Source organism: Lygodium microphyllum, chromosome 19 (assembly GCF_053477565.2).
Source record: "Lygodium microphyllum isolate KBCC chromosome 19, Lygodium_microphyllum_v1.1.10, whole genome shotgun sequence".
In the NCBI taxonomy this organism is placed as follows: Eukaryota; Viridiplantae; Streptophyta; class Polypodiopsida; order Schizaeales; family Lygodiaceae; genus Lygodium; species Lygodium microphyllum.
The window spans coordinates 77,789,217-78,077,574 of record NC_141153.1 but is presented as its reverse complement, the minus strand read 5'-3'; the positions used below and the strand labels follow the sequence as shown (position 1 = coordinate 78,077,574).

The window sequence follows — 288,358 nt, the reverse complement described above, 5'->3', positions numbered from 1 at the left end:
AAGTTGATACCAGGTGCACCACAACTAAACACATAACCTTTTTCATAGACTGCATAATAATAATGGAAATCTACAATTTGTATGCTAATGCCTTTTGTGTCTACAACCTAGCAAATACATGAAACCTTACAAATTCAAAATCTGTAACTTGTGCATATGTAAATGGTGGACACAACCAAAACTATAGTATACCAAAAAACTATTATTGGGACCACTTACATGTCCAAAACAAAGGCGAAATGACCTTAGATGCCAAAAATCACATTGAGAAAACCCTAAAGGGCATATCTACCGTATATATATTGTTCTTCTTGCTCACCAAGTTTTACTAAAATCACAGACTGTAGCCTTGCCAACCTCAAGAGTCCCTTGCGGCTATAATCTAAGGCAAATCAAGCAAGGTGGAAGAGATTCTTAATCATTGCTTACTTCTTGCTTCCACACTCCAATGCCTTCACCTTAGCCTTCAATCGAGCTCTATGTAGTGATGGGACAACTATAATACCATGAAAATAGACAAGCATATGCATTGACTATCTCATTTGCTTTCGACTCACTTAAGGTAACATTTGCAAGGGGACTCACAACATGAAGAGTATCAAAATAAACATCATTTTTGTGGTGACATAAAACATCAATAGAATCTGCATAGACATCATCGGTATGACAACTCAAAGTATCACTAGTCACTACATAAGCATCCTCTATAGGGCGAATCACAACCTCAAACTTCTTAGCACGAGCATTCACTATAGAAGTTCACAAAACCTCAATAGGCTCATAAAAAACATCCACAGCGGGTCTACTCTCAATCTCGATAGTAAGAAGTGAAGCCTGGACAAAAGCCTATGCTTCCTCGATAAGTTCATCGTTCTCTGGCTACATCTGCATCCTTAGTTGCTCCTCTTCCCACATCCTTTATTCTTCCTCTTTCTGTTTCACCCTTTGTTGATAAATCATGCATTGTTGATAATTATATGCTGCAACAAGCCTAGTGCACAAATCTCCAAATTTCTTCCAAAATTAATTTAAAGTGACATAAATGACATACCCAAGCTGAGCTCAATCATTCGTATATAGGAATCCACCACTTGCGGCATACTTTCCAAAGAAAGCATATTTGCATCCATAGAACCTTCCTATATCACCAAGTTGAGCTCAATCATTCGTATATAGGAATCCACCACTTGTGACATACTTTCCAAACAAAGCATATTTGCATCCATAGAACCTTCCTATATTACCAATTGCTTATATGCTATAAGGAGGCTCTAACATACAACCACAAGTTGCTTCCCAATTGCATAATGTATATACAGAAGCTTAAGTAGCTATATAGTATAATCCAAGACCTGTTGTATATATTGCTAAGAAAGCATATTTGCATGTGTATCCATACTTACTTGCTGTATATATTGCTAAGAAAGCATATTTTCATGTGTATCCATACTTGCCATCTATACTTGACTCTTCACCCCAACCTTCATGTCAGGTTCACCAAAGATGTTGGAGTGATGCACGCTTGATAGATGAAAGATACAGGGTCTCGTGAAGCAGGTATGGCCAGTAGGAAGCTAAAATATATGAAAAAGAAGAGACAAAGCTAGAGAAGACGCCAAGCATGTCCCTTACACCAAAATGCCTGCTCATGATAGGTTCGCAAACTCTCTGCTAGCAGAAGCTCAACCGAATGCACATACATCATTGCCTGTAAGATGACATCTCCCACATAAACATTCAAATCTTCTTCATCAGAGATCTGCAAATGGCCTGTAAGATACATGAAAGATAGTAACTGGACCTCATGGGAAATCAGCTCATCCACAAAGCGATCAAAAATAGCTCTCAAGAGATCCGCAGGCCAGAGACTTGACCATCCATCCTCAGGAGGTTCCAAATCCACATTGCTTAAGGATATATATAAAGCAAATCTCTGCTGGTTATACTTCACCCAAAAGGAATGAGGAGGTGACACCAATTCAATATAACGGACAAAATCATTATGCATGCAATCCATACGATGCTGAAGGCGTTCAACTTTAGCTGAGAACCCATCACATAATTTAGCTTTTTGTTGCAACTAATCAAGCTCCTCTTTGGAAGACAAATCAAAAGATACAAGAGTGGGAGGAGAAACAGAAAGAACAACCATTCTTTGGTTAAGTTCTTCAATAAGTTTCTTTTGGGACTCTACAGTTTCATGAGAGTGCTGCAACTGTTCCTCACTAGTAGCAAGTTTACTAGCCAAAGTGACCATTTCCTCAAGGGTAGAATTTTTCTCAATCATCAGAGATGCATTCTCCTCCTCCAATTTAGCAATCTTAGATTCCAGCTCTTGAATAGTTACCTTCTATGAATCCATTAAGACTGTGGCAGTAGTCATTTGGTTATGGATATCACTGAGAGTAGCCCTTTCGAAAGACAGATCCTCCAGTGCCTTACTTAATTAACTGGTTAAGGAATCCACCTTGTCTTGCATGGAAGTCTAAACACTTGTGTATAGTGTCTAAAGACAAGAAGTGAGGGAGGTTTCCAGAGTAGACTGGACATTTGAAACCATCTGTGGAAGCATGGGTCCAGATAATATGGTTTGTAAAGATGAAGGAATATGCAAATCTAACTATCCTTCCTTTTGGGCACAAGAGAGGAATGAAGGAAGGGCATTGCCAGAAATAGTAGGAGTGGATGTTTATACTAGGGAATCTAGTACAGGAGGATTGGAAAGACCCTTCATGTGAATGCATTTCTTGCGAGAAAACACAACAAGGGACTCTTCATCTTCCGAATTAGGTTGCATAGGCCGAGGAGAAGGAACTGAAGATGTAGGTTGCACTGGTAAAGGAGCAGGATCAGGCACTAGAACACCACCAAGAGGAGGTGCAAAAGTGAGGATTCTCTGTAATAAGGCACCATAGGAGACATTATTGTTTTGAACCTTCCATACTTGCTGGAAATGTTGATCCATCTTGATAGGAAGAGTGCCCAATTGAACTTAGCACCCTCTAGGAACTTCACAGAAGTTGTGAACAGTTCTTTGGACAGATACTTGGATACAGACTTGCTCCGGTCCTGTAGGAACTGACATAGCTACTTCCATATGGGAGAAGAGATATGGGCAACAGATACCCCTAAACTATTAATGAGCTAGTTAAGGAGCAAGGGGGTAGAAGTTTCCTTCTTCATTAGCGTAACAATCTCTTCAGCAGTGAGTAATTGGTTACTACTGGGCACAAATGAAGCAGAAATGGGCAAGCACAGTGCTTCACTAATATTAGCTACAGATAAACAGAAGGTGCGATTATAAACCAGATCAGACTGGTTTTTGTAAGAAGCCAAGAAAGAGTAACAAAGTTTCTCATCCACAGACGGCAATGTGAGGGCAACAAATGGGCGGAGGCCTGCACGTCGGATGCAATCCGCCTCTAAAAGGAGGGAATAATCATGGACTATGAGGGGAACATGCTGTACCACAATCGGAGGAGTAGAAGTAGGTGCCATTCAGACTATAGCAAAAAACCCACACACACAAAACCAGGAAGACAAAGAGAAAACCTGCAAAACCCACAAACAAAACCTACATTGAGACCATTGATAGGAAATAGACTAAGGACCAGACTGACTGGACCAAACTACCCTAAACAAACCACATCCTATGTAATGGAGGTGAAATACTTAGGTCAAGTTGACCTAAGTATAAAAGGTGTAAGGGACACTGCATAGGCACCATTTTGATGAATACACATTTGTCCTTTCACCTTCTTCACCTTCTTCCTTGTCCTTCCATGGCTGCCAGCCATTTCTCTCTCTACTTTTAGTCTTTCTCTCTCCTCGTCACCCTCTTTCTCTCTCTTTCTCTCTCCTCTCTGCAGTCTCTCCCTTCTCTCCTCTCTCTAGGTCCCCTTCATTACAATTGGTATCAGAGCTCCGGTCTTTGATCCTCTTTCTCTCTCTTCTTCTTGCCTCTCTCTCTCCTCTCCCTCTTCTTCTACAGTCCTTTTCTCTCTCTTTCCCCTTAGTTAGGACAGTTAGGTCTCCTTAAGTCCGATCTTTGTTTTTGAGGACAAAAACTTCATTTTGAGTGGGGATGGATTGTAATAGAGGGGAAATACTTAGGTCAAGTTGACCTAAGTATAAAAGGTGTAAGGGACACTGCATAGGCACCATTTTGATGAATACACATTTGTCCTTTCACCTTCTTCACCTTCTTCCTTGTCCTTCCATGGTTGCCAGCCATTTCTCTCTCCTCTTCTTGCCTTTCTCTCTCTATTTTTAGTCTTTCTCTCTCCTCATCACCCTCTTTCTCTCTCTCTCTCTCTCTCTCTCTCTCTTTCTCTCTCCTCTCTGCAGTCTCTCCCTTCTCTCCTTCTCTCTCTAGGTCCCCTTCATTACATCCTACGGAAAATTCGAAATGACCTATACACATATGTGACCGAAAGCTTCATGCTATGCAACAAACATGCACCCGAGACCCCGCATCAAGCATGCAAAATAAAACAAAAATGGCACACATATCGTAGCCTAGACATAGACTCAAAAAATCATGATTGAACCAAATATTCTGACTAAAAATAGAATAAACACCATATAAACCAAGGTCAGATTAATAATCCCAAATCCCATGTAACATTCAGCGTCCTACAGTGTGGTGAAGTGGGTGGGTGAAACTAACGACTCATTTTTTAGTAGATAATCCATTAAACACAATTCATTGTTAAGTTAATCCGTTAATGCATGGTGAGTCGGAAATGTAGCCCAGACTTGACAAGACTTGACTTAACTTGGTCTCTACTGATGCAGTTCATTGTTACAATTACATGATGTGTGGCACTTGAGTGCATGTATGCGTGACTCTTCGGAGGATTTATTTTAATTACAATTTAATATGTCTGTAACGCGTGTGCGTGTGCACTTGTGAATGGAGTTTAATTTACAAATTACATGAGTTAGGTTGCAAAGATGCAAGTGCAACGGCAGGGTTCCTTTTATAATTAACGTTTGGTTTGTTTTAATTATAATTTTATGATGTGCATTCTGTTAATTGGGTGTGTGCAACGGTCAATGGAGTTTATTTACAATGAATGGTGTGTTATGGTGCAAGTAAGAGAGGGAAAAAAAAGAAAGGAACCTAGCAATGTGTGGGTGGACACTTGCAAGGTCTGAAACCATGTCCTCCAAAATGGAATGCACAATCCACACAAATCCACAAAAACGGACTAAAGGTCGACTGACAATAGTCGTCATGTGGATAAAAAAAACGAAAACTAACTAACACCTTGACTAAACAAAAACAATGATACACATGACCAAAATAAAGGAGAAGATGTGGATTGGAATTTTAGTGGGATATGTTGATTTGTATGGTTTTCTTGTTTTTATTTTGTGTGTTTTTTTAAATTTATTTTATGTATTTTTTTGGGTTAAACAGCAAATGAAAAGGAGGGTTTGTTTTTGTTTGTTTCGTTGGTTTGGTTTGTGTTGTTTTTGCATATTTTGTTTTTTTTTTTTCAAAGAATAACCAAGAAACCAATTTGTCCCACTATGAGGGCTGAAAACCATTCCTGTTTCAATGTGATGGAAAACCATTCTGTTTCAAGGAGTGGAGGGCTTGGGAGGGAGTATAGGAAGGGGGGCTTATCAGGGGTGGGGATAGAGGTGGTGGAGGAGGTAGCAGAGGAGGAGGGAGGCGGTGGAGGAATTGAATTAATATTAATCGAATAATCAAATTAATGCTAACTAACAAATCAAGGACCAATTCAATTAACTAACAATAATTATTTATACATATGAATGGCATAACTACCATTAATTATACTTATTATTTATAACATTAATAATATTAATTCTATAGCACTAGACATCACACACTAGCATTAACATTAAATTAATAAACTTATTACTAATAACGATGAACTAATGAAAGTAATGAAGCTCTAATTACTTTACTAATTACTAATATAATGACTAATAAACTAACTTTAATTAATTCAATTACCAACATCATAAATACTTACTAATTATTAAATAATTAATTAGTACTAGTAGTGATATATGTTAGTTTATGTACTCATTAACGAACTAACTCTAATTAATTTAACTAACAACATTGCAATTACTTATTAATTACTAATGAATTAATTTAGTATTATTAGTGACATATGATAATTTATATACTCAATCTCACTCTCTTACACACACACACACACACACACACTCTCTCTCTCTCTATGTTGACAAAATTGGAGTTGAAGGTTCCTATTCCATAACTCTTGTCAACCCTTGCCCTTGTCTCTCCCCCTTCCCCCCCCCCCCCCCCCCCCCCCCCCCCCACACACACACACACACACACTCTTGATGACTTGAGGTTCTCCCTGGGTAGAGAGTTACCATTTCGGATGTGATTTTGTTGTGTTAGCATGCTCGCATGTGGCACAATGCCATAACCACCATGCCGTGGTCCCCACATTGTTAGCCCACTCCCCCACTCCCCCACTGCCCCCCCGTCCCCCTGCAACCCCACCTTGTAAGGCCACTCATGCTCTAGGGTGCCATAACCCCCATAGACCCCATTGGTTGCCAAATAGATAGACCTGGATAGATTCGGGCCACACGGTTCAACCCCACAGACACATAATAATATGTTCACGCGTACACATAACTGGACATAGTGCTTGGTGTTGTACGTGGATGTAATGCTTGGTGTTACATCGCGACGATACACAACTCGTATGATCACCTACCTACTCACGACTCCGATCACACGTAAATGCTTTAGGGTTCGTGATTGAGTTCGAAAGGCTAAAAAATTACCAATGCTTTTGCGTTAGCGTTGCTTTTCATAGCGATACGTATGAATGCGTGATTGAGCTCGGAAGGTTCAATAAGGTCGACGAATTTGGCAAACGTAAGGTCGGACCGTCAAAAAAGCCGAGCTTCTGAGTTATCGAAAGCTGCCCCTTCTCTGTGCGTGCGTGCGTGCGTGCGTGTGTGTCTGTCCGTCGAATCTGCCATGGAGGAGGAGAGTCTTGCAGAGCATATCGGCAGAGTCCATCCCGAATGTATCAACGCATCAAACCCTTACCACGAGTGCGTCGAGTACTGCTTCCGGCGCATCATTCAAGCCCGCGCCGCGGCCTCTCCTGCAGCAGCACAAAGTCAGCAACCTGGTATGTTAGCATCCATCCAAAAATGAGACTTCATACTTAGGGTGTACTTGTCTGTTAGACTTTAATCACAGTTACATCCTTCCTTGACACAGGCAAAATCAGGCTTCATACTTAGGGTTTACTAGTTGTTCAAAGTTTGATCGTTGTTTGTTCTCCTCAGTGGAAGACGCTGGTGAATTCCAAAAGGGCAACCCTCCGACTTCTCCATCGACCATTGATCAGCGGCCCGAGTGTCATGACCAAGACAAGGTTGATGGAGACCAGGATGGGGACGGCGAACAACAAGAGGATGCCACGGCTGATCCTGAAGCCTATGCTAACCTTACCCCTATGCAGAAGAAGCTTTTTGATCTCCGTCTCAAGATGGTATGGTACTCTGCCTGGTCACAAAATTAACATTTCTATCTCTGTAAGTGTGAACGATTTGTTATCTCTGTTAGTCAGGGTTGCTTACTGGTTGAACCTATGTGTTCAGAATGCAGCACGCAAAGCGAATCAAACTGCAATTGTTGCTGAGAAGAAAAGGGCAGAAGCCCCACAGGAATCACGCGGAGTCTCGAAACAGAAGTGGTTTGAAGATAAGCAAAAGCGCATGGGAAAACATCTTGAGATGAATGGATTGGACATGTCAAAAGCTTACATGCTTGATACTCAAGAGTCAGCAGAACAAAAGTACAAAAAATGGGAAAAGAAACCAGCCCCTTTTGGTTGGGATGGTGAGTTCAATCTCCTAAACTCTTCTGGTTCAAGTATGGGTAACAGAGGATTAAAAGTTTTACCTGTGCATGCCAAGTTCATATTCCATGCATACTTTAATGCATGTGATGTACTTATTTTGGCAAGTTTAGAGCCTGTAGGTGAACCATAAGAAATACAAAAAAAGGGACCTTGGGGTGCTGAATTCTAGAAACATTGTAGAAGAAGATCAGAATGGCTAAGTATTAGATGAAACTTGCGAGAATGTGCGGCAAAATGAACCTTAAGAGAGCTAGGCTGTGTGTAGAAACTTGCAGGTATCATCAGATGCTTGTCACAAGTCGCTGGTGCTTCTCTTCAGAATGACATGGTGTAAAACATAAACTTTTGAATTATGGAACCTGATCGTTTTAAAATTCTTTATGCAATGACAGAATTGATGGTGGCTGTATGTGCTTAGGTCAGTCATTTTATATGTTCTGATTGGTGTAGAAAGGTCAAAACCCAGGTGATGCTTGTGATGGAAACAGAGTGACTTATCACTTTCTCTCAAATCTGGTTATTCATGACCCCTTCTATTACTTGGTTGTTATTTGGGAACTGTTGCCCTTCTTTCTATTCAACAGTCATGTTTGTGGAGAAAGAGATAGTGACTTGTACCTGTTTGTTTGTCCTTCTCACAATGCGTTTGCGTATTCAGTTTTTCCTTGGGTTTTAGGTTGCAATAATAAGATTGATTGGTTTCCTTGAAGATTTCTATAATTTTCTGATACAAGCAACTATTCTGTCTGTGCTAAACACAGTGTTCAACCAGCGGTCCTTATATAATGCCTACAAAAAGAGGACTAAGCATATTCCATATACAATGGATGATTATGTCAAAGCAAAAGAGTCAGATCCTGATTTCTATAGAGATGGAAGTAGCCTCCAGTATGGCAAGGTATGTATGTTTGGACTTTAGCAAACTGATTTAGTTTTAGGAGCCAGCTATGGTACCTTCCTTAACCACATTGTGTGTCATACAGGCTCCTGACGTACCTGAGGAGAATATAGACAGGATGGTTGCTGAGCTGCAAGACAGAGAACAGAATAGGAAGAGCTTTAGCAGGCGCCGCCGCTTCCATGATGAGAAGGATATTGATTCCATCAATGATCGGAATGAGCACTTCAATCGTAAAATTGAGAGAGCTTTTGGAAAATACACTGTTGAAATCAAGAACAATCTGGAACGTGGTACTGCGTTGCCCGATTAAGAGCATGTAAAGGGTAATCCTAGTATGTACCGCATCACTATTCAAGGGTAGACAGGACGGCTATACTTTCTAAAGCTTGTGCTATTGTGGTTGTACCAGCTTGGATTGGCTCTTCATGTAAGTTGTTTACCCTTTTGTATCAAATTTGACTCTCTTGCCTCTGACCCTTGCCTTGGACACAGCTGTTTTATCAAGCATTGTGTGTCCATGTGGAAGTAAGAAGGGAAGTGATGAGCTCTTCAGTCAATACATCTATATCTCGGGCTTACAAACCAAGAGAAGAAAAATCAAGGACTGTGTGTGTCCATGGATAAGTAAGCAAGAGATTGATGAGTCTTGACAATTGTACAGGCAATATAGCTATTTTGGGCTTAAGTGTCACATTCGCTACAAACCAAGAGAAGAAGAAATTGCCTTGTAATACAACCTGCATTGGTCCTGGTTTTTGTGTTTGAAAATCACCTGTTAATTTGATGGCCGTAGCTTGCACATGCTTCAACAATCAATCTGCTGATCTATGTGCATTTGAGGGTCTTCATGTAAAAGGAATAGCAGCATTTAGTTCAGCGAGAAATTTCCTCTTTTACTTTGAGCTGTTACCATCAAAGAAGGCAACTGTACATTTAATAAGTTCTGATTTGGATGAGCTTGTGAACATATGCAACTTATCCACTGGCATTGCCTTGTGACCTTTGGGATTGTCTAATGTGGGTTTCAGCTCCCCTACTGTGTTTGTCAATCTTCAAGGTTTTTGGGTTGGGAAATTCTTTCCCCCCTGATTGTATGATTTAGGCCATTGTAGACGGTGTATCTAAAAGTTGGACAACTTTTTTTTTTCATTGTAAGTTTTGTTTTTTTTTACAAGTCAGTCTTTTGAAAAGTGAACCTTACATGTGACCCTATGTCATTCGACCTAATCTTTGTTGGTCATCATACGCATTTTTATAATCATTCTTGTAATCCAAGTACAATACAAACTCACTGAGCCCCTGTTTTTTAATTCTTGTATTTCTAAAATGAGTTTAGGCCCAGCATAATTATGGGCTTAGCGAGACTTACATTTGGAGTTGTGGCAAGATCCTTCACGTTCCATTGTTACGACTCTCAAGCTTCATCACCTTGGTCATTCATTTTTGACCTTTCACTTTCATTCATCCTACAATCCTTCCACTTTCATGTATCCTTACCTGATGTTCCCGAACATTAAATTAGTCTGTTAAGAATACATGACTACTTATCTAATGACTATTTTGAATTACTAATGGCTGGTCTGATACGTGACTAATCTAATGACTACTTTGAATTACTAATGGCTGATCTGTGAAATTCTCGCATTGCCATCACGCGTCACCTTACCACAGCCCTTGAAATTTCGCTGCCTTGGCCTAGTGTTTATAAGCTGGTTCAAACCAAGCCTGAGTAACTGGGCAAAAAGAGATTACATGTTTTGCTTTTTCATCTGAGGGCTTTTTGCATAATAAGTTGGTTAACCACCACAAAGAATGACCTGACAATATAGACCAACTTGGAGACTAGTTGAAAACTGAGAGCTAGAGTGAGATTTTTCCAGATATGTTAGTTGAAACCCACAATGATGTTCTTCTTGTCTTCATTCTGAAGGAGTTTGAGACAAGGTTGAGGGTATTTTTAGGAGACTGTACTTTGTTCTATATCAGTATATTGCATTTACATTCCAGGAGGGGCTCTGGATCCAATTGTGCATCCATCAGAAAGACAATGCCAGCTTCAAGTTTGCATCTGTTACTTAGAAAGACTACTAACCAAAAAGTGAACTTCTAACTTCGGAGAAAGAGGGGCATGCAATATGTTTGAAGCTTTGGTTCCATCATTCTTCAGTTTGATCCATACCCCTTGTAGTTATGTGATAGACAAACAGAGCAGTACTTCAAGATGTTTAACTATCAGAGGCCCACTCCTAAGCCTCACAATGTTAGGTATGTCCAACAACTTACTAGAAGATATTGCAACATTTTGATATGTCCAACAACTTGCATACAACAAAGAAAATTGGCAACAAGTGAAACAATCACTGGTGAGACATTTTGCTGATCAAAATATCACACATCCAACATGAAATAGCTTTTTAAGTTTGAGCAGTTACCAAGTGAATCAGTTGCTCAGTTTGCCAAAAAATTCAATTAAATATTCACATGGGTAGATCCTACTATAGCAAAATGCATTTAACTCTTTCTTATGCCCTTTGTCTTCAACTAGATATAGCTAGAAGAGCTCAAGATCAAGGTCCACGAACATCACATGAAGCAATACAAATTGCACAAAGGATAGAGGGTGCAATAGGTGTAGAGATTTGTGAATCAAGATTGAAAAAGAAAGTCATGTTGGATGGACCTACACCCATGGAGATTGATGCACAATGTACACAATTCCATGATAAAAGATCTTTGCTAGTACAAGATGTGCAAGGTTGTCCTAAATGGTTGTATTGCAACAAATATGAACATGTCTAGAAGTATTGCAACAAACTCAAAACCAAGAAGCCTTAGATACATAATGTCCAGTTATCAAGTGGAGATGCAATACCATTAGTAGTTGTGCATGAAAATATTTGAGCGACTATTGAGGCACAACCATTCACACATACAAGCTTCTCGTGCTCATTCTCCAAACCATTTAGATGCATTAGTCACTATAAATGTACAAAGTAAGACAATTACAAGTCTATTAGATTTAGGAGCATCATTCACCTTAATTAGGTGATCTCTAGTTAAAACCTTGGACTTAGAAACACAGTATACAAGACCTATATCAGTACTATATAGGGATACAAAAACCTTGTATGATTCAAACCAAGAAGCAATAGTTAAGTTGCCAATAGGGGGACAAATCATTTATCATCCCGCTTATGTACTACGACATCAACTTCTTTTGATAACATTGGAATGTGATTGGTTGAGACTACATCAGGTATCATTAAATTTCAAAGATGAAGTCCTAGAACTACCTAACACAAGCCCAATTCCATTCATCACCATACCACTAAATGCTCATTTTCAATAAATGTAGGTGGACAAAGTACTAATACATCAAAGACAAAGGGGCATCTAGACATTGTGGCAAAGTATATGTAGTTGCTACTTGATACAGATAAGCAAAAAATAATTAATGCACAAGTATATCACGAAATTTTGAGCTACCCAATTCCACAAATAAAGATGCCAATGGGGTGGAGGTCACCAAGAGAGACAAAAATAATCAATGATGCAATGAAGGACATGCTAAAAAAAGGAGTAATAGAAACCTCAAAAAGTCCATGGGCTACCAAACCACATTTAGTGAAAAAAGATTATGGACAATATTAGTTGTATTGAGGATCGACCACTCAATAAGGTGACAATCAAGGATGTCTGCCCATTACAAAGGTTGGATGTTTTTTGGACAAATTAGTACACTCAAATTATTTTACATCAATTGACTTCGCATCTCGGAATTGGCAAATATCACCGAGAGTCCACAAGACACTTCCAAGACAACATTTCAAACACTGATGGGGCTATTCCAATTTAAAGCCATGTTGTTTGGTCTAACAAACCCTCTAGGTACATTCCAAAGAAAGGGCAATAACTCATTTCAGGATTTAATTGAAAAGAAAGTCTTACTAATATACTGGGATAATATATTAATCCATATTGCCACATGGACAACTTATTTAGAACTATTACAAGAAGTGTTACATAGGTTGCAAGAACAGAACCTCAAGATTCAACACAAAAAGTATATGTGGGGGGCTACTAAACCAAAAAATTTGGGCTATGTTATATCCTCGTAAGAGAAGTAAGGGTGGATGCATAAAGAATTCTTGCCATAAAGAACTATGCTAAACCAAAAATAGTGAAACGATATTGCTCCAATCACAAATCCATTGAGACGACTTCTCAAAAAAGGTGAAAAATATAGGTGGATAGTGGTGGAAAAATCATTCGAAACATTAAAGGACCTCATAAGTCAATCCTCATTGTTACAATGCCCTTATTTCAATAAACCTTTTCTATTGGAAATTGTTGCTTTAGATGTGGGACCTAGAGTTGGTTTTATCATAAGGGGTTGAAGGAAAAGGATGGTAGCCTATATGTCACATAAGTTGTAGCTTAACCAAAGCAGAAATGAAATTGCAATTGTCTTGATCTTTTGCCAAGCCGCATCCATATATCCATGGTTTAAAGGTGGAGGTGGAAATAAAACATCATCCCTTAATAACATTAATCAACAAACAACACCACCTAGGATGACCATTAAGATGGGTATTAGCTCTTCAAAAACACAATTTCAAAATTAGACATTGCAAAGGAAGTACCAATGTGATAGCTAATGCATTGAGAAGGAGTTTGCTAGAGGTACACAATAATCAATATCATCTAGTCATGCACACAGAACTACCTTCCACAGAGGGACATATAGCCATGGCACAAAGTACAAACTCAATAAGATTCAAATTCTTGCAAATCTCAAATATCCAAATTTACATCCAAATAAAAAGAAATTCGTTTTATATTTTATACAATAGAATTCACATCCCTTAATCTACATACCAGCAAATTTGCATTGGATATATATTGATTACCATCATAGTCATTCCTAATGCACTCCTCAATCACAACATATCTATAAGCATGCCCCCAATGGCAATAATTTTAAACTTCAACAAAGAAGCTAGGAGGCTGGTTGCAATCTATGCAAGTGTAGCTGCCCTTTCAACTCATAGCATGGGACATGATTAGTCTGTTTTTAGAGAGCACAAGGCAACAAGTGCATGGTGGTACTATAACTGAATATCTGAGAAGGTGGATAGAGGCCAAAGCTATCTCGGAGGCAACAATGGACCATGTGGCAAAGTTTTTGTTGGAAGATGTCATGAGCATGCATTGATGTCAAATAGTTTAAATATGAAGTAATGTAGTTGATAAGTAAGGCCATGGAAATTAAGCAAGTGTTTACATCTCCCTATCACCCTAAGATAAATAAACTCATAGAAAGACTGAATAGAACAATAGAGAATCATTAGAAAAGAAAAAGAACTCACAAATGGGCATTTTAACCCCCCCCTCTCTCCTTAAAACAAGAAAAAGTGAAGAGAAGAATAATAAAATAATCTCCATCTCTCCCCACTTTTGCAATCTCATTTTGCCTTATTTATATGATCCACAAAGGATTTGCTCAGATTTATTCTATCTTCTCATTTAAGAACCCCTTTTCAACCAAATTTTGTATTAAAAAAGGAGTTGGTTATGGGAGTCTCCTACTTTGTTTTTAATGCAAAATGATTAGTAGATGCATCATAATTCATTTTTTAATTGGAAACGAGAAAAAAGAAAAATTGAGAGTTCTTTTTAAGATATTTTGGGGATTTTTTATATTCTGGCTTTTGGTCAAAAACCATATATATTAGTCAATTTTTCCTTTTTGGAGACATTTTTGGAGGTAAAATTGAATTTTCTAAAATTCAAAAACTCTTGGTTATCCTTTCTCTTTGAGCTATTTTGCTCCATTTCACTGCTCTCTCATAGCTCTAATAATGTGATCTCTTCTACATATCTACACGCCCTTTCTTGACACAATGAATATCCTAGCCTCTCTTGCTCACAATTAATCATCAATAAACCAATATATGCAACTCTACAATGTTTATCCATCCTCACACACACACAAAGCTAGCTGTTTTCTTTTGACATCCCCATGTGTCTATATATGCATCCCTATTTCCATTAACATCTTTGTGCATCCCCTCTAGCCTATCTCCATAGACACCTAACAAGTTTCATTAACCTTTGTATGTGTCAATCTGTGCCTCTCCAGTTTACATTGGTAGGCTCAGTATATCTATCTATTCCTCTCCAATCTCACTCCATATATGCCAAAGCCTTCATTCTCATAAGCATCTTTGTGTGTTATGTGCAATCAATTTTATATATATATATATAAAAAATATAAAATTGGGGCACAATCCATAAGCAAAATGAATACAAGGAAAAAAGAGTTGCATATTGAGATAGAGCTAGAATATGCCCCATTGTTCAAAAAGACAAAGCGTACTAGTGACCCTCAAGTTCTACAAAGTTATAGGCAAATGAAGCATATGGACTTGTGGGTTGATGAGGGTATCTACCCAATTGATCCCCTAACCAATAAACATTCGGTTTTCTTAGGAATCACAAACTTGTTGAGATATGAATGTGAGGGTGAAAATGGGTTGCTTGATTATACTAGGCACCTCAATGATCAAGTGTTCAACAACAGGTCAACCTATTTTGGCTGACTTCAGCTATTTATAGCTGGTTTGTGTCCATTTTATGCTCTTTCTTAGTTGTGAGTTTGATCCTAAGATAGGCAAGTTGTATGGCTTTCTCATCTTTAAGGTCAAGCACTATGATTTTTACAACACATACTACAATTGCCGACAACGACAATGGTGGCTTATGTGATAGGTTGATTGTTACAGTACTTTTTTATATGGATGTCATTAGAAAAATTGACGTCTTCTCCATTGAGAGTCTAAAACTTTGCATTGCTAGTTTTACTAACTTGGCACATATGAAAAGGGCCAAGACCTCTAAATTTAATATTCTATATGTGGCCTTTGATGGAGTAGAATAACACTAAGTCACCCTTCTTAAAGTGTTGCTATTTGACATGCTTGTCAAACCAAGCTTTCCATCCTGCCTTTTCAAAAATTAGCATGTGTTGCTTATAGCTTCCATTTCGCAAAATATTCAAGTTTCATCAAGTGATTAGTATAAGGTTCTCTATCATCCCGTCATTTTTTCATAGCTACTCTCAATCTAACAACAAAAAATTCAATTGGCATTATGGCATTGATCTAATATATTAATTTAAACAAGGTTTGGCTAGTTGTTGTCCTTGTAGGCTATTCGACATGTCCATAAGGTTGCTATGAGCCTATTGTCTTAGTTAGATTGAGAGGCTAAAACTATCTTGGTTAGCACATTGATTAGGATTTTACTTGTGGCTTCTACTTGGCCATTTGCTTGAGAATAGTAGGAGATGACTTTCAATGTGAATGACCATGAACATAGATGACAAATGTGTGATCACTTCATTGATAACATGTGTATCTTGGTCACTCACAATCTCAAGGAGATAGTTAAATCTAGAGATTACCTGCTCCTACAAGAACTTCACTATTTTCCTAGCATCATTCTTACAAGGGGCACTTGCCTCAACCCATTTTGTCAAGTAGTCAATTGTAACAATAATATATTTAGCCTATGAGTGCTAGACTACATGACTTATAGGTCCAACAAAATCAATCCCCATTTCTCAAAATGTATTTTTCATCTTATTGGCATGAATTCCATCTTATCTTTTCACATAGGTACTTTTGTACATTGACATTCATCATAATGTTTTACAAATTTTGTAGAATTGTAGAAGAGGGTGGGCCACTATAACTAAGAACTATAGGAATTTTTGTGTAGTTGAATCTATGTTAAAGTGTCCTTCCAGAACGCCCGCGTATGCATTTGCTAAGACAAGAAGTGTACATCAAGAAGAGCATCCACAATGGTATTCTCTACAAGTTCTCTATTAGGCACCGGAGACAAGTTATTAGCCATGTAGCATTGTTTTCCTTTTGTCACAACTACTAATAAGTCAAATTCAAGAAAAAGTAATAACCATTGAGCTATGCATTCAAATGCACAAGGTTTGCACTAAGTAAAGTAGAGCGTAATGATCAATAAAGAACATGAATGGCATTGATAGTAAATACTAGCCAAACTTCTTCATAGTAAATGGCCACTTTTGTGACTCTTGGACCCTAAAATAGGAGCCTTTGATAACTTCCACACCCCATAAAACTTGATGCATTGTGCCTCATGTTTCTACCAACATAACTACTCTATCTAACCCAAAGGATAGATCCACAAAGGTCACCTTTTTGCCATGTGATCACATAGACCTGATTTGACATACAAGTCAGGACCCATCCAATGTCCATGCTTACACATGGCTTCTCAATGGGGGCCTTACAACTTAGAGCACCATGGATCATTGGTGGCACCTTACGAGGGTGGGGCATTGAGCACTTCTAACACTATGTTCCATGATAGTAGAAAGTTTGATTTGCATGATTATCATAAGGCTAGACTTGAGCAATTGTATTGGCCTTGTCATTCAATTTATGCAGACGCCTAGAAAACCTCATTTGGATGTAGTTAGGTGCATATTGAGGTATGTAAAGTTCACTTTGCATTATGGACTTCTTTATGAGGTAGGTAAGAATATACATGTGTTTGGATACATAGATGTGGGTTAGGCTGGTAGCATGTTTGATAGAAGATCAATCATCAAATTCATGTTTTCCCTTGGTAGTGCAATAGTTACATAAAGCAGCAAAAAGTAACCTATCATTGCTTTATCCAGTACAAAGGCTAAGTATAGAGGTGTTGCTATAGTAGCATGTGAGGTGGTATGGTTGCAAAAGTTATTGGGTGATTTGCATGTGCAAGGAGATAGTCCAATTGTCATTCACTGTGACAACACGAGCATCATACAATTAGCTTAGGAACTCGGTGTTCTATGCTGGGACAAAATACATTGAGGTGCATTACTACTTTTGAGAGAAAAGGCACTTACAAGTGAAATTGACTTGGTACATGTCAGCACATAGGATCGGATAACTAACATTTTCACAAAGGAAAATTTGGGTGCAGAGAAGTTTCAAAAATTTTAAAGCTTACTTAGAGTTACAAAAGTAGAGTTGATCTTGAGGGGGAGTGCTGAAATGGCAAGCTCAACGCCTGTAGACATTGATGATGGACTACTTGTCTAGAGGGATCCGCACATCTACACTTATCATGTTAGTGGTCATTATGGCTATGATATGGCCACTCTCTTTTCACTTATTATATTTGACTTGTTGCACCCATCTACAGTTGGCACAATTATAGCACCATTCAATTAGTATAGTCAGTTATGCATTGTTTGACTTAATAGACCACTTTCCTTTATGTTGTGTCTTATCTATACTTTGTGTACATTATATTGTGTATGAAAAAAGAAAAAGAAACCGGCAAGAAAATGTTTTGGCCTCCATATCTCTTCTTGTGTTCTTGAGTGAGCTTCCTCTTGTGTGTATAGTGTGTTTTTGGTGTAACAACTCAAGCAAGTCTCCCCACCACCCGATTTGTGACATAGACAAGTTGTGGTTAGGTTTTGATCAAAATATATCAAGATAGTTGATTCCATGAACTACCATAAACAAGTTTCATAATTTAGCTTTCTTTTGGTTGTATAAATCTTTTCAAGATAATAGCCATTCTTATGGTAGGAGGATAATTGCAAATGCTAGAAGATTGGTAAAGATTATTTATCCAAATGATTATAAACTTATAAAGGTAATGTAAAAGATGCATAACTTTAAGATAGAGTTTCACTCAAAAGATAGTCCATTGCAAAATAACTGTGAACTAACACTCTTTTCTTTCAAATCTGTGATTGTTTTGCAAGGATTGCTATAATAATGAGCATGTTTGGTATGTATGAGCAAAGCTTTTTAAGCACATAATCATCAATTGCATATAAAAAGTCTAAGGAGACAAGGAATCCATAGAGTGTATGGAAGTAGAGAAGGACAAAGAGATATCTACAATAACTATAGGAAGTAAAGGTATACCATCAACACCTAAGGAAACCAAAGTATTAAAGTTATATAATGTCTTGTAAGACCTCGTGTATGTAAATCCTGAAGAAAAAAAAATTTGTTGCAATATCCAAACTTGTATTTATATTGACAATAAGGATATATTTTCTTCAATATCCTTGCACTATATATTTTTCTCTCTCTACTTTAATATTTGAACAAAAATTAGCATAGATATTTGATGTTCAAAAAGTGGAATCAAATATACACCTAGTATACAATTTGATGTAGAAACTTGGCCATTTGTTGTTAAGCTGGAATATAAATGAAGATGGCAATTCAAAATTTTTATTCTTTAAATCCATTCTCAATGATGTAGTGTACATGATGATCTAATCTTTAAGATCATGATAATGTTCGTATTGAATCGAACATCAAGAACCACTATAGGATCTTTGCTAAAATCCTCAAGATTCTTGTCCAAAGTAACTAGATTGCCACCAATATAATGCCATCTACTATAATAAAAGCTAAAGATGAAATTTTAAGTAGCAAGCATGTATTTACAAGCAACAAAGTCTTAATCTATCTGATAAATTATATTTCCTTCTATACTAATGTCCCAATCCTCATCGATAAATTATAAGATATGATTATATGCTAGTCTCTTGACTAATAGTATGGCATTTGATCATTTTATCTTAGCATTGGAAAAGAAATCAACAAATATACATTGTTTGGCATAAACAAAGTAATCTTACTTAGTTCTAGTTGAGAGATTAGGTTTTAATACTCTCCATATCTCAAAATATATGTTACATATGTAGCTCTCACTGCTAGCTAAACTTGACAAAGACCACTCAAATCTTGTAAAATTATGCAAAGGAAGAAGGGATATTGCTTCCCATTGGCTATGTTACTTAGGGGCAATATAAGAATAGCCATTAAAAAATATTACAATTCTCTATGGGTTGTGTTTTTCTTATACCTTTGTACATTTCTTCTCCAATAAAACCACGTATAACATCAGTAACATCAATAATAGACTCAATTGGCTACCATTCCTCAATATTAGAAGGATAGACATTTATTTAAAAAATCATAATAAAACTTAATACCAAGTATAATAAAAGAAAAGCATTGAGAATGAAACACTTACAATTTGGTCTACACAACGGAACATTCAAAGTTCCAAGTTCCAAATGCAACTCTCTATGAATAAATACATATTGTACCAAAACCTCTTTTATGCTATTCTTATTTACTCCAAGTCTAAAATATTTAATCCTACCCTTCCAAGCAAAGAGAAAGAGTTGTCATATCTCTATCTTTTTCTATGTTTTACTTGTTGCATAATAATCCAACTAGCTTTGCTCATAATAGTAGGAATCCATCTTCCATCTATTTGGACTGAATTCAACATAGATATGGATGTAATTTCAGAGCTTGGGCACCTTGTTGATTGAATTTCTATATCCATGGCAAAGAGAGAGGAAAGAGAAAAATAAGCTACTATAAAGAAAGGAAAGAGACAAGAAGAACAAAACAAAGGAGGAAAAAAAGATGAATACTAAGCTTTTGATAATTTGAATTTATTTTCAATTATCATTATCATATAATCCTAGATATGTCATTAATGTAAATTGGCCGAGACTCTATATCACTAATATAAATGATGTCATAATCATAATTATGAGATGTTGAAAATAGATATTTATAATGAAAACTCATAATAATATTGTATTTATATATTTTCATAAAAATGATTCTTTTAATGTTCAAAAATAAAACTTTTTTTTCAAGGCTTTGCTCCCATTGGTTTAGAGCATTCTCTCTCTCTACTCCCTAAAATGCATTTTTGAGATCTCAAAACTTCCCTAATGTGACCGAAAACAATAAGATGGCATCATTGTTGTTAAAGGAGGAGACTTACCATAGCCTATTATCAATTCCTATATTTAGGTCAAATAAAAGTGCATGTAGGCTATCTTTTTTTGTTTCTTTTCTTTGGTTCAACAATGTGAGGAGGAGTCACAAGCAATTGCATGTAGTTATAAAAGTTAGATCATGGCAATCTAAAAAATTGACACAAACAACTTGAAGAAGCGCACCAAATCTTTTTCTTGGAACTTAAGGCTATCTTCTTCTTTATGGGTGTCGATGTTAAAGATAAGGAGAAGTCATACCACCCCTGTTTTTCACAATCGTAATTGACCTGGTGCATTTGTGGGTAGGGCATATAGGTAGGGCTTCTCTTTCAAAGGAAAACACATTGCAAAAAGAAATCCATGCCTCCATGCTAATATCCACAAGGTTTCTTCTCCATTTGTTTTAGACTCATGGCCTCATACTATCCTAGGTACCTTGAACACCTTGTCATGCCATCATTTGGTTGGCTCTTGCTATCATAATCTAGGGACTTGGGCCTTATGCTCTAGCCACCTTTTTCTAATTGTGTGCCCACTCTAGTGATGTCTTGCATAGCCCCCCTAAGAGGGAGTATCTTCTTTAGTCCCTTTGGAAAATAAAATTTAAATTGCATAGGTGAATCTTGGGATTCCCATTATTCCATCGCAAAGATCTCACTGTCCCAATTAATAAGGTTGGGATCCTGACTTTGTGGGAAAGGTGAACCTAGCACTTGTCGAGGTGATGGAACTAACTTCCTCCTAATTGTTTCCACCCTTTCCTTGCTTCTTTGCCTAGCTTTTGTCATTACTTTCAAGGAGATGGGTTCTTCCATGCAGTTAGTAGGCTCTTATGGTGTTGACTTTGTAGCCTCAATTCAATCCCATTCTTCTACCTCAACCAATGGAGGGTACAACAACAATCCTTTTTTGGTGGTTGGAAGCTATTCGTTAGTAGCTTGGATGCCAATCATTCTTAGATATTCTGTGGAGAGTCCCATCTCCCTTAACCATTAGACATAGTCCTCCTTTGTCATGTTGTACTCTAGTCGAGACATACTTGTGGGCCATGCTTTATTTGAGTGCTCTACTAGTGAGCTACAACTTTCTTCTCATATTCTTAGTTATGTCCCCTTCACTTTGTTTTATTACTTCCAACAATGTGCTAGCAAAGCTTTGCTACTAAAATTTCACCATCTCTTCCAATAGCCCTTTCTTTTGCCGAGTTTCACTCACACTTTGATCATGCAAAGTTCCATGGCCAAATCAAATATAGGGCTTGCATTCTTCTCTTCCCATTGGTCTAGCTTATTCTCTTCATCTATTCTACCATGTTATTAGAACTTCCAATGTTCAGCCTTGCTCCTTCTAAGCTTGATATATCTCTCTGTTTCTTGCATTTCATTAGCTAGCTAGTTTTGAAGTGCCTTATAATTGTGTGACATCCTTGTTACCTCATTGGCCAACTCCACAACATTCTTATTTTCTTATTCTACACCATCATTGGCTTTCCTTGCTTCCTCTAGCTCTCTCCTTAACTACTATTGTAGTTGTGTCTATGTGCTCAGTTCCCCTTCTAATCAGTCTTGTCCTTAATGGCATTTGCATATTTACTTTCTAGTTGCACTCTATTTTCTCTCTCCACTTCACATTGTTTTTGCAACTCTTCATACCTTTTTACTATCCCTTCCCTAGCTTTAAGTGCTGACAATTCTTTCTTCAAAGTGAAGGTCTCCCTAATTGCCTTGGATCGATATGTTGCATGGGTCTATTTTTCCTTTTCGAGGGTGGCAAAGGTGGTTTTTCTTTCCTCATCCAATTGGTCTCTTTACTCTTCTATTTCTTTCAATTGGTCTTCAAATTCTTGTGCATAACTTTGTAAAAGTAGAGACATAAAGATTGAGGATCCTTCAATTCTAGGCACCTTAGGCACCCTCTGTTTAGGTTTTGCACCCATGATTATTTACTAGCCTTTTAGCACATGTGGTTATCTAATCTTACTTGGGAGAGAACTAAAATTTGTGCTTTCAATTTATATACCACATCTTCTAATCTACTCTTAGAGTTATCGTCAGTTGTGTCCCCTAGGATGGAGAGCATGATGGTCATGATTTGGCTGGTGGAGCTTCTAATGGCCCCTTGCCCTTACATGTTTTGCTAGTGGAAAGTGTGAAGTTCTTGCTATACTTGATTGTTCTTGCTTCCATTAAGGTCCCCAAATTAGGACCCATGAGTGCTAATTTTCGACCTTTGTTAGCTACTATATTGATCTCACGATTGTTAGAGCTAATCTTCAGCTTCTTGAGCTCCTTCTCTTTCTCCTATTTCCTTTGCTTCCATTTCTCCTCCTCCTATCAAGATTCCTCCTTAGCCCTTCCCATGTCCTTCTCTTCCAATGCAACCATTTTTATTGCTAGCTTAATGATGATATTTCTTCTTCCTCCCTCATTAGAGGTTGCTAACCTTGGCTGACCAATATTGTTTCTATGCAATTACCTTAGAAGGAGATTATGAGGCATCCTACAATAGCTTTTTCCCATGATATTTGAGTAGTAATTAGCTCTTGAGTAAATGCTTGATGAATATGAATAGGATCCTCCTAGGAGTAGCGTAGAGACTATATTGCAGTGGCCACATTTTCGTTTAGAAGACCTAGGTCTAATCTTTTGTACCAATAAGAAAACAAGGTGAAGGTGTTCTCAAGACATCTAATGCATGGATGACATCTTCACCCATATCAATTGTCATACATTAATAGCTAATTCCAAAATTTATGGACTCTTGTAAGAGAGTTTCAGGAGGCTAAGAGGCAGATGTAGTTGTGTAGTGCTGATTTGGTTGATGCGATTATATGATTGGAATGGGGCTTCCAAGTGGGCTTCAACTTGTGTGTTTTTTTGTGGTGGTGGTGGACAAAACATTATCCTTTGGAAATTGTGCCTTATTGCTATTTCTTGTTTGAGAGAGTAACGTGTATGGGGAGGTGGGGGTGGCAAAGGAACTTGAAGGTGCATGTGGTATCTCATGTTTCTTTTCACAATTCATAACCTTATTGACAGGTTTTTCTTGAGAAGATCTAAACTTGGATATGTGATTTGCATTTTTGAAAATTGCTATTGCAAAATGTTTATAGCATTTGCTACTATGACATTAGGCATTGTATCTAGTATTCTCTTCTCATATACCAACTTGGGTTTGGTGGTAGAGCAATGGGATGTCTCACTTAATGCTTTGATCTTTTCCACATTTTGGCAATAGTTTGGCATTGCAATTGATATGACTCTACAACCTTTGAGTGAGAACATAATTTGGACTATTCAATGAGCTTTTCTAGTCAACAATCAACTGATGGAGAGAGAAATGATCTACTCCACTACTAAGAGGGAGTGAAGAGTATGCAAGAGGGCTTCAATAGCAAAGGGGAGAAATGCCGTCCACTGCATCAAGTAGCAGTGTTGGCGCATTAGGTAGTATCAACAATTCAAATATTGAGGATTCATCCACCAACCTTCAGCGAAGGCAAGTTAGATGGTACAAACTATACTTTGTGAAAGTTTAAAATCACAACTATCCTTGATTCTTATGAGCTCCTGGAGACGGTGCCAGGGACGACCCAGAACCATAACCCACCCCTGGCCCATAAAATTAGAGTGTTATGATTCCTCAAAATACAGATATTCTACGACCTTGGAAATGAAGAAATGTAGATACAATGTGTGTCTTAGTTACAAGTTGTTCTGACAGTGTTTTGATCTTGATTCAGTATATAACCAAAGTATCAAAGACTTGGAATGTATTGAGAAGTCAGTAAGAAATGCAGAACTAAACAAGGATTTGGAACTTGAAGAATCAACTAGCAGTAGGGAAGTTTGTTGAAGAAGAGTTAGTTGAAGCATTCATCACTTGGATCAAGAATCTATGCGACCAGATGGCTAGTGTTGGGATACAAAATACTAGCAAGGAGCTAGCTCGGAGGTGTCCTTAGATTTGTCCACTAAATTGATGGATTGGTAATTTCCTTAAACACTTTAGGTGAGACCCCAAGCTTTGATGTTTGAGAAATTTTGTGCACTACCAACGGAGGAGGAGTTTAGGCTTAAAGCTCGAGAGAAGGTAGTAGCCGTGGAGATGCTGCACTTTCCACCAATGCAAAAGACAAAGGTGGTTCCTCTACCAATGGTGACAAGAAGAAGAAGGGTGGTAACAAAAATTTTCAAGGAGAGTGCTTCTACTGCAAGAAGAAAGGACATGCAATTGTAGATTGTTGTGTCAAAAAGGTAGATGAAAAGAATGGTATCATGAAGACTAAAGGGAAGGAGATAGCTAATACGATTGAAGCAAAGTTGGAGTTATTCATGTCGACCATTGAGGAAATGTGTTCCTTGGTGCAAGAAATATCCAGCACTCTCATGTGTATTGGATAATGGCATCTCCTGTCACATGACCAACAAGAAAGGTCTATATAGTTCTATGAAGCAATTGTAAGAATCCATCACTGTGATAGTTGGGAATGATGCAAAATGCCCTTCTAAGGACACATATATTATTTCCATTGTTACTGTAAATGGTGAACTCAAGAATCTTTCAAAATGTGTTGTATGTTTTAGAGATTAAGATAAATTTGCTATCAGTTGCTCCTATAACTAATCTTGGGCATGAGGTGAGGTTTATTAAGACAGGTGTAGAAGCATAAATTATTGACAGTGTCGGCAAAGTTGTTGGCAAAGGAGAAAGAAGGAACAACATGTATGAGCTAAGTGCTCTTACAGCCACTGCTGGTGTGGGCACAAGTAAACTTTGGCATGAAAGATTTGGTCACGTTGGTTTTGCAATGTTAAAGGAGATGCATAAGCAAGGTATGGTTTCTCACCTACCTTCAGTAATAACTAAAATGAAGGAACCACCACTGCTAGTGTGGGCACAAGTAAACTTTGGCATGAAAGATTTGGTCACATTGGTTTTGCAGTGTTAAAGGAGATGCATAAGCAAGGTATGGTTTCTCACCTACCTTTAGTAATAATTGAAATGAAGGAACCATCAACCATTTCTCTTATGGGCATAAGTAAACTTTGGTATGAAAGATTTGGTCATGTTGGTTTTGCAATGTTAAAGGAGATGCATAAGTAAGGTATGGTTTCTCACCTACCTTCATAATAACTGAAATGAAGGAACCATGTGAAGCTTTTATGATAAGGAACATAGAAATGCATTTCTCACAAGGAAACAAGAACAGAGCAAAGGCTCTTCTAGAGTTAGTGCATGTTTACTTGTGCATAAAATCCGTATAAAAGTCTTAAGAGGATGTTCTTATTTTATGTTGATTGTCGACAACTATAGTAGGAAGATGTGGGTGTACTTCCTTCGTAATATAGCTCAAGATTTTGGTAAGTTTAAAGAATGGCTAAAACGTATTGAGAATGAAAGAGAGCAAAGTGTGAAGAAGTTTAGAACAGATAGTGGTGGTGAGTTCAACTCAAAGGAGTTTGAAGACTTTTGCAAGAGCAAAGGGATTAAGCATCAAACTGATGATGCCTCATACACCTCAACAGAATGGCATAGTTGAACATCGAAATTGCACCATTGTGGAAATGGCAAGGTGCATGCTTAAGGGCAAGGGATTGCCTAAGAGGGTTATCTTGGTAAGAAGCCATCTATCTCACATTTTAGAACTTTTGGATATGAATGTTATGCACATGTTGCAAAGGATAAAATAAACAAGTTAAATCCAAAAAGTACAAAATGTATCTTCTTGGATTATATGATGAGCAAAAGGCTTACAAATTGTATGATTAAGAGGCAAAGAAGATCATAGTGAGCTGTGATGTGGTGTTTAAGGAGCAGCCGCATACAGTGGAGTAGGAGAATTTAAGATCTTCCACTTTATCAAAAAGTAGTCCACTATGAACCTATCCCAAGAGCTGGCCCTACTCTCAAGGAGAAGGAAGCATCATCTTCGGATGATGAGAAAAAAGTTCACCAACCTGCAATCATGCCATCAAAAAAGCCATTGTCATGATGGTTGAAGTAGCTCCATGATTGCAGTAATCCCATGCCTAACACAGTTGAGGAAAAGGTAGATGGACCAAGGAGGCATATAAGAATAGAGGAGGAAAGAAAGGCTTTTGGTCACATAGCCAATATGGCATTGATGGTTGAGATTATGAGAGAAGTAAAGGAGCCAAGCAGAGTTGGAAGAAGCACTTGTTGATCCAACATGGAGAGCAACTATGCAAGTTGAGTATGAAAACATGATGAAAAATGACACTTGGGAGGTAGTGGATTGGCCAGGAAAAAGGAAGATTATTGGCACCATGTGGGTTTGGAAGGTAAGATACAAGGATGATGGTAGCCTAGAAAAGTACAAAGCCATATTAGTTGCATAAGCATTTTCACTGGTTGAATGATTTTATTTTCAAGAATCATTCTCCAACTACTAGAATGACCACTATTCACATAGTACTTGTAGTGGTTGCTCATAAGAAGTGGTTAGTTTACCAAATGGATGTTAAATCAATGTTCTTGAATGATGACCTCAAGAAGGAGGTGTATGTGGCTCAGTCCACCAAGGTTCGAGATCCCCCATTCTGAGAACAATGTTTGTAAGCTAAATAAGACATTGTATGGGTTGAAACAAGCCCTTAGAGCATGGTATCAAAACAGATAGATAAATTCTTTCTAGGTTTAAATTTCAAAAGATCTGTCTCAGATGCTAGCTTGTATGTTTACAGGGATGTTGAAAAGTCTATAGTGATTGTCCTATATACGGATAACCCTCTTGTTATATGTGAATAAGGGTTTTATCATCAAAGAAAACCCAATCTTTGTTATATCATATTGTCTAGCTAATAAGGGTTTTAGCCTAAAAGAAAACCCAATGTAAAAATGAACAAGCTTTTCAATTATTTCGCAAAGTGCATATAAGGGTTTTAGCCTCAAAGAAAACCCTATGTAAAGATGAACAAGCTTGTCAATTATTTTGCAAAGTGCATTAACTGTGTAGATATGAGCATTGGCTAAATGAATATCTAAAATTAGCTTAAAAGTGAGTCTTTAATATGCCTAGATGGAGCTCTATTCCAATTTCTTGAGCTCAACTGTGTAGGTGGAAACATGCAATATAGACAGGGACATCTAGAGTTGGTTTCATTTGACACATTGCATTCATCAATGTAATGGATACTCTCTCTAATTTTTAACACTTCAAAATCTCATTTTCGTGAAGTTTAGTCACAAACCTGGCTACTCCTTGTGCATCTTCTAAAGACAAATCATAGAATCTAATGATCAAATGTTGCAAGGTAGGCATGCCAAGAAAAATATTGCCAAATTCATTGAAAAGAATGTCTTTTTTCTTACTCTTGAGCTTGACCTTAACATGGAAAGGCTCACCTAAAACTTCCATCACTATACCATTAACTCTTTGTCTCATAGTCTTCGTTATGGATGGGCTTGGAAGTAAATAATTGTGTAGCTGACCTTGTTTCATATTTGATTGCATTACTATAAATTTTATGTATCTATATCTTGACTAATACTGATATGGTCTAAAGTCTTCTACACTATCTCAAAATACAAAGAATGATGCTTAATGAAATAATCCAAGCATTATCTCTTTACTTTTTTGAATTTTCTCTTCTCAAGAATATCCTTTAAGAGTGTTGAGGACAAAAGGTGATAATAAAACTAGGATGCCTTTGAAGCATCTCCCTCAACAAGAGACCTAAACAAGATCAATATCACAACTTAAATACTATTATAAGCAAAGTTATATCCAACATGTCTTAAGCAAAAAGGTGTACCTTGCTACTTGAATTCTTTTGGGATTGTTAATATTCTTGATAATTCTTTGTCAATTTTGAATGCCTGAAGTAGTATGCTCTGATACATTTTTATCATGAATGAATCTTTTGCTAACAATCCTGTGGCTTTTACAAAAACTCATTTTTGTGTTTTGTTAATAATAAGTGGTTCTCTAATCTAAGAATATCCTTCTCTTTGCAACAACACATGCTTCAATGACTCTGAATCATGTTTGGTTTTGTTCTTCATCTCAACATCACTACTAGCAGTAAGCTTAGCCCTGAAAATCTACATGATGAGTAGGGTCTACATGGAAAAGTGATTCAAGCCACTCCTTCTAACAACATAAGTGAGGGAAATTTGAAAAACAAAAGAGGAAGAAAAAGAAGAAAAAATGCTTATGTGAGAGGTAGCTATAACTGCATTGTTTGAAGTGCTTGAACTAATAAGCATTTAGTTAGATCCGATACTGAGCTTAGAAGAGCTTCGATACTTCTTTTTGCAATTCAAGTGTATTGTGCATAGATAGCCATGTTCACTTGTACTCCCCCTCTCACAACTCTCTAGGGTTCCTCAACTAGCTCTCAAGGTAAGTGGCGATTCTTTAAGGATTCTTAGGCTTGAGTGCACCACATTTGAGTGACACTATAGCTTGAGGACCTATAAGTTTGTGTAGATTTGAGATTAAGAGACTGGGATGCCTTCTATTGGAATTCAAGTGCTTGAGTGCTTTACTTGAGTGGTTGTACTCGAGCATAACCCTGCAGAAATTATCCATAGAGTAAAAATTTATCTCCTTCTACACAAATTCAACTCAATCCCCCCTACTACTTGGCAAATCTCAAGTTTAAGTGCCTCACACAATAAAAGAATTATCAAGATATTCTATTTACCACTTTGTTCTTCGATGAGATCAAATGCAATGGAATCAACATTCCAATTATTCCTCATTCAATACACAAGCATTATCCAACATTTACCTCCTTCCTATCCTAACCATGCTTGTTTTGGAGGTGAGCCTTACAAGCTCCCTATTCTTAAGCATGGTGGAGAAGTGAGCACCTTGGTTAGTGATTCTGCTTGGTCTTGACAAACATAAGTAAAAATGTCGAGGCTCATGTGCCAACTTTCCTTGTTTGACTAGCTCTCACCTAGTCACTATTTTCTCCTCTCCAAACCATTGTGTTCAATCCCAAAAGCATGTAGGTAGACCAATGATTCTGAGATTGTAATAGACACACCTCATGCTCCCTCTCGTTATCATTCATTCGATTTGGAGTTGAAGATGGATTCACAATGATTTGATGGTCTCTTTGCTCCAAGTTGCCATTGGAAGAAGAGGAGGAGGAAGAGGAGGAAGGTGGAGATGGTGGATTCAAGGAGTGCTTCACCTCTAGTCCCTCACACTTTGAGTCACACACACACACACACACACACACACACACACACACACACACACACACACACACACACACACACACACACACACACACACACACACACACACACACACACACACACACACACACACACACACACACACACACACACACACACACACACACACACACACACACACACACACACACACACACACACACACACACACACACACACACACACACACACACACACACACACACACACACACACACACACACACACACATAGTAGCAACCAAGCATGTATGTAGGGAACATGAGCAAGAGAAGCTTGAGACAATTTGGTACACACAAGAATGATCTTATATTCCTTTTTTATGACTTTTACACATGGCCTTCTTTTGGGACACCTCTCTCTATTGGGTGCTCATTTTTCCTTTAGGCCTTTGAGTTGGCCCTTTTTCATTAAGCACTTGAAAATGGGGACTTGTCTTGATCCGATATACATTTTCTTGCCTAAAATTCTATGGGAAGCTCTTACAGTTTGTACCACCACAAGAGTGAGCCTAGCTCTTATGAATATACTTATATCAAGGTATTGATTGTGTTGCAACCCAAATAATCACTAATATTGGAGAAATATGGAATATAAACAAATGTTCATTCCTTGCTCTTCTCCTTCCACTGTTGTTGAGGGTTAACACCATATTTAGGATATTGAAATGCAAATCCACATTTGGGTGACCAAGATAACAAATGGTTAGACATTCAAAGTTTAGTCTGAAGGGTATGCACAACTTTGAGGTCATTTAATCATTTTTATGTTTTGGCAAAGGGGTATAGGATGAGTATTTGTTTGAACATTTTCCTTAAAAACTTATTGAGATGGACACAAAGATATGAGACTCTTTCCTATACTTGCAATGCCTTATGATAAAGGGGTCAATCTTTTTTACTAAAATGGGAAAAATAGAAAAAGTTTGAGAATAGAAAGGTGTGGGGACAAAAAATGCCCACATGATTAGGTTTCTCTTTCCAAGTAGATTTGTAATCCTAGTAAGTCTAGGCACCAAGGCAAGGTTTATAGCTAGAGAATGGACCCATTGAGGATTTACCTTGATTTTGGTTCTTGAGTACTTGTTGAGACACAAAGATCTTAAACTCTTTCCCATGCTTGTAATGCCCTATGATAAAGGGCCAAAATGTGTGATATAGTCCAATTGTTGTACTACCAATGGCACTTGCGTGCTACCAAACTATTGCAAAATATGTTCAATAACTTGAGGTAAACATCAACGCAAAGAGCCACGAGGTGTTTTGACATTAGTTTTGTCATTGTGCAGACATTGTTTGAGCATAGTGATAGCAATAATTGTTGTTGGCCATTGTATGTGGCCAATGGATGCTCATTTATATGATATAATTGCAAAGGAAGAAATAAAGGAAAGTAAATGTCCATTTGATAGAATCATGGTATTGTCCTCAAATGATAACATAACGAGGGACCTATTCTTGTGAGGGTTTTAGACCCAAAATAGTTCTTTGAGAGGTTTCCAGTTTTGTGTTTGCAAATGTGGCCACATGGGGGGGACTTTTAAAACCCTTCTCAAAAAATAAAAAAAGAAGAAAAGCACATGTTCTTGGAAAAAAAATAGGTCAATCTTCCCTTAATTGGAAAGAAGGCCCTTTTGCTTTTGCCCTTTTTCCCTAAAACGACAATCGTTTCATATTTGAAAATGGCGCTAAGCGGGTTTCTCCAGAAAACTTGGAGCTGTTCTTGTGGGCGGTTTTTCGAAGAGTGTTCATACAAAAGCAAAAAACCCTCCAAGGCCACTTGGGGGGTGCGAGGGGGGGTTCCAAAATTTTTGGGAAAACTACTAGATTTCTAGACAATACCCCTTACCCCTATTTCTCAAGAGGAAACCTTACTCTATTTTTGGGCTAATGTGATGTAGGCAATCAATTTTCCCCAAATTGAAAGAAAGCGACTCCAGTTTTTTTTCAAGTCCTCCATGGTTAGGTAACCTTTTTTAAATAAAATTTTTGGAGTGGGGTGTGAACAAAAACTGAAAGTGGAAACCGCATGTAGACGTGAAAACTGTTTTCAAGAGGAGACCCTAATGAGAATAGCTCCCTTGCTTTCTGAGAAACTAGAGACAATGCCTAGACCAGATTCTAGTTTTTTGAGTTGGAAACATGTTTTTAGTTTTCTCAAAACCCCTTAATAAAATCCCTAGGGGGAAAACACCGTCATAGGAATAGTTCCAAAAAACTAGAGATGTGACCTAGACCGGTTTCTAGTTTTCTCAAATACCCTTGCAAAAATCCCTAGGGGAAACACCCTCAGGGAATAGCTCCGAGGTTGCATGAGTGTGCTAGAGCATTGGGAGAGAGAGAGAGAGATAATTGTCAATTTGTGAAAAAGAATAAGAAGAGAGAAGAGAGAAATAGAAATGGGTGCACCTCACCAGTACTTTTCCTTTGGAAAAATTGATGGAATGGACCAATTAAGGAAAAAAGAAACTAGTGGCTCCTCAGATATTTATTTTTGGAGCAGAAAATATACAAGAGCAACTTGAAACTCGATAGGATGATTTTTGCAGTCTGTGGAGTTCACCCAGCCACCTTCGTCAGGCCTCAAAGGTACACATGTGTGTCTCTCTGTGTGTGTGTGTGTGTGTTTGTTTGTCTGCCTCACTCACTCACTCACTGTCACAGAGAGAGAGAGAGAGAGAGAGAGAGAGAGAGAGAGAGAGAGAGAGCTCTTCATCTACCGTACTCTGTAGCTCCTGTTTACAATTTAGTCTTCGGAAGTGATAAGCCCGCAAGGGAAGTTCTCCATTAGCTCGTCAATGCCGCATGGTCTAAGGGAGGACCTTGATTAGCCCTTCAATCTCACTGACAGTTGTTTTGGATATACCTCTCTATCATTTTAATATGTTTCATCAGTGGTCCTGATTGGCAATGATTCCTCAGTACTAAGATCCTCCAGTCCTGCTCACCATAGCTCTATTTGTAGCCTTGCTTGTTCCTTTCCTGTGGTTTGCTTTTATGGTGTCATGACAATGCACGGTATGCAGGGTTTCCGATAGCCAGGGTCTAGTGCCCTCACATAAGACCTATATTGGCAGATGCTATTGGAGACAAGTTGTTAAAGGAATGGACGATAGGTCCGCTTGAATCAAGCCTTCTCAGTCACAAAGAGTTGGATGGGACTCGAGTCTAGCCTTCTCGATCACACAGAGTCTGATTGGAATCTGAAGGTTGTCTGTTTTCTCCGATCAATGAAGGTTTTGACATTGATACTGGGGAAAGCATGGTGGATTAGGCTTGCACAAGTGGAAGTTTAGCATGTGCCAATTGTGCATAAGTCAAGCAACTGCAATGGCAATTTAGTGTAATAGCTATGTTAATGTAGATTGCCCAACATTGATGCCAGGGAAGGTCTGGCGATTAGGGCACAAATGGAAGTTTAGCAAGTGCCAATGGTGCATAAAACGAGCAATTGGAATGGCAATTGAGTGTAATAGCTATGCTGACATGTCCATGGAATCTGGAACTTTATTTGGTGGCCAACTTAAACACTTCAATATGATGTCTGGAGTTGGAGGGCAAAAGGCTTAGTCCCTTGAGAAGTCAGACAGGCTGGCTTGTAAGAAATGGTAATCTCAGATCTACATGTTGACAGATCATTGGTTGTGGTTTGATAAGTTCAACCATTTCTTAGATTCACTTATTGCATTTACTGTCCTACCTAGAGGTGGAGAGGCAGGCATGAGCACTGGAAGGAGAAGAAACATACCGTATGTTGTGAATTGCAATTATGGCATGGCAAGGGAGAGCAGCCATGACTGGATATGGATCATGCAGCTGGCATTGGATTGAATATGTATGTGGTAAATTTGAGGGTAGCTTGAGTGCTCCATATAAGTGAGCATTTCTGTAATTCACAGTCTAACTAGCACCATTGGTCTCCTGAGAATTTGTGGGCCCAATAAGTTAATTTAAATCAACATCTTCAAGAAAGCAGTGCCATTGATGGGCATCTCATAATCCACTGTGTAACTAGTACCATTTATCTCCCTGGGGGTTTTATGGAGATAGTGTGATGCAGGTGGAACATTGTGCTCATGTGTTTGTCAAAAGGTCAACAGGGCCATAATGTACCCTTGGCTTACGTTAAGAGGTGAAATAGAATAAGCCTAGGCCTCTGCAGTTTTGAGATTTGTCTTGCATGGGTGTTCAAGTGTGCCTGATTTGACGGTAATGCATGTGAGTACAATAGGACTGACTTGTTGGACTTGTTAGATAAAATATAAATGTCTGCTGGAAGATCCAGAGTCAGAGCCTCGGATGAAAAAGGGAAGAATAGACAAAATGTGAGAAATATCAACAGACGATCCAGAGTCAGAGCCTCGGATGAAAAAGGGAAGAATAGACAAAATGTGAGAAATATCAACAGACAGTGCTGATTCTGCCTTTAAGAGTTTGTAAGGAAGGGTTACTGATATAGCTCTTGTATCATCCTTCTATACTCAGTCCAATGATGTAATGCAACAGACCAAAGAGCATTGAAAAAACTGGTTTTCAGGTTCATCACTGGCAATGCATGTCGCTAGTTTTAGACTTTACTTGGTTGTCTGTTAATCATAAGCAATCCCATTTCAACATGATGTTTGTGCTGCTTTTTTCAAAGTCTTGGTTTTTCAATTTGGAAACCATGAATATAACGCCTTCTGTGCTGCTTTTTCCAAGGTCTTGGTTTTTCAATTTGGAAACCATGAATGAGATGCCTTCTGTGCTCAATGTGGAAGTGACTGCAGTGAATACTGGCGAATTGCCAAGCGCTGTGGCCCATGTGAACCTGCAATGGTGCTTCAGGGTTTTTGTTAGTCCAGGTTACTGTAAAGCTTCAATTAGGGACGTCATGAAGGACCTGTCTCTTGTTCTCAATTCTGAGAGTTCAACAATGCACCAACAGCACCTTGTTGGTGCCACAATTAGGAATATCTATTGTCCATCTTTCCCTCAATATCAACTTGGAAAAATATCTGGTGACGCTGGCATATCATGCTGTTGCTATTCCAGTATTTCCCATGTTATCATCAAGTTTGGGATGTTTGGTTCAGGCTTTTGTAGTGATGAGTTTAAGTAACATTGGAGGTTATCCTGCCTAACATGAAGGTTCAGTATTCACATTAAGAGCAGCCTTATTCCTAGCTGAATATGGACAGCTATTTTTGCAGGGTCACCAGTGTCAGGTCTCTACATGTGCTTAAGAATTGAAAAAGTAAAAATTTCACTAGTGTTGCCCGTATGCTGTCAACTTTGAAACTAGCTGATGTAGAAGTTTGTCATATGCCCCTATTGTGGAACGGTTCTATCTGGATAAGAGTGTACTGCAGAGTCTGTCAAGTCAATAAAAAATTTCTCTTTGTGTATGTTTTGACTTTGTAGTAGAATAGCTTTTGATTGATTGATGTGATGGCAGACCTTTCTAAAGCAATTAATATGGCATTTACTGCACCTGTCAGTCATACACAGGTACTTGCTTCTGCACCTGTATCTTTTCTTGTGGGCATACTGTTCATTATTACTTGACTTCGTTTTCCCATTTTCCCCTCTGCTATCTCATGCAGGTGCATGGTCATAGGTGCTTTATTCCATACAGTAAAGAAGTCCAGTCACATACAAGTGTCAAAAACTTTCAGGAACAAAGAATTCAGTTCTCTTCTTTGGCATGTAATGGATCATATGTAGATAAAAGGACTCGAAAAAGGTTTGCAAAGGTTTTATGCTCTGCAGCTTTAAGTGAAGATGTTCAAGATAGTAGCACAGAGTCTGGGGAAAGGAGTTCTGGCTCCTCTGCAGAGACTCCAATAGTGGAGGAACCCTCTTCGAGCCCTTTTGTTGGTGCAAAAATCTCCTCTCGCATTGCTGGTAGAACTGCAGAGGCCAACAAGAGTAAGACCCCAATGACAGGTTCTCCACCATCCACATCAGCTCCTAAATCTTCCACCTCTTCAACTCCCAAAGTTACAAGCCCATTTGGCATTTCAACAGCTGGGAAGCAACCTGTTTCTGCAGCAGGAAAACTGAAGAGTGCCAGGCCCAGTGTTTTTCTGGACTCAAAAGCTGGTTCCAGACTTGGTGGGAGCCAACTCGGGGGCCCTAACAAGCTGCTGAATGCTCTGAATGAATTAGATGCTGGTGGGAAAAGTACCAAGTTTGGTCAGCCAGTTGTGCCAACAAACCTCTTTGATGAGCCTAAGCAAATGCCAAAGGAAGAGAAGAAGTTTGAGTTCTCTTTGAACCCTGGTCATGCTTTTCTAGTATGGAAGGTGGGAGGAATACACTACAATGAGTACTAGAATTCCCTCCATTCTCTTCAACTTTACTTACTGCTGTCACAAGTTTCTCCTTTTATTGTAGATCACATCCTGGTTTCTCTTGTTAACAGCCTTTTAATTCTTAGATATATTTATTAAGTTTGTTATATTGATCAACAAAGCAGGAAGCTCATATGTGGTTATCAATGCTGAGCCATGACACCTAGCAGAACCCTAGGAGCATTGGGAGTTATTAACCTCCAGGAAGAGATGGGGTTGGTGATTGTGCTAGCCTTGGGTAATACAACATGAAGACACATGATCTAAATGGAAGCAGGGTTTAGCACAGTTAATAGCCAAGTGTTTTAGGCTTGGGAAGCCCAGCCATTGAAAACTTGCATTTTGATCTAACCATGGTGGGTGGATTCAGAGTGAGACGAGTGAATTCAATTATGCGTGTTTGTCAATTAGCTTTGTGGTGAGTAAAAGGTGTGGAGGGCTATTCATAGATGAGGCAATAAGTACTGAGTGGAGTTGAAATTGTGTGATTGTTAATGCTAAATATAATCCAAGACGTGATCAAGGAAATGCCTTGCAAAATAACCCATAAGCATGAGCTGAATTGAGCCCTTAAATTCTAGGTAGGAGATTGAGTAATAATGTGCTTTGTAAAAGCTCTTAGAAGCATCCACAATTATGTAAGGTGATGCCCTACAAAAGAACCCATAAGTAAGAGTTGCATTGAGCCCTTAAATTCTAGGTAGGACATTGAGTAATAATGTGCTTGCTAATCTTTAGAAGCATCCACATGGAAATTGGAGAGGATGCATGAGCTGAACTTCCACCATAAGAAAGTAATGTAGATTAATAGGTAATGTAATCCCAACTCGTGAGGTCAATCTACTATCGAAAGTCATAGAGCTTATCCTAATTGGTTATATCCCATAGAAACATCATGGTGATAATCTTGAGCAAAGTAATTAAGTTGAGCCTAGATATAGATTGAATAGTGTATATAGAGGTCCTAGACCATGAATAGGTAGAATGTAGCACAATAGTGCATTATTGTACATGGAAGTGAAAGTGAGTGACCACACTTAAGAAATTATCTATAGGTCCTTCAAGATCTATTGCCAACAATAGCAATGAGAGCAGTTCACCAAATTAAAGAAAGGAGATCAAGTTATATTGCTAGATTCCAAGTATGAGCTATTGTTACGAGTAAAGAGAGAGACTCTTTAATGTTAAGAAAGTAAACTTAGCAAGATAGGAATAACAATCCAAATCTATTTTCATAGCAATCAAAAAGGGACTTTGTTTAACATTGAAACTCACCCAATCTCGATGGCTAAAGCTAGTGAAGCAAAGATTGCCCCCCATGAATCCAATGTAGATTGAAGCCATTAGGGATGAGTTCTTGAAAGTAAGGCTCATTTACAAAATTGAGCACACCAATTGGATATCATCCATAGTAGTGGTACTCAAGAACAATGTTTAAACATAGGAGTGCTAGCCACTACTCATATGACACATGCTACTTGGGGAGGGGATGGGTTGTTTTTTGACTTCACACAATAGAATTTTTTCCATGCTCTCACCACTACCTAGGTGTCAATCAAGATTATTTGCATACTGTCTTGCACTTTTCCCTAAGCATTATGTGACCCTTCAATAAGCAAACCAAATATCCATAGATGGGATACCATTAGTAGCCACACTCCCCTTGCTCTCCCACTTCCATTGTCAATGTGTGTTGTGCCAAAACAAACTGGCTTGTGTTGACACCAATCTCCACTTTGTGCACAAGGATAGGTGCTTCTTTTGTTTATCCTTGCAAGTTTTCTTGTGTTGGTGAAAGATTTGTTCTCGAAAGAAGTGGAACAAACAAGATCTCCTTGTGCTTTTCATGATGTTGTGTGGATCCCCATTGAACATAGTGCACACAACTAACTAGCTTGCCCCAACCTCATTAGCCATAAAGCCATCAAAGTCCGCATGTGGATATCCACATTCTACTATCATAGAATTTAGGCTATTCCAAAGCAAAACTTAGCTAGCCATATCTTCCTCCATCATCTCATAGGTTGCTATAGTCATCTTGCATCTGTAATAAAATTCCACAATGTATTAGGTCTTGTTGTATGATTAATGTACATGTGATTGGACTAGACATATATACCTATGAATGTAGAATGCCAAGCTATTGTAAACTTGATGGGTATGGTCAAATTAAACCGGTGTGTTAGATAGGTCACTTTGACTAGTATTTCTCATTCATTTGACAAGGTTAATGTCAAACCCCATTCCTTGGTTGACATCTTAAAAACTAAGCATGTATCTCTAGGTCTTCCTTAGCTTACTACTTGGCTACCATGGAAGAAATGTACATGGATTTTTCCTTCAAAAGTAGCAATGCATTATACAACCATTAGAAGAATTTGGAGCTCATTTTGGGGCGTTTTAGGTTGGAGAAAAATGGAGATCCTTCGATAAGGGAGAGCCAACATTACTTACAAAAGTTTTTCTTTTATATAAATTAGATAGTGTGTGTGTGGTGGGGAGGGAGGTGTTGTTGTAAGTAGTAGGAGAGGGTCCATGATGGTAATTTGGGGTGGAGAGGGGTTGTAGTTGTGATGGAGGGGGGGCATGAGAGGTGATGGGTTGTGAGAGGGGGGATTGTCTCTATAGGACAGCAACCATTATTGCCCACCTCCCACCTTTATGCCTCCCCCCTTCAACCATAACACTACGTTTTTATTTTTATACTATAATTTTCAATGAATTAATAATTAGTAACTAACCTAGCATGCTAACAAACTAACTTATAACACTAACTTTCTTACAGGCTCCCTAACTTAGTAACCAATTTATCAATTAATTGTCTTTCTTTTTGCTTGTGTATGGCTTGGAGTATTTGCATATGCCCTTATGGTGTGAGGGAGTGTTTTGGTGCTACGTGAGGCAAGAAGGTTGAGTTTCCACCCACTCAAGTATGCTACATTCTCTTCCCCCTTAGAGAAAGTGAGGTGTTTGCATGCTACATGACGTGGGAAGGTCAAGTTCCCATCTAGTCAAGTATATTACATTCTCTTTTCCTTAGAGAAATGGAGATGTCCTCATCTTGAGAAAACTAGGGTATTGATTTTTGAAGCACAAAGTATTCCATCTATTTGTATTACAATTGCTCATTAGCTTTTTACAAGATATAGAGAAACTCTTCTAGGCTTGTGGATCTATCATATCTTGAAGGATTGGTTCACTGTTTAGTTCAAACTAGGTGGCAAAGTTCTGGTGTTGTGTGCTTTATTTCCATGGCTTCTCTTGCTTGCTTGCCCTCCACATTTTGGGAAAAAGCTTGGGGCATTTTTATCCCAAGTACCCCAGCTTGTTACATTGGGAGCGCTAGTGATTAGGGCATCTACTTCTGATGTGCCCAAGTTCAACACATTCAAAGCATTGCGGATACCTAGGTTGTTTGCCAAGATAATTGAAATAGTCTTTATATACCTCTTCCATAGCATAGACACCATTTTCTAGACTGAGTTGTACCCCACTCAATCATGCTAAGGACTTTGCTTAGATGGAGCATCTTCCAAGTCAGTGGGCCTCATTCCTTCAAGTTGGTCATTGATGGGTAGATTTAGTCCCTAACAAAAACATGCAACTTGCTAGGTCATGGACATGTGGGGTGCATACTATTGTAGTGTGACAAAGTAGGAATACTAATCCTCCAAAGCTAGATCTTGTTGCTTCAAGCTAAAGAACTTGTTCATTTTGAGGGTTTGGTATGAAGGAGATAGGTATCTACCCTACACAATAGCTTTGATCTATTTCTAGGTATGGGAAGACTGTGTGACTACTTTGTCATGACACCATTGGTTCCACTAGAGAAGGGCTTCTTGTGCAAGCCAAAGACAAGTGATCATTGACTGATTTGCACTAGTGCCCATTGTGGGAAAATAATCTTCCATGGCCTTAATCTAGACCTCTACATCAATCTCAACCTTGCATCTTTTGCAATTAAGTTTAGGTGGTTTCTTAGTAGAAATTTATTTTCTTGAAAATCACTACTGTTGGTCAAAGGTCCTATTTGACAATCAATGTCATAACTTTAATTTCTCATTAGGTCCCTAACTCATTCAAATACAAAAATCAGATATTATTTAATTATATTTTTTCTTTAATACCATGTGTGATGCATGTGCCCCTAGTTGATCTATAGAAGAGGACGTTTCACAATTGCTCAAATGCCTTTGTTGAGTAGTGCCATTTGGACCCCTTAGGATTTACACACTTTAGTTGGTCAAGTGACTTCTAAGTTTACCTCGTAATAGAATGTTTGGCCTCGACCCACTAGGATCAACTTGAGGGGCTTATGACTTAATAGTCTTTATTAACAATTAGGTGTCGAGCCAGGAAAGGTCACTTTGCAACTGAACCTAACTAAGAGTAGACATACTTGGTTCAAAGAGAGTGAGAGACAAAGGGGATCTAAGCTCAACCTCTCTACCTATAAGACATAATCTCAACTTCGGCCCCCTAAAATAGTGCTTAGTCGAGATCTAAAACCTTGACCCTAGGTAATCAACATTTGGCCTTGTTCCTATGAATCTTCGTCAACTGTATTAGGGCTACCCATCCTTTCTAGAATCTCATCATGACAAGTGTCCACAACTTTTTCCATACATGCACTTGGAATGATTGGTTATTTATTATTTATTTAAGCCCTACCACAATTTTTATATGGAAATGTAGCTTTATTAATTATCCATTTTCAAGGGTTCGTTGAATGCCTTTAAACATGACATAAAAGGAGTTGAAAATAATATTTTCCATTTTCCTCCTTCCCTAAACCCTCTCCTCTCATTTGGAGCCTTAATGGTGCCCACCACCATGCACTCTTCTTGTAACGAGGATTTCTTCCCTATCAAATGATCGGTCATGTGAGCTATTTGGACAAAGCCCCATTGATTCTCATATCATCATACGATGAAACCTTCCTTGCATGTTTGACCTATCGTCTAGATAGCAGTCTACACTTTAGACAAAAATAATAAAATGGGTGGTAAGCTATCATGGCACGACTTGGGAAGTGCATGCCTTGCAATTCCACAATATCCCCATTGTTGGGGGTAAAGGCACATGTGCCTAGCCGCCCGTGTATTAATTACATTGACAGTATTCGTACCGTTTATTAGTTACAAGCATTCTTTTACATTACAAGTGGTGGGTGCCCATCATTGTCACTTTATACTTTATTCTTTTCGTGACATTTGAACAAAGGGAAGGCCGGTCACACATTGTGACTATTGGAATTCCCACATCTTCTCTCTCTCTCTCTCTCTCTCTCTCTCTCTCTCTCTCTCTCTCTCTCTCTCTCTCTCTCACTCACTCTTGCTTCTTCCATCATAGCTCTTGCTTTTGCTCTGTGCTTCCACTTCAGGGCTCACCTCCCTTCAACTGATGTTAGAGCCTTCTTCCCCGTGAGCTCGAGCTTGGTCAGCTTCCATTCAAGCTACCTACAACAAGGCTTCATTCTTGGCAACCATTGCTTCACCATTCAAGGTTCATATTAGTCATCTCTCACTTGAGCACTCTTGAGGGTGTGCTGGAGCTTGGTTAGAGCACTCTTAAGCTTGATGTTGAGCCACATTTCAACTTATTCATAGTAGACAGTTCGAAAAATAGGGTAGCCATACCTTCAGCTTCTCATTGAAGCTTGTCTTGCTTCCCACCTTGCTTGAGCTTGCTTGAAGGCTTCTTGGGAGCCTCTTAGTGCCTCCCTACCCTCTCCAACTAGCATTATCATGCAAAATGTGGAGCATCCCTTCATCTCAGGTTTGCGTTGACCATGCCAGTCTGGTCAAGTCCTGAAAACAATTGTTTTTCATCCTTGACAACTTTCTTCATCATTGGCAGTTGGTCTAGCATTTGGGTGGTCCTATATACCTTGGGAATACCCCTTGGCATTGGCCTTTGCTACTTGAGCACTCCATTGGAGTATTATCCTTCAGCTATTACCCATACTTATATAGTTTATAGGCTGTAATAATAGGGCAACCCCCTTTCTTTGATGTCTCATGATCAATGGCATGCTTGTTTGATGCTCAAATGGCTATGTATGATGCTACCATGTTTGGGAATGATATGCCTATGCTTTGAGCTCATTTTGGAGCTAATTTGAGCACTGTTATTGCTCAGTTTGATAGCGATTTGGTTGTTGTAATAAGTAGGGCTGAAGCTCGTTTGGTCAGTGGAATACATGCCTATTTCTTCTCGGGGTGCTTACCGACTATTTGGGTGATATACTGATGCTTATGCTTGATGTCACATGCTACGTCATGGTTCTGGAATGCCTTTGAGAAGCGATTGTTGGTCATCTTGATTGACATTGTCTATCATTTGCCTACAACAAGCATTCTTTGAGATAATTTGTGCCTATTATTGTTGGATGATACTTGGGAAATCCTCTTAGACATTTATGTTTGCTATGGATGCTACATGTCTTGGCTATGCTTGATGTACATTGGGCTTCATTAGTGACTTGCATTTGGGTTACTCTTAAGTTTTGGACACTTGACTTTGGTTGTCAGTCACCTGCTTGAATGCCACAATGGATGCTTTATCGACTACTTTTACTTGGATGCTTTGGATATATGCCATTGGATCTTGGATGTCGGATGCTATGTACTTGATGTATCTAAGCTTTGCTTGCTCATTCCGCATTTGATGTTTCTTCCAGTGGGAGTATCTTCATTAACACTATATGTTACATAGAGCTTTTGGTTATGCAGTTGAGTTTGACTTTTGATATAGTGGGATATTCACACGTACATGCTCTCTTTATATGCTTCTCAGATGTACCGGTTGAAGTAACTCATGGACCTTTGCATGAAGGAGGGCACTTCCATATCAGCCCACTTAAATGAGTTTCATTCTATTCTCAACTATTTGTCTTTGCACGAGATTGAATTTAAGGGAAATCTCCCCCCTTTGTTTCTCTTAGTTACATTACCTTAATCATGGGATACATTTTGTATTGCTATGCGTGTAAACTTGTCTACTAATGGGCTAGAGTTACAGGGTGTAGAGGGCACACTCTTGAATGAAGAGGTTAATAGAAAGAATGTTGATGCTTCCTGCATCTCTCATGCTTCGACAATTAGAGCCAATAATGGTAGGAGCGGTAGTGGCTGCCATGGTGGGAGAGACTCTCAGTAGTCTCATTCTCAATTGTCACATGGACAATCTTGTAGTAAGTCCCATGGCCATAAGTCCTCCTTGACTTGTCATTACCATGGGAAAGCAAGGCATATTTGGCCACATTGCCATAAAATGCACAAGGACAAGTGCAAGGCAAAGGGCAAAGGTAAAGTGCATGACAAAAATGATGATCATATCATTGTCCCTAGCAAGTCAAGCATCAAGATTGAAGAGATTAATGTCATGTAGACAGATTTTGATGATGATTTCATACTTGCAGATTCTTCTCTTTATACTTCACAGCTGATGTTGGTTGATAGATTTAGGGGCTTTCTTCCATGTGACCCCTCATAGAGAGTGGTTCTAGTTCTATTGCACTAGATCTATCCGTTTGGGTAATGACCTGGTACTAGAGATAGTTAGTTCAGGTTGCATGTTTAATCTTCATGATGTACATCATATACTAGCTCTCACAAAGAGCCTTATCTCTCCTAGCACTTTGGATGATGCAGGTTATGTAGTTTCTTTTGGTGATTCCTCATGGAAGATTATCCATGGGAATCTTGTCATTGCACATGGTGCTAAGTTTAATACTCTCTCCTTGCTTGTATCTAAGTTAGTTGACCATGTTTTGGTAGTGGATGCAGTTCCACATGTTTCTCTTTGGCATCATTGCCTTGGGCATATGCCCTTGAAAGGAATGAAAATACTTACCTATTTGTAGTATCTTCCATCCCTTATAACTGTAAGTGCTTTGAGTCTTGTGATCATTGTTTATATGGTAGACATGTGAAAAGATGCAGGATCTAGAGCATGGCTATGGTAGATGAAAGATGAAGATTAAGTTCATGATGACATAGACTGATGAAGACTTGACTAACTGTTACACAAGTGAATTAGGTCCCAAGATGAAAGCTTAGACTCATAAACACAATCTTGAGTATGAAACTGACAATGACCAAGACACTAATTGAGATGGAAAAGCATCATGATATTGTGTTATAAGATCCGAGATACATGCTCGAATTTTTTATATACTTAAAATATATATGGCGAATATTATGTTGGCGTCAAGAGAGAACAGATGAGAGAAAAGAAATATGTAGAGAGAGAGAGAGAGAGAGAGAGAGAGAGAGAGAGAGAGAGAGAGAGAGAGAGAGAGAGAGAGAGAGAGAGAGAGAGAGAGAGAGAGAGAGAGAGAGAGAGAGAGAGAGAGAGAGAGAACACACTAGGGACTGGAAGATGGGCCAGTCCCCCCCTTGTGGAGTTATATTATTGACAAAGAGTAAGCTTCTCCGTTATACATAAACCAGTTCTTACTTGTAGATCTAAGGAACAAGATCACGGTTCCTTGCACGGTATACAACCGGTTAACACTTGCAAAACTTGGAAGTTGGCACCTTTTACCATTGGCACGTGCCAATCTGCAGCATGAGCAATGCATACTATGTTCCGACCCTTGAATTGAAAAACAAGGGTCTTCTTAACGAAATCGGGAAGAGGTCTAATCTAATAATGCCAAGGCATACCTAAGATAACATCACAATTACCAATGGGTGCAAGTAGAAAAGATTCTTGGTCACGGTAATCCCCAATTCTAAGATTCAACTTGCCTTGGATAGGAGTAGAATTGGTTTTAAGTCCTTCAAATGCAGAAACTGATCCAATTGGTGTTCCCGATTGATCCGGTGGAATTTGTAGCCTTTCAATAGTATTTGCTGACACAAAATTATATGTGGACCCTGGATCAAAGAGTATCAAAACTCGTTGATTAGTGAGTGTCCCCCAACTGTTTAAAAGTTGTCTCTTCTTTTCATTTGAATGAGGTGTTAGCTTGCACATCTGTAATAGAATTTGAGGATGGCAGAGGAGGATCTTTTATCACATTTGCTTCCTTTCTTTTGTGAGGACAATCATGCTTCATATGCCCTAACTCACCACAAAGAAAGCACCTTCCTTCCTCTTTGTACTTTTGTATCCCAGAGGATGAGAGATACTTGCGCTTCTTCTTGTTACCGTCTAGCTTTGAATATTGGTAATTGGTAGAGGTAGGTCTTTTTCGATTAGTCCTGTCTCTTGGTTGATCATAGAGCTGCTCTTGTCTAGCTCTATAAGAACTCATCTCCAACTTTCGAGATGTACGAGGTGTATACAAACTTTCAGCTATGATGGCAGACTCCATCATGCAAGATAAGGTTTCATGTGGATACACCTTCATGGTTCTGTGTAAATGAGGGAGTAGGCTAGCTTCAAACTTCCTTTTCTTATCTTCATCATTGATCTCCATGAAAGGAGTAACCTTGAGAAAAGTAGACCAAAACTTGTCCACATAACTGGTGACATTTTTATGCTCTTTTTGGCCTAGCCAATCTCACTCCTTCTTGACATTGTTCTAAAAATCAGGAGGCAAGAACTGAGCATAAAACTTCTTCTTGAACTTTTTCCAAGTCATAGGTTTCTTCCCTCTAAAATGAGAGTCAACCACCAATTGCTAGCGGTGTCTTTCAAGTGCATGCCTACATGCTTGAGCTTGGACTTTTCTAAGAAATTACCATCAAGAAAAGCAACTTCAAACTACCTAACAAAGGCTAATGCCTTAGCAGGATCTCTCTTACCAAAGTAAGAGTCAAACTTTATGTCTTTATCCCAAGACTTAAAAGTCTTAGTCTTCTTAAGCTTGCTCCTCTTATGGTCCCTCTTTGTCCGTTTGCGGATTGCACGAGACTTAGAACCAAGAGAGTAGACACTAGAAGATGATAAGGAGGAGGAGGAACTTGAGTAATCAAGGGAGTAGCTGGTTGTTGAGGGAGATGACTCCCTCCTTATCCACCTCACTCGAGGTGAGGTCTTTTTACTCTTCTTGACTCGGAAGTCCTTCTTCCTTCTAGGAAGCTTCTCAGCAATTGGATGTTTTGCACCTTCACCATCCATTGGTGCAATGGTGTTTTCTCTAGTATCATCATCTTTGAAGGATTCGGTCCTTCATAAGTAGCTTCTTTCCTTGCCCTTAAGCTGTCAATAAATTGATGTACTTTGGGAATCTCCAACAAGCTACGGTACTTTGTCAATTGAGCCTATAATTGCTCACTTGTAGACACTCTATGTAAATGAGGGAGTAGGCTAGCTTCAAACTTCCTTTTCTTCTCTTCATCACTGAAGTCTATGAAAGGAGTAACCTTGAGAAGAGTAGACCAAAACTTATCCACATAACTAGTGACCTTCTCATGCTCTTTTTGGCCTAGCCAATCCCACTCCTTCTGGAAATCGTTCTCAAAATCAGGAGGCAAGAACTGAGCATAAAACTTCTTCTTGAACTTTTCCCAAGTCATAGGTTTCCTTCCCTCCAAAATGAGAGTCAACCACCAATTGCTAGTGGCGTCTTTCAAGTGCATGCCTACATGCTTGAGCTTGGACTTTTCTGAGAAATTACCATCAGGAAAAGCAACTTCAAACTACCGGACAAAGGCTAATGCCTTAGCAGGATCTCTCTTACCACAGTAAGAGTCAAACTTTATGTCTTTATCCCAAGACTTAAAAGTCTTAGTCTTCTTAAGCTTGCTTCTCTTATGGTCCCTCTTTGTCCGTTTGCGGATTGCACGAGACTTAGAACCAAGAGAGTAGAAACTAGAAGACGATGAGGAGGAGGAGGAACTTGAGTAATCAAGGGAGTAGCTGGTTGTTAAGGGAGATGACTCCCTTCTAATCCATCTCGTCTTTCTTAGTGAGAGAATTACCTCTCTTGTCTTTCTTAACAAAATACCTTAAAACCTTGACTTGTAAGGGAGAGAATGACCCCAAATGAATGCAATGCTCATTACACATAAGTAAATGTTCCAAGGCGTCCGTAGATGCACACATAAATACATATACACAATGCTAATGCACTTCTTCTTCTTAGAACTCAATCCATCTTCATTTATGTGTAACTCCTTGGTTCTTGTGTACACTCTTACACTTGGAAGACACTTCTTTCTCCCTTCATAACTTGTACTGCATGTACCAGATATCCCCGTCAAAGTGCTCTAATCATCCCATTAAGTGATGTACTAGGAATACTGGTCTCTAAATGGTCTCATGGCCATGCTAGATCATCATCAATGCTTAAAGAAAAGTGAGTCATGAATTTATTAACATAAATTTATTAAATAGAGAATGTGTAATAAGCAATCAATTTAGTGACATATTGCATTCATCATATGTGTGTAAAAGTGGTAGTCAAGTACATTGCTTTATAGTTGTTGGATGGGTAGTAGTTTTCCTTTTTGTGCATATGGGATTCAGTTTGCCTACATGTCCTAAGCCCAGAATTGCCTCATACAAAGAGGCTATAGTAGGTGTGATTGCAAATATCTCAATACCCCTCCTCAATCACAACTAGAAAGTACAAAGCGTGTAGAGGCTTTAGTGAGAGCAACACCTACAAAGTGTGGGCACACCATAAGCACGAAAAAATAATAAAGGTTGTCGCAGAAAAGGTGAAGTGTGGGTACCACAAACATGGTGGACACATCCAGAGGCTGTAGACAGGGGCCTCTTAAAGTGTACAGAGGCTGTAGTGAGGCTGTAGTACAAGGCTACATGAGGAGTTTACAAGCTTATGTCAGGAGCATTTTGGGCTAGGCAATACAAGGTTAAAAAAGTCACTAAAAAATTGGGTCAAGGACCGTGAGGTCCTTGCGATTTTCAGCATTTCTTTTTACATAGATCTTCAATTCATTGCCAATCTTCTTGTCGGTGTAGTCCAGCTTGCTCTTTTTGATCTTGTACTTGTTCTTTACTTTGCTTGTAGCTTCAGTGTCTTCATGGTTGATCTTCTTCTTCTTCTTCTTCTCCACCGCTTTGCTTGCATTATTCTTTTGGTCCTTTTCTTCATGGTCCTCTTTTTCTTGGTCTTCTTTGCTTGCATTAGTCTTCATGTCCCCCTCAAGCAAAGGCATCATGATGTCCAAGACAGCTAGGATGTCTTCAAAATCTTCAAATAAATGTATCGATTGCTTTTCAAAACAAGTAAATCCAACCATCCCTGCAAGTGGAATAAACAAGTCTTCCATGTAGTTGAAATGAGCAACAAGATTAATGCTACTCTTCATGAGAAGAATCCACTTAAAAATCTTAATGATTGTCATCAGCATCAAATGAGTGAAATGAGACCAGTAGTGAGTTGATTCTTGAATGTGCTAACAAGCACAAGTGATGGCAGTGTTAAATCCCACTATGTAGTATCAAAAGATACTAGCTTGATTCTTGATATTGTTGTTGCTTGATGTTTGATTTCTCTTGTTGATTTGGGGTGATGCTTTTATGGGAATTGAGTAGGAACTCAGATCAGAGTGGCAGTAGCTTTGTTGAGTGAAGAGGAGTGAGAGAAATGAAGTGGGAGAAGAGCTTGAGCTTGATGTTGAATGCTTGGTCTTCCAATTTTCACAAATCTTCCAAAAATCTCCAAAGATCTCCAATAACTTCCCCTCCTTGATGTGTGGATTTGCTAGAAACTTCAGTACCAGGGGGTGGTTATGCTTTGGCTTGGTTAGTAGGAGAGAGAAACTGAAGGAAAGATGAAGCTTTGATATTGTGGCTATGGAGTCTCTGCAACTAGGGTTTTGACCCAACTGATAAACCAGCTCATGCAGACGATCAACGCAACAATTCAAGGCAATACTTAGTGGGAAGAGAGCTTATATTAGGAGCTTCAAATGCCCTATATGTGTAGGGTAAGGCATAGCACATGCGTGCTCCATGAACTGTACGACCAGATTGCTTTTCTGAAATGGCAGCAAGATAGAGACGTAATACACATAAAAAGTTTGGTATAATACACATGGGTGAGCCATTGTCTCTCGTTCATTCGGATGTATGTGGTCCCATGCCATGTAAGTCATTAGGTAGTGTGAAGTATTTCATTATCTTCATTGATGACTATACACATAAGGTTTGAGCATATCCTATTAAGTAAAAATCGGAAGTCAGATACATTTCAAAATGTTGGCTTGCTTTGGTTGAGAACTAGTCTGGGTATAGGCTAAAATGCCTAAGGTTAGATAATGGGGGTAATTATGTCTCTAAAGCCTTTGAGCAGTTTTGTGATGAGAGGGGTATTAAGCATCAGTTGATCACCCCATGCACCCCACCCCAGATTGGTATGGCTGAGTGCATGAATAAGACAATTCGGGAGCGAGTTCATAGTATGCTTAGTTAGACAAGCTTACTACAATATTTTTGGGCTGAGGCAATTACTACTGTTGTACACTTGATAAATTGGTCCCCACATATTGCTCTTAACTATCAAGTTGTAGAGAGGTATGGTATGGAAAACCTCCCTCATATGCTCATTTGCATGTCTTTGTTTGTGAGGCTTTTTGCCATGTTCCCAAGGACAAGTACAATAAGCTAGATCCTAAGTCTAGAAAATGCATCCTTCTTGGTTATGGAGATATAGATAAGATGGGATATTGCCTATGGAATCTGGATGCTCAAAAGATTATATGCAACCATGATATTGTTTTCCGTAAGGAGAAAATGCATAAGCAGCCTAAGCATGTTGTCGAGGTATGTAGGGTGATATTTCAAGAGGAGCCTCTTGCTATTGTATAGCTAGCTAGAAAACCTATAGCAGCCCTAGCTGATGCTTCAGTGGATATCTAGGTCCCCCAACTTGTTTTGAGGCGGTTTACTAGAGATATATGATAGCCTGCATAGTTTGAGCTCTTGATGGATTATGTTATGGTGACAGATGTTGGTGAGCCTCTTACTTATGATGAGGCCATGTGTAGAGGTGATAGTCACTCTTGGGAGAGGGCCATGCAGTCAGAGTATGACTCACTACAAAAAAAGTATATGTGGGATTTAGTTCTTTTGGCTAGTGGAAAGCATGCTTTGCCATGCAAGTGGATGTACAAGTTGAAAAGTACCCCTGGACACCCCAAGCCAACACATAAGGCTAGATTGGTTGCTAAGGATTTCAAGCAAGAGCATGGTGTAGACTTTGATGAAGTCTTTTCTCTTGTTGTGAAGATGACTGCCCTATGTTTGGTATTGGCTTTGGTTGCTCTGGATCTTTATCAGATGGATACCAAGACGGTTTTTCTTCATGGGGACTTGAATGATGAGATTTACATGGAGCAGTCTAAGGGCTTTGCAGAACCTGCAGGGACCACCTAGTGTGTAGATTGAGGAAGAGCCTTTATGGCCTTACGGAAGCACATAGGGAATAGTACCACAAGTTTGATGCTTTTATGCATTCACAAGGATATTCCCACAGTAATATGGATCCGTGTTTATGCAAGAAGAATGCTCGTGATGACAACCTTATGATTTTGATCCTCTATGTGGATGATATAATGATTGCTGGGAGTGCTCATAATGAGCTGGATACCTTGCAATGTTAGCTTAAGAAGATCTTTGAGATGAAGGACATGGGACATGCCTCACATATTCTTGGGATGCGCATTACATGTGATTGCCCTAATAGGCTCCTTTACTTGTCATAGAAGGAATACATTTACAGTTTCATCTATAGGACGTTAAGTCTATTGGATGTCCTTTACCTTCTTATGTGAAGGTTAGTCACGATGATTGTCTACAGTTCGATGAGTAGAAAGTTGAGATGGCCAAGATCCCTTATGCATTTATAGTGGGCATTTTGATGTATGCCATGATAGCCACTTGCTCTAACATAGCATTTGTAGTGGGGATTGTGGCATGCTATATGGCTACACCTGGCTGATGGCATTGGGATGTCATCAAAGGTATCATGAGGTACCTGAAGGGAACAACAACTATGTGCATATGTTATGGTGTGGCTAGGATACAAGAGTTTCTGATACACTAACTTTGATTATGCAAGACATGTAGATAGTAGGAAGTCCACCTTTTCGGCTATGTCTTCACCTTTGCTAGAGATGTTGTTTCTTGGATGTTCAAGGTGCAAAAATGCACGGCCCTATCTACTACTACTACTACTACAGAGGTAGAGTATATTGTAGCCACTGAGGCTTGCAAGGAGACTCTCTAGTTAGGTTATATGTTGGGGCAGACCTTGGCATTATTGATGAGGTCCCTACCTTGCATTCAGATTCTGTGAGTGCTATTCAGTTGGCCAAGAATTTGGACTTCCATGCAAAGATGAAGCACGTTGAGGTGCATTACCAATTTATTCAAGAGGCTATTGATGAGATAAGTCCATTGAGCTTGTCAAGTAACCAAAATCCTGCAGATCTACTCACTAAAAGTCTCTCAACAGAGCATTTTTCCTTTCTTAGGAAGTTGATGGGCGTGGGATGAGATGACATATTTCCTCATCCTGTTGTACTTATGTACATTTGTACTTTGTCACTTTTTTCTTGTTCTCTCATCACTAGGGACACATTTTCCTTTAAGTGGGAGGTTGTTGGGGGTAAAGGTGCATGTGCCTAATCGTCTGTGTATTAGTTACACTGATAGTACTCATACCATATATTAGTTACTTGCACACCTGCACATTGCATGTGGTTGGTGTCCATCATAGTCACTTTATTCTTTATTCTTTTAGTACATTCAAATAAAGAGAAGGCCGATCACACATTGTGACTGTTTGAGTTCCCACATCTTGTGTTTGTCTCTCTCTTGCTCTTGCTTCTTCCACCATAGCTCTTACTTCCGCTTTGTGCTTCCACTCCAGAGCTCACCTCCCTTCACCCGTAATATCACAACATCCATGATACCTCTCTTCGGTCATAGCCACAACCAATCATATCCAGGGTGTAAATATTTCCACCAAACACAACAATTCCACTTCAACAACAACCAACTTTGAATTACAACATCTCAACATGATACCAATGCATGATCCCTATCTTGAAAATAGCACATCCATCCAAACAAAATGTATGATTGTAAATAATCTTTTGTCTTATTGTTATTTCAATTTTACATTCATCCACCAAAACATAATACCATTCCATATAGGATTATATCATTTTCAAGATTGTTATTTAAATAAAATCACTCGTGTTGGAAGCAAAAATATTGTTGTTGTGACTTTCTAGTTATAACTAAAAGAATTCAGTGGTGTATTGCAACTATCATGATGTTTGGTACAAACTATGTACTCATTATGCTTTTAGCTAAGGATAAGCTTAATGACACCACTTGTCCTCTAAGGACCTGCATGATGTGGCATATACTACACTTGCTAAATTTATTCAATTTGGCACCTTAGTTACCAATGTTCTAAAAGACTTATTAGAACCTTATTGGGTTATTGTATCCTTAGTTTGGCTTTTAGTGCAATTGTAGGAAGAAGAATCAAGAAAACATCATCTTGTTCTACATATAGTTGATCAAGCATGTACTACTACGAATCATCAAAATGTGAGAAAGATTCCTCTTTTGCTCAAATGCTAAGGTTGATTCACAATATTTTGGTAAAAAGCAATGCAAGGATAATAAGAAGAAACTCTTTGGTTGGTATTGCATACATGGTCACATGACAAGGACTTGCATGCCAAGGCAAAGTGAAAGAAAAAGAGAGGTGTAATATTTGTCGAAATATAAGGTCTTGGTTTTGAGAGGATGGATTTTGCACACAATATTCAAAGATATGTTTATGTACTTATCAAACTAATGCAAGTGTGAATACAATGGGAAATTTAGGCCTTAGTATATCAATTAACTTGACAAGTCTCTTTCTCTTCGTAGGAATGCAATCCATGTGCCCAACTTCTTTCAATTGTGCATATCAATACACAAAAGGAGGCAAGTGTGATAGTTAGGAAGAAAGAAGTCAAATTATTCAAAAGTATGTTTATGACTCCACAAACTAGTACAAGTGCAAATAAAGTGAAAAACTTTTATATTAGCATTTGAGTTTCCTTGGGCAATATTCTTGTTTCTTCAAATCCAATTGAAATGCAAGCTTCTTCCAATAGAGCATATACATCCATGAAAAGAAAAAGAGTATTGAAGAAGAACGAAAAAAGACAAAAAAAGCCTATAGCAATGAAATAACTTCTTCAATGCTTTCCATTGAAATACAAAGAAAATTTATGCTATTGATACTAAAAATAACACATTGTCAATTTTCTTGCCTCTTGTAAATAAAAATGGTACCTTGAGCTTCTTCAGATGCCATGATCATAACAGAAAAGAAGATAAATGTTGAGAAGGATTCTTCCAATGGTAATGCATGGATGGAACATAGAGAAATAGAAACTTTGAGAAATAAAGGGGAGAAAGAGAGAAAAAATAAACAAAAGACAAAATAATATATTAAAGGTTGAAAAGATAAAATTTAGAAAAGTAAGTAGAGAAACAAAAGATGACTAGAATTTAAGTCGGCATCTAGAGGTCATAATCAAAATTTTTGGAAGACGGATGCTATTTTTGAGATCTTAAACAAAATGTTCAAGATCGGGCTAATTAAACATTAAAATAAAGAGAGAGAAAAGAGACACTTGCTACCCTTATTAAATACAAGTTCAATCCTAAATTTAGAGGAAACCAGGCAATTAATTAGGTGTCCTTTCTCTTATAGTTCAATCTAGTTGAGATGTGATCAAGACATTAATCCACATCCTTGCAAGGCCCTTTTAGCTCAATTTTTTCCCAAATGTACTCAAGGTATTGAGTACCACTCAAATAGCAAAAGATGTACCTCACTAGCTTCCAATGCTTGGTGCCTAGGTATTGAGTACCACTCAAATAGCAAAAGATGTACTTCACTAGCTTCCAGTGCTTGGTGCCTAGGCTATGTATAAATCTCCTCATCTATGAGACTATAAACTGAATATCAAGCCTCATAATATATACAAAAATCATGCTTCAATATCATGCTTATAGAGAAAGGCATCAAGGTAGGCTCTAACATCATGAAGGCTCAACTTCAAACTTGTCTCCATAGGAGTAGTGACATTCTTGTAATCCTCAAGATCAAAATCTTTGCAATAATATCTTAGCATACTTTGTCTAGTGCAAACCAATACTTTGGTCATGATTATTGAACAGAATGCCCAATTAGTTATACAATAGGTCCAAATGTAACATGCGAGAAGATAGAGTCAATTCAGCCTTGAAATCATCATGTGTCCTATTAGGACTAGTGAGCAACATATCATTGATATAAACCACAGTGACTAGAGGCACATAACCCTCATATCTTATATATAAGGTGATCTCATTGATATAAACCACAGTGACTAGAGGCACGTAACCCTCATATCTAGCATATAAGGTGATCTCAATTGGACTATTTTAAAACCATGTGCAGTCAAGTATATAAGTATTTTCTCAGAGCAAGCTTGAGGTGCTTGCTTCAAAATGTGCAACGCTTTCTTCAATATGGATACTTTCTTTTTCCCACACCTCATGAACAAAACCATACAACTAAAATATATACATTTCTTCATTCACATCACCATTTAGAATCACAATTTAATGTTCAATTGATATCCATTCCAACCATTATAGGTTGGTTATGCACGAATGCTATGTATTATTTTCATGTGGCAAGTGGGAGCAAAGGTCCCATCAAAGTCAAAGCCCTTCAACTAAATATAATCCCTTGCTACAAGTCTACCATTTGGCTTTGTTTCAACTCAAACTTAGATACTTGTGTTAGAGATTGTCATTCCTTGGACAACCAGTTCTAGTTGTGAGCAATTTTTTATAGTCGCACTAGGCAGGCCACATGGTAGATAGCCATATAGATGACATCAATAGGTAGCAAGCAACGTAGGTTCCACATGGCACAGTAGGATATGTCAGACAATTTTCTACAATCGGTCAGCTGTTGTAGTCGGATAGTTGTTGGGAAGTCGACTACATTTAATGCAACTGACGTGCATTATTTATTACATTTATTGTTGGCTATTTATTTGGCCTAGTCTCCACACATTATGTCAGTTCAAATCTAAGGTTCCTAGATTGCTGATCATGGAGATTGCCTTTGAGGTTCATAGAGTGTGAGATCTTTGAGGTGGAGACATACGTAGATATACACTTTGTGCTCATGTATATATCTACATCCTTATATAGTATTCTTCACTGTAGATTTTTTGTGTTCGACTATCTCTGTGTGTGTGTGTGTGTGTTTTCACTCTTTGTCTTGGTCATATGCTTCCGCATTGCTTCACTCTAACATGATATTAGAGTATTGAAGGACTAACCAAGCGTCGATCTCCCCAAAGAGGAAATTTTAGCATGACACAAGGTTGCATTTTCAGTGTTCAAGGGCAAGTAGGAGGGTTGTGCATTAAACAAGGTTGAGGCAAGTGTAGGCATGGAAGAAAGGAGTAGGTTTGCTAAAGCTGCTATTGATATTTTCCATTTGAGAAGAAAGAAGGCTGCGTTTTGGGCCTTTAAGTGCGGATTTTAACATTTTCATCGCCTCCGATGGGTGAAGAAGGAGTGGGACAAGTAGTAAAGAGCCCTAGTAGGCTGCTTTTGCAAAATCAGAGGGGCCTGTTTTTTGTGTTTTGTACAAGCATTGTAGGTGAAGATGTCTTCTAGAGGTCGAAATAGAGTTTTAGGCGATCATGGACCAGAAGGTGCTCATATTACCGACTCTTCCATCAAATCAAAAGCTCAATGGCGAGAATTACCGCATTTGGTGGGTTATGATGCTTGCCATTTTGGAATCCTATGATTTAGCGAAGCTTGTTATAGAGGCTATTCATCATCCTTCTTCGTGAGATGAGTTGAGACTCTCTTCAAGTGATAACTTGGAGTTACTAAAGGCTCAGACATATTGGGACAAACTCAATGCTTGCACCCACTTGTTTTTATTTCTCTCATGTACTATAGCTATGATCTCTCATATATATAGAATTCGACGGTGGCCCACGAGATATGACTGGAGCTTGATCAAATGTATAATTGGATGATAATCATAAAACACATTCCTTTGGAAGTCCAGATGAGGACCATAGGTGTCAACAAGTCATCTTCTATGTGAGAGCATATTAACAAGTTGAGGTAGCTTCATATGCAAGAACAAAATATAGGGAAGGCGATCACTTTTGAAGACATGGCGATAACTCTTCTTTCACAATTACTGCCCTATTTCAGTGGTTTTATTCCCCCTTGATTGCTTTAGGGAGGTTTGAGATTCTTCGGTGGGAGGAGTTGGTTCCTTTGGTCTTGGACCAAGAGTAGTATTTGAAAGGGACCAATGCTTCTAAAGCTGAGGCCTTGGTTGGTCAGTCCTCTTAGAAGAAGGGGAAGGACCAAAAGAAGAAGAAGGAGGACAAATCAAAGAAGGACAAGGAAAATAAGTCCACTTGTCACATTTGTGGCAAGATAGGTCACTGGAAGAAGGATTGCCTCAACAAGGAGAAGAAGGAAAAGGAAAACAAGGAGAAATCTTTAAGGAATTCCAGAGTGGCGGCTGCTTCCTCATTAGTTGCTTTTCTCCACTTGGAGGTGGTTGAGGCACTGATGCTGAAGGCCTCTTATTGATGCTGCATTGACGGCCCCATATGCTCGGAAGTGGATTGTTGATAGTGGTGCCTCATGGCACATGACTCCTTTAGTAGAAGGTTGAGACACTGATGCTGAAGGCCTCTTATTGATGCTGCATTGACGGCCCCATATGCTCGGAAGTGGATTGTTGATAGCGGTGCCTCATGGCACATGACTCCTTTAGCAGCAAGTATTACTCATTTTTTGCCTTTGCATGGCCAAATTCTCATTGTGATAGCCCTTCTATCCCTATTTAGGGATGGGGTAACATTCATCTTGTTCTAGATGGGCAAGGTGGTGCCCATACATTCGAGGTGCTTTATGCACCGGCCTTGGGATACTGGCTACCTTTGGTATGCAAGATTTGTGCCCTTCATCTCTTGGTTGAGTTTGATGTGGATTCTTTTCGAATTCTTGATCGTGGATCGATATAGGTTCTTGCTTTAGTTTATGAGGAGAATGTAGTTTATAAGTTGCAGTCTTCCTTTGCCTTGACTTCTCTTCTTCTTACCTCTCAAACTCAATCCACGCTTTGGCATGCTCAGTTTGGAAATCTCAACGTTGATCACCTATGGAATGCATCTAAGGGATAGCTTGTTCAAGGTTTTCTAGATATTGTGATGAGCCAGTAGCCTTGTGTATCCTACATCTGTGGGAAGTAAACTCGTGATGCTCTTTCCAACAAGGCTTTGAGATGGTCTTCAACACCCTTGGAGTTGTTTCTGCTGATCTTTGTGGATCAATGAGGATGGAGTCCCTTAGAGGGAGCTTGTATTTCATGCTACTTGTGAGTGCTTATAATAGGATGAGACATGCTTATTTCTTAAAGGTGAAGTCGGAGGCTTTCTCCAACTTTACTGATTGGTTTTTCTTTGAGGAGAACCGATCGACCGGGCTGAAAATTGAAGATCTTATAATCGGATAAGGGTGGAGAATTTGTTTCTAATGAGCCTGCTCGTTTTTGTGCAGATTGTGGTATCCACCAAGAGTTTGCCAACACAGACACCCCTTAGGAGAATTGCATATTGGAGTGGAAGAATTGCAATGTGATCAATATGGCATGTGCCATGATGGAGCATTGACAAATACCTCAATGTCTATGGGTTGGAGTTGTGGCTATTGCAATCCATATTCTTAATTGATCCCCTACTTCTGCTGTTTTGTTGGTATGACCCTTATGAGGTATATTTTGGGTCTAGGCCAGATGTTTCTTATTTTTAGGTTTTTGGTGTGACACCTATGTTCACATATTGTAAACACAGCATGATAAATTTGAAGCAACTTCCAAATGATAGGCATTTGTGGGCTATAGAGCGTAGTCTCACAATTATCGATTGTATGATCCCGTTAAGCAAGATGTCTACACAAGTTGTGATGTTTGGTTCGTGGAAGTTCTAGCCTCAGTGGGGGTAAGGAACACCTCATTCTTGGAGATCCAGCTACTAGAGGTGCCAGTGAACGATTGTCCCTCTAGAGATTGTTCCTCTTCTTTGGATGATGAGCTTAATTCTCAGCCCCACTGGACTCATTGATTGTACCCTAGCCATTGGTGGACCTTCCAAAGACTTTAGCATAGATAAAGACCGACAAGAGCATCCTCCTTGTTGGGCTTGTGAGACTCTTCGTGATGCAAGGATTGAGGGGGTCCCTGAGGAGTGGCAGCCACCATCGCAGGATGGCCCGCAGCATTCTTGGAGGAACCAAGCACACCACACTGATCTTGTATATACTAATTACTGTTTGATGACTTGTGCTATGCAATATTGGGAGCCCACCTCCGTGAAGGAGGCTTTACAACATGATAATTGGTGGAGAGTGATGGAGTAGGAGATGGAGTCGATTGAGAGGAATGACACTTGGTACCTTATGCCAAAGCCTTCTCATAGGAAGATCATTGGAGTCAAATGGGTCTTCAAGACTAAGTATCATAGTAATGGCACATTGGACAAGCAGAAGGCCCACCTTGTTGCTAAAGGTTTTGCACATCACCTAGGCATTGATTTCCATGATACTTTTGCTCCTATAGCTCGGATGGCTACTATTCATGTAGTTCTTGCTTTGGATAGCCATAGGAGATGGCCAATCTATCAACTGGATGTGAAGTCTACCTTCTTGAATGACGAGTTGAAGGAGGATATCTATGTTGAGCAGCCTCTAGGTTTTGGTTCTTTTGATAGTAAGGAATACAAGTTGAGGAAGGCTTTTTATGGCCTTAAGCATGCTCCTTGTTCTTGGAATGAGAAGATTGACTTGTTTCTCCAAGAGAAATTGGGGTATTAGTGTTCCAAGGCCAACCCTTAACTTTATGTTCACACCTTGGGTGGAGGTTGTGTGCTGTTTGTTCTTTATGTGGATGACTTGATTGTGATAGGTGACCATGCCAAGATGGTTGAGTAGATGAAGGCACCACTTCATGAGAACTTTGAGATAATGGATATGGGACTTCTTCATTTCTTTCTAGGTCATGAGATCTATTAGACTCTGAGGGGGATCTTTATTTCCCAGCAGTGGTATGTGTAGGAGCTCTTGACTACATGTGAGATGGAGGGATGCAAGTCTCTTACAACTCCTATGGATCTGAATAGGAATGCTACAGCACATTCTAATTCTCCATTGGCAAATGCTACTCATTATAGGCAGTTGGTTGGCTCCTTGATCTAGCTTCTCAATACTCATGCTGACTTATGTTATGCTATAGGTGTGCTAGTTGCGTTAATGAGTGAACCCAAGATGGTGCATTGACAGGCTGCTCAGAGGATTTTGGAGTTTCTTGGGGGATCCTTGATTTTGGGATCTATTATCCAATAACATGTACAAGTGATGTGGACTTGGTACTTATAGGATTGAGTGATTCAAATTGGGCTGGCGATGTGAATCACAGAGGTCCACGATAGGTTATTGCTTTACCTTGGGTGCTGGTGCTATTTCCTGGAGCAGTAAGAAGCAACCCCCCCATCATAGTTGCCTTATCTTCAAGCAAGGCAAGGTATTGGGTGGCGTCTTCTACCACATGTGAGAAAATGTGGCTTTGCAGGCTCTTCGAGGAGCTTGGTTGTTCGTAGACAACTGTCCGTAAATAGGTCATCCGTAGACACGTCCTACCATTCTTTAGTGCAACAATGAGAGTTGCATTGCCTTGGCCAGGAACCCTGTGTTTCATGCTTAGACAAAGCACATCGAGATCCAATACCATTTCATTCGGGAGAAGATTTTGGGTGAGACTATTGCCTAGTCTACTGCAAGATAAAGGACAATCTTGCATGCTTGTTTATAAAGGTGCTTCCTCATTCTTTACTTTACAAGTAATCCAGATTCCTTAGGCTTTTTCCATGTCTAGGAGATTCGAGAGAGGGTGTTAGAGATTGGCATTCCTTGGACAAGTAGTTCTAGTTGTGAGTAGTTTTCTGTAGTCGCACTAGGTAGGCGACATGGAAAATAGTCTATATAGGTAACATTAGTAGTAGCCGATAGGTAGCACATGTACCACATGGCACAATAGGATATGTTTGATAGTTTTTGCAGTTGGATAGCTACAACGTAGACAATTTTCTACAGTTAGATAGCTACAATCAATGGCAAACAATTGCTAGGAAGTAATTGAATTTTGCATTTAATGCAATTGACCTGCATTATTTATTGCATTTCTTGTTGGCTATTTATTTTTCCCAACCTCCACACTCTATTAGTTCAGATCTCATGTTTCTAGGCTACTGATCGTGGAGATTTCCCTCAAGGTTCACTAAGTGTGAGATCTTCGAGGTGGAGACATATGCTGACATACACTTTGCGCTTTGTACATATCTGCATCCTTATACAACAAACTTCACTGTAGATTTTATGTGTTCCACTGTCTCCTCTCTCTCTCTCTCTTCTCTCTACCTATTCACTCTTTGTCTTGGTCAAACACTTTTGCACTACTTTACTCTGACAACTTGTGGCCTTTTTGTTGAGGGTAAGTCACAAAAGAATCAACAAGAATCGAGTGCCATTTTGACAATAGCCTCATACTCAGATTGCATATAGCTAGATACTCAGATTGCATACAACAACAATCCAACTTTTTGAATTTTGTGCCTCTTCAAACAAAGTAGGTTAATCCTCATAACACATACTAGAAGTAGCTAGTGCATTAAAAAATTGATGTATAAGAGGCACTGTGAGATCCAAAATGTCCAAAATGAGTATGATTAGACAAAGGGTTGTCCAATTTATTATCACATAACATTTGCGCCAACCATTTTGGCATAGACTTGGACTACTCAAGCTTTGCTCTCTCATTAATAATTGTAACATTCACATTTGTACGAAATAGGTTGATTTGTAAATTCATTTTGAAACTTTCATAGGCATAAAAATTGGCTCATTTAATGCTACATTTGAGTACCCACTATTGAAAAGAGCCAACAAGGTGCAATATATAGCTTGCGAGTATTTATATATGTTTCTTTAGTACATATAAAGGTTGCATACCTACCATAAATATAATATAATGATTAATCAAAATATGCTTAGTTTGTGGATGATATAACATTAACCTTTGCTTTCATAACCATAACAACCAAAGATGCACTTCACAACAATGTCATCTCATTTTTTACATTGTTGCACTAGTAAAAATGCATAAGCCAAGCAATCAAAAGCATACAAGTAAGAAATAAACAAAATTTTACCATGCCAAGCCCCATATTGAAGGCAAACTACAATGCTTTGATAGGACACTTGCTTACTATAGAAGTTGTGCACATCAACCTCAAGCCCCAGAAACCATATATGGCAAACTTCAACTTTTGGTCATACTTCATGCCATCTTCATGAGAGACCTATTCTTTCTTTTAGCTATACCATTTTGTTGTAGTTTGTATGGTACTATATATTGGTGTTTTATTCCATGTTTAGTGATAAATACATTAAACTCTTTAGACCAATACTCTCCCCTTAATAAGAGAGAAGATCGTCAATTTTAGGTCCTTCAATTTTTAGCTTTACGTACAAATTCTTTGAAGTACAAAAACACTTTGAACTTACCTTCTAGAATATACAGCCCTACATCCTTGAAGTCATCCTCATTAATAAAATTTGAGAAATATAAGTAATTACCTAAAGACGATGTAATCTATGTAACATACTTATCATATGGGCTTTTCTAACATTACTAACTTATCCCTCATCTTATCGTAAGATGCAAAAAAACAATAACATAAAATAGAAAAATTAGGAAGTTTTAGAGTTAATAGCTTAAAAGTAATCCTTTTCTTATGTACTAAACTTGATTATCCCCATTTGGCCATCCATCGTGATTACGGGTTATGACCGCAACCTCGGTTTGTTGTGGAATAACCGATCCTTCGAGTATTGTCTATCATTTTTTTCAGTTTGCAACTTTAGTTGGATTGCCAATTTTGTGATACCTTGCGTGATGATATAAGTATTGCATTTGGTTCACTATATCATTGGTTGTATGTCAATAATTATGGTAAATATATGGAAGGTATAGCATGTGTAGTTGCAAATTCATGGGTCATTTTGGATGCAAAACTTTGGCATGCATATTTTGATCATTTGAATTTTGCTAGTTTGCTATGCCATCATAATTTTGACGTGGTGTGCTCATTAGCTCCTATTGACATATTGGTAAAACATATTTGTGAGGGCCATTTTCAAAGCTAGTAAATTTCCTGTTGACCATGTATGATTGACCGCGGACGGAGTGTGATCACATACAATCCAATCCCGAGGGATTGGAAGATCCTATCCTAGGCTGGACAATGTCTTTTTGTGGAAATAAAATTTTGTACTACTTTGCAGAATGATGGTTTTGCTTGTATTTATGAAATAAAGTATTTGATTTCCGAATTGTTTATTATGTGGTAAAGATTGAGTTTAACGAACCCAGTTTAACTAATAAAAGGAAGTTGTTTTTAATATGTCCAAACATCGTGGTAGTATGCGTTGCTAATTAGAAAACTAAAGCAAACCCAATCGAGAAAAGTGGGAGGTTTCAATCCTAACGATCAAACGTCTCCTATCTAGGTGGACTTGATAAGTCTGATAACTTTCTAACACTAGATAGAGCTAATTAAATTGTGACCCTCCCAATATTGGTAGGATTAGCTACTAGGTGTAACATCATTTTAGGGGGCCGGAGTTAAGATTTTACCTTATGGGTAGGGGGATTGAGCCCGTCTCTCACTCTCCTTGAACCAAGTATGGTGTTAACCTCACTTCTGTCTTTGATTGATTACAAAGTGGTATTTCTTAGGTGGGTGTTAGATTGCTGTTAGAGGCATGACTTGTCCATGCTTCCCCTATAAAGTAGAACTGAGATTTCCATGTTGAACTAAGTCCTAGGTTTCCCATGAGGAGACTGGATGGTAATGTGCATGGATATGAATTTTGGTTGACTACTAAGAGGACTCCTCCGGGTCTGTTGGAGGAGGCACCTCACACGTGGTATCAGAGCCTAGGCTCAAAAGAACTTTTAGTGTAAGGTTAAGTAGTCAACATATAAAAGGAATTAATAAAATAACCACACTTGTTTGAAGAAAAATTGTTGTTGATTATCTTACACTAACACTAGCATACACATTGTGCCCACAGAAACTTAGCAACAAGGAAGCTACAAATTTGTGGGATATTTTTCCCATCATGTATCAAGTAGCCTTAAGGTCGAATAATTTCTCATACCACAAGGCCATATTTGAGTTAATGGAAATGATATTTATTCCTCCAATTGTATTGCAACCTTATCCTAACTCATGGTACATGAGAGATTTCTGGCCAAGGAATAGGTCACATATGGGGATATATTGTGGACATAACATCCTTCTTCATTACGAGCTATGGAGGATTCAATGGGTTGAACAACTAAGGATAGTCAAGATATACCTTTTGTTCATTGCCTTTGTTGAATGATTACTAGACATTGGGAATGAGTCTATACTTAAAATCTTGTGGGTATATCGAAAAGTGCTACACATAGTACCGTATGAAAGAGTTGTTGTAGTGCCAAGAAGGCCTTATTTTGGCACGGGATGTTTTGGTTATCCCCAAGAGCCACCATATTATATTGTTTGCCATGTATATGAGAATCCACCAAGATATGATAGTAGACCTTGATATTTTTCACGAGGAAAGGATCCATGAGATGGTGTATTGGTGGAACATAGTATGATCAATATATCTTTGTAAATACTTTTCATAAATACAAAGTCTTGTTATTATTTTTGAAGTGCGTGAGTTGAGTTTGTTTGACAGGTTAATGATGAAGTACACTTTATGCGATTGATTTTTGAGATCATGTATTCCATTGCTTGCCAGTCAAACATGTTGGAATTAAGAGAGAGCGTAATGGCTATCTTAGAGAAGACTTGTCTATGGAGTTATTTAAGTTTATGAAGGGCCTACAACTAGAGCCCAACCTAGGGCACCCTTACTTTTACTTAAACTCAACTCTGTACGAAGATGTGAAAGTCCATCTCAAGTTGTTGAAATGGCTTGAAGAACTAAAACTAGTTCGATGTTTCTTATTTGAAGGGTAGAGGGTTAATGATATTGTGACAATTAATGGGGAGCCAATAACCCTACATCGTTAGGTGTATGAATAAGTAATCCAAATTATACCTCCTGACCGTATAGTAGTCCACGAGAAACATGCCCAGAATGGCTACTCTGTGTGATAGGATACCCTCCTTTACTCTTAGTTAATAGAGCCTTAGAGACAAATAAGAAACCCCCTTACTTTGTAAATGTACCATTACATGAAATCCATGACTGATCTCCATTGTATTTCTTCTTTTGATAAATAAGGATTACCTTATTTTCTAAAGTTGACTAAGAGAGAGTAGGTAGTTTAACTCTTGGAAAATCAAATCTAACATTCAGCTTGTGTGGTAATCAGAATCACCAACTAGTGCAAATTGATGAAACATAAAAGGAAATCCAAGAGAAGAAGTTTCTTCTCAAGAAGACACCACCACCTAGGTTTAGCGGGGCTTAGAAGCAATCATGAAACTTTAGAAGCTTAAGATTAAAGCATTAGACTAGTTTCCCCCAAATCTTGACACCATGGAAGCTCTTGAGGTTGCTTTGCTAAATCCTTATAATTTCTTTAAGAAATCTTTACTAGAATGAATCCCAAGGCTAAAATGGTAAAGCATCTTCAAGAAATTTTAGAGAAGTTGAAGCTTGGAGTGAAGTTTTCATGACTGCCCATGGACTACATTGTTAGGTTTCATGAGAGCAAGAAATATGCCACACAGACTACAAAGAATACTCAGAAGAGGAGGTTTTTGTTGCCTAATGAAGCCTTGGTGTGCAAAATTGATGCAAAAGAAGAAGAATATCAACAAATGATCAACCAAGCTCCCTAAATTTGCATTGTTTTTTTTTGGGCTATTCCTAGAGTAATATAGACAATTGAAACCTCTCTGATAGGTTGTGCCCCTACTTGGAATGAAGAAAGTAAGCTTATGCAAGTGTTGAATAGCCTTTAGAGATAAAGGTTTGAGAGGTAGAGTGAATTATTTACTGAAAACTCTTTGAAACCTATAGGAAAGCTTCAAGAAAGGGGAAAGAGAACGCTCTCTTTGAAAAGTAACCACAGTTTATTCTTCTTCTAAGTCTGGTTAATACCTATTTTACCAAGCTACCTTCAAAATAGCTTGTAATAGATGCACGACTTGGCATTTTAGCCACGGGTTGGCCAATCTCTCCAAGATCTTTATTAGAGCTCCAAGATTAGTCTCTGCTTCAAGTAGAACACCTGTAAGTACCTGCCATGTGGCTCCTGTACTACTCTAAAGATTTAATGGTGGAAAATTGGAGAAAATATGTTTGAAATGAGAAAATCAAATAAATCAAAAGCCTGCTTTGATACCACTTGTTAAGGAGAGAATCAAGATGTGAGAGAAAGAAGAGCAGAGGAGAGAGAAATACTAGAATGTTAGGAAAGAAGAGAGAGAATCCATAGAAACTATGAACAAGAAGGTGAGGTCTATTGTTCCAAAGATGTGTAAAATTTACACGTCTCACCCCTTTTATACCTATGTCAGTGTGACAAGGTATTATTAATAATTCCATAGTAAAATATATGTGCATGGACTTTGCATCTAAGCACCAGAAAGTAGTCAACCTTGGGTTTCTTTCCATGCCAAGCCTCAAAAGGTGTGAGTCTTTAGTGCCTTTGTTGGTGCACGATTCAAGACATGATAAGCACACTACTTAAGATCATCCAACCAAAATTTTTGTGGCATCCCTTTACTCTTAACCATACATCTAGTCATCTCCATTGATAGTCGAATTCTTTCTTTTAGCAGCGCCATTCTGCTAAGGGGTCATTCTCACAGTGGCATGATGTGTGATGCTTGTTTCAAGCGGTAATGTCTCAAAAGCATGAGATATATAATCCTCCCCTCTATTCGTGTGAAGTGTCTACACTTTTAAACTAGTTTTTGCCTCAAGCAAGTGCATGAATACATCAAATTTTGCTTTCATTCCATAAAAGTAACAAAATAGAGATGATCCCCAAGTGCTCATGTCCTCATGGGACCACATATATTAGAGTGTATTAGTTGCAACTTTCAGACAACATGCACATTACCATCATTTTTGAAAGTAAACCTATGCATTTTACCCAAGATGCATCCTTTACATGCATGAGGTGTGGTTTCCACAAGAGGTACGACATCCACAATTTGACAAAGAGTCGTTAAATATGACCGAATCAAGCATGCCTTACCTCCTATGGGCATCCACCATTTGACAATGTAGAAGAGTCCAATGTAGAAGTAATTTTATAAAATGGTGGATGCCCATTACTTATTCATACACCTAACGATGTAGGGTTATTGGCTCCCCATTAATTGTCACAATATCATTAACCCTCTACCCTTCAAATAAGAAACATCGAACTAGTTTTAGTTCTTCAAGCCATTTCAACAACTTGAGATGGACTTTCACATCTTCGTACAGAGTTGAGTTTAAGTAAAAGTAAGGGTGCCCTAGGTTGACTCTAATTATAAAATTTTTTGCAAATTTTAGTAGCTTAATCCAATACATCTAGAACTATATTTATATTGGATCCTTTGAGAGAATGATAGACTCTAGCAAGTAATTCTAATTGGTAATGAATGTCTTATTTGATGTAGGTGTAGTAGAAGATCTCACGTTCAAAACTTTTTATATGAAAAATATTTTGGTAGAGTAACAAGTATTAAGTTTGACCTGAATTGTAATGCATATATGTGTCTAATCACTTATATGGATGGGGACTAAATTGGATCCAATTTTGTATAGCCACGAGTAATAAAGATTGGCAGAAAGAGATCAATGAATAAAACTAGTACCTAAATGACTAGACAAATAGGGCTAATGGTTTCCTTCCAACAAAAATTGATACATTGACATCCTATGGAAGATATTTCACTCCCAATGCACAAGGGGAAGTGTTGAGGTATATTTGGGTGAACTCCAACAACTATAACTTTAGTTTTCAATGCTTGATGTGTGCATGCTATAACAACCTCAATAGCTCTTTGAGAAAGGTGGTTGGGATTCAAAGCTTTCAAGTTGGTCCTATTCAAGAACAAAAATCTGGTCCTATTCATGTTGGTCCTATTCACACAAAGATAATGGTATCCTCTCAAAAAAACATGGTTCTATCATTACCTTTGTAGGAGTAGTCAATCATGTTCCTCTCAAGGGCAAGTCAGAGTTAGTTGGGTCAGCTTAGGTTCACCCAAGGGAGAGACTCGTATGTCCTAAAGGTGTTCCCTCATTTTACTATCAAGGCTCTATATTTTGTGTGGTTGAAGTGGTTTATAAGCAAACATCAAGTTCTATGGTCTCCATACAAGCCTTTATGGTTGTGCCAAGGTTAACCTTGCAAAGTTCTGCTAGCGTTTCCGTTCTAAGTTATTTCTAAAGCTCTCAAGGTATTTTTACCTCTAGTACAAAGTGGGTATTTGAACAAGAATAATGGCCTATTGCCAAAAACACAATTAGCATAGACTTTGGTGTTAAGTAAGGGTTAAGGATGTTCATTATGGTTCCAAGGTAAGGTATATTGTTTTAAGATTATAGAGTGCTATTCCATTGGGATATAGATTGCGATAAAACACTAGACATGGACATGACATGTTTGGTAGGATGGGAGACATTTTACACCTAGACCGTATGGCTTGTTAAAAGGCAATTGTTCCAGTGTGCCATAAGGTTTGGGCCATATTCCACTTTTGTTTGTTTGCCTAATTCTAGAATTGTTTTTGTCATTCTATTGGAAACACAGGTCAGAGAAGAAGAAAGAGAATACCAAATATATTGTTGATATAGAATCCTTAGAAGATCAAGATGTTGGAGATTAGATAGCAATTGACGCAAATAGAGCCAAAGAAGAAGAAAGAAACCTGGGATCTTATTGAGGACATTTGTATTGGAGAAGAACTTATCAATGTAATGGAAGTTGTTTTCCTTCCTTTACAAATCTAGACAAAGTTCTTATTTAGCAATGATAGGAAAATGTTCAATGCAACATTCAACCAAAAATAAGTCATATTGTCCATTATGCTATACTTCTAAGACAACTTTGAAGCTTCAAGGAGATAGTGGAGATAGAAAACCTGGTTATACAGTCCAAGAATTATATTCACTACCTATTTCATGGAGTGAAAACAGTAAATTAAAGGAACCTTGTGAAGAAAGGGCTCTAATAGCTTCTTGAAGTTTGCAAAACAACATTGCAATGTCCATTGCATAAACCTAACTATGAGCTTTATGAATTGTATTTTGGGTTTGTATGCTTGATTTCTATGCTTCTTGGCCTACCAAGAAGAGCCAACATACCCAAAATCCACCAATTGGAAGCCACTTTTAATGGAATTCAAGGTGTTGAGGAGGTTGACATGGATATAGAGGAGGCCATGCTCATTGAAGATGAGGAGTCTGTTTCAAGGAAACTTGACATAGAAAACTTTAAAGAGGAAAATATGATGGAAGAGGAGAAAAAATACATCCTAGAGGGTCTTCAATCCTTTAATCTTGCAGATCATCCCTCCTAAATTATTACTTGGGAATGTATTTATTTTGTTAAAATAAATTCTCTAAAGAAAAAGAAAATTGTGTCTAAATCCAACAAATAATTCTCCCTCTTGAAAAGCAATGCCATTGATTTTTTTGGATGCCATTGGAGCTCTTGGCCTTTGCCTATAGAAAGCTAAAGAGTACTTGGACAAGGTTTCTACTCAATAGGAGTTTATAGATATGCAAAAAAGGCTTGAGATTTAGTAGATGGGAAAGGTGGACAAAAGTGCTATTATAGAGGTAACAGAGGTGGATTCCATCAATCTTCCATAGAAAGAAAGGGTGGCAAAGCTTAGAACCCTAAATTTGTGAGCTCTACTATGATATTTTTGTTTTAGCAATCTTTTTATATCTAGATAATCCATGCCAATTACTTGCTTGAGTGTTCACTTGTTTTACATGTATTGATTTATGACAAATAATGGTTATCTATGTAGTTCTTATGGTACAGAGGCTACATTTGGGTTGGTTTTTGTACTTGCTAATTGCTTTCACAAGGTCAATCCACAAAATTTGAAGGTACAAAGGCTACGTTTGGGTTGATTTCTATACTTGCTAGCTACTTGCCCAAGGCTAATCCATAAATTTTGAAGATTTATCATACAAAGTACTCATATGAGCCAACCTTACAACTATGTGTTCTTAGACCTTTGTCTAGATAAGTTAAGCTTTTCCCATATACCTTAAAATAGGGATATACTTATCAAAAAGTATATTGTAGTTAGGATTTTCGGCTCAGCTCCAAGATTAAAAGGTTCAAGAATAGGATTTTCTTGTGCTATAGTGCTATGCCTTGGTTGGTAATCCTAAGAAAAAAGCTACAAGAGACAAATATCTCATGCATAACAAAAGGAATGCACTCTTTCTTGAAGGAAAAAATAAAGATGGGTAAGTAAAAGGCAACAAAAGCAAAAGGATATTTGATTGAGTTCTCAACAAAGTAATGAAAATAAAATCACATGTATTGTACAAAATCATCATACTCAAATAGAGAAGGTTTTTTGATTGGTTTCTCTATAAAGTAATATGATTAAAATCACATGGAATATAAAAACTCACATATACTAATGAGAAACTTCACATCAAATAACAATTGGATCTATTTTTTTCAAATTTCTTGTGGATTGTCTAGTGATCTTACATGAAGACATCGTTAGTTTGAACATCTAGATTATTTGGTGATCTTATATGTTGAAGTTGTTAGTTTGAACATCTAATAATGAGATTTTGCTTTTGTTACCCTACTACCATGCCTTGTGGTTCAGAAGTAAAATGTTCTTACTTAATAGTGGGACTTCTCCATGCTATGTGTATTTCATATTGACAATGGTTCATAATTGTCAACAAAGTATGTTTAATGCCTTAGTAAAATGTAATGCATAAGAAAAATAATTTTGTGGCTATGTGCAAATGTAAACTCATGAACTCAAGTGGAAAGATAATATACTTACTAATAAAATGTGATGTCTTTGTTTTTCCAACTTTTTCCAAGATTTCTATTAGACTTTTTCTCGCATTATTCTTGAAGTCTTAAGAATGGCTCACATTGTTCCTACTTTGCCTCGAGTAATATGAAGTATGTTCAATGTTTTAGTATAATGTTATGCATAGAAAAATGAAAGTTGTGGCTATGTGCAAATGTAAACTTATGAACTCAAGTAAAAAGATAATATACTTACTAATAAAATGTGATGTGATGTCTTTGTTTTTTCAACATTTTCTTGATATCTTTGTTGGACTTTTGTTTTTGCCTTCTTGAAGTCTTAATAATAGCTCACAGTGTTCCTACTTTGCCTTCTTGAAGTCTTAATAATAGCTCATAGTGTTCCTACTTGAAGTCTTAATAATAGCTCACAGTATTCCTACTTTGCCTCAAGAGTAATATGAAGTTATCAAATTCCATCTAAATCTTCTCGTAATTGTTTGATATTAGATCACTACCCACATTGGTTGTACAATTACACAATTCTTTTCAACATCCCCAAATTGCATTAAGGTTTAATACTATATCAAATTTGGAGAAAACTTTTGGCCATTGTCTCCATGTAGCACTTGATACATTACCTTATTTTTCTTATTATTAAACTTTTGGAGAGAGAGAGAGAGAGAGAGAGAGAGAGAGAGAGAGAGAGAGAGAGAGAGAGAGAGAGAGAGAGAGAGAGAGAGAGAGAGAGAGAGAGAGAGAGAGAGAGAGAGAGAGAGAGAGTGTGTGTGTGTGTGTGTTTGTGTGAATTAAACTTGCAACAATCAAGTATATATTTATTAATGACTTCTTAAACTATTGAAAGTACAAACACAAATAAAAGTTGTGCTCTTAGCATTTCGACTACCTTGATGATTTTCTTGCATCTTACAATCCAATCAACACACCAATCTTCTTCCTATGGTGTATACAAATATATAAAAAGAGACAAATGTTGAGAAAGATAACAAAGAGAAATGCATGTAGGAATAAAAAAGACTTATAAAACCCTTGCAAATGCAAATACAAAGTATAGCATTGCTCTTGGTATTCCAAGAGATATCTTCATAAATTTCTTACTTCTTCTAGTAGAAATGATACTCTAGGCTTCTTCCAATAGCACAAATAACTATGAGAAAGAGAAATGGTGAACATATAGAATGTATTGAAGTAAAGGTATTAAAAAAGTCAAGTGCAAATATGAAATGTGGTTAAAATTTCAAAAATAGTTGCTTTAGAGGTTATAATAATTTTTAGATCTTCAACATTGTTAAACAAAAATTTCAAGAGAATGGGAAGTTTATTTGGAGGTCCTAGTTAATTTTAGCAGGAATGGGACCATTAAACATGAAAGGAAAGAAAAGAGAGAGATATCATTAATTTATAATGGTGGGAGCCTACAATTAAAGAAAAATGAGAAATTAATAAGGTTTCCTTTTTCTCCTACCTTTATCTACTTATGATGCAATCAAGAAACGAATCAAATTCTCTCATAGCTAGTTTGGCCTAAAAAATGTCCCTAATGGCATGTATTTTCAAGTGAGACAATCCTTCATAACCTACTTATCATAGAACTATCATGATTGGCCACACATTGCCAAATTAAATGCTTCCATTGTTTACAATGTGTTGGGCCAATGGGAGAGCCAATATGTCTCAAAGCACACGGAGATATGGGGCTTAGAAAAGGCTTCTCAAGATTGGATCATATCCATACACTCAAAGTATTAAGGAGGGAAAGAGTCCAAGGGAAACACATTTACTATTACTTCAAGGATTTTTTATAATTTTGACAACTAGCTTGATATACAAGTTATATTACATGGAAAAATCTAAGGAGCTCACGTGGGAGATTCTAGCATATCTAAGAGGGTGATTTGCAAAGTGCAAACATTGGAGGGTCTACCAACACTTATTCATTCCATACCATTGGGATGGACCAACAATGCCTTCTTTCTTTGCCCCTATTTGGACTAAATATTAACGAGATCTCTCATATCTCCCAAGGAGGGGATAGAGGAGCTTAATAAGCAAGTATTTATATATCCCTCTAGTATGTAGATTACATTGTGTTGATAACTTACTCTCCAAAGAGACATTTGAATCCACTATGTTTGTATGTACAATACATAGGTATTTGAGTGAACCTTGGTAAAGCCAAGCCTTTGGTGTCCAATACCACATTATCCTCCCAAAAATCAACACCGATGTTTACTTATAGATAGTGGGAGATAAAAGCATTTCGAGTCATATATATCTACAAGTCTTATTATGGAACCTACTCTCTATGAGATGCATCAAATACTAGATTGACATGGGGGTACACAACCTTAAGTGGTCTGGAGAGGTGCTCACAACTGCAATTTCAAGAGGCCTACACTAAGTCATGGCTATTTGATACATTCTTTATATCCACATCATCATATGGAAAACAAGTATGGATGACTAGCCTTGCTCGGTCCACTACATATATGTTGGATGAAGATTAGTGATAAAGAGATCCTTGGTATCATTATTTCAAAGATGGCTAGATGTAAGGATTTGGTTACACATGAGATCATCAAAGCTAAGGGCTGCACGGATTTTAGTAGCTGCTCTTATTAGATGAGCTTTCATACACAAATTGTGGGAACTATCTAAACAGATGTACGAGTAGCTCTAGTTCTCAAAATAACTTGCGAGTGAGGAAAATGCTTCATGTCGATAGCATGGAAAAAATACCACCCTTTCAATCTCTCACATTAAGCCACGCAGACATTAGCAGGATCATCGAACAACAATTTCCCTATTCTATTGGATACCAGGCGAGCTGAGAGGACATGCCTCACACTAATACATGAGTTGCGAAAAATGGGTTCCTATCAGGGGTACGTTCTCGACACTGCAAATGATTATTTGATGGTTCACTCAAGATATTCTCATGGCGTCCGAAGTATTATTGACTAACTGCACACTTCACACCAACCTGAGATTGATAGTAGATATAGATTCATACTTTTGAGGAGTGCATACTTTTGACAAGCATTCCAGATACTCTTGTGCAAGCCAGAACCATTCCTGTGAACATGGGTTGCCTGTCAGAACTGCAGCTGGAACTGCACGTATGCTTCAGGAACCGCAGAGTCCAGATTTATCTGCCCTCTTCTCAGCACTGCATACACCCTGCTCTGTGCTCCGATTGCAGTCTCTGACCTTTCCAGATGTTGGATCCTCTCATACAAACAGGGTTATCTGAGGTTTTTGTCTGTCACTTCCACACTATCCAAACTTTGGATCTTCCTTCACTATCATGGTCACCAGAGTTAATGTTGCTCCAGTGCAAGCCAGCAGACGCATTGATTCTACTTTGCTGTAGAGAGACCATTTGTCCTTGTGAACAGTAGAAATTCTCTTCTTGCAAGTCCTTTTTCTCCCTTGGCTTGTACATCTTGGATCTGCTTTGTGGTAATTATGCCTGCCAGTTTGCAAGAACTGCAATATTAGTCCAGAAAGGATGTATTTGAAGGATTTATCTTACGACAATAATGAACAGTGTCCTTATGCCTTATGTCTCCGCATACAAGATAAAAAGAGAGAAACTCAGCAACAAATGTAGAAGTGCTTGCCTTACAGCACCGAAGAAAAACCTGGTTTGGCTTCATACTTCGAACACTAAAACAACAATCTGTTTACATATATATCAAGGGCCCTCATCGCCTTCTTTATAAGTGACTTTTGTTGAATTCGGTACCTGCAAATCAGAATCCACAATGTTTGCCAGTTGACCGAATATTTTCAAATATAATGTTAGAAAATGTGTGTATGTCGAGTCACAAGCGAAGATATCTTGCTTCCCAAATTCAGATATGGAAACCATTCTACTGCACCTTTGTTTGACCCCTGTGATCCCATTGCTTTTATAAAAGCTGAGGATATAGAATCATTCTTTTCTGATGAAAGGAGGGAGAAAAGGGAACTGCTTGGTGCTAAGTCACCTGGCTTAACACTATCCTCTAATGTTCCTCAACCCTACCTCTCTCGCTTCATGCTTCCCTTGATTCAATTTTAAATAATTCCCCATAGCTCAATGGAAAAGATGGAGTGAGAATGATGAACCATTGAGAAGGCAGTTTCCTTCTGTCAGCAGAAAATATACTGCCATAATAGCCTACCAAAGTACCTCTTTTGGTCAATGAGTTACTAAGCTCTAGACTACCTAGCTTGGAAGTACTACTGTCTCCATTGCTTTTTCACTTTTGTGCACCTTTAATGGGCTTTGTAACCTATTTGGCTTTCGGACTATTGCATGAATCCAGATACAAGTGATACCACTGTACAAACCGAGAAGTGAGGATCCAAAGTCCTTCCTAAAGACAAAAGAGACTCAAAAACTAGTTACACTGCCATCAGAGCCCACCAGTGAGCATCCTCCCCTCCACATTTCTTGGATGAGGTTCCTATCCTGAAGACTGGCTGGCTTGGAAGCACCATGCTCCCAATTTCCTTTTAATTGTTTGAATGCCTTTAAGGGAGTTAAGAGACATTGGGCATTCTAATCAATCCAAGGACCAGATACAAAAAGGCCACCCCAGTAGAAATTGTGAAGTGAGAATGAGATTGTTTTGTTGAAGCTGTAGATAATCATTGAATCTCTTGAGTGAGACCAACCCTATACAAGTAACAGTTGTCTCAAGCTTTTTGAGCATATCTGCTTGATGAGCTCATAAAAAGATGTGAGAAATGAGACACACCCAAGAAAGTGCTACTTAAGTTAAAGTGAAGGTTTTAGGGGCATCATAGATTGATCAAGATCTCTAGCTTTCCCATTAGGAGTAATGCTGTACATTAACCAAGACAATGAAGATGTTTGCTTAATATATCAATAGATAATGTAAAGCAGCACAACTACATCCATTAGGAGTAATATTGTACATTGACCATGACAATGAAGGCGATTGCTGAATATATCATCAGATAATGCAAAGCAGCACAGCTACTTCACTGTCTGGAAACACTACAAAAAACGTGTTGAAATGAACAGACTAACAAAGGAAAAAGGAACAGTGCAACTTACTCTATAGCTGCTCTCCATCGCTTACTCTTTCTCTTAGGATTTGAATCTGAAATAGAGAAAATAGGCATGTAAGTCAAATAAGACACACAAACCAGGCATGAACATGCTAATTTTTTGGGATAAAATTAAAGACAGGTAGAAAACAACTCTTTTTTTTTTTGGTGAAGAAGTTTGAATTAATGAATTAAAATATTTAGAAAGCGCCTTCTAGGCAACCAAGCACACTCAAAGACAACATATGGAATGGCTTAGTGGATTTCTGCACAGCATTCAACACTATGCCCTGTGCCAAGCTCATGCAGTGACTATAGGGCATTGGCACTGCAGAGGATCTACAGTGGGGGGTTATGCCTTGGATGAGTTAGTGATGGGAAGGATTTATGCTCCAGGAAGGCTTTCCAATCAATACCATGGGGGTGAAGCAAGGGTACCCCCCTTCACCTACTCTACTTCGTGTTTATGTCGATGAGCTCTCAGATTATGTGGATAGATTAGGGGGACCAGGTGCGAAGTTTGCTGGCATATTGATATCCATCTTGCACACAAATGATGCGGTATTAATTGGGACTCTCTTGAGGGCTTATAGACACATGGATGCATTGCATGCATTTTGCATGGGTAGAGGATTGACAGGAAACCTTAGCAAGACCAACCTGACGGTGTTCAATACCACACAAGCTTGGATGACCCAAGTGAGGCATTAGTTTACACTTGGAGGGGATATGGTTGAGTATGCTAAATCCTAGGTATATATTTGCGTCACATTTACGGGACCTACATTTTCAGTGAGAGAGATGCAACAGTTTTGCTAGGTTTGATAGAGGGCATGCAGCACCATAGTTGTCAGGTACGAAAGGTACAGTACGATAAAATACGGTACTAAATGGTACCTTAAGATTTTATAAGGTACGGTACGATATTAGTACGACAAAAAAAATAACTTGATTATTTTAGACAAAAGATAATAGAATAGATATTTCAAGTCTAAATAGCAATGCTATTAGAGTATATAAGATGAGTACTTGAGGGTAACATGCCAAAACCTAATGCGGAATGCGTAACACGCGCTATTGCTACCTACAACTTATAACTACATAGATGGGGGTGGATACATCATATATGCATGATCATACAAATAAGAGAAGTGCGGGCTTGAGAGAAATTGTTTGAATCTCAAATAACCTAATCTCATGGGAGAATCATATTAATATAAGGAGCATTTAGCTCGTCCCAAAGTGCAGTTCGAATGGGAAAGATGCATCCATTAAGTTGGTACCTTACGGTACTAATACATAAGGTACGGTACCTAAAGTATGGTATAGTATCAAACCTTTCGTACGTGGTACTAGTGCAACGAGAGAGAGAGAGAGAGAGAGAGAGAGAGAGAGAGAGAGAGAGAGAGAGGAGAGGCTTGAGAGAAAAAGAGGGTGTGAGAAACTTGAGAGAGAGAGAGAGAGAGAGAGAGAGAGAGAGAAAGAGAGAGAGATCCAGCATGCGGGTAAACGTACCAAGCATACCCCGGAAGAGATAGGTGTTACTCAGGATCGTTCCTATGCGCAGGTTGCTTCGGATTCTGTGGACTTTCAGGAGGTGGACTAGGAGCATCTGTTGGAATTTGCTCTGCTTGGTGAATATGTTCAACATAATCAGGAAGCCTTCTCTGACTCTGCTCCAGACGATGTTCTGGAAGCTACCGTCGACCCAAAAACTGTCCTACGCTCCTTTTCGGTCTTTTATGATCGCGCGGTGATACTCTTCTTCACTGGTCGCATCCCGCTGCTTTCCCGTATTCGCCAATGGCTGCAGAGTCTGCTACAAGGGGAATGTGTTGAAGAGATTTTTGTTGGATCCCGAGGTTTTTTTGAGGTCCTCTTGAAAACAGAGACGCACCGTGCTGCTCTCCTGTCTAAACTGCCTTTGTTTTTTGATCGTCGGTTGGTTCATGTGGTTCCATGGCGCCCGATAGCAGATTTCCAGCGCCTCCTGCAACGTGAATGCCCTGTGTGGGTAGAAGTGGAAAATTGTCCGGCTGTTTATTGGCCGCTATTGAAGGATGCTATGGCCGCTGTGGGCACGGTTCTGGTCCCTCCCAGTCTCAGGGCTGTGAATCGCAACCGCTTGTGCATGTTATGGGATACTGCAAGGAAACGGCCTGCTTGGTTACGCCTCAATTGCTCTGGCATGCATCCGTTACACTTTCGTTTGAAATGGGGCAATTTTGCAGGCCATTGCTTTTCCTGTGGACAGTTGGGGCACTTTATGGCTGAATGCCCAGAGCAACAACACGTTTCAGATGCGGGTCATGTTGCTCCGCCCATGGAAGATATGGTGTGTGATGCTCCGTCGCTGGATACTATCCACCCGCCCCAAGTTCTGGCCAAAGGTAAACAACAGGTTTCGGGTCTGGATTCCCGTGCCACTGATTGGGTTGAAGTACGTGCCATAAAAGGCAACAGGATTGGTGCTGGCATGGAGAGTACTGTGCCTACTACCTCACAAGATTCCATGCGAACATATATGCGCAGGAAGGAAATGATGTCTTCCGAGCGCTCTGCTCCTGCTATGGTTTCCTCAGCTCCCCGTCATCAGCCCGCCAGGAAAATGTATTCGGATCGTCTAAAGGGTCCACCTGCACAGCTGGCTTTTGATACCAGAGGCAACGTCATTACTCCGTGGGACCGTCGTTACCCACGTTCCAACCCCAAGCAAGCAGATATGCCGTCTACTTCCAAATCTGGTCCTCAGAACTCTTTTGCGGTGTTGGCGGATTTTTTGGATGAGGGAGTCCTGGACATTCTCACCGACAAAGTCAAATCGAGGCAAGCTGTGCCTCGTACCTGATTGTGTTTTGTATACACATGAAAATAGCCACGTGGAATGTGCGAGGAATTTGTTCTCGCCACAAGCAACATGCCATGTGGACTGCATTGTATGAGAATCGTGGAATGTCCTGTGCGCTGTTGAGCACAAGAGTCACGGTGACGCCGGTAAAGTTGTGGATTGCCATGGCTTTCGTTTGTTCTATGCAGGAACACAGGCCATGCATTATTCGGGTGTGATCATGATTGTACATGCCAAATATCAGCCTGTTCTTATTAAAAATGATGTTCATGGCCGCTTTTTGGTGGTTGAAATCTTATTCGAAGGGGAAATCCTATGGTTACTTGGCCTTTATGCTCCGAATGATTCGTTATCTCGCCGGGAGCTTTGGCAAACTTTGCAGACTTCCTTGTCACTTGGCAGACGGGGCTTCTTCATGGGGGATTTCAATATGTGTGTTGATTCTTCCCAGTCTACATCGGAGCACTCGGTCATGGATGCACCGGAAAGTCGTATGTGGCAAGAGTTGGCTCTTGCTGTTCTTAAGCAAGATCTTTGGTCCTGACTACACCCGTCTTCTCCAGGCTTTACTTTCCATTCGGCCCAGTATACCACAACATGGTCGCGGTTGGACCGTATATATATCATGCAGAATGATGATTTTCTGCCTGAGATGCTCGAAATAAAAGTGTTGCAGCAATATGTCTTGTCGGACCATTTCCCTCTGCAGTTCGAGTTGCTTGCACAACCCATTGCCCCTTCAAGCAATTTCTGGAGAGACTCCCTTTGCGTTTCAACTCGTCCTACTTAAAGCATACAATTTTTCAGGGCTATATGCAGCAATTGCTTGACAGATTCTTCTCGGACTTTTCCTCTCAGTGCACTGCGTCATTTGAAAGATTGCTCTCTAATGTGCAGCAGGTTGCTCGGCAATATGGGATCTATCATGCCTCTCTTTGTCAGCGCCGTCGACAGGCAGCGGAGGACCTGCTGGTTTTGGTTCGCTCCCTGCTGGTGGACACTCCGGATGATGCATTTCTGCTTGCACTGGCCATGCGGATGGCCGATCTTATTAAAGAATTCCAGTTAAAATCGTATCAGCAGGCCAAATTGCAACATCTGACAGAGACTTTGCAAGATAGTGCATGTCAGACCCATAAGTTCTTTCGAGCTCTCCATGCCTCTCCTGCTCGAGAGAATATGACCAGACTCGAGGATGCACAAGGCCGCCTTATCCTGGATCCACAGACTATTGTGTATATGTGCAGGAATTATTTCCGTGACCTTCTCGGTTCGGCTTCTCCACCTTCAGCCCAAATTACTCAAGCCCGTTCGGTTTTTTATGACCTGGTCCGCAATCAGCTTCCGCAGGACATGCAAGCTACTCTGGAGTCAGATATTGGTGAAGCAGAGGTTATGGATGTCTTGTTACACTTGCCCAAAGATAAAAGTCCGGGTTGGGATGGTCTCACCAATGAGTTCTTTGAAGCTTTCGCTACTCAACTGGCCAAACCATTGCAGGCTTTGTTTCAGCAGGTGTGGGAAACGGGGATCATGCCTCCCTCATGGAAACGGACTTATTAAACTGCTTCCGAAAGTTCCTTCGCCATCTAAGTTGACACAGTGGCGCCCAATTTCTTTGATGGGTTCAATGTACAAAATCTTCTCCAAAGTAATGGCGAATCAGCTCCATAAGCATCTCCCTGCCCTTGTGCACCCTCTCCAGTATGGTTTCATTAAGGGCCGAAATATTCTACACAATGTTTTGAATGCCCAATTGGCCATTGATTATGCCCGGCATTCTAATCAGGAGGTAGTACTGATTCAACTGGACCTGGAAAAGGCTTTTGACTATCTGGACTGGTCTTTCGTTGCTGACCTTATGTCTGCTATGGGCTTTGGTGCTCGGATGTCTCGTCTGATCTACACCATTAGTGCTACGGCGTCTTCGCGAGTCATGCTGAACGGAGGTGTTACTGAGCCATTTGTCCTTGCCCGTTCTGTCAGACAGGGGTGCCTTTTGAGCCCTTTATTCTTTGCCCTTGCGACACATCCAGTTCTTTCCATGTTATCACATATGGCCGCCTCTTCCCAGTTGGCCGGACTGTCGCTTCCTACAAGACAACACTTCATTAGCCAATCCCTGGCGGATGATACTTTTATGATTTTGCGTGCGGACAAGGATAACCTTCGAAAAGCATTGGATGTTTGGGGTCTCTTTGGTCAGGCGTCAGGCCTTCGTATCAATGCGCTCAAATCAGCCATTCTAAGCTGCACGGAGTCGGATTTGCAGTCCTTGGACTGGCAGGGTCTGGTTGTTCCTCGAGGTTCCATTGTCAGGCATCTTGGATACCCTTTGGGTGTTGATGTTCCCCCAAAGCAGCTTTTGCAGTGGATTTCTCAGAAAATGGTGGCCAAGTTTATGTATTGGAAGTTTCAGGCCTGGCCCTTTCATGTTCGCCTCAAAGTAGCCCAGATAATTATGTTGCCAATGCTCACATATTTCTTGCCATTGTTGCCCTGGACTCCTACGACTCTGAATGCTCTCACTCAGTCTATTCGCTTCATGCTATGGAAGAAGGACTCATTGCATGCAGGTATTTCCTGGATCTCGTGGTCGCATGCGTGCACCCCCAAACGCATGGGTGGCGGAGCTATTTTAGATACCCAAACTCACATGCAGGCACTTCGTTGGTCCCTTTTCCGCGCCATGTGCTCGGATGATCATCATCAGTGGGTCGCTATCGCCCGTTATTTCCTCGAGGGCCATGGGCTTCGGCATGGCAATACCCAACTCCGGAGTTCTTGGTGGCACGTTCTTAATGCTGATTCGAGGTTTTCCAGTTCTTCTTCATCGCTGCTTACTCATTTGGTGTGTTCCTGGAAAGACGTCCTTCAAAAGGCTCAGTGGCACCCAACGGAGGATCGCTTGGCTACTAACTCTTTTCAATTGGAATTACTCGCAGTCTCGCGTTTACTTTCGTGGGAAGGTAAACATAAGCTTAGACCACAATTCAACCGGATGGCACGTTTGGGCTTGTCTTCAGTTGCGGATGCCACCCTTGCCAGTCGCAATGTGCTTATATCGTTCCGTACTGCTAGGAGGCTTTTCAGGATCCCTCGTGGATATAGGCCTTTATGGGAACAGCTTTTGACGGTGCTTCAGAGTGGACAACCCTTTCCTGCTCTTGCTTCGGATCATCCCTGGCAGAATTGGGACCTACAAGGCCGACTGCATTTGAGCAAAGCTTCTGCTAACCAAGTGTATCATCTTCTGATTAAAGATAATCAATGGCTAGTTACTAAAGCGAATGCTTTATGGGGATTGCGTAAATCCCGGTCATGGTGGAGGGCAACTGTGATGGAGGGCTGGGTCAACAAGACACCCTTTAAATACAAAGTCTTTCTTTGGAGAGTGATGATTGGGGATCTTCCGCTTGCTTCGGCTCTTTCCAAGCGACGAATCTCCAATGGCACCTGTTTCTTTTGCACCACTACTATGGAATCCGCCCGCCACCGATTTATTTCCTGCCCCGTCGCTAAGAAAGTCTGGTTATTTTTGTCGGCCGTTTGGCGAGGGGTGGTTGGTATCACACTGCGCCCCTTTGATTGGGTTTTGGGCCAGCCCAAATACCCTACTCCCGCACAGCCACACATGAAGCTCATGTATCACTTTCTCCGATACTGGGGCTGTTGGCATAACTGGACCATTCGGAATGCTTTTCTGTTTGACTCCGCCCATAATGTTCAGCGGCATATTGTGAGGCTTAAGGGCCTCTTGTATTGGCAGTTAGCTCTTCTCCATCGTTCTGATTTGCTCTCTACGGAGGACTTCCGTCCTTGGCATATGGCAATTTCCTCCGCATCCTTGCCATGACATTGTAACTTGTAGTACTTAGCACCTCTTCACATGATGGCTTGGATTGTCGTCATGTATCTTGTAATCAAGTAATCTTGTATTTTTTTCGTAATTAATACAATTACCTTTTACGAAAAAAAGAGAGAGAGAGAGAGAGAGGCTTGGGGGAGAAATAAGAAAGAAAGAAGAAAAAAAAGAAGAAAGAAGAAAGAGAGAAAGAAAAAAAGAAAGTTGTAGACTTAAAGTAGAGTGGCAAAAAAGTGCCCATTTTTTCGTACTAAATCGTACGGATACGTACCGTACCGTACGGATCGTACCGTACGGATCAGTCCGTACTACGTGTACTACGTACGGAGACAACCCTGTGCAACACTTGGAGCACTCAAGGGAAAATGCGGATATGCTCAATTCTAGAAACCTTGGACAAAGCTGCAGATGTTTGATATATTAGCTAACCTAGCCTCGTTACATGTATACCAAATATGGGGCCTAGGACTTTGCAAAAAGAATTGGAAGAGTATTGAGAGGCCACTACTGATATTGGCTTGGGCATCATTTCAATCAATGACTTGGTTAAAGAGCATATGGGAGCTTTTGAGTTATAGATATCCATGATTAGCAGAGAGTGGAGAGAAACATTGTTGGTATGTAAAGATGCAGTCATGGTTTAGGACATGGATTATAAATAGATGCGCTTCCACCATTTTAGTACAACTTGGATGGTCCATACTTAGATCTTACTTGAGTGTGGAATCAAGTTATCAAGTCAGATATTGTGAAGATTGTACAGATTGTACAACCCTTTGGCACGAAAATGGCATAGAATCAACATCATTTCTTACACAATTTTGAAAGAGGGATTCATTGTTAGGCCAGCCTACATGGATCTCCATCTCTACTATGGGATACATAGAGCTATTGGACAAATGCACATCATCACACTAGCTTAGGTTCGAAATCGACTATGTACAAAGACGTATGAGGATGCACCCATTTGCTAGTTATGCCACCAAGAGGTCCATGGAGTCTGAGGAGCACTTTATCTATAGACTTATTGTATATTATGAGATTAGAGGGAGATTTCATTGTTGTTTCCAAGAGGGGTTTGGACCGCTTTGTAGGGTGATGGAGTACGAGGATCACAGATGCCTAGGACTATTCTTATTAGAGCTTCAAACACACGAAGAGAAACTTTTGAGAGGTAAGACAAAGACAAAGGCAAAGCCATTGAGGATTCTTATAGATTTCTTGAGCACTCGCTCTAGAGCTAGCATACTAGACACTACCACTATAGTAGCACTGCCATACCATCCATGAGTCAAGAGGGGTCGTAGTAGACTAAGCAACCACACTTCATACAAGATAACACCCACCGCTCTATCATTGTGCCCGACTTCCCTACATTCAAAAAATTTGAGCCATCATCACTCACCATCAAAGATGAGAACCTCTTCGCAAGAGGCTCGTGATCTTGGACCACCCCATGATAGACATTTTTGCCATGAGCGAAGTATAGTGTTTCTACATAGTCCTATTCATCAAGGTGGGATACCACAAGTTCGTGGAAGGTTCATTGAGAGACCATTTTGTACATGATGATAGCCCACACTTGTAGTCCTTATGATTATAAGCATAAGCATATTCAGCTGTTTTTCATTTTTCATTTTTATTGTTGTTCTTGGGTTGAGATGACATGGTTAGATGTACTCATTTTGTCTCACAAGCCACTCTAGTTTTTGGAGATGCAAATACACCTCATAAAGGGTAATTGTATTAATTACTACAAATCTAAAATACAAGAGTCAGCATGGAACTACATCGTCGACAAAGAAACTGAAGAAACCGTAGAATGCCAAGAACCAAATCATCCTTGAGAAGGATGCTTGAATACTGCATGGTGCTAAATTGCTAGTGAAGAAGACCTCTCACTTGGTTAGAGTGTGTGTTTCATGTGAGAGCTTCCTTTTGGAGCAAGTTTGGAGGCAAGGTTAATAGAGAATTTCCTTGCATCAATGGATCATAATACTCAAGATCAGGTGCACGAAGACTCGAGAGAGCTAATCAATCCATTGCATAGGGCCCTTCAAAGGTGAGACAAGTGGCTACACAATAGGACACAACCTTGCTTGGATCCACGACCAAACCCCCAATTAAGAAAGGGACAGAGAGATGATATGATAGAGAACTAGGAGCGTGGTTACAGATAGGATGGGCAAATACCTAGTTTTTACTGAGGAGTTGGAGAAGGCACTTATGGCACTACCCTTAGGCAAGTGTCCTAGTAGGACATGGGCTAGAGAAGTCCTCCTTTATGAGCTACTAGGATCTTATCAATGCAAGCCTCACCTGTTGGGTTTGACTCACGCCTACGCTCACAGAGGAGTATTAGTGATCCTCAATAGGACACAAGGGCACTTTTTACTCTCCTTATGAGAGGTTTTTCCCCCCTACCTTTATTTTATGTGCTTATATTACACAATTCAAGCACGGAATCGTAGACTTGTTGTGGCATGCGCTACTCAAGTTGACTCATGAGTCATTTTCATCTCTAGCATCCTCATCCTTGTCCTTCACCTCATTGTGTGGCATACTAGAGGTACCGACACTTGATGCACCCATTGTCATAGGAGCTAAATTCTCATCATCTTCCTCTCTCATTTCTTGGAAAGCAAGCAACCTTTCATCATCCTTTTCCTTGTTTAGCGTTTCCAAGGTCTCATCCTCATCCTCCTCACTCTCACCCTTATCCTCATCCTTGTCCTCATCCTCATCCTTCCCCTTATCTTGTGGCATACTAGAGGTACCAACACTTGATGCACCCATTGTCACAGGAGCTAAATTCTCATCATCTTCATCTCTCATTTCTTGCAAAGCAAGCAACCTTTCATCATCCTTTTCCTTGTTTAGCATTTCCAAGGTCGCTTCTATCTTCTCAAATCCTCTTTCTTTCAAGTAGCTTATGAGAATGAGTCATTTTCATCTCTAGCATCCTCATCCTCATCCTCCTCACTCTCACCCTCATCCTTGTCCTCATCCCCATCCTTCACCTCATCTTGTGGCATACTAGAGGTACCCACACTTGATGCACCCATTGTCACACGGGCTAAATTCACATCATCTTCCTCTCTCATTTCTTGCAAAGCAAGCAACCTTTCATCATCCTTTTCTTTGTTTAGCGTTTCCAAGGTCACTTCTATCTTCTCAAATCCTCTTTCTTTAAAGTAGCTTATGAGAAGCAAATTGGTGTGTATAGAAACAAGCTTCACTATATTTTTTGGCTTAATCTTGTTTCTTTTCTTCATATGAATGAGAGAAAAAGTGCTTCAATTTCTCTCACATGGTGGAGCACAAGTGCCTTGCGACAATATCCTAAGTGCAAAGTGTTGTAAATTTGGTGTCTCTACTCCAAAAGTTTCCCACCACTTCACACCTTCGTGCATCCTCTTTTCATCCTTTGCAACAAGACGCGCAAATGCACTTGACTTACACTTATACTTATCTAGTCCATCATATAACTCCCCTTGAGCACTTCATAGTTTGAAACACGTTCAACTGTTGGGTTTCACTCACGCCTACGCTTGCAAAGGAGTGTTGGCGATTAGTAGGACACTGGGACACTTTTTACTCTCCGTATGAGAGGTTTTTTCCCCCAAATTTATTCTCTTTATTTTATGTGCCTATGTTACACATTTACGGACACTTATAGTGTTGCATCTAAGGTTTAAGGGTTGTACCTTGTACTTTCATCTTACACTTTCTGTCTATTGTATTGGGTGTTGTGCTTCACTCTCCACACTGTCTATTGCACTCTAAGCTTAGCTTCGATCCTCTGCACCTTCTCACATTTGGTATCAAAGCAGTCAACTCTCTTCTGTGCTAGTCCAATGTTGTCCAATCAACCAGAGCAGCTGCCTCAGCCCAGTGTTGCGCTAGCCTAAGCAGCTGCCCACCTGCCTGTTTGTGCTCTTGATGCGCTGCTTGCACCTTGTACTGGCGCCCCACTGCAGTCTGCCTTCAATCTGCCCCTAGCGCTCGCTGCTCCGCCTGCCTATGCCGCCCCTAGTCTGTATGTAGTTCGCCAGCGCTGCGCTTGTTGCACACAACTGCAGCTCCACCTGCACTTGTGGCCAGCCACCAGAACTGCAACGCCTCCAGCTTGACCAGTGCCACCTCCAGCTCGACCAGCAACATTGTGATTGCTTTCGATTCCAATCAGCTCTCGCTACCACCAGGTACAATTTGTCAAAGTAAATATATATATTTTTCCTAATTAATCTTTGGAACAAAGGTTTCTGCCTGGGTAGGCACAGCAATCTGAATACATGTCTGGGACACGATTGATGCAAAAATTTCTTAGCAAATCAGTCAAGAATTTTGGGGCTTTTGGTTTTTATGAAGACATTGGTACATGCAAAGCAATTTCAGTCTAAGATAGACTGTTTTTAAGCATTTTGTGGCAAGAAATTTTGGGCTTTTTGCTTCTAAAGTGTTGTTGAGCATTAAATGCACCTTGGATTGCATGTGCATAACAGACAATTTTGGCAGAGTGAACTTCAATTTACTAATTGCAGCAACCTATTTGCTGTAATTTCTGGAAATTTTGAGATTTCCAGGTTGGTCGAGCTTGGACATTGCTCTTTTGCTCTTTTTGGCATTGATTATCATGGTAAATCAAGGAGGTGATGTATTTACCTATGTATCTAAGGAGGACAGGTTGGATGGTAACAACTACTTACTTTGGTCCTTCATGATGAAGAATGTGCTGATTACGAAGAATCTTTGGACTATGTAAGCGGAGAAGAAGTTAGGCCCAAAGTTGTGGCTCTTGCTACTCCTCGTCTAGGAGGACGTGGACAATGGGCAACTCAACCTATTCAGCCTGCTCCACTTCAACCACTACCCCAACCATCAACAACTCAAAAGGCATGGGATACACGGGATGCATAGGCTTTGTCGCTGATTACATTGGTAGTTTAGAGGTCTATCATGCCTTACATTTGGTCTGCAGCTTCTTCACGAGAAGCCTGGTTGACTTTGGAGCAGATGTTTTTTGTTGGTAAGAATGAGACCCACATCTCTTTCTTAAAGAAATACACGCTTTTATGGCAAGACAAAAGGGCAAGGGCAGCCAAGCAAAGAATGCTGCACGAAACTCTGGGACTTCACATGGTAATAAGAAACAAGGGGGCATGCAAGCCAAGAAAGGAAAATGCCATTATTGCAAGAAGCCAGGCCACTATATCATTGAGTATAGAAAGCGCATAGCCAAGGAGAAGGAGGAGTCAAGAATGTCTATTTTTGCTGCTCCTTCCACTACTATTGAGTCAGTGTCCTTTGTTGTAGACAGAGACTATTGTTTTTATACATGCAGTTATGACTCTTCTTGGGTTGATAGCGTATTTAACTCTACTGAGGATGCAGGCACTTGGTTTTTTGATAGTGGTGCTTCTAGGCACATTACATCTCGCAGAGATTTATTTGCTTTTGTTGGTGCAGCTCCAATTGACAAGTCTGTATAGTGTGCCAACAATGTATCATACCCTGTTAGAGGTATTGGGGAGATTGTGCTCACAGCCATTGATGGCTCTATTCTCCGCCTACATGATACTTTGTTTGTGCCACGTATAAAGAAGAATTTGCTATCTATTTCTTCTTTGGCGCGGTGTGGTTTAGAGGTCACCTTTGATGATGACAGATGTATGGTGCGAGATAAGGAACACATGACTTTGGTCTTGACTGGCACTCTATGTCATGAGTTATATGAGACCGAGGAGGGGAATATATGTCCTTTATGCTGAATTCTTTTTTAAAGTAGAAGGGCATTACTCATTAGTTCACTACTGCTTATACTCCACAACAGAATGGGGTTGCAGAGAGAAAGAATCGGTCACTCATGGAGATGGCCAAATGTATACTGAAAGCAAAGAGCTTGCCACACAGTTTTTGGATGGAAGTCGTTATGTGTGCTCGCTATGTTTTGAACAACCCTACTAAAGCCTTAAAGAATGTCATGCCTTTTGAGGCTTGGAACAACTAAAAACCTTTTATTGGGCACTTTCTTACTTTTGGGTGTCTTGCATATGCACACATTCCCAAGGTACTTAGAAAAAAGTTAAATAACAAGGCTATCAAATGCATTTTTATGGGATACAGTAGTGAGAGTAAAGGATATAGACTATATGATCCTGTCTCTAAAAATGTATTTGTCAGTAGGGATGTACTTTCCAATGAAAAAACAGAATTATCCCTTGCTCGTTTTGACACATTCCAGGTTGCCAGTGATGTATTTGAAGGGCTGCTGCCCATTTCATTTGGTGATTCAACTGGAGTTTCAACAAGTGAACTTAATGTTCAGCCAATTGCTCCATTGGGAAATGTAGAGAATCAACAAATGTCTGACTTGAATATTCAGCAAAGTGCTGAATCTGAAATTCAGCAAGAGCTTGTGCACAGTCAAGAGGCAAGACAAATGCCTAGATGATATTTACATTCTATGAAAGATAGTCATTTGGATGCTCCCATGGCTGGTCATACTAGAAGGCAAGCTCGTATGCATGATACTACACATACCATGGAGTTTGTTATGGTAGTAAATATAGTTGATGATAAGGAGCCTGAATGTTTTCAGAACGCACAACATAGTGTGCATTGGATGGCAGCAATGTAAACTGAGTTTGATTCCATCATTAAGAATCAAACACGGATTTAGTGTCTTTGCCTATTGGGAAGAAAGCCATTGGAACAAAATGGGTCTACAAGCTGAAAAGAAATGCAGATGGATCCATTGATAAATATAAAGCCAAGCTTGTAGCCAAGAGTTATGCACAGAAGAAAGGCATTGACTATGAGGAGACATTTGCTCCTACCTCCCACATGACTACCATCAGGTCTATGGTTGCTTTGGCTACCCATTATGGATAGACTGTGCATCACTTCGATATTAAGACTACATTTTACATAGGGATCTTCATGAAGAAGTATTTGTACAGCAGCCCATTGGTTTTGTAGTTGAGGGATCCCAACACTTGGTTTGCAAGCTATAAAAGGCTTAGTACGCAAAGATTGATGCCTTTTTACATAGCCAAGGGTTTATAAACAGCTCATTAGAGTCTACCCTTTATCTATGTAAAGAGGGGGAACCCATGCTAATCATTTGTCTATATGTTGATGATCTTTAGCTTATAGGGACACATGCTAATCAGATTTCAGCATTTAAACAAAATTGGTAGAAAATTTTTTAGATGTTAGACTTCGGGTCTTTGCATTATTACTTGGGCATTCAGTTCAAACATGATGCTAGAGGTATCAGTTTATCACAGTCAAGATACATTGGTAAACTCCTTGAGAGGTTTGGCTTACAGGGTTGCAAGCCAGTCTATACACTAATGGAACTTGGATTGAAGTTGTCATTGCATGATGACAGTGATTTATTTGATATACACACATATACTCCAGTAGTTGGATGCCTTATCTACCTATGCAACACTAGGCTGGACATACAGTTTGTAGTTTCAGGCCTAAGTAGATATATGCATCAACCACGCATGTCACATTGGCAAGTTATCAAGTGTGTTTTCCATGACTTGCAAGGTACTAGATCTCTTGGATTGCTTTATGCCAAGGGGGGACCATTGCAGTTACATGCTTACAATAATTCTGATTAGGCTGGTGATTATGATGCACATCACTCTACTAGTGGCAATTGTTTCTTTCTAGGCTCATCTTGCATATCTTGGCTTAGCAAGAAACAGTCCACTATTGCCACATCGTTATGTGAAGGTGAATACAAGGTAGCTTCCATTACCATAGTTGAATGTGTATGGCTTAGATGCTTGCTACATGATCTGGATGTATCTATCATGGAGCCTACTCCTTTGTTCACTGACACTCAGAGTACCATTGCAGCGGCACGGAACCCAATGTTTCATGCACACATGAAACACATTGAGATACATTATCACTTTGTCAAAGAGAGGCTACATAAAAGAGATATCAGCCTTGTCTATTGTTCTACCACTAGTAATGTGGCAGACATCTTCACCAAAGCTCTTCCTCATAAAAAATTTGAAGCATTTCGCAATGGTTTAAATTTGATCTCCTTTGGTGGAGGATGCCCCTTGTATTTTGATCACTCTTCACTCCAAGGGGGTTTGTTGGGTTTCACTCATGCTTACGCTCACAGAGGAGTCTGACTGATCAATCGGACATTGAGGCACTTTTTACTCTCCATATGTGAGGTTTTCCTCCCCAGATTTATTCTCTTTATTAAACCTCACGACTTTCAATCTTTTCTATCATGCCATTACTGAGCTCATACACCAATCCCATGGTGGCACCCTCTCTATCAGAAAGACGGAAAATCCTTAAAATTGGAGCAAAGCTTCACAATCATCTTTGCATTGGTCCAAAATGAAGAACCCAAGACAATAGATGAAATCTACAAAGTCTTGGCACTTCACCTCACTTTCTTTCTGCAATACTCATCACTAGCAATCATGTGGTGCAATCCATTGAAGACTCTCTAATCCAATATCTTTGCCAAAATGATAAACATATATGCAGAGATGGGGTGAGTACTCAGCAGTGAGCACACTGCAGTCTGGACACATTGCTCTCTCATGAAGCTGAATTTCTTTACACATTGATCACTGAATTCTGAACACTGCTGGTTGCAAATGTGCAAGGTGAGAGCTAACTGTGCAGGCTGCACACGCAGAAAAAATGCAGAGAACTGAGGTGAAAACTACCGCAAACATGGCACTAGGATGAAATCGTCAAATCAGGGCAGTGTGGCCTTTTTATTAAAAATGTGGAAAAAGCGTCAAGTATGAAATGGCATATCATATGTTTTCATACCAGACATTTTTAGACATTTGGTATGATGATTCATACGCGTCTGAATCCAACATTGTAGAAAGAGCCCTTAGAATAATATTCCACAGCACAACAGAAAGCATGGACGTGATCTAGGGGAGAGTAGCTAGGGTCACAAATAGAGGCAAGATCCTGACTCCGGACTATTCGCCAACACACTGGACATGGGGACATTGTCACAGATGGGAGCTGATTGCAAATATTATAGCTCAGTATATCTAGTCCACAAGGACTAGTCAAAGGTTGATCAAAAGCTAGCATGGCTCAAAGGCACAGTGCATGTGATTAGGGGTCGAAACTGAAGTATAGCTCTCAAGCTCAACCCAAAGGTTGTGGTGAAAGTAGCTACAACCCTCCTAAAACATAACTCCTAGAATGTCAAGAAAAGGAAGCACAACTCATGGTGGATTAAGATCTCGGTAGAGGACCCCACACAATTAGTTAATATTTATATGATGGAAAGGTCTTAGTGCATACATTGCATGGCTAGTATCTAATTCCAATCGCATTATTAAACTAAAATTTTCAAAATAATATTTTAATTTAAATATGATTTTTATTTTAAAAATATATCTTAAAAAATATTAACGAGATTAAACCGGATGCTTGGCAAGTCATTGTTTTGCCCAACATTGAAGGTGAGTCCTAGGGCAGTCTTCAACTCAAGGCCTCAATTGGATGTAAAAGAGCTCCAGTGTGAAAAGCCCCCAATTTGATCCATGAAATTTTGATTGAAAATTAAAAACCCCCAAATTGTATATAAAAAGCCCCTGTAAGAAAATTGATTTTAATTGAAGTTTTATGAAAAGCCTTTATCTTTGTAGACTTGTGGTTAGCATGCAGCACGCTGATGCACTGTGATGGCAGACTAGGCAAGTAGGACAAGGTGACAACAGGAGGTGCAGGAGATTGTTGTGAGCAGACCAGCAGGAGAAGATAAGAAGCTCAGGTGGGAGAAGAGTTTCTTTTTCTTCTCTTTCTTCTTCTTTCTCTCCTACTGCAGTACCATACGCAGCTGGCATCCAGGACTGATTGGTGGTGCAGTAGTTCAATGTTTTCTCCTCCTCCTCCTTCCTTTGGTGCAGGCAATGAAAGGGACAGAAGGTTAAGGTGACAACCAAAGCTGCTCTGATACCATTGTTGGGTATGGAGGTTCACAAGTCAAGCTATGGCAGGTGGAACTCCATGGGGGGAGAGAGAGAGAGAGAGAGAGAGAGAGAGAGAGAGAGAGAGAGAGAGAGAGAGCACTCTTGTAGGCACATAACAGAAGTAATAAACTGGCAATGATGAGTGAGATAATGTACAACTGATAAGGCCTCAATATATAGGCTAAGGTGTGTACCTAAACATTTGATGCTCAAACACTTAAACACACACTCTTACACACAATAATGTGTATTCACACATGAGGATGAATAATGATTAACAATGCTATAGACCTTCACATTGTATCCACATCAGAGACACTCTCAAGTATTTGGATAAACATCATCCACTCTCTCTGCAAGACATGGGAGAGGATCCACAGCAACTCTGAGAGAGTGAGGAAGAGGAGAGAGGCGTTCTTGCAGACCTGGGACTGTGGCACCTTCTTTCATATGGCCCCCAAGATGGTCTGGACACTATAGCTCACCAAATTGGTTGTTCACACAAACATTATATTGTGATGTACTTGGACATTCTTTACAGAGTTCTCTGTACTTTGTATTTTCACCTCAGGGGACTTCTGTCAGGTGTTATTCATAGAAATTTCTTTTTACAGAACAAAGGGACTTGCTCCACTTAACCTAACTAGAGATGCCTTGGTCTTTTCTTTTTGGATCTATAGAGACATCTAGAGAGACTTCTAGACACACAGAGACAGTAATTCAAGGCACAATTTATGGGCTTCTTCAGGGTCACTGGCAGACCACACCTCCCTCCACCCACTACAGAGAGGGGGCACATAGTACAAGAACATCGGGTCCTAGGACAGCTAGGAGACCTCGATCGTATAGACATACATCACCATGGCTCCTATTAGGGCGCAAATTCCTCTTTGGCCCTGATGATGCCAAAAGAAGCATAAAAATAAGGCACAAAAATGTCCGTGCATATATCACAATTTCATCTTTTGTAAAAAAGAAACAAGTACATTGTTATAAAATCACCAAAAAGAGAGAGAGATATGAGGGGGCCACATCCACATCCACATACACCATAATAAATAAATGATATACACAAAAGTGTTACGTGCATGCATTGGTGAAGGGTAGGAATACTCAAAATTAAAGGCCAAAGGTCTTATGATATCAAATGTATCAAAGTTTCAAAGAAATAATAAAATACGAAAGGGTGTGCTTTTTGGGGAAGAGGTGGGGTGGAGTGCACGAGTGGTTATGTGCCTCTTTCCCTTCCCTCTCTTGTCCAATTGCATATTCTCCTTTTTGGTGGTGCAAAAGTTTGTTCTCTCTCCTCTCTCCTCTGTCTTTTGTGCAGAAATTCCTCTTTTCCCTTTTGTTCTTGTATAATAGTTGAAGCTACCGATGAAGATGATGAAGATAACGAATCGGTTCATTATTAAGTGGAAGATTTATGGTTTCTTTTCAGTTTTGAGATTAATGGCTCAGCCATGTGCATAGATTTTGCATGCTTCTACCGTGGGAGGGTTGCTATCATTTTGGTGCGCAGCCGGGGAAAAAGCTGATCTCAATGCTGGTGGAGAATTTCAAGGACAAAGATTTACAATTAGTAAAGTTTCTCAGGGCAATAATTTGCATTAATGGTGGACCAATGATGGTACTATAGTATTTGAAGAGAAGTAGAATGCAAATTTGAAAATCTTAGGAGATAAAAGTATGTATCAGGGAAGGTTTGAGGAAATTTGATGCAAAAAAAAAAAGAGACAGATAAATAGAAGAAGAATAGGAAGGAGGAGGCAAAGGAGAAGTATAGAAGGACAAATAGACACACGTATCTTTTGAAAATATCTTCCTTTCTTGCTTCTCCATAGTTGTCCTATAGTTCAGAATTACTAGCATAATAAGGAGAAGAAGATGATGAAGAGATGCAGAGCATACGGATTATAATGGAGTAGTCAAGATTCCACATCTATATTGGAACTTAGTAGGACAATACAAAATTTAAGAGAGAGAAGATTAGGTCTCTCCTTGTGAAGCACAACCTTGGAGCAATATGGAAGAGAGTATAGAAAGAGTGCTTTTATTGTAGCCATCGTGCTCCATCTTCTTCACCACTTTCTCTCATATCTCCTCCACTCCTCTTCAATCCCTATCCCTCAGCTCTTTTAAGCCCAACTTGTATGAAAGGAAAACACACCAAAATTGAAGAATATCCAAGAACCTATTCGGCATGTGGCAAGCCAACAACCAACATCCTCCTCACACAGGAAAATCCAACCTAACATAGATATCAGGGGGGAGATGGCAAAAAGAAGAATAACAAGAAGCCCACACTGCAGAGCTCGTCAAGCGGCGCAGATCGTGGTCTCCAAAGCAAGAAGGTAAAGGAGCAGTATGAGGGGGAGGAGGAGGAAAGGAAGTAAAAATGGCAACTCACAGGCCTTCCCTCACCATCAAGCACGATGTCATTTTTATCTTCGGTCTCGCTGGCCTCTCGCCCTATCTTTACATGTTCTTTAGATAGACTAACAAGGAAACACATACACCAGCAACACAGAGAGAGAAGAAGAAGACGATGAAGAAAAGAAGAGAAAGAAAGAGGGGCAGGCACAGAGGCACAAGAGCACTGGTCCTGACAGAAGGAGAAGAAGGAGAAAGAGGAGATGACGCAGATGACACAAATCTTTTGAGCATCAGAGGAAGACTCGTGCTTCTTATTGTGAAGAAGAAGAAGAAGCGTCCCAGAATCGAAAAGTAGGCAGATAGACGCACACTTCATCTGACATCATACGTTGATGGACAAAGAGAGAAATAGAGGGGATGAAGTTAATCCTATGAGATAGAGAGAACCTACAACAAATGATGGCCAACAACTTGACGGCCTTCTGGATTGCATAGGAGACAAGGAGGACATGGAGAGTAGCATCCACATGCTGCTAGGGGACCTGCCAACGGAGGACACATGGTTGTCCATCGCCTACTCGCCCTACTCTCTTCCGCCACACCACCTGCCACCCAGACCCTCCCCCACCAGTAATTGTGAAGATGATAAAAGAGGTGCCCTTGTTGCCAAAGCTCGGTCACGACGTCCTCCTCTTGATCTGCGAGACCTCCACCTACTGCTGAACCGTGAGAGGTCATTGGACCTCTGGCTCTTGCTGGTGCCGCTGGCAGGGGAAAAAGACAACAAAGAAAAAGAAGAAGAAGAAGGCTCAGAGGTTGGAGGAGAGCTACAAGATCTACATTTGTAAAGTGCTGAACCACGTGCATCCAGACATCAGCATCTCCTCCAAGGCTATGGGCATCACAACCTCCTTCATCAACGACATGTTCAAGAAGCTCATCCACATGAGGCTTCCCATCTTGCCCGTGACAAGAAGCCCACCATCACGTCGCGGGAGATACAGACGGCTGTCCACTTCATCTTGCTCGGGGAGCTTGCCAAGCACGTTGTTTCCGAGGACACCAAGGCCGTCACCTAAAATCACACATCATCACACGCCCTTCTTTCTTTCCTTCTTCCAAGGCTGAGAAGAAGTCTGCCAAGGAAGGTAGCAGTGCCGAAAAGAAGAAGAAGAGGAAGGACCAGGCCTGCGGGGGGAAGAAGAAGAAGCAGAGCACAAGGTCGAAGAGAAGAGAAGAAAAAGATGGAAGGGAAGGAAGAATGGAAGAAGAAGATGTGTGGTTATCTGCGGAGGGCTTCTCTTCTCCACCAAACACCCAACCCCTCGATGCCTTCCAGCCTTGCCGGTTATCCCACCACAATCGACTCGGCACCCCAGCTTCTATGCCATCCCACCCCTGTGCACCAACACATCTCATCATATCTTTTTCTTACCTTATCCCTAGCCCTAACGCAATATCTTATTTTCTCCTAACCCTCAACCATTTTTATAAAAAGAGAAAACCATTAACTTAAACATAAGCATTTAATTCAATAAACTACTCTTTAAAAAAATGAGGGATAAATTGAAAACATAACATTTAAGGAACTAGTGTATACTATTTAAGGGTTGTTTCCATGCTCTCCCTTTCTGCCTATACAACTTTATGAGAGGCCCCTACTACTATAGACCCTCATAAGCCTTGCCTTCTTTTCATTATCTCTCTCATTAACCTCAAGCTTGTACACCTTTTATTTATCCACTTCAACCTCTTTTTACCTTCCCCATCTTTGTATTTACAAGGGCCACCTTCAACTACATTTTGTGAAATCACAATCAAATATAAAAGTTAGAATCTTAAAATATATCCTTTTAAAAAAAAAAAAAAACCCATTTTCACAATAGCATGTTTTCATGCTTTCCTCTTTCCCCTTGTCAAGTATTAACGAATTTTCCTTGGGGCTACATGATGGAGTTTTCTTTCTTTTCTCTATTGGAATGGAGGAGTTGTGCTTGTGATCCCTTGTCAACGACAAAACCCTATCCTTTGAAGACTAGTAAAGTTTTTCAGTGTGGGAGTATTTGAGGCAGGAGTTCCCTTACTCTGGTGGTCATGATTTGGAGTCCCATACCCTACCATGGCTAGGCCTTATGATCGAAGTTGTTTTACTAGCAATTTTGAAAATGTTTTGTGTTAGACAGTGGTTCTTCTTTGACAAGGTTCGCGAGGACGCTTCACATTTCAGTGTGGGAGGAATATGATGACGCCAAAAGAAGCATAAAAATAAGGCACAAAAATGTCCATGCATATATCACAATTTCATCTTTTGTCAAAAAGATAACAAGTACATTGTTACAAAATCACCAAAAAGAGAGAGATATAAGAGGGCCACATCCACATCCACATACACCATAATAAATAAATGATATACACAAAAGTGTTACGTGCATGTATTGGTGAAGGGTAGGAATACTCAAAATTAAAGGCCAAAGGTCTTATGATATCAAATGTATCAAAGTTTCAAAGAAATAATAAAATACGAAGGGGTGTGCTTTTTGGGGAAGAGGTGGGGTGGAGTGTACGAGTGGTTATGTGCCTCTTTCCCTTCCCTCTCTTGTCCAATTGCATATTCTCCTTTTTGGTGGTGCAAAAGTTTGTTCTCTCTCCTCTCTCCTCTGTCTTTTGTGCAGAAATTCCTCTTTTCCCTTTTATTCTTGTATAATGGTTGAAGCCATAGAAACAGGGAACGGCCGTTCCGGCCTATAGGAACGGCCGTTCCGGCCTATAGGAACGGCCTAACGCATTCCAAACCCTCCAAGGAGGTGAAACGGCCAGGGAACGTTCCCTGCCGTTCCCCCTGCCATTCCCCTTGCCGTTCCCTGTTTGGAACGGCCGTTCGAGGCCTGTTGACTGAAAATTGACGTTTTTTCTTGTTTTCTTTTTTGCTTGGGTCACAGTTCTTCTACCACATATTCACCCATCTCCATTGCCTAATGTGCACACACTAATCTCTCTTTTTTTTTTTTTCGTAAAAGGTAATTGTATTAATTACGAAAAAAAGTACAAGATAACTTGATTACAAGATACATGACGCCAATCCAGGCCATCATGTGAAGAGGGGCTAAGTGCTACAAGTTACAAAGTTATGACAAGGGGGCAGATGAAATTGCCATAAGCCAGGGACGGAAGTCCTCCCTAGAGAGCAAATCAGAATGCCGGAGAAGATCCAACTGCCAATACAAAAGGCCCTTAAGCCTCGCAATATGTCGCTGAACATTATAGGCGGAGTCAAAAAGAAAAGCATTCCTAATGGTCCAGTTATGCCAACAGCCCCAATATCGAAGAAAATGATACATGAGTTTCATATGTGGCTGTGCAGGAGTGGGGTATTTGGGCTGCCCGAAAACCCAATCAAATGGGCGCAGGGTGAATCCAACCGCTCCTTGCCAAATAGGCGACAAAAAGAACCAGATTCTTTTTGCGACAGGGCAAGAAATAAATCTGTGACGGGCTGATTCCACCGCAGTGGTGCAAAAGAAACAGTTGCCATTGGAGATTCGTCGCTTGGAAAGAGCCGACGCAAGCGGGAGACCACCAATCATCACTCTCCAAAGAAATACTTTACATTTGAAGGGGGTCTTGTTCAACCAGCCCTCCATCACAGTTGCCCTCCACCAGGACCAGGATTTTCGTAAGCCCCATAAAGCATTGGCTTTGGTAACTAACCATTGTTGATCTTTGATCAGAATATGATAAACTTGATTAGCAGAAGCTTTGCTTAAAGGCAGCCGGCCTTGTAAGTTCCAATCCTGCCAAGGATGATCTGAAGCAAGGGCAGGAAAGGGTTGTCTGTTCTGGAGCATCCGCAAAAGCTGTTCCCATAAAGGCCTATATCCCCGCGGAATCCTGTAAAGCCTCCTGGCTGTACGAAAAGATATAAGCACATTGCGACTAGCAAGGGTGGCATCCGCGACCGAAGACAAGCCCAAACGAGCCATCCGGTTGAATTGTGGTCGAAGCTCATTTTTGCCTTCCCATACAAGTAAACGCGAGACTGCCAATAATTCCAATTGAAAAGAATTCGTAGTCAAGTGATCCTCCGCTGGATGCCACTGAGCCTTTAGAAGGACCCGTTTCCAGGAACATACCAAATGATTGAGCAGCGACGAGGAAGAACTGGAGAACCTTGAATCAGCATTAAGAACATGCCACCAAGAAGTCCGGATTTGGGTATTGCCATGCAGAAGCCCATGGCTCTCAAGGAAATAACGGGCTATATCGACCCATGGATGATGATCCAAGCACATGGCGCGAAAGAGAGACCAACGGAGTGCCTGCATGTGAGTCTGGACATCTAAAATAGCTCCGCCACCCATGCGTTTAGGGGTGCAGGCATGCGACCAAGAAATCCAGGAAATACCTGCATGCAATGAGTCCTTCTTCCATAGCATGAAGTGAATAGACTGAGTAAGAACATTGAGAGTCGTAGCAGTCCAAGGCAACAATGGCAAAAAATATGTCAGCATTGGCAACATAATTGTCTGGGCCACTTTGAGACGAATATGGAAGGGCCAGGCTTGAGATTTCCAATACATAAACTTGGCCACCATTTTCTGAGAAATCCACTGCAGAAGCTGCTTTGGTGGAACGTCGACACCCAAAGGGTACCCAAGGTGCCTGACAATGGAGCCACGAGGAATAACCAGACCCTGCTAGTCCAAGGACTGCAAATCCGACTCCGTGCAGCTGAGAATGACTGATTTGAGCGCATTGATGCGAAGGCCAGAGGCTTGGCCAAAAATGCCCCAAACATCCAATGTGCGCTTGAGGTTGTCCTTGTCCGCCCGCAAAATCATAAAAGTATCATCCGCCAGGGATTGGCTAATGAAGTGCTGGCCTGAAGGAAGCGACAGACCGGCCAACTGAGAAGAGGCTACCATATGGGATAACATGGAAAGAACTGGATGTGTCGCGAGGGCAAAGAATAGCGGGCTCAAAGGGCATCCTTGCCTGACTGAGCGGGCAAGTACAAATGGCTCAGTAACACCACCGTTCAGCATGACTCGCGAAGACGCCGCAGCGCTAATGGTGTAGATTAGACGAGACATCCTGGGACCAAAGCCCATAGCCGACATAAGTTCAGTAACGAAAGACCAATCCAGATAGTCAAAAGCCTTTTCCAGGTCCAATTGAATGAGTACTACCTCCTGGTTAGAATGCCTTGCATAATCAATAGCTAGTTGAGCATTCAATACATTGTGCAGAATATTTCGGCCCTTAATGAAACCATACTGTAGAGGATGCACAATGGCCGGGAGATGCTTATGAAGCCGATTCGCCATTATTTTGGAAAAGATTTTGTACATTGAACCCATCAAGGAAATGGGGCGCCACTGTGTCAATGTAGATGGCGAAGGAACTTTTGGAAGCAGTTTAATAAGGCCTTCTTTCCATGAGGCCGGCATGATCCCGGTTTGCCATACCTGCTGAAACAAGGCCTACAATGGTTTCGCCAGTTGGGTAGCAAAAGCTTCAAAGAACTCATTGGTGAGACCATCCCAACCCGGGCTTTTATCCTTGGGCAAATGTAACAAGACGTCCATAACCTCTGCCTCACAAATATCGGACTCCATAATAGCTTGCATGTCCTGCGGTAGCTGATTACGGACCAGGTCATAAAAATCCGAACGGGCCTGAGTGATTTGATCTGAAGGTGGAGAAGTGGTGCCGAGAAGATCACGGAAATAAGTCCTGCACATCTGCACAATAGTCTGCGGATCCATGATAAGGTGACCTTCTGCATCCTCGAGTCTGGTCATATTCTCCCTGGCAGGAGAGGCGTGAAGAGCTCGAAAGAATTTATGGGTTTGACATGCATTATCTTGCAACGTCTCTGTCAGATGTTGCAGTTTGGCCTGCTGATATGATTTCAATTGGAATTCTTTAAGAAGATCCGCCACTCGCATGGCCAGTGCGAGCAGAAATGCATCATCCGGAGTGTCCACCAGCAAAGAACGAACCAAAGCCAGCATGTCCTCGGCTGCCTTGCGACGCTGCCGACAAAGAGAGGCATGGTGGATCCCATACTGCCGAGCAACCCGCTGCACATTAGAGAGCAATCGTTCGAATGACGCAGTGCCCTGAGAAGAGAAGTCGAAGAGAAATCTGTCAATCAATTGCTGCATATAGCCCTGAAAGATGGCATGCTTCAGGTAAGACGAATTGAAACGCAAAGGGAGTCTCTCAAGAAATTGCTTGAACGGGGCAATGGGTTGTGCAAGCAGCTCAAGCTGCAGAGGGAAATGGTCCGACAGGGCATATTGCTGCAATACTTTTATTTCGAGCAGCTCAGGAAGAAAATCATCATTCTGCATGATATATATACGATCCAATCTCGACCATGTTGTTGCATACTGGGCAGAATGGAAAGTAAACCCTGTAGCGGACGGGTGTAGCCAGGACCAGAGATCTTGCTTGAGGACGTCAAGAGCCAACGCCTGCCACATACGACTTTCCGGCGTATCCATCACCGAATGCTCTGATGTGGACTGGGAGGAATCCACACACATATTGAAATCCCCCATGAAGAAGCCCCGTCTACCAAGTGACAAGGAGGCTTGAAAAGTTTGCCAAACCGCCCGACGAGATAAGGAATCATTCGGAGCATAGAGGCCAAGTAGCCATAAGATTTCCCCTTCGAATATAATTTCAATCACCAAAAAACGGCCATGAACATCATTTTTAATCAGAACAGGCTGATATTTGTCATGGACAATCATGAGCACACCCGAATAATGCATGGCCTGTGACCCAGCATAAAACAATCTAAAGCCATGGCAATCTACCACTTTTCCGGCTTCATCGTGACTCTTGTGCTCAACAGCGCACAGGACATCCCACTGATTTTCATGCAACACAGTCCACATAGCATGTTGCTTGTGTCGAGAACAAATTCCACGCACATTCCACGTGGCGATTTTCATGTATACTGAAAACAAAATCAGGTACGAGGCACTGCTTGCCTCGATTTGACTTTGTCAGCGAGAATGTCCAGGACTCCCTCGTCCAAGAGATCTGCCAACACTGCAAAAGAGTTCTGCGGACCAGATTTGGAAGTAGACGGCATATCTGCTGGGTTTGGATGGAACGGGGATAACGACGGTCCCACGGGGTAATGACATTACCTCTGGTATCAAATGCCAGCTTAGCAGAAGGACCCTTTGAACGATCCGAGGACATTTTCCTGGCGGGCTGATGACGGGGGGCAGAGGAAACCATAGCAGGAGCCGAGCGCTCAGAAGACTGCATTTCCTTCCTTCGCATGTATGTACGCATGGAATCTTGTGATGTAATAGGCACATTGTTCTCCATGGCCGCAACAACCCTGTTGCCTTTTTTTGCACGGACTTCCACCCAATTAGTGGCGCTAGAATCCAGACCCGCAACCTGTTGTTTACCTTTGGCCAAAGCTTGAGGCTGATGGGTAGCATCCAGCGATGGGGCATCGCACACCATCTCTTCCATGGGCGGCACAGCATGGCCATCATGGGAAGTGTGTTGCTGTTCCGGGCACTCGGCCATAAAGTGCCCCAACTGTCCACAGGAGAAGCAGTGCCCTGCAAAATTGCCCCATTTCAAACGAAAGTGTAATGGGTGCATGCCAGGGCAATTGAGGCGTAACCAGGCAGGCCTTTTTCTTGCAGTGTCCCATAGCATACACAAGCGGTTGCGATTCACAGCCCGGAGACTGGGAGGGACCAGAACAGTGCCCACAACGGCCATGGCATCCTTCAATAGCGGCCAATAAACAGCCGGACAGTTTTCCACCTCGACCCAGACCGGGCATTCACGTTGCAGCAGACGCTGAAAATCTGCCATTGGACGCCATGGAACCACATGAACCAACCGGCGTTCAAAAAACAAAGGCAGTTTAGACAGGAGAGCAGCACGGTGCGTCTCTGATTTCAACAGGACCTCAAAAAAACCCCGGGAGCCAACAAAAATCTCTTCAACACAGTCCCCTTGTAGCAGATGTTGCAACCACTGGCGAATACGGGAAAGCAACGGGATTCGACCAGTGAAGAAAAGTATCACTGCGCGATCATAAAATACCGAAAAAGAGCGTAGGACAGTTTTTGGATCCACGGTGGCGTCCAGCACATCGTCAGGTGCAGAGTCAAAAAATGCTTCCTGATTATGTTGAACATAATCGCCAAGCAAAGTGTTTGCAAATTCCAGCAAGTGTTCCCAGTCCACTTCCTGAGAGTCCACCGAATCCGAGGCAACCTGGGCATAGGACCGATCCTGAGAAACGTCTATCTCTTCCGAAGCATGCTTGGTACGTTTACCCGCAGGCTGGATGTCAGGACCAGAGGGCATCTCTTCGTTGCACGGAACCATATCCTCAGGGTCCTCCGCATCGGAATCCGGGCCCAGTGCTGCCACTGTTTGATCTATGAAGTCCAGATCCAAACCAGCCATCGTATATGATGATTTGATCTCGAAGGAGGACTGACCCTCTGTTTTGCCGGCTCACTCGCTTTCCCTTTTTTCTGTCTCCGTGCAGGGGCAGACAGGCGAAGCACAGGCCGGGCGGTCTCCACAGCAAGACGGGACAGGCTGGGCTGCCGGGCAGGGGTCCGTCAGCAGTGTCCGGGAACAGGGCACGCTGGCGGTGCCAGGAGCAGGGCGACTGTTGAACTTAGGGTTTTTGGTGGAATAGACAAGGGCGTGAAACGTGATGCAGAGCCTACCAGCGCGACGCGCACTGCTGCAGCAGAGAGAAAGCGGCGGACGGATGCCAGCGGCCGATTCCAGCCGCAGACGGAACCTGCGTGACGACAGGACAGGACCTGCGGGACGGGACCTACGGGACGGGACGGGACGGGGACGGGGCCTGCGTGACGGCACCTGCGTGGCGGAACCTGTGACGACGGGACGGGACGGAACCTGCGACCTGCAGGCGAGGGCGACGGGCGGGACGTGCAGGCAAGGGCGTCAGGCGGGACCTGCAGGCGAGGGCGTCAGGCGAGGGCGACGGGCGGGACCTGCAGGCGATGGCGTCAGGCGGCAGCGACGCCGCATGCTCTCTCTCTCTCTCTTCGCTCTCTCTCTCTCTCTCTCTCTCACACTAATCTCTCTCTCTCTCTCTCTCTCTCTCACACTAATCTCTCTCTCTCTCTCTCTCTCTCTCTCTCTCTCTCTCTCTCTCTCTCGGGTTGAAGATTCAAAGTGTCAAGACAATCCACAAGCTAATTAGGAGTCCATGCAAAGTTCAAATTTGATGCATTATCAACTCTTGCAAATCAGAATCTAATTTCAGCTGATCCTCAATTCCAAGGTAGTCATCCATTTATATTGTCTAATTTCAAGGGAAATTGGGATAATTGGGGCAATTCAAGGCAATTTGGAGCTATGGGGGTAATCAAGTCAATTTTGGGACATTTGGTCCAATTTCATGCATTGATGGGTATTGGGGCAATTAGAAGGACGTTCTTTGGGGCAATTTGGGTCATGCAGGGCATATTTGGGGCACTTAAGACATGTGCCGTTCCCCCCGTTCCCGTTCCCCGACCTTGGACGTTCCACCCATTCCAGGGGGTCCCGTTCCCGTTCCCGTTCCCCGTTCCCCGTTCCAGGTAACTATGGTTGAAGCTATGGATGAAGATGATGAAGATAACGAATCGGTTCATTATTAAGTGGAAGATTTATGGTTTCTTTTCAGTTTTGAGATTAATGGCTCAACCATGTGCATAGATTTTGCATGCTTCTACCTTGGTTTCATGTTCATTTTCTATCGTGGGAGGGTTGCTGTCAGGCCCAAACTATAACAATGTGGAATAGGTAGGAGCAGAAGCCTTCATTCCAGTTTTATCATACGCAGATGGGATTAAACGCATAATTGACTCTCTCTCAAGGGGCTGCGGCAGCTTCTGTATCTGCTTAATTCTTTTTGCACAGAGAGAGATGTCAAAGTGAACTTGGGAAAAGGTTATGGTCTTTCTGATTCTTTGACACCTCCCCTACCCACATAGCCAACACGAGAGATTATATGAGCAAAACTACTTATCACCTCTTTGGCTGATGCCTTGTTCCAAGTGGTTAAGTTCATCTACAAACCACAACAGCTGACATATAATGCGGTTTATTCCAAATAGTTTTTCTTTTTTTTTCCTTTTTTTTTTGGGGTGGGGGGGGGCGGGGAGGGGGGACCCGAGAAAGACATTGTCTAGACACAGAAGTTCCTTCTACCAAGCTTAGGATCTGATGCAGATTTGGTGACTGCACAAAGTGTTCCAACCAAAAGGTGGAGGTGGTTCAGTTAGATGTAGAGATAGTATACCATCATGTTAGCTGATCATCTCTGTTGCAGCTTATGCAAGCAATTGGTTTTGGACCTTAATGTTTAAAAGATTTTCCTACCATCACCAATAATCAGGTTGCCTGGACAAGGCTTATGATGGCTTTGATATAAGGATTCCCACTGAATCCTTTAATTTTTACTAAAGGTACTCATCCTATGATTTCATCATTGTTTAAAATGGCTGACAATTGAGAAACTGTGAGATGGAAAGTTCCTGCTGTGCCATATCTAGTAGGGCAGATACCAGCTCACAAACAGAAGGATAACGTGGAAGGAAACAATGACAGCCTGGCATCATTTGGTTGCCCTTCCAGTTTACATATCTATATGTGAAAATGAGCCCTCTCAGTTGCACGGGCCAGTGCTCATCAAATCTCGGTTGGCATTGGACAGTCATTCAATGAGTCAGTACACATTTAGCAAAAATTGATAAGGAACCTATGGATTTTCTAGATAAACTCCTAGAAGAATTCAAGACAAATATATTTGTTGGAAATCTCAACCCTTTGCATCTCCGTCCAAAGGTGGCATGGGTGATAATGATCAGCATGGTGACCTTTTTCTTACTTTTTCTGCCATGATCGGAGGAAGCTCTTGATATCTTACCAACCCATCCAATCATACAGAAGAAAAACGCGATAAGTGTAGTCAGGTATGGATTTCCTCTTGCCAATGCACAGTTACATATGATGGCTTCGTGCTGGCTGTTTCAAAATGCATCTCACACCTATTACTGATGGGTAATTAGGGCTAGAACTTTGATTAAGCGGGCTGTTATATTTAATGGCATATCCCTATAAGACCTTGTGGTAAGATATCGTGAATGGCAGTCAGAGGGCTAACAAATTTTTTCCTTGAATCTATTGTTTTTATATCTTGGTTTCTAGGCAAGCAGTGTCACCATTGAAATGGTCAGTCTACAAATGTGGTTTACAATATGCTTGTGACAGAAAACATTGAGTTACAAAAAAGGCTTAAAAGTTAACGCTGTGCAGCGTGCTGGAAGACCATAACGGTGAGTGTTCGAACTTCCAAACTGTTAGTGGGTGCATCACTGATTAGAGATCAGTTGACAAAAGTCGATACTCTGTTTCTTACAGCTTGCATTGAGTCTAGTATGCATATCTTTAAGTCTTGCGCAGTGGCTCATAATGTGTGGTCATATATTAGTATAGTTTAGGAACCCCATCAGCACCAATTTGAAGCACAATGATTGGATATTTGATTGGATTCCCAGATGCCCATGGAAGCAGGCCTTCTTTCATTTCTCCTGACAGTGGCATTTATGGCACAAATGGTTGACAAAGAACTACTTTGTTTTCTGGTTTGGCGCAAAGCATTTCTTCACATGGCATGGCTGTGAAGATTACTTATTTGGCAAACTTCCTCATTTGGAGAAGCTGAAGTGCTTTACAGACAAAAGCTTGTGCTTTAGATTCAGGTGTGACTAGAATTGTGCAGTGGCCTCATGTTGAGGCTTATATGCATCATCTTCACAGAAAACAAGCTGCAGGAGGCTAATGAATTCCACAGACTGGCCAGACTTTGAACACTTCATTTATTAAGCAGAAACTTGGCAAAATGAGTATTACCCAACAATTCTATGTCTGCTTCCAATGTTGTAGGGTAACCATCAAGAAGAGCCTGACATTCATCCTTCAACTCTTTTGCAGCTTTCTTTTCTAAGCTTGGGAGGAAAGGTAAATCTCCATCTGACCATAATGGCAGGCTTCTTGCTGCTGCTATCAAAGAACCATCTGAGAAATCATCTGCACCATCATGTTGACCATCTGATAAAACAATGGCACCATTTTGTCAAATAACAAATAACAAGACACTATTGCGAGCTAAAGAGTAACCAGCAACTTACTACCATCATATACAATGCAAAGAAAGGTATATTCTTGAAATGAAATAACAGATACTTCAAAAGCTTCAGAGTTCACGAAGGCAAACTGTTAAGCAAAGCATTCATAGGACAACAAACAAGGTAGTAGATATCAATACAACAAAGTTTGCCCAAGCAAGCTTCATGAGATCTTACATAAAATATAGAAGCCTCACCTATACCATTCGACTATCCCCTAATGTTTTGTTACCACAATTCAAAATCTTACCATCATAGTGGTACTCATCTGGAACCCCAGCAATGGAAAATGCTGAGAGAAAGGAGTCCTTGTGTATACTTGCTCTTCCAGAAAATGTCGCTTTATCCCATGGATTCTGTGAAAATAAGCAGATTGAATTCTTCATAAGATTTCATAGAAGTTCCAACAATTAATCAATCACCAATGTTCTTACTCTTGCATCAGCATTTTTCCTTCAGCACATTACTGTAAGCGAAGCAAAATACATAAGGCATACTTTACGAAAATTAGAGAAAGAATATTATCATGAAATGAATCTCCATCAAGATTTAAAACACATCCCCCAATTTGGATTTTCATCATAATAATCCCTGAAATACAACCGATACTCTGAGGTCAAACAAAGATAGATAAAGCTAACTGCTGAAAGCAGAAACCATATAAAACATCATAGCCTGGAATATCGTTAAGTTCCATACAGTCTGACTAGGATTACAGCCCATAGCTTCCCAAAAGACTTGGATTTTGAGTAGCCAAACAAATGGAGTTTAAAACTACAAGCCAAAAAACCAACCATGCAACAAAACCCAAGAAAGCGCCTATGAAAGAGCATACACAAATTGCAGTGCCATCTATTGCGATTTTCCCATCAGCTGGGAAACTTCACCAGACTTCAGCAACGTGATCCATGTGAATAAGTGGTACTTCAATGGTGATTTTCCCCCACAATCAGAGAGCACACTTTCCTCCACTTATAATCAGATTTCTTTACAAAAGAAGATTTCTAGCCGCCTTAGAAAAGAGATCCTCCAATTAGTAAGAATGCAAAGGGCCACAGATCTCCTGAAGTTTTAACATTTTGTTGTTTTGACTCTTAACTTGTAAGTTAGTAATAAGTATTTTATGTCCCTCAATCATGTAATGATCATGTATGATATTTGACATAAGCTGTAACATGTTCAACTTCAAACTTCATGAATTCAATCATGTGGCATGAAGACTTGAAGTTTGTTTGAAATTTGGATAGATATTGTTGCAAGCATTAATATATTTAGATACCTATGTATTTAATTTAGGGTAAAATCTGAAACTCCCTCCCTGATTTCCAAAGCTCATCTATACTGTGGCCTCCAAGGATTTGTCGATTTCTCTCTCCTCATCAAACTTCTTGATGTGCATGTCAAAATATCTAACTTAATACCACCCCTCACAAGGCTGGATGGTAGCAATTCTTCCACCATCTTCTTTCCCTTATCTACTTTAAGCAAATGGAAAGAGAGACAATATCGTTGATGGTCCATGCAATCTCTATTTCTGCTTATCATTGCCACTCTTTGAGGAAGGCAAGAGGACTAAAAAGGCCACCTATTGGTTGGGCAAGAGTGGCTTGGTTCTTTTCAGTGATGCTGCACCAATCAAATGGCTTCTCTTGGATGGTATGGAGCCCACAACAAAGGAAGAGTAGACAAATGAAGAGGTGCCTTCTTGTGCATCAAGAGCACCTGAATCAGGAACCACCACTTCCTGTCTCACTAGAATGGAAATACAACATATCAAGATTTCCATCTAGACATTCATAGATGATTGATTATTCTCCACTTTGGGTGTTTGGAACTCTCCAGTGATGGTTCTACCTAGTAAACTGCCCATTTTCCATACTTCCTTGCTTCTATGCTTCATGTGCTTTGGTTAATTCATGATTTCTGATCTTAAGTTGTGTGGACATGACCTCACTAGTCATCCAAGGTTAAGTGCCTTATAGTAAGTGGGTCTATTTCATCACATCACTCTTTTCCCTGCATGGTTGTATATCTCAAGACCAGCTGCTTTTCTTTTACATAATTGAACAATCTTTGACATTGATGAATGGCTCGACATTTTGGAACACGTAACTATCATTCTAATCTTCTCTTTCTTGAAGACTTCAACGTTATCCCAACCCTCCATTGAGCCTCCTACTTTAACTTCTTTGGCAATCCATTCTTCTTGATGTTTTTTTCCATTTGAGACATGAGTTCCTATAACCAGCCTTCCCTCCGTGGATGGATGGGAATTCCCTAATTACAACTTAGTTATAGCGATAGCATTTATTACAAAACTGAGAAATGCAAATTAACTTACAAACTTGGACAATGGACCCCCTGTTGGCCCCAAAACTGGCACCCCTATCGGTATTTATTTAACTTCATTGAAGAAGAAGCTGATGTACGATGGGATTCTCCCAATCCCTTTCGGTATTCCAACTCCCCTTTCTGTCCAAAATGACTAGCAAGTTTTCAATCAGATTTGCTCCTTGATTTGAGTAGTCAATTGGCCTTCATCTGCTTTGATGGAAAATGCCCCAACGTTATTGATTTGCTGGTCCCTCCACTTGAATTTGACTGAAAACACCTTTAGCCTTATTGAATCCAAGTCTTGGAGCTTCCAACTTCTAGCACACTTCCCGAGGCTGTTGCTAAACCCTAATTTTTGCCTACAGATTAGGGTTTACACCAAAGAAATTTGAAATTTCTTAGCCTTTGGTGATCTCAATGCTATAATCTTCTGAGCAGGGCTGTAGAAAGTTTGGAAGATGAAAGAGAATGCTAAAGAGAGAGAAAATTCAGACTTTCTTCTCGAAGAACTAAACAAAATCTATTATCTACTATTGCTGCCTTGTCTCAACAGCTTATAGATGCAAAGAATTATAGAAAATCACTCATTTACTACGGCTACCCTATCTCAAAAGCCCATAGATGCTGTCATTTACTGTTGATTGGTCTTCTCTTGCTCCTGGATGGCTCAAAAGGTCCTCCAATGGCTGCAAATCAGACCAATAGCATCTCCTCCCTCTCTCTTACAAGCCAAATATACTAAAAATGCTTCTCTCCAATCTCTAAAGACGTTTTTTAGTCTTGCATGGCATTTTCAAAAGTGGCAATCTTCCCAAATGGTTTATCCAGCACTATCCATAATTAAATATTAATTTTAAGTCTTTAAATACTAAAAATTAATCTATAAATTATTTTGGTGTGTTGAAAAATTCAGACTCTCTTCGTGAAGAATTGAAAAAAATTTGACATCTACTACTATTGCCATGTCTCAAGAATTGATAGATGCAAAGAACTAAAGAAAATTAGTTATTTACTACTGCTGCCTTAGATCAAAAGCCTGTAGATGCTGCCACCTGCTATTGATTGGTCTTCTCCTGTCCTTGGTTGCCTTAGAAAATCCTCCAATGGCTGCAAATGAGACCAACATCTCCTTCCTCTCTCTTGCAAGCTGAATATACTAAAAATGCATCTCTTCAACCTCTAAAGACGTTTTTGAGTCTTGCATGGACATTTTTGGACAAGTGACAACCTTTCCAAATGGTTTTTCAACATTATTCATAATTAAATATTAATTTTCAATCTTTAAATACTGAAAATCCTTAAATACTGAAAATTAATCTAGTAATTATTTTGGTGTCCTGAAAAATAATCTAACCAGCCAATAATTAAATTGACTAGGCAATTTTCATTGCTGAGTGTCTTTGTGCCATCTTTGACCATCGGATTGGTGTTAGTTACCATTAAATGCCACTTCTCTAGTGTCACCAATTGACACTTATGGCCAAATGAACAACCTAAGCCAACAACCGACACCAAATACCACCAAGTACATGTGCAACATAACTTATAGTAACTTTTGCCTTTGACATCCCGCGATTTTATCGGGTCCTGAGCTCGTAAATTTACTCTAATGCCAGTTACACCTTACATATGCAACATTTAACCATATGATTAAAAATTGATCCACATGTTAAGTGATGTTTCAAAAATACATGTCCTCATGACAATTCTTGTAGTAAGAATTTATTTTTTTCCCTCAATTTTGTATCTAGTTAGTTGAGTTTGGTGATCTTGACTTCTCTCTTTTGTTGATGACTAGCTTGCTCCTCTAGTTTTGGATCCGTTTCTTTCTTTCTTGCAACTTTTTTTGTAGGATTTTACTTTCTTGTTGTGGATGTTGTATTGTGTCCATCACAAACCACTCGCAAGGGATAAACCTCGTGGTAGGTCTTCATCGGGTTGAGGTAAGTACTTCAAAAAAGCTCAACCTAGTTGGCATCTTTGTGCGCAATTGGAATTAGAACCAAGGAACTATTATTGTTGATGTGCCTTGGCCATTTGGGGATAGTCCCTTGCTCCAACTCAAAGGGACTACACTAGCTTAGAGCTCATGAGGCTGCCCATAGGTGTGTTTGGGCCCTTTTATCTTTTTTTGGAATTTAAGTTTCGTTACAGTGCCCTTTATGTGTGTGTATTTGATTGTTGGGTTTTTTTTTTTTTTTTTTTGCCAAGGGGAAAGAATGATGTGTCCACACGTGTGGGGCAAAGAAAGAGATCAAGGAATATGTATTTACATGTCCAAAAAGCCAAAATTGCCTATGAGAATAAGAAATGAGTACATCTGATTATGTCGTCTTGACTCTAGAACAACAACAAAATATATTGATACTTACAATCTAAACTGCTAAAAGCATAGGCTATCATTGCGTTCAAAACGTTCTCTCCATGATCCTTTAGCTACCCTATAGGATTCGAGCCTGATCAATAGGACTCTCTAGAAATGCTCCACTCTCCTCCAGGTAAGAATATTTGTCATGGGGTGATTCAAGACAAAAAGTCCACTGAGAGAAGGTACTCATCTTTCATGGCAAGTGATGATGGCTCAAATTTGCCGAAGGTAAGGATGTTGAGCACGACGACAAGGTGGGGCAATGGAGTGTGGCTCCTAGTCCGTTGTGACCCCTTTGACTCCTGGATGGTCTGGCAATGCCGATGTAGTGCTAATGTCTATTGAGCTTGCTTTGAAGTTAAAGAAATCAATAAAATCTTGTTGGCTCACTAGCTTCATCTCTCTGTTTATTATACTCATCAGAAACTTCTCTCTATGTGTCCAAAGCTACAATAAGAATGGTCCCATGCATCTTTGATCCCCATGCTCCATGACCTTGCAAAAGGCCAAAACCCCTCTTAGAAAAGGCAATGGAATCTCCCTCTGATCTTGTAATATACAGCACATCCGTAGATAAAGTGCATGTCGAGGCATCTCTACATATCTTCTTGTATTAATCTCGTGTTGCTGTGAGATGTCCACATCTGTCCAATAACACTAGGTATCCCATGGAAGAGGTAGATATTCATACCAACCTAGCATTGAATCCCTTTGCCGGTGATGTAATAATGGTGTTGATACCATGCCATATTTGTGCCACGGGGCTCTAGGGGGTGCACCCACCTATGTATGATTTGTATCAATCTTCACAATATCTGACTTCGTGGTTCGATTCCACTGTGTAGAAGTGAGATCTAAGTATAAGCAATTGAAACTGTACTACGATGGTGCTAGTGGAAGTACATCCATCTCTTATCCATGTGTCTTGAACCATGACTACATCTCTATATACCAATAATGTGTCTTCCCACTCTCTGCGAACTATCTAGATGAAATGAATGCCGATTGCAAATATCTGTATCTAGGGAGCTCCCATATCTTCTGCAAGCAAGTTTGTGATTGAAATAATGCCTCCATGACCACAATTCCTACTCCAATCTCCACTCTAATAATCTCATAGGGTGGTTTGCTCCATATCATGTAAGTAAATCATCATCACTAGCAGCCTCTCAATACTCTTCTATGTCTTTCTGCAAAGAGTTGGGCCCCATCTTGGGAAACCACATGACAAGGCTGGGGGCTTTTGAAATAGGAGACATGAAACGGGTTTCATAGATTTTATACGAGGTTCGTAAAATGTTAGAAATGGGTTTCATTCGAGTTGAAAAAAAGCATGAAAGTTTTATACACGCTTACTATATGACTCCTGTGACATAGAAAACACACATTGACATTATTCATTATTCTATACAATGCAAATGAACATTCGATATGGCATCAATATTTTCATGCATCATGGACCACTATCCATGCCCAACGTCAATTTTAGTTGTAAAAGGAGCCATTAGTATATGCAATCATCATGGATAACTCAAAACAAAATTCTCACAATCAATGCCAGTATCGATGTCAATGTGTTAAATAAATCCACGATAAATGATGAATACAAAAGTCCCAAGACATTTAGGGTATAGCATTTGTGAAAGTTTAAAATAGGTGTTTCATACATTTATGAAACGCTTAGTTATGAAATGGGTTTCGTAACCTTATGAAACAGGTTTCTTGGCAACTATGGCAAGGCTAGAGTACCAATGTATCAAAAACCAGAGTTGAGTTCATAGTTCCTAGAATTCATCATATCCACATTTTCCTCAACTGCTCCCAGTGCTGCATAACTTCTATCCAACCTAGCAACTGTTGCAACTCGCAATGAGAATGTAGGCCTTGTAAACGTAACCCCTAGATATACATAGGATCTAGCGTACTCAACCATATCCCCTCCAAGAGTAAACTGATGTCCTGCTTTGATCACACAAGCTTGTGTGGCATTAAACACCATAACCTTAGTCTTTTGAAGGTTCACTGTCAATCCCCTATCTGCGCAAAATGCTTGCTATGCATACTTGTGTCTCTACAAGCCCTCATGAGAGTACACGATCAATACCATATCATTTGCATGAAACAAGATGGCTATCAAAATGCCTACCAAGCTCGCACTTGGTCCCCCTAATCTATCCACATAATTTGAGAGCTCATCGACATAAAGACCAAAGAGAGTAGGTGAAAGTGAGCACCCTGGCTTCACCCCAATGATACTATCCCTCATGTTTAAAAGCCCTCTCGAAGAGCATAAGCTCCCTATCATTGAGTCATACAAGGTATAAATCCCCCTACTACAGTTGGAGTACCAATATGTGCTATATGAACTTGGCACGGGGCACCATGTCGAATGCTTTGCAAAAATCCACAAAACAGTAGGTGACCTGCCCTCCCCTTAAATAACTTTGAGAGGTACAAAGGTTTTCTTCAATAAACTCACCAAAAAACCCTCACACATGGCTCAATCAAAAAATGTGTCTCAAGAAAGGCGCAAGAAGCTCATGTGCACGTATAAAATGTTCCCTAATGAACCCATCATGATCTTCTACCTTCCCATGCTGCAATCTACAAATTGCATCTATCACCATCCCTATAGTAACGTATGAACTACAAGATAGGCGAGGTCTCTGAGGGGAAGACACAGGGGGACTGGCCTTGTACATCATATAGGTTGTTTGCACAGTTGTACCATGCCTTTAGTGCTCTAATTAGAGTACTCGATTATCTTTCCAAAAACATCTTCCATGCTATCTTACTGTCTCACCCCAAAAAGATTTGGTATATCTCTGCCTCCAGTTTAGCCAAATACATTTGTTTGTTTCTTTGCACTAGGTGTGAAAAGATCAATTGAGCTTGCCTATGTGTAGCATCTCTTGTAGCAATATCATGCTGCAACTTTATTTGTGCCTCATGACACTCATCATCATGCCAACACACACACACACACACACACACACACACACACACACACACACACAAATTTAAGTCCTGATAGTCTTTCGTCATTTTCTTTGAGGACCTGATGGTCTGATGTAACAGAATGTAATGAGAGAAAGAGAGAGAGTTTCTCTGATGACCTGATGGTCTGATGTAACAGAAAAGAGGAGATATAGAGAGAATGATGACCTGATGGTCTGATGTAAATATTTACTACTTAATTAAATTATTTTCACGAAAAAAAAAAAGAGAGAGATTAAACTCTACAAAAAGCCAATGTGGCCTATGAGGCAATCCAAAGTACATCCATGTCTAATGCCATCTCACTAGTAAAGAGAAGATAATACTAAAATAAGTGACCTATGAAACAATACCAAAAATAAGTATACAAGGCAACAATGCTAGAGTACAAGCATGTCTAGTGTCCTCTCATCTATAGAATGAAAAAGAAGTCCTAATTTGACATTACTATTTATGGAATTGTGTTGGAAACTATGGCCTATAGCAAATCTCAAGATCGGTGCATGATGTCAACTATGATACAATCCCTAATAACCGCTCAACTGATATGCCTGATGGTGAGTCGCCATTGTCTCCCTATGATGGCTCTGATTCGACTATGGTGCAGCCTTCTTGATCAGAGTCCCAGTACACGAGGTTGTGGTGCTTGAGAAAGTGAAATGGCTCTATCAAATGTGACTCTGTTATATGGAATGGAGGGTGTATGCCAAGGTGGCTTTGTCTCTCCTAGGTTATGTCTCTAGGGTATGATCTATAGAAAAACTCTGTCATTGCCCTTTGTGTGGGTCCCTTTGGGTGAGTTGGTCTCCTGTCTCACAATAGTGTTGTGCGGTACTTGTGAAAATCTAAGAGGGAAAGACCTAGGCATCTCTAATCCTCATACTCTATAAACCAATGAAGAGGTCCAAAATCATGACAAAAGGGGCAGTGGTACCATCCCCGTATCTTATAGTTTTTGTATGTACTGCTTTGTCTCAAGATCTCGGTCACAAAGCTAGCAAATCCTATTCTTTGTTGGGGTATCTATCTATTTGCTTGTCTCCATTTGTAGCCTATGAGAGGAGGTGCGAATGTGTCCAATAGCAGCCCAATATGTTGTTGGATAGACGGGTGTCCATGTACATTGGCCAAATAATGGAACCATCATTAGAGAGGCACAAGAAGTAACTTAGGTAGAATTCCATCCTTGATCCAAAAGAGAGGGAGGGTGGGTCCTTGTCTTTGTTGTCTCAACCCTCAAGATATCAGTTGTGATCACTTGGTTTAGCTCTAATCGGTTGAGAGAAAGTATAGCGCAATTGAGAATGTAGTCAACAAGTGGGCGGCAATCGATATATAAGCCATGTTGCCTCATCCAAATAGTCATCCGTGAAAACCAATAGTCCTTCCCCTTCATTACTAGTTGTCTAAATGAACTCAGTGCCAATTTGAAGTATCTATCATGCGGGAGATGCCATAATATATACCAAAAAGTCATTTCTCTAAAGAGTATCTTTGTGACTATAAACACTCACCCTAGCTCTACTCTAACAATGGATAGGGGGGTGGAGGGCCTACTCCTAATCATACATGCTATAATCATGATCAATAGTCTCTCCATGCTATCCGAACCATTGTAATAATCTCTCTCTATCCCAATCTAATCAATAAGCAAATAGAGGTGCCTATGGTACAAGCCACAAACCCATACCTCTAATCCATACAGTAGTGCTAATGTGACTAGGGTGTCAAACACCGTAGTTTGGCACGAGCATCCTAGAACCATATGTGAGGCTTGAGGACATTGACTCTGGAGTGCCCCGAGTGCTACATAGCCTCATGCTAGACAGCCCTCTATTGCCTCTCTTGATGAAAATTGTGGGTGACAGAAGGTGACTCCCAAATAAAAATACTCCCTCATAAGCTCCACTGTCTCTCTCCAAATATAAAATGGTACATGGACCTAGCCACCCATGTTGTTGAAGTGTTGAGACCATGGTTTTGGTCTTTACAAGGTTCACAATGAGGTGTCTATCTCTACAAAAGGCATGCAAAACATCTAAGTGGCAATGCAGTCCATTTGGTGAGTCCAAAATGAGAACAATATCATTAGCATACAAGAATATCGATATTAGCAGCCATTCTAGGCCGGGTCCAACTCCTCCTTGATCATTTTAATCAACACCTCATCTATATCTAATTCAAACCTGACTGCAAGTGGCCATCCCTATTTCACTCCTATTACACTACACCACTTCCATTGATGCTTTTGATAGCTTTTGGTCAAATGCCTTTCCCAAATATACTTATTCCACAGCTTGATGTTTACATTTATCTGTATCATCCATCCCCATGATTAATTGCAACCATACACTATCCACGAAGTCAATCACACAAGTAGGTAGTGCAATGATGATGTGCAAGCTCACTTCATAGAGAATCCGGATAGAAGATAAGGTATTTGTCAAGAAGAAGCAATAGTATACCGGAGTAAGATCCTTTGCCTTCATCAAGGGGATGTGTGCTCATTGATCATGCCACAGTTTTCCCAAGGCAACACTTGGATGCATTGAACATTGCATCAATTATTACACCATCCACATCACATGTCCATATGCACCTTTTGTGCCTTCTCATGTATACAAATAGGGGACCCTTTTAGCATTTTTGGATTTAGAAGAGGAAAGAGAAAGATGATCTAGATTACTTGGTGTATCGTGACCATATCAAGAAGATTATTGATCCGGTATTCAATGATCACTCTAATTTGATGTAAATAGAATAGGGGAATATGGGTCCAAACTCCACATACACACCACAATCATCATAGACCCTAGTTGTCCATGTTCAATGGACGCGTCAACTTGTCCAATCCATCCTATTCAGTATCACAGGTCTAATTATGTCTCATGGTGTCTGATGGAAACTGTATGACTATTTCAAAGTGCCTCTTTGTGACCATTTGGGGTCACTTTTGGAGTAAATTGTAGGTGTTGTTTAGGCTTCTAGAGTGTTATGAGATCCGTGGCCATTTCCATTATCTCTTTAGAGATGGATTTGGACCACTATCCAGAGCATGGATTTTACCAATCACCGATGAATTGGTCTCTTTCTCCTTGAGATACAACAACTTTGTGACATGCTCCTTAGGAGTATTGTTGCTCCTCACATCCTCACACAAAGCGATCATTGAGGAAGGAAAGGCCCATGGTCGACGCACCTGTTGCTGCTTTGTGGACTTCCACAAAGCCTTTGACACAGTACCAAGAGACGGACTAATAAATAGATTGCATACCATGGGAGTATCGAAAGAGCTCAGTTGGGGTATTTTGGCACTGTATGAGAGAGTTGTGGGCAAAGTCTGGACACCTGAGGACCTTTCGGCACCTATTTACTCCACCATTGGGGTGAAGCAGAGATGCCCCTTCTCTTCGACATTATTTGGCCTGTACATTGATAGGATTACTGATTACATTTCAGAGGAAGGAGATAGAGGAGCTCCACTAGCTGGCACTTGGATACCCCTCCTCTTGTATGCAGATGACATTGTATTGATAGCTGACTCTCCAAAGGGTCTAGAGAGACACTTGGATGCACTACACTCCTATACTGTGGACAATGGGCTTTCAGTGAACCTTGGTAAAACCAAGGTGATGGTATTTAATACTACACCACAGTGGGTCAAGAGATCAGCACCTAAATTCACATATGGATCTGAGGAGCTGGAATATGTGGATTCTTATACATACCTAGGAGTCTTATTCACAGGGCCCACCTTTTCTATGGGAGAGGCAACAGACACTAGACTGACTCGCGGATACACAGCACTAGGTGGTTTGGAGAGAATGTGCTCACAGGTGCAATTCCAAGAACCCCACACCCAGCTATGGCTCTTCGATACACTGGTCACATCCACACTACTTTATGGAGTACAAATATGGGGGCCTAGCCTTGACCACCGTAGAAAATCAGGGCGCACTTATGATGGATGGAGGTCGATGGAGAAACCCCTAGTGTCCATGATATCCAGGATGATCAGATGTAAGGCCTCAATGCCACATGAGATCATCAGAGCTGAGGTAGCACCTACACCGATTGTGGTAGAGGCCCTCACCCATAGTTACCTGGAACGGGGAATGAGAACGGGAACATGGCCCCCTTGGAACAGGGGGAACGGCACATGTCTTAAGTGCCCCAAATATGCCATGCATGACCCAAATTGCCCCAAAGAATGTCCCTCTAATTGCCCCAATACCCCTCAATGCTTGAAATTGACCCAAACGTCCCAAAATTGACTCGATTACCCCCATAGCTCCAAATTGCCTTGAATTGCCCCAATTATCCCAATTTCCCTTGAAATTAGACAATATAAATGGATGAATATCTTGGAATTGAGGATAGGATGAAATTTGATTGTGATTTGCAAGAGTTGATAATGCATCAAATTTGAACTTTGCATGGACTCCTAATTAGCTCATGGGTTGTCTTGACACTTTGAATCTTCAACCCGAGAGAGAGAGAGAGAGAGAGAGAGAGAGAGAGAGAGATTAGTGTGTGCACATTAGGCAATGGAGATGGATGAATATGTGGTAGGAGTGTGACCCAAGAAAAAAGAAAAAACCGGAAAAAACGTCAATTTTCGATCAACAGACCTGGAACGGCTGTTCCAAACAAGGAACGGCAAGGAACGGCCTTGGGAACGTTACCTAGCCGTTTCACCTCCTTGGAGGGTTTGGAACACGTTACGCCGTTCCTACAGGCCGAAACGGCCGTTCCCTGTTTCTATGCCCTCACGTGATCGGTCGCATACATACATTACCCAGACACAGATATGCACGGCTGGCCCTTGAGTCCTCCAGACAACTTGCGAGAGAGGGTGATACTTCATGTTGGTATGCACAGATGTCGGCTTGGTTTGAGCTACATGGCTTTAGCATGGACAAGTTACCCCCCTTCCAGTACTCCCTTGATGCACCATCTCTTGATCTGAGCTGGTTAGAGATCCACAAGATCATCAAGATGGATCTTACCCAGTTGGATATCAGACGGACATGGTTATGCCAGGGCAGGAGCTAGGGACAAAGATAGCTTTCTACCGCATGCATTTCCTTCATACTACAGATGATGGATTTATTGTTCGCCCGAGATACATGGACACCCACCTTTCCCATGGGATCACATGTACTATTGGCCAGTTGCACACCTCCTCACATCAACTAGAGATTGAGACTGGAAGATATAGATCCATCCCACCAGGGCAGCGCATATGCCAAATATGCCAATTAGAGCCAGAGACAGAGGAGCATTATATTTGCTGCTGCCCAGCATATTATGAGGTTCGTGGCCGTTTCCACTGTCTCTTTAGAGACGGATTAGGACCACTATCCAGAGTCATGGATTTTACTGATCAGCGATGCCTTGGTCTCTTTCTTCTTTAGATACGACGGCTTCATGACATGCGCGTCAGGAGTATAGCTGCTCCAAGACATCTAGGCCCTTCACAAGGGCATCTCAAAGACTTCTTTGCAAAGGAGACTTAGAAGACTTCAATACAGTTACAGCCACAGTCCACACAAGAGCCTCTCTCACCGCCACAGTCCACACACAGACAAGGAGTACTAATTGATCAAGCCGTTCAACTCAACCTATCCAGACATCCTAGGCCTCGGCACAGACATCAACGACACCTTCATGTCAGAGTGCAGCAGTGCGGAAGCGTAGGACTGAGAGAGAGAGAACGCAGAGAGAGAAGGGAGAGAAAGAGACAGTGTACACTGAAGATCTGCTGTATAAAGAATGCTGAATACAAAGATATACACGGGCGCAGTGCGCTGGACTGCGTGTCTCCACCTCGACGATGCGACCTGCTGTCCACCTCGAAGTCTGCTGCAGTCTGCACTGTCTGCTGTCTGAAATCTGCGAACAGAGACAGAGATCTGCACGGCACCGGTCTGTAATCTGCGACAGAGAATGAATGCCAGACTGCTGAAAACGTCAGCAATAAATAGGCGAAAATCTGCCTAGGATGGGGCGCCAAAATAAGGCGCAGCCTGATAAAAATCAGCTGCAGGCAGTCGGACTGCCACGTGGCAGTCCGACTGCACAGTCCGACTGTGCAGCTGGACTGTGCAGCTGCTGCCTGCTGCTGCCTGCCTGAAACAGGCTATGATCTCTGACACCCCCTCTCAGAGCCTGGATAGGGCAGAAGCCTGAGGGATCTGGAATGTTGCCGAAGTAGAGCCTGAGGAAGCGCCTTCGTAAACAAATCCGCAAGATTATCCTCCGTCTTGCAATACTCCACAGTGATGGTCTCATCCAAAAGCTTTTCTCGGATGAAGTGGTACTGGATCTCAATGTGCTTCGTCCGGGCATGAAAAACAGGATTCCTCGCCAAGGCAATGCAACTCTCATTGTCACATCGCAGCAATGTAGGACGAGTCTGGGGGCACCCAAGCTCCTCCAACAGTCTCCGAAGCCACACAACCTCGCATGTGGTGGAAGACGCGGCCCGATACTCCGCCTCAGTAGACGAAAGGGCTACCGTGGGCTGCTTCTTGCTACTCCAAGAAATAACACCTGCACCCAAAGTAAAGCAGTAACCTGTTGTAGACCGCCTGTGGTCCACGTCACCGGCCCAATCCGAGTCGCTCCAACCTGCAAGTACAAGATCTGACCCATCTGTCCCTGCGGGGTAATGAATCCCCAAATCAGACGTCCCCCTTAGATACCGAAGTATCCTCTGAGCAGCCTGCCAATGCACCGTCTTAGGTTCACTCATGAACCCTGCCAAGAGCCCAACAGCAAAACATAGATCAACCCTGGTGTTGAGAAGCCAAATCAAAGACCCTATCAACTGTCGATAGCGGGAAGCATCCGCCAAAGGAGAAGCTGAGTGGGAAGTGGCCTTCCAGTTCGGATCCATAGGAGTAGAGAGGGCCCGACAATCATCCATCTCAAAAGACACCAAGAGCTCCTGTACATATCTCTGTTGGGAGAGAAAGATCCCCCTCTGAGACTGAAAAATCTCATGTCCTAAAAAGAAATGGAGTAGCCCCAAATCCGTCATCTCGAACGTCCGATGTAAAGCTGACTTTGTCTCCTGGACCTGCTGTGCATCATCACCTGTGACAATCAAATCATCAACATATAATACAAACAGCACACAACCATCCTCGGAAGTGTGAACATACAGCTGCGGATCGGCCTTGGACCGCCAATATCCCAACTGAGTCTGGAGGAACGAAGCCTGCTTGAGACCATACAGGGCCTTCTTCAACCTGTAGACTTTCCCATCGGAAGAACCAAAGCCAGGAGGCTGCTCAACGTAGATCTCCTCCTTCAAATCACCATTCAGGAAGGCCGACTTCACATCCAGCTGATAAACAGGCCATCTCCTATGGCCAGCCAAAGCAAGAACAGCTCTAATGGTTGCCATACGAGCTGTAGGGGCAAAGGTGTCATGACAGTCAATCCCTGGGCGCTGGGCAAAACCCTTAGCAACAAGGCGAGCCTTGTGCTTATCCAAAGTACCATCACTGAGATATTTGGTCTTGAAGACCCACTTGACTCCAATCACCTTCTTCTTCGGGGGGCGTGGCACAAGTGACCAAGTGCCATTCCTCTCAATAGCCTCCAACTCAGCTTCCATAGCTTTCTTCCATGGGGCGGACTGTAAAGCCTCCTTCACGGAGGTGGGCTCTCGATCCTGCATAACTCGGGACATCAAACAATAATTGGAGCAAACAAGCTCCGAAGAATGCGCCTGGTGCCTCCGTGACCGCCGCGGACCATCCTGCGGTCCCCACTCCTCAGGAACCCCCTCGATCCCTGAATCACGGAGTGTGTCACGGGCCCAGCGAGGAGGAGGCCGAACCTCCCCTCGTCGTTCTCCATCAGTAGAAGACTCTGGAATGTCCACCGGTGGTAACTCCTCAGAAGGATCCGGTGGAACAGTAGACTCTGTGTCAGAAACAGAATCATAATCAAACGGCACAGACTCCAGTGGAACTGTAGAAGGAGCCAAACTCTCCCCTGGATCTCCAAGAACGGGATGCTCCTCCCCCGTTGAAGAAGCCGGAACCTCCACAAACCGCACATCACGGCTAGTATATACATCCCGCTTGACGGGATCATAGAGTCGGTAGCCTTGGGACTGGGAGCTGTAGCCAACAAATACCTGTTTGCGGGAAGCCGCTTCGAATTTGTCACGGTGACCTTTGGGAATGTGAACATAGGCATCACACCCAAAGACCCGAAAGTAAGAAACATCTGGCTTCGACCCAAAATACGCCTCAAATGGAGTCATCCCTTCCACGGCCGAAGTAGGAGATCGATTAAGGATGTGGACTGCAGTAGCCACAGCCTCAGCCCACAGAACCTGGGGGGTCTGTCGGTGCTCCATCATGGTGCGCGCCATCTCGATCACACTGCGGTTCTTCCGTTCGAGAATACCATTTTCTTGTGGAGTATTCGTATTGGCAAACTCCTGGTGAACTCCTCTATCTGCACAAAACCGAGCAAATTCATTAGAGACAAATTCACCTCCCTTGTCGGATCGCAAGGTCTTCAACTTCCGGCCTGATCGGTTCTCCTCAAAGAGAAGCCAATCCTTGAAGTGCGAGAAAGCTTCTGATTTTAGTGCCAAAAAGTAGGCCCATGTCATCCTGCTATAGTCATCCACGATCAGCATGAAGTACGAGCTCCCACGCAGGGACTCATTCCTCATAGGGCCACATAGATCCGTAGATACTAACTCCATCGGTGAAGTAGACCGCCGCGAAGCGGTGTGGGGAATGGCATCCCTATGCTGCTTCCCCCTTATGCAGGAGACACATGGCTGCTGGCTCACCACTATATCCGGCAACCCTCGAACAAGCTGTCCCCGTGACGCCTTCCGAAGATAGTCATAGTTCAGGTGACCAAACCTAGCATGCCATAATTCAGACTGTGACTGTGAGGTAAGAAGAAGAGTAGAGAGGGCAGTGGAAGACTTCAGTTTGTAAATGCCGTTCTCCTCATATCCACATGATAGAACCTTCCTCGACTCACGATCAAGGACTCGCACTGTAGAACTGTCAAACTCCACCAGAAGACCAAGGGAACAAATCTTATGGACTGAAAGGAGATGGTACCCCAATCCTGGTACATGCAAAACCTCTGAAGTATGGGTGCCACCTCGTCCATCCGGAATAAGCTGCATCTTACCCCGACCTGCAATAGAAACTGAAGAGCTGTCTCCAATGAGAACCTGCCCACGCGAAGGTCGCAGCTGGGCAACACCATCCGATGAAGGAGTCATGTGCCGTGAGGCACCACTATCAATAATCCACTCTCGAGATTGGGAAGCCGCCATCGCAGCATCAGAAGCATTCGGTGAAGCGTCCTCAATGACAACTAAATGTAGAAATGCAGCTGATGAGGGTGCAGCCACCGCTCCAGAATCCTTGGTGTCCTTCTTCTTGGTGTCCTTCGAGTCTTTGTCAGGGCAATCCTTCTTCCAATGGCCAGTCTTTCCACAAATATGGCATGTGGAGTCTTTGTCCTTGTCCTTCTCCTTGTCCTTCTTGGACTTGTTATCCCCCTTCTTCTTCTTTTGGTCCTTCCCCTTCTTCTGAGAGGCTTGACCTGTCAACGCCTCCGTCTTGGAAGCATTCTGTCCCTTTAACTGTTCCTCTTGGTCCAAGACCATAGGAACTAACTCCTCCCATCGAAGAGTAGACTCGCGCCCTGAAGCAATAAGGGCAGAGTAAAATGTACCGAATCGTGGCGGCAACTGGGACAAGAGTGTAATCGCCATGTCTTCGGAGGAGATCGGCTTCCCCGCATTCTGAACCTGCATCTGTAGCTGCCTTAGCTTGTTAATGTGTTCCCTTAGCGAAGAAGACTTATTGACGGACAAGGTCCGCATCTGAACCTCCAAAGAAACCCTCTTCATCAGGGTCATCCGATTGTACATTTGATCAAGCTCCAGCCAGATCTCACGAGCCACCGTCAAGTGCTCGATGTGAGCGATCACGGCTGTAGTGCATGATAGAAAGAGAAAGGATCGAATCCTGGCATTCAGTTTGTCCCAATGAGACTGGGCCCTGGCCAACTCCGTACGAGCATCGGAAGAGAGTTTGGACTCATCTCTTACCGAGGGTCGGTCAATATCTTCCTGTACCAACTCCGCCAAATCATAGGACTCCAGAATGGCCAACATCATAACGCGCCAAATGCGGTAGTTGTCGCCGTCGAGCTTCTGATCTGTAGGAAGAGCCGGTAGGACAGGCACCTTCCGGTCCATAATCGCCTGGAACTCCAAGTCCATCTCTGTAGACATCTTCACCTGCAATGCCTTCTCAAACGCAAAAGCAGCCCCCTCTGACTGAGTTGGCTCAGCCTGCTAAGGCTCTTCAGCGTCCCGAAGCTCCTTCACCCGCCGGAGGCGATGAAAAAGCAAAACCTGCACTTTTAGGTTGAAAACTCAAACTTTCTCCGCGACAAACAGCAGTAAACAGCAGCAAATCCACCACCTGTACTCCTTTCCTGTGCGCCCACACTCGTTTCAGCCTTGTTCCAAGGCGCAGCCCTCCTGTCTGCCCTTAAACGCAAAAAACGCAAATTTGTGTCGCGATGGAAACTCCTCTTCAGGTTGATTCTGCGCTCAGTCAGCCCTCAAACACTGCTCTGATACCATGTCAAAGTGCAGCGGTGCGGAAGCGTAGGACTGAGAGAGAGAGAACGTAGAGAGAGAAGGGAGAGAAAGAGACAGTGTACACTGAAGATCTGCTGTATAAAGAATGCTGAATACAAAGATATACACGGGCGCAGTGCGCTGGACTGCGTGTCTCCACCTCGACGATGCGACCTGCTGTCCACCTCGAAGTCTGCTGCAGTCTGCACTGTCTACTGTCTGAAATCTGCGAACAGAGACAGAGATCTGCACGGCACCGGTCTGTAATCTGCGACAGAGAATGAATGCCAGACTGCTGAAAACGTCAGCAATAAATAGGCGAAAATCTGCCTAGGATGGGGCGCCAAAATAAGGCGCAGCCTGATAAAAATCAGCTGCAGGCAGTCGGACTGCCACGTGGCAGTCCGACTGCACAGTCCGACTGTGCAGCTGGACTGTGCAGCTGCTGCCTGCTGCTGCCTGCCTGAAACAGGCTATGATCTCTGACACTTCATAGGCGGCTACAAGGGATTATTGCTCGGACTAGAGCTAGGTTATCCATACCCACATGAGATTGTACCATTTGAAGCTCATTGTTACTAGATAGAGCTCTATGTTTTTACACATAGCCATAGTTAGTTTCCTTTCTAATTTTGCTTTGTGCTACATACATATTTTGCCCACACAGTTATACCATCATAGACATGATTGTAACTCATTGTCTGATACGTCATTTTGTCCTTTTGTAGACGTTAATATATCATTTCATTTCATCTCTCTCTCTCTCTCTCTCTCTCTCTCTCTCTCTCTCTCTCTCTCTCTCTCTCATTGCCTTGAGTCCCAACATCAAGTATAGACATTAAAATTATATGTACAAATTTTTTCATTGGACGTAGCATCAGATGTAGGTCCAAGATTTATTACTCTAATCAGTATCATAGTAGTATCAAACAAAACTAATTGGACGCCATCAAACGTGACAAACCTGTCATAGACCTTGTGCACTATAGTGCTTGAGAAGTAGAGAGACCTCTATTGGGAATAAAGGCCCTCGTGCCTTTTAAATGTGCTCAGGTGTGAACATACCCTTAGCACTTGTACTTTCATATATATATTTGTCTAAAAACCTAAAGCGGTACACTCTCGTTATCGTACCCACAAGTTGTGTTCTACTCTTCCCACTACTCTGCTCTCTCTCACTCTCGGTCTTTCTTCTGCTAACAATCGTTGCGTGTCTCGATCCCCGCGCCCTCTGAGCTCAACAAACTGGTATCAGAGCTTTGGCTAAGGTGTTCGCGGTGCTCAAAGCCTGTGCAAGACATCTCTATTGTTTCGCTCACACGAAATCATCAGGTCGCCACTGATTTCAGGCATGTGTGTGTGCTGCACTGTCAATCGACAATCTAGAAACCCTAAATCTGCACAAATGATAGGTCATTTTTTTGACCTAGCAAGCAAGCGGCAGGTTTTTGCCAACAAGGCGATAGTTTTTCAGGTCAGCAAAAGGTCATGATAGCAGGGGACTGGTTGGCGACAGGTCACGACTGAAGGCAGCTGGTCACGACTGAAGGCGACTGGCTGGCGACAGCTTCCATGCCATCAGGCGGCTGTTTTCTGCAAGGCGACTGGTCAACGAGAGCGGATTCGTCACTTTCCTGGCATTTTTTCGTCATTTTTTGTCAAATTCTTGAAATTTTTCCTCTTCCACTACGGAGTGTTCGCGTACATAAGCACAAAAGGTCAGATTTGTGCAATCTTGGCCCATAAATATTTTGCAGATTGAGTGTTGTTCATGCAAAACTGAGGCATCTGTGTCAAAAATTGCAGACATTGTACACATTTGAATTGGGGATTTCGCCAAAAATTATTGAAATTTTGCTCATCTAAGTGAAATTTCTCAACATTGGACACATAAAATTTGGGGCTTTTACTGTATTGGTGAAATTCTTTTCAGCTGAGTCACATTGGCTGACATTGGAGCACATTTGCACCCGAGAAATATAGGGCTTTTGCAAAATTTTGTGAAATTTTGCTAATTTTGCCCGTTTTATGCTTTCGGGAACATGCATTAATGCAATTGAGACAGATTGGTCAGTGAAATTTGGAGGTTTTACCGAAATTGCTATATTTCGGCAAAATTGGCCCATTCTATGCATGTCAGAGACAGTGCAGATGTATGGTTGATACTTTGAGCACAAAATTTTTGGCTTCTTTGACCGTGCGTGTCAAATTTTATGCCGTGGGTACATGTACGATAGAAATTGCAGTTAAAATTTGGGACTTCTCATGTAATGTGATGTATTTTCCCTTGGAATAGCTATATTCTGCTCCTACGTGGTCATTTATTGCTGGTTGTACTTGTTTGTACCTTGGTCATTTGTGTGACAATTTGGGCCTGCATTTGCTGAATTTTTTTGTCACATTTGGGCTGAAAATCATGGTTGGCAACAATGACAGCAGTAATCTCATGCATATTAAGAAGCTTGAAGGAGCACATAAGTTTGCAGTCTGGCAAAAACAGTGCTACAATATCCTGTTGTAGAAAAAGCAGGCAAAGCCGATTAAGACCAAAGGGGCAAAGCCCGCAAGCATGGAACATGAAGATTGGGATGAGTTAAATGAGCTTGCACGCTCCACCATCGAGCTATCGATTTTTTATGCCTTGCTGTTTAATATTGAGGGTTTGTTTGGACTCGATTAGAAGAACTGTATGCACAAAAGAGTGTCACAAGCAAAGTGTATTGGCTGAAAAAGCTTATGGATTTGCGTATGAAAGAGGGTACAACAATGTCTACTCACTTGAATGAGTTTAACTCCATTTTCAGCCAACTGGTTGCCTTAAAGTTCTTGATTGATGAAGAATTTAAGGCTACGTTCTTGCTTTGCACTCTGCTAGAGAGTTGGGATACATTCAGGATTGCTATGAGCAATTCTAATGCGATTCTTTTGTATGTTGATGTAGAGAGTGCTCTACTCATGAAAGAAATGAATCGGCAGAACAATGCATCCAGTAAGTCTTCCAGTGCTTTGCATACTAGGGGCAGATCACAGCAAAAAGGCAAATCTGATAGCAAGGGACGCAATAAATCACGTGGCAAAGATGTTGAATGCCATCATTGTGGCAAGAAGGGTCACTTTAAATGTGACTGCTACAAATGGAAAAAAGAGAAAGAAAAGGGCAATAAGACAGATGATAGCAAGGAAGAGAAGAAAGAGAGTTAGCCTAAAGCGAGCAGTGTCAAAATTGAAGAGTTGAATGTAGTCACTCATGACAGTGACAATGGGAATGACGTACTCTTGGTCTCTTCACACTTTAGTGCACATGCTTTACTTGCAGATCCGGATAAGGACATGCACACTTGGATTCTCAATTCAAGTGTTTCCTTTCATGTCACCCCTCATTGTGAGTTGTTCTTTGACTATACAAGGGATAAACATGGTGTTGTTCATCTTGGGGACAACTATGCATGTGACATTGCAAGTATTGGCAGTGTGTAGTTGCAATTTCAGCATGGTTCTGTCTTCACACTTCAGCATGTACGGCATGTATCTCAACTCAAGAAGAGCTTGATTAGCATAGGACAACTAGATGACGATGGATTTCATACCACCTTTAGTGATGGGAAATGGAAGATCTGTCAGGGATCTAGAGTGATTGTCAAAGGTTGTAAAAGTGATACCTTGTATCCTCTCCATGTATCTAGTATGCATGATCATGTTGTTGCCATGACCGAGCAACCAAGTGTTTCTTTGTGCCATAGCCGGTTGGGACACATGAGTCAAACCGGATTGAAAGTGCTTTCTCGTTTAGGTTACTTGCCTTGTCTTCGTTATGCTGATTTTGAGCATTGTGATCATTGTGTTTATGGTAAACATGCACAGACGTCTCATTAGAAGTCTCTTTCGCTGAAATCTTCTCATTTAGAGTTAATACATTTAGATGTATGTCAAATGCCAGGGTTATCTTTAGGGGGAAAGATATACTTTGTCACCTTTCTCAATGATACGACACGGAAGGTATGGGTTTACCCTATTCGTAGCAAAGATGAAGTGCTTGACAAGTTTTAAATATTCTTGACATTGGCTGAAAATTAGACTGATAAGACACTTAAGTGTCTTCGCTCTGACAATGGTGGGAAATTATGTGTCCAGGGCCTTTCAAGCATTTTGTAACAGCAAAGGGATAAAGAGGGAGCTCATTGCCCCTCATAATCCACCCCAAAATGGAGTTGCAGAGCGTATGAATCGGACCATACAAGATAAGGTCCGTACGATGCTATCTCATGCTGCATTATCCCATGATTTTTGGGCAAAGGCTATTATGACAGTCGTATACTTGATTAATCCGTCACCAAACAGATCTTTGGGGAGGGGAGTTCCCCAAGAAGCGTAATCAGGCAAGCCACCTTCGTATGCACACTTGAAAGTGTTTGGTTGTGAGGCTTTTGTGCACATTCGTAAAGAAAAACACAGCAAACTTGAGCCAAAGTCGTATAAATGCATTTTCTTAGGATATGGTGACGAGGGTGAAATGGAGTATAGATTATGGAATCTCGAGAAAAGGAAAGCAGTACGCAGCAATGATATTATCTTCCGAGAAGATTGCATGCATAAACAGCCCGAAAAGACCGAGAAGGTCCGTAGGGTTGTATTTCAGAAAGAAATACATTTTGGACAGCAAAATGTGCCCGCTGTACAGCAGCAAATACCTATTGTAAATGAACCTGTAAATGCAAAAAATAATACTCGAAATGATCAGCCAGCTATTGCCCATGATAATGAGCCACTACATCTGCAAAAACAGCTAGGACAACAAGTTGTTAATGCTGATTTGCAAGCTCAAATGCTAGGACAACAAGCTGAAAGTGCTCAACAGCCAACAAACAATGATCACTGGGTTAGGAGATCATCTAGGGCTACTAGACAACCTACTAGATTCATTCCTGGTGCAAACAATGTGGCTGATTATGTCATGTTGAAAAACTGTGGTCAACCATTTTGCTTCAAGGAAGCAATGGCAAGACAAGACAACAAGAAATGGTATAAAGCCATGTTGCCCCGAATGGAATCTCTTGAGAAAAATGTCACTTAGAACTTGGTGCAGTTGCCTAAAGGGTAGAAAACACTTCCATGCAAATGGGTTTACAAGATGGACACTTCTGGTTCCTAACCGAAGTACAAAGCAAGATTAATTGCAAAGGGGTACAAGCAGGAACATGGAATTAACTTTGATGAGATCTTCTCTCATGTAGTCAAGATGACTACATTGAGAACCATTTTGGGCTTGGTTGCAACTGAAGATATGGAGCTCGTACAGATGGATGTAAAGACTGCATTCTTACATGGTGATCTGCATCAAGACATATATATGCAGCAGCCTGTAGGATTTGTGGAAAAAGGAAAAGAGAAGATCATATGTAAACTCAAAAGGAGTTTGTATGGACTGAAACAAGCACTGAGAGAACGGTATCATAAGTTTGATACATTGATGCACTCTCAAGGTTTCCATAGAAGTTCAGTGGCTTATACACCAAGAAGGTAGCAAATGGCAACCTGATTATCTTGGTTCTGTATGTTGATAAAATGCTGATTGCTGGCAGGGATACTCATGCCTTGGACTCACTAAAGCAAAATCTTTATGGCAGCTTTTACATGAAGGATCTTGGTGATGCAAATCACATTCTTGGTATGCAAATACTCAGAGATAGGTCAAAAGGATTACTCTATCTATCTCAGCAGGAGTATATCTGCAAGGTTTTGCACCGTTTCAACATGGAGGGGGGAAAAATAATTGGGATTCCATTGCCTCCATATGTGAGACTCACTGCAGAGGACAGCCCTACTCCTGATGATGAGAACGCTAAAATGGCCAAGATACCATATGCTTCAGCTGTTGGCAGTTTGATATATGCTATGGTTGCTACACGTCCTTACATTGCCTTTGCATTGAAAGTGGTTGTACGTGCTTTGTCTTTGCATGAAAGATAGGATTCCGTGCTAGCATGATAGCACTCTGACTATCACAATGGAGAATAGGTAACTCTGTAATGCCAAGCTCTCGCACCAGACGTGAAAGCCATAAAGCCTCCTTGCATGCCTCAGTGGCAGCCACATACTCTACCTCTGTAGTAGACAATGCAACACGCTTTTGTAGCTTGGAGATCCAAGAGACTACTCCTCTTGTGAAGGTAAACATATACCCAGAAGTGAAACTTTTGCAGTTCGCATGACCAGCATAGTCTACATCCGTAAAGCCATTAACATATGCCTTTTTATTTCCAAAGCAGATGCACAACTTATTTGTGCCTTTGAGGAATCTGATAATACCTTTCACTGCTTCCCAATGCTTTTTACCAAGGTTTGCAGGTGAAGTACCACTTCATTAGAGATGTACTTGAGAGCAAGAGCATCGAGCTTGTCAAAGTGTATACAAATGATAATCCTGCAAACCTTCTCATGAAAGGTCTTCCAACAGAGCGGTTTGCTCATTACCAACAGATGATGGGAGTTGGATAGATATATGTATTTCAGCTTTATACATACCTAGACTTAGTTGATTCTTTTCTCATCTTAAGACACATTGCATTTAGGTAGGAGATTGTTGGGAATAAAGGCCCTCGTGCCTTTGAAATGTGCTTGGGTGTGAACATACCCTTAGCACTTGTACTTTCATATATATATATATATATATATATATATATATATATATATATATATATATATATATATATATATATATATCTAAAAACCTAAAGCGGTACACTCTCGTTATTGTACCCACAAGTCGTATTCTACTCTTCCCACTACTCTGCTCTCTCTTTTTTCGTAAAAGGTAATTGTATTAATTACGAACAAAATACAAGATTACTTGATTACAAGATAGTTGATGACACTAAGCCATCAGGTGAAGAAGTTCTCTCGCTCTCTCTCTCTCTCTTTCTGATTACAAGAGGCACGAGGGCCGTAGGCCAACGTGTGGGAAATCCCCGTAGTAATGCACTAAAAAGTTACACCAATCATGGCAACGACCCAGAGGCAATTGCCATATGCCAAAGAAGCAAATCCTCCCGAGGGAGCAAGTCGGAGTGTCGGATGAGATCTAGCTGCCAATGCAAGAGGCCTTTAAGCCTGGCAATATGGCGTGGTACATTAGAACTCTGCTCTCTCTCTCTCTCTCTCTCTCTCTCTCTCTCTCTCTCTCTCTCTCTCTCCTGCTAACAATCACTGCGTGTCTCAATCCCCGCGCCCTCTGAGTTCAACAACCTCGTGGAGCAAGCTGCCTAGAATACAAAAATAACCATGGGTGCAGATTGGAGAGACCCTTTTTGCAAATCACTTGATTGGCTACAAGATTTACCCTTGATTGTCGCATATTCACATGGTAAGATGTACTAAGCTTCTTCACATAATGCTTTAAGCATTGTAAAAAATAACCATGGGTGCAGATTGGAGAGACCCTTTTTGCAAATCACTTGATTGCCTACAAGGTTTACCCTTGATTGTTACATATTCACATGGTAAGATGTACTAAGCTTCTTCACATAATGCTTTAAGCATAAGGACATAATTTTTTTCAAAGATTGTAAAAAACTGCTACTGTTCTGCAATAGAGTGGATAGATGACATTGTTGCATTTATGGCAGATGATGAGCTAGAAAATAGATCTGTTGCAGCTATCAGTGAGGGATATCATCCGCATATTACTGTGGCTGATTGGAGTGCGCATTGAGAAATATTATCCTGATTATTGCTCATTGTATGACAGTCTGTTTGATCTATGTTGAAGGATATCAGCAATCTGTCAGGAAAAAAGACCATAATCAATAAAAGCTAGCAACATGGCTGCTTTCATGTTCATGCATCATGTGTAATCGTCATGAGCTTTCAAAGAAGTCCAAGAAGATTCTCCCATAGTGCTTATGCACCTTGTTTGCATTGAATTTCTTACTTTTGATTGCTTCAGGAGATAAGGTGCAGTAGGGTAGGGTTTATTATTGATGATCTCAAGAGTCTACATTAGCTTTCATTGCTACGCGCATGTCATGCATGAGCAGGGCTGGGGACATGACCTTTTTAGATGAGGTGAAGCAAAGGAGACAGTTGAGGTGACTAATGAGGTGGGGGATAAGCAGCAAGAATTGGGTGCATTTGCATGTCCTCCTTGCAAGAAAGGAGAAACTACTCCACATAGTGCCTCCTAACATGATCTGGTATTGAAGTCCAGCAAGGAAGTTATTTAAGTAGCTTTGTACTGCATACCTCCTTTTAGCAGATAGCCAAGGAGATGATGTTTTTCCTTGATGCTACCCACCAATCTTATATTGTAATCTATATTGTGTTGCTTTGTATTTGTGCTCTACAATTTTCAGAGAGTTGCGCCTTTCATAGAATTGTCTCTTCTTAGGAAGGAAAAAGAAATAAGAAAAGACTATGGAATTGTAAAATAATAGGAAATACTTGGAGCATCCATACCCAAACCCATTGTGACTTTTCCATAAAACCACCTTGAGAGGCTTTCTACCTGGCATTCTGTAGTCACTCTACTAATGATTTTACTGACAGTATACTGACAAAAACTATGATTAACCATTCTATTGTCAAGTATTTCCATTGGTGACCTTTACACAAAATGCAAAGCTCAAGTGAGAAATTTAATTGGAAAGGCATGTTTGATTACCACAGTAAGTCATTCATTTTTTTGGGCCTTTAATTTCCCCAGTTGTAACACTAGAAAAGAGCAAGTAGCTTACTGCTGGACATGAGAAACCAAACAATTCGAGGTACTTTTTGTTTGGTGCTTTCTCCATGTAGTTCAATGTCATCTATGGGCAAACAACATATGTCACTCCTAAATGGAATAAAGTAAAGCATCATTGCAGGGCATAAAACTAGAGATACCAATGAGGAATACACCTCTGTTCCAGCTTTTATGTTCTGGTCAGCATTCACAACCACCTCCAACATTTTATCTTTTCTTCGCCAACGATAAGAACAAGTAGGCTCCAGTGAATGGTTCATCATATCTTATACATAAAATCAACGAGTATGTCAGCAGGTCATTTCAAGCAGACAGGCAAATTGCACATACAAGAATCTAATTGAAGGTTCTATATAGGAACAAGCACTGTTTTCAGGTCCTTTGTCATGCCTGCACCAAATACTTTAGTTGATAAACATAGGCACACAGCATGCAATTGTTTTCTGATGGGTCATTGCAGTTAAAGACTTGTTTCCAGACCTACAGAGGATAAGAGCTTATAAACTAATATGGCAAAGCATCTCAGGTCCTAAAAGTGACTTCCCCATCAAAGCCCTTACTAACTCTTCTATGTACCTTATACTAACATCCTAAAACTTCTCTGCCCTATGAGACTAAACTTTTAGATCTCTTTTGATATCTTGAATCTACAATACAGTCCCAACAGAATTTCCCAAATATTTGTTTTTCAGAGAAGAGAAAAATTCTCTTAATAAAACCCCTTGGAACAAAGTATCCCAAGGCAGACTCCAAAGTACAAAACAGCTGTAAGTGACCTTCAAACAAAACAATACAGGAAGTATATTCAAGAAGTTTATTTTGGAACAAATAGTTGGGAGATCTACAATGCCAGATTATATGCAGCTGACACTGAAGAAAGTCTCAGAATACCAGGTCCTTAGAGAAGCATTTATCCTCCTATAGTCTTCGAATGGCCTGTATCCTCCCCCATCTCCCATGCAGAGTGTGGACAATCTCTGTCCATATCGTGAAAGAGTCCCTGACATGGATATGAAACATAGCTGCATCTGGTGGTCCATGTATAAGAAGCAATAATGACAAATATAAGCTCCCTGAATCCTACTGACTGAGAAATCTGGCAGGCAGACTTACTCACAAGAAGCCCCGAGACAAGGTAAGCATGAGAGACTAATACATCCTCATATCAGCAAGCTCACCCTCTATCCGAGCCATAGTAACCAAAAAGAACCATTTTTCCCTAATCAAACACGCACAATGAAACACATGAAATGTTTCATTTCATTTTGCCAAGCAGAGTGGCCACACAAAAATTTTATTTTTTTAAAAATGTAAAATGGAAATTGTTATCTTGGGGCTTCATCAAGAAGAGATATACAGATGTTTTTCTTTTTCAACTCTCTTTTTTTCCACACCCTCCTTGTGCACAACATCACCTTCTCATCCTTGTGCGTCTTCTCCTCCTCCATCTCTTCCTGCTCCACCTCTTCCTCCTCATCCTCCACCTCATCTCTTTCTTTTCCTTCTTCTCCTCCACCTCTTGCACACACTCGTCCACCTCTCCCTCCTCTACCTTGGGCCTCCACCTCCCCAAGCAATGAATGCCTCCCTACAAGGATTCCCACAAGGATTCCATTCTACTCATGAACATCAGTTTTCACTTTGCATTAGCATTATCCATATGTTGTAGCCGATACATTGTGATATGTCAATTGTGAATGCTAATTTCTAAATGAGTAGGTGAAATGCATGTTTCTGTTTCACCCTTTACACTTTTGACTCTAGGATCTAGGTGAAATCAAGAACAAAACGAAACCTCCAAACACGATACATGATGAAAGGTTTTTGGTGAGTATGATCCATGATCCCCTATGTGGCAATCATACAACTCTACTTTGCTATGAAATTCCATCCTAAGAACCTCTCCTCTAAACCACTAAACCTCTCTATCATAGCCTGCCAAGTACCAACCACTTAACTTCCGTGCACTAGTAACCAACCACTAAGCTTCTATGGACTAGAAACCACCAAAAGAGGAAAGCCTTTCTAGGTTCAAAAGCTTTCCTCCAATCTCCTCTAACAATCAGCAAGGAAAGGCGATGGTATACCTTGTGCAGTCCAATGTTGGAATCAACATTGGCATCACTCTAATCATGCTCACTTGGATAGTCTTTGATATGTCCAATACCTCCAGCCCTCCATTATGCATGTCTCAAGATTGGGTCTAAGTAGTGAATCATGTATGATGAGCCATATACCTAATTTTCTACCAAAAGTATCCTATGGACTCCAACTAATGCAGATCCTCTCTCGTGTTTGCCATCCTCCTGTATGGAGAAAGCAAACACCATCAAGTGGAATGCAATGCTAGGATATACTTCTGTTTTCCTACTAATGGTTTGATCATATAGGTAATGGTGTACAAAAGACCCACAAGTGATATGTCCTTCCCTACGACAAAATGGAAGAGGTTGGACTGCAGACTTAATCATCCTTTTAGCATGGTTTAAATAAACAGAATAATGCAAAATGATTGAATACTCCATGTCACTACAATATTGTTGATACATAGCAAGGCTTTGTTGAAACATGGCCTCCTCCTATTAGAAAGTGGAAGACCTTGGAGTGTAGACTTAATCAGCTTTTAAAGATTGTTTAAATCAAAAGAAAATGCAGAATGACTAAATTGTTTATTAGGTTAGGGTTTAGTAGTACGTGCACACTCATACACACCCATAGTGAACAAATGAACAACAATAGAGGAGAGTGCAAGAAGGTCACATCCACAATGTGAGAACGAAGGAAAGTACAATCCCTAGTGTACTAAGTACCACACCCACTAACGGGTGTTCACAAAAGGAAAAAACCCTTCTCTAGCTACAAGGTAAAAACAAGCCCGTGAGATAAGCATTCACACTAAAACTTAAAGGGAACACGATAAGTCCAACAAGACCCCTTCCAATGAATGATGTGAACATATACAAGGAATAGGTAGATCAATCCCCAAATGATATCAAGCCGAGAGCCTTGAAAAAGGCTTCCAACTTCTCTCTAGATAGAGCTTTTCCAAACACATCTACCAAGTTGTCTTGTGTAGGGACAAGACATAAACCAAGTCAATCTCCCCTGCATGGAGCCGCTCTCTGACATAATGATAATGCACCTCAATGTGCTTAGTGTGAGCATGTAAAACTAGATTCCTCGCAATTGCCATGGCACTCAAACTCTCAATGTATATAGGAATGGGTGATTGTTGTCCCACACTATGATCAATCAAAAAGCATCTAAGCCATACACATTCCAATGTAGCTGTAAATGCAACTTTGTATTCAGCTTAAAACCTAGATGTGGCCACTGTAGAATGCTTCTTGCTCAAGTAGGAAATGCATGAATCACCAAGCATGAAACAATTGCCACTAGTTGACACTGCTGTGTCAAAACAACCAGCCCAATCACTATTTGTAAATGCATGCAAGCAAAGAGTAGTGCCTTTACGATAGAAAAGGTCCAATGTTTGAGTGCCTTTGAGATAATGAAAGACATGTTTAATTGCTTGCCAATGTGTAGTACCAGCGTTGTGCATATAGCGTGCCACCTGAGAGACCCCAAACTGAATATCCAGCCATGTATTACACAAATACAATAAACAGCCAATAGCCTACTATTAAAGAGAGACATCAAAAGGTTCTCCTACATCCTCAAGTGTAAACTTGTGGTCTGTCTCAACAAGAGTAGAGATAGGCTTGTAGTCTTACACCTGAAAATGCTCAAGAAGTTGCCCAATGCACACAGACTCCTGAAAAATAATGCCTCCCTTAACTAGAGTAAACTATATGCCAACAAGCTAGGATCACGTCAAGAGCATGCTGCAATTCAGCTTTTGAAGCTGAAATATGTGTCTCAAGAAGTCTAGTCAACAACATTTTATCCACATAAACAATGAGAATCAAGAGGCTAGCCGCTATCCTCATCTTCGTGGACATAAAGTGTGCTCTAACTTTGTGAATTACTGAAGCCAAGAGCAATCAAGTATGCATGTATCTTCTCATACCATGACCTAAGTGCTTGCTTTAAACCATACAGGACCTTTTCTAAACAACAAACTTTGCTTTCTGACCCTTTTTTAAGAAAGCCAGGAGGTTGAATCACACAAACCTCTTCATGAAGATCACCATTCACAAAAGCAGTTTCCACATCCAACTGATGCACATGCCAATCATAATGAGCAGCCAAACCAATGACACTGTGAATGGTGATCATATGTGAGGTGGGTGCAAATGTCTCTTCATAGCCAATCCCATGCTGTTGGGCATAACCTTTGGCAACAAGACATGCCTTGTAGCGATCAATGCTACCATTTGATCTATGTTTTAATTTGTAAACCCACTTAGTGTCTATAGCACACTTACCAGCAAGCAAGTCACATAACTCCCATGTACCATTTCTATCAATAGAGTTTAACTCTGATTGCATAGTTGCCATCCAATGTTGGTTTTATAAAGCATCATGTAATGAAGCGGGCTCTTCATTGCATTTAGTAGCTATGAATGCCTTTGCAACCAAGTTACCCTGTACATGGTGCATAGTTGGCAAGTACGAAAGGTACGATATGGTACGGTATGATAAAATATAGTACTAAATGGTACCTTAGGATTTTATAAGGTACGGTAGGATATTACTATGAAACAAAATAACTTGATTATTTTGGGCTAAAGATCATAGAATAGATGTTTCAAGTCTAACTAGAATTGCTATTAGAGTACATAAGATGAATACTTGATGGGTAGCATGCCAAAACCTCATCATGCATGTACAACATGCCCTACTACTACCTTCAACTTACAACTACATAGATGGGAGTGGATACATCATACATGAATGATCATACAAATAAGAGAAGTGTGGGCAAAGAAAGAAAGAGTACATTAACATCTCTAAAATGCCAATGTGGCCTATGAAACCAAAGTAATACATACAATGATGGTATGTTTCTCATCTAGAATGAGAAAAGATGAAAAACGTGCCTATAAGACAAAAAAGTGAAATAGTGTCCTATAAAAAGAGAACATGTCCATGATCTAAAAGTAATAGTAGAAAAAGGAAACTCTCCATCAATTTGATGTCTATTCTCTAAGGAGATGTTTATCTGCATGGCTAAGGCATCTCCGCATCTGTCTCTTGTGGCACTCAATGATGGCTCTAATTTCTATGGTGTGGATGTCTAGGACTTCGTCTAGGTAGACATGGGTGCTCACACCAACTAATTGTCATTGCTCTATCAAAAGGGACACCTACAAAAGATGGGTCTGGCAGTAGTAGTGGTGTGTACCATACTCCATCATGTAGCTTTGGGGGGGGGGAGGGGGAGAGAGAGAGAGAGACACACACAGAGAGAGAGAGAGAGAGAGATGAGAGGCTTGAGAGAAAAAGAGGGTGTGATAAGCGAGACACACAGAGAGAGAGAGAGAGAGAGAAAGATGGGCGGGAAGAGGAATAAGAAAGAAAGAAGGGGGAAAAAGAAAAAGAAGAAAGAAGAGAGAAAAGTTGTAGGCTTGAAGAAGAGTGGCAACAAAGCGCCTAATTTTTCATACTAAATCATACGAATACGTATTGTACCATACCATACGGATCGTTTTGTACAGATCAATTCATACTACGTACGAAGACAACCCTGGCATGGTGAGTTGTTGTTCCAGTTCTACCAAGAAAAAAAACAGGCTGCTTGCTTTCCTATAATGTATCTAACAGCCATTTAAGAAATGTTTTAGCTTCTCAAATAGCAGCCCTCTCATTGGCCACTTCATAATCAACAATGCCTTGATCAATGTGCTGAAAATCATCAACCCTCAATAGGTTGCTGAAATTGACCAAAAGGAGGTTCACTTTGTTGAAATAAATGCAGAAAACTATCAAACATGTCTATAGCCCACACATTGGGCTAATTTTTGGAGTCCATGAAGGGCTAAACAGAATGTTCACCAAATATCACATCTCTACTAACAAAATTTTTGTTGGTAGAGGGTTGGTACAAGCGGTGTCCTTTACTTTCTGCACTATAACCAAATAAATATGCATTTGACAGCCTTGTCTTCCAATTTATGTCTCTATGGTTGGTGCACCAACCATATGCCAAGCAACCAAACACATGGATATGTGACACCATTGGTTTGTGGCCATTCCAAGCCTCATAATGTGCACAGTCAGCCAATGCTTTAGTTGGGTTGGGATTCACACATGATAGCATCAAACCAAAACTATGGGGGCAGCTTATTGTGTGACAATATACAACGTGCGATTTTTCTTTCAGCCACACTATTTTGTTTAAGTGTGTAAGGTGTAGTATACTGATGGATAATGTCGCTTTAGCCAAAAAGAAGTAGAGCACCCATGACATATATTCCCCTCTGGATCGATATGTAGTGTAATCAACTTGCATCTAGCACCATTTTCAGTCAACTCAAAGAAAGTTTTAAAGCATGCAAACACTTTGGATTTGCGCCTCAAAGCATATGTCCAACAATGACGAGCGACAAGTCATGCCATCAATGCAGGTAACAAAGTACAAGTATCTTTCAATGGATTTGACACGCATGGGCCCACAAACATCATTATGCACAAGCTGTAATTTTTTATCACAATGCATAGTACCACCCTTGGAAAATGAAGCATAATGCATTTTGCTAAGTATACAACTTTCACATACATTGTGAGTAAGGGCTTTCAATGGAGCGAGATCACCCACCATACTTTTACTTATAACATCAGGCAAGTACCATAATTAAGATAATCAAGCTGGAAATGCCATAACTCAGTGTCATCCACAATGGTGGCATCAACATGTAATACATATAAATGTTTCCCATACTCTCCTCTCATATAAATCAAACTCATAAAGTCCATTATACAAAGTACGAGTAACAATGAGGGCATCCTCATCACTACAATCATAGACATTGCATCGATCCATGTGTAGTTTAAACATAAAACCAGCACATGCAATGGCTAAAATTGAAGGCAAATTTTTCTTTATGCCTCACACATACAAGACTTTTCAAACATGATAATTTTCCCATCCATTGTAATAATGGGAATCCGACCAATGCCTTGAATGGCATACAACTGATCCTGCCTTTTATACATTTGCATATGATACAAACAAGTCACGAAAGAACATTATGTACTAAGAAGTGCAACTATCCAAATACCATCATGCATAAGACTAACCAATGTCCAAGCTTGCCAAATGTGCGGTTGCATCCTTTACATTTGCTGAATTTTCAGAATCCTGATGCCCGATTGTTTCTTATTTTCACGTGCCATCCTCTTTCTGCATTCTTCAATTAGATACCCCTTCTTTCTACAATAATTGCACCTCTTTCTCCTAGCAACATCATCCTTGGTGCTTGAGGAGTCCATAGAAGAACTTGTTTTGCCTTTTCCTTTGTTACAATGGTTGGTTGCAAATGCTTGATTGATTATCCATACTTATATTAGAGGGATTTAATCTTGATTGCTCTTCTTGTAACAATAGTGATACCAATGCATCAAATGTGTAAGCATTAGCATCTTCTTTTGCAAGTAAACAAAGTGTAGTGGAAAAACTCTGATAAGTATCCGGTAGACCAACCATGACCATAGATACAAGAGATGCATTGGCAATAATTTCATCAATCTTAGCAAGTCGCTTTGTGATGTCCTTGATAAGTGCATGTAGGCATCCACAGAATCACCCTCTATGTACAAATGAAGCAATCAATCTCAAGCGTACAAACATCATGGCAAAGGAGCAGTAGAAATTACCATATGCCAAGGGAGCAAGTCAGAAGATCAATCTCGTAAATAAGATCCAATTGCCAATGTAGAAGACCTTTTAGCTTAGGAAGGTGTCTCTGAACACCAGGTGCGAAATCAAAAACAAAATCATTTTCAGTAATCCAATTATTCCAGCAGCCCTAAAAATGGAGAAAAGAAAAGAGAAACTTCATATATGGGTGTGCCAAAGTGGGGCGCAATAGTGAGACAATATCATCACTCATCATCATCATCATCATATGATCATTGCATGTCTTGTTCCTTCTTCCCTCACTCGTCTTCTTCACCTTCCTGCAGTGGAACTTGAAAGTTCTTGTGTAGCTCCGCCTGCTTTTCCTTCTTCTTCATCCTCTGCTTCTTCCTTAACTATTAGCTAGAATGCACTCCCCGTCCTCCCCTCCCACTAGCACTTCCCCCCCCCCCCTTTCAACCAACACCTGTGCAACGTCGAGCCAGGCATCTATGCAATGTTGGGCTCCTTCGACGATACGAAATCCGACGGTTCGACGTTTGCGGGAAATAAGATGAACGGCGGGGGCACGATAGAGCACCATCATCAATATCATATCAATCATACCATCGAAAATTCGGTGGTTTGAAAGTATTGCGGCAAGGAGAATCCCACCAACCATCACACGCCCAAAGGAAGACTTCACATATCTTTATGTTGCGTCGTGTTAAACCAACTTTCCATGATAGTCATTTTTCACTAGGCCTGAGATTTATGCAAGTCCCAAATAATATTGGCATTGGTGGCCAACCAATGGTGGATTTTAATCATAAGGTGATACACTATATTAGCCAAGACCTTTCCAAGATGGAGTCCACTTGCAAGTTCCTGATCCTACCATCAGGAACTTGCAAGGAAGGATGATCAAAATCAAGGGCAAAGAAGAACTCCCTACGCTGTAGTGTCATCAAAAGCTAGTCCCACAAGTCTCTATATCTTGGAGGGATCCAAAAAAGCCTTTTGGTAGTAAGGAAAGACATTAACTCCTTGCGACTCACCAAAGTGGCATCAGAAGCAAAAGATAAGACCAAGGGTCCCATACAATTAAATTTAGGATGCTTCTTTTGTTCCCATCCCACAAAAACAGCTTGGACATTGCTAACAATTCCATCTAAAAAAAATTAGAGACCAAGCGAACCTCCATAGGATGTCATTGAACCTTTTGAAGACCCAACTTCCTCGAGTAGACTAGCCGAGTCACCAAGAAAGTGGAAGATGAGGAGTAAGGGGCATCAACATTAAGACATGCCACCAAGAACTCCGATTGGTTGTATTACCATGAACCAGAACCAATTGTTACAAAAAGAAATGGTCAAACAAAGAACCAAGGGTGTCGATAAGTGTACATGGCATGAAAGGGAGACCATCGAAGAGCAACCATGTGAGTGTGTGCATCTAGAATAGCCACACCACCTATACTTTTAGGTCTGCAATCATGGCTCCAAGAGATCCACGAGATATTAGCATGCAAAGTATCCTTTTTCCATAGCATAAAATGAATGTGTATCGTAAGAATATTCAAGATAAGGGGAAGTTAAGCTCCTACCAACACGCAGTTGCTCTCTTGGCCCCGGCATCAAACCAACGCACCCCCCATTGTCCCACGGTGTGAGCCTTTATGCCGCTAGTTCCCCGCCATCCCCCCCCCCCCCCCCCACCTCTCCACCGTCTCCCCCCAATGCGACCCCTCCCCCCCCAACGCGACCCCCCCGGTCTCCCCCCAACACGCCCCCCCCCCCCCCCCCCGGCCGTCCGCTCCTGCTCGACACCACGCCTTCTACACCCCTGCACACCTCACCTCCCCTACCTCAATCACGCCACTGATCGTCCGTGCCTAGAAACCCCCCCCCCCCCCCCGAGCCTGAACCCACACCGTGTCCTCATACCCAAGGATTTGGTTCCCTGCCCCTCCGCCATGACCCCACCGCCTCCACCATCTTTTCCCGTATTATGGCACGTGGCTCTGTCCAATAGGCCTAACACACTCATTCGCCTCACTACTACGAGCTGGACTACAGCGGTGTCCAACACCTCCCCCACCATGTAAACAAGCATTCCCCACCCCCCTACCATCGGCCCTTCTCCCCTCCAGATGCCCCCTTTCTCTGCAGCAACATCCCCCCCCCCCCTTCGACAGCGCATCAACATGAGCGGTGGATCCTCAGCAGGGACGCGCAATGGAAACATCTGGTTACAAGCCGGTGCATTCTACAAGTGCCCCCCAATCAAACACCTTGCACATCATCCTCTCTGAGGAACAACTCTTGGCCATCCAAGCCACAGAGTTGGAGCTAAAAGAAACAGCGATCTTTAATCAGGTCGTTGGACACTCAACAGACCTAGCCTCAGACCTAGCCTCAACAGCAGGGAGCAGGAGGGCGAGCGATGCCCCATGGGCAGAGCGCTCCGCAACTCTCCACTACCCGCCCCACCTGGCAAGACCACAGTCCCCCACATCCATCACCTACACCACAGACTACCTCACCTGAGATCCCACAATCCCCACACCCCTCCCCCCGTTTTCCATGCCCTCCCCACTGACGCTAGCCACCAGCCCCCCCACCCGCCACATACCTCCAACCATCCCTCCATCCCCTAACCCCCCTCTTCCCCTCTAGCATCTCTCCTACCGAGCATCCCCTTTGATCCCCACCCATATATCATAGCGTACCTTATAAAATCTTAAGGCACCATTTAGTACCGTATTTTATCGTACCGTACCGTATCGTACATTTCGTACCTAACAACTATGATGAGGATATTATGCATTACTCCAATATTGGAAATGTCCTATTAGTGGGTAATCCCAATGCTTGCACAGCACAAAGACATATTCCCTTTCTCGAGAGCAAGGACCACATGTATAGTGAGATAGCATCAAAGGAGATGGGGCTCAACCGAACATCACAAGACAACCCAGTGGAGAGACTATGGTGACCAATTCGCGAGATTGATACCCTATTGGAGCTTGCAAAAGATGGATCCTCATATACCCTTGGAGGAGTTAAGAGCACAACTTGCCAAAGCACTTCACACCTCAACTGCCATGTATTTTCCCCATGCATGCCCCCATTTCACCCCTATAAGAAATAACTTGGAGTTCAGAGCACAACTTGCAAAACTTGCAAAAGTAGTTGGAGGAGGCATTTAGAGCACAACTTGCCAAAGCACTTCACACCTCAACTGCCATGTATTTTCCCCATGCATGCCCCCACTTCATCCCTATAAGAAAGAAAGATCATCTCTATTGGAGTTTGCAAAAGATGGATCCCCACACACCCTTGGAGGAGTTTAGAGCACAACTTGCTAAAGCACTTCACATCCCAACTGGCATGTATTTTCTCCATGCATGCCCCCATTTCACCCTTATAAGAAAGAATGTCCCACAAAATAGCTAGCACAATGAGAACTGCAAGGAAACCCACCTTTGTGTGTAGCAAGGCAAAGCAAGACGGGTCTATACACACAGCCAAACACATTCAATCTTTCGTCACCTAGTGCAAGTGAAAAAGAGGGCATATCTATCCAAATTGAAGCACAATTCCTACCAGCTACTCTTGGGACAAGATATCAAGGAGGTGTGGAAGGTATTCCGGGAGTCCCAAGCCTATACACATACTACCTCCCCAAAAACGTGGCATGCATATGCTACCTCACTATACCAAGTTACTCGGGCAGCCCCTACTGCCTCAACCACCAAAGGACAAACCCACATCATCTACCTTCTTCAGCACACCAAGGGTTCACAACACCATCAACAGGCTCTACAATGGCTGGTTGGGCCCAAGGCCATTATGGACTAGTAGGAGAGCACCTACTACATCCAAGAGATACCCTCGCACCTCTTCTAGCCCGCTTGTTCAACACCACCCTATGTGAAGGCTTCCCTATCAGTTGCTTAGCTAATACTATAGTACCAATGCTGAAAGCAAGAGACCCCATGGCTCCTATGAACTATAGAACGATCATGGCTGGCCACGTGCTACCCAAGCTCTGAATCGATACTAGGGCATAAGCTGAGAAAATGGGCAGAGAAGCACCAACATCGAGCATATGGACAAGAAAGGTTTAGGACAGAATACTCCACTCTTGATCATATCCTCACACTACATGTGATCATCAAAAGGAGAGCAATGCACAAGGGAGGTGCGTATACTGCTGCTTTGTGGATTTTTGTATGGCCTTTGACACACTACCATGTGCCAAGCGCATGTAGACACTACAAGAGCTTGAGGTCTCAATGGAGATGAGATGGGGGTATGTATAAGTATTACAGGACGAGTACAAGTGCTAGGAGGGCTGTCACAGAGATCACAAGCACCATTGGAATGAAACATGTATGTCCGCTCTCATCTACCCTATTCTGCCTTTATATTGATGAGATATCACATTACATTGATAGACTTGGAGAGCAGGAAGCAGACCTGGGGGGGTATTGATAAACATATTATTGTATGCAGATGAAATAGTCCTCATATTCAAATGTAGCACTTTGGTCTTGCAGGCCGATTTGGCCTTTTGTAGACATTAATATAGCTTTCTTTCTTTCCCTCCCCCCCTGAACCTCCAATCAACCTTCCATCACTTGCATAGCAATTTTTACAAAGTGGCAGCCTTCTTAATCCATTTTTCAGCTTAACCCTTGAACAAGTATTATTTAATTTAGTAATGCCCAGTTCCTAGTATCATCACTCACAATTATAGATCAAATAATTGCCCTAGGTCAAACTGACACCACATACCACCTAGTACCTTTCAAATATAACTTAATACAACTTTTTCCTTTGGCACCAACAAATATCTTGGGATTGTTGGCTTGATGTCGAGAGATAACTTGCTTACACATCATGGGCATCTCACATTTGCACATTTGATTATTAACTTACTCAAATGCCAAACAAAGCATAAGCAAAGCAACAAAATTCCACATCCTCATGATAATGAGCACAGCAGGGGTGGCTGACAAGAAGGTCACAAACACGCAAATAGGGTGGTGGCAAAGAAACACACAAGGTGTTGAGGAGCATAAGAAAGCAAATGGGCAAGACGGGTTTGGCAAGCAAGAAAACAAGGCAACAAACAGCAATCGACAATTCACAACCGTGTGCACACCATATCAAGCTAGGTCCAATCAGCTTCTATCAAGCTTTCACGTCAGCTATGTCAAAAGTCACAGCTTGATATCAAGCCACAACATTAGCTATGTCAGATGGTAGGTCAACATCAAATTATTGCAACATCAAGCTATCACATGTCATCCCTCCAATAAATACAAAAGTGTTCATGTTAGGGTAGTAAAATGAAACCTACCTAGGTGAGGTCAATGACATTTGATACCAAAGGGGACAATTTGGGGTCAATCACGGTAGCAAGGATCCTACAAGAACTTCCAAGCAATGTGTTCACTCTTCTCCATTGAGAGATCTCCAATCCATCTCCACTACCCTTGGAAACCAAGTGAATCAATGCCGCAAATAGTCTCTTTGGCATGTCTATAAATGTCATGATCTCTGCAAAAGTTGTTTTAAGGCCTATACCACGGAGATCCAATAGCTCAAAAAGAAAGTCATGTCCAATCCATTATCCCCTAGAAACTTGGCTAAAGGTATGGCCATATGCACCTATCCCTATTCTACTAGACTTGACTCTAATTTTATTGAGATTGCAAACAAGACCTAGATCTAATTTTTTTGAGATTGCATACAAGACCTAGATCTAGAAACTTCTCTCTAATCTTTCAATGATGTACACATAAGACCACACCAACAAATGAGGACTCAAACCAAAGTATTACAAGTACAAGTGATAGATATTCTTTGAATTAAGATATTTGGTATGCACCTATCAAATCTAAAGACACCAAACTTTGTAGACCTTATCCAATCTTTTTTCACTAAGCACACGCAAATAGAACATACCAACATAAGGAATCAACATGTTGGCCTCTTGAGGCCTTGCCCCAACTGTCATTGTCATTGTAATATGTCGAGTTTGAGCAATAGCAAGTGCCCACTTAAATTGGTCATTAGTGCGTGCTAAGCGTTTGATTTTCAAGGGTGAGTCTTTTGTCTGCAAAATTAGACATATATAATGAAATGATTAAAGAAAGACTTAAAAATGCTCATTGCTTAACTTAAATTATTTTTCTCAACATCCAAGAAAAAGCTTAAATTAAGCCAAACCCAACTAATCTTTGAGCTCTCACTCACTGAAAGAACACAAATAATCATCAATCAATGACTAACCAAGCATTTTTGCCCACTAGGAATGGTCAAACCAACAAGCTCACCATCTAATGAGTGAACATCATAGAGCAAAGGAACAACGAGGGATTAAGGATGTACTTATACATTAAGCATGTGTGAGAAATTTCCTTAAATATAACCCCACTAACAAACTTTGCAAGCAATTGCACAATTGTATTTGACATGCGAGGTCCCCAATGTCACTAGCATGTGATTTTCTAAGTTTATTCCCTCCTAAATCTTTATACAAGAAATAGTACTATGTCATATGAAACAACCTCAACAATATGGACCACATATACCACCAGCATATTACCCACACATCAAAGTTATCATTACCCACCACAATAGTTGCACAACACAACATCTGAATTTGAACATGCTACAGCTTTCCATAGTAGACATCATGAGATGACTTCAATGCACATTATGACTCTCTCTCTCTCTCTCTCTCTCTCTCTCTCTCTCTCTCTCTTTTCATAATGGATGTTATATTTATAAAGTACTAAACAACAAAAGAGTTACAAAAGTCATGGCAAAGACACAGAGAAAATTGCCATATGCCAGGGAAGTAAGTCCTCCCGAGGGAGTAAGTCAGAGTGCCGAATGAAATCTATCTACCAATGCAAGAGACCTTTAAGCCTCGCAATATGTCCCTGAACATTAGAGGCTGAATCAAAAAGAAAAGCATTCCGAATGGTCCAATTGTGCCAGCAGCCCTAGTATCTAAGAAAGTGAAACAAGATCTTCATATGCGATTGTGCCAGTGTGGGGTATTTGGGCCGTACAAAAACCCAATCAAAAGGGCTTAGCGAGGAACCAACCACTGCTCGCCAAACCACTGACAAGAGTGACCAGGTTTTCTTAGCGAGAGGGCAAAAAATAAATCGATGACGGGCCGATTCCACACTAGTGATGCAAAAGAAACAATTGCTCTCTCTTTTTTTTTTCGTAAACAACAATTGCTCTCTCTCTCTCTCTCTCTCTCTCTCTCTCTCTCTCTCTCTTTCGTAAAAGGTAATTGTATTAATTACAAAAAAAGTACAAGTTTACTTGATTACAAGATACATGATGGCACTCAGCCATCATATGAAACGGTTCTAGTTCTAAGAGTTACAAGGTCATGGCAAAGATGTAGAGGAAATTGCCATATGCCAGGGACGCAAGTCCTCCCGGGAAAGTAAGTCAGAATGCTGAAGAAGATCTATCTACCAATACAAGAGACCCTTAAGCCTAGCAATATGCCGCTGAACATTACAGGCGGAATCAAAAAGAAAAGCATTCCGAATGGTCCAGTTATGCCAACAGCCCCAATATCGAAGAAAGTGAAACACGAGCTTCATATGTGGCTGTGCCAATGTTGGGTATTTGGGCTGCACAAAGACCCAATGAAAGGGCCTTAGCGAGAAACCAACCGCCGCTCTCCAAACGGCTGACAAGAACGACCATATTTTCTTAGCGATAGGGCAAGAAATAAATCGGTGACGGGCAGATTCGACACTGGTGGTGCAAAAGAAACAGTTGCCATTGGATATTCGTTGCTTGGAAAGAGCCGAAGCAAGTGGAAGACCCCCAATCATCACCCTCCAAAGAAAGACCTTATATTTGAAGGGTGTCTTGTTCAGCCACCCTTCCATCACAGTTTTCCTCCACCATGACCGGGATTTACGCAATCCCCATAGAGCATTAGCTTTAGTGACCAGCCAGTGATGATCTTTAATCAGAAGATGATAGACCTGGTTAGCGAAAGCTTTGCCTAAACTCAACCGGCCTTCAAAGTCCCAATCCTGCCAAGGACAATCCGAAGCAAGGGCAGGAAAGGGTTGTTTGCTCTAGACCACCATCAAAAGTTGTTCCCATAAATTCCTGTATCCACGTGGGATCCTAAAGATCCTCCTTGCTGTATGAAATGATATTAACACATTGCGACTGGCAAGGGTGGCATCCGCGACTGAAGTTAAGCCCAAACGTGCCATACGGTTGAATTGTAGTCGAAGCTCTTGTTTACCTTCCCATGAAAGTAACCGCGAGACTGCCAGTAATTCCAGTTGAAAAGAATTAGCATCTAAGCGATCCTCCGCCGGATGCCACTGAGCCTTCCGGAGAACCAATTTCCAGGAACATACCAAATGGGCAAGCAGTGATGAAGAGGAACAAGAGAATCGGGAATCGGCATTAAGAACATGCCACCACGAACTCTGGATTTGGGTATTGCCATGCCGAAGCCCATGCTCCTCAAGGAAATAATGGGCTATAACGACCCACGGATGATGATCCGAGCACATGGCGCGGAAAAGAGACCAACGGAGGGCCAGCATGTGAGTTTGGGCATCCAAAATAGCTCCGCCACCCATGCGTTTGGGGGTGCACGCATGCGACCAAGAAATCCAGGAAATGCCTGCATGCAAGGAATCTTTCTTCCATAACATAAAACGAATAAACTGAGTCAGAGCATTCAGAGTAGTAGTAGTCCAGGGCAGCAAGGGCAAGAAATATGTGAGCATCGGCAACATAATTGTCTGGGCTACTTTGAGGCGAACATGGAATGGCCAAGCCTGAGACTTCCAATACAGGAACTTAGCCGCCAATTTCTGAAAAGTCCACTGTAGAAGCTGCTTTGGGGGAACATCAACGCCCAAGGGGTAGCCAAGATGCCTGACAATGGAGCCACGAGGCAAAACGATACCCTGCCAATTCAATGACTGCAAATCCGACTCCGTGCAGCTGAGAATGGCTGATTTCAACGCATTGATGCGAAGGCCGGAAGCCTGACCAAAGAGAGCCCAAACATCCAATGCTTTGCAAATGTTATCCTTATCTGCCCGCAGAACCATAAAATTGTCATCAGCCAAGGATTGACTAATGAAATGTTGTCCAGAAGGAAGCGACAATCCAGCAAACTGATTGGAAGCTGCCATATGAGATAACATCGAAAGAACTGGATGAGTCGCAAGGGCAAAGAAAAGAGGGCTCAATGGGCATCCCTGTCTAACAGAGCGGGCAAGGGCAAATGACTCGGTAACGCCTCCATTCAACATGACTCGCGAAGACGCCGCTGCACTGATGATGTAGATCAGTCGAGACATCCGATCACCAAAGCCCATAGCAGACATAAGCTCTGCAACAAAAGACCACTCCAGATAGTCGAAAGCCTTTTCCAGGTCCAATTGAATCAGTACGACCTCCTGATTAGAATGCCTTGCATAATCAATCGCCAGTTGCGCATTTAATACATTGTGCAAAATGTTTCGGCCCTTAATGAAACCATATTGAAGAGGATGCACAATGGCAGGGAGATGCTTGTGGAGCCGATTCGCCATTACTTTGGAAAAGATTTTGTACATAGAACCCATTAAAGAAATTGGGCGCCAATGTTTTAACATAGACGGCGAAGGAACCTTTGGAAGCAATTTAATAAGTCCTTCTTTCCAAGAGGAAGGCATAATCCCCGTTTCCCACACCTGCTGAAACAAAGCCGTCAATGGTTTCGCCAATTGGGTAGCAAAAACCTCAAAGAACTAATTGGTGAGACCATCCCAGCCAGGACTTTTATCCTTGGGTAAGTGTAACAAAACATCCATAACCTCCGCCTCACAAATATCTGACTCCAAAGTGGCTTGCATGTCCTGCGGAATCTGATTACGGACCAGGTCATTAAAAACTGAACGGGCCTGAGTAGTTTGGGCTGAAGGTGGAGAAGTGGAACCAAGAAGGTCGATGAAATAATTCCTACACATATGCACAATAGTCTGCGGATCAAGGACCAGGTGCCCTTCTGCATCCAGGAGTCTAGTCATATTCTCTCTAGCAGGAGAGGCATGGAGGGCTCGAAAGAACTTATGAGTCTGACACGCATTATCTTGCAAAGTCTCCGTCAGATGCTGCAATTTGGCCTGCTGATACGATTTCAACTGAAACTCTTGAATAAGATGAGCCACACGCATTGCCAGTGCTAGTAGAAATGCATCATCTGGAGTGTCCACCAGCAGAGAACAGACCAAAGCCAGCAAGTCCTCCGCTGCTTGCCGATGCCGTCGACAAAGAGAGGCATGATGGATTCCATACTGCCGAGCAACCCGCTGCACATTAGAGAGCAATCGGTCAAACGAAGCAGTGCCCAGAGAGGAGAAGTCCAGTAAGAATCTATCAATCAATTGCTGCATATAACCCTGAAAGATTGCATGCTTCAAATAAGACGAGTTAAAACGCAAAGGGAGCCTCTCCAGAAATCGCTTAAAAGGTGCAATGGGTTGTGCTAGCATCTCAAGCTGCAGAGGAAAATGGTCCGACAATGCATATTGCTGCAACACTTTCATTTCAAGCATCTCAGGGAGGAAATCATCATTCTGCATGATGTATATGCGGTCCAACCGCGACCATGTTGTTGCATACTGGGCAAAATGGAAAGTAAACCCTGTAGAAGACGGGTGCAGCCAGGACCAGAGATCTTGCTTAAGAACAACAAGAGCCAACTCATGCCACCTACGGCTTTCCGGCGCGTCCATTACTGAATGCTCCGATGTGGACTGCGAAGAATCAATACACATATTGAAATCCCCCATGAAGAGGCCCCGTCTGCCAAGTGACAAAGAAGTTTGCAAAGTATGCCAAAGCTCCCGGCGCGATAAAGGATCATTCGGAGCATAGAGACCAAGTAACCATAAGATTTCTCCATCGAATAAAATTTCAATCACCACAAAGCGGCCATGCACATCATTTTTTATAAGAGGTTGATATTTTTCGTGTACAATCATGAGCACACCAGAATAACGCATGGCCTGTGTCCCTGCATAGAACAGACGAAAGCCATGGCAATCCACAACTTTTCCAACTTCACCGTGACTCTTGTGTTCAACAGCACACAAGACATCCCACTGATTCTCATGCAATACAGTCCACATGGCATGTTGCTTAAGGCGGGAACAGATTCCTCGCACATTCCACGTGGCTATTTTCATGGGTGTTTTGTAAAAGAAAATCAGGTACGAAGCACAGCTTGCCTCGATTTGACCTTTTCTGCGAGAATGTCCAGGACTCCCTCATCCAAGAAATCAGCCAACACGGCAAAAGAGTTCTGCGGACCAGATTTGGAGGTAGACGGCATATCTGCTGGCTTGGGAATGGAGCGGGGATAACGACGATCTCACGGGGTAATGACGTTGCCTCTGGTATCAAAAGCCAGCTTAGCTGGTGGACCCTTTGGACGATCCGAATACACTCTCCGTGTGGGCTGAGGACAAGGGGCAGAGGAAGCCATCGCAGGAGGAGAGTGCTCCGATGGCAACATTTCTTTCCTGCGCATATAAGTACGCATGGAATCTTGTGACGCAGAAGGCACAGAATTCTCCATGCCAGCAATCACCCTGGTACCTTTTTTTGCGCGTACTTCAACCCAGTCTGTGTTGTTTACCTTTATCCAGAGCTTTAGGTAGGTGAATAGCATCCTGCGACGGGACATCACATACCATATCTTCCATGGGTAGCGCAACATGCCTAGCATCTGAAGTGTGTTGCTGTTCTGGGCATTCGGCCATGAAATGCCCTAATTTTCCACAAGAAAAGCAGTGTCCTGCAAAATTGCCCCATTTCAAACGAAAGTGTAAAGGATGCATGCCAGAGCAATTGAGACGTAACCACGCAGGCCTTTTCCTGGTAGTGTCCCATAACATACACAAGCGGTTACGATTCACTGCCCTTAAACTTGGAGGGACCAGAACAATGCCCACAGCAGCCATGGCGTCCTTCAACAGTGGCCAATAAACAACCGGACAATTTTCCACTTCAACCCATACAGGGCACTCCCGTTGCAGCAGGCGCTGAAAATCTGCCATTGGGCGCCATGGTACAACATGGACCAAACGGCGATCAAAAAACAGAGGCAGTTTAGACAGAAGAGCAACACGGTGCGTCTCAGATTTTAACAGCACCTCAAAAAAACCTCGGGGCCCCACAAAAATCTCTTCAACACATTCCCCTTGTAGCAAACTGTGCAGCCACTGGCGAATACGGGAAAGCTGGGGGATTCTACCAGTGAAGAAGAGTATCACCGCGCGATCATAGAATACTAAAAAGGAGTGCAAGACAGATTTGGGGTCAACAGTGGCTTCCAAAACATCTTCTGGTGCAGAGTCAGAAAAGACTTCCTGATTATGTTGAACATAATCGCCAAGTAGAGTGTTGGCAAACTCTAGCAAATGCTCCCAGTCAACATCCTGAGAGTCTGCAGAGTCCGAAGCAACCTGAGCATAGGAACGATCCTGATGATCCATTGACTCCTCCGAACTGTGCTTGGTGTGTTTGCCTGCAGGCTGAAAGTCAGGAGCAGTGGGCATCTCTTCATTGCACGGAACCATATCGTCGGGTTCCTCGGTATCAGAGTCTGGACCAAGCGCTGCCACCGTTTGGTCTATAAAATCCAGGTCCAGGCCAGCCATGGTGTATCACTGCGTATACTGGTCAGAGGGCGAACGAAGATCTCACGAGAGGCAGGAATGCGCAGGCCGCTCTCCCGCTTTCTGAGGCCAAACGGACCCGACACTGGACTGACGAAGAAGCTTGGGAAGCGCGTGCGCAGAAACAGGCGGCCGCTGCGCACAGAAGGCAGGTCCGCAGGCAGAGAAGGGCTCGTTCCCTTTGCTGGCTCATGCTGTCACACGCTCTGTGTGGCAAGCTCTCTCTCTCTCTCTCTCTCTCTCTCTCTCTCTCTTTCTTTTTTTTCGTAGAGGGTAATTGTATTAATTACGAAAATCTCTCTCTCTCTCTCTCTCTCTCTCTCTCTCTCTCTCTCTCTCTCTCTCTCTCTCTCTCTCTCTCTCTCTCTCTCTCTCTCTCTCTCTCTCTCTCTCTCTCTCTCTCTCTCTCTCTCTTTGTACAGATCAACAGGCACGCTGGTCAAGACGCTGCCTGTCTGACGACTGTGGGGCTTAGGGTTGACCGCAGCCCCGGGCGCCTCTGCAGAAGGAAAGAGAACGAGCAGGCGGACCTGCGGACAGCAGAGTAGACGAAGGCAGACGGGCGTCTGTTTCTGCAAAAACCGTGGCCTGTCGGACTGTCCTGTGGACCCCGTCTGCTCGTCAAACAGAACGATTTGTCACATCCCTATTCTGTGCCCTGCTGCTCGCGAAAGTCATGCGGAAACGAACAGGGCAATAGGCGGCGCCTTCAAACAGGTCTCTCTCTCTCTCTTTTTTTTTTTTTGTAAAAGGTAATTGTATTAATTACGAAAAAAATACAAGATTACTGGATTACAAGATACATGACGACAATCCAAGCCATCATGTGAAAAGGTTCTAAGTACTACAAGTTACAATGTCATGGCAAGGATGCGGAGGAAATTGCCATATGCCAGGGACGGAGGTCCTCCGTGAAGAGCAAATCAGAACGATGAAGAAGAGCTAACTGCCAATACAAGAGGCCCTTAAGCCTCACAATATGCCGCTGAACATTGTAGGCGGAGTCAAACAGAAAAGCATTCCGAATGGTCCAGTTATGCCAACAGCCCTAGTATCGAAGAAAGTGATACATGAGCTTCATATGGGGCTGGGCGGGAGTAGGGTATTTGGGCTGGCCAAAAACCCAATGAAAGGGACGCAGGGTGATACCAACCACCCCTCGCCAAACAGCCGACAAAAATAACCAGACTTTCTTAGCGACGGGGCAGGAAATAAATCGGTGGCGGGCGGATTCCATAGTAGTGGTGCAAAAGAAACAGGAGCCATTGGAGATTCGTCGCTTGGAAAGAGCCGAAGCAAGCGGAAGACCCCCAATCATCACTCGCCAAAGAAAGACTTTGTATTTAAAGGGTGTCTTGTTGACCCAGCCCTCCATCACAGTTGCCCTCCACCATGACCGGGATTTACGCAATCCCCATAAAGCATTCGCTTTAGGAACCAGCCATTAATGATCTGTAATCAGAAGATGATACACTTGGTTAGCAGAAGCTTTGCTCAAATTCAGCCGGCCTTGTAGGTCCCAATCCTGCCAGGGACGATCCGAAGCAAGGGCAGGAAAGGGTTGTCTTCTCTGGAGCGTCGTCAAAAGCTGTTCCCATAAAGGCCTATATCCAGGAGGGATCCTGAAAAGCCTCCTAGCTGTACGAAACGATATAAGCACATTGCGACTGGCAAGGGTGGCATCCGCAACCGAAGACAAGCCCAAACGTGCCATCCTGTTGAATTGTGGTCTAAGCTCATGTTTACCTTCCCACGAAAGTAAACGCGAGACTACCAGTAATTCCAATTGAAAAGAGTTGGTAGCCAAGCGATCCTCCGTTGGATGCCACTGAGCCTTTTGAAGGACTTGTTCCCAGGAACATACCAAATGAGTAAGCAGCGATGAAGAAGAAGTGGAGAACCGCGAATCCGCATTAAGAACATGCTACCAAGAACTCCGGATTTGGGTATTGCCATGCAGAAGGCCATGGGTCTCAAGGAAATAACGGGCTATATGGACCCATGGATGATGATCCGAACACATGGCGCGAAAAAGAGACCAACGGAGTGCCTGCATGTGAGTTTGGGCATCTAAAATAGCTCCGCCGCCCATGCGTTTGGGGGTGCACACATGCGACCACGAGATCCAGGAAATACCTACATGCAATGAGTCCTTCTTCCATAACATGAAGCGAATCGACTGAGTAAGAGCATTCAGAGTCGTAGTAGTCCAGGGCAACAATGGCAAGAAATAGGTGAGCATTGGCAACATAATGATCTGGGCTACTTTGAGGCGAACATGGAAGGGCCAGGCCTGAGACTTCCAATACATAAACTTAGTCACCATTTTCTGAGAGATCCACTGTAGAAGCTGCTTTGGGGGAACATCAACACCCAAAGGGTATCCAAGATGTCTGACAATGGAGCCACGAGGAACAATCAGACCCTGCCAGGCCAAGGACTGTAAATTCAACTCCGTGCAGCTTAGAATGGCTGATTTGAGCGCATTGATACGAAGGCCTGACGCCTGGCCAAAGAGACCCCAAACATCCAATGCTTTTCGAAGGTTATCCCTGTCCGCACGCAAAATCATAAAGGTGTCATCCGCCAGAGATTGGCTAATGAAGTGCTGTCCTGTAGGAAGCGACAGTCCAGCCAACTGAGAGGAGGCGGCCATATGCGATAACATGGAAAGAACTGGATGTGTCGCCAAGGCAAAGAATAGAGGGCTCAAAGGGCACCCCTGTCTGACGGAACGGGCAAGGACAAATGGCTTAGTAACACCTCCGTTCAGCATGACTCGCGAAGACACCGCAGCACTAATGGTGTAGATTAGACGCGACATCCGAGCACCAAAGCCCATAGCAGACATAAGGTCAGCAACGAAAGACCAGTCCAGATAGTCAAAAGCCTTTTCCAGGTCCAGTTGAACCAGTACTACCTCCTGATTAGAATGCCTGGCATAATCAATGGCCAATTGGGCATTCAAAACATTGTGCAGAATATTTCGGCCCTTAATGAAACCATACTGGAGAGGGTGCACAAGGGCAGGGAGATGCTTATGGAGCCGATTTGCCATTACTTTGGAAAAGATTTTGTACATTGAACCCATCAAAGAAATTGGGCGCCACTGTGTCAACTTAGATGGCGAAGGCACTTTTGGAAGCAGTTTAATAAGTCCTTGTTTCCATGAGGGAGGCATGATCCCCGTTTCCCACACCTGCTGGAATAAAGCCTGCAATGGTTTGGCCAGTTGAGTAGCGAAAGCTTCAAAGAACTCATTGGTGAGACCATCCCAACCCGGACTTTTATCTTTGGGCAAGTGTAACAAGACGTCCATAACCTCTGCCTCACCAATATCTGACTCCATAGTAGCTTGGATGTCCTGCGGAAGCTGATTGCGGACCAGATCATAAAAAACCGAACGGGCCTGAGTTATTTGGGCTGAAGGTGGAGAAGCGGAACCAAGAAGGTCACGGAAATAATTCTTGCACATATGCACAATAGACTGTGGATCCAAGATAAGGTGGCCCTCTGCATCCTCGAGTCTGGTCATATTCTCGCGAGCAGGAGAGGCATGGAGAGCTCGAAAGAACTTATGGGTCTGACATGCACTATCTTGCAAAGTCTCTGTCAGATGTTGCAATTTGGCCTGCTGATACGATTTTAACTGGAATTCTTTAATAAGATCGGCCACCCGCATGGCCAGTGCAAGCAGAAATGCATCATCCGGAGTGTCCACCAGCAGAGAGCGAACCAAAACCAGCAGGTCCTCCGCTGCCTGTTGACGGCGCCGACAAAGAGAGGCATGATAGATCCCATACTGCCGAGCAACCCGCTGCACATTAGAGAGCAATCTGTCAAATGACGCAGTGCCCTGAGAGGAGAAATCCAAGAAGAATCTGTCAAGCAATTGCTGCATATAGCCCTGAAAAATTGCATGCTTCAAGTAGGACGAGTTGAAACGCAAAGGGAGTCTCTCCAGAAATTGCTTGAAAGGTGCAATGGGTTGTGCAAGCAACTCGAACTGCAGAGGGAAATGATCCGACAAGGCATATTGCTGCAACACTTTTATTTCGAGCATCTCAGGAAGAAAATCATCATTCTGCATGATATATATACGGTCCAACCGCGACCATGTTGTTGCATACTGGGCCAAATGGAAAGTAAACCCGGTAGAGGACGGGTGTAGCCAGGACCAGAGGTCTTGCTTAAGAACAGCAAGAGCCAACTCATGCCACATACGACTTTCCGGCGCATCCATGACCGAGTGCTCCGGTGTGGACTGGGAAGAATCAACACACATATTGAAATCCCCCATGAAGAAGCCCCGTCTGCCAAGTGACAAGGAAGTCTGCAACGTCTGCCAAAGCTCCCGGCGAGATAAGGAATCATTCGGAGCATAGAGGCCAAGTAACCATAAGATTTCCCCTTCGAATAAAATTTCAACCACCAAAAAGCGGCCATGAACATCATTTTTAATAAGAACAGGCTGATATTTGGCATGTACAATCATGAGCACACCCAAATAATGCATGGCCTGTGTTCCTGCATAGAACAAACGAAAGCCATGGCAATCCACAACTTTTCCGGCGTCACCGTGACTCTTGTGCTCAACAGCGCAGAGGACATCCCACTGATTCTCATACAAGGCAGTCCACATGGCATGTTGCTTGTGTCGAGAACAAATTCCTCGCACATTCCACGTGGCGATTTTCATGTGTATGCAAAATAAAATCAGGTACGAGGCACAGCCTGCCTCGATTTGACTTTGTCGGCGAGAATGTCCAGGACTCCCTTATCCAAGAAATCCGCCAACACCGCAAAAGAGTTCTGCGGACCAGATTTGGAAGTAGACGGCATATCTGCTTGTTGGGGGTTGGAACGTGGATACCGCCTGTCCCATGGGGTAATGACGTTGCCTCTGTTATCAAAATCCAGCTTTGCAGGTGGACCCTTTAGACGATCCGAATACATTTTCCTGGCGGGCTGAGGACGGGGGGCCGAGGAAACCCTAGCAGGAGCAGCGCGCTCGGAAGACAACATTTCCTTCCTGCGCATATATGTACGCATGGAATCTTGTGAGGTAGTAGGCACAGTACTCTCCATGCCGGCAACAATCCTGTTGCCTTTTTTTGCACGTACTTCCACCCAATCAGTGGCACGGGAATCCAGACCCGAAACCTGTTGTTTACCTTTAGCCAGAACTTGGGGCGGATGGATAGTATCCAGCGACGGAGCATCGCACACCATATCTTCCATGGGCGGAGCAACATGGCCCGCATCTGAAATGTGTTGCTGCTCTGGGCATTCTGCCATAAAATGCCCCAACTGTCCACAGGAAAAGCAATGGCCTGCAAAATTGCCCCATTTCAAACGAAAGTGTAACGGATGCATGCCAGAGCAATTGAGGCGTAACCAAGCAGGCCTTTTCCTTGCAGTATCCCATAACATGCACAAGCGGTTGCGATTCACAGCCCTCAGACTGGGAGGGACCAGAACCGTGCCCACAGCGGCCATAGCATCCTTCAATAGCGGCCAATAAACAGCCGGACAATTTTCCACTTCGACCCACACAGGGCATTCACGTTGTAGCAGGCGCTGAAAATCTGCCATCGGGCGCCATGGAACCACATGAACCAACCGACGATCAAAAAACAAAGGCAGTTTAGACAGGAGAGCAGCACGGTGCGTCTCAGTTTTCAAGAGGACCTCAAAAAAACCCCGGGACCCAACAAAAATCTCTTCAACACATTCTCCTTGTAGCAGACTCTGCAGCCATTGGCGAATACGGGAAAGCAACGGGATTCGACCAGTGAAGAAGAGGATCACAGCGCGTTCATAAAACACCGAAAAAGATCGTAGGACAGTTTTTGGGTCAACGGTAGCTTCCAAAACATCATCAGGTGCAGAGTCAGAAAAGGCTTCCTGGTTATGTTGAACATATTCGCCAAGCAGAGTGTTGGCAAATTCCAACAGATGTTCCCAGTCCACATCCTGAGAGTCCACAGAATCCGAAGCAAACTGCGCATAGGAGCGATCCTGAATAACACCTATCTCTGCCGAGGTATGCTTGGTACGTTTACCCACAGGCTGGATGTCAGGACCCGGGGGCATCTCTTCAGTGCACGGAACCATATCCTCCGGTTCCTCAGCATCAGAATCTGGGCCAAGTGCTACCACCGTTTGGTCTATGAAATCCAGATCCAATCCAGCCATCTTGGATGACGAGCTGATCTCGAAGGAGGACTGACGCACAGGCGAGGGGGGCGACCGACAGGCGAGGGCGAACCTCAGGCGTGGGCAGAAATCAGGCGTGGGCAAAAGGCCGGACACATAAGGCGGACGGGCGTGAACCAGGCGCAGAGCCCGCAGTGTACGCGGGCGACAGCAGGGCTGGAGGCGCAACTGACGGGCTGCCAGATGCAGGCGAGGATCCTGTGGGTGACGACACGAGGTCGGTGACAGGCGACGGCAGGGAAACAGGGCGGCTGCAGACGGGGCGACACGTCTCTCTCTCGCTCTCTCTCTCTCTCTCTCTCTCTCTCTCTCTCTCTCTCTCTCTCTCTCTCTCTCTCTCTCTCTCTCTCTCTCTCTCTCTCTCTCTCTCTCTCTCTCTCTCTCTCTCTCTCTCTCTCTCTCTTACGCCGTGCAGATCAACAAGCAGTCAGGGCGAGACACTGCCTTGTTGACGACTGTGTGGCTTAGGGTTGACCGCCGCCGGGCGGCTCTGCAGAAGGGAGGCGAACAAACAGTCGTACCTGCGGACAGCAGCGGCGGCGAAAGCTGACGGGCGTGGGCCGGCGTGGCAACTGGAGTGGTCAGGAAAACGGCGCAAGGGAACCCGGGAAGGAGCAGGACGGCGCTGCGGAGCCAGTCGCGTGACACGAACGCGGACGAGACAGGCGAGCGACGGTAGGGACTCCACAGGCGCGCGACGGCAGGGACTCCACAGGTGCGCGACGGCAGGGACGAACAGGCGGGCGATGGCCTATGTCGGCGGAACGCAGGGGAAACCAGGCCACGGACGACGACGGGACAGGAGGTCGCGAGCAGGTGCCATCGACGTGCGTCTCTTCTCTCTCTCTCTCTCAAAATCTCTCTCTCTCTCTCTCTCTCTCTCTCTCTCTCTCTCTCTCTCTCTCTCTCTCTCTCTCTCTCTCTCTCTCTCTCTCTCTCTCTCTCTCTCTCTCTCTCTCTCTCTCTCTCTCTCTCTCTCTCTCTCTCTCTCTCTCTCTCTCTCTCTCTCTCTCTCTTCCCCCAAAAAAATGTTATTAAATAGAAGTCCCCCCCCTCCCCCATATTAACTCATAAGACACAAAACAATAAGTTAAACAATTTGCAAAAACTTAATTAAAAATTTCCTCTCCTTATATAAAACAAAAGAAAATCCTTTTCTAATAAAAAGAGAGTAGTCCCCTCCTACCTAAACCTCATAAAAAAACAAAATCTCGCCTATCCAAAAAAAAAAAAAAACTATATAAATGAGGGCTCCTCTTCTCATTTTCAACACACGACGACAAGTCAACTCTTGTGAGTGAGTGAGAGATCGATAATCACAAGTTAGAGGTGAGAAAACTTTCCACGAAGAAGCTAAATACTATTCACGCACCATCCCCCTACCTCAAAAACCTTCTTTTTCTTATCCTTCTCATCTAGAATGAACATTTGCTGACACATCAATGTTGCGGGACCCTCGAGCAGCCATGAAGCGGAAATTCTGACCATTAATGCGATAGAGGTATAACCCTTTATTCCTTATTGTTAATAAATAGCCGAAATATTGCCCAAGTTTAAAACAAGTATCAATAATCGAGACCCTCCTATGGGTCACTCCTAGAACCAACCGATAAGCACCGTTTTAGACAACTGGTGTGAAATTATGTCTTATGGGCAAAGGGATTAACACTTAGCTCACCTCATTTCTCACTCTCATTGAACCAAGTGCAATGGTTGTCTACCTCGATCATGCGTGATTCAAGAAATGTGATCATTTCAAGTTCGATGTTAAATTGTTGCTAGAGACTATAGTTGTGTCTCTAGGAACATGCAAGTCAATCCTTGTAGGATTGGGCCAGACACTTCACATGCAAGATAGACCTAGGGAACACCTAGTCATCCAAGTCTGCATGCTCAAAGTTAGAACGAATGGTGGTGTTTAGAGTTGGTCCTTAGATGACTACCAAAAACTATCCTCCCTAAGTAGGGTCAGGGTACATTTCACTAACAATGCCTCGAGGTATTATCACACCCCACCATCCCAATGTCTACAAGTCTCATTCAGTACAACTAATAAGGCAGGATTTCCGACCATTAATACGAAGGCCCGAAGCATGCCTAAAAAGGTTCCAAACATCCAATGCCTTACAAAGATTGTCCCTTTCCACTTCCAGCATCATGAAAGTATCATCAACAATGATTGGGTAACAAAGTGTTGACCAAAAAAGTGATAAATTAGCCAATTGTCCAGTATCCACCAAGTGGGACAACATGGTAAAAAAACAAAGGACTCCAAGGCCTATCTAACCAAGTGCAAGAGCAAAGGGATCAGTGACACTGCCATTTAGCATAACGCACAAAAAAGCATCATTACCAATCTTGTACATCAAATGTGATATACATGGTCCAAAGCCCATTGGGTATATAACTTCTGCAAGAAAAGACCAATCCATGCAATCAAAAGCTTTTTCCAAATCTAACTGAACCAACACCACCTCTTGATTGGAATGCTTTGCATAGTCAATACCCATCTGCACATTCAACACATTGTGCAAAATGTTTTTGCCCTTGATGAATTCATACTAATGAAAAAGCACAATGCCTAGGAAATGCTTATGGAGACAATTAGTCAATACCTTTAAAAATTTTATATATATGAAACCTCCATCTCCCAAACCTCCTGACACATAGCTATGAAAGATTTCACCAAACAAGTACCATAAGTCTCAAAAACCTCATTAGTGAGGCAATCCCAACCAAAACTTTTATCCATGGGCAAGTGTAACAAAGACATCCATATCTCAGATATCAACCTCTACCAGAGCCTGATGTCGATCCCTAACCAAGGTATAACGAACCGAACAAATATGGAAAAGAAGGTGGCAATCTGCAATGAAGAGCTTCCAAAAAATAGATTTTGCACATATGCACAATGGTCTATGGATCTAGAACCATTGGACCTTCTGCCTGCTAAAGTCTAACCATGTTTTCTGGAGTAGGAGATGCATGTAAACTTTGAAAGAATTTATCAAACTAGCAAGAATTAACTAGCAAATTCTAAGTGAGGCTTTGCAATTTGGCCTACTAGTAAGATCTCAAATAGCATCATCCAGAGAATCAAGCAGTAAGAACGAAGGAAGGTTAATAAGCAAGAACTTGTCAATCAATTGTCCCATATAATCATCAAAAACCCTTTATTTCAACTAAGATTAATTGAACCATAATGGTAGCTTGCCTAGAATCAAGCAATAGGAGCAATGGGTTGTGCAAGCATCTCAAACTACAAGGGAAAACATTCTATCAAGACATGTTGTCGCACCACCCTCATCTCCAAAAATTTTGGCAAAAAAGCATCATCTTGCATAACATATATACAATCCAATCAAGACCATGTGGCCATATACTGTGCCGAATGAAAGGTCAACAAACCCTAGGGCCAATGGATAAAGCCAAGGCCAAAGGACTTTCGCACATAGGTGCATAAAGAGAAATGGGAAGTGATGCATATGAGCTGCCATGTCAACATTTATCTATTTGCCTCTTTTAGAACAAACGACCATGTTCCAATTGATGCAACTAGCTATTTCTCTTTATCAAAAGTTCTCGCTACAGGGGCCCCATCATCTTGAGAGCCTTCAACCATGAGATCAGCGGGGATGAGTGAAGCAATCCCTGCATCTAGAGCTGCGTTTTTCTCTTGGCTCTCAGCCAATGAATACCCCAACTTCCCACAAGAGAAGCAATGGCCTGCAAGAGTGCCCCATTTTAAGCGGAAATACAAAGAATGCATTCTAGAACAGTTCAGACGCAACTAATTAGGCCTCTACAAGAAGTATCCACGACATGCATACGCAGTTATGATTTATGGCCCTTGTCTCATTCCCAAGGGTTGTTGGGGACCAAACTGGAGATCAAACAATAGAGGCCAACCAATTTGCTTGGAATTGCCTACAAGACCCTTGCAAAGGTGATCAGTCTCAAACAGTCCCCCATTGATACCAAACAGTATCAATCCCATCGAGACAAGTGAATGCAATAGCTTGGACAACATCTTTACCTTTTGGGAGTCCACCACTCTTGCTCGTTCCATGAACCAAGATCTCATTCAGCTCCAACTCGCCATCTTAGTCTTGGGCTACTAGTCATAGTCTTATGTAAGCACAGATATGCCATCACCCCACAAGTTATGAGACCCCATCCTGTAAGATTTTTCCAGCATTCCAGGTAGAAAAGGGGACTTGATGCTAAGAAACAAGCAATATTAGTCTGCTTGAAAGATAATATGACCGTGTCGATTCCAAGTTTCTGGAGGGTACCATGCTGAGGATGGGCTTTCTAAAGCAATGGGTCAAGAGAATTCTTGCCCTTTATTTCCCAATACCCAACCATGCTGAGGATGGGCTTTCTAAAGCAATGGACCCTACTCAAAAGAGCATCCTGCAAGGCCCTCTCTACACCAGCCACACTATCTCACATGACCAGAAAACATTGCTTTGGGGTCTCAATGCATTGTTGTAGACAACATTAGCAATCCTCATCTTGATGCATCTAAATCAACCAGCTATCTATTGCTGCACCCCCATGGGCCACCAGCAAAAGAAAGTACAAGTTCCTCCTCAACCACCAGCTATACCAAAGGATATTGTTTACAAATCTAGGAAGGTTCATAAGAGAGAAAATTCTGTCTATCAAATATCTTTTCCAGATTTCATTACCGGCACACAGCAAAATATTCCAAAGAATGGTTTGGACTGTAAGTGAGTTTCCTATCTCAAGGGTTCTTCCAGCCTAATACAGATACTGGAGCACCTCCCCTATAGCCTTGCCTGGCTAGCCTTGAATCTACAGCCATGTGCTCTCTGACATTACCAGACTGTTACACACCAGTGCCCTTAACATGTGCCAGCTGACAGCAGCCACAACACACACTCTCAACTATTGCATGCAGGAAACGGATCCAGCCTACAGGTGGTATACCAGTCTTATGTACCAGTATAAAATTGTTGCCAGTTTGTCATAAAGGTACAAAAATTCTGCCAGGAAGAATCTGCTGCTGATGGTATTAAGTGGTTCTCTCAACAATTAATGCACAACATTGGAAGCTTATCCAAAACATGAGTAGTCGATCTTTCCACTCTGAGGTTTTAAGGGCAAATGAACAAGATAGAGCATCATCGCATAATAGCCACTACAAGTTCATTCAGGTGGTATCCATTCGCTTGGGCAAGGGCATTGGAGTATATAAAATGCGGATCCTTGTGCTAGATAAGTTATAACTTAGAGCCAGCAGCTCTTAGTTCCTCTTTGCGTTTTTGTGTATTCCCAATGCAAGCAAGACTTCCATAGGCTTGTGGATGGGCATGGGGCATTCCAAGCTGGATTACTTGCTGCAGCTCCTGAAGACTAATGCACTTGCTTAGACCGGTGCGTGAGCTTTTGTCGTAATAATGTGTCCCTCGGTCTCTTATTGCATCAAATGATATCATAATACCATTACAGTCACAAGCATGGTCAATCACAAACTCAGGAATGTCAACAAATAATCACACTTTCCACTCCACTTCCAATTCCATCTCGTGTGATTATGGTGAGCTTGCATATTCCTGCAATCACAACAGTAGAAATTTTAACTTTCAACACAGCATCCCACACCTGAAATTTGAATGGACTGAGATGCACATACTTCTGCTTCTTTATTCAAATCAGACATTGCTCAACAGCAGCAATTTCTACTTTCAATAGAGCATCCCACAGCTGGAAATTTTTGAAATGGACTGACCTGCATAACTTCTGCTTTCCTAAGCAAATCAAACATTGCTCAAAACATAAAGTCACTCTGCTAGAAACTAAAAGGCACTAGATTAAACATTGTTAAAGAGAGTGGGCAGCAAACTCATATGTAGACTGTAAAGCCTTTCAAGTCAGCTGTGGTTCATGATTAGACTTGTGAACTCCAAAACATAGAAAGTCAAACATCACAGATAGTTCCTCTTAGCTCACAAACAGAGTTCAGATCATTACCCAGTTCTTTACCCATGCATGATCTGCTTTCTTTTGTTGTTGTCTTATCCTTTGAGCCATTTCACTATCCTGGAGCTCCGAAAGCTCTCCCTAAAATGCACCCAAATAAGCCAAAAAGCATGTAATTGAAACAGCAATCTAACTTTGCCCCATAAAAGAGAGAAAGAAACACATCAAAAGTAAGAGTGAATTGTTTAACTTTCTTCTTTTCCAAAACTCTGATGCTGGATAAAGTTTCTCATTCATACAGAATACTGCTAGGCATAATTATTTCCTAAATCCAGCAAGCGAAACTGTGGGAATTTAAGAGCTCGAAAGTCTTATGTTCATCTAATAAGATAAGTATTGAGTATTCAGAACATAAAGGATTAGTAATTCAACAACTGGACAGTGCAGTTAAATTCTATCTGTCTGGGAACATGGGATTCTGGCAATTTCTTCCTTTCCAAGACCCATATGGTCTGGCTTTCTAGACCTCCCCACAGGTTATATATTCAATCTTTGAAATAGACTTCCCATATTACATATTTTTTGATACAAAAGTTCCTTACAAGGTTGCTTTGTATTTTCCATTTTGCCTTGGGATATTTTGTTCTGAGGAGACTTATTAATCAAAATTTTTCTCTTCTCTGACACAAACAAATTCTATCTGCACCTTCATTATAGACAATAATGCCAACATTGTTATAAGACAAACTTCTGGTGTTAGCCAACATTTTGACATACAAAAACACTCAAAACATGGTACTTAACAAGCCTTCAACATATTCCAGCTCCCTCAATGCCACATTCTCTCATTTTTCCCTAGACTAAACGATATTTGAAATGTTTGATGGGCTATGCTGATATGTGCATAATACAAAAATACCTAAAAACAAGTGCTTGATGAGACCTCTACATATTACCTCTCCCTCTACATCAATATGTGATTAATTGATTGTAGGCATGCAAGCGTTCATAATTATATGTTTTCCTTTGCATCATTATATGCATAAGCATCTACAAGAGCATCCATATATTGAGACATAAGGGAGAAGGAGAACCTTGAGTTTAAGATACTTAGTGTCACAAGGACATCAAATTTTGATGCTTTGCTTGGCATTTGATTAGGTGTTAATCAAATGTGGAAATGTGGGATGCACATGTTATTTGCAAGTTAGTTATTTCAAAATGACAGGCACGGGACCCCAAGGTGTCAGTGGGTGTCAAAGGCAAAAGCTGTAATAACTTATATTAGTCAGGTACTAGGTGGTGCTTGGTGACAAATATGGCCTAGAATATTTCTCTTAGCCATTAATGTCACTAGTGACATTAGGAACTAACCATTAATTAATTAATTAATGCCACTTCAAGGGCTAACAGATGCTTGGGATTGCTTAAATGACAAATTGGCCTAGCCATATTATTGTTGGCTGGTAATTTTCTAAGCAAGAATAATTAATTAAATCAATCTTCAGATTTAATATTTTAAAAATAAATTTAATTGGGCTGAAAGTTGCTTTAAAAATGCAATTAGAACGCTACCACCTCACAAAACTTTCTCATGCAGCTGAGGGAAAAGCTATTAGATACTTTTGGAGCCTCATACCAACATTGTGGAGGTTAGAAGAGGAAGGAGAGAGCTCCTACTACAATTTTCCAACCATTGGAGGCTCTCAAAAACCTACCCCTAGCCTATCAAAACACACGTGACAGCCATGTAGGCCATCTACGAGCAGATGACACCAATTCTGGCGCCCCAAAGGGATGGCATCTGCATGTGGGGCTCCTATCGATGGTGGGCTGCTGTCAGCCATTCACAGCATTCAATCCCAGGACGGTGCAATTGAAGAATTGTTGTTGCTAAACCCTATTTTACAACAAGAATCAGGGTTTACCATCTACTCTAGGAAGAGTGCTCAAAAATTTGGGCCTAATGCTTGAAATTTAGTAGGCGAAATTTGGGGATTTCAGAGAATCTCAAGAGCCCAGCCAATCAACATTATGTTTGGGGCAGAGTTTGTCTTCCAAGGAGCAAATTGAAGGCCAATCACCGAGCAAACCAAGGGGAAAATTCGTTTGCAGACTTGCTAATTGCTATGGACTAAAGATTGAAAGATTGAAGGAGATTAGACCGGATCTTAGTGTAGTTCAACCTTTAGCAATACAAGTCAAAGAAATCTTGCAAGGGGTACCAATTTTCTAGGCCAACCGGGTGTCCCATGTCCAAGATTGATTGGTAACATTTGTACTTTTGTTTAGGTGCATTTTGTGCTTGGTGTAATTAGTGCTTGATCAGGTTATTGACCACCTATACAAGAGGGAAGGCTAGTTTCACTCAACCTTTAGAGTACAAACATAACCTACCTCCACCATTTACGATGCTTTAGATAAACACAAAATGTTGCATGTATTCCTAATGAATTCCCTTCCAATGTAAAATAATTGTGTGATTTCACTTTCAAGGTGCCAAAAACACCTCAAAGGGAAGTCCTTTCAAAGGCATTTCTTAACCTTACCAAGGACTATCAACGCTTCAAAGTATGCAGCTTTCTTGAAAGTAAAGTTCAATTCTATGCATATGAGAAACAATTTGTCTAGTTGGAGCACACTCAATGCTAAGTGTTGCTGCATCAATGGTATTGCATTTGTGCATGTCTTCCATGAACTTTCACTCGATTCATTGAAAGTAGCAATGTCGAGCATTTTAAATGGAAGTCTTTTTGAAGGTCTTTGTTAGACTCATTAAGGACTATGAAGACTTCAAAGCATGCGGCTTTGTCAAAAGTAAACCTCAATTCTATGCATGAGAGACAATTTGTCTAGTTAGAACAACACTCAAAGCTAAGGATGTGTTGATACATCAATGGCATTGCATTTATGAATGTCTTCCATCAACTGATAGTAACCTCAATAAGGACTATGAAGGCTTCAGAGTATGTGGTATGTAAAGCTCAATTATGTACACATGAGAAATTCATTGTCTAGCTGGAGCACACTCTTCACCCTCCTCTTGTACCCCTACAGCCTTCTTCAACTTCCTTGCCCAAGCTGCCTCCCTCTTCAGCTTACTCAGGCATATGGATGTGGCATGCTCTAGCCCACTTGTAAAAAATTTTGATAGTATACTTCAACAAATGCGTCAAAAGCTGCAACCTTTCTACACTTGGAAATGATATTGCTATCACTATCTTCTTTCCAAGCCTCGATGAGTACTTCATTCCCCACCTATCCAAGTTTGGCAAAGCATTTGGCCATGTCCTACATAGAGATAAGACCTTTGCAAAAAATCTCGGAGAACCCCCACTTTTAACCCTTGGACAAGATCATTGTCCCTACAAGATCTCTTGATACCCATCACCTAGACTATTAGGATTCCATCCATTGGCGAAAAGATTCCTAATTAAGAAAATCTCATATTTAGGCATCCCTTAACAACTTTTCTCTACAAGATGACGGATCATCGCGCAATAAACTCTCCTAGGACAAGTTCACAACAAACTTCCTTTCAGGATGAGGGAGGTAGCAAGTATCCTCTACATGGGAGAAGCCACGCAAACCGGCAAGAGACAACACATCCTTAGGCAAAAGAGGAGCTAGTACAAACAACAAAGAGATCGAATTCACACTTGACAAAGGGTGCTTCTAGCAACAAAGGCAGACTAAGGGACAATGGAAAGTAGTCAAAAATCTTAAACTAGCAACCCCATCCGCACTAGCTTCACCAACTTCCACTTTTACGAACACTTCGTGGGCCCCCAATAGCCAAAAATACCCCACATGCCAGAAACCCCTTAAGAACCCAACATCACATTGTCCATTTTTTAAAGGCTCGCCAACCGTTACACCCAAGCGACAAAGATGCAACAATTGTTAGAATTTGCCAATTCTATGGGCAATGCCCAATGTTTAAGTCTTTATTTCTTTTTCAATTCTTAGTGTGAACACAACTAAAGTTATAAGTTGTGTCACCACTCTTAGCAGTTAGAGTTAGAGTCAGTTAACTCTAGTTGAGTTAGAGCGAGGCCTATCTTAGGCCTATCTTGTACTTTTCATTCTCATTCTTTCAATTCAGCAAGTAGACTCTACTCTTTTGCTTCAACACACTCTCATTGTCTCTGTTTTCTCTCCTCCAAAGCTAGTTGTCATTTTCCAACATTTGGATTCACTTCAGCCAGTGTCAACCAATGCCACCCAGCCTAAGCTCTTGTTACTGTCAGCCAGCTCTCTTCCCACGGAAGAGAGGTACGAGCTGCTGCTGTTTTCAGCCTGCGTGTAACCTATGCGCAGTCCCGTACACAACTTGCACACAGCCCGAGAGCTACTCTTTTGAAGGAGGTCTTGCTGTTTTCAGTTCTGACCCTTATTTTCACACCTCTCTCCACCATATTCTCAGCCCTGCTTGAGAATTTCTGCAAACCCTTAAAAGTGCAGAAACCCTAATTTTCAGATTTGGCATTTTTCCGAAATTTCTGCAATTTCCCATCTAATTTGGCCGTCTCTTTCTAAATCTCAATTTGTGCCGCCCAAAATTTGGGGCTTTTGTCAATTCTCACTCCCAATGTTCAATTTGACAAGCAATTTGAAGAAATTTCACAATTTCTTTGACATTCCCGCCAAAAGTTTTGACACTTTTGCTAGAATTGCAATCCCACGTTTGTAAATCTTCATTCGAGAACACCAACATTGCACAATTTCATTGACATCTGCACAATAAATTTGGGGTCTTTTGTCCTAGAGGCTCTGGCACACATCATGAGGCGGATTCCAGCTGTTGTTCCCTGTTGGCACGCACCCCGAGGTGACATTACTGTGGAAATGCAAGCTGAAAGGTAAGAATTTCTTCAAGTTCTTTGAAATTTTCGAAAGAAATTCGAGGCTTTTGCCCAACACGCTTTCCACGGTAGCAAACAAGGGGTACAGTAGCATTTAATTGCTATTACAAATAGATTGAGCAGAAAATTTTGAAAAAATCTAATAAATTTTTGTAAGAATCCGCATTAAGTTATTGTAATTTGTACTTTTGAGGACACGCATTACAAGGCACGTGTGGTATAGTAGTGCATTGCTATTATTTATTGGCTGAGTGCTAATTTGGATCAAATTGGGCACACTCTGGCATTTGTGTGATAGTTTGGTACTTGTTGTATAATATGAAGGGGACTTCTGGTAATCTGAGGAGTACAATCTATACTTTAGCAGAGAGGTATTTAGCTGCAAATCTTTGTCCATTACTAACAGCATGGCATGTCAAGGGACTAGTGATCAGAGCAACATCCTTGGTGTCCTATATCAGAAAGACAAACTTGATGCATCAAACTACCCATTGTGGAGTATTATGGTCCGCCACCATTTTGTAGCGAAGAACTTGTGGAACTATGTTATAGGTGATTTGCAACAACCACGAGGTCATGCACCTCAAAGTAACGCTACAGGACAAGCTGTTGATGCTGCTACCCCTCCTACCAAGGATCAAAGGAGATGCAACTCAAAAGATGCACATTCACTTTCTTTGATTTCCTCGTCAATGAAAAGATTGATCATTCCACACATTCCCTCTTGTAAGACCTCAAAATAAGCATGGGATGTACTTGAGCGTATGTTTGCAACATGTAACGAGGCCAAAATATCTTATCTCCATAGAGAGTTGACCAATGTGTACATGGATGAGGATGATAGCATGACAGATCACCTTACTCACATACAAGATTTACATGAGCAATTGGTCAATGTAAATGAAATTATTTAGAATGGTGAATTGGTAAACATTACATTGACCTCTCTTCTAGAGTCGTATCTAGGTTTCTGCACCTCTTCTATGTTGTCTTTGGAGAAGGGAGGGGGAGGATGGGATAGCCCCTTCCATTTGTGGAGTTGAAAGGCCTCTTGTTGTAAGAGGAACAAACTCAAAATAATGTTGCATTGCGTTCAGGAGATGTGGCTATACTTTCCAAGTCCAAAGGCAAAGGAAAAGTCAAGCAAAATGCAAAAAATCAGTAAATGTGATGCTAGACAAGCATCAAATAAGACTGTCCAAGACATAAAAAAGTCTAAAAAGAAACAAAAATGTAATTATTGCAATAAGGGAGGTCACTATATTGATTTATGTCATAATAGATTAGCTAAAGAGAAAAAAAAGGACTCCCGTTTTAGTTGTCCAAGAGACATTAGCCAACGTTTCTACCGATGGTGATGCTTCAGTCAACCTTGTGAAGGACTATGCATTTTTTACTTGACGGGAAGCAAATCGAGAGAGTTAAGTGGGAGAGGATCTAGAACCCTAATTTTCTATAAATTGGCAACCAACCCTCCACTCTTTTCTCAATCTCATTTTTGCAAGTTTCAAGTGTTATCAGCTTGCTGCCCACACTCCGTTCACGGAGGACATCTCAACCTTTGTTGTCCATCACTGTTCCCTGCAGTCTGGCGCCTGTTTCCAACCCTCCACACATTGATTGCTGTTATTTCTGCCTGGCGACTGACTACTGGTCATCTGCACTACTGTCATAAAGTCTACCACATCAGCAAACTGCTGCATTTGCACGCCCCAACTGCTGCGACTAACAATTTTTCTCTATTCTCAACTGTCGCTAGCCTCCACACTGCCTGCGTTTGCTGTCTACCTCCCTCTATAGCCTGCGTTTTCTGCACACTCTCTCTCTAGACTACAGTCTGCATCAGATCCAGCTAACATTCTTGCGTTTGCTAGTATTCAACATCCGGGGGCTGCCTTGCTGCAATTCGGGATCCGTTCGAAGTACGACACACTCTCCAGCTCATTACCCCTGCCCTAATCCTTGAGATACAGGAGTTCGAGGTTCAGGATTCATTCACTGCATAGTGTGTTTGCTGCATGAGCATCGTATTATTAGTAGTTATATCATTTCATTTATTCATTGTGTTCATTGTCTCTGAGTTACCCTAACCCTAACCCTAACTGTGTTCTTTTATCAGTTTGTGCTTTGTCGTACGGTTTCTGTTTATGCTTTTGTGTTAGGGTATTTTCTTTACAGGAGCTTCAAAGCACATCACTTCTAGGAAGTATTTGTTTTCCTCTTTCATTCAGCGGTTGCTAGGAAGTGTGTTACATATGCGAACAGCAACAATTATGATTTTTGTGGCATTAGGACAATCACTATTACTGCTGCAAATGGTTTTGACGTCATGCTTCTAGATGTCTTGTTTGTGCCTCGCATTACAAAGAGCTTATTGTCTATCTCTACTTTTAACAAGCATGGCGCTTAGGTCATCTTTGAGGATGACAAATCCATTGTCTCAAAGATGACCAATCCATTGTCAAAGATAGGGAAATAGATTACGCACTCAAGCTGTCTAGGACCCTATATAAGGGTTCGTTTTCGTTGGATACCTATGGATAAGAATGCCTTCACGGATAAGACTCTTTTTATTTTGAAATTAGATTTCTAGTTGCTATTATCATTGAAGCCCGGAGATCTATTTCATATGGCCTTCATCGAACACTATCGATGACAATTGAAGAGAAGAGGCTGCGGCAGCCTCTTCTCTTCAATCACTATCCACTGTGCTTGCAGCAGTCTGTCAAGGAATGAATCTTCTCTTCAATCATTAGAGCCTAAAGATCTGTTTCATATAGCCATTATCAATTATTACCAACCACAATCGAAGAGAAGCCTCTTCTCTTCTATCACTATCCCCCTGTTCTTGAAGTAGTCTGTGGATCTCTTCAAACTCACTTCCTAGTTCCCATTGTAACTCTATAGAGGCCTCCTTTGATAGGCCCAATGCCTCCAACCATCAATCAAGTGATTGGGTCTAGGTAATTGTATCATCTCCTCTCATTGTGTGTCTATTACTCCAATCCTCTGTTCAAAACAGCCCGTGCACTATGCCTGATCCATGTCCCCTCTTTGAAGCTGACTGATCATCCACCTTGAAAGTGGATATCTTGTCTCCACTAGTGGCAATGACTCCAAGATTTCCTGTCTGGAGAAGAGACTATCTAGTTCTGAGAGGTAGTTGAATCTATTCTCTACTTGAGAAGGACTCCTTCTGTCATTGTCTCTACCACAACTCTTGGTGCCTCAATCCCTGTAGTTTCTGCGAGTGGATCTCTTGTCATAGCTCCTTGAAAAGCAAACTAGTCTCCCACTGCAACAGCAATATGCAAGGAGAATCTCCAGTTAGAAAGATGGAGTCACACATCAGAAGAATTTTGCTCCAAGTTGTCATTGATGGAATTTTCTTCTCTCAGAAAAAAAGGTTGTCACACGTCTTCCATGAGCTTTCACTTCAGAGCAATAAGTTACAAGTAATAAACATCCATATAGAAAAAAAGTGTTTTACATTTACCTTCTCTTGTTAACTTCACATTGTGTTCAAACATTAGTACATCAGTTTGATGCTTTACGGCTCAATTAGAACCACACTATGCTTCTCTGTGAGTCCCAGTTTATCAACCCACCTAAAAGAAAGTTTCAAACATACAAATAAATAATGAGGGAATTAGGGGACACAAACCTCTGTGGCCAACAACAGGCTTGGACACTCGGCAGTATCAGGCAGAAAATCTGTGTACAGCTGCCAGAAATTGCCTTTTGTATCCATAGCCAGCAGAAGAAGACATGCTAGCCTGATATCCCAGTCACTCTGCAGGAACCCACATCACAATTTCAGGTGCGACAAGCAAGTAAGAACACAATAAATGTTGAGCTCCAAAGAGTATTTGTTTTTTCATCAGGGTCCCACCAAAGATCAACTCCTCTTAAACAACTCTCAACGTGCTCCTTATTCTCTTTTGTTATGACTTTATAGCTTCCATTAATAATGTGTTTCCAATTTGATTAAAGATATCTTTCAAGTTCAGACATGCAGATTGAATCATTCTTCATATATTTACTTATTAAACGGTACTGTTCATGAATCATTCTTTTGTATCTCTAATTATTACACAGTACTCTTCACTCATCCAATAATTTATAACCATTTTGGTAGCTCAAAAACAGTGGGTAGCTGACTCAAATATCAAGTTCAACATGAATTTGCACAATACACAATGTACATATCACAAGGCTAAGATACACAGGAGAGCTTCTAAGCTGCTGCTCTAGAGGGATTGAGAGCCAAGATGATAGATAAGGACATCAGCCAGCACACAGAGCTATCTGTTAGCCAGCATGTGGTACATAACTTCTTGTTGGGCCTTCTCTAGGTCATGCATTGACCACCTAAAGCAGCTCATCAGGATTTTCATTCAGTCAGGCAGAGATGGTAGCCCTGCGAGGACCAAGGTAGCTTGGGATGTTATCATCCAGTCTAGATCCAGATGAGGTTGGGGTTTATTGACCCAGATCTCAGAGTAGATCATTTATGGTAAAGCTCATTGTGAGGGGCCTTCTTCCGAAAAAGAGACAGTGTGTATTTTTTCAGTAGAGATGGATGGCAGACCTACGTGAGAGGATCTGGATTAGTTAGAGTTCACAAGATGCTCTTGACAAAGGATTAGAGTTGTGGCTCATCGTGATAGAATTTGGTACTTAGACCCATACCCTCAGACTTGTATGAAAGATGGATGGAGACATTGAGAGGCTTCACTAGCATGCTTGGGAGTGGATATGGAGAGATCCATTTGTAATGATGCCTCAAGGTGTCCCCTTCTTTGGCTATACCACTAGGTTGGGGAGCTAGATGAGTACGACTAGAGTGGCACTAGCTACACCTGAGCACAGGACTATCCAGGGTATATCACAACCTTTCCTAGCAAACTTCTGGAGGATATTGGAGGACAAGTTTAGACCAAGAAAGATTTCACTCTTTCTTTGGTTACTAGCACACAAGAGTTCAGCAGTTGGTACATGGCTTGGTTATGGTAGAGACCCTATTCCTTGCACTAGATGTGGGGAGCATGAGGAGACTCAAAGGCATTGCTTATGGGATTGCAAAAAGGCTGAGACCTCGACGAGAGCCCTTAGGATGGTGTCTCATGGCACTACAGATTTTGTGATTGCTATGTGGGGGACAGTTGCATGGGTCACTAAAAGAGGCCCAGCTTGTGGACATGAGGATGTACAGGGATGTCAAGCTTATCTCATCTCTGCACAGCTTATGAGCATGACTTTCATACCAGATTTCTCATAGAAAGCATGGACTCAAGGACATTGTCACAGATGGGAGCTCATAGCTAGCATTATTGCTTGGTACATATCGATAGCTAGTTGTAGCCAGCAGGCTATGGATTTTCTCGACATATCTACTGCATAGACTCTCTCCAGGATCTGAACACTGTGCATACTCTTCATGGGAAATGGGAGAGAATACAGGGCAGCTCAGAGACTATGAGGAAGAGGAGAGATGCTTTTCTCAGGACATGGGATTCTAGCAACTTTTTCCCCTTCTAGACCCACATGGTTTGGCTTTATAGACCTCTTAACTTGCCGTTCACTCAAGCTTTATAATAGACTTCCCCTTGTTATATAATTCTTGACATGGAAGTCCCTTACAAGGCTGCTTTGTAATTGGTTCTTGCCTTGGGACACTTTGTTCTGGGGTGAGTTAAGAGAATTTTCAATTTTCTCTGAAAAGAGAAGGCTAAGATACACAAGACAAATCGATGTGTCGAAAAACAAGATACAAACAAAGAAAACAAAATAAAAATTTCACTTGCTTACACAGCATTTTCTAAAACCTGCAAAAACTAAACTTCAATTTTTATAAAATGTCTCAAGTTGTTTCCCCTTCCCTTTTTTCATTGAAGGGGAGTTAGGGACCAACACAAGTGTTTTTTCAAATTTGAGATTCTAGTAAAAATTCCTTCTAGATAGTTAAGAAATAAATATATGATAAGAGCAAAAATCTGTACTATAATATGTGGCACCAATTTATAGAACATTCACAGAGAGAAGATTATATGATCAAGAAGTGCAAAAAATGAAAGGAGGAAAATGAGGGCATACATACATACATATGTACATACCTATGTGTGTGTGTGTGTGTGTGTGTGTGTGTGTGTGTGTGTGTGTGTGTGTGTGTAGAGAGAGAGAGAGAGCAAAGGTTATATTGATAGCTTCAACATGTCAAAAAATGGCCTACAAAAGCAAATATACAACCGTGTTGCAAGATTCATTATCATCCACCATAAACTAAGGAAAAAACCATCAACCTGAGAGCTATAACCTCCCTACCTCCATGGCCCCTCCCCCCCAACCTGCCCTCCCCTCTTGGGACATGAAATATCTGTCCCACTGACCAGAAAGAACTCAAGATTTGCTGTGTCGTCAAGCTGCATCATCAATAGAAATCAATCCGAGCCATGTCATATTCGATTAAACCTAGGTCTAGCATGTTGCTTTCCTTCCCATGACACAATCTTGGAGACAGCTAGCAACTCAGCTTACATGGAGTTGTCCTACAAACAATCATGGCTTGGATGCCAACCAGATTCCTAAAGCATCACTTTCCATGAGCAGATCAAGAGAGTCAACAAGACTAACACACTGATCAGTATTGAGTACATGCCATTCAGAGGCATGTATCTAGTATCCCATCATTCCCATGCACAACACCCCTATGTTCAAGAAAGAAGCATACGATGAAGACCCAAGATTGCTGACCAAAGCACATAGCTTGGGAAAAACAACCATCTGAGTGCCAACTAACAAAGCAATATCCCTCAAGATGGTCTTCGAACAAGGTACAAGTGGCAAATAATAGGAAAGCATGGGCAGCACAATTGTCTAGGCCACTTTAAGATGCACATGGAAAGTCCATGCTTGCGATTTGCAATAAACTCTCTCTTTTTTTCCCATTTAGAAGCTTAAATTAAATAAGTAAACATATATGCATCAGGCCTTCTAGCCAACCATAAGCCTTGTGCGTGTCTCTATGTGCATGTGTGCATCCATGGTTTTTTATAACCAAGGATTATAGATCAGTGTGTCAACCTCTCCTTGAGTTCTAACGACACCTTTTATATGGGACTTACATGTTGCCAAAGGGCCTTATACATACTTGATTCTTTATCAAGACATCAAATCCTACAAAAAAAAAGAGAAAAAGAAGAAGGCAGTCATATTAATATCTACTTGAGCACAAAATTACCTATGAACCAAAATGGTCGTTATCATTTATCCATGTCATATCTCATCATTGATAGAACAAATTGTCACAACACAACCAAAAAAACAAACCATTGTAATCTTTTTATTAATTTGCATAATCAATTATCTATTGAATATCTTTCCCTTGGAATTGAAAGATATCTAGAAAAGTGCATTAGATATCACCACTAATGAGAGGTCACAAGTTATGATGGACCCACATGGTGGGTTAAAAGAAAGATAATACATACTTCCACCTATATTACCCGATTGGGCACATCTAACTAGAACTCCAGCATATCACGATCACACTCGCACACAAAAAGAGGAACACCTTGACATATGGGAAAGATCCGCCAAAGTAGACACTTACAATCAGCAAAATGGTATGACCATAAAAAGTTTGTACAATGTGCATATATCAACTAGAAGCTTGGAATCCACATATCTTTGCATAGAACACTCGTATGAGAATTCCAACTATTTTTGTAATGTTCATGTACTCGGAAAGAGCTTTCACATGCTACTCATATTAGGGGATCCCTAAACTTTAGGAGATCCTTAAATTTTAGGAGCTCCAATTGGCCTAAAAATGTTAGTCCTAAAAAATAGAGATGACATCTAAAACTAGTAAGATCCTATTCTCACAATGCTTATTAAATTTGCGTATTTCTATTCTTGACAATTCTCAACCCCAAAAAGAAGTTCATCAAGAATAGAAAAGCATCAAGACACTTGTCACACAAGTTTCCAAGAGTCCCACCATTTATCACACTTCATGACATCTAACTCAACATTTGTCTTGTGGTATTCCACTTTACCTCTTTGCACTAAGTCTCTCTTTATCAAATAAAAAGAGCTCATTTTCTCTCATTCTATGTTAACTTCCTTGCTTTAAATTCATGCACAACAATTGAAGATTGTCCCAAAGTTGATCCCAACCATCTCCTAATCCTCCACTCCATCATCAAATCCCTCAATTTCCCTCTTCTCTCACTATGGCTTTGCAAGGCAGCAAACCAATAGATTCAATACAACACCTTCTTTTCCAGCTCTTCCTCCGCTTCAAGGTCAAAGAGAAAGCCATGTCAATGTAAAGGTCCTACAAGAAGTTGGCCACCTTCAACCATCAACTTATCTCCATTTCTCGTATCTCTTAACAAGGACGTGAAATTTTATTGTTTTGGTTAGCATTTAATTAAAAGTTAATCAAATGTGCTAATGTGACTTGCACAATTGAGGTGCAAGTTAATTATTTCACAGTGCAGAACCCAAGACCTCGAGATATCAATTTATGCAAAAGGCAAAAGTTGAAAGAAGTTATGTCTAACAGGTACTAGGTGATACTCAGTGTTGGATTTGGGCCTACACTGATTTATTGGCCACTGATGTCAGTCGTGGCATTAGAGACTAGGCATTAATTAAATAGTTAATGTCATTCCACGGGTCAATAACTCCTTAGAAACACTTGGGAGACAAATTAGCCTAGCTAATTTAATTATTGGTTAGTGGAATTATTTTTCTAGGCACGAGAATAATTATTAAATTAATTTTCAGAATCAATATTTCAAAAATCAATTTAATAAGCTAGATAATGCTAAAAAATGAAATTCAAAGGCTGCCACTTAGTAAAGCATGCACATGGAAGTGGGAAAGAGGTTTTAAGGCTAAGACAGAGAGGCAGAGAGCATCATTCGAACCTTGTCCTAGCTAAGAGAGACACAAAGAAGGCTGCCATAGTTGCTACAAGAATTGTTAAGGGCTATTTCAAACAAATAACATCGTGTCCCGTGTGTTCCATAGATGGAGACAGCTTTCTTCATCTTCAGTGTATTCCATCAATGGAGACAGCTTTCTGCCAAATAACATCATGTTCAATGTGTTCCATCAATGGAGATAGCTTTCACGGCTATGTAAATGGGTTAGCAATTGATTTCTTCCATTTTCTCGCGATGGAAGTCTCAAATTCCTCTCTTTGACATTCTTTCTCATCCTAGAGCCATTTCTCAACTCCCCTCAACATTTTCCAACAATTTCAATATTCAAAGGTGGAAACATTGGAAAAACTTTGTTATAAACCGTAATCTATAGCAAAAATTAGAGTTTGAATGCCACCTCAGGATGCATGCTCAGAATTGAAGACCTAGGACTTGAATTCAAACAACTAAAATTAAATAATTTCAAGGAGATTCAAGAGACCAACCAACCAATATCAATGTGGGGCAAATTTTGTCTCACAAGGAGCATGATGAAGGCCAAATCCATAAGCAAACCAAGGGGCGAATTGGTTTGAAGGCTTGCTAGTCACTTTTGACAATAAAAGACACTTGGATTAGCAAAAAGAGATCAAGTAGTAGCCTGAAATCTCTCCATCTCACTATGGATGACATCCACAAGATCCGCCCTTTGCAAACTAGCAATCAAAGCATGAGAAGGAAACTGTTGTTGCTGAGAACAAAAAACATCCTAAGGGGGCAACAGCCTCCCACGAGCACTTTTATCAACCACACAAACGCAAAGATTGAATTTTCATGTAAGAACCCCTAGCTTTGCGTTGAAAACTTTGAGTAATAGGATGAGGAGATGGGTGAGCAAGAGTTCAATGAGATTCGTGTCGAGCATTGCATCTAACCATAGTGACCCCAAGAATCATCCTGAGGAGGCAAATCCCGACCAATTGAATGCAACTCACGCTCAATACCAACCTCGGAAACATCCTTATTTCCATTATCACGTCCATGCAGGGCAAGAGGCACAGGAAGAGCAATATCTTGATGTTGAGTCAAAGGCTCAGGATCACGCTCTTGCATATCCATGTCAAGGTCAAAAGAACGTACAAAACCTCAGGGCTACTATTACATTAAGAAATAAAGTGGCCCAATTGGCCACATCGAAAGCAATGTCCATCAAATGTCCCTCATTTGAGCTCAAAAACCAATGTCTGTAACCCAGGGACCTCAAAACAAATTTTAGTAGGCCGAAGTTTCCCTGTCCCAAAGTATACAAGCCCTATTTGTATTACGGGATGCCAAACAGGGCTCCACCAAGACCTCGCCAAACGGAACTCAAAATCAAAGGAAGAGCTCTCCAAACATGTGCAGGAAAATTAACTACCTCCACCCAGATTGGGCGTCCTTGCCGACCAGTTGACCATCCAAAAACAAAGGAATACGTAGCATAAAGCGAGCATGCACATTTTAAGTATGAAAAAGGACCTTAAAAAACCCCTTCACTCCATCATAAATCTCTTCCACAAGAGGAGCTTGCACTTCCCCAAGAACATCATCATGACACAAATCATCACTCACAAGCATGGATTGCAGCCAAGTACAAATCTGAGCAATCAAAGGAGTCCTACCCGCAAAATAAAGGATGGCTGCCCTCTCATGAAACGCAACAATCTGCTGTAAAACTAAGTCAGTTTCCATGACAACAACCACATGATCCCCTTCCGGTCAAGAGCTCACTTTACCCCATGAACTTAATCAAACATAAGATTGTTGGCAGTGGCAACCATGAACTGGAAAGGCTCATTTGCCTACAAGCAAGAACCATGAACACCTTGTTGAGGCGAATCTGGAGGACGCAAAACCGGTTCATCAACCGACTCAACCAATTCTTTCTCATTCCCATGTCCAAGGAAAGCCACATCAATACCACTCGACGCCTCTATATTAACCATGATAAAAGTCCAATCTTTGTGAGTGCTGCGCAAAATTGCAGATGCGACAACAAGTACTGTCTGAGGTAATAACTGTAGATCTGCATTGGATTGGAGCTCAAATCTGAAGGTCTAACTGTGAGTAGCACCTTGTCTGTACTCATGCCATAGGTTAGAAACACTGTCTAAGGTAATAACTGTAGATCTGCATTGGATTGGAGCTCAAATCTGAAGGTCAAACTGTGAGTAAAACCTTGTCTGTACACACGCCATAGGTCAGAAAACACGTTGCTTTCACTTAAGACAGCAGAAGAAGAGCAGAACACCATCACTATACAAACGCCCTGCTTAGAATCTCAGGACTCTCTCTCTCTCTCTCTCTCTCTCTCTCTCTCTCTCTCTCTCTCTCTCTCTCTGTGGCACGCAGGAACATGCCTTTCAAGGACAGCACATAGAGCACAGTATTAAGCACATAGGTCAGAACTGGTCGCCCCACAGGTGTAATTTGCAGACGCTCCCTCGCTCGCTCCCTCTCTCTCTCTCTCTCTCTCTCTCTCTCTCTCTCTCTCTCTGTGTGTGTGTGTTTCTCTGTCAGTCTTATGAGCTATACTGTAGGGCAGTGTGGTTGCAGATCCAGTTGAATACAAGGCAAGCACAAGAAGGCAAGGCGAGTGCGTGACTAGGAAGGCAAGGCGAGCACACAGTTTCCATCATCTCTCTCTCTCTCTCTCTCTCTCTCTCTCTCTCTCTCTCTCTCTCTTCGTGAAGAAAATTGAATTAGATAGTGAATATTTACATCAGACCATCAGGTCAACATTCTCTCTATAACTCTTACTTTCTATTACAATAGACCATCAGGTCAGCATACTCCGTCTCTCTCACTCTCTGTGTAACTAATATGTACATGAGGCCTACAAGCTCTCAGAACAACCAGAACAACCTATTACATGAACAATACTAATAGATCAGACAGAAGGAACAACTGGAGTAGAGCGAACAATCGCCAGCCAGGGAGCAGCAATATCTGGAAGAACCAGCTCCGCTAACATCATAGAGGAGATTTGCCATAACACTATTCCACGCACCTGGGCCACATGCCCATGGATGCCCAATGCTGCATCAAAAATACAGGCATTCCGAGTACGCCATATATGCCACAGGGCTGTGCATCTGAGGAAATGAAATAGGCAAGAACAATCTGAACTCAAAGAGGGCAGAGAGGACATATTTCCCATAAGCCAGGGACGAACCGGTAGGCGGTGCTGAGTCACCGAGAACAACACACGGGAAATGAATTTCCAAATATGTCGCGTCACAAGGCAAGAGAGAAAGAGGTGAAGCAATGTCTCATCACACGTAGTGCAAAAAATACAATGCCCAACAGAGATTTTTCAAGCACGGAACACTTCACCCGTTGGAGAGACCCCCAATAAGCAACCGCCACATGAACACTTTTCCCTGATATGGGACCTTAGACTTCAAAAGTTGGATAAATCTTTCCCGCCACTTCTTTTTACTATCCCTGCGATGCCATAACCTATTCACTTTCCCCATGACCCAATTCTTGGCTTCCACCATCTGATGATATATCTGATTAGCTCACCTTTTCCCAAAGTCATCACGAAGCACAAACATCCAGTCGCGCCAAGGATCCAATGGCTGTAACATGTAACCCAGGCAAAGGAAAGAACCTCTGAAGACTGTCCTGGATGGACGAACAAATGTCCATGTATCCATGAGGCACCCTAAAGTACTGACAAATACGCCTAAAGCAATAAAGACAGGGCTGCCCAGGAATAACGCCATCATGGATTGTCTTCAACCCCAACCTAGCCATCTGATTGAATTTGTCTCGCTGCAAATCTTTTAGTGGCCAATCCAATAACCTCGAAGAAGCCACTATTTCTTCTTGCACCGAAATCTCCTGCCAGGAAGCTATCAAATGAGAAAGGAGAAAAGACTAGGAGACCTTTAACGGCCTTGTAGAATTAATCACATGCCACCATGAGGCATCAATAACTGTGCTACCATGAGAGATGTCAGTCTTTTCTATGAGGAATTTGGCAATGTCTGACCAAGGATGACACTGAGTACATAGACTTTGCAACAGGAATAGCCTCAAAGCGGCCATATGCAAATTGACATGTAGCAAAGCTGCACCCCCCATCCTTTTCGGAGTGGTCACATGCTGCCAGGAGATCCATACCTGCCCCAAACAATTGCCTTTCTTTTTCTAGAGCATAAATCTGGTAGGCTAAACCAAATCAAAAATGGACTTCTTAGTCTAAGGAAGCAATGGCAGAAAGAATGAGATCATACTGATCATAATGCATTGAGCCACTTTTAGTCTAACATATAGTGGCCAACTCTGGGATTTCCAATACATGAACCTGTCATAAATTTGGGAGGCCATCCAATCCAGCAAGGCTCGGGGAGCAACCTCCACACCAATAGGATATCCCAAGTGCCTGGTTATATTACCCTTGTGATCACAATTCCATTCCAGCCCAAGGCTTGCAAATCATTCTCCGTACAAGAAAGAAGGGTGGATTTCTGAGTATTAATGTGAAGACCCGATGCCAAAGCAAAAAGATTCAAGGGCACCAGTGCCCGGTTAACATTAATACGATCCGCCTTAAGGAATATAGAAGAATCATCTGCCAAAGATTGACCCACAAGCTGGTCACCGCCAGAAAGAGTCAAGTCAACTATCTGACCTTGAGCTACCAACTTATCCAGTAATGAGAGCATGGGGTGAGTTACCAAAGCAAACATCAAAGGGCTGAGAGGACAGCCTTGCCGAAGGGACCGAGATAAGGCAATTTCCTCCGTAATCCCTCCATTAAGAGCAATACGGGCCACAGCACCCTCACCGATAGTATCAACTAGAGAAATCATACGGGTTCCAAACCCCATTGTAGACATTAATTGCCGCAAGAAAGACCAGCTCACATGATCAAAAACCTTCTCAATATCCAGCTAAAGCATAACAACCTGCTGGCTAGAAGCTTTGGCATAGTCAATTCCGACCTTTAATAAAGCCGTATTGACATGGATGAATGAGGTGCGGAAAAACTTTCAGTAATCAGTTGGCAATAATTTTGGAGAAGATTTGATATAACGATCCCATAACAGAAATGGGTCTCCATTGTTTCAAATAGGTCAGAGAGAGAACCTTGCGCAACAACCTAATGACAGCAATCTTCCAATCCGAAGGCATCATACCACAGTTCCACACCTGCTGACATAAGCGAGTTAATGGGTCCTTAAACAATTGCACATGGGCTGAAAACAGCTCATTAGGAAGCCCATCCCAACCTGGACTTTTCATTTGAGGCAAGTGAGACAGCACTTCCACCACTTCATCTTCAAAAATATCAGCCTCCATCAGATCCACCCATTATGGTTTGACCTGATTACTAACCAGGTCACAAATATAAGTTCGAGCAGAGAGAACAACATCGGAAAGAATCTCTTTCGGACCCAACAAGGCCCTATAAAAGTCAACAGTCATCCGAATAATAGAGGTAGGGTCGGTCACCAAATCACCTTGCCCATCCTTTAAGCGCACAATATTTTCGCGGGCATATTTCTAATGCAGATGAGCAAAAAAATGATGAGTTTGACAGTTGTTATCATGTAAAGCTTCAGCTCTAGCCAACAATTTGTATTTTGCATGTTCCTCTTCCTGGAGAGATTAGACCCTGCCTTTCAGCCATTCAATGCATGTGAGCAAGTCATCATTGGAATCCCGAGTCTGACACAGAGACAAGGAATGAGCTAATAAGAATTGAGCATGCTGCAATTCAGCTCGAAACAAGGAAGCATGTTGAATACCATATGGTCGGGATAATGCTCGCGCATTGTCCTTAAAAACCGCCCATGCTTCCATCCCTATACATAGGACCCTCAAGCTAAAAGAGGCTATCAGTTGCTGAACACCTTCCATAAACTGATTTTGCTACAAAAAAGATTGATTAAACCGAAGAGGCAAACGGGCAAGGAGAGCCTTGAATGCATGAATAGGTCTACGGCTCATTTCCAAGACCAAAGGGTAATGATCTGACAAAACATGCTGTTTTTCCAGACGCATATCGATGAGACTGCAAGAAGAAAAGAATCACTTTGGCAAATATATATCCTATCCAGTCTGGCCCAAGTGTTTGGATGCTGAAAAGAACAATAAGTGTATCCAACTTGTGATGGATACATCCAGGACCACATGTCCTGTTTCAAAGATGCCGCTACAAGAGCATCCCAAGCATGTCTCTCAAGACCATCCATAACCGAATGCGGAGAGGTCACCTGATCTGCAGACACACAAGCATTAAAATCACCCATAGCAAAGCCTTGACGAGCCATGGCAAGGCAATGCAAGTCTTCCCAAAGCTGACGATGTTCCCTTGCATTAGAAGGAGCATACACACCTACAATCCACAAAACCTCACCCTCATAAATTATTTCAAGAATCAAAAATCAGCCCCGAGGGAGACCAACGATGGATGTAGGGAGGATTTGACCGCCAACATAACTCGCGATTTGTGCGGAGGACGACCACTAAAGAAAACTGCATAATCCTTATATACATATGAAGATCCAGCCAAAGCGTGTTGTTTATACTCCACAGCATAGAAAACATCCCATTTTCTAGCTAGCACCACTTTCCACAACCGGTACTGCTTTTTGCCCAAAGAAATACCTTTCACATTCCACAGAGCAATTTCATAATGAATCACAAATGAAAAGAACTATTGAACCGTTGCTTTCCCTTTCCTTTTTACATCACTAGCCTTCGCAGCCTGGAATCTCTCCATTTCACCTCGAATAACATCAACAAGATCTGCCCTCTGCAAGCTGGCAATGGAAGCACAAGCCTCCCACGCACATCGAAGCGCAAAGCAAAATCAAAAGGCCTTTTATCTTCTACTGCCGGAGCACGCGAAGATAGGGGTTTCATATAAAACCCCCTTCCTCTACGTTGAAAGGTTTGAGTGATAGGGAGGGGCAGAGGATGAACAGAGCGAGAATCCTGTCTTGCATTACGACGAACAACTGTAAACCAGGAATCCTCCTAAAGAGGCAAATTCTGCCTACCCGCAAGCGAAGCACACTCCCCATCAGCATGGGAAGCGTCCTTCTTGCCTTCATTACAATCATGTTGGAAAATCTGCTCAGGATCAGCCACGGTCTTCTAAATCATTTGCTAAGGGAGGTGGTCTTGCATTTCCATATCTAGGTTCATAGGGCATTGTCCTACCTCCATATTTTTGTCGCATTCCGAAATGAAATGGCCCAACTAGCCACATCTGAAACAGTGTCCTCCAAAAGTACCCCATTTCAACTCATATACCAACGTTTGTAGCCCTGGAAGCTCAAAAAAAATCTTCATCGAGTGAGGTTTTCCTACATTCCAAAGCATACATGCCCTATTCTAATTGCGGGAAGCTAGCCGAGGTTCCACCAAAACCTCCCCAATGGTTCTCAAAACAAGAGGGAGAAGCCTCTAGAGATGCCCCAGGAAATCCACCACCTCTACCCAAATGGGGCATGCCTGTCTTAGCACCTCCTGAAACTCAACCATGGGCATCCAAGGGACCACATGAACTAGTTGCCCATCCATAAACAAAGGAATGCATTGCCTAATAAGAGCCCGTACTTCTACAGAAGGAAAAAGAACCTCAAAGAGCCCCTTCAAGCAAGCCATCATAAATCTCTTCCACCAGGGGGACCTACATGCACCCTGAAACTTCTTCAAAGCACCGTTCAAAACTGGCAAGCATAGACTACAGCCAAACATGAATTCTGGTGATCAAAGGGGTCCTTCCAGTAAAATAAAATATGAATGCCCTCTCATGGAAAGCAGCTATCTATTGTAAAACCAAGTCGGTTCCCATGACTCCAACTACTTGATCCCCATCGAGTACTGCATTAGCTTTATCCTCATTATGATGGACATATTCTGACATAAGATGATTCGCAGTGGCCAGCATGAATTGTAAAGATCCATCGGGCTGTGAATAGAAAACATGAACCTCTGGATGAGACAAATTCGGGCCCAAGACCAGTTCTTCAACTGAAATCCTACGATGTTTGTCCATCTCTTCACTATCTTGCAACGGCCCGAGTTCATCAGCCAAGGAATCGCCATCGGGATCAGCAAAGTCTTTGTCATTCCCTTGCCCAATCTGCTGATCGAGAAAGGCCATATCGATGCAATTAGATTGTAGAGCGAGACTGTCACTTTCCATTTCGTCGCTGGCAGGAGAAGTCATCCTTACAGAATCAAATTGAAGGTGCAAGCAATGTCAGGGCGATGCAGGCGGTGTCAGAAATGGTACACCCTAGGCCAGCCTTTTCCCTCTCTCTCTCTCTCTCTCTCTCTCTCTCTCTCTCTCTCTCTCTCTCTCTCTCTCTCTCTCTCTCTCCTTTTTCACTTCTCTCTCTCTCTCCAATTGAATGCACTAAATGAGTCTCTTCCAACTCCAAACGGCCTTCCATACCATTGCATGGGCATTTTTGCCAAGTGGTAGTAGCCTTCTACTCCCATTTTCCAACAATTTTCGGCCAATTCATTAATTTTAAGAGATAATTACTTTTTAAAATTAATTTCAATCCTTTTGACCCTCCCGAAAGTAAAAAATGCATATCCACGATTTAATTGGTTAGGCTATTTGCAACCCCAAGTGATCCTTGGCCTTCATTGACCCTTAGACTTGCATAATTAGTTAATTAATGTCTGGTCCCTAGTGTCACTGCTCATGCTTAATGGCCAAATAATTGTCCTAGCCCCAAACTCACACCAATAGACATCCAAAACTAGTTGGCATAACTTGTCACAAGTTTTGCCTTTGAGCACTACCTCCTCAGGGTCCTTGGCCTAATACCGTGAAATAATTGTCATGTGCAACACATGTGCCTTACAAAATTGCACATTTGATTATCGCATTAATAAAATGCTACTAGCAAGAGCAAAGCATCTCAAAAATTTCATGTCTCCATGATAGTTGCCTTCCGAATCTTAAGAGTATTTGGTGAAGTTTTCCCTTGAATAGGCTGCATCAAACTATTAAATAGAACTCAAGGCTTTTGGGCTATCTTGTACACCATTGAAGGACTCAAACTTCACCTCTTTTCTATTCTCATCATAGTCTTTTGTTGCCCCTTTAGGAGGCAAGTTGTCATCCATTGGTTGCTGCAAAAAGGGTTCATTTGATGTATTTGCATCATTGACCAATACCAAAAGAAGCATTTGCATGACTAGCACTCATTCCTCGAGTCCCATAAGCATTTGGGGGTGCAAATGCATTGCCATTTTGTGTCCTAGGCATCATGCCAATACAACCATGCATAGGGTTATGCATTGTATAAGCCATACTTGCATACATTAGGCCTCGACACAAGCGTTGGTTGTTGCATACTATACGGGGTTGTGCCATACATTCCCATATGTGGTTTGTGATCCACCATAGCATGGAAAATAGTGCCACCACCAGAGTATTCTGTCTACCCCATCATTGCATGCATGCTTAGTTGTCCAAAACCCATTGGATTGGCACTATTAAGATGGCCTTGCATTTGGGTATCCAATCCCAACTGGTACCATTTGCTTTTGCTCATCCCCAACCTTGGATGCAGGTTATGGGCGATTTTAATGCATGCGTATCTACAAATCAAGCGACTTCATCTCACTCAGTCATGGATGGTTCTGAGCGTCGGGCTTGGGATGCACTAGCAATTGTGTCTTTGAAACAAGACATGTGGTCTTCGATGCATCCTTCACAGTCTAGATATACTTACCGCTCTCTTTAGCATCCACATACTTGGGTCAGATTTGATAGGATATACATTTTTTAGAGTAATTATTTTCTTCCAGCAAAGATTTATATGTGGGTGGAGCAACAGCATGACTTGTTAGATCCCCTTGATTTTGGAATTGACTCATAGGACAATTCACGCCTTTAAGGCTTTGCTTGCTCATTTACCTCTACGTATCAATCTTTTTTGCTGTAAAATCAGTTTTTGGAGTGTATCCAACAATTGATTGTTTCTTTTAGCTGGAGGATTCTGTCTGGGGGTATGGAAGCATGGCCTGTATTTAGAGATAATGCGTGTGCGTTGTCCCAATAGTATGGTATTCAGCATGCTTCTTCTTTTCAAGCTGAATTGTGGCATTCACAAACTTTGTTTGCTCACTCGTCTCTATATCAGCCACGGGATACTACTAATGACTTGGTTACATACATTGAATAGTTGAAATGTAGAGTTCAGTCTCTTCAAGAGAAGGAATATGCTAAATATAAATTGTTGGCCCAAGCGGAAGCTTTGCATGATAATAATTGTCAATCTCATTAGTTCTTTGCTCATTTACACCAAAAATATGCTCAGAAAAATATTGTGTGTTTGTTACATGAGCCGGGTGATATGGTTACTGAGCATGTCTCCATTATTTAAATGTGCATTGACTATTATAAATCTTTGTTGGGTCCACTGGAGATTCTTTCTGATGTTGTTCTATCTACTCATCGATACATTTGTGACTAGGTTAGTAATCACGTTAAGGCTTAATGGGTTGATTGATGGAGGCTAATATCTCAAAGGCTAAAGTGGAGGATGTGCTTTCCCATTTACCACGTAGGAAAAGCCCTAGCTGGGATGGGCTTGCTAATGACTGTTTTCAGCCCATGTTGAGCAACTTAAGGACCCATTACCTCGCCTGTGTCACCGAGTTTGGAATTCTAGTTTGATACCTTCATATTAGAAGATTGCAGGATCCGATTAATGCCCAAGGTTCCTTCTCTGACTTCCTTGAAACAATGGAGACCCCTTCCTATTATGGATTCTTTGTATAAAATCTTTTCTAAAATCATTGCCAATAGATTGTGGAAAGCATTTCCGCCCTTGGTTCATCCACATCAATATGGTTTCATTAAGAGACGGAATATCATGCATAACATTTTGAATGTTCAATTGGGGATTGATTATGCCAAAGCTTCTGGCCAAGAGGTTGTTATGCTCCAACTTGATCTTGAACACGCATTTAATGATGTCAACTGGTCTTTCTTGCAGCAGCTGATATCTACCATGGGCTTTCGTCCTTGCATGTCTTCTCTTGTTGATACCATTACTCAGGGTCTATGGCACATATTGTACTTAATGGGGGGATCACTGATGAAACTGCCTTGTCTCATGCTCTTTGGCAAGGCTACCCTCTCAATCCTTTGCTATTTGCCATAGTCACTCACTCAACACTCTCTTTGTTGGATAAGTTGGTTGATCAAGGCAAGATTGTTGGTTAGTCTCTTCCCAATGGTGTCGAACTTTTGCGTCAATCTTTGACTAATGATTCCTCTACCTTTCTCAAGAGTGATCAAACTAATGTGAATCAAGTAATGGTTATGTGGAATCTCTTTGCTTTAGCTTCAAGGCTTCATATTAATGCTCAAAAATCTACACTGATTTCTTGTAGGAAGAGTGATTTGTAAGCTTTGGATTGGCAAGGAGTTGTGATTTCTAAAAGAGATATTACCCAATACTTGGGTTATCCTATTGGTGTGGATGTAGCTCCTCACACCTTGCTTGATTGCATTTCATCCCGTATACATGATCAATTTATGTATTGGAAATCTCAAGGTTGACCTCTTCATGTGAGACTTAAAGTTGCTCAATGCATCATGATCACTATGGTCTCGTTTTTTCTGCCCTTACTTCCTTGGACTAAGAAGTCTCATTTGGAACTGGTTCATCCTATATGCTTCATATTGTGGAAGAAGAAAGGGAATCATATGGGCCAGGTGTGGATTTCTTCGCAGCATGTGACCACTCCTAAAAGCATGGGGGGAGCAACTTTATTGGATGTTAATTTCCATATGGTTGCTTTGAGATTGGCATTTTTGCAAGCTTTATGTGTGCACAATCATCCCTCGATAGATGCTGCAAAATTTCTCATTGAAAAGACTGGTATCTCACATGGTCACATAGATATTCAAGTTTCTTGGTGGCATGTGCTGAATTCCATGAGGCCTATTAAGGCCTCTCAGTCTTTTCTCCTTTCTCATTTGATTGCATCCTAGCAAGAGATTTTGCATTTCATAGTTTAGCACCATTCTAATCTTCGTAAGGAGGAGAATTCGCTACAAGGGAAAGTGTTGGCTACCTCCAGGTTGTTGGGCTGGCTTGATAAAGACTTGGCGCAAGATAAGTTGAACTAGATGGCTCACATATTCTTTCCGGCACATTCGTCAGTACTTTCGAGTGCCTCGTGGCTATTATGACATTTGGCCGTCCTTACAAGAGCAACTTCCAAGGTACTCTCCATCGCCTACTTTACAATCCTTGTCTTCTTGGCAGGATTGGATGTCTATGCTACTTGATGATTTCGAGCGCACGTTAGCTAATCATATCTATCATTAAATGGTCAAGGTCAAGAGATGGGTCACTAGAAAGGCCAATAAAATATGGCATATTCGAGACAACAAAAAGAAGTGGCAATAAAGATTTCTCCAACTCTGAAAGTCTAAGATTCACACATAGAGCTGAGGCACCCCTGAGATTGATTTGTGTTGATCCTTGCGAGCCGACATCCACTTCTACCTTGAATAGCACGCTTTACTTCTTTTTGATAGTGGATGCCTTCTAGAGATACATATGGGTGTACTTCTTGAAGTAAAAATCTAACACATTCACCTACTTTTCTACATGGGTGTTGTTGATTCATAACCAAATTGGTCCTCGTGTAGGTTGCATAAGGAGTAATACTAGTGGTGAGTTTATCTCTCACAAGTTTACAGAGTTTCTTCAAGAGAATGGCATCTTATGAGGGGGATATTATGTAGTCCTTTGCACCAAACTTTGAGTTGATTCCTCAGCATATACCATCGGAGATAATGCATTTTGAGCTAGTTCAACTGCCTACTCTTGATCTTTCCACAAATTCTTTAGCCCCCAAGCCCCCTCTGCAAGGCCCATTACCCCTCACTATCAACAAACCGTGCGGGATTCAGGGATCCTTCCACCGGATTCCACTCTAGAGCATCATGAAAGATCCATCCAGCTTGCCTCTCAAGCTTCATTTGTATCTCTATTTATAGAGGACTACATAGCACATTCCAAGCCAGAAAGTTAGGAAGCGGCTCTAAAGCACCCTCAATAGCAAGAAGGCATGAAAAAGGAGCTAGAGAGTATTAGCCGAAATGAGACTTAGACTTTGGTGGCTCATTCGAGTCACAAGAAAGTAATTGGGACCAAGTCAAATTTTAGGACCAAGCTCAAAGCTAATGGGACTTTAGACATGAACAAGGCTTGCCTTGTCATACAATGGTTTTGCCAAAAGCAAGATCTTGATTATAAAGAGATATTTGCCCCTACTACACAATTCGTATTCTCCCATCTCTTGGTTGCCCTAGCTACTCACCATGGTCAATCTATCTACCAGATAAATGTCAAAAGTGCCTTTCTAAACAATTATCTAAAGAAGGAAGTCTATGTGTAGCAACCATCCCAATTTTCTTTCGTTGATCAAAAAGACAAGGTCTTTCATTTGCAAAAACCTCTTTATAGACTAAAACAAGCACAACAACCTTAGTTTCAGACAATGGACAAGTTTCTTAGAAATCACGGATACCATTCTATCTCTTATGACCCAAACTTATATGTCTATATCACTTCGGAGAGAGTCAACTACATTTTGCGATATGTAGATGATTTACTTCTCACTAGCTTATATTATGTTGCCATAGCGAAAATTAAGGCCTAGCTTAGTGCTACAATTAAGATGACTAACCTTGCTCAAATGTCTTATTTTTTGGGAATGAAGGTAGTTTGTTCCAATGGTACTATTTTTATATCACAACAGAAGTAGACTCATCAGTTACTGCAACAATATTACATAGATTTAATATGGCCTATGGCGATGCCTCTCAATTCCACTATCCGCTTATCTAAAGATACTCACGGCCAACCCTTGGATAGGCATAGCTATAGGTCTGTTGCAAGAAAGCTTCATTTGTTAATTCACACTAGGCCACACTCTCAGTTAGCTTGCTTAGTCAATATTTCACTGCACCTAGAATGTCACATTGGACTGCTTCTTTACATGTTTTGAGATATCTTTGGTATACCTATTCATATGGATTGATTTTTTGCCATGGTTTATACTTGCAAGGTTACATTGATTTCAACTAGTCAAGAGATCCCAACGCTCGATGTTCCCATGGCTGCTACCTCTTTTCCTTGGGCAGAGCTCCCATCTCTTAGTCAAATCATAAGCAAGAGAAAATAGAGGCTTCCATGGTTGAGGCTGAGTATAGTGCTCTTCATGATGGCACTACCAAGCCATCTATCTGAGGAGCTTGTTGGTGGCACTTCAATTGCCTTACCCTCCTCCGATTGTTATCTACTACGACAACCAAAAAACAATCGCACTTGCTAATAAACCCATCATCACCCCATTGACAAGGCACATTGGAGTACACTTCCACTTCACTAGTTAGCAAGTTGAGCTAGTTACTATTCACTTAGACTTTGTGTCATCGTGTGATAACTCTGCAAATTAAGGCGCCTGGTTCTTCAATACCTACTACCTAGGACTGGCTTGGATACACCCTCCCCTATTGCACTTGGAACTGATCGGGAGAGGGTGACTCCCTTCAACTTTCCCTTTCACTTTGCAAGGGGGAATCTTTCTTCTCTTGATGGTGATAGGGCTTTGACTATAGTTTGATTCAAACATTATATATTTATTTTCTACTTTGTATCATCATCTGCATCATCAGGATGACCATCTTTATAAAAGGGCGCTTGGACAAGCAAACAGTTCCCCTATAAGGGCATTGTCTAAGCGACACCACTACATTGCATTTTCCACAAGCATGACGATTTTGTGTTGCCTCTTGCATAACTCCAATGCATCAGCATTTTATTCTTGTAAACATGCATCTATGCACATTCATCCCTTTTCAATCTTTCCACCATATTCACGGCATTGTCCATGGCAATCTCTAAATGAAATCTCCTTTTCTATAAATAAGTATGCAGCCCTCCATTCAACCTTAATCTCGTTTTTATAGATTTCGGGTATTTCAGCTTGCTGCCCATACCTTGGACGCAGAGGACATCGCGGTCCAAGCTGGCTATTGCTGTCTACAACAGTCTCGCACCTATTTCTAGCCTACCACACACTATTCGGAGCTGATTTCAGTATGCTGACTACTGCTGTTGGTTTTTCCTGCGTTTTTAGTCTCTCTCTCTCCTCGCCTGCACTTTTAATCTTTCTCTCTCCTACACTACCGTCGGCATCAGATTCAGCCTTCCTTGGCTGGGTTTGCTAGTGTTCGACATCCGGAGGCTGCCTTGTCGCAATTCGGGATCCGTTCAGAGTACGACACACTCTCTAGCTCATTATCCCTACCCTAATCCTTGAGATACAGGAGTTCAAGGTACAATATTCATTTACTACCTAGTGTGTTTGCTGCATGAGCATTGTATATTCAATAGTCATACCATTTCGTTCATTTTCTATGTCTCTGAGTTACCCTAACCCTAACTGTGTTCTTCTATGAGTTTGTGCTTTGTCATATGGTGTTATTTGTGTTTCTGTGTTAGGGTATTTCTTCACAGCCATATGATTGTGTCAAGACTCAAGCATGACAAACTTGATAGGCCATTGTGCTTCTACAATCCCAATGTGAGTGAGGCAAGCAAACTACTAGTGCTTTGGAGAGGACTGCAATACGAGTGAGTCAGCATGACAGAGCAATAGGCCATTAGCATAAGCTTAGAAAAGTACAGCAGTCAGCCAGGGAGCGGCTGATGCTTCATGCACGAAGCTGCAAAAGACCACAGAACATATCCGTGATTTTGTTGCACAAAACCAAAAAGTACCTTCAAAATGCTGCACTCCCACAACCATAGATCCCTCTAATCAAATAGCAATCAAAGTGATAGGCACAGTGATTGACAGAAGTGTGAGTATATCTCAATCAGTGTGACATAGAAATCCACAGAACTTATCCATTATTTTGTTGCACAAAACCAGAAAGCACCTTCAAAATGCTGTGCTCCCACAACCATAGATCCCTCCAATCAAATAGCAAGGATAGGCACAGTGATTGACAGAAGTGCGAGTATATCTCAATCAGTCTGACATAGAAATCCACTGGTATGCAAGGAAGAGTGCATTCCACCATTTTATATCATAATTTCCCTTTCAAGAAGTTTCTCTTCCTTCAAAAAACTGATTACTAACAGAACTCCAGCCAAAACCATCTGAAGGGACCATCTCTATCTACCAATATTTAGTTTCAAAAAATTTCCATCAGTTCATGTTTTGCCTTTCGGCAAAGGAAGCTTTACAAATGACAAAATTTACACATGACTTTTCCAATCTTGATGATATCCCAAACCATTACATGTAAAAATGTTATATTTGGATTAGAATTCTATAATTTGCTGGTTTGCTTGAGGGTTGTTACTTAAAATCCTCTGTTTTTTCTTTGTTGCAAAGACTATCTTGCTTCCATCAATCAGGCACAAGTTTTACTTTTTTTCAAAAAAATCTGTCAAAACTGCTTGAGATTTACCTCAGGGTCTGTTGAATCAATAATCTCAAACATGGGATGCCCGAAAGGAACAAAATCTGGATGGAAAATCCAAGGAGGATATTTACTCACAGATATCATCAGCTCTGCTGGTATTTCCATTATTATCTGTTTTACAAAATAAATTACTTTATCTCCATGATAGATGATAAAAATAGAGCCAGAAACTGGCTACTATTTAGCAAACAAAGACAAAAGCAAGCACAAAGTTTCATTGAAGCATAAAGAAATACTTACAGCCTCAAAAAAAATTCAGGTTGGCTTAAAGCTTCAAAACAATATGATATTACAAGTAAAAAGTAGTAACTTGTAGAATCAGGAACCATTCATTTTCTTACTTTGAAATTTTTCAACCAGAAAAGGCTAATTCTATTTCAACAACTTGCAGAAGAACATGAAAGGACGGTTCCTCCCTCCAGTCCCTGTTCTCTCCCTCCTTTCCATCCCCATCTTCCCACATTTTTGGGGTCAGACTATTATCTCTAAATTCTCCACAGCTGATTAAACATATTTTCCTTTTCCAAGTAGATCCACCTCTTACCACAAAGGCAGCTGATCAGCATCCATAAACCACTATGCTTTCTGATTTATACAAATTGGATGGGAAATCTTGCCTGAATGGCCTGTAATCAATGACAGTCACATACCCAACTGAACATCATTTCATATTCTTGTAAGCATTGCCTGGTTTGTAGTGTGCTTTTCGTGGCCGAAACTAGAACTTGCTGGTTTTTAATTCAGTGCCGAAAATTATTAGTTTTTAATTCCAGTATATATTTAATGTTGAGGCAAAAACCTGGATTTGCACAAGCATAGCCCTTCAAATTAAAAAATGGGAAGCTATGCGATCACAATGAACAAATCTGGTCACTACAGCACTAGATGAGGAAGGAAAAATGAAAGGAAGAGGAAAACAGCAAGGTAGCTTTAACAGACTTTTGCAACCTGAAAGCAATAGTTCTCACTCCTATCGGTTAGAAAGCAACAATCACTAAGTAGTAAGTGACCAAACAAGTCTTGCAGATCCATGCCACTCTCTAGTGAAATGGTATAGGGACGACAAGTGTCATGAGGACATGTATTTTTGAAATCTCACTTAGCATGTGGATTCATTTTTAACCACATGGTTAAGTAAATGTTGCGTATGTGAGGTGTAACTTGGATTAGACTAAATCTACGAGCCCGAGACCCAAGGAAATCACGGGATGGCAAAGGCAAAAGTTGTTGTAAGTTATGCCGCACATGTACTTGGTGGTATCTGGTCCTAGTTGTTGGCCTAGGTCATTCATTTGGCCATAAGTAACAGTTGGTAACACTAAAGAAGTGGCATTTAATGGTACCTAATACCAATCTGATGATCAGAGATGGTACAGAGACACATGGAAATGGAAGTTACCTAGCCAATTTAATTATTGGCCAAACAAATTATTTTTCAAGAAACTGAAATAATTATTAGATTAATTTTCAAGATTTAAAGACTGAAAATTAATATTTAATTATGGATAATGCTCGAAAACCATTTGGGAAAGCTGCCACTTGTCAAAAATGCCCATGCAAGACTGAAAAACGTCTTTAGAGGCTGGAGAGAGGCATTTGAGTGGATTCAATCTACAAGAAAGAGAAAGAACATACTACTGGTCTGATTTGCAGCCATTGGAGGACCTTCTGAGGCAACCAGGGGCAAGAGAAGACCAATCAACAGTAGGTGATAGCATCTACAGGCTATTGAGACAAGGCAGCAATAGTAAATGAGCGATCTTCTTTAATTCTTTGCATTTACAAGCTGTTGAGATAGTCCAACAATAATAAATGACAGATTTTCTTCAGTTCTTCGAGAAGAAAGTCTGAATTTCTCTCTTCTCAGCATTCTCTCTCATCTCCCAGCCATTCTACGGCCTTGCTCCAAAGATTACAGCATTGAGATCACCAAAGGCTGAGAAATTTCAGATTTCTCTTATGTAAACCCTAATCTGCAACAAAAATTAGGGTTTAGCAACAACCTTCGGAAGCATGCCAAAAATTGGAAGCTACAAGACTTGGATTCAAAAGGGTTGAAGCTGCTTTTAGTCAAATTCAAGTGGAATGACCAAAAAATCAATGTATTTGGGGCATTTTCCATCTCCATCAAAGCGGGTGAAGACCAATTGACTGCTCAAATCAAGGGGCAAATCAGATTGAAGACTTGCTGGTCATTTTGGACAGCAAGGGGAGTTGGAATACCGAAAGGGATTAGGAGAATCCCATTGTACATCAACTTCTTCTTCAATTAAGTTAAATAAATACCGAAAAGGGCGCCAGTTTGGGGACCAACAAGCTGTCCAATATCCAACATTATATGGTAAAGTGCGCATTTCAGTTTTGTGAATTTGTTAATTGCTGTAAATAGTGCTTAATCAGGTTATTTACCACCCTATCCGAGGAGGAAGGCTGGTTTCAACAAGGGTATAGTTGTGGGCATGTATGGGCTATACATTTGGATGTGATAAAGAATACTAAAATTTGAACCGTGAATTGATCAGAAGCAATCCCCCCGGCTTCAGGCAAGCCCCTTGCTTGATAATCGACAAGTCAATGCGCAAAAAACTAAACACGTGGACCTAGAGTGCTAACGGGACTGACATGCAACAAACCTTTTGTATATCAATTGTTACCAAGACATATTGGCTTAATCATTCCAAACTAATTTGATACTCATGTACTTTGAAAGACGATTTCTGTTATTTAAGTCTTTCAAAATATGATTAAATGTTCATATTTTTATTTAAGGGTGGCCAATGGCCAAAACGCCCTATAATCACTTGTCCGCCACAACCCGTCCAACTCACCATAGCCACAATTTACCCTCCACTTGCAACCACCAGCTAGCCCACCACACCAACCACCATCTTCCTTGCTTTACACATGGCATCCTCTACTTCTTCATCCACCCTTGCAGCCTTTATCTAGCTACTCGCTCAAGCCACATCCATCACCCCTACTTCAACACACACACCCCCTTCACATGCCAGAATCGCCAAAGCAAAGCTCCGCCCCAGTGGTCCAATCAAATTCGCACCACAATCACATGGAGCTAGCGCATCACATGAGATTACGACCGATCAATCCCCTACCACCAAGGGGCTCCAGTGCACCCCCTCACACACACTCAATCCATGCCTTCCCATTGATTTGCTTCACTCCACACACAAAGTTGGCACATTGAGGCATCTTCTCTAGCTTCCAGATTGATTAGAGATCACCCACCCATTCGCATTTCAACGACTCCATCCAATCGGCTCATATCGGCCCTTCCACCAAGGTCATACGAGTAGTACCCCTGAGCAAAAGGTGCTTCAAGCTTCAGATCGATTCGCCTCAACAGATGGAGACAGCGCTTCATACGAACTCGCTCGATGTAAGATCATCAATGGCATACTTAGACAGATGGATCCAAGGTCACGACTATTACTCACTTGGAGATGGCATTGCCATCACCATCTCGTTCACGGCCTTAATGAATAATTCACATTATACCTCTCCAAGATTGGCAGTGCTTTCGGCTATGTCATACACAGAGAGAGCACCTTTGCCGACGCAATATTGGAAGGCCCACACAGATACCCATCAGTTCGAGTTATTGTTACCACCAAATCCTTACATTCCCTTCCTCTGAACATCACAATCCCCTCTGTCCATGGGGCTTTTCTCACCCAACCATAGTTGCCTTCGTACATCGTATGAACAGATTCGCACCATACGATTTGTACCATACCGTACAACACGTATCCGTACGAATTCATACGTGATTTTGAGCCTATTTTGGCCACGTCGCTTGCACATCCTGCGTCCCGCATTACAAGTTCCCTATGCCCCCGCTTTTACTCCGCATACTTGCATGGCACTTTTTGGGGGGTGGGAAGCCTTGGATACCTCATCCCAATCCCTTTTCAAGCCATGAATGGACTTCTGATTTATCATTCTCGAATATTACCTCCCATCCCCTCTTTCCCGCACCTTATCCAAGCATTTGCCATTCTCAAATCTCATCTCCCATCCCCTCTATCCCGCACCCTATCAAAGCATTTGCCATTCTCATCTCCCATCCCCTCTCTCTAATTCTTGCCCTTTCAACTTTACCCCAACCCTCAGGCCTCTCGAGTCTCCCTCCCTTTCAACTTTCAAGACTAGACTTTCAAGTTTCAAGAGTCAAGACTCTCTCTCTCTCTCTCTCTCTCTCTCTCTCTCTCTCTCTCTCTCTCTCGGGCCTCTTTATCTGTCATCGGCACCATGACTCGTGAGAAACACGAGGCCTTCAATTTGCATGCGATCCATGTGGGGAGGGACACAAAGGAGTCCAACTCCCACCATTGGATATGCAAGTATTATAGGAAGCGCTATACAAGTGGTGCAACTCAGCTTCTCCAACATCTTTCCAAGATGAGGGAGCAAGTTGCTCCATGCAAGGAGATCCCTCAAAACATTGCGGAGGAGATTCTCGCTAAGATGAGAGGGGGATCCACAAGAGGAGAAGGAAGTGGCTTATCGGCACCAACTCCTATGCCTACTAACGAGGAAACATCCAATGTGGGCGTATCTTCAACCGATGCAGAAGAGGCCTCTACCATCGGTGGTAAGGGCTCCACATCCGCATCTAGCTCCAGTAAAAGACAAAGAGTGGAGACTCATGCAGTGCCAAAGAGACAATCCTCTCTCTCTCTCAAGCTCCCAATCACGTCCGTGGATCACTTGCCTTTCTTAGAGAAAGAAAACGACTTGCGGACATTGAAATTGCACGCACTGTGATTAAGTGCAATCTTGTATTCACAAGAGCAATGGAAGAAGATGGCAAAAGCCATTGCCAATGTGGTCCATGTGAAGGATGGACTGGTGTTACATACAATGACATGAGAACGAAAAAGATTGATGAAGAGAAGGAGAGGATTGATAGAGCCCTTGATCCTACTCGGGCCGCATGGATAAAATATGGTTGCTCCATTCTCACCGATGGATGGAGTGATCGTAAGAAACATGGCATCATCAACATACTCGTCTCATGTCCACTCGGCACTTACTTTTTGTGGGCCGTAGATACCGGCAAGAAGGGGAGAAATACGACCGACGCATTCATCTACCGCCTCATTCGACAAGCTATCATTGAGGTATACATTGCAATTTGCCTTTTAAATTTATTTCACTTTCTTTCATTATGATAATATCATGATTCATAATTGAAATTTGATTTATGGATAATGGCATATGCATAACTATCTATCTCCCTATTCTAATAATTAATTTCTCTCTAGTATCTATGATCTATCTCAATTCTCTCTTTTCCCCCAAGCCGCAAGGCTCAAGTTTCAACTCTCTCTAGACTCTTTCTCTCTCTAACCTCCAATTTCCAAGTATTGTTAGTATTAAGTAATAAGTATACTTACTTGTAATTTGTAAATTGTGGTTGTAAGTGGGCCCCTCAAATGTGGTACAAGTTGTTACCAACAATACATCAAATTGTCGACACATGGGCCGTTTGCTTGACTCCGAGTCCCCTACGATCGTGTGGACTCCATGTGCAAGTCATTGTTTGAACTTCCTCATGGAGGACATTAGGAAGCTCAAGTGGGTGAAGAGGGTGGTCCGCAAAGCTACATCAACTGTCACATTCTTCACGATAAAGGTAAAGGTGCTTGCGATATATCGTGCACATCGCACACTGGAGTTGAAAAAGCCTTCTTCAACTCGCTTTGCTTGTATGTGGTTATTGCTGGAGCTCCTTTATGAGGTGCCATCTGACAATGGTGTCCGCTCTATGGAATGAGTGGGATGAGCATGAGACAAAGGAGGCCAAAGCCATGCAACGCTTGTGCCTTAATGAGCGATTTCGGTAAAAAGTCCGTGCCGTTGTCATTGTCATGACTCCCTTTTATAGGGTGTGATGTATGAGTGATTGCGAGGGGCATTGACGGAGGCACGTGCTTGTACAGCGATCATATAGACACAGCGTACACATGTTTTAGAGATAGCAAAGAGGAGATGGGCGTGGATACATAAGCCCATCCATGGTTTTGCCACATTGGTACATTCGGCCTACAAGTCATCGGCAGTCATGGATGATAGAGAATTCCGTTCAGACCAACTTGCTTATTTCACTCGTGTGGTTCCTGTTGGAGAAGCTAGAATGCTACGCAGATTAGAGAGCGCACATGGCTTTTGCTTCTCCCACTTGTTGGAGAAGAGAGTCACTTGTGAAGCCTTTATTTTGGTGGCAAAACTTTGGATACGCACTAGAGACCCTTCAATCCTTAGCCATGAGGATCCTTGCCCAGGATTGCTCTTTGGGTGCATGTGAGAGAAACTGGAGTGTCTATTCTCTCATTCACACAAAGATTTCCAATTGGCTTAGCACACGACAATTAGAGCGGCTAGTCTATTGCTGCACCAACTTACACATGATCAGAGCTATGATGAGCATGGGTAGCCCGGAGCAGGTGAAGTTTAAACACTTAACCATAACATTTAAATTTTAAAATTTGTTGTTTTAACTTTTAAACTTTGAACTTTAAAGCTTATACTTTACAATTTAGACTTCAGCATTTACAATGATCAATCTTACGTGCATCATTGCATTAAGTAGGTGAATGTTGATACGTTCAAGTTTTGCGACTAAATACCTGAAGACTCGCCAATGCCAATAAACCTCCTTCAAAGATGAGGCACCGGTAGACCCAGGACACAGAGGAGTGACAAAGCACTACAAATCGTGCAATGCTAGACAAAGGAGACAATGCCAACAATAGCGAGAGCACGCATATGAGAGACAAGGGCAAGAGCAAAGAGGCCTAGAGCTAAGACATGCACAGATACAGTGGAGAGCGGTCAAGCACCTTAGATTACAAGCCCATATGGTGCTATCTCAACCTCCTATGGCTTCCACAGCCACTCCCCTCATTATCCAAGAGCTAGAGATGCCACAACAAATTAGAGTAGCACCACGGATAGATGCACTGCAACCCACAGGTGATCATCTCATATTAGCCCCATTGATGCCAGATATTATCCACCCCACACAAATAGGTTTTGTCCAAGAGCACAACATTTTCACTTTCTAGGAGTTCACAGCTTTGGCTTAATCTAGGAACCAGAACCTTATCATGCTACTTCTCGACTTTGAGACAGCATACAACTGCGTCGATTCGGAGTTCTTAGAGGGTACAATGCTGAGCATGGGATTCCTAGAGCAATGGATCAAGGGAAAAGCGGCTCTCTACTCCTCAAGTCAAAGTCAAGTTATGACCGATAGAGCATAAGGAGACAGATTCAACATTTACAAATCAATTAGACAAGGTTGCCAACTAGCCCCATTCCTGTTCCCTTTTTAAGAGACAAATCTAGAGGTATCAGAGGCATTAGGTTACCCATCCTTGAGTTTGAGGAGCTTCTAGATGTGGAGTTTGTAGATGACAACAATTTATCTAGATGGGGATGAGAATAACTTTAGGGCCTTTGTTTCAGCCATGGAGATATTTTGTCGAGCGATAGGTGCCTTAATTAGTTGGCACAAGTCCTATGGATTTTGGGTATGTAACACTAGGCAGCCAGAATGGAGACTGCATGAGGATTTGGGTTCCCTGTGGGACTGTAGTGAGATATCTTGGATGCCATGTGGGGATTGACATTACCTCAAAGCAGCAACTAGCACCTCTTCTCTTGAGCATGAGACAAAAGCTCTTAGGGAGAATAATGGTCGCCAATCAAGTCTTTGCGACTATGTGGTACATCACTTCCTGTTGGGCATTCTCTAGGTCATGCATCGGCCAAGGTGAAGTGCCTTATCAAGAACTTCATTTGATCCAGAGAAGACGAGAGCTCGGCCAAGGCAACGATTACTTGGAATGTCATCATACAACCTAGATTCAGGGGAGGGTTGGGGATCATAGACCCACACAGCCACAGCAAAGCCTTGATGGCTCAGCTCATTGTTAGGGAGTTTGCATCCACATGAGGAGCCTTGGAAGAAGCTTCTGATAGGGAGGCTACATGCTATGACACCTACACACAAAGGACCATGGCAGCCCAGCAACCACTAGGATTTTCAAAAGATCAAGACCAAGGACCTAGGGAGGAGCTTTGAGGTCAGATTCGTAGTTGCTATTATCAAAGCCTGGAGACCTGTACTACCAGGGCTCCACCAATTACCCCCCACTCTAGCAAAAGAAAAGAGAAGGCAACCTCTTCTTATTAATAACCTCTTGATATTAAAATTCGCCCACGCTCTTGGACAAAGGATATACTTATCATGGAGGAGATTCTCTTTACATGTTGTATTAGTGGGACGGTGGTTTGCATTCCAAGAGCTACCACAGGAGGCTCAGAGATAGAGACTACAAGCACTCAAGGGAACCGAAGTTATGATTAAGGCCATGATGGAGAGAGTTCCACCAAATTGGCAGACAGATATAGACACCTCTCAAACTTGGATTAGACTCTTCTCTAGAGGGGACATTCTTCTAGCAGTCTTTGCGACTATCAAAGACAAGACATTTACTTTTATGGTTGAGGAGGATGGCTATCTCCAACAAGAGAACCTCGACCAGGAATCATTCATTGGATGCTCCAAATAGAGGATCACCATACTGGCTCAATTCGAGAGGAAGTGGCACATTGACTAGACCCAACCACCTATCTGGTTGATGGATGGAGATATTGAGGTTACCAAAGGAGACCTCTACAAAGATTACAATGGGATCCACGAGAGTGGATGTGGAGGGATTGACCTTGGGATGTGACCGACTTTGGCTACACTACCATTTTGGGGAGAAGAATGCACATGCGCAGGATTAGAGAACAGCCAACAGCCTCCTCCCATTGGCACAAAGAGGGAATCACAAAGAAGTTCCTAGGTGACTTTTGGAGGAGGCTGCATGATGGCTTGAGGCCTAGAAGATCTCTCTCTTCCTATGGCTTCTAGCTCACAAGAGCTTAGCAGTTGGCACATGGCTTGGATACGGCAAGGACCCAGTAGCATGTGCACGATGCAGCAATCCAATGGAGACACAGAGACATTGCCTCTAGGGCTGCTGCCCTAGAGCCAATGTGGTTTGGAGGCGAGCCCTCATGATGGTATTTCACGGCACAGCAGAGACCAGAGTTACTTGTACTTAGTATTTTACCTCAGGTTATTCACCGAGATGTTATTCATAGAAATGTCTTTTCTTGGAAAAAAAAAGAGGCATTTTCCAACTCACCACTATAGATATTCATCTCTGAAAGCATAAAGACTTCTACACAATTAGCATATTGTAGATTTGACCTAAGAGTACTTACACTCTAGAAATGTTCAAATTAAACTTCAAGGAACGGGTTTTTCTCTTTTGTATGTTATAAAATAAGGATCAGATCTCCATCTAAAAGGTTAAACAATCATTGTGCCTTTCCAGTCCTAGAAGAGAACATTTTATTGGACAAAAATCATCACTAAGGGAAAATACAAAGTAGAAGGTCCCATTACTCACACGCGCACACACACACACACAAAGGCAATGGTGGTGGTTGAGGTGGTGGCAAGGAAGGTGGTGGTGGTGCTGGTGGTCCTCATCATTGTCATGGAGTTGAGAGGGAAACAAGTGGACTATCTAGAGCAAATAATAGTGGGTTGCCAAAAAAGCTTGTTCCAAAGTTCACTCAAAAAGCTCATTTCTTGCTCTTCCCCAAATAGGCACAAGAATATTATCACGACTGTTGAGGGGTTATATGCCAATAACAATTTATGTTGATGCTTGCTTGTAGAAGATCTGAACAGCTACTTGCCAAAAAAACAACTCAAATACAATGCTAATGAAGTAACCACTCTGGCTACACTGTCATACCAAAAATAATGAGCCCCTAGATGGAAGAAGGAATAGTCATTGCACCTTGCAAGGTACTGCTTCATTTGTTTTTGCATGCAGCACTTTGTACATGCTCAGGTATGGATTAACAAGCCTTAGAATGGAGAAATCAACTAATTTATCCGGTACACAATGCTAGTCTCACCCGTGGTCTCTTTGAATAAGGCATGTCCTTAGCACAATACACCCCAACTCCTTCAGGACCCTCCTTGAAATCAATCCCGTATGCCCTAACTTGACGCACATAGCCGATCTCATAAAATGCAGGATCAATATCCAGCAGCTGCAATACAAATCATATTGTTGGTATTTTCTTTTCAATACATAAATGTTGTTCAAGATTCAAACATCTAAAAAATGAGATGGAGTATTCCTGCACACTTCTATAGACACCACACAACTAGCGTCTCTCATTAAGCTATAACTGACCAGTAAGGCAAAAGCTGAAGGAACCACCTACAGTTTGGGATGAACTTGCAGTGCTAGGAAGTTGGGTTGTTGCTGCTAGTAACCTCGAAGCATGATTTGCCACTGGTTGTTTCTGCCAAATGAACCAGCATATATAGCCCACAGTTAGGTTCAAAACAAAGAAAATGACACCATTTAATTGTAACTGCACATCTACTTACATATGGTAAAGCCCAATACTTACATATGGTAAATGTGGCACTAAAACATGTCTAAAAGGGTCAAAAAATAGCTCAAATTTGTGGGATTCTTACAATGGCCAGTAAACCTGATAATGTGTTCCTAGACCTTTGGGAAGGGAAGCATAACCTGCTGCACACATGGCAACTCCATGATCCTGCAGACAGCCTAGAATACATGCACAATTGTCTTACATGCACACAAGACAAAGAGCAAGAAAAATCTCCAGGAAACTCCATTCATGTTTCTCTTCTGTTGTGCACTCTCGCATGGTATCATTGTCAAAGGAGGGGACTCCAAGCTTCTACAAAGAAGAGAGCACGCGTTTCTTGCTGTAATTGAGCAGGTTTTCCAGCCAATCCAAAGTGAGCAACTCTACAATATTGTCGGACTTTTCTGCATAGATCGTGCTTTCTCCAGTGTGTGCAAAACATCTACAGGCTGTCCTGCAGTAGTGTAGCTGATCACTTCTCTATCCCGGAAGCCTCACATCAAAAGACAGCATATTTTCTTGTGTGTTTGTCCAGATACTTCAAAGCATAGATGGATTCCCTGTTCAATTGGTATGATGACTCTAATGAGGACTGACAAAGCTTTGAAGACCAACATTCTCGTTGGCCAGATCGTCACAAAAACCATCATGATCAAGAAAATCACAAGGATTGACGCAAAGAAGACCGAAGATTAGAGCCCTGATCCAGCAGAGATTAGTATGCTGATAGGTCCAAAGGATCGGAGGGGTCCGTGTCATGGACACCAAGAAGCCTGGTATCTTCTCAAAACTACAAGATTCTTTGGAATATTGCAGATAAGTGCTTGCAACAACGTTCACATCAACATTGCTTATATTGGTGATGTTTATGTCATCAATGACATCATCATCTAGAAGCTTTTCCTTCAACTCCAATAGAAATACAAATCTTGGGCTACAAGTCCTTCAATCTTGCCAACACCAATTGTGAGGCTCCTGTGAGGTAAGTCCTCTCTAGTTCCAATTCAAGACCGTATCTCTAGTTCTTGTCCTATCTAGTATTTGATCTAGTATTGTATCAAGATCTTGTCTTGTATCGAGGATCTAGCCCTATTGTAAATACCATTGTATTAATCTTATATTAAGAAGTATATTGTTGTAATTCCTTATCTTGCAATAAAAATCAAGCTCTTTTTTTTCTTCATCTTCAAGTTAATCACTTGTTAAGTTTTGTGGCAACAAACCTTGTTATTGCCAAGTTCTTGCCGCTCTCATAACAATTTCGGAGACTCCATACTTGATCTTGCCTAGTTGTGATGAATACAGTGAAGGAAGGTGTCACCACTACTTTACAAAATATTCAAGAACTTTGTAAGAGGAATGCTTGATTACACGCAGAGAAATCCCAAGCTTTGGAATTAGCCATCCAAGACCTTCAAAATAAACTCCAAGGACTCCAAGAGGCAAGTCTGCATCAAGAAGGCCTTTCAACATCTTGTAGCCCTCCTAGTTACAAGGAGCCAAAGGTTAGACTACTTGAAAAGTTCAATGGAACAAGATTAAAGTTTAGAGGTTTTCTCCAAAGCAAGTGTAGTCACTCATCCACTTGCAACCTAAGCACTATCCTGATGATGCTTCTCAAGTTGGGCTTATCAGCACACTCCTCTCAGGTACATCCCTCTCTTAGTTCACACACTTACTTGAGAAGGAATCTTCTTTATAATTTCAAAGCTTTTGTTCCAAAATTCACAACTATGACCAGAGACACTAATAGAGCTAGAGTTACCGAGACCAAAATGAGAAGTCTATATCAAGGATCTAAACCAACATCAGTTTATGCATCTGAATTCTGACAACTCAATTGTGATTAGACTTGGTATGAATATTAATTATGTTGTAGCCTATACACTTTGATTTGTGAGTCATGAATGTTGATTTCTAAATCAATAGATGAAATGAATGTTTTGATTTTAGGCTTTTGACTTTTCACTCTAGGGTCTAGGTGAAATAAACATTTTTTCATTTTATGGATATGTTCTCTTCCTCTAGTAATACTATATATGGATCTATTTTTCTTTCTCTAATATTACTAATATATAATAATTCTAATTATTATTTTTTAAAAATCGAAACCTCAAGATAGGTAGTGAAACAAATCACAAAATGAAACCTAAAAACCTTGAAACATGAAACAGAAGGAAACGTTTCTAGTGACTATGGTTCAGGCAAAGGTATTCATGATAGCAACCAATAAAAATCCTAGTTTTCTAATATATGCCTTGTGAGCCGATACAAAGGCATGCAAGCCCTCCCACTCCATCATGATTATCAAGATGTGTTTGAAAAGAAGAAAGCAAATGTGCTTCTAAAGCACCAACCTTATGATTATAACATTGAGTTGCAAGAGGGAACTCAACGAACCTCGGCCCAATCTATAAGCTATATCGAGATAAATCGGCAAAACTACGAAAATGTATTGATCACTCAAAATCACCGACAAGAGCTCTAATATTATTTGTCACGAAGAAGGATGGCTCTATCCATATGTGTATCAACTATAGAGGACTCATCAAGATAACCATTAGGAGCTGTTATCCACTTTTCTTAATTCGAAAATTCTTGGAGCAACTTGAAAGAGCAAAGATATTTCAAAGATCCAAAAGGAGCTAAAGCCATGTATTCAACAAGCCCAAGAAAGAGACAAAAGACAATGCTAATCAACAATAGATACAACATCCAACTTATAGCATTGAAGATCAAGTTTGGCTTTTACAACAAGATTTATCTTCTTCTTACCCTTTCCAAAAGTTGGATTACCAAAGACTTGGGCCTTTCAAGATCATTGGCCAAGTAAATCCAACCACTTATTATATCCAATTATCACAATCCATGAGAATCCACCCTATATTTCTTGTCTCAATCTTGGAGTCTTACCATATATCCTAAATAAGAGAAAAGAACTTACAACCACCACCACTTGTTGAAATCAAAGGTCACCTAGGGTAAAAAGTTGAGACTGTCCTTGATTCCATAATTTCTTGCATAAGGCTTGAATACCTTACTCATTAAAAGGACTTTGATGCTAGTAAGCCAACATGGGAATCAGTCTTCTATCTTTGTCAACCACCTACTAAAGTAAAGGAGTTTCATCAACAACATCCATTGAAGCCAAGATTCTTACCAAGGAACCCACTGCTCCTTGTTTAATTTGTCACTAAAAATAGTGGGGGGGGAGGGGGTGGGAAGAGAAGGGAGGGGCATTTGTCATGGACACCTAGAAACCTAGTATTTTCTACACGCTTCTAGAATATTTAAGAAACTTCTAAAAGATTCTAAAAAGTTCCAGAAGATTCTTTGGAAGGTTCTAAAAGAGTGTTTGCATTAGCATTACTTATGTCATCATTTATGTCAATAATGCTTATGCCATCAATAATATCATTTAGAAGCTCCCCCTTAACCTCCTCAACTCTAGTATAAGGGTTCTTGGCCTAGAAACCCTTCATCTTGCCAAAATCAGTTGTGAGGCTCCTACGAGGTAAGTCCTCTCTAGTTCCAATTCAAGCCTTCTATCTCCAATTCTTGTATTGTCTTGTATTCAATGTAGTTCTATCAAGATCTTATCTTGTATCAAAGATCTAGGAGTGTTGTAAACACCATTGTATCAATCTTGTATCAAGAAGTATATTCTTATAATTCCTTATCTTGCAATAAAGAATTAGTTCTTCTTTTTCTTCTTCTTCAAGTTAATATCTTGTAAGGTATGATCATTATCTTTGCCAAGTTCTTATGGTTCTCATAAAAAGTCTCAATCTCTATAAGAGTGCAACGATGTGGAAGCATAGGACCAGACTAAAAGAATAGAGTGAACAGCAAAGAATAAATGTTGAATACAAAAGGCAATATGTACAGCAGGCTGTGAGAGTATACACATTGAAGATCTCTCTCAATCTACATGAACTGAAGAGAATATGACTAGGAAGCAAGCTGGATAGAAATACCCAAATAAAACAATAAAATAGTGCTAGTCGGCCAGTTAAAAACTAGCGAACTGCAAAAATCTATCTCAATGCTGCCACATGACACTCTCCGCTTGTTGCCCATTAACAAAAAGCTGCTCATGATTAACTTACGCATGCCTAACTTGCCCAAAACTCGTTGTACTCTCTTGGCGACTATAGATCTCTCTCTCTCACCTGCTCGTGTATATGAGATACTACCTAAACTACCCTGCCTAAATCTAGTGCCCGTCCTAAAGGTGACCAAATCTCTAACACCCCCTCTTAGATACTAGACGCAACATAAGACACAAAGATCTAGAATGCTAACAAAAAATTGCCATAGGAAGTGCCTTGGTAAACAAATCTAGCAAGTTCTCCTCTATCATACAATTTTCCATATCAATGGACTTGTCCAAGATCTTCTCATGGATGAAGTAATACTAAATCTCGATATGCTTCATCCTCGCATGAAATATGGGATTCTGTGCCAAGGCTATGCAACTCTCATTGTCACATAGAAGTTTGGTGGCTTGGGTTGCTCACATCCAAGCTCACCTAATAGTCTTCGAAGCCAAAATCTCACTAGTGGTAGAAAATGCTCCTCTGTACTCAACCTCTGTTGAAGATAGGGCAACAATAGGTTGCTTCTTGCTACTCCAAGAAATACCACCTATGTGAAGATATGCTATGGTTTGCACTAAGAAAACACAAAATGTACAAACATGACCAAAATACAAATAACTCAAGCAATAACGCAAAAGTGCAAAACAGAAGCATAAACACAAACTAAGAAGAAAGATAACTCTAAAGTGAATGAATGAATGCTGTAAATGAAGGAAAGAGTATACAAGATGCTCAAGGGGAGAGCTGACCAACAACCGATGACTCTCATGCGACACAGCTGAGGGAGATGTCAACATGTGTCATCCACCAAGGATGGATCAGGAGTGCTCTAATCACCAATTGAAGAACAGGCTTGTGAAGAAAAGTATTGAAAACACAAAACGACTTGCTACAAAAACAAGCCCAATTCAAGCTGATGTTGAAAAATTACTCCAGAGACGAAAGGCATCAAGTTATCTTGTAGAGGGATGAAAATGCAACAGTCCACCAAGTCCTAATGATCAAGACAACAGCTAGAAACACTCAAGCAAGGGTTGCATTGGTCCAATAGAGGGCTCGAATGATGGTGATACCAGCTAGATCAAACGCAGATCTTGGCAGCCTTTGGGCAATTATGGCAGCAATTGGAGATGATGGGGAATGAGTGGGCAGCAACAAGAGGAGTAGCTAGCAACCACATGATGATGAAGTGGGTATAACCTACAAAACAAGGGATAACACTAAGTGATGGGCACCATGTCTATCTATAGATGAGTGGTTCTCCCAAATTAGGGTTTGGCTTATGGTGCAAACACTCTCTAGGAAAGTGGCCACTTAATGACACTTTTGGTAATAATCATGTTTTGGGATTGTTTTAATGAGCTAATCGATTTATGAAGCATTTTTAGATTGACACAACTTCTCAAGACCAAAACTAGAACTAGAAAGGGACTACAAGCATAAGTATCGAGCCATAATCACTCCAAGGCGTCCCACCCCAAAACAGCCAGGGCATCAAACAAAGGGTGCACTACAACTATCCACCAAGACTACATAGGCGATAGTTATCTTACCTTGGGAGCCATAAGGGTCGCCCCAAAGAGGCCAAGGCATCAGGCAAAGGGTGCCTGTGGGTATTGGTGACGAAGTACAAAGTGATAATGAAGGTAGAGTGGTACAGATACCCCCCAACAAGACTACAAAGGCAATGGTTATCTTACCTTGGAAGCCATAAGGATCACCCCAAAGAGGCCAAGGCATCACACAAAGGATGCCCATGGGTATTGGTGACAAAGTACAAGTAGTAATGGAGGTATGGTGGTAAAGATACCGCCAACACAAACAGCTTAGGATCCACTCAGGTTGCTTTGTATAATGAGATGCAAAGAATAAAGCTACATGATGAGAATACGCATACAACAAGGTACCACTTGCACAATATTCCTCGTTGGGAAAAGTGTTCACTTGCCCAAGTGCTCTTTTACAAAGATAATGATGATCGTGCAATTCAAAGGGTAGGTACAACATGAAAGGGAGGCCAATGTCAAAGACAAATGCCAAAACCTATAGAATACCAAGAAACGGTAGGAACCCCCTCTTAACCATGGATCTCAGAAGAGGAACTTGATGTCGGTCTTCGTGTGGTGCCAAGAACCATAACAAAGCATAAAGCTGATAATGAAGGTAGACCTAATACCCCTTAGCCGGAATAGCCAAAGAAGAATGAGTCATCTACTATATGAAATGTGCCCATACTCGATCTTGGAAAAGTGGTCCTATACTGACCAAACGGCATAGACAAGACAAACCCCAACTTCAAGAGATAGCTTCAAGCTAGTAGAGAAAAGGATAGCAATCCACCATGCAAAAGATCTAAGCGAAGAAGAATGGAGGAGATAGGCAACAGCTACTGACTTAGCACATGCAACACAGCTTGTTCTAGGGTCGCTAGGTTACTAGCAACGGCAAGGAGCTAGTCACCTAAAGGGGTTGCAATCAAGAGGAACTAAACAACTAGCAGAAGGTGGGCCAGTGGATGCAATCTACAATGAAGAATGATGACCTGTAAGAACAGGATCAGTCTCCACTAGATAGATATCACACTCTTAACAACTTTCATTCCTTTGATACCATGTGAAGATATGCTAGGATTTGCACTAAGAAAACACAAAATATAGGGATACCACTAAAACATAATAACTTAGATAATAACATAAAATTGTGAAACGCAAAACACAAACAGAGAAGAAAAATAACTCTGAAGGAATGAATGAATTTTGCAAATGAAGGAAAAACTGCACAAGATGCTCAAGGGTAGAGTTGTCCAATAGCCAATGACTCTCATGAGAGCGGGCTAAAGGAGGTGTTGATGTGTGCTGTCCATCGGAGACAGATCCTGAGGGCTCAAACCACCAATCCAAGTAGAGGCTGATGAAAAAAAAGTTCTGAAAACACAAAAATGACATGCTGCAAATGCAAACACAAATGCAAATCAGGCCGATCCTGAAAAGCGCTCCAAACAACCAATAGCAACAAGGTAGCCTGTAGGGATGAAAATGCAGCAGTCCACCTAGTCTTGATGATCAAGGCAGCAGTTGGAAACACTTGAAAAGAGGCTGCGATAGTTAAAAGGGCTGGAATGATGGTGACAGCAGCTGGAATCAAATGCAAGTATGGACAGCCTTCGAATAATCATGGCAGCAGCTGGAGATGATGAGTGAGTGGGCAGGAAGAGGAGGAGCTGGCAGCCACATGATGATGACTAGGGATAACCTGCAAAACAAGGGATGAGACTCAGTGATGGGCAGCCTGTCTATTTGTAGATAAGCAGATCCTCCCAAATTAGGGTTTGGCTTATTGGCAGCCTGGGTATAAATACCCAAAAATAAAAAAGTAAACAGTGCAGGTCAGTCAGTAAAAAACTGGCCAACTGCAGCAACTTGTTGGACTGCTGCCACATGGCACTATCTGCTTGTTGCCCACTAACCAACTACTGCCCACCATGATCAACTAGCACTTGTCCAACCTACCCAAAACTACCTGCACTGCCCTAGCGACTGTAGATCTACATGTCCAACTTGCTCTTATATATGATGATACTGCCTAAACTGCCCTACTTGAGTTCACTGCCCATCCTTGAGGTGACCAAATCTCTAACAGGTGCATACACCAACCCCCCTTTTCTCTCTCTTTCTATGTGAGCTCCCCTACTAAAAGACCCTACTTCGCCATCACGGCACAATCTATGCAGGTGCCTGTTCTTCATACATTGGCCAAGAATGATCGTCTGGATGGTACCTACTACTCCCTTTGGTCTTGCAAAGTGGAGTGCATCCTAGATACCTTTGACTTACATGACTTCATCTCACCATCCCCCATCCGCCATCTCATGGAGGATCCCAACATTGGATAGATTATCATTCAAGAGGCCCTTTGGGATAGGCTCAACTTACAAGTCCGCTCCTTTCTATTATGAGCTACCATGATTCAGTCCTTGTACATGTCAGAAAAATCTACTCAGCAATGGGGGTCTAGACCAAGCTGTCTTCTTTGTGCCAGGTAAAGACCTTCGCACATCACATTACTCTCAAGAAGAAACTACGAGGGCTTTCTCTTGATGATCCCCCTCGGATCATATCAATAGAATGGAGGAACTATAGGATGAACTTGGATCCCGTGGCAAGAAGATATCATCTGAAGAGATGGCTATGACTCTATTGACACACCTTTTGTAACTCATGGTCTCAACTCTTCCCATAGGTCATTTTGCCCTTCTATAGATATCAGTAAGACTTTCATTTCATTTCATCTGTGTGTGTGTGTGTGTGTGTGTGTGTGTGTGTGTTTTATTTATTCATTCATTCATTCATTTTTATTTTTATTTTTATTTATTTATTTATTTATGTGTGTGCACATGCATGTGTTTGTGTGCCCACGTGTGTGCACGTGCGCACATGCATGTATAGACCATGAAGCATAAGCAAACATACCTTTTCATGGTAGACATAAATACCTGCAAAGAAGATTGCACCTAGAAGTTAATGTAGGTAACTTTCGATTGAAATAGCAAAGTTTGCATGACTCATGAATCCAAGCAAAGAAACAGACAATTCTACCAACTTTGCTTAGTCTTTGTTTTTCCCCTTTCGAACTCTTAAGAACAAAAGTGTCATGTTACAACTGTTATAAGGCAACAAAAAGTGATACTTAGACAACTTTGGAGTTATTATTGGCATTCGGACATGATACATACATCACAAAAAATTAATAATTTACACTTCACCATTCTATTGGAATGTTAGTTTATTCTTTGTAAGTCATTATTTTGTTGATAGATTAAATGATTTATCTTTTTCAACCCATTATCAAACTCCAACAGCACATAACAGAAAACAGAGCTAAGAGAAACAATCTAAAAAGATGAACAATATATTAAGATGAGAATGCGTCTACCTCCTTTTCAAAGATTAATATAATTCTAGAAATGTTGATACACGCTATCAAATTAAATGTGCAAGATCCATTCCAAATGCAAACAAGCATAACATCAATGGTAGTCACAAATTTGTCTACATCCCTTCCTAGTGCCTTACTTTCGTGGTTTACATTTACAAGTAGACCAATGGTGCTTTCAAAGGAAACTTATACACTATGCAAGGCATTGTCACACGGACAATAAGAGGCATTGTAGAACTCTTATGAACAAGAGACCAAATGTGCACAAGGGGGTGCCTCCTTACTGACATGCAAAAATGTTGGATTGACAAGACAAACCCATACAAATGTGGTAAAGCAGACCATTCAATCTCCCTACAGCCTTAATTTGTACAATAGTAGTGAATCTCCACCTTGTGCCACCTCCAATAATCCAACTTCCTCTCCCCCCTCCTGCAATAACCAATGTGCTCACCTCCCATGCTGCTCCCACATTCCCACACATCAAGATGGGTGCACACACCCCTAGCCAAAAGCAAGTCAAGTGAATGGGTGTCCACAACCTTGGGGGTGGACACACCATGTGAGCACACCCTAGGGTTAGGCCAATAAAGGGATCTTATAATGTGAATGTGCTCTAAATGCTAGGATAGTTAAGGAGTCCTATAAATAGGGGCTCATTTGAGACACCTTGTGTGATCACCACACTTGGACAACAAACCCTTAGCATCTCTTGACCATACATCCAAGTGAAGCAGTCCTTGAGGCCATCCTTATGTTTGTTCTTTGTGCTCGTAAGGCTTGTGTCATGTCGTGTATGCAGGATGGATCCAACAGAAACACTAACATTGGTGTAAGAGTGATTCCTTACTCTCTTACATGTTGGTCAATCTGAGTATTTGTTGGCATTATTTTAAGCCTATGTATTCAAACTCCCTCCTCTTCAATCTAGATCATCATCCACTTGCAGATTTCCAATGCAAGTCATGTTGGAGAGAGGGAGCCGTTGTCAATACCAACACAGCCCCACTGACTCATTGTTGTATGCAATTCTCTCATATTTGGTTTATGGGTTCCATTTCCCAAGCATATCTCTGAGTTCTCCCTCTGCAGCGTTCTTTTGTTCTCTCTTTTCTCTTGTGTTGTGCAGCCTATACAACACTGAGCAATCTTTAACGCTTCCATCATTGCACCCACTTCTAACATGGTATCAAGCGTCTGTGTTCGGGCTCTAGGTATTGTTTTCTATTGTGGGAAGTCTGCCCTCACACCTTAGCCTCCTACTATCTATTGCTGCCCAGGCAACCTGTCCCTACTCCAAATCCGCTTGATTTTCAGCCCTTGTTGCTCAATAGTAAAAAGAAGACTTTGCTGAATGACCATAAATGTAGACTATAGGTGTTTGATCGATTCATTTAGGAAGCGAATCTCCTATTCACTCACAAATTTTTAGGGGGCAATCAAATCTAGATATGAATTGCTCCCTTAAGAACTTTGCCATTGTATAGGCATCATTATTCTATTCACCATTGCCTAAGTCTATTTTTTAGATAGTCAATAGCAATTATGACGTATCACACTTATGTGTATTGAGCTACAAGACTTACATGTCCAATGAAGTCAATCCCCCATTTTTTGAAAGGTTAATGCGCTACAACTAGTGTCAACTCCATTTTATCTTTTCTATTTAGTACTTTTGTCCTTTGACACATGACAATCTTTCACAAATTGAGCCGCATCTTTAAATGTGCCACCACAACTAAGCTTGAAGCACTTTACATCCATTGTATCACTATTGAAGTGTCCTCCTACTATTCTTCTATGTGCTTCTTCGAGAATATCTAGAATATCATATTTATACACCCACCTTCTCAATAGTGCATCCTATTGTAGTCAATACAATATCTAGCAATGAGTTGGTAGGGTTGGACTTTGATAAGAAGACCAGTGAACCTAGCCTTCTGCATTGGACAGGATCAAAAACCATGTTTAAACATGTGTAGAATTTCATTGGCCTAGTATGGAGTTAGATCTACTCTAACTAGCTCGGTTTCTTATAGCATTTGAAATAAGTGGATATTTGGTAAATCATTCATTATGGCTTTGCATTCATAAGTCACGAAATGTGGCTTGTGTTTAGTCATCAACTGTATGAGTTTTTTTTGGCATTTTTTTATTGCTGATGACTGCATTTAATTCTTGGCATGTCCACATTTTGCCTTATAGCTTATGCATTTTCAGCATTTAATGCCTTTGCAAGCTCAACAACAGTGTTTCGGCCTCTTGACTGTGTTTGTTGACTATAATCACCTTGATTTTCTCGGATTTTGCAATCATTTTCTCATCATCTCTTCTTTACATTGCATATGAACTCCTGACTGTGCACTCTATGTCGTGTTTGGCTGTATTCTCTCTCTATTTCTCTTCTTTTCTTTATCTTCTAATCCAAACCTCTCCAAATGGCACCTCCCTAATGTTCTACTGATGATAAACTTCATGGCCCTAACTCTCACATGGAGTGCTGTCACAAAAGAATGGTTTGTGTAGAAGCAACTACGGTACGTGGTTTCTGGAGCTCTTAAGCATCCCCAACCTCCTCCTATTCCAAATGATTGGGACCTTGTCAACCATGAGGAAGTTGTGCTTACATGGGATTATGATGATGTCTATGAATATTCTACTCGTTTTCGATGTATCTCTAAAGAGGTTCTATCAACGGTCACCTCTTGTAGGATAGCTTCAACAGTATGGGAGAAGCTTCAAATGTTGTACAAGGCTTCCTCGACCATGCATGAAGTTACCTTCTATGGATAGCTTCATTAGATGAAGTTTAAGCCAAACGATACTATCCAATCTTTCCTACGTCGTCCAACAAAGGTACACAATGAACTTTGACACATGCAATCTGCACTTCTAGAGGCCCATCTAGTTGGGATTATGCTCTATAAGCTCCCTCCAGAGTTTAATGGAGTAGCCAGTGCTTGGGGCCCAGACATCATCAATGTCAATCAACTTCACACATATATTCTCATTGTTGCTTGAGCATAAGGTGTCTTTGAGATTACAAGGGAGGCTTCCATCTTGACATGGTGGCCATGATGAGGCATTTGCGACTTCAAAGAGGGGTGACAAGACCCTGGGACATTTGCCCAAGGACTGTAAGAAGCTAGCAGCTTTGTGAAAGAAGAAGAAGAATAAGAATAAGCCACATACAAACTCTTCCGACGAGTCCTCCCCATCCTCCTCCAACTCCAACTTGAATCCTTTGGCAAAGGTAAAGGCCACGGTGCAAAAGGGGTCATCTTCTTCAGAGAAGGGGAAGCGACTAGCTGCCCCTCCTTATGCTACTTTCTAGTGCATCTAATGCAGTCATCTCTCGAGACTTTGGAGTGCCAAGGAGAGACTATGAGAGGGTGGTGAGATGGAACAAATGAGCCTCATCTGTATAGAGGTCCACAAGATCCAAAGAGGAACTTTCCTTCTACATTTACTTTAGTCTCACAGATTTGAAATCCTGAAGCTAGGATTGATTTACAGATCCATGATGGACTATTTTATGACAGAGAGTGAGATTGGCCCCTAGTCCAGGCTCACATGACAGGACACTTTGGTGGTTTGATTGAGGGCAAGGAACCCATCTTTACCTACACTTAAAAGGGTTTGTTGATAGTCTAAACGCAAGGAACAACGTGAGAATGATAATACTTTGAATTTAACCAACTTAATCAATTATCACCGTAAAAATCAAAATACAAAGAGAGAGAGAGAGAGAGAGAGAGAGAGGGGGCAGGGGGGCCGGAGAGAGTAAATAACACGTTGAGGGCAAAAATGACCCCTCCTTTGCAAGAATTTATTAAAATAAACCACAAGCACTACGTGCCTAAACCATATACAAAGGTCTGATTTGCTATACTTTTCAAAATTAGGGTTTTGAAATCCTAGTTTCTATAGTCTCTTGGCAATAAGCTGATTTTCTTCTTTAGTGCTTGGATTAGATCAAGCTAAGTAGAAAATGAATCTTGGATGAGTGATAGATAGGAGAGTATGAAGTATGTGGCCGAAATTTCAATGTGAGAACTTATTGAAAATAAAGAGAAAGATCTTCAATATATAGGCATTGGGCGGCTTGGGTACTCGAAAGTGGAAAGTAGAGGCTACAAACGACAAGTGTTTGCTGAAAATAACAAGCGTAGGGACACTTGTCTCTTCATAATCACACACATCCTATTCTAGATACCACATGTCACTTTTTCTAACAAAAAGAAGCTTCTAGACCTTCTACTCTAAAAAACTCTCAAATGGTTAAGAATTTTAGCATAGCCACTAAAGACAAAATTGTTCCTTGTGAGATTCCAAGGCCTTCGACGCGAACAGAATTTCCATTTGAGCAACTAATTTCAAAAATAGTAACTTTATAATTTTAGCAGTCACCAAATTTAGGTTCTAGAGAGCTTAATTGTATAGTCTCACCAGTTCATGGTTTGTTTCTTTGATCATAAGCATTTGCTACCACTCATTATATGGGCTTCTAGTCGATGTGACTACTTGATTGGAAAAAGTCTTAGTCATTTAGGCTTTCTAGTCAATCTAATTGCCCAACTAAGCTTGTAATTTCTCTTAGGCATCCTGTTGATAAAACCTAAGTATAATTCTAGGGTGTTTTGGCCATTGCCCACCCTTGAATAGCAAGATAAACATTTAACCATACTTTGAAACAATCAAAAAATATAAATGCCCTTTCAAAGTAAATGAACATCAAATTAATTTGAATCATTGAGCCAATATAGCTTGGTAACAGTTGATATACAAATTAGTTACATTTCTCTCTCTTAAAATCCATCTTATAATCAAGACATTGCTTGAAGTATTTCTCATCCTACACCTTCTTTATAAGGTACAAGTATATCTAAATAGTTTTTAAAATGCTCTTTTGGCATTCATTTAGAATCGAAATGAGAGTAATTTTTAAATTTCAAAAAGAACTTTTTGAAAATGTTAATTTATCATTTTCTCATTATATAAAGACTATTTACTCTGGTTGAATTATCTCATCTTGTTCATCTACTTCAGGTGGATCCTCCATTATACATCCCAATGGTGAATGCTCTTCATAAGGCTTCCAAAGATGGATGACACTTTTGGGTCATGAAAATTTTGGCCATTTTACAATAGCCTTGACCTTTTTTGGATCCATCTGAATCCCATCTTTGAATACAATATAGCCAAGTAGTGCATTCCTTATGCTCTTCTTCATCTTTCGCATGAACCAAATATCATCAAATAAAGTACATGCAAATTGTTGAGCTAAAACACACTTTACAACTGATTAGCATTTTTAAATTGCCCCAAAATATACTTAATTAGTGTAAAAAACGCAAATTTGGCACATAGCTTGAGAGAGTTTCAATGGTTTCTCGGAATCCTAATTTTTTGGGACACGCTTCAACATCTATAAATAGATAGGTTGCCCACCATTCAGCCTCATCTTTTGAACAATTTTCTCACTCTACCATGCAAATTTCAGCCATCAACCACCTACCATCTATTATCCAACCATCGTCGACTGCAGCTCATCAATATCTAGCCCTAGGCGCTATTTTCAACCATCACCCTATTGTTTGGAGGTCTCCATTTGCTGCATCATCATAGCACCTAATTAGCCTACGTTTTCAACATCTAGTGCCAAAGGTCAAGTTGCTGCCATCTCTCCCACCAAGCGACTACTGCAGTACTTGTGTTTTTGCTATCCAGCAAGCCATCTACATCAGCAAATACCTCTCCCATTGTCGCCTCAATTTCCTTACACTCTAGTGGTCGATGCTTGGTATTTCCCACACTCCAACCGGTAGTCACTACACTTGGAATCCGCCGTCAGTGGTGGTCACTCTCCGACATTATATTGCTCTATCCTTGGGCATTCTGTACACTCTTACATTCATTTACAGCATTCATTCACTTCAAAGTTTCTTTTCTCTATATTTGAGTTTTCAGTTTTTGTGTTTTTTGTTTTGCATTTAGGGTTTGAGTTTTGCTTGTCTCTATCCGAGTCTTTGTGTTTTAGTCTTCGTCATACATGTTGTGTTTCCTCAACGCAAACCCTAGCATATCTTCACATGGTATCAAAGCCGATGCTCTTCTAAAGAGTATCCCCTACAGTGATTGTGGAGGCCAATCTTTATGTGGGACTCACGTGCAACTTAATTCTAGCTCATAATATCTCAAGCATCTTCTTCTTTGAATCCTATGATGCCCTATCAAGCTTCTCCATCATTGGAGGCTTTGAGAAGGCATTATGGTCTCAAGGAGAAGGTAGACTCACCTTTACCTTTACCATCTTCTTCTTCTCATTTTGGTCATCTTACAGTTAAAGAGTTTGAGAAATGCTTGCGTATTACGTACAATTCAGTTTACACTTCTCCAACAAGTGCTGACTACTACATCTGGACCGATTGGTGAGGCTGGCCATCTCTTTGACCTTGGAGGAATTATGACATTCGGCACATCTGGCAATCCATCTCCTTTATCTCCGCCAAGCCTTGTGTCAAGTTTCTCTAACCCTTTTGCCTTGTATGAACCAAAACCCTCTTTTGTTTCTCCTTTCGGTATGCGGGATCCAGATGGTTTTCAATATGTTAACTTTAATAAAGGAGGCTCTCGAAACAGATACCCTTCATCAGGTATATCTCAACCATTTGTTTCATTTGAGCAAGTAAACCACACTTCTCAACTCCCTCCCATTCCACCACTAACTTCTCCACATTCACATTCTCATTCCAAAATCTTGGATTACATTCCACTTCCACTCAAAGCACACTAGAGGTTGGATCTTCCATCTCCACTCCTAACACTTTCTCTTTCTCTATCCCGCCATCTACCTATCCTCCAATCACTCCACCTCTTGGTGCATCGTTAAGGGGAATGCCACCCTTTAACAATGTACCTTCCATATACCCCCACTTTACCACATCCCTCCATTCAGACACAATAGTGATGGAAATCCCTCTCACTACCACCGGATACTCACAAATCCTCCACATGACCTTTTAAACGCAAGGATATTCATCCTCTACTTATGGACTATTGTCCCACATCCCTTAGGTCACTCCTATGCAGAGATTTCCATCTTCTACTCCGGTGTCTCTATGTCTCCACAATGGACTCCACAGGCGATTACCATGCCCATACCCAATCTACCCTTACCCACATTTGGATATGCTATACACACTTCTCGTGTGCATGGTGGCCACTCGAGGATTCCTTTCCAAGTGTATGTTGGGGTAAAGGCGCCTCCGCCGTGCCGCCCCGTGTATTACTACACTGACAGTACCCGCCACTGCACACTGCAGGTGGCGGGCGCCCGTCACGTCACTTTATTCTTTACATTCATTTTAGTGACTAGTAAATAAAGGAAGGCCCAGTCACACATTGTGACTGTTGGAGTTCCCATTTCTTGTCTCTCTCTTTCTTGCTCTTACTCTCCCGCCATAGCTCGCGTGCAAGCTTCGATCCTTCTCACCTTTCAACTGGTATCAGAGCTTGGCTTCCTCTTGCTCGAGCTCGACTCGGTGCTTCTCTACCTTCACATCGACTCCCTTCACGCATTGGGTCTCCATCCTGGCAGCCATAGCCGATCTCCCAAGCTTCCGACACTCCCCGGCTTCCCGAGCTCCCTCCCGGCATTGTTGGGCTTCTTCAGGGCCTTGCCCTTGAGGTATTGCATCAGAGTTTCAAAGGTTTTACTTCAATTCTCAGTTTTAAACAGGTGGAAGAAGAGGGGCAGCCATCATTTGAAGCTTCAAAGCTCCATATCTCCCTTGCCCTTTGCTTTGGGCATTCATGGCTTTGTTGTATGCCCTCTTTGGGGCCTCTTTGAGCCTCCCATCCACACCAACATTGCCACATGGAGCAGCCACTTCCCAGGACAGCCTGCGCTGAATTTGCGCCAGATTTCTGCCTGCCTACTCATCAAGTTTTCAGCCTATATGCCTTGGCTCGTAAATGAGCACTTAAACAATGGTTTCTAGAAGGCATTTGAGCTACTTTGAAAGCCTCTTTAGGCCTTGTGCTTGGCATTGAAGCTTTGGGGCTGACATTCTCTGATTTGGGACTGTCATTTACTATAATACAGTGCTGGAAACAGGGCAGCCACACTTGGCATTGGCATTTGATGCTTATACTCTACTCCGGTTACCTTGTTTGATGCCCGTATGAGACCTACATGATGCCTAGTGCCTTGGGAATGTATGCACATGATTATGCCATGATTTTGGCCTGAAATATTGGCTGAAATTTCTCAGTTTTGACAGTCAAACTTGGCTGTAATAACAGTGGGCTGAAGGTACTTTGGATGCTTTGTCACTTACCTATTGGTACCGGATGTATGCTTTGGGATTTGCCATCATGTATCTGACATTTGGGGACGACTTTAAGCTCATGTTTGAATCTATGGAATGTATTTGAGCTACGCATAAGCTCCGTCTTGGTTCGTATTCACTAGCATTTGGACCGACTTGGCATGCTCTTGGACTGCTTATGCCTCATGTCTATGCTTGACAGTTAGGCTTCATACATTACATGCTTTGGTTCGTGATATATGCCGCTTGGTTCGTCTATGCTTTACCGACATTGGGAGCTTTGCCTTGGATGTATTTGAGCATTTCCGACTCAGTTTGATCATTTACTTGGTTGCTATCGGATGTCATTGAGTTGACAGAGATCTTATTTTGGGATTATGTATTGCTCTTTGGTTGCTTCCATCAGTTGCTTCATGTATGTCATGCTCTTGGGATGTGTATGATGCATTGACTTGGTCACTTGTCACTGGTACTTTGTCTTGGGTTGCTTGAGCCCTTGAGCTCGTTTGTACGCCTTTTGTGCCAGTGGGAGCATCTTGCATGCTTACTTGACCTTGAGCAGGGATTACATGCTATTGGAGCAGTCTATGTCATTGAGCAGTTACAGATGTATTGAGACTTTGGGATTATACTCCGACAATTGGATGTTGCATTGAGTATATGTCTTGGTTCACAGGATGCTTATGAGCTAAGTCTCAGTTTTGAATCCGCTTTCTTTTGAGCAGACACCTATTTGTGTCAGGTTTTGGCAGTTGCAGGTACATTTTGCCTAGATTGTCTGGGGGTGTGCCTCTTATTGGCAGATGCTATTTGACATCTCTCGGTGTTATGCTCATGTATTTTCACTGTCATTTGGCTTTGCTTTGTCCTCTTTATGCCAGCTTTGGACCTAGCATTGTCTAGTTGACATTAGATCTAGTTTTGGGACAGTTTGCTCTCATTATTGCAGTTCTGAAATTTATTACAGTAAGCATTTATTGGTGGACTGAGCAGTATTTTTTATGCTGAAATATCCTGATTTGGTGTATCGCACCTAGTACTAAGTGGGCAGCATCTTTTGGCACACTTTTCTCGCCATTTGGAGCTCATTTCAGTGGATTTTAGGCATTTTCTGCAGTAAAACAGCAAGCAGTTTTAGACTGTCTGTGCATTTCCAGCCTGCATTATGGCGTCCTCTTCGACTGATAATGCCATATTTAACATCACAAAGTTGGATGGTACCAACTACTCTTATTGGAAGAGTCAAATTTGGTAGGTCTTGGTGCAGAAATCTCAGATTAAGCCACTTCGGTTGAGCGGGGAGCAGCCTGAAACTATGGACAATGACGACTAGCTTGAACTTGATGAGCTATGCAAGTCCACGATTGTATTCTCTCTCACTGAACAGGTACATTATAATGTATTTGAGGAAGCACAGAGTGCATGGGATCTATGGAATAAGATCAAGAATCTTTATGATAAGAAAAGTCCGGCGAGTCAGATGTACTGATTGAAGCAGCCTATGGATCTGCGCATGAAGGATAATGCGACTATGTCTGCTCACTTGAGCCAATTCCATGCTATACTGAAGAATCTGACTTCGCAGGATATCACCTTTGGAGAGGAAGTAACTCCTCTTTTCTTGCTTGGGACTCTGAATGAGTCATGGGATGTATTCCGCACTGCCCTATGTGCCTCTAGTGCTACTCTAAAACTGAATGATGTTGAGAGTGCTCTTCTGCAGAAAGAGGTTAATCGCAAAAACTTGGATGCCTCTCGTGTTTCACATGCTTTGACAGTTAGAGGCAGGAATGACAAGAATGATCGTGGTCATGGCCGTGGCCGTGACTCGCAGAAGGGTCAGTCTAAATCTCGTGGAAAGTCGCGTAGTAGGTCGCGTGGGGGCAACGCTAATGTCACTTGTCATCATTGTGGGAAAAAGGGCCATATCAGACCACAGTGTCATGAGTTACGCAATGAGAAGCGCAAGGATAAGGGAAAAGAGAAAGTGCAGGAGAAATCCTCTGATCGCAGCATAGTACCTGCGAAGTCCAGCGTCAAGATTGAGGAAATTAATGTCACACAAACCGAGGATTCCGATGGTGGTGATGAGTTCATACTTGCAGCTAGTTCTTCTGATGCCTCACACTTAACTAAGACACCTAGTATGTATGCACAGTGTTGGTTATTGGATTCAGGTGCGTCCTTCCATGTAACGCCTTACCGTGAGTGGTTTCACTCTTACCGTTCTGTATCTGGATCAGTCAGACTTGGAGATGACAGGTCTCTTGATATTGTGGGCTGTGGAGATATTCAGTTGCAGTTTTCCACTGGCAGTTCCTTTTTGCTCAGGGATGTACGTCATGTACCTGCGCTTACGCGCAGTCTTATGTCTGCAGGACAGTTGGATGATGCAGGGTTTCATGTCTGTTTTGGGGATTCTGCCTGGAAGATTACCAGAGGCAGACTTGTACTTGCTAGAGGCGCCAAGGCTGGCAACCTCTATCCTCTTGTTATATCTGGGTCTTCTGTAGACCATGTTTTGGCAGTGGGCTCTATCCCACATGTATCACTTTGGCATGCCCGTTTGGGGCATATATCTTTGAAGGGAATGAAAATGTTATCTGGTTTGCAGTATCTTCCGCCTTTGGACTATGCACGTTTTGACTCGTGTGATCATTGTCTTTATGGTAAGCAAAATAGGTCTACGCATAAGAAATCGGGTAGGCCATGCATGAGTGAGCCCTTGGCTTTGGTGCATTCAGATGTTTATGGGCCCATGCCGTGTATGTCTATGGGTGGCGCGAAGTCTCTATCCCCATTATACAACTTATTCATCTCCTAGCACTACCACTCCTCTTGCAACGGCCAAGACAGCTTTCATGGATAAAAAACTTCTAACGGATTGAATTTCACCACTTACTTAAACTTCATGCAACAAGTGCTTGAATCTCACGGACTTTGGAACTTCGTTATTGATATCAAGCCTATGCTGTGAATCCTCAATTAGCTCATCCTAATCACATTTGTCAATGGAGAGTCCACAACGCCACAACCAATGTTGAGTTAATATGGGGATTGCTTTCTAAGTTTCACTCTCAATTACAACACTTTCCCCTTACATCTGAGCATTGGAGTCATCTCATGGACTGCTATGCAACATGAGATCACACTTCAAGTATCAAGCTCAATTTTGAGCTTCAAGAGTTTTCCATTAAGGAAAGGGAGGATGTAAAGTCATGTTGGCTGAGTATCAACGTTTACTAGTCGAGTTCACCACTACTAGCTCCCTAAAGTTAGATTATGATCGGATCACGTTCTCCTTGAACAAGTTACCCGATAAATACTTCCATTTTATCCAACACAAATCTTCTACGAGTTTAAGTATCAGTTCTTGCGTTATGCAAGGCTATATAATCAAGTCCACAAGAAGTCCTCAACACACATCCATTCAGAGGGATGAGGACTGGTTGCCTCTTCTTCAAGAAGAAAAACCAATAGTGGCAAAAACTCGCAAGATACAAAGGCAAGCCCAAACAAGGGTGATTCCCAAGAAAAATAGGTTTTACACACACTACCAAAGGTCGAGCCATGTGGAAGAGGAGTGTCGTACCAAGGCCCAAGGACTTCCTAGAAAACCACCGCAGACTACTGCAAGTGCCTCCACTCCAACTGACCAATCTAGAGAGGCTACGCCTCCTGTTGCTACACCAACTTCTTCATCTGATCCAACGGTCCCTAGCTATATGGCGCGCACACAATCTGAGCAGCCTATCTCCTTCACTACTCCTAAAGGATTAGCTAATTGGTCTGCTAGTGACTCACCTATTGCACTTTACGCATTCATTCCTAGGGCATCCACTGCATCTTCTAGGACCACTTCCCCACCTCACCATATGTGATGGTTGCCATGCGCTTAGCCTTTTTGTATTTAGACTTTTGTTGCATACTTACATACTCATTGCATTACACTTAGCTTTACTTTCTTTTATTTTCAAATTATTTTTTTGTAGTGTCTCACTATTCACCTCTATGCTTGCAAATTTGTTTTTCTCTTTTGCAAGGTTTTGTATTTCATTGTAGGGCTAACATGCAAGCCTCCACAAATCCTTCCTGAGCTGGAGACAGGAGATGCGCGTCATTCCTCTCACGGTTCCATCTACTTGGAGTTTTGCTCTTCTATCAGTATGGAGGCTTCTCCTCCCGCGAAAGATCATGCAGCATCTCTCTTGATGCTATCATGGCGGTGACTTCTATCCTTGCTTTTCCAGTAGGGATGCTTTATCATCTTCATCCACATAGTTATCGGCACCACATGAAGACCGACATCCTCATGCTCCTTTTCTTTCTTTGGCATGGACATCCAAGTTGAGCGGGGATTCCTACCCTTCTTGGTATTCTATAGGTTTTGGCACTTGTCTTTGACATCGGCATTCCCACCCTATTGTACCTTCCCCTATACATTGCATAATTTCATTATCTTTATACTAGAGCGCTTCGGCAACTGAAAATTTTCACCACGAGATACTCTATCCAAGTGGCACCTATTGCATGAGCATTCTTCGGCATGTAGAATACTATGCATCCCATTATGGAGAGCACCACTGGATGGATCCTAAGCTATTTACACCAGCAGATTACACCACCATCTCTCTTCGCATGATACTTCATCACCCTTCAACATCTATAAATAGATGAGTTGCCACCATTCCGCCTATAACCAGCCTTCCTTCCGTGGATGGGTGGTAAATCCTTGATTACGACTTAATTACAGCAACAAACAATTAGTGCAAATCTGAAAATACAAATTTACCTACTAATCTTGGACAATGCACATCCGATTGGGCCCAAAATTGGCGCCTCTTTCGATATTTCTTTAGCTTTACTGAAGAAGAAGTTGATTTACAATGAGACTCTCCCAATCCCTTTCGGTATTCCAACTCCCCTTGCTGTTAAAAATCACCAACAAGTCTTTAATCTGATTTGCCCCTTGATTTTGGGCAATCAATTGGCTCTCGCCTACTTTGATGGAGATGGATAATGCCCCAAATTCAATTATTTGCTGGTCCCTCCACTTGAATAGGCTAAAAAACAGCTTCAGCCTTGTTGAACCTAGGTCTTGGAGCTTCTAATTTCTGGCACGCTTCCCGAGGCTGCTGCTAAATCCTAATTTCTACTGCAGATTAGGGTTTGCAGCAAAGAAATCTGAAATTTCTCAACCTCCAAGGGTCCAAATGCTGAGATCTTTGGAGCAAGGCTGTGAAATGGCTGGGAGATGAGAGGGAAAGCTGTAGAGTCAGAAAATTCAGAGTTTTGTTGCGAAGAATGACTGAAAATCAATCAAATGCAACTACTGCCCTGCCACAACAGCATGTAGATGCAAAGAACTGAAGAAAATCACTCATTTACTGTTGCTGCTCTGTCTCAACAACCTCTAGATGTTGTCACCTGCTGTTGCTTGGTCTTCTTCTGCCCCTCGCTGCCTCAGCAGGTCCTCCAATGGCTGCAAATCAGACCAACAACCTCTCCTCTCTCTCTTACAAGCTATATCATTAAAATGCCTCTCTCCAGTCTCTAAAGAACGTTTTTCAGTCTTGCACGGGCAATTTTGACCAGTGGCAACCTTCCCGAATGTTTTTTCGAACATTTTTCATAATTAAATATTAATTTTCAATCTTTAAATACTGAATATTAATCTATTAATTATTTTAGTGCCCTAAAAAATAATCTAGCTGGCCAATAAATAAATTGGCTAGGCAACTTTCATTCCAAAGTGTCTCTGCACAATCTTTGACCATCAAATTGGCGTTAGGTACCATTAAGCGCCACTTCTCAAATGTCACCAACTGACACTTATCGCCAAATGAATGACCTAGGCCAACAACTGGCACCAAATACCACCAAATACCTGTATGACTTAACTTATAGCAACTTTTTCCTTTGACATCCCAAGATTTCTTTAGGTCCCGGCCTCGTAAATTTACTTTAACCCTAGTTACACCTCACATGTGTAACATTTACTTAATCATGTAATTAAAAATTAATCTACACGTTAACTAAGGTTTCAAAAATACATGTCCTCATAACAACCCTCCCCCTTGAAATCTTTACAATCGTCCTCGATTGCACCGCCATATGCATCAAAAGCAAAGTACTACACTGGAATTTTCATAGGGCATCATAGTCAACACAACATTGCACACTGTTGTTCAACCATTCTTATGCCCAACATATGCTGATAATTACCAACCAACATAACATAGCATAAGACTACAAAGAACCTTAAAAACATTGCCACATTATCATGTGACATGTCCATTTCTCATGAGCTCAACTCATTTGGCAAAACCAAGCCACAGTATAGAGAAAACCAAGCATAAACCATGGCTAAAACATCAATGGCATCATAACATAAGTTATTGTCTATGGAACTAGATGTAAACCATTGAAAACTGAGCATAAATTGATCACCTGCTGATCTGAGAACTGATCACAAACTGCTACAAATGTAACCCCAACCGATCACAAACTCATTGCAAAAGCTGACCAGAAAATCAGTGCAAAAATTGATATACAACTTATCCAAAAAGTGACCATAAGCGGTTCCCAAGCTGATCAAAAACTGAGCTGAAACTTATCAGAATTTTTGTCTCAAAATTGAGGCGAAATTCATGCTAAATTGATCATAAGCTAATGCAAAAGTATAGTTCCAGTGCTCGGGTGAAACTCATACTCATTTGCATACATCTCACAACGACTAGTACACTAAGTAGTGATCTCATGGCAAACATACTGTCAGCGCAGTACCTTGGATGCATGCTGAATACATCCGAGATCCACTACGTCTATAACTGGAGAAGGGGAAGTGCTACCTCCCCCTTGAGCATCAGGCAATACTCTGGACCCTTGCTCTGCTGAACCTGACAGAGCCCGCACTAAAGTCAGCTCTAACTAAAAGGTATCTAGGTAAAGCTCCAACAACTGAGGATGGTCTACCAAGTCATCTCTTCCATCCGTTTGGCATCCATTTGTGAACAATTCTGAAATTTCACCATGCATCTCCTGGAAACTTTACCTTTGACATTTCTTTCCTTATATGCCAAAATCTGCTCAGGTACCAAAATCTCATCTAGCTCCTCAACCTCAGGTTGAATTTCAGCAGACATATCCTCTGGCACATCACCATGAAAAGGCCTCAACAAACTGACATTAAAGGCATTGTGTATCCGCTAATGTGGAGATAATTTCAGTCGATATGTCACATCGCTGATCTTCTCCAACACCTCGAAGGGCCCATAGTATCTTATACTCAACTTCGGATACAATCTTTCTCTTTCTTTCGTCTTTTTCAACCTTGCCTTTTCAAAACGCACCAATACATAATCACCCTCTGCAAACTGCAAAGCACATATGTGGCAATCATCTGTCCTCTCTTGCTTTTCTTGCGATCTCTGAAGTGCATATTTTATCTTTGCATAGACTACATCCAAGTTTTCCACATAATGATCAACCTCAAACATCTTATCCTTTGTTTACAAAATAGGTGCTACCTTTTTGCCACCCTCAACTACCTCAAATGGAGCTTTGCCCGTAGAACTATGCATTGTGTTGTTATAAGCAAACTCAACCAAGGGCAGATACTGCTCCCACTGTGTCTTGTGGTCTGAAACATAGCACCTCAAAAAATCTAACACTGTAAAATTTGCTTCCTCAAACTGACCATCTGTCTCCGGATGGAAGGATGATGAGAATTTCACCGTGGTATCTATATTCTCAAACAAGCCCTTCCAAAATAAACTAGTCATCTAGGGGGTCTCAATCACTAATGATCAACTCTGGCATACTAAGATACTTAAATATGTGATGTAAAAACAATCGTGTCATATGATCAGCCTTTATTTTCTTCCTCGCCGGAACAAAATGGGCTTGTTTGCTAAACCTGCAAATGATAGTCCATATCCCATCATTCCCTCTAGGTATCTTAGGAAGCTCAAAAATAAAGTCCATTGCAATGCTCTGCCAAGGCCTATTTGGAATAGGCAAGGGCTGCAATAAACCCAACATCTTTTGCCTATCATGCTTTACCTTCTGACATACATGTATGTCTTAACAAACTGTTCTACATCATGCCTCAAAGCTAGCCAATAAAAGAAATGCTCCACTGCCTTGACAATGGCATCAATACCTTTGCGTCCAGCATACGGAGGAACGTGACTTTCAGTGATAACTCTAGGCCTTAACTGCTTTGTGACACATAGTCATCCATGCATCATTAGAAATCCATCTCTTAGCACAAAGTATTCATACCTTTGGTCATAGCAAAGCTGATCATAAACATTAGGAAAGTCCAAATCAGCAACATATTGCTCTTTCATGGCATCCAACTTAGTGTGATAAATCATGCTGACAGCTGAAATTTATGGCTTACGTGACAGTGCATCACCCACAACATTCTTTTTACCATCAATATGTACAATCTCAAAATGAAACATAGAGAAAAACTTTACCCATCTCATCTTCCACACCTCTCACATTGTGTCTTGGGCTACATACATACTCTCTCCACCGTATCTCATCATCCATCACTTGGCAAATGGCTTTCTTGTCCTGGCGTCAATTTTCACATGCTTCAAACATCGTTGTTTGCCAATTTGTGGCCTCTGCAAGCTGTGTTTATCTGTTTGGTGACTGCTCTATCAACAAAAGACCTTCCTCATCACCAAGCGTCATCATCCCAATATATGTTTTGCAATCTAGGCATTCCCTGACATCAGCACCACCTCGACAAGCACCTGATATTCCATCCAAGCTTTCTTAGGGTCAAATTCCTTCATCTAGCAAGCCATCCTATGATTCCTCATCCTCGAGAGCTCTTATCCATAGCTAATGATCTTCTTCCTTGACTCCAATGGCACCCCTAAGGTCCGTGTTTCGCTCCCTCTATAGTTGGTTGTCCTTTCCTACACCATTCAGTATTACCTTCGATATCCTATTGCCGAAGGACTGTGTTTGATTCCCTTCGAGTGCTACTGTCTAATCAAGAAAGATGGTGCAATCATCTTCAAAGCTTCAATTCCACTGTATCAACTTGATTCACATAGCATGATTAAGTGATTCATCATTCATCTTCTTCGTATGTGTTTCTTCTTCTCTCAATGTTCACCATATACATTGTATTTCTCCCCGCAAAACCACTCTCTCTCTCATATGATATGAGTGCATTCTATTTCGTCACACTATTTTGACATGGCCAACTAAAAATTGATGCCAAAATCAAGCTAAACCAACCATGTCTAGCTTGGTGCCTATGTATATGACTACCCAATTGCAAAATTGTCTACCCCAAGTGCCACAATGGCTACCCAGCAAATGCATTCAAATTAGGCAAAAGAACCAATGTGAAATAGGCCCAAAAAGACTAAAATGTGCACTATGCATACACATGCATAGAGCATGCAAAAACTCCCATGTCTCTATTAGATTGTGATGGAGCTCACAACCAAGAGATGACAATGGGACAAACTAAATGTTATCATGCACCACATACATTGTATACTTGTAATGAGGATGCTAGGAATGAATAAGACTAGAAGGATAGGAGAAAGAATTATCAACAGTCATCCAATTAAAAGCAATCCTAAAATGGATACATGACTTAATAACATCAACTAGTGTGCAAGTTTCAAAGGGCCCAAAAATAAAGTCAACATGCCAAAAGATAGGATACTAACAAAACTAGAAAAATGTGAACACAACTACACAAAGCTTGTAATGTCCCTCAAGCAATAAATGTAGGGTTCAAAAACAAGAGATCACCATGACCACTAGCACCCCTTTCAAACCTTGGATGTCCTTAAACTCCCAAGAGCACAAATGAGGAAGAAGCAAAGGCAATGGAAGAGCCTTCGTAAAGATCTCTACTGAATTGCCAATAGTAGACCAATACAAAAGCTTCATGTACCAATCCAAGGTACTCTTATACATAATAGCACTCAACTAAGAATCTCATACATAACAATATTGGAATCCAATGTCCATCATGCAACACCAAAACACAAGCTTCCTAGCTATAGCCACACACCTTTGGTATCATGCCAAAGAACTGTTGATGTTTCGATGAATCACCAATATTGAGTTGCATCCCCATTTTGTTAGAAGCTTTTGGTAGACGTTCAACACCCCATGTGTCATTTTTGGCTAACCTTTGACCTTACCTATTCCTTCTACTGTGTGTCATTTTATATTACGAAGGAATTGCTTTTGGAATTAGAGGCTTTGAGTAGCATTGTAAGGTAGGATAAAGGAACCAATAGAGTGTCATCAAATGGTCCCAAATTAAATCTTTCTCTTTCCAAGTGGGTTGCATAATTTTTTTTAAATACTTAAACCATGTATATAATATGGCACTCGAGTAAAAAGATTTGGGGTATCTTGATAAGTAGCTCGAATTGTAAATGAAGGGTTTTTGCTTAAAGATGTGACAATAAGGGGTTGATTGAGTGTCACGGATTGCAAAAGAGTGAGAATGAGGAACCAATAGAGGGACACTCAAAGATGCAATGTTTTAAGGTTCTACAAAATCCAAAATATAAAACGATTTGAAGTAACACAACTATTTGATTCACATCAATCTTATATGTAATACATAAGAACTGATATCATAGCTATAATTGGCTAGAAAAGAAAAGATAGATCTTTTCAACAAAACTATGACTAAATTAGGGTGGGGTGTGTTTTACTTTTTAGGGGCGTCACCTTATTGGCTCCTTTGCCTACTTGAGCAATGTGGGTTACAATGTGGGTTTGTACTAAAGCTGAAATGTAAGTGGTATTTAATAATGGTGATGTTCCCTTGTCACATGTTTGAAATTTTTAACATGGGTGTCTCGAAAAGCGCTTAAGCATTTGCCCAAAGGAATGTGAGAGAGAGAGAGTGTGTGTGTGAGGGGGAATCTCCCACCTCGACAATTACAATAGCATGTCCTTACTATATAGTGTCTTAACGAGGTATGACCTCCAAGCAATGCTAATGAAAGGCGGAATTGACAGTAAAGAGAAGTTATTTCCAAGTTCTCGTATAAGCGTGCCACAGGAAAAGAAGCAAGCATGCTAGGGAAATAAGAAGAACTGCAGGATAAACAGAGATGGAGGGGCGTGTAGAAAGAAGAACCTGGCCCTGGACTTGTTGAGGTGTTGCAAATGTTGGTACTCGCTACTGGAATCGGGAGCAGAAGGAAATCTTTCCAGCGCCTGCTGGTAGATACGCGCTGCTCCTGCAGAACAGGAAGGAAGCCATGGCCGTAGCCAGCCATTGCACACGGCGACAGCAACGCTGTAGACATGGCTGGCGCCTTACCATACAAAATGCTCTCCCTCCCCCTCTCGTATATCTGGAACGGAGGCAGAATGGTTTTCAAAAGAAAGAGGCAAACTTTATTAATTAAGTAAAAGTATAAAGACCGATCTCATCTATATTTATACTACTTTATTATTTTATTTTATTTTATTTTATTTTTGAGGTTCGAGATGCACCAAAGTGTGTGTGTGAGTGTGTGTCGAGTTTTGTTGTATTTGTTTTGTTAGAGAGAGAGAGAGAGAGAGAGAGAGAGAGAGAGAATGTATATTATGTAATTTGGATTAGTTTCGTTAGTGTTATTAGTTAGAGAGAAAGAGAGAGAGGGGGGGAGAGGTAGGTTGGTTAGTTTGTTAGTTGGATAGGTTAGACTTAGAGAGAGAGAGAGAGAGAGAGAGAATATATTCGTTTAGATTAGTTTTGTTAGTGTTATTAGTTAGAGAGAAAGTGAGTGAGATTTGTTTATTTAGTTTATTATTAATCTATGCTATTATTAACATTAGTGCAAGTTATTAATGCTATTAATGAATTTCTCCCTCTCTCTCTCTCTCTCCTTTCTTCTTCTCTCTTCTCACCTCTCTCTTGCTCTCTCTCTTTCTACTTATTCTCATTGTCTCTCTCTCCCTCTTTCTCTCTCTTCTCACCTCTCTCTCACTCTCTCTTTCTTTTTCTCTTCTCTCTCTCTCTCTCTCTCTCCCCTTGCTTTTCTCTCCTCTCTCACTCTCTCTTCTCACCTCACTTTTCTCTCCTTCCTTCTCTCTCACTCACTCTCTTTTGCAATGTCTTCTAACCTCTCCTCTCTCTCTTCTCACCTCTCTCTCACTCTCTCTTTCTTCTTCTTCTTCTCTCTCCCAGAGAATTGTGTGTGTGTGTGTGTGTGTTAATTGTAGAGAGAAAGTTAGGTATGCTAGTTAGTTAGCTGGGTTGGTTAGTTTATTGGTTTAGGTTAGATTGTTAGTTTTACTTACTAGTTTATATATAAACAATCGGGAATATCTATATTCTAACAAGGACACCTAGTTTAATAAATTTAGCCTACTATTTATATAGAGTGTTAGAATATAAATAATCAAGAGCATCTATATTTAAGAAAAGGCGAACCGCTATGATTAGAATATAGAGTATCAAGAGTATCTCATTTCAAGTAATATTAAGCTTTAGGGAAGTTTTGTGCTTATATGGTGAGATCTTTTGGATATTAAGCTTCATTTAGTTCCTTTTTAATGTGTCTCCACCATTACAACATAATGTTGATTTTTTTAGAACTCTCAAATCAAACACACATATTTCTAACTAAACTCTATTTCCCTTAATTAATAGTCATGCCTCTCTCAACATATAATGTTCATCAGGTTACACGTACACATAAAAGTTATCCTTAATAAACTATAAAGAGAGCAACGACGAGAGAGAGAGAGAGAAAGAGAGGGAGAGAGAGAGAGAGAATTGATATGTGGGAAATTTTTGAAGTAAAAACCAAATAAATTTAAAATATGAGAGAGTAAGCAAGAGAACATATTAATAAATAAAATCAATAATTAATAATAAAAATTGTATCTTTTATTACATAAAAATTAAATAGATAAAATGGATGAGAGAGAGAGAGAATAATAAAGAGAGAACTAATATGACAAAAAGTAGAAGATAAAAGACCAAAACACATGAGAGAGAGAGAGAGAGAGTCAATATGATATAAAAAATAGAAGACAAAAAATCAAAACAAATGAGAGAGAGAGAGAGAGAGAGAGAGAGAGAGAGAGAGAATATGACAAAACAAATTGAAGTACTAAAAACTACATTATTTCAAAAGCTAAAAACACGAGAGAGAGAGAGAGAGAGAGAGAGAGAAATAGAGTATACAATAAACTATACAATTAATATTTAATAAGCTAAATTTATAAGAAGATGAAAGCATTCAAAAATATGAAAATTAAAAAACTAACTTTAAAGAGGGTAGCGAAGATAGAGAGCAAATAAGAGAAAATCACACACACACATAAAGCTATGAAGCAAACTATTCCTATGCATGCTTATCAAAACTAAGAACTATTATAATAGCTATGCACTAAAATTAGTACAAACTAGAGTAATAAAAACTATTTATTCAATTTAACAATAACATTAAAGAGGGATGAAAATTTTATAAACTATCAATAAATAACTTTAAGAATCACTTTCAATTCAATATTGAAATAGAGATGGAAAAGCATATACCTAGAAGTCCATGATAGGATGCAAAGGCAAAAGTGTGATATAATTGTACAACAAAAACCACCACCAATGTAATGCTAGATAGAGTATTAAAATGTAAACACATATTATTTTAAATATTTTTAAATTGATTATTTTAATAAGAGAAAGAGATACCTAAAAAAAATATATATATATATATAATATGAGATAATATAAATCATTATATAACTTAGACATCAAACATGATTAAGTATTATGATTAGAATGGAGAGAGAGAGAGAGAGAGAGAGAGAGAGAGAGAGAGAGAGAGAGAGAGAGAGAGAGAGATCACATGTTTTAAATGTGACCATACGCCTATGTTCATCTACATATTTTTTATAATGGTCTTGAGCTTGCTTAGCATTCAAGCATGTTGCTTTTAGCATATCATAATGATCTTGAGGAAAGTGCTTGACACGTTGGATTTTCACATTGGCTAATCCCACTGAAAGAAGTGATCGAGGTTAAAATCCATACATAAGCATGAATGGACTAAACCTTATAATCACATGGTTAGCACTATAGTAAGGAAAATCTAATATGGGTAAATAATCTTTCCAATTAGATTGTTTTTTGTTTAAATATGCTTGTAGCATATCTTCTAGAACTTGCTTCACTCACTTGGTTTGCCATCCATTCCGCAGTACCTAGATTAAGCATTGTATCTAACCTTTTGAATACAACTCTCCAAAAATGGCTATTAAAATTCTGGTATTGATTACTTATGATATTGGTTGGCAATCTATAGAGTTGATAAACATTCTCCACAAATAACTAGGCCAATTCAGAAGTCTTAATATTTGTCCTTGTTAGAATAATCTAAACATTTTAATGAGTTTATCTACTACTACCCAAATGGCATCAAGACCATGATTACTAGTAGGAAGTCCACCAATAAAATTCATAGAGAGACTTTCCCACTTGCCATTAGGAATCTTTATAGGATGTAAAAGTGTACCTACCTTCAGGTGCTTGGCTTTGTTCACTCACATTTTTGGCATTGAATAACATATTTCTCTATATCCTTATCCATTCCAGACTAATAAAAGTGTCTATATACATGGGCATAAGTCTTTCTTATCCCTAGATGATTTGTGCTAGGACTATCATGACACTCATAAAGAATTTTGTGCTGCATGTCTAATTTTGAGGGTATACATATTCAACCTTTGTGAAGCAAGTATCCATCATCAATGATAAAGTTCTTCCATCAATTAAGCTCATCATTTATAAGAGAGGAGCCCTGTGTGGAATTCACATCTTATGTGTGAGTTGGTGAGGGATCCTTTCTTTTACTGTATTCCATACCTTTTCACAAGACTCATCATGTTCGCATTTGCCTCGTAGAGATTCTAATACATCACTCTTCAATATCATAAATAAGAGAGTATCAATCTCAAGCATTCCACTTAGAGCATCGACTACAACAATATATCAACCCTTATGATATTGTAGCTTGCAGTTTGACTCTTGAAAACATTTAGTCCATCGAGCCTTTCTTCCCTTCAAATCCTTTTGGTCAGTAAACCATTTCATACTCTCTTGATTAAATACTACCTCACATGGAGCACCATACAGATAATGGTGCCATTTTTTCAAAGCATAGACAATTGCATAGAGCTCATGTTCATAAGCAAAACAATTCTATTGAGTTTTATTTACCTATTTACTTTCAAAAGCCACAAGTCGACCCTTTGGAGGAGTATGGCCCCAATGTTTGTGGCATTAGCATTAGTTTCACCAAAACAGTTTGTGTGGATCCACTATAGCTAGGATCGAAGTACTAGCAATAACTACTTTAAGTTTATCAAAACTTTGTTGTTGGTTCTCACCCTTAGAGAGAGTCTGACCTTGATCTTTTGATTGATTTGTCATAGGAACAATTATCTTAGCCTAATCTTTGATAAACTTGTGATAAGATCTTGCCAAACCAATGAATATTTGTTAACTCCTCTAAATTCGTAGGATGAGGCCATTGTAAGATACTTTGGACCTTTTCTGGATCCCATTCTAATACCTTCTTTATATATGATATGGCCAAGGTAGTGAACTTCTATCTTAAAAAATTCACATTTAGTTTCCTTAGCATAAAGTTTGTGCTATCTAAGCAAATCAAAGACTAAGCAAAGATGTTTCCAATGTTCCTCTTCAAAACGATTTTAAGAATATCATCAAGGAAAAAAATAACAAATTTTCTAAGATACGGATGTAAGACACTATCCATAAGTGTTGTGAATGTGGCAAGAGCATTAGTTAGGCCAAAGGGCATTATAAAAACCTCATAATGGCCAAAATGTATTCAAGATGAAGTTTTAAATACATCCTCCATGCATATTCACACTTGATGGTACTCGGAACTTGAGTCAATCTTTGTGAAGTATTATGCTCCTTTAAGCCATGGTAATTTGTGTATATATAGATAGATCCATCCTTTTTCTTCACCAACAACATTATCAAAGCCCATGGAGAAGAACTAGGTTGAATCAATTCTCGTTAGAGATAATCAATCTGTTGCTTCTCCATTTCGCTAGCTTCACCAGCGCTAAGTCGATAAGGTGGTCAACTAATGGGTTTTCTTCCCAGTAAAACATCAATAGTATGCATTACATTACCTTTAGGGAGTAAACTTGGAGGCAAATAAGGAGGAAATACGTTGTTGTACTTATTAAGTAGTTGGCACATCTTATTATGTATATATAGTTGAGAACGAGAAGAAGAGTTTGTAAGATAATTCTACAGTGAGGAATTTTCAGAGAGAGAGAGAGAGAGAGAGAGAGAGAGAGAGAGAGAGCATGTGCTTAATTTATCATTGGATTCTAGTAAAGAAATATCCACGACATCATTAATAGAAGACAAACAACACTAAATATCCACGACATCATTAATAGAAGACAAATACTTGTGCGAAGAAGCAAAGGAAAATAATACATAACAAAAACAGACATATTTTATTTCATTATATTTGGCCAAATAATGAAGTTCAACTATACATATAAGAGGAGATGGCAAAACATTCTCCTCATACTATAATACAGGTCTTGAAATGCAATAGTGTTATATTCATAACTACGTTTTAATGAGTCACCCAAACTATAAAACCATTCTCAAATAAACAACACATTTGCCCTAGTCATTTACATAACTTAAAATTTTATTTTCATAGTGTCCTTACATTTCTAATGCAACATCACGAACTTTTGTATCCCACGCATCCTTGACATCCCCATTCATGAGACAGATGACATAAGTATGAGTACTACGTACTTGGGGCAAACATAGCTTATTGGTTAATCTATGGTTAATGAAGTTGTGAGTCAACCCATCATCCATGAGAATATGGATTTGTTGTCCATTGATCATGCCATGCATTCAAACACCAAGTCATGGGGGCCAAATGTGGGCTGCCATGGTGCAACAGTCTAGCAACACTCATGCCCATTAGTTTAATGGCTAACTTGTACAACTGAATATTCAGTACAAGCTTCCAAAGGAAGGATCTACACCATGTGTATTGCTTTTTCTTTGTTCTTATTCTTATTAGGCTAATTGCCTTTGAGTTTGGGATAATCCTCTTTTTCATCAGGCCCTAATCTATTGAAGTTTAACTTCTCCTTATATGCTCTCGCAAGCTCTTTGCTTGAGAGTGGCCCTCCATGCCCCTTTGGGCTTCGTAGCATTTTTCTCTTTAGATGTAGAATTGAATGTTCCCCATATTAATACTAGTGCAATTTTTGAATGTGTAGATGCATATGTAGATGTTTTCCAATCTAACATATCATAAAAAATCAGTGCACTCTTGATAGCTTCTTCTAGTGTTTTAGGATATTGAGTTTTCACCTTGACCTTGTACTCATTGTCCAAGCCTCAAATGAATCCTCTAACCTTTTGAAAATAACCTAAGCCATGAAGTTTAAGAATGATTTCTCTATATTTGGAGATGTACTATGTTAGTTTCAGACCCTTCATTTGATAGTTATCCCAAGAAGTCTAATTTTAATCCTTTTCATTCTTAGGAAGAAATACGTTTCGGAACTTTTCCTCAAACTTGGCCCATGTTGTAGGACGAGTAGTGGCATCAAGACTTATCCACCACTTGTAGGCCTTGCCCTCAAGTGTGGGGCTTGCCTCCATGGCTCTAATGAAATTCAGTGTATGATGTAATTGATGCAAGTCACTCCACTTTTGCGAAAAAGTGTTGACTACATCCTTGTTACAATCTCGTTCTTCTCCTCGACAATGACTTCATGTTCTTAAACATATTATTAACCTAAGTTTACCGAGAGAGCCAAAGGTCTTAGTACCTCGAGGTAGCCCTATCAAATGGAGTAGCACTAGGAGCAACTCTATCTTTCAGAGGCATACCTGGAATGATTGAAGATTGTTGTTGTACTGATTGCTTTAAAAGCTCTGCAAAATATGTAATATTTTTATTGAAAGCAACAAAAGATTCAAACATTGAAGAGTTGCTCACAATAAGCATGCTAAAGAGCAATTCTACTACAATGTGATCATCACATTGTATAAGCGTATTGAAGGGTCAAGGACTAGAACTTGAAAAGAAACCCCCTCCGCACCCCTAAAAACAAAAAAAGCCTACAAAGACAAAACCAAGAGGCACAAAGGGAAATGGTAAGGTAGGCCATCTAGAATATGCTCAAGTCACCAGGTCTCAAGTCCTTCATTGCCTTAGATGCCATCTAACAAACTCAATAGCCACCTTTGAAGAAGAAAATGGAGTGGTGTATTCAGACACAGTTAATAGATCCTATTTTTTTCCAATAATACATCATTTTTCAAATACAATAGTTTTAAGGAAAGTGCTAGTCTAGTAGCCTATATCAAAAAGTGTTTCTATGAGTGCCTTTGGTGGTTAGCTTTGATGGAACTTGGCACCAAATTAGTGTTACAACTTAGAAGTTTCTCCTTGTGTTGTATTGACAACAAAATTGGCACATAGTTTTAGCTTCGTGTAAAGATTTTGTGGAAGCATGCAACTCATAATGAAGCTCCACAATAGCCACATTAGAGGGGAGCCTCATGAGAGCCCATATGTCATTATGTTGGGAGAAAGAGGGAGCAGTGGAAGTAGCATGGGGTTCGCATGTATTGTGAAGCAAGTGTAAGAAGTAATTGGAGGAGTATATTACCAACACCATGCAAAGCCATTAAGCAAGTTAGGGGCACATCTCTTGTGCCAATCAAGCCAAAAATTTGAGCAAGGGTTGGGAGGTGGCACTTATGCGGTAGGAACTAAGCAAGGGTGGTTCAAAATATGGGAATAGGATCCATGAGCTAGGTGGAGAGCTATTTGAAAATGATATAGGGTGATACATGAAGGGGATGTTGGAATGGTTGCAAGAAAATGCAAATAATGTAGGTGTTGAGGTGCATTTGACATAGGAGAGTGATATTAGCACCTCTAGCAATATCCAAGGGGTGGGGTGAGGTGACACTTGGAGGTTACAAGTGGCAAAGGAAAAGACATGGGCTATAATGTAGGGGGATTGGTTGGTTTGATGAGGTGGATGTAGGTAAGGTTAGAGGGTACTTCTTTGGTGGCAAGGATGGCAACAAGATGTGGGAAGTAAGAGGAGAAATTGACCACTTTTATGGACTAGCAAGCATAGGCAAAGGCAATGTAAAAGGTGGTGTCGGAAACATGGGAGATGATGTCATGGTAGAGCTAATGTAGATTACATGATAGTAGACTAGGAACTAGTGACGTTGTGATGTAGGGGCTAGTGATGGAGATAGCCCAATAAAATTAAGCAAAAAAATGAAAGAGCCCAATTGAGCTCAATATTTGTGTTTAGCATGGTGGGCACCAAGCAAAATTGAACCTCATAGATAGCTAATGGACTTATGCCATGTAGGAGCAATAAAGTGTTGTAAGGACATTGGCATTATCAAGGGCCTAGAGCTCTTTAAAGATTAGCTAGTATTGTGATCTAAGGATCTCGAGTAGCCAACAAACCCTCAAAACACAAATTTTAAGGTCAACTACTTGTTTTTTACAAATTGGATAATCCATAGTTAAATGTTTCTTAGACTTTAAAGCAAGTTGGGGTGTGTCCAAGTATACAAATAGAATCACAATAAGAGATGCTTAGACGCTATTTCTCTATGAAGCTAATGGAGTCAAATTGAAGCACCCCTAATGATGAGTGCTATTGTCAAAGAAAAGAAATAACCATGGTTACCTCTTAAATGAATTCATGGCTATTGTGTGTTGTCCATACTTCTTGAATGCCAAGAAGTACATGAACTAAGGTATTGCTTTAACAAACTTTGTGAAGCATTAAAGCCATTGAGAGACATCTCAAGGCTTCCTCTCATGGTGGAGCCCTAGAGCTCACTCTAGGGAGAGAAGGCTATTCTCCACTCTAAAAATCACAAATACTAGTATAGGATAGGCAAAACAAAGAAGGAAAAGGTAAGTTAAAATAGTGCTCATAGTGGGAGTGGTAACCATCCTAGTAACTAAATAAAACAACAAGATAAGGAAAATTGAAATGATGCAATGAAATTATAATGAATGATAAAAGTGAGATTATAATTCACAAAAATTAATGGATATTATGAAAGAAACTCATAAAGCAAGGTATTGTTTCATCGCTCCAATTCACTTCTAATTTGAGATATACCTTGAACTATAGAAATCTAAAAAGGTATTCTATGGACTTGCAAAGGAGTTATGTGACATACTTTGATGGGCGAATGTATCCAAGGGACCCTCTAAACCAATCAACCATCACTTTAATTCACTTCTAATTTGAGATCTTGAACTTTAGAAATCTAAAAATGTATTCTATGGACTTGTAAAGGAGTTATGTGACATATTTTGGATGGGTGAATGTATCCAAACCACCCTCTAAACCAATCAATCGTGACATTCACAAAAACAAATGTCTTGATCCTATGTGCATAAGAGGTGCAAAATATAGTTTAAGACTATAAAGTACCTAGAAATCTGTGTGTGTGTGTCTGCGCGCACGCGCGTGCCTATTTTTGGAGTCATAGGATTTGCATGGAATTCCTCCCACATTTATTTTTTTGGAGTATACTTAGGGATGATATTTTGTCTTCAAGCATAACAAATAATAAAAGTAATTTGTTATGTGTTACATAGTGTGGTAGCATAGACTACATAGATAACTAAAGGGTACTTGAGTGAACATGCAAAAATTGGGCAAATCCAACCTTGTGTTGTTTGCATGTTATGAATGCATGCATTGGATAAGTCAAGTTTCCTTCTAAGAAGTGAATAGGCCAACCTCTTTGAGAATGGACCATTGTTAGAATACAACCTAGACTACCACTAGTGGACAATGTTCTAGGTACCATGTAAAGCCATATAGAACTAAATCATGAGTCCAATTTAAGAAACTTGGACTATGGTCAAGCTAGTGTGATTAATGTGAGCTCACAAGTGTGATTGAGAGGCAACTAATTGTGGGATGTGAGGTAGAAGCTATGGATCGCAAGAGGGTTGAGAGAGAGAATATAAGAGAGTTATGTGGGTCCATATAAAGAATCAAGAAAATAAGGCTACAATCTCTAGGCTTCATAGTATATAGACAATAATCGGTCTCACTTCTAATGTACCCTTCAGACCACATGGTGGCATTGAACTTATGGTACCATTCCTTGGGAGCCTATTTCAAACCATATAAGCTCTTACATAGCTTACACACCAGCTTTTCTTACCTTCCACAACAAACCTCTCAGGCCTGTACATGAGCAAGTTGTCTAAGCCTTGCATCATGTGGAATAGGTCATATCATTTGCTCATGTGCTAATTGTTCATCTGCCTAAAATACCAATCTACGAATCTTAGTCATTTTGATAGGCTACTTATGCATCTTATCCTCATTAAATATGACATCATGGTTGCATACTACACTTCTAGATTTAGGATCCCATAAGTGATAGCCCATTCACTTGACTCTCCATAGCCAAGAAAGATGCATTTGTTAGACTTAGGATCAAGCTTACTCTGATTGTCCCTAGGTATATACATAAATGCCTCATAGCCAAAAACACATACAAGTGATTATAACTAAGCCCCTCGCCAGACCATAACTCCTCTAGCATCTTGCCATCCAATGTCTTACTAGGAGACTTGTTGATCAAATGCATTGCTGTCTTTATAGGTTCAACTCAAAATCCATTAATGAGACCAGTATTAGAGAGCATCCTATGGACCCTTTCCTCAATGGTTCATAAAGGCACGGAAAGTGTACTCTCCACCACTTAAGATTTTTGATTGATTGATTTTCTACAAATGCCAAAATCACTTATCTTGTGAAGAGGCTAAGCCCAAACCTTCCTTCTGGCATTATATATAAAAGTGACAATTTATGATGCTTCTCCCAAAGAAGCCATGGGCAATGGCCGACACAAATCACTATGAACCAAATCAAGACATGTTGATATTCTACCCCCACTATCTCTCTTATGCAACATTTTTATTTGCTTTCTAAAGTGATAATGCTCATAAAAACCAAGATTAAAAAAAGTTAGATGAAGAAGATAGTTCAAATGGCACAAAGCTTTCATTCGAGTGATTGTCATATGCCCTAAACAACGATGCCATAAAGAAAACGATGGATGTTTAGTGATGTCTACTACATGATCTTTAACACCAGAAACATGCAAAGGATACAAAATACTAGATTTCATTCCTTTGGCCACAATAAGAGATGCATTGTAAAATTTCCACATATAATCACCAAAGATCACTTTATAACCACGATCATCAAGCTATCTTGTACTAATCAAACTTCTTATCAAGTCTAGAATATGTGGTACACTTTTCAAGACAAAAGAAGAACCATTTGGTAGTGACGAGTGTATATCCCCAATGCCAACAATGTTGCATGCATAGTTGTTTTCAAGAAGGATACATCCTCTTTTTCTAGCATCATAAGTAGAGAACCAATCCCTATGTGGAGTAATATGAAATGATGCTCTAGGAGGTTTTTTATGATAAAAATGATATCTTTGAATACTTTTTGGTGATTCAGACTAGTCACTACAATTGTCCATGTTTTTTAATGTTTTGGAAGCTAGAGGGCATCTATTTTATCATTGAAACCCTTCTATAAGGTTCAAACATTACTAGTAACTCGCACTTGGAGACTCGTTGATTACTATCAACTTCAAATTGCACATATATTTTGATGAATTCTTCACGTTGAGGATATTTCATACTGGTTTATACTCACTATGCAAAGATTTTGTTGATTAAAATTGATTTGTGAGGGTAGCTTGCATATACTTGGTCTTCGGTGGCTATGTTATGCTCAAAAGATAGTCGAAATACTTGGGATGTAGAAAATTCATATACCAGTGAGAGTATTGAATTATCGCTTTGCATGAGTTTTCTTTGATATTTTGATAGCTGTTGCTTGGCTTTGTGGGGCACTCCATTGTAGTCCATTGGCCTATTTTGAGCTTGGAGTTGGGTATACCTTGCTATTTTGGTGTGCAAACATACTTTTGTCATTATAGATTCTTCATCAAGTTTAAAATACATTGTTCAATATTAAAAAGCTTGATGGTATGAAATTTTCATATTGGACATAGCAAATCTACAATGTATTTGTCTAGAAGAAGCACATGAAGCTTATAATATAGTGGGATTAAGCTTCAGGACATGGATGCAAATATATGGGAGGAATTTAAATGAGCTAGCATGCTCCATTATTGTGTTTACACTCTCAATTTTTTTGTATTTTAATGTGAAAGACATGATATGTCGATATGGTCTGTGGAAAACACTTGGTGATTTGTATGAAAAAGAAAGTGTAGCCTCATAGGGGTATTGGGCTAAATAAACTCATTGATGTATACATGGAGGAAGGGGATTCGATATCCAATCACCTCAATGAGTTCAACGCTATTTTCAACCAATTGATATCTTAGAATATTGTCTTTCATGATTTAGCGAAGACCATGTTCTTGTTAGTCACCTTGTCTTAGAGTTGAGATACTTTTAGAAAGCCATTAGTAACTCTACATATGAGTGCTAATGTTGAGAGTAGTTTACTTAGAAAAGAGGTGAACAAAAAGAATAATGCAAGGTCAAATAGCTTCAATACACTTAAGGTGAGAGGAAGGTCAATTGCTAGGGGAAAGTCTCGTGAGAGTAGTGAGCCAAGAAGTAAGTCACGTAGGAAGAAGGATGTGGAATGCTACCTTTGTAACAAGAAGGGACACATAAAAAGGGATTATTTCAAATGGAAGAACAAGCAAAAAGGCAAAAAGGCAAAAAGGCAAAAAGGCAAATGAGGATGATGGCAAAGAGAAAAGAAAGGCAGAGAAAATTGATCATAAAATTACACAAATCCCCAGAATGTCACCCCAAATTTCAATACTATGGAAGCTCAAGAGAAGAAATTTCTTCTCAAGTAGTACAAGCCACCAGAGTTTAATGGTAAAGGGAGGGACATTCCAACTGAAGTTGAAACATGGATAGAATCTATGGAATACTATTTCACTACTACAAGCATTGCATCGTCAAATCAAGCCATGATCTCCAAACTAGAACTTACAAGAGATGCCCGTCTTTGGTGGAAACAATGGTGCACGGACCAAAAAACGTCAGAAAGTGCTATCACTTGGGACAAGATTAAGGACTATGTACATGGGAGATATCTTCCACCCACATATCAAGCCCAAAATATGAAGGAGCTCTTCAATCTAAAGCAATTAAGCCTAAGCCTAGAAGCCTACTACTCCAAATTCATAACACTTCTAAAATATGCACCTACAATGGACATTTCACAACAAGTATCCAAATTTTGCAATGGTCTAAATCTACCCCTGAATACAAGTCTTGAATCAATGAGACCATCGGATTTATAGGATGCATTGATTTGAGTAGCTCCAATAGTTTAGGAGATCGAACAAAGGCCAAGAAATGCCAACCAAACAAGACGAAGAAAGCCAAATCAAGTGCAATGGGAAGCTTTATACCCACAAGAATGAGTAATGAGACTCCAAGGTGCTTCTATTGCAAGGAACCAGGACATTTCAAGAGGCAGTGCCCAAATCTTGGTCAAGGTCAGTATCGTGGGCAAAGCCAAGATGCCATGGGAAAGGTTGTTGGAATAAATCTAAAGGAGGTCAATAATGATAAAGATCCTACAATGGAATCCAATATGGACAGAGCTAGAGTACACGCCACTCTCAATAAGAAGGGTCCAAATCGCCAATTCTTAGTAATTCAAACACAAGCAAATTATCAAGGTAAACCCTTTCAAATTTTAATTTACTTTGGAAGTACCCACTCTTTCATATCACCAAAATATGCGAAAAGGCTAGGCATAAACAGTACTCTTGCACCTAGATTGCTTGTGGGGTTAGCAAATGGCAAAGAAGTCCTATCAACACAACAAACTAGCAAGGTCAAATTTAGGTTGGGTGGCAATTCTTCCAAAATGAACTTTCAAATTATGAACCACAAGGCTTATGAATGTCTGCTAGTAATGCCTTGGTTAATTCCAAATAATGCCCATATCCATTGTGGAAAGGGCCAAATCACATTGAAAAACTCAAAGGAAGAGCAAGTAACCACTCAAGGAGAAGTAGGGAACCCTAAGGTTCAGCTGGCTAAAGCTTCCCGAATAATAAAAAGGCTAAAGAAAGGATTACCTATCTATCTAAAAACTCAACAAGGCCAAGCAGGATAGTGAAGCCAAGGATCAACCATCTTAGCTAAAAGAATATACAGATGTTTTTCCATAAGACCTTACAAAGCTCCCACCAACAAGGGAAGTAGATCACGAAATTCAACTCATTCCAGGCACTGCCCCCATCACTAAATGGCCCTATTGAATGTCAAATCCTGAATAAAAGAACAACTCAAGCAGCTATTAGACCAGGGATACATCTGCCAGGGATACATCCAACCAAGTAATTCACTATGGGGAGCCCTACCTTTAAAAAAAAAAAAAGACGGAACGCTCCGTCTTTATATCAATTACCGTGGATTAAACTAGGTGACAGTGAAAAACAAATATTCAATTCCCAGGATAGATGAGTTGCTTGGCCAACTCTAGGGAGCAAAGGTATTTTCAAAGATCGATCTTAGATCAGGATATTATCAAATAACAATTAGGGAGGAAGATATCCCTAAAACTTCTTTTAACACAAGATACAGTCATTATGAGTTTATTGTGATGTCATTTGGATTAACAAACGCTCCTGCCACTTTCAACAAGCTGATGTAAGACATTTTTTTACCCTACCTTGACAATTTCGTCCTTGTCTTCTTTGATGATATCTTAACATATTCCAAGAATGAAGAAGACCATGGGCCACAACGATGAATAGTCCTTGAAACAATGAGGGCCCACAACTTGTATGCTAAAAAGAAGAAATGTGTCTCCTTCAAGAAGCAAATTGAATATCTAGGATTCATAATATTGGTAAATGGCATTTCAGTGGATCCTGCCAAGGTCCAAGATGTACAAGATTGGCCACCCTTGACAACGGTCAAGGAAGTGCGAAGCTTTCTAGAACTCATGGGTTGATATAGAGTCTTCATTAAAGACTATGCCTCAATCGCCGCACCTCTCACCAACCTTCTCAAAAAGCGGGTCTCCATTACATGGACATTTGCTAAACAATCTAGCTTTGAGATTCTTAAGCAGAGTTTGGTAACCACCCCTATCTTATGGCTACCCAACCTAAGTAAAGATTTTGAAGTCATAACTGATGCAAGCTCTCTTCCTTTGGGTTGTGTGCTTATGCAAGAAGGATATCCAATAGCCTATGCTTCTCGAAAATTAAAGATCCACGAAAGAAACTATGCCACGCATGATCTAGAATTACTTGTTGTAATTCATGCCTTTAAATTATGGAAACATGACTTGCTTGGTAATAAGTTTTCTCTAGTCACTAATCATAAAAGCCTAAAGTGGATTTTTACTCAACCAAATCTCAATATGATACAATGCCAATGGATTGAGACCTTGTAGGATTTTGACTTTGAAATCAAGTATAGACCAAGCAAGGAGAATGTGATTGTGCATGCCCTAAGTTGTAAATCATTCCTTAATGCTCTAATCCTAGAAGAACCCTCTCTAGGGTTGGAACTCTTACTACAATGATTTCCATGCCTAGTAACCCTCTCATAGAAATGGCTAAAGAAGAGGCAGTGAAGGATCGAAGATATCAGAGATTGTTAAGAGAAATTTTCGTCAAGGATTCAAATCCAAAACTCAAGACTAAGAATCAAGATTTTTCCATAAACAAGGAGCTTGCCTATTACAGGACAAGACTATGTATTCCTACAAGTTAGGAACTCAAAAGAAAAATACTATGGGAAGCTCATGACTCTCCATTTTCTGGTCATCATGGTTATACTAAGACTCTTAATAATGTCAAATGAAGCTTCTATTGGAAAAGAGTCAAGGGTGACGTACTCAAGTATGTCATCGAATGCCTAAACTGCCAACAAATTAAGGCCAAATGTGTCAAGTTACCAGGAAAGCTCTAGCCACTCAACATCCCTCAAATGAAATGGGAGTATATCAGCATGGCCTTCATAGTTGGATTACCCCTAGTACAAGGAGGATATAACTCCATAATGGTAGTCATTGATATGTTAACAAAAGTTGCACACCTTATTCTTGTAAAAACCAGTTACAAGGCTTTCGATATCGCTAGCCTTTTCATTAAGGAATTATATAGGTTACATGGATTACCCTAAAGAATCATCGGTAGAACCACAATTCTCTTTTCACCTCAAACATTTGGAAGAGTTTGTTTGAAGCTTTCAGAATCTAGCTTTGCTTCAGTACTACTTACCATCCCCAAATTGATGGTCAAACAAAGCGGGTCAACCAAGTTATTGAGGACATATTGAGAGCTTATTGTAATAGGGAACCCAAATGGTGGATCCAATACCTACCCTTAGTTGAATTCGCCTACAATGCATCATACCATCAAAGTATTCAAATGACTCCTTTTCATGCACTATATGGGCAAGATTGTCTTACACCATTAAATTTTTCCGATCCTACCCTACGGGTAGAAGCATCTATGCAAATGCTAGAAGAAATGGACTAGCAAGTGAAAGCTATAAGGCAAGACATTCAAGCCACCAAGGATCGATAGAAGACATATGCTGATCAACGAAGAAAAGAATGCATTTTCAAAGAATGCAACATGGTTTTCCTACAAGTTTGTCCAAAGAAAAGTTCCTTATCTTTGGGGGAATTCAAGAGGCTAAGTCCTAGGTATTATGGGCGATATAAGGTGCTAAAGTGTCTAGGACCAATACCTACAAGCTACAACTCCCTAATAACTTGAAAGTACATAATGTATTTCATGTCAGTCTATTGAAAGCATATGTTCTTATCCCAAACCATGTACTTAACGACCAACAAATTGTAATGCCCAGTCAAGGAGTCCTCAAACTTCAACTATAAAAGATACTTGACATGCGAGAGAAGACTCTAATAAGTAAAACCCTTACAGAGTATCTCGTCCAGTGAAAATACTACCTTGAAGAGGACGCCACTTGGATTGACCAAGAATCACTATGTAATCAATATCCCTATTTTCATTCAAGATGAGGACATCTCGATTCCTCTAAGAGGGAGAGGATGTGATATCCCAACTTTAATTTCAAATCTTCCCGACTTCTCGCAAAATGGACTTGAAGAACTCTAAAATCATTAAATAGAGAAGACCTCAAGCAAAATTGTACGAGGTTCATAACCCAACATTTTTTCAGATTGATAAGGACTGTAGCCATCCATCACGGAAGTTATCGCGTGAACAAGAGTCATGGACCATGAGTTGAATCTGACCAAACCCATTTAAAACTTGCCAAGTAAGATAAATCACAAAGCGTTAGGCTTTAAAAGCTTAAAAGCATATGAAATAAAGAAGAAGGAAAAGAGGACATCATGAACAAGCCGCCATCCCCCCCCCTTTTGTATTGAAAAAAAGTGTCACCATGAACCCCCCAATTCTGGAATTCCTATTCTAGATGAAAAAGCCCAAATTCTCCTTCTATAGTTCAGCAATTAACTCGAGAAATCTCCCCCTCTTCTTAGTTCAATGAGAGTCTTGGATTGAAGCAAGATTATTCGAGATCCAAGCAAATTAGTTATAGCATCTCTGGCAACCTTTCTAGGCCTCAAAGATCAAATCACCAATATTAGATTGTATCTTGAAAGCTTCTAGATTGCTCATTTGCCAATATACCCTCCATAAAGTGCTCTTCTTCTTGGCCACAGTCCTTCTTATTCAATTTAGCTATAAATACGAGGCATGGGGAGCCATTGAGGGCAGTTTGAGTAAGAGAGGAAAAGCCCTTCTCAGTACTATAGAGTGAGAGGAAGTGGGACAAGAGAAACGTAAGGACAGGAACCCTCGTGTCACGAAGACAAGAAGGATATTCCACAAACTCTTGGAATCAAATTCTCCATCCCTTCTATCCTATTTCTCTATGGAATCAGCACTCTTCTCGATTTTTCTTAATTCTTGGTGATCAACTTCCCCCATCAATCAAAATTCAGTCAATCTAATTACCCCCAAGCTCCTTTGTCAAAAATCCCATTTTCAATCTTGCAACTAAAGACCATGGCCCCGAATAAGAAAGTTACGAAGGTCGCAAAGGCAAGAGCTGCCAATAACGCTATAGACATAATTGCTACAAACGGAATGACGAGTACTAGGGCTACAAAGGAAGCTGCAAATACCATCAACCAATTGCCCATCATGGATCCCCATGTACTATATTTTATAATTAAGGCAGTTAATAGGCCATCATCCCATGAATTGGTGACAAAAGCTACATTCGTAAAATAAGATTTTATTCAATTCTTGCTTTTATTTTTTTAAAAAAATTTATTTATCGTAAATTCCAAGGGGTAACTTGGGTCTGTACAAGATGCACCTAAACGAGTACAAGAAAGGTACTGAGTCCCTAAAATATTTAATATTTTTTATTTGTTTTGATCAAACAAAATCTCTAATGGATAATCACGATAGCTAATCCTTGATATATAAGAGACCTTGAGATGAAATTGCCAAAGAATACTGTTCATAATTAAACTAACCAAGATTTTATTTTATTATGGGCAAGGACCCAGGAAACTCCAAAGGGGTTATTTTGAAGAATAAGTTTTTATTTAGATTCAGTCCAACCAGATCCTGAGGAAGGGAAAATCCGGGAAGACTATTGGAAGTATTGCCACTTACGCTACTTTTGCCACTTACACTAATTTTGCATTGATGTTATTACTTATTAAAAGAAAAGATTTGTCTTGGAAATAACTTTGTTAAAAGTAATGCATTCAAAATAAGATGTTTGTGATTGTAAGTTAGGTACTGATATTTCCTAAAATCATCAGGCTAAAAGATGGGTGACTGAGTACAGATCACTGATTGAGGCAGTATTTCGTCGAGTAGAGAACACTAATTGAGGCAATGTTCTTAATGGCGCTAGACCTCCCCAAGGCCAATGTGAATAAAACCTACTCCAAGGGGTTTTCCTTTTGTTTCGCGTTAGTGAGTATAGACCAATCATGATAGGAAAGGTCTTGTCATAGGGAACTCTAGTTGGCAAGAGGAGGTGAAGATAATTCAAAGAAACTATTTACTTTATTTTTGTGTCATGAATTAAAGGCATGTAACAAATTTGTATCAAGAGATAATTCAAAGAAACTATTTGTATATGTTGAACCTAAAGTAGTAGGTAATTAGGTAATTAAAAACACTCTCTCAAGGGAGACGGGAGGATGGACCTTGACGGATCCAGACCTATGGTTGGGTGGTCTTGGTAAGCTGGGAGCTTTCCTAAGAAGGAATAAAATTTGCACTTTTGATGGACCATTAGAGACCAGAAAGCCTGACTCGCATCATTTGCAACCCTGGGCAGAAGAGGGATTAAAGTGTCATACTTCTCCCATTCTCTTAGAACCTAGCACAACATAAGCCCGTTTCAATCGGCAATTCTTATAAGGATGGAATCTCAAACCACTAATACTAATCAACCACTAGTAACTGATTTGACAAAAAAGACTTAGGTCGCGATCCTCGTGGGAACGGCCAAAACTTCCACTATAAGGTAAACTCAAGCGAGCCTAGTTAGCAAACTCCGAGGGTTTTCATCAAAATCCTGGACAACACTTCCTAGGATATCACTTGCCGGGCTACTAAGAACGTGCCGCGTAAGGAAATCTCGGGCATGCACGTTACAAAAGCAATGTAAGGAAAATATTTGGAGAGCACAAAAGAGCAAAAAATCTTATGCGGATGATAAGCAAAGGCATGTGGACTTTGAAGAGGAAGAATGGGCCTTCTTGAAAGTACCTAAGTCCTATTATGCTTCTCTTAAAGGTGGACATCTTAAGCTTACTCATCGCTATATGGTCCATATCAAATTTCAAAAAAAGTAGGAGATCTTGCCTACCAAATTGATTTGCCTTCAACAACTCGTATTTACAATATTTTCCATGTCTCTCAACACAAAAAATATATTGGCCTAATATTCAAGTTCTTGAAGATCTACCTCCCCTTGATGAGGAGGAATTAATCACCTATGAACCCAAGAGGATTGTTGGTAAGCGGTAGAAGGTTCTAAGGAACTGTATTATCATAGAATAACTTATTAAATAGAAGGGATTGCCTATGGAAGAATCTTCTTGGTAGCATGCTTCATATTTGGAACAATTTCCATGGCTTCTACGAGAGGACACTAGCTCACTAAACAGCGGACAACTTGCTATATTAGATTTTTACATTCAAATTAATTGGCCTCCTTATATCAAAATTGTATTTTGAAGGCATGGATGGATACCTACTGAAGTATACTTCATTTCTATACCTCATACACACCAATTTGACATGTCTATTCAAAGTTATGGGCCATTTTCTATAGCTACCTTGTTCAAGATAGAATTTCAAAAATTCAATGTTTGATCTTGATAAGGCTACTCTAGCATTGGGCCTTCTCTATTCATTTCTACCATTCATTTACCTTTCTATCTTCAAGTTTTGAGGATAATACTTTTGGATAGAGACGAATTGTAATAAAATCATTTTTAGGGAATTAGCTTAGTTAGGGTTTGATAGAGACGGATTGTAATAAAACAATTTTTATGCCCTTTAGCTTAGAGAATTAGCTTAATTACGATTAGAATATAAAAGGAAAAAGTGTGTTGTTGTAAATATATTTTCGCACATTTGTAAACTTCTCTATTTCTTAGAAATTGAGGGTTCTTGCCTTTCCCACCAACATTGACAGTGAATACTCAATGCCCACCATAGCAATAAGTGGATTTCTTGTAGCAATCTCTCATCCGTGATTCTCATTGTACCTTTGATATCATCTAGCTATGGCTTCATTGTGATGTGGATTTAATACATTTTCATCTATGGTGTGGCTATGGCCAATTGATTCAATTTTTGTTTCTTGTATTTTTTGTTATTTTAATTCAATCTAGGCTAAGTTCATTTGACCATAAAGTGGATGGTAGGTATATCCACAAAGTTGATATTAGGTGGATCAATAAAGTGGATGGTAGGTGAGGGAAAGGTGGATCCAAGAAGTGAGAAGTGAAAAAGGAAAGTGGATGTATAATATTGTTGGGGACAAGGATTTTAAATATCCTCAATCAATATCAATGATATGAAATATCCTCCAATATGCCCCCTAACTTGGTGCTCATATGGTTTGCCTTAACTCACAACCCACATGGTCCATATGACCCACCGACCACAAATTCTATAGAATGTTTTCTAGATCCCCATAACTCATCACTTTGAGTACACCACTACCACCTTCATTAGCTCTTTCCCACTAAGAGGGAAGCAATGATGGGATGAAAGTTAGAAGCTATGAGTATAGGAGGATTGAGATAGAGAAGAATATAAGAGAGTTACGTGGGTACAAATGTGAATGGTACCCTTATTCTTCCATATTTTAAAAAAGGTATTTACTCTTAATCTACCTCATTAATTTAGGAAGAAAATTACATACTAGTCCTTCCGATAATGATCAGGGTTTACACTTCAAAAGACAATTTTAATTTTAATTAGAAAAAAACCTCATCAAACGAATAATATCTATCCGCTATTTCTGATTTATCAAGGAGACAAACTGATGGACAAAAATAATTCTTTACATCAATAAGAAGGGAATACATTATTCGAGTGGTTTGGACACTCATATTATTCTTGAGAAAGGTTCTTCTACTATAATCTAGGCATGGCATTGCGATACATTCATTGCACAGTAATTAGGATTCTAAGAATAGATATCCAAAAATCTATATTTCAAGGGAAGATAAGGTAATCCATCTTTCTTGTAGTTGCGACAACTGGAGCATTCTACAACCATGAGTTGATTAGCTAGTATAACCCTTCTAACCTCCTCATAGATGTATTGGTTTAATTTGACATATCGCCCTTTAGTGAACATGTTTGAGTTTACTCTAGCCTCATAGAAGAGATAAATATTGGCAACCTCAATGACTTCCATCCACTTTAACCTCTTTAAATTATTTTGGAGGTAAGCAAGACGGTTTGTGTCAATGTAAGAATACCCTTCGCTGAATATCCACCATCTTTCGTAATACAGGGATAAATGATTGTATATCTGATCTAATATCCACATCATCTGGTTTCTCCAACTGAAACTAGAGAAGTGTATTGCTGACATAAACATAACTTGGAAAATCAAGAATTGCTCCCAATGTTCGTCTTTCCGGTAGAAATCAAGAAGATATATTAACAAGATAATATTTTTACTATTTAAAGAAAATATAATTTATAATGTAAATATAACTAATTTTATTTACTTGCGTCATGTTCTACGTCAACGTGTACTCTAATACCAACTATAATATGCATTCCTGAGCTTTCCTTGGCAGCATGTTCTTAGTAGCCCATTAAGAGATATCCTAGGAAGCGCAGTCCGGGATTTTGATGAAAACCCTTGGAGTTTGCTAACTAGGCTCGCCTGAGTCTACCCCACAGTGGAAGTTCTGGCCGTTCCCACGAGGATTGACCTGAGCCTTTTTGGTCAAATCAATTACTAGTGATTGATTAGTATTAGCGGTTCGAGATTCCATCCCTTATAAGAATTGCTGACTGAAATGACTTATGTTGCATCAGGTTCTAAGAGAATGGGAGAAGTATGACACTTTAATCCCTTCTGCCCAGGGTTCTAAATGATGGGAGTTAGGCTTTCTGGTTTCGAATAATCCATCAAATGTGCGATTTTTATTCCTTCTTAGGAAAGCTCTCATCTTACCGAGACCACCCAACCATAGGTCTGGATCCGTCGGAGCCCATCCTCCTGCCTTCCTCAAGAGAGTGTTTTTAATTACCTAATTACCTACTAATTTAGGTTCGACATATAAAAATAGCTTCTTTGAATTATTTCTTGATATAAATTCGTTACACACCTTTAATTCACAACACAAAAACAAAGTAAAGCAATTACTTTTTAATAGTTTCTTTTAGAAAAATGACTTTTTACAATGTTTTTTATTTGAAGGTATTATTATCTCCAAGTTTCGTCCCCCAACTAGTATTGGAACTTCAAGGAGATAGTGTGGAAATCGAAGGGTAGTTGGCAGTTCGTAAGAGCCTAAGGAGTTTATGACCAGATCCCGCTGGTATCCTCACCTCCTTTTGTCAAACTAGAGTTTCCTATGGAAAGACCTTTCGCGTCATGATTGGTCTATACTTACTAATGCAAAACAAAAGGAAAAACCCCTTGAAGTAGGTTTTACTTAAGTTGGCCTTAGGGAGGTCTAGCGCCATTAAGAACACTGTCTCAGTTGGTATTCTGTGCTCGCCGGAATACTATCTTAGTCAACGATTTGTACTCAATCACCCATCTTTTAACTTGATGAGTTTAGGAAAGATCAGTACCTAACTTACAATCACAAACATTTATTTTGAATGCATTACTTTTAACAAATTTATTTCTAAGATAAATATTTTCTTTCAAAAAATAATAACATCAAGGCAAAATTAGTGTAAGTGGCAAAATTAGCGTAAGTGGCAATAGCTTCCAATAGTCTTCTCGGATTTTCCCCTTGAGATCTATTTGGACTGAATCTAAACAAGAATTTTATTCTTGAGAATAACCCCTTTGGAGTTTCATGGGTCCTTGCCCGCAATAAAAGAAAATCTTGGTTAGTTTAATTACGAACAATATTCTTTGGCAATTTCATCTCAAGGTCTCTCATACACCGAGGATTAGCTATCGTGATTACCCATCAAAGGTTTTGTTCGATCAACACAAATAAAAAATATCAAATCTTTTAGGAACATATTACCTTCCTTGTACTCACTTATATTCATCTTGTATAGACCCAAGTTTCCCCTTGGAATTTGTAGTTAAGAATTCTTTTTAAAAAGATTATATGCAAGAATTGAATACAATTTTACTTTACAAATGTAGCTTTTGTTACCAATTCATGGGATGCTGACTTGCTAATTGCCTCAATTATAAAATATAGTACATGGGGATCTATGACGGGCGATTGGTTGATGGTATTCACTGTTTCATTTGTAACCGCAATACTCGTCATTCTGTTTATAGTGATTGTGCCTACAACGTTATTGGTAGCTCCTGCCTTCGCAACCTTCGTGACTTTCTTCTTCGGGGCCATGGTCTTTAATCACAAGATTGAAAAGGGGATTTTTGGCGAAGGAGCTTGGGGTAATTAGAGTGATGGAATTTTGATTAATGGGAGAAGGCGATCACCAAGAATTTAGAAAAATCGAGAAGAGTCTTGATTCCATAGAGAAATAGGATAGAAGGGATAGAGAATTTAATTCCAAGAGTTCACGGAATATCTTTCTTGTTTCTGTGACGAGGGTTCCCATCCTTGCATTTCTCTTGCCCCCCACTTCCTCTCACTCTATACTCTTGAGAAGTGCCTCTTCTCTTTGAGTGCCCTCAACAACTCCCCATGCCTCGTATTTATAGCTAATTTGAAGAAGAAGGGTTGTGGCCAAGAAGAAGAGCTCTTTATGGAGGGTATCTTGGCAAATCAACAATATAGAAGCTTTCAAGATGCAATCTATTGCTGATGATTTGACCTTTGAGGCCTAGAGAGGCTGCTAGAGATGCCATGATTGATTTGCCTGGCTATCGTATGATCTTGCTTCAATCTAAGGCTCTCATCAAACTGGGAAGAGGGGAGGGGATGGCTGGAGTTAACTACTAAACTATAGAAGGAGAATTCAAGCTTTTTCATCCAAAATAGGAATTCCAAAATTGGGGGTTCATAGCACAATTTTTTTCAATAAAAAAAGGGGGGGGAGGGACGACTTGTTTGTGACATCTTCTTCTTCTTTATTTCATAAGATTTTAATATTTTAAAGCTTAAATATTTGTGATTTATCTTACTTGGCAAGTTTTAAATGGATTTGGTCAGATTCGACTTATGGCCCATGACTCTCGTTCACGTGGTAACTTCCGTGACGGATGGCTACATTCCTTATCAATCCGGAAAAATATTGGGTTACGAACCTTGGACCACTTTGCTTGAGATCTTCTCTATTTAATGATTTTAGAGTTCTTCAAGTCCATTTTGTGAGAATTTGGGAAGATTTGAAATTAAAGTCAGGATATCACAGCTTCATTAGGGCCTCCATCTTTTCTAGCTCTTCCTTAGCAAGGGCATTCACTTGATCATGAAACAATCTTGAAGATACTTGAACCTTGTAGCCATATAAAGTCTCAAATGGTGACATGTCTATACTCATGTGGTATGTGTTATTGCAACAAAACTCTGTAAAATGAATCCAATGATCCCATGTATTTTGTGTGTCATGGAAAAAGTGTCCCAGATAGACTTCCAACCACTTGTTGACTCTTTCAATTTAACAATCCATTTGTGGGTGGTAAGGAGTACTTGGAGTTAATTTGTTCCGATGGAAGTAAAAAGGCTTTTCCAAAAATTTCCCATGATTTTTGTATCTCTATGAGAAACAATCTTCATAGGTAAACCATGAAGTCTAAAAATTCCTTGCATGAAGTGATCTACCACTTATTTAGTAAAATACTGGACTTTGGTGGGTATAAAATAGACTGAGTTGGTAAGATGATCAACCACAATAAAAATACTATTTTAACCCTACTTAGTGGTAGGTAATCTTATAGCAAAGTCCATGTTGATATCAGTCCATTTACCATGTGGAATGGGTAACGGCTGAAGTAGACTACTAGGCAACAAATTGGAATCTTTATTCTGTTAGCATGGCAAGCATTGCATCACATATTCTTTGATGTCTTTTCAAAGTTCTTTCCAATAAAAGCATTTATGGAACTGACCAAAGGTTTGTTTTCTTTATTCTATTGGCATGGTGTAAGCATTGCATCACATATTCTTTGATGTCTTTCCAAAGTCCTTTCCAATAAAAGCATTTATAAAACTTACCAAAGGTTTTAAACAAATCAGATGCCTTGCCAAATGAAAAGAATGCATGTCTTGTAAGATCCATTGCTTAAAAGATGTTTGAGGAATCAAATATACTTTGCTCTTTAACCAAAGAAGTCCATTCTACCACTTGAAATTGGGAAATTCAGATTCATTACCTTGCTGTAATTTCTTCATGATGTTGGTTGTTTGCTCATCTAGAAAATATTCTTCCTATATGTCTTGGATTCAATCTTTGTAGAGAGTAGAAATAGTAGAAACTGAACATGCCCACATCCTAGATAATGCATCTACCACTATGTTATCCTTGCTTGCTATATAAGAGATCTCAAAGTCATATCCTTGTAAAGTAGCTAACCACCTTCATTGCTTAGGAGATAGGTTACGTTGTGAAAGAAAATACATAAGTACCACTCGATGATCACCTTTGACTTTGAAATGGCTACCATAAATGTAGTGATGCCACTTCTTAATGACATGAAGTGTTGGTTAATATTTCTTGCTCATAGATGTGGAGTTCCCTTTCTTTGTCATCTAGCTTCCTACTTTCATAGGCAATAACACCATGTTCTTGGAATAGAACAACCCTAATACCATGACCATTAGCATCAACATAAATGGTGAATTCTTTGGAAAAATTTGGATACACTAAAATAGGTGTTGAAATAAGGAGACTTTTCAGCTTATCAAAGCTCTTCATGGTTGTAACATCCCAAAAGAAAGCATCTTTCTTCAATCTATTAGTGAAACGAGCTACTCCATCATAATTCTTGATGAATCTCCAATATGAAGAGGATAGTCCTAGATATCCTCTCAATAAAGTAGACTTTTGTGGTACAAACCAATCTTTAATGCATTGTATCTTCTTTGGATCCACCTTGACCCCTTTCTCACCCATAGTGTGATCCAAATATTCTATCTCACTAGCCATAAAAGTATACTTGCTTTCCTTTGCAAAAAGCTTGTGTTATCTCAATGCAAGAAGGACTTTATGAACATGTTGTAAATGATCCTCTCTATTCTTGCTATATATGAGAATATCATGAAATAATACCAATACAAATCTATATAAGAATGGCTATAAGTCCTTGTTCGTAAGAGCTTGGAAAGTAGTAGGTGCATTGGAAAGCTCAAATGGCATATCCAAAAATTGGTAGAGACCCCTTTCTATTCTAAAAGCCATCTTGTACTCATCACCCTCCTTCATCCTGATTTGGCGGTAGCCTAATCTCAATTCAATCTTGGTAAATACCTTTGCATCCTTGAGCTCATCCACCAATATATCACCAATGCGGGGGATTGAGTACCTATTCTTTATGGTGCTCTTGTTGAGGTCCATGTAACGAATGCACATGCGTAGGATCCATCTTTCTTCTTAACAAGTAGTACAGGAGAAGCAAAGGGTGACTGACTAGGCTAAATAAACCCCATTTCTAGCAAGTCTTTAACTTGTTTCTCCACTTCTTCTCTTTTGTACTTTAACAAATTGTAAGGGGGTTTGTTGATAGATTTAGTGTCAGTTGTTAAAACAATAGGATGGTCTACTTCTCTCTTAGGTGGCAATGATATAGGAGGCTGAAATATGTTTTTAAACTCTTCCCAAAGTTTATGAAGACATGGATCTTGCTCATTAGGTGTAGAAGATTGTTGATTCTCATCCACCTTTGAGAGGAAAAGTGTGAAAATACAAGACATTGCATTGATCTCTCTCTTCATATTCTTTTGCTGATTACTTTTACTTATTTTCTCTCTATGCCATTAAGTGTTACTTGCTTCCCCTTCCAAGTAAACTCCATAAATATTTGATTAAGATCCAAGGAAAAATTTTCAATCTTCTTAAGCCAATCACAACCAATAATGATGTCCATAGGACCCATATCTAGGACAATCAAGTCCATGATAATAGTGCAAGACTATGATAACTCAATGGGTGTTTGTAGGCACATGTCCTTGCTCAACTCTTGAGCTCCATTAGCCACTTGTACCTTCATTAGGGTGACCATTTCTTGAGGTCATAACTTCAACTCAAATAATTATTTGGCATTGATAAAGCTATGTGTGATCCCCGTATCAATAAGAATATGAGCAACCTTAGAATTGATCACACCTTTGAGCCAAAGTGTATTTTGTTCTTTACAACCCATCCAATCATCCTAGAATATAGAAAATGGCATGAATGAGCATGCAAGAGTTGAAGATTATCCATCGGTAATCCACTTGGATCAAATGGACCATGTGGATCTAATGAAAACCTATTGTGACTGGCTCTAAATCCTCCTATACAAACTGATCATCATGGTCATGTACCTCATCACTAGTAAGAGTTGCCTCATTAGCTTGTCATTAGAGAATGGCGTACTACTAATGGTATTGGGTGATTGTTTAGGTCCACTTTTAGCACTCTTGAAATCCCCTTTTGGATCAATATTATACCTAAAGTTATTCTCTTTTTGGAAGTATATACCGTAGGGTATGTGGGAATCTTGTTGAAAACGTTTGAGGCCCAGTTCTCATGTCTACAAGCCTCCCTTTGCTAGCAGAATTGCTATCCAAACCTTGCTGGCTAATTTGAATGATAAATGGCTCCTATCCTAGGTTGAAAAGAGCTCAATTCTCTTTGATATTTCTGGCTATAGTGTTCAGCATATTGTATTGCTACATGTACATTCGCAAGCTTTGCTGCCCCTATCTATGCTAAAAGATTTAGATTTAATCCAAAAATATACTTATTCAACTTGGCTAAATAAAAAATGCTCTCAATATGGAATTAGCTGGAATACTCCCTAACTATAAAGCCTTGCTGTCTAATATCATACCACTTCCTTTCCAACTTTTGTTTTTTCATTGGAGATACAAAAACCTATGTTATGGATGATTTAAAGTCCTCCCACATATGAGAATCTTACCTAATTTGCATCATGTATCTCCACCCTGTATGTGTGTATCCCTTTAAGTGTAAAGTTGCATAGTAAATCTTTGTCTCATCATGGTGTGGATAGAGGGTAAAATGCATTTTCAATTTATTAATCCATTCTTCAAGCTCCATTGGCGAGGGATTGTTCCCTTTGAATTGTGTTATATTGATTTTATCTTAATATTCTCTATCATAGTGGTAATGATGACCGTTGTTGTTGGGTAAACCACTTGATTGCTACCTTGGAAAGAGATTATTCAATATTGGTTGTCCATTATTATTGTTAAAGGATTGCTAACCATTCTTCTTGTTGTCAAAATAGTAATGACCAAGTGAGTGAGTTCCACATGGCTGATGATTATGAGGGGCCAGAATAGGTGAAGTCATTTTCTTAAGATTATCATAATGTTGAACCCTGTTTTCTCTTCTTGAATCTTTATGAAAGTGTTGACTTTGTATATTCCTTGTGTTAACCTCAGTTCAAAATGGCAGAAAAATGAAGCAAAAAGTGGAAAAAGAACAGAAAAAGAGCAGAGGTGTAGAGGTGGCTCCTAAAAGCTAAGTTGAGGCAAAAGCGCAATTTTAAATAGAAGGTGACTAAAAAAAAAACTCTAAAAACTCTTGTAAAAGAGCACCAAGCTCCCTCCTGTGCCATTTGTAAAGGAATAGATGGGTGTAGGCTTAAGGCACGAGGCAAGAAAAGGGAAATAGAAAAAAAGACCTTGCCACAAAGGCCGGTCATGTAAAAAGGGATGGGCGTCCATGGAAATCTAGGGCTTGTATATAAAGTTCAAAAAGTGAATGGAAGCTCATTCTTTGGTGTGTGGCTAACAAGAGACCTCTCTTCTTCTCTTCTTCTCTTCTCTTTGTTTGTGTGTGTGCTCTTGAGAGAGGGAGTGTGAGAGTGTGAGGGAGTGAGTGTGAGGGAGTGAGGGATCAAGAGGGTGAAGCTCTTCACCATCTCCTCTTCTCTTCTCTTTTCTCGCACGCCTATGACTATGGTGGATGGATTTTGATGGAGGAGGCTTGAGATGCTTGAGCTAGCATCTAGGATCATGGAGCTACCGGTGTGTGCGAAGGAGGAGGCAACTCATTTCGGCATCGAGGTAAGCTCACTACATTCGTAGGTTTGAAGGCGTGTCGGCTGGCTATGTGAGAGGTAGAGATTAGAGCTCACTTGGAATGTTTGAAACAATAAGCGGTCCGTGGGTCTTCGTGGTTGAGGGAGAGCTCCCACATTTTGGTTTCGTTGCCAGGACCAATGGATTCAAGCTTGAGCACTTGCACATCTCATATTGAGCATCGAAGTAAGGGATTTATCCCCAAACTGGAGCTTGAGATAGGTAGGAATTTGGGGCTTTTGATATTCGATACAAGTAAGTATTCTGGTTATTTTGATTGTTTAATGATTGGGAAAGAAGGGGAGATAATTTCAGTTATTTGCTTTTGATTCTTGTTGCACTTAGCGTAGGTTAGGATTAATAAATCAAATTGGAGAAGCATAGGGTTTACTACTGTAAAATAGGGTAAAATAGACACAAATCGGAGTAAATGGGAAAAAAGAGTGGTTGGAATGATTAATGCCGACAAGGGAGTGATTGGGGATAGCAAGACCTTGCTCGGGAAGGGGTTTAAGGGCTAGGAGACCATAGAAGAGCTCATTTTTCACCCTAGTAGAGAGAGAGAGAGAGAGAGAGAGAGAGAGAGAGAGAGAGAGAGAGAGAGAGAGAGAGAGAGAGAGAGAGAGAGAGAGAGAGAGAGAGAGAGAGAGAGAGAGAGAGAGAGAGAGAGATTCCATCATTGATTCAGTTCGATCTTGCCGTCGGGGAGTTCGTCGCATGATTCAGGTATACCAGAACCTTCTTGCTATGTATTTGTTGTGATCTGGAAGTCGACGTGCTTGGTGATTGTGTGGATAATTGGATTCAACGATATCATCCTCGGCACGGCTGTCGTCATGCGTGACTCGGCCCGTCCGAGTGGCTTGGTTTTGGGCCAAGTCTTAGAATCGGACCGTTCAGCCCTCAGACCACTCAATCCATTCGGCCCTCGGATAACTCAGACCACTCGACTCGTACACATATTGCTCCGCCCGTCCGAGTCAACCATTCGGCCCACTAATGTGACTCGGCCCTAGGACCATTCGGACGACTTAGCCCACTCGGCCCTTGGCCACATTTGTTTGGCAGTTCGAGTTGCAAGTTCGAGCTGCAAGTTCGACTGGTGTCAGACTTTTGCAAATCTTGTGGAAGTTTGCACCAGGCCCAGCTAGATTTCAATGGTGCCAACCTTTTGAGCCATCGGGATGCCCATAACTTGATCTGGCACAAGGAATAGGCAAATTCGCAGCTTGAGTAGGTTGTTGAGAGAGTCTGTGCCTTAATGACATCTAGTGGAGACCTAGACTCCAAACGAACCTAAACCAAGTAAGGCGGTGCAGTAATAAATCCTAAAACCTACCAAGACGATCGAAAATTGATCGAACAAGCCCATCAGATGAGAGTGCACAGACCGCTTCGACGTTGACTATCCAAAGTGGAAACCATCCTCAAGCTCAGCTAACATGCCATCTGTCCCATTGGGGGTGTTCAGTGTCAAGAATCTGGACAGGGAGGCTACACCTATCCCATTGCATGTCATGACCCGTGCACAAACAAAGCAGGCTGACATATCACTACCAAGTCCTAGCAATCTTGACGCAGCCTCGATAGGGAAGAAGAGCCATATGTAAAGGAAGAAGAGACCTGAAGCTAAAGTCGTGCTTAAAACTGAGAGTGCCACAATGCTACATGCAAGAAAGGAAGTCATTGACGTTGAGGTAGAGACATCAGCTCCAAAGATAGCTGAAAAGGAAAGTGTTAGGGTAGGGGAGTACTGCAACCCGAAGTGCCAACTAGAGGCCATCGAGAAGGTGAAGGAGTGGGCAAAGCAGGCTCAAGAACACCTGAAAGAAGCTGAGCCCATCTTAGAGGATGAGATTGAGGATCTCTCTAGCATCGGCACACCACTCTCACCCCCTCCATTGAAACCGAGAGATGGGACTGTGCCACAAGTAGTATCGCTTAGGCAAAGCCTTAACTCTGCAGGCCAGCAACCCAGTTAGGACCACTGGCTAGGACAATCTAGAACAGGAGAAAGACGAGCAGCTAATGACCTCTTTACCACTCTAGTGACCACCCTGGTGACATTAAGCTTGGGAGATCTGCTTAGGCAGCATCCGATCCTATGGTAGGACTTGAAGCAATGGGTTGAAGGGTCACAAGAGCAAGTTGTTGCAGGCCTACAAGAACATGATGTAGAGATGCAGATACCGAGTTTGACATTGCACTCCATGCCTAAATCCTTGCACATTAATGCTTTTTGGGAAGGAACCAAGATGCACACGCTCTTACCAGTCTTAGCCCTAGGCAACACAACAAGGAAAGGGATTAGTGTACTAAGCCATACAGTGCTCCAGACTTGGGGCAACCCAGCTATCGGGACTGCTAGGTTCAATGTCACATTAGCTAACTGAATGAAAGTGAAGCCATTTGGGGTGCTAAAAAATTGGCCGGTGAAAATTTCTGGAGTTCGACTTTATAGTCATGAAGGGAGTGGACTACGATGTCCTATTGGGCCGACCCTGGATGCGCAATGCTAGAGTGATTGAAGATTGGGGGAATGGTTTTATCTTCCTGGGCAGTAGAATAGAAGCCATAAGTGTAGAAATGGACTCCTGGAAAACTGCACCAGTTGACCTTGATGCCATCTTTGCGATGCTCAAGGGTGATACCTAGATCAAGAAATCCTATGGGCCCCTAACTAAGTATATCCCATGTCCTGAAGACGAGTGAGATTGGATGCATATTCTTGCTACCGTCGACCTGCCGTTCTTCGACGAGGAGGAGTACAAACAGGCCATTAAGATGATTGATGAGCCCAAGGGTGCACCCTCAGTACCAATTTGCATGATGGCAGGAAACCTCCGTAGAAGATCCAACCTTGTCACCTTCCAAGTGCCAACCAACTGGAGGGAGCTCTAGGGGGTTTTAGAGTATTTGACCGGCAAGCTAGCAGGCAACTCATCAGCAAACTTCAAGCCACTCCAAGATCTCTTAAATGAACCAAGGTAGCAATGAGCTAGGCGGCATGACCTAAACCTCAAATACAGTTGGGCCATGGTCCCCAATCAAATACACGAGACATACCAAGACCTAGGAGATGATGAGCTATCAGATGAAGATGCTTCCAATGACGAATACAAGGACTGCCCGCTGCTGCTGTAGTGATGAGAGTGAGGACGAGATAGATACCATAGAATATGACACCGAAGGACGAGCGATAGAACATATATGGGGGCAGATTCCAGGCTGAAGGGAAAGAACACCTTCAGGATAGAGCAAAGGGTCATGCGCGTGGATTGTGACCATGCTTGGTTGGAACGTGTAAGAGCCATAGATCTGGAGCAAGTAGGTCTAACCCAACCAGGTAACATGCCAATGCTTAGAACAGAGTCACCCTCTGAGCTGAGACCACCAGGGGAGACTACCTCATCTAGCAAAGACGAGGAGTTTGATTCCGAGTCGGAAGTGAGTTCAGAAAGCGACTCAGAAATACTGAGGCATCCCAAGGCTAGACATACCAAGGGGAACCTGCCCATCTACCTGAGGCACAGACACTTGAAAGAAGAAAGGACAGAACAGTCTAAGGACACAAGAGCAGACGAACAACAAAAACTACATGACCTCCCCAAGAGATTTACGAAGTTTAAAAGGGCTATAGGATAGTGATCATGCTAGGTGCAAATAAGTGAACCCATCCAGGGACCCACCAAGGTCAAGGAGATGAACTTAGCCCAGGAAGGGGAGACACTCCGACTTGTCTTTATTGCCGATGACCTGACGGAGGAGGAGGAGACACGTCTCATTTTCCTCTTACAAGAGTATATAGATGTATTCACCTGGTTCTTAGAAGAACTCAAGGGGGTAGATCCAAGTGTAGTGACTCATAACATACCCATGACGCCAGATGTAACGCCGACCAAGTAGCGACCGTACCCCATGAATCCAAAACACGCTCATGCGGTCAAGGAAGAGATCGACAAGCTGATGAGAGCAGGGTTAATCTATGAAATTGAGCACACAAACTAGGTATCACCCATAGTCATTGTAATGAAGAAGAACGAAAAGATTAGGGTGTGCGTCAATTACAAGAAGGTGAATGCTGCAACTAAGAGGGACAACTACCCATTGCCGTACACTGAGCACATGCTCGAGAGAGCGGCGAGCAAAGAGGCATACAGTTTTTTTTGATGGCTTCTTTGGATACAATCAAGTGCAGGCGCATCTTGACGATAGGCATAAGACTGTATTCGCCACTGAGTGGGGCGTCTTCACCTACATAGTCATGCCCTTCGGGTTGATGAATGCTCTAGCCACTTTTCAACGCCTTATGTGCACTATATTTAAAGACATGCTCAGGAAAGAGTTAGAGGTCTTTGCAGACAACTTGTGTGTTCACTCAACCTGGAGAGAACATTTAGACAGATTCCGAGCGATCTTTGAACAGTGTCGCCTATATCGCCTCTCTCTGAATCCTTTAAAGCACCAGTTCTGGGTAAAGCATGGATGTATCCTAGGGCATATGGTGTCAAAAAACGGCATTGCCACGGACTTTTCAAAAGTCAGGGTCATTGTTGATCTTCCACCCCCAACCAACTATAAGGGAGTGCAATGCTTCTTAGGCCATATGGGGTATTATCAGCGGTTTGTGCTAAATTATGCATTGATTGCTAGACCTTTGTACAAGCTATTGATTATATTCGAATGGAATGAAGAATGCCAACATGGGTATGAGGAACTAAAAAAAGCTTTGACCATAGCACCGATTATATGAGCCCCAGATTGGACCGTTACCTTCCATGTGTATATTGATGCTTCGAAATTCGTTGTAGGGACAATGTTGTGCCAACCTGGTGAACACAGTCTCGACTATCTAGTGAGCTTTGCTAACAGACAACTCACTGAGACCGAGAGGAACTACTCGACAACAGAAAGAGAAGGTCTGGCCTTGGTATTTGCAGTGAAGAAATTTTGGCATTATTTGTTAGCCACTCCTTTCACCTTCTTTGTGGATCATCAAGCCTTGCTATATTTAGTAAACAAATCTTGTGCTATAGGCCGCATAGCTTAATGGCTCCTTCTACTTTTGGAATTCGATTTCTCCGTGGTTGTATGAAAAGGGAAACAACACTACATGGCCTACCACATGTCACGCATCCCCACGGGAGAGGCTGCTGGACAAGGCATCGTGGATGATTTGCCAGACGCGCACTTGTTTAGCCTGTCTAGAGAGAGAGATTTATTTCGAGCCGACTTGATGCCATATTGGGCAGACGACATAGTCCAAGTGCTTGAGCATGGATTACCTGAACGATCAATAGAGAAAGCCCGACTTAGATGGCTCATATGCGAGTATGAGATGCACGGGGTGCTCTCCGAAGCACACAGTGGACTCACTAGAGGACACTTCAGCGAAGAAACAACAGCCTGCAAGGTGCTGCAATCTCAACTGTGGTGGCCCATGCTCTTTCGCGATGCGGAACAATTCGTTAAACAATGTGACGAGTGCCAATGGACAAAGGTTCTGATTCACAAGGATCAAATGGAGCTTACCCTGATAATTGCACGACAACCCTTAGAGAAGTGGGAAATTGACTTTGTAGGACCTATTAGCCCTGCGGCACAATACTCTCCAACCAAGTATATCATTGTAGCCACAGACTATCTGACGAAATGGGCAGAGGCAAGAGCTACGAGAAAGAATGATGCGAGAATGACCGCCAAGTTCTTATGGAAGCAGGTAATCTCACGATTTAGCTACCCCATCGAACTGATTAGCGACCAAGACACACACTTCATGAATGAAGTGATCGCACATCTTCTATCCACCTTTCTAATTATCCATCGGAAATCCTTGCCATACTACCCTCAGCCAAATGGCTAGGCGGAATCCACCAATAAAATTCTAGTAAATGTCTTGACCAAGGTAGAATTTGCTTCGCGGAGTGTGACTGGGATAACAAATTGATGGTAGTCGTGTGGGCTTATCGCACAGCCTACAAAATGGATGTAGACTAGACACCTTTTAGGTTGACCTATGGAACTGAAGCAATTGTACCTGTAGAGTTCTTCGTTCGTAGCATGAGAATCGTAATTCACGAAAGATGGGAAGGGAAGGAAGCATGGACAAAACGTCTAATTGAAATCGAATGCCTCTCGAAAACTTGCCTCCTAGCTACCCATGTGCTCATATACGAGAAAGCATGACGCAAAAGCTAGTTTGACAAGCATGTCAAGTAGTACGACTTTGAACATGGCGACTTAGTGCTCTTGTACTCCGTTAAGGGGCATAGATAGAAAATGAAGTTTAAAAGTCTAGGGCCCTTCAAGGTTCGTGTCATTAGCCGAACCGGTAATGTTGAACTCGAGACTTTGGAAGGCGAGGGCGTAGGCTTCTTCAATGGCAGTTGCATCAAGAAGTATTATCCCCCCGTGCATCCCTTGCATGAATCACCAATGTTAGAACCGCTGGTCAAAGTACGGGTAGCCAAATCACGGAGATTGACGATGAAAATGAGGAAACCGTAGAACTTGCCTACCTCCGCATCACAATCACTGCTAAGCAAACATGCACTGTCGCCTTGATCAATGAGGGAGCAGACTTCAATGTCTTAACCCACGATCATTGGACCCATATTGGCAAACCACAACTACAACCCACTACTGCCAAACTGAGCCCATATGGGGGTCGATCATACGTACTCCTAGGAAAATGTAGGGCCGCAGTTTCTATCGAGTCTAAGAGCATAGCAATGACATTTTATGTGTTTTCGAACACTGAAAATGCAAGCACCAAATCACTACTGGGTCAAACCTTTAAGAAGAAAGCTCACTGTACTGTTGATTATGAGTCGCAACGTATCCATTTAGCCATTGGCAATGTCCGCATAGTGGCAGCTTTTCGTAAGGGCTGCCTGACTCCCACAACGCCACCGGTAGACACACATTCAGCCAAGTCTAAGGAGGAGGGATGTGATTTGTTACACCCTCCTAAGCCTCTATGCCAGCAACCTGCTGAAACCAAGGTCAATGCCCATGAACGCCATTTAAGGTGGGTGCCTAAACGTCAGACCCTATCACCGAAAAGCAATCGGCCACGCCTTTGCAAAGCTAACAACACAACCTCAAAACCTAGGAGGCCAAAATAAAGCTACAAATAGCGATGTGTGGTCAAGCCGCGATGGGTTCCTAAGACCCTATTGCAAGCGCAAGGTTATTATGAGGGTAATGCCTAGATATGGATCCATAAGTCTAAAGCAACTAAGAGCACCGATCAAGTGCTACCCTCACACGTAAACATATCCCACCATACAACATGTCAAGGCCTAACGCTGTAGAAGACTCAAGAGACACCCAGCACATTGACTCACAACTGATTATGCACATGAAGATCGACCAGGTCTACCGGCCCAAATCTCAGCCCGCTGTTTCCGAACAAGTCCCACGCAACTCAATCAAGATTCAAGAGGCTGCATCTGCAAGTAGTAACGCGCCATTCGCAGTCTAGTTGTCCTAGCTCGTTGGGCAAGTGACCCAACTGCAATCTCAAGAACAACTGAGCCTGCAACTATCAGTTGCCAAACTCTCAAGTTCTATCAAACCTCAACTACCTGTAGGCCTTAGACCCTCCTATGAGCAGAAATCATTCTTGTCACTGGTCGTAGATCTAGCCGAAGACACATGGGATGATGTCATTGCTTGCCTCAGACGCTTTAAATGCCACATTTATGTTGCTGGCTCTGAGCTATGACCACTTGGACTTGGACCTGTTGCAAGAGCCCTTTGGGACGGAAGTTCATACAATGCCTTGTTCATGGGACACCCTGAAATTTGCATTCGTCAAAGCACCCCACTCAGCTGTGCAGAGTTGCTCCGCACTGAGATATCTAGAGAGCAAGCCATCAAACAACGGCTCATCGTGTCATACGATAAGCAAGCCTCTTCTGCCCATCACTGATCGAGAATTAGAGGAGTTGAAAAAGCTTGCTGAAACCAAATCCCCATTCTTACAAAGCTGGTATGCTCCTTCGATTGCAATGGGATCTCAAAGGATGCCAAATAATAACGACCGCTGAGCAGTGACACGCCATCAAGACATCGGAATACAACCCAACTTATGTCGCTCCAATTTCATATAGGGAATTAACAACTATTCGTGATCCCCTAGAAGAGCACATCAAAGGACACCCTTACCTTGACCACCTCCTGACAGAGGAAGAGTTACATATTGCTAGTTGCATCAATTCCGGTGACGTCCTGACAGATGCCCTTACTTACATCACACACGTAGGTAGCCAACCCTTCGAACTGGATTGCGATGCTCAGTTGGAGTACAGTCCAGACTTCTATGCTTGGCTCATGAGAAATTAAACACTCAACCATAAGCTGACAGCCCTGGGCCTACTAGCTTTCAATCCTAGGAAGGATTCTCCCCAAATCCAAAAGGGGAGGGGATAAGGTAAGGTGGGCGAGTCGAATCGGAACCAATCAAAATCAAGCAAACGCATAAACACATAAGGAAAAAACACACCGCTGTGAAAACCTCAGTCGACATTTAAACACAGGAAGAAAATAAACACATTAATTTGCGATTGAGGAAAAATGTCATGAAAATGTTGAATTAAAGGGTGAAAAAGTCTGAAAGTAAAGTTTATGTTGGAGCTTAAATGTTTTCATTCGACAGACACAAATCCTTTCTTTTCAGCAAATAACTATTTTGGAAGCACTAATGGGAATGATGGTTCATGACAGGAATGAAAGATGTCGTAGCAAGATCGTGCTCACCGAGTCCCTTTCAAGGAGAGAACGCAGTATGGCATTAGCTTGGAAAACCGTGATTATAGTCAGTTGAAATTCCGTAGCATTCACAACCTTGAGAAGGTGGTAGCCAAGGAGCAGGCCGCAAGGAGAGTAGTGGAACAGTGTAACCTCTCCAAGTACCTAGAGAAGTTTGCGCAGGAACCTGACCACACAAAGTGTGTGAAATTTCTGAGAACGTACAACCCCAACCAAGAATGTGGAACGATGATTGTGGGAAGAGGGGACAATGCTTGACAGGTGCATGTGCCATTTAACCAGGCCTTGGTGGAGAAGGCACTGGGGCTAGAGCCTAAGGTGGAGAAGAAACGTAAGAGAGATCTGTACGCTATGCTAAAGATGAAGAGGGAGGATGTTTTGAGAAATGACGGCATCAGCATACAGGATATCCTCGATGCTGAGATTTGCATGCAGGCAAAGTTGGTGCACTCACTTTTCTCTAGAGCCAATGCTATAACTCCCTCATGCACCAAATCAGTGTGCCTATGTTGGCGAATGTGGTAGGCCACACCCCGGATGAGGTGGACTGGAATGGCTACGTGTGCAAGACTATAGACCAAGCAGCCAAAGCACTAGCCCTGGGAAGTAGACATGTAGCCAGAGAGTCCCTAGCCTCTAAAAATATGGAGAGGAAAAAACCTTCCTCAAAAGCCTCCTTCATCGGGTATGGAAGTGTCCTAATGGCCATCATCCAGGAGGCTGTAAAAGAAGCCCAACAAGGAAACAAAGAAGCAGATGAGATCCCAGATAGGTCGTCGACCCACCAAAAGGGAAAGAGCCATCAAGCGATATGACAGAAACTGAGACAGAGAAGGAGGAGCAAGAGGCTCAATTTCGATGGAAAAAAACAAAGAAGCCCACTAAAAAGAAAACTCAGAAGAAGAAAAATAATGGGGGTAGGAAGAAGGAAAAAGAAGATCTAGAGACAGCCAAAAGGGAATACCTAAGAGAGGCGGCGAAGAGGAAAAAGAAGGAGAAGGAAGAAGCTGAAAAGTTGATAGAAGAATCAAGGAAAATAGATGAAGAGAGAGAAATAAGAGCTGTGGAAAAGGAGGCAGAGTTGAGGAGACAGGAGGAAGACATGGCCTAAAAAACTCCCCGGTCCATAGAACAACAAAGCTGACTCAATGGCCTAGGCATTCTAAGTCAGCCCAGGGAGGATAGACACGGCTCAAGCACTCACATACATGAACTCATGTGGCTTGTGATTATCGAAGGCAAGGGTAAGGCTCCAATCCATCCCATCCCATCCCTCTTGGTGCCCGCCAGCGAAGCAACCAGCATCACCCCAAGCATCTCGACAAGCACCAATGTGAATAGTTTTGTGGCATGGATGCAGTATTTCATCAATAAGGAACTAGCACAAGGAAAGAGCGGGGAGACTATGGCCACCGAGCAAAAAAGACTGGCCACAAATGCCGAGTCTAGGCAAGATCCGAAATGCCAAAAGATGGAAGCTTCAACTACCCCAATCACTACCACTATGATGCCACCAGTAAAACATGATGAATATGTGGATGAATTTCTCTTTCAGTTAAAGAAGGCAAGGGAGGAAAGAAAGATAACGGTGGTCGAGTTGGAAGCGGAAAAGGAGTCGGTGGCTGCCTTCCAACTCGAAAAGACGAGGCAAATGGCTATGCAACAAAAGAAAATCCTCGATCTGAAACGAGAACTAAAAGCCAAAGAAGAAAGGGAGCAAAGCTGGCAGCAACAGCTTGTAGATGAAAATCATGAGCTAGTGAAAATGCAGAGAGAGTATAAGCTTCTAATCATTCAACATGAGGATCTGGCAGCAAAAATAGGTCAGATCGAGCAAGATATGAAAGAGTTTGCCGCAGGGGAAGAAGGAAGGAAGCGAGAAGAGGAACAACACCATAGAGAAATGGAAACCATGACCGAAAAGCTGAGTCTTAAAAGAGAGGAGCATGAGAGAATGAGCAGGGAATTGGAGGACTAGGAGCAGAGACTCATGGCCCTAGTATAAAGACAAGGAGAAGGTATGGAGGAAATGAAAAAGAGAGCCGAAGAGTGGGCAAGCCAAAATGAACAAAGAGTGAAGACCTTGGCGCATCACGTGGCTCTTGTGGAAAAAGAGAAAGTCCTATCAGAAAGTAGAGCAGAGGCATCCCAAGCGACTTTCAATACTCAACAACAAATCTTCTTGAATACCCTGATGGATGCCACTCATGCAGAGGAAAGAGAGTCCTTGGAGGTGGTAAAGAAGAAGTTGAGCATAGCACGCAGAGCTTTGAGAGCAGGGCTACACATGCCCTCCCAACCCATTGCAGTTGGGTAGAGCCTTGATGAACAACGTAATTACCTGTTGTTGGCTGGCCTAACCCCCCAGGAGATTGATGCTATGGGGTTCGTAGAGGAGGTACAATAGGAAGAGTGTCCAAGAAGTGAAGCTGAATTGCAACTTGACCTAGGCAGATTCAAAGAAGAAGTGATCCCACAACCCCCTTCACCCCATTTTGAAGGGCAAGGGCAGCTAGCAGACGCGTCTGTGGAAAGAAAAACCACCCCGAGGGAGAAGAAAAGGAAGATGGTGGAAGAAGCTAGACAAAGATTGAGGGCTAACCCTATGGCCTAGCCATCTGTACCCCTCCCCCCATGCCCAAATGATCCGCTAAGCCAGTTTCCTTGTGAAGTTCATAGTCTGGGAAAGACAAGAAAAAGAGAAACAACCCTTCAACTTTAGCTTCCTCATCCCCAATGCTCTGCGCAGAGTCCTTTCCCCTAAAATAGTGGACAAGGTGATTGGCATTGGAAGCCGACTAAGCCAACAATGGCTAGAAGAAAGAGTGAAGAATCCCACCCTTTGGGGCACCGAGGATGTGAAAGTACTGGCAAAATAAGGTTTTTGAAGTGCCTTGATCCGTGCTCAGATATGAGTGCCAGCCACAGTAAGAGAGACGCATCTGCAATGACAATGTGTTCGCATGGATGGCTTTTTGTAATACCCTCCCTGTTGAGAGAAATGACCCCACTTACATGGCGTATCCTCATAGGGTAGGGGTAGACTTCGATGCAAACACCCATGGCCATTACGACTTCCCCGTCATATATAATCCGTGTACTACCACCTTAGCCCAAGCCCTCACCTTCACCTCTCCGACAGCCTAGATGCCACCACGACTCGCTTTATTACTGACTTCTCCTCATGTCAAGATCCTGCCTTCATTACCACATGCAACTATCTTAGGCTATTAAAAATCCTACTTAGGCAAGACCCCACCCTGGTAGAACGTGGCCTCCCCCCCTCTTTTTTGACCGTAATGCCATTGATAGCTGCGCGATGACCCACATAATGATGCAAGCCAGCCTTTTACCTTCCTTTTGCCTCACTATTCTTGAAGAGATGAGTGACAGCCGGTTCACTTGCCGCAACCACCCATTCCTCTCCACTGCCCCTCTCCAGGTCCGATTGAACCTTAAGGGTTTCATGCAGAGCCATCAATTTTTGAGCCATTCCATTAAATCCCCTTCAACACCACCTTCCGATGACGAGAACTAGCAATTAGCTACATCTCGAATCCTGTACCTCAGCAAGGCTATTAAAAAAAAGAGAGAGAGAGAAGAGAAGCCCACAACTTGTCCACATGTAAGTCGTGACACATAGCTCATAGTCACTACGCCTAGGGGTCCTTAAGTTAGGCACATCCACCCAGTGACCTCGGTTGAGCGTGGCCCCGTTACTAACCCCCTAGCCCTTTTTGCCTCCCCACTTCACGCTTAGGGCACCCCAAGGGCAGGACACACCTAAGGACATAACACTCGCTTATGGTTAGACTTGTCAACTTAAGCTACACACACCGCACCTTCCTTTGCATGAATAAGGTCCTCAAGTGTGGGACATCACCCAGGCTTACCGAGGGTTAGACCCAACTCCCTGTTCCTCCAGCACAAGCACCGAGTAGCGCACAGTGAGGTAGACACTCCCCTTAGGTCGAGCACTTTCTCCTTCCAGGTACAACAAGATGCTGCAAAAACCACCAACTTCAGAGGCCCCCATCATCCACTCGACAAACCTTGGGTTCTCCATCCAAATCATTACCAAAGCTTCCCAATCAAACGAGTCCCCCAGCCTTGGCACAGACTTCACCCTTCCACAATAGAGACCTCGACGTGCCATGGGACGGGCACTCAGAGGGGGGTAATGTTAACCTCAGTTCAAAATGATAGAAAAATGAAGCAAAAAGCAAAAAAAGAACAGAAAAAGAGAAAAGACGCAGAGGCGGCTCCTAAAGCCAAGTTGAGGCAAAAGTACAATTTTAAATAGAAGGTGCCTAAAAAAAAAACTCTAAAAACACTTGTAAAAGAGCACCAGGCTCCCTCTTGTGCCATTTGTAAAGGAATAGAGATGTGTAGGCTTAAGGCGTGAGGTAAGAAAAGGGAAATAGGAAAAAGGACCTTGTCACAAAGGCCGATCATGTAAAAAGGGATGGGCACCCATGGAAATCTAGGGCTTGTATATAAAGTTCAAAAAGTGAATGGAAGCTCATTCTTTGGTATGTGGCTAACAAGCGACCTCTCTTATTCTCTTATTCTCTTCTCTTTGTTTGTGTGTGTGCTCTTGAGAGAGGGAGTGTGAGAGTGTGAGGGAGTGAGTGTGTGGGAGTGAGGGATCAAGAGGGTGAAGCTCTTCACCATCTCTTCTTCTCTTCTTCTTTTCTCTTCTCTTTTCTCACCCGTGCATGACTTTGGTGGATGGAGCTTGATGGAGAAGGCTTGAGGATGCTTGAGCTAGCATCTAGGATCGTGGAGCTACCGGTGTGTGCGAAGGAGGAGGCAACTCATTTCGGCATCGAGGTAAGCTCACTACATTCGTAGGTTCGAAGGTGCGTCGGCTATGTGAGAGGTAGCCATTAGAGCTCGCTTGGAACACTTGAAACAATAAGCGATCCGTGGGTCTTGGTGGTTGAGCGAGAGCTCCCACACCTTGCATTAGGCATTTGAGAATTTTGTGGATAAAACTGCTTATAGGAAGAGTCACATGAATGTCTTCTTCTTTTTCAGCATGCAAAACTTTTTAGGTTGTCTATGATCCTTTGAAGAGTTAAAATTTGGTCTTCTCCTATTCCAAGAGTTAGAAGGAGGTTGAAATATTTCCTTAACTCTTGACGAACCACCTTGTTCATAGGTTGAATGTATGCACTGATGGGCTGCCCTTGACTTTACATTGTCATTTGGAATTGATGCCTCATTATCATTAAAGGTGGAGTGCTTTACATTACCCAAGTTGCTGAGAATGGAGATCATTTGATCAAACTTAGTGTCCAATAATTGATTATGTTGCCCAAACTTCTCAAAGTGATTGACCATTGTGAAAACTTATCACCAATTGTTTGGTTCAATTGAATGATACCCTCATTTATGCATTCAATCCTATGAGAAAGTTTTTGAAATTCATTTGAATCATGTGATCCATTCACTTCAAACATATGTACCTCATCAATAGGGTCTCTTGGCCATTGCGATTCTTCATGTGTGTTGCCATCATTCCCATCTTTTTGTCCATGGTTTGTGGCTCTAATGGATGAGTTTATATTTGCTCGATACTCAACTAAGTCTTCATTTATGCTCTCCAACATTTGCTCTTTCCTCTTATTATTGGCCATTGGAATGGGTGCAATAAAAGAAGGTTATCTATCAATAAATGGGCTATAACAAGAGTTGTACCCCTTCAATCCTTTGCTTATGGGCTCAAAATGAAGCATAGTATGTGTAGGTAAGGCAGAATTGCTGAATTAAAAGTTGCAATTGGGTAAGGGGTAGTCCCAAACCAAAATAGTGTACCCTGCCTAGTTGTCTAGGAGATGTTTTTAGTGACCACTTGTTAGAAACATGGGCACAACTTTTGCTCCACAACTCAAATTGCCAAAATTCTTGATTAAAATTGAAGCTTGCTTTGTCCTCTATGTGTTGAGTACAAAGTTCTATGTCAAAATTAAAATATCTAATTCTGAATTTCACTTTTTTGGCTATCTAGACTTTGACAACAACTTGTTTGATTGTGTAATTGCCCTATTTGATCACATTTACCATTGGTATGCATCATACACCTATGCCCATTGAAGTATAGCATGTGTACCATTCAAATACCATATATCCATCTTTAAAAGATCCATAAACTTGTAATGACATGTAATTCCTTTGTGTCCTATTTTAGTGCCCTATTTTCCAATGATTTTCAATCTTCTTCCACTCTATTGTGAGTGGTCTTGCATAGTTATCCACCTATGGTGAGGGATAAAACAATAGATGGGGCACCTAAATGGACTCTAAAACTCTAGAAAGTGTGCAAAGTTTCTTCCAGGCTAGGTTGTGCATCCCTACAGAATCCTAAATAGCAAGGGAGGATCATCTCTCTTTTTGTGTCTTGCTATCTTGTCCTGCTTCAACCTTTTTCATGGGTTGGTATATATATATATGGTAGAGCTATAAGACAAGGATGCTTTGCATGGCCAAAATAAAGCTTGGGCATTCAATGAGATACATGAATTGAAAGTTGAATGAAATGAAGGGGGTTGAGAAAGCTTTACCTTTAGTAATCAGTAACTCACTAATCTACTAAACTCACCTTTTACAATTTTATTGGGTATCTCAATGTTTAGGATCACAAAAAATCAAAATTCAAAGATTAGTCAATCATATGAGCGAGAATTCATTGGAATTTTCAGATTGAAATGTATCATTATGCATTTTTCAATCGTGAGAGATATCAATGTTGGAAATGAAGCTAAAGGGTTGAATTATCCATCATTTCATGACCGAGATTCAATCAACAATGAATAGGCATTCAATTTTCAGCATAAGTGGATTGAATTTATCAATCAAGTAAAGAGGACATATCCAATTCAACCCTCCAGCAATTGGCTAAGCCTCAACAATTGGAATTAGAGAGATAAAACATGAGTAGATGATACCTTGTTTGATACTTGAGGTTGATGTAGCTTGCTAAAATAGATCAAATGCCTTAAAAGTATTTGATGGGAGCTCTACATAAGCCTTCCATTGATTAAGAGTCCACTTGAAGTCTTCAAAAAGCTTCAAGAATGCCAATCTTGAACCATGGTTGCTTGCATTGAGTGAAGAATGATCAAATACCCATAAATCTGAACCAACGCCTTCACGTAAAGTTGAAAATCAATCCAAACCTTCAAAAAGCTTCAAGAATGCTAATCTTGAACCATGGTTTCTTGCATTGAGTGAAGAATGATCAAATACCCATAAATCTGAACCAATGCCTTCATGTAAAGTTGAAAATCAATCCAAACCTTCAAGAAATGCTGAATTCCGAATTAGAAATAAGAATCCAAGTGATTTCAGTAATCTATAAACTACCCAAGCATTTAAGACGAAAGAATTACTATGAACCAAGGTCTATTGCTCCAATGTTGGATCAATCTTGATGGAATGGCCTTGCACTTGATGCTCTGAAGTAAAACACTTCATAATCCCCATGATTAAACCACAAGTTGATCAAAATTTTGAAGAATTTCATGGCTGCCCTTTCCCCCCCAAACTACAGACCAAGAATCCTCTAAATCTTGTCCAAATGCTTCAATCTTACTTTCTCATTACATGTTAAAGGTAAAGAATGGTATTCATGAGGTATTTGAGTAAAAGCCCCATGAATTTACAAGAATTAAGCAAGATTTATCATACTGTCCATAAACTCCATGGCTAGGGTTTCAAAGAAGCTTCAAGAGGAGGAAATTTGGTCAATGTTTGTAAAATGGGGTAGAAGAATGCTTTTAGGAGCTTAAAGAAGTGAAAGCCCCATGAAACCTTGAAGAAAATTTTAAAGGTTCACTGATGTCTTGAATACTCAACAGGGAGGAGAGAGAAAATTACCATAGCCAAGCTTCAAACTGAGGAAGAGTGTTGCTAGCTTGTTGGAGAGTCTTCCATTGATGCTAGGGCCAAACTTGATACAAGAGAAGGATGGGAGAATCCAATGATTATAGCCAGATGTTGCTCAAAATTTACATAAAAAAATGCGTTGAATTTGTTGCTCTCATCACATGGTTGATCTACTTTATAAATTTGTTAATCAGCTGCTCCAAATGCTTTGGACGAAGTGAAGAATGATATTTTAAACTCAAATGAAGAAGGTCTCGGCATGGGAGAAAGATCTTAGCGAGATTTTAGCCATGGAAGCTTGGGACATGTTGAGAGAGAAGAGGAAAATCCTCGATTAGTAAAAATTAATTTAGTTTAAGCATTTTCTAAACTCAATTAATCTTGGTTAGTCTTAGAACCTTCGAAATGGGCCTCTTCTTATCCATAAGCTATCAAAATATCCAAGATCCCTCCATTTCTTCTTTAGATATTCTCCAAGGGCTCCAAAAATGGTGAAGACTAATTGCAGGAAACCCTTATTAGTCGTAGTTTGTACCAAGTCTTGTAACCAAATATTGTACTCCAATTACCTTGGATGGTGTTAGTAACCAGATCTAGGCTTGAAAACAACCTTGCCAAAAATCAAATTCAAGGTTCTGATACCATTGAAATGAATTTAGCCTAGATTGAATTAAAATAACAACAAATTCAAGAAACAATAATTCAATCAACTAGCCATGGCCATAGCCATGCCATAGATTAAAATGTATTAAATCTACAACAAAATGAAGCCATAGCTAGATGATATCAAAGGTACAATGAGAATTATGGATGAGAGGTTGCTACAAGAAATCCACCTCTTGCTATGGTGGACATTGAGTATTGACTCTCAATGTTGGTGGGGAAGGTAAGAACCCTCAAACTCCAAGGAATGGAGAAGTTTACAAATGTGCTAAAAGATGTTTACAATGGCACACTCTTGCCTTTTATACTTCAACCCTAATTAAGTTGATTCTCTTAAGCTAAAGGGTACAATTTATTATTATTATTATATAGGGATCCACCTTTTCCTCACCTATCATGTCGACCTCTCGTAGTGATAGAGGAGGAGAGTTCACTTCCAATGAGTTTGTCTGATTAGTTGAAGAATAATGGTAGCAAGTGCCAACTCAATGCATTCTGCACACCTTAGCAAACTGTTGTTGTGGAATGATGTAACCATGTTGAGATATCGAGCTCCACTCGTGATATGCCAGGGTGACCGTTGTGCATTTATGTCACCGACTTATCAGTTGTAGATGCGGTTGGTACACCGCCCATGAATAATAGCTAGATGACAGCTATCCTTATCTACTCTAGTTCGTGGCTCAGTTAGTATGCCACCTTAGTTAGTTGAGTTTGGTTTGAGACCCATATTTAGGGTTCTTCTATCTCTTTGTACTAGAGTTCTTTTGGCTTACACAACTAAGAAGAGGAAAACTGTTTTCAGCCTCCACCCTTGTGTGTATTCCCCATTGTGCAAGCAAGAAAGCTTCAAGTGAGACTCCTTCCTTCTCTCCCACAATCCTGACATGGTATCAGAGCCTTGTTCGTGGTAAGGAGCTCAAGAAAGCAAGCCAAGCTCGCGGTGGTCTGGTAAGAGGAGCAGTGTTGCTTTCATTTTCTGTTTTGGGAGCAGATCTCTGCAGGTAGCACAGCCGGAAATTGCAGGAGTGCATTGTCTCAGGTTGAGACGCCCTTCGCGGTGAAGCAAGAGGGCAGTATATGCTGCAGGAGATGGCTTTAGCCCTTGGCGACCCTGTTTTTTTGATCTAAGGCCATTTCGGGGCCTGTTTTGGAGGCGGAAGTTTTCTGCACGCACTCAGGAAAAGGCCCTGTTTTATGCTGTGCGACCACTGTTCTACAGGTCGGTGAAAAGTTACTGTAGAAATTGCATCGTATGCTTATGTGCAGAGACATTGGGAGTTACAGAATCATCCTTGGTTCCTGTTTATGCAAAATCGTCACTAGGAAGTGACTGTGTGGTCAAATACCACTTTCGCCAGTTTTGCAGATTTGCCCTTGTGAGGCTGAAGCTGTGTTCTTTGCAGTGACAGAACTTTTTGCAGTATTCTGTAATGGCGTCTGATTCTCTCTCACAGATTGTCACTGAAAAGCTTGACAAGAACAACTTCCAAGCATGGAAGTTTAGAATGACGAATTTCCTTATGGGAAAAGGATATTAGGAGTTTGTTGCAGGAAATGAAGAAGAACGAGTTCTTCCTGATGTTCCCAATCAACAGCAAATGTAGGCATTCAAAGCATGGCATGAGAGAGCCAGGAAAGTTATGTACTGGCTATCTATCAGTATTTCAGACTCTATGATTGTGCATATTCAAGATGCAAGTACGCCAAAGGAGGCATGGGATACTTTGTCAAAAATGTATAGCACAAATACGCAAGCCAGGAAAATGCAGCTCAAGCAAGAGTTGCATAATGTGCAAAGAGAAAATATGAGCATCAATGACTACCACATGAAGGTGAAGAAGATTGCAGATGCACTTGCTTCCATTGGGTCGCCAGTGGAAGATGATGATTTAGTTTCCGTGACCTTGAATGGTCTAGGAAAGGATTATGCACAGTTTTGAACATCCATTTCCGTTCGTGAAAGATTTTCTGACTTTGAGGAGTTGATTGCTCTTCTAATTTCTGAGGAGCAGAGAAATGGTGGTGCATCTTTTTCAGGAGGAACTTCAAAAGAAGCTGTCTTCTACTCAAATGCTGGAAGAGGTAGAGGCAGAGGTAGAGGAGGCCGATTTGGAGGCCGTGGTAGAAATCAAAATATGCAGCAAACTCAAGAAAATCAGTCCTATGGAGGAGGACGTGGTAACTCTAGAGGCAGGGGGAGCCAAAGAGGTCGTGGTGGATGGCAAAGAGGCCAAAATGCAAACAGTAATGTTGAATGCTACTACTGTGGTAAAATGGGTCATATGGCTAAAGACTGCTATAAAAAGCAGAATGACATCATGAATGGAAAACTGCAACAAGGGAATTATGCATCTTCTAGTAGACAGGGTGATGACAGAAATGAGCATTTGTTTATGGTGCAGCACATGAACAATTCTGTGATAAGTGCAGAAGAAAGCAATGATGTATGGTATGTTGACTCAGGTGCATCAAACCACATGACAGGTCATGCAGAATGGATGGAGGATGCAAGGAAAATGGAAAAACCAGGATTTGTGGAGACTGGTGATGATACTGCACATCCTATTGTGCAGATTGGAAAAATTCCTTTGTCTATGCAGGATGGGAAAAAGAAATACCTGTCCGATGTATTTCATGTCCCGAATATCACCAAGAATCTGGTTTCTGTTGGTCAAATGGTTGAGCAGGGCTTGCAGGTCAGATTTAATCCTCATGGATGCTTTGTTGAGGATATGAAAAATAAAGGTCGCTTGATAGCAAAAGGAAAGAAGAAGGGCAGAATGTTTACGTTGGATGCAGACATGCCTGAATTGAGTGCAGCAATGTTTGCACATGGGACTGGTGTAGTTGCAGATATTGATATCTGGCATAAACGCATTGGTCATGTTAATGTACAGCGACTTAAATCAATGCAGGCCCAAAATATTGTTGCAGGTTTGCCAAAATTCAAGGTTGCAGAAATGCATAAGGTATGTGAAGCCTGTCAGTTTGGAAAACAGGCAAGGAAACCATTTCCTAGACATGTTCAAGAGAGTAAGATGCCATTGGAATTGATCCACTCTGATGTGTGGACTACTAAAGCTGCATCTCTAGGAGGCTGTCATTATTTTGTTACTTTTATTGATGACTATAGCAGAAAAGTTTGGGTGTATTTTATGAAAAAGAAAAGTGAAGTTTTTGGGCATTTCAAAACTCTTAAAGCTATGGTTGAAAAAGAAACAGGTCTGCAAATAAAATGCCTAAGGTCAGATGGAGGGGGAGAGTACCTCTCAAATGAGTTTGCAAGGTTCTTGCAGGAGCATGGCATAAAGCAGCAATATTCATGCAGTCATACCCCACAGTAAAATGGAATTGTAGAAAGAAAAAACAGACATATTGGAGAGGTGTCTCGTGCCATGCTCAATGAAAAAGACCTGCCAGATTTTTATTGGGCTGAAGCAGTTGCTACAGCAGTCTACATAATGAACAGGACTCCCACTGCAGCAATACATGGAATGACTCCAGAGGAGAGGTATACTGGTAGGAAACCAGATATTTCTCATCTGAAAATTTTTGGTTGCATTGCCTATGTACATGTGCCAGATGAGTTGAGATCCAAGTTGGATCCAAAAGCTAAGAAGTGCATCTTTATTGGTTACTCTCTGCAGCAAAAAGGGTATAGATGCTATAACCCTTCTACTCGTAAGTTTACAGTGAGCAGAGATGTTGTTTTTGATGAGATGAGTAGCTGGTATAAACCAGTAAATGTGATTGATGATGTAGATGCACAAAATGGTAATGCTGCACAGAATTCACAGCAGCAGTCACAAAATATTAGTGGACCTGGAGCGTTCTCTACCAGTGGTTCACATTCTTCGCCATGGACAGGCAGATTGAGATCAGGAGAATCTTCTCAAAGTAATGCAGATAGTGATATGCAGGTATCACGAAAAGGAAAAGAGAAGGTTGATCAGCCCATGGTTGATGTGAATGCAGGTCACTCTTATGTGGATGGTGAATCCAGTGGCTCAGAACAGAGCATTGATGATGAGTTGGGTATTCCTTCTATTGTTACACCTGGAGTAAGGAAGACCAGGGATGTTTTGAGAGCACCTGGGAGTGAACCCACTTTGCGCAGGTCTACCAGAGTTAGGTATCCTGTGGATAGGTTGAAATATGATGGATTTACAGCCATTCACTATGCATATATGGTTAAAGTGATATAGGAACCAGAACCCACTTCTTTTGAGGAAGCCATGGGAAAAGAAAAATGGGAGAAAGCCATGGATGAAGAAATGGATGCCTTGGAAGCAAATGCTACATGGGAATTTATACCTTTGCCTAAAGGTAAGAATTCAATTGGCTGTAAGTGGGTTTATAAGGTGAAGCACAATGCAGATGGTTATGTGAACATATACAAGGCAAGATTAGTAGTCAAGGGGTATGCACAAACATATGGCATTGACTATGAAGAAACATTCAGTCCGGTTGCAAGGATGGCAACCGTAAGAGTAGTCATTGCTATGGCTGCATCAAAGGGATGGTCTTTACATCAGATGGATGTAAAGAATGCCTTCTTGCATGGTGATTTGCAAGAAGAGGTCTATATGGAGCAGCCACCAGGTTATGTGCATGATGTTCATCCTCAGTTTGTTTGCAGGTTGAAGAAAGCCTTGTATGGCTTGAAGCAAGCACCTAGAGCATGGTCTGACAAGATAGGACAGTATCTTGTCACTATTGGCTTTCAGATTTCCAAGGCAGATTTCTCACTTTATGTGAGAAAAACAGAGAAAGGTATTATGCTACTTGTCATTTATGTTGATGATTTGATTATGACAGGTGACAGTGATAAAGATATCCTTCATGTGAAAATGCTATTGAAGCAGAAGTTTGAGATGAAGGATTTGGGAGAGCTGCGTTATTTCTTGGGCATTGAGGTGATTAGATCACCAAGTGGGATACAGCTCTTGCAGAGGCAGTATGGATTGGACATGCTGTCCAAATATGGGATTACAGGCTGTAAGCCTATTTCAGTTCCTTTGGAGCAGAATGTGAAGCTGAGCGCAGATGCAGGTGAGCTTCTGGAAGACCCTACTATATACAGACACATAGTAGGAAGCTTGATTTATATGACTATTACCAGGCCAGATTTGAGCTATGCTGTTGGATTGGTAAGTTAGTTTATGCAGGCTCCAAGGAAATCGCATTTGGATGCGGCTAGACGCATACTCAGGTATGTGAAGTCCACATTGCAGTATGGACTATTTTATGAGACTGGGGTTCAGATACAGTTGCATGGATACACTGATGCTGATTGGGCTGGTAGCATTTCTGATAGACGATCTACCAGT

General features: G+C 41.1%; 3 protein-coding genes and 1 pseudogene across 5 annotated transcripts; 3 read left to right on the top strand and 1 right to left on the bottom strand.

Moving 5' to 3' along the window:
* The first annotated feature begins 6,900 nt into the window (after positions 1–6,900).
* LOC148020065 (GCIP-interacting family protein) lies at positions 6,901–9,601 on the top strand. Its single transcript, XM_087700343.1, has 5 exons — positions 6,901–7,163; positions 7,324–7,529; positions 7,639–7,879; positions 8,663–8,799; positions 8,885–9,601. Exons 1-5 carry the CDS (start codon positions 7,007–7,009, stop codon positions 9,110–9,112), a joined length of 969 nt encoding a protein of 322 aa, XP_087556469.1. The 5' UTR covers positions 6,901–7,006; the 3' UTR covers positions 9,113–9,601.
* A 22,777-nt stretch (positions 9,602–32,378) lies between these two features.
* LOC148020064 (uncharacterized) lies at positions 32,379–36,558 on the top strand. The gene is made up of 3 exons (XM_087700342.1): positions 32,379–32,481; positions 35,330–35,382; positions 35,478–36,558. Exons 2-3 carry the CDS (start codon positions 35,350–35,352, stop codon positions 36,207–36,209), a joined length of 765 nt encoding a protein of 254 aa, XP_087556468.1. The 5' UTR covers positions 32,379–32,481; positions 35,330–35,349; the 3' UTR covers positions 36,210–36,558.
* Positions 36,559–72,336: 35,778 nt separating this feature from the next.
* Positions 72,337–236,074, bottom strand: PTAC14 (plastid transcriptionally active 14). 3 transcript variants are annotated; one of them, XM_087700341.1, is made up of 15 exons: positions 235,819–236,074; positions 215,871–215,911; positions 207,122–207,202; positions 206,807–206,944; positions 196,781–196,906; positions 174,969–175,097; positions 166,491–166,580; positions 147,493–147,643; positions 133,929–134,038; positions 133,766–133,837; positions 106,934–107,039; positions 106,409–106,585; positions 75,395–75,440; positions 73,947–74,071; positions 72,337–73,795 (listed from the first exon to the last, which is right to left on the bottom strand). In XM_087700341.1, the coding sequence occupies exons 1-14, from the start codon at positions 235,988–235,990 to the stop codon at positions 73,993–73,995; spliced, it is 1,518 nt and encodes a 505-aa protein (XP_087556467.1). In that variant the 5' UTR covers positions 235,991–236,074; the 3' UTR covers positions 72,337–73,795; positions 73,947–73,992. The 3 variants fall into 3 exon arrangements, with proteins under 3 accessions (XP_087556467.1, XP_087556464.1, XP_087556465.1); XM_087700338.1 differs by having other exon boundaries at positions 72,345–73,795; positions 106,409–106,606; XM_087700339.1 differs by having other exon boundaries at positions 72,355–73,795; positions 106,409–106,606; positions 215,871–215,893.
* LOC148020063 (uncharacterized) lies at positions 117,814–119,799 on the top strand (annotated as a pseudogene).
* Positions 236,075–288,358: the final 52,284 nt, after the last annotated feature.

What these genes read in the sequence shown, in the direction of transcription:
- LOC148020065 (XM_087700343.1), top strand. Translation starts at nt 7,007, where the DNA reads ATGGAGGAGGAGAGTCTTGCAGAGCATATCGGCAGAGTCCATCCCGAA. An exon ending in TTGATCTCCGTCTCAAGATG is followed by an intron (nt 7,530 to 7,638) that starts GTATGGTACTCT and finishes CTATGTGTTCAG; the next exon opens with AATGCAGCACGCAAAGCGAA. An exon ending in GTAGCCTCCAGTATGGCAAG is followed by an intron (nt 8,800 to 8,884) that starts GTATGTATGTTT and finishes TGTGTCATACAG; the next exon opens with GCTCCTGACGTACCTGAGGA.
- LOC148020064 (XM_087700342.1), top strand. Translation starts at nt 35,350, where the DNA reads ATGGCATTTACTGCACCTGTCAGTCATACACAG. An exon ending in CACCTGTCAGTCATACACAG is followed by an intron (nt 35,383 to 35,477) that starts GTACTTGCTTCT and finishes TATCTCATGCAG; the next exon opens with GTGCATGGTCATAGGTGCTT.
- PTAC14 (XM_087700338.1), bottom strand. Translation starts at nt 235,990, where the DNA reads ATGTCTACAGCGTTGCTGTCGCCGTGTGCAATGGCTGGCTACGGCCAT. An exon ending in AGATGAGTACCACTATGATG is followed by an intron (nt 106,607 to 106,933) that starts GTAAGATTTTGA and finishes TTGTTTTATCAG; the next exon opens with ATGGTCAACATGATGGTGCA. An exon ending in CGATGGAGAGCAGCTATAGA is followed by an intron (nt 74,072 to 75,394) that starts GTAAGTTGCACT and finishes TCTGATTTGCAG; the next exon opens with GTACCGAATTCAACAAAAGT.